Source organism: Equus caballus, chromosome 1 (assembly GCF_041296265.1).
Source record: "Equus caballus isolate H_3958 breed thoroughbred chromosome 1, TB-T2T, whole genome shotgun sequence".
Lineage (NCBI taxonomy): Eukaryota > Metazoa > Chordata > Mammalia > Perissodactyla > Equidae > Equus > Equus caballus.
In genome coordinates, this window is record NC_091684.1 from 128998586 (window position 1) to 129223960 (window position 225375).

Here is a 225375-nt window from a genome sequence, read left to right on the forward strand (position 1 = left end):
AAGGCTCTTCAGAAGGTCCCACAGGATCAAACACTTGTGGCCAACTCAGTAATGCATCCTTGCTTTGGCTTTTTCTTCTTCCCCTGTTTCACCTCCCTCCCTCAGTTCCCTCACTCCTGCTCCCCCAGTCACATTCCTAAATAAGCTCCCCGCTGGGAGTGTTTGTCTTAGGCTCTGCTTTAGGGGGACAGTTTCGAAGCGCCCATGACTGAGAATAATCTAGTATTTTGATGAAGTGGGGTGACTCTTTGTGTGCTAATGAGGTTCTCACTCCCCTAAATTCAGAGATGGTTTCTGGAGGAGTAAGAAGGCCTGTGGAACAGAGCAGCTCTAAGGAGCCTTGCTCAGCCCTGGGGTGTTAGAAGAAGTCTGGGGCCAGGGGAGATGAGTGAGGAGTCTGTGTTCGATGGGTGGGGGTGTCTGAAAACTCGTCACACTGCTGGGGGCGAGTAGATGCCATTGGGGGTGTCTTGTGCCTGGAGAACTGAGTTCTCTGAACAAAGGTCTAAATGTAGAGGAACTGACACAGGTCCTCCATGGACCTCAATTGCAGGCTCCTGCAGACTCAGGGGGAGAAGGAGACCAAGTAGAAGAGGCCCCCAGCCTGTACATATCAGCTCTGAACACTCAGTCATGAGGGCAGGGGTCCTGTTCAATTAGGGTCTCTAGAGAAAAGGCAGTATTTGGGTGGGGTGAGGAGGTTGTGCCCATGGAACAACTAAAAAATAATAGCATCTCTGACCTCAGAGACCTGTGGAGAGGTGGGGGTGGGGGTGAGTGCCGAGTCTCCTCCATAGATTTCTGCAGGGCAATGCTGACCCAAGCTGGTGAATATGGGCTCTGACCTCAAGGCAGGCCCATAGAGAGGCTTCTGGACCCACGGTAAGAATGGTCTTTCTCACAGGCAGAACCGCTCCACAGGGCAGGGACTGCCTTGGAGGGGTGATGCTCCTGTCCCAGGGGATGCACAAGCTGAGGCTGAACAGCCAAACGCAGGCTGGCAGAGCGGACCCCAGGACCACAGTGCAGCCTCCCAGGCTCTCCCCACTCCACACCCATGTGCCTTCCCTCCTCCCCAGTCACTTTGAAATAGCTTCTGTTGCTGAGTTATTGGTGGGAGGGCTGCAAAAGGCTGAAGGAGGCTTAGAATCAGGACGAGCTCTAAGCACAGCAATCCCCAATCCCCCCAACATCCGCCAAATCCACACCAGGATCTTCCCCCTGCCCCCCATGCCCTACCCAGATCTTGGGGACTTCTGCTGTGCATAGCTGTAAGACCCAGGCGAAGTCTGGGTGTGGGGTGTGGCCCTGCCTCTCTGGCCTTAAGGCTGACTCTCCTTACAGTCAGACCCCTCTTGCCTCACACACTGTCTCCTCCCCTTGTAGTCTCCAAGTCCAGGTGGTCTTCCACTGCCTTGGCCAGGCCATGCAGGAATCCTCCTATGAGGCCCTAGCCCCATCATGGGTTCCTATTGCGTCTTTTCCAAAAGGTCCGGGATGGGGAGATACAAAGCCACTCTGAGAAGAAAGAGAAGGGAGGGGAGTACTGGGGTTACATGCACTCAAGTGATGGACCAGTGGGGTTTCAGGGTGCTGAAGGGGCATGAGGTGACCTAGTCCCATGACCTAGCCCCAGGACATGTAACCAGCAAGGGTAGAGAGTGGGGATCAGAGTCAGAGCCAAAGCATGCAGGCCTCCGTGCCTGGGGCTGTTGAAATCGCCGTAACAACCAGGGTGAGACCACCAAGATGGAACTAACCTGCAGGAGGGGCTAAGAGGTCCCTGTCGTGGGGTGGGGGCTGGAGGCAGAGATGCAGGAGGGGAATGGAGGAGGCTTCAGCTTGTCCTGCTGGGAGGTGGGAAGGGCAACTCAGAATGGTGAAGCTACACTGTTACCCTCTGCATGTGCTTCTCTCCAGGGGCCCAGGGCCTGGGGGCTGATGGGCCTCCCCACTCTGGAACCCACGCTTACCTGCCCTTCTGGGTGGAGCTGGGCCTCGGGCAGTCTGTTCCTCCCTGTTCCCTGGCCCTCTCTATCCTTGTCCCTAAACCAGAGGAGTGCTCAGAGGCAGCCCAATAGAGTGACACACACTTTGGCGTCAGGCTGGGTTCTAACCTGGGCTCAGCCACTTCTGAGAGAAGCAACTTTAGCTGTTTGAATCTCAGTTTTCTCATCTGTAAGAGGGGGATAACTTCTTCTTGTGGTCATTATGAAGATTAAATTAATAAGATAACTGTGCCACACTTAGTGCTTGGCTCCCAGAAAGTACTCCACAAACAGGAGCGATTACTGGTTGAATCATCAGTTCTTACTTTAATTTCATTTCACTGAAAGGCAAACTGAAGTCTAAACAGAGGGCATGATGTGACCCGAGGTCCTGCAGTGGGCCGGCGGCAGAGCCAAGATGTGAGTTGAGGCCCCTGATGCTCACTCTCATCTGTAGCCCTTTGCCCCTCTACTACCAGTCCTTGGGGTTTCAGGGAGTGGCCAACCATGACTTCTGGGCTGTTGGCACTCCCTCCACCCTTTCTCTCACCCACCCTATCCACTCTGTATCTGCTGTTAAGAAGGACCTTGCCAGCAAGGTGGCATAGTAGTTAAGTTCTCAAACTCTGCTTCTGTGGCCCAGGGTTCACGGATTCAGATCCTGGGATGTGGACCTATGAACCACTCATCAAGCCATGCTGTGGCAGTGTCCCACATACAAAATAGAGGAAGATTGGCGCAGATGTTAGCTCAGGGCTAATCTTCCTCAAGCAAAAAGAGGAAGATTGGCAACAGATGTTAGCTCAGGGCCAATCTTCCTCACCAAAAAACAAAAAGAAGGACGTTGCCTTCTGTGGCTTCACCAAGGGAGGAGACCAGGCCCTGGGCTCCAGGGAAGGTCCAGGCCCTATCCTCGCTCTGTGGGAGAAGAGGCTGGAGCCCTGTCCTCCAGAGGTTGGGCAGGCCCAACTGTGGCCTCAGAGCCCTCCACAGCCTACTCTGGGACTTGTCCACAGAGTGAGGGAAAGGGCTTGGGAGGGTAGTCAGGAGACCTGAGTTCCAGCCTCAGTTCCACGACCAATCTGCTATGTGCTTGGAACACATCACAGCTCTGCTGGAGCCCAGTTTTCTTAATCACACATGCATGGGCCCTCTGCAGTGACCAAGGTCTCAGTCAGCCCAGAAGGGCGCTGAGCTCTGGCCTGGCAGTGGGTAATTTTGTCCTCACAGAAAATGATGGCTCCTTGGGCCAGGCCTCTGGGGATGGGGGTTCCTGCTCTGTAGTAGCTGTCTCAGCAGATCTCTTGTCAATTAATTTGGCAGCTCAGTGTCCAGGGGCAAGTGGTCTTTGAAAGACGTAATGTATCCATGTCAGAAATGAGTTATGGGATTCGCCGTGGGGCCATGATGGTGCCTCCCCACTCCACTCCCTTCCCCTAAGAGGTTTGCTTTGTCATCCTGCCCCTGTGTTTGCATGCATCATTGCCTGGCCACGCTGTGGTCAGAGGGTGGCCACAGGGGACTCATTGGAGGCCCATTATCAGCTGCTGGTTGTGAGGGATGATGGAGGGGCAGGCCCATCTGCACACATATTAGGCCCTTTGTCTTTGGGCACGGTGAGAAAGATAAATGAGGCCTGTCTGTCACTAGGCCTCTGCTGCCTGGGGGACATCAGGGGCCCGGGACAGACCTGGGCTGGGTGTTGGGTGAAAAGCAGCCTGTGTTCACTTCTGCAAACAGAACCAGATCAAACAAGTTTAACTAGAGAGAGCTGAAAGGAGGCAGTAGTGAAGAGGAGGCCCAGAGAAGCCGCACACGTCTGGTGGGTTTCTGCTTGCCCTGTGCCAGTGCTTCTCCGGTTAAGGCTGATGCTTGATCTTGTAGGGCTGGGGGTCCATTTGCATTGTGTTAAGTCCAGGTTAATAGAGTTCTCAGACCAGCTGATTCAAACTCCTCACTCTATGGTGGGGAAGGTGGGGCCTGAGAAAGCCAGGGACTTGCCCAAGCTCGCTTCAGGAATGAGCAGTAGGGCCAGGATGACACCCTCACCCCATTCAGTGCAGATCCAACTAAATACACCTTTGATGACCCTGAGACAAGTTGCAGGTTCCAGGGGGCAAGTGAGGGTAGAATGGGGCTTTTGTGCATTTCTGGGCTTTTAGAGGTTGAGCCCGAGGCTAGGTTGGCTTCTGGATATAGGAGGCTGTCTTGTTTCAGAGGGTCAGGCAGAGCCAGCAGCAAAGCAGAGATAGGAAATGGAGGACCCAAAGCCAGAGGAGCTGCTCCCAGGCTGCCCCAGTAAGCCTGCTGCAACGTGGGTGAACACATCACTCAGCACCCATCAATCCTCCATGGCTCCCCATGGATAGAGGGCACAGCCCTAACTCCTTGGCCTGGCACTGGAGGCCCTCTATGATATACCTCCGCCCACCTTCCACACCCATCTCGGGAAGGCAGCCTGGCCTAAACGCCACCGACACTGGGGAACCTTCCTCTGGACTCTCACAGCAAACAGCTCCAAGTGCTGACACACTGAGTGACTTCACTTTGCCTGATTTTGAAGATCATCATTTCCACGTCTCTCCTCCAACTGAATTGTACGTTCCATGTCTGACCTGGGTCCCCAGACCCAACACCAGTGTAGGAGCTCCATAAGTGAACAAAGGAACGAATGAAATGACTGAAGACTGACTCTTTGTGAAAGCATTTTGGGCATCCTTCCAAGAGCCACCACATGGCCTTACCCTCTGCCCCAGGATTCCCACTCCTGGGACAGTTTCTTAAGGAAATAATCCAAAAACAGAAGGGGGAAAACCTTCAAAGACACAGATGCTTGTCGCAGTGCCCCTTATAGTGTTAAAAAATGGGCAAGTCCTAAATGTCCAATAGGAGACTGTGCTGTTAAGTAAATTAGGGTCTCTTCTCATGACGCCACACTGAAGACTCTGAAGCTGGTAGGAAAAGAGAAGAGGAGACAGGTATTTAATTCTGGAATGTTTGAATATCATATCAGCACATCATGTTTGAAGTGCCACCTGTTTATGTACCGCATTTCCACATACGCATGGATGAAACTGTTCTGGACTCTCAGTTCTGTCCTACTGATCTGTTTGTTTACTCCTATGCCAATTCCTGCGGTTTTATAGTACTAAAGCTTTAAGAAAATGTTTTACATCTGGTGGGACAAGTTCCTCCTTTTTGTTATTCCTTCCCAAAGTTGTCTTGGTTATCCTTGTGTATTTATTCTTCCATATAAATTTTTAGAGCCAACCCACCAAATATGAAAGATCCTATTAGCATTTTGATTGCGCTTGAACTGAATTTAGTATTTCGGGACAGAATAGAAAGCTCTATAATATTAAATCATCCCATTGTATTATTTTTGAAAATTAAAAAAAAGTAAATTGAACACCATAGAGCAGCATGGAAACTGCTTATGCTATAAAACCAAGAAAAAAATTATGGTTATGATCACATGTACAGTGTGATCATACAATGACAGATGTGAAGGGGAACTGGAAGGAAATAAAATCAGTGGATTTTTTTCTTTTCTCCATTTTCTAATTTTTCTGTAAAATATTTTAATTTTAAAAACATGTGCACAGGGACGGGCCAGATGGCGCAGCAGTTAAGTTCGCACATTCCGCTTCGGCGGCCCAGGGTCTGCCGGTTCAGATCCTAGGTGTGGACATGGCACCGCTTGGCAAGCCATGCTGTGGTAGGCATCCCACATATAAAGCAGGGGAAGATGGACATGGATATTAGCTCAGGGCCAGTCTTCCTCGGGGGGGGGGGGGGAACAAAAGAGGGGGATTGGCAGATGTTAGCTCAGGGCTAATCTGCCTCGAAAAAAAAAAACATGTGCATATATTTTTAAAAAGAGGGACATTGACAGACCAGAACAGATCCCCCAAAAGGAAACCAGGAGGAGGAAGGAACTCAAATGTGTCCCATCAGGAAGGCGTTGGGGCGCTGGTGCTGGGAATCTCGGCACGGGGTGGCATGGTACTGCCATAGCCTCTCTCTGAAATTTCTGTATTGCCGCCATCGGCTGAGGCCCTAGGCCCCCAAAGGCAGGGCCGAGCAGGGAAAGTGGGTGAGCAGGGGCTTCTCACAGGCTGTGCTACTGGCCCTCAGGGGCTTGGACTGCCTCGGGGGGGGGGGTGGGGGGCACTCCTGGGGGTGCAGCCAGAATGCACACATGATGAGAGGGTCTCCTCTAGGTGCCTGCGGTCTAGTCCATCCTGGGAATCTGTGACTCTGAGGCTCTAGACACAAAGCTGAAAAACCTCTCTGTGCCCACACAGCTTAATACCTGGCAGTGGACTTGCCCTTTGGAGGGTCTCTGTGAGAACTGCTGAGGGCTGCTGTGGGGTTGGGAGAAGAGGTCCAGGGTAAGTAAACTCAGAAAACAGCTCAACAACCCAAAGCCACATCTATACAAAAGCAAGCAGAGCCCCATCCAGGTAACTAGACCGTAGATAACTGGGCAATGAAATAGCTCATCAATTGCTGATCACTTCTGTTTCCCTCCAGAAAGTTGGCAATGCCTGGACTTGGTTTCCAAAGGCCCTTCATAAATCACACACAAGGACTTGTGTCCCAGGATGTGAACTTGTCTGGTCAGGCTAGCCTGGCCTGCTTTTCAAAGTGAGCCCAGCATGTGAACAGCAGGATGGCAGCCGTTTTCAGGGTAATAATCCTGGCATCTTAAAGGTGGGCAGTGCTGATGGTTCCTATCCGCTGTCTTACTTAACTTTACAAACACTCAAACAAGGAAAGGGTTTGTCTCCAAATTGTAGTGAGGAGGATGCTTAAGCTCCTTGAGAGAGGAAGTGACTTGCCCAAAACCACATGGCACAAGAGTGATGCAGCCCAGATCAAACCAGGTCTGCTGCACAACTCCCCCAACAGGCGCCACCCCCGACCCATAGCATTCTGTGGCTTTGAAGAAATTTCCCAAGCAGACTTTTCATTCTCCCACCCGACAACCCTACCCCCACCCCCACACAAAGGGTAATGCCTCCAGGGCAGTCGTGTCAGCTGTCAGGGGCCATGGATGTGTCAGAGCAGAGACACAAGATGGATGGGTCATCGTTAATGAGTTAGTGAGTCTGACCCTCCTCGTGGGCTAGGGGCGAATGGCTCTAATGACCACTGGGCCTGGCTTCCCTGAAGACCGGCAACCCAACCACTGCTATCCTTCATTTGTGCCCCCCAAAATGACTGTGGCAGGGAACCCTCACCTCCTCATAAGATCCACTCTCCCTGTCTCTGAGGCATCCAGGTAAGGGAAGACAGAAGCATCAGAGCTTTGTTAAGAACAAGCCAAAGGCAGAATTAGTAATGGTGGCATTTCAAGGATGGCGAAAGGGCAGGAGGCAGGCAAAGGCCTCTTCAGCCTAGGTATGAATTCACCTGAGCCCAGAAGAACCTCCAGTTTGGGTGAAGGGAGGAGCTCCAACCTGAGTGCCTCCCACATCTCACAAAACCAGGCGCTTCCCCCCAGAACTTCCTGGGATCGTATTTTTGTTTCTTTCCAACATGGGGAAGGAAAGACACACAGACTGATCAAAGGCCTTAGACAAAGGCCCCCTGACCACCATTACCACCTGCCCCACCCGCAGAAGAGGGGGATAGATAAGGAGCCTGCTAAGCCATTCAGACCCCAGGGCCTCCCACTGGACTTCAAGAAGCTGCAATGATTGGGCCTGGGCTCCAGATGCATGGGGCTCCAGGCTCCACCCCTCCCTCTCCTCTCCTGTCCTTTCCACTTCGTCTTCCCAGGGCTCCTTGGCTCCTGGCCCTGAGAAGTAGGGCAGACAAAGGCTTGGAGTGGGAGCGAAGTGTGCAGCCGCTAGAACAGCTGCTAAGCAAACATATGCACATGTGCAACCAGCCTCAGAACGTGCCTAGAAAGTTCTCTCGTTCATTCACTATCTTATCTACTCATTGGACATCACCGAAGTCCACTCTGTATCACGCCCTGGGCTGGGCACTGGACCCAGAGCTGCTCTCAGACTAAGGGGAAGGTAGATGTATAAATAAACAGGCTAAGTGCTCTGAGAGCATATGACAGGAAGCTGGGGGGCGGGGGGAGGGGGCGCGTACGGGCAGAGACCATGATCTAGGAAGCTTCCAAAGTTCAGGACATGTGAGCTGAGTTGGGTTTTGACTTGTGAGAAGAGAGTTTTGCCAGGCAGAATGAAGGGAGAGGAGTGCAAAGCAAACGAGGGGTAAAGGGCATGTGGTTTCCAGGGGACAATCACAAGGGGAAATGAGGCAAAGTGGGATGCAGGGACCCACATCACGAAGGCCCTTGAGGTCAGGGTGAGGACCCGATTCTGAAGCTGGGGCACTGCAGAAGGGCTTCAGGCAGAAGGATTTTAGGCAGGGGAGGCTGCAGTCAAATCCGTGAGCTGCCAACTGAAGACTGCCTTGGAGGCTGGAAGATCCGTGAAGGCTGCTCCTGGAGAGCACAGATGAGGCCCGGCCGGGCGGTGGCTGAAGGGCCATAGAGGGGTATGAGCCCTGTGAGGACAGGCGAGGCCCATCCTGTGGTGTCCTCAGGGCCTGTTCCTGTATGTTAGATGGATACCCCACAAGGTCACCCCTGCCTGGGCTCTCAGGGGGGTGTAGGGGCAGCTTAGGACAGTCTTCCATGACAGACCCCAAGACTGAGGATGTGCCCAGACGGCCAGCTGCCTTTGGTTCTCACCACAGGACCACCAACCACGGCTGCAGCACCCCCTGGGTGAACCCACTTATATTCCCTGGGAGAGGGGTGCTCACCTAGTCGGGGAGCCATGCCTGGGGTCCACTTGCTGTCCTGTCTCCCTCCCCGACCCCCAACATCTCCGGGTCTTTGGAATTTTGTTTTTACGGCTTTGATTTCCCCACCCGACATCCTGTAGTAGATAGTTCGCAGAAAGACATCCTGGTGTGCCATGGAGGTTGGTTTCGGCGGGCGGGGGGTCTTTTTTCCTTTTTGTGTGTGTATATCATTTATCTGACAATTCTCCCTCCTCCCCACTGGCCTTTCCCCATTCTTCTTATTTGTACAGTCTAAGCAATAAAGACACTTGTTTCAGAAGAAAAAAACAAAAAAACCAAAAAAATTCCTGCCTGGACTGTGTCTTGGGGAGAAACGCCCTCCCTCAGTCCCCTGTAGTGATGATCATGGAGCAAACCTGGGAACTGAGCTGAAAGAATAAAGGGATTCATCTCTGAATTCTGTTGTGGAAAAAGCCCCTAGCTAAGAGCCAGAGATCCACTGCTAGCCGAGCTTGGACTGTGCTTCTAAGCAAATCCCTTTCCTGCTCCGGGCCTTTGTTTCCCCATCTGTAGGGCGAGACAGTTAGCTCTCCCAGCTCTGACCGTGTTACATTTCTCAAATGTACCTAGAACTGTATGGTTCCCCCAGCATCCCCATTATCCTGTGAGCTTAATAGAATAGGTATTATGGTGTGCATGATGCAGATGTTAAAACCGGGGCCTGATGAACCACTCAAGGTCAGGAAGCACACAATGGCAGAGCCAGACCAGGACCCCGTCTCCTGCTCCCCTGTCTGAAGCTTTTCCCTTAGAACAATGGCACCCGCCTGTTCAGGCCAGTGGGAAGGCGCTTGGTAATTGATGTCCAGTTTTCTTGTGTGTGTTTGTTTCTAGGTGGGGGCTGGGAAGGAGTCATGCCTTTCCATGGGGTGAGGGAGGGGTCATTCCCTGCTCCCAAGAACAACTGGCCTGATTCAGGCCTCTGCTCCCGGCGGCCCTCCTCAAAGGCCTGTTAACTGACTGGTCCAAATGCAATGTGAAAAGTGGCCTCTGATTTCCACCCTGGGTTCTGTGGAAGGGAAGGTGGGCTATGTCCAAGCCCAGGGCCCCCAGGATGATGCTGGATCCTGCATGGGCACCGGGTGTGGACAGCTCTTGGGGGACATGGGAGGGGTTAAGCTGCCAGACAGCTGGCTCTGCCAGAGAGATGCTGGCAGACGGAAGCGGGCCAGGAGTGCTCAGCTGAGGTAACAATACGGCCCATGAATCATATTTATAAACACTCCAGTGAGCAGGAGAGGGACATTAATTAAATATTCACATCCTGTAGGACCTCCGGGACTGTGAAGATGAGGACATGATTGCAGCGAGGAAGGAAGTGCGGTGCTGCAGGAATGCGGGGTGGCCGTCGCTCTCGCTCAGCAGCCCGGTAGGGCTTAATATGAAGGTTAGTTTTCAAGTTATCAGCACTAACGTTTTCCCTATCGTAGGCCGGGAAAGCCGTCCTCATCACTCTAGCCCGGGCTGGGGCAACCTCAGCAGGAAGAGGGAGCACTGAGCTTGTCACTGAGGGGAAGAAGGAGAAGCAAGCCAGTGTCCCAGCTCTCATGCTCCAAAGCCGTCCTGAGTGGGGGCCATGAGGTCTGACAGCCATGCCTGGTGGAGGCCTGGGGCCCGTGGCCCCTCAGCTGGGACTCCCAGTGCTCACCCAGCTGCCTCATGGATGGGGAGAAGAGAATGGATTCCCCTGGACATCTGGGAAGGCTGAGGCAGCTGTCCTGCCCATCTGCCCCCAGGAGGAGATGGCTCAGGCTCCTGCAGGAACCCTGGGGGCTTCTATAGACCCACCCGCCCCACATCCGTCAATCTCGATTAAGGAGGGCCACAGGGAGCTGGGGGTTTCTCTGGTCACTGCAGCATTGTCCTGGAGATGCCTGGCGTGAGGATGAGGGAGAAGGAGGTGGGTGTTGCTCTCATTTGAAAAACCATTAATCCTGAGTGGTGATTGAGTGCCCGTGACGAGCAGGCATTGTACTGTGCCCCGCACGTGCCGCACAAGGGGCGGCAAGAGGTGATTGATCAGGGACTCATGGTGCTTCTTTCTTTATGGGCTTTCAAAGGCACCATTTGGCATCCTGAGTGAGACGATCAATGAGAGGCAGCTGACCCCCCTGTGGCCACCTCCAGGCAGCAGGTGGATGGGCCCATGTGGGGGACATTTGGAGGGCCTCTCTGTCACGTGCTGTGCACTGTTAGCAAGGATGGGGGCCCTTCCTGGTGCAGGGCTGTTGGCCATCAATTTACCTTCTCCTTTTGCACTGAAAGGAAAGCTGGAACAGTTGTCGTGTTTTCTGATAAATTATAGCCACCCATTCCCCAGCCTTGCAGCCCAGAGGATCTCAGCCCTTGTATAAATCAGACTAATGAAAGCTGAGGTTGTCATTTTCAAGAGCAGGCATTCATTCAGTAAACTTTATGGAGTGCCTGCTAGGTGCCTGGGCCTGCACTGAGCACTGCAGACATGGAGACAAACTGGACATAGTCTCAGCCTGCAAAAAGCCCACAGGCTGGTGGGGCAGGCAGATGTACACACTAGCAGTTAAAAAAGGCAGTGACAAGGCAGCCCGGTGGAAGGAGTCTGGACTTTGGAACCAGTGCCACCACCTCCTGGCTGTGCAGCCTTGGGCCAGTGCCTCAGCCTCTCTGAGCTTTATTTCCTCCACCTGAAAAGCAGCATGAGGACACCTACCTCACAGGCTGGTTCTAAGAACTGAATGACAGTGCAGCATGGGGCCTAGCCCAATGCCTGGCACCTGAGGGGCTCAATAAATGGTGAGTTCCCTTTCTTCCTCCTTTGCTCCCACTGCCTCTGGTGAAACCCTCCCAGGACTGTGGGAGGGCAGAGGAGGAAATCTTTGACTCTGCCTAGGGGAGAGAGGGAAGGATTCACAGAGCAGGGGATGTTGAGGTGAGTCCTTGAGAATAGTGGTTGGGGGAAAGTAGGGGCTATAGGAGCATGGGGTGTTGGGGAGACAGAGGGATACTGGGAAAGACAGAGAGACTGAGGATGCTGAGAGGGAAGCCCTGGGAAGTAGGGAAGAGACCGCGGTGTGCTGACAAAGCGGAGCACTGAGATAGAGTGGCAGGGTCACAGTGGAGTCTCCGAGGCCTCACTCACTGCGGGAGGATGGACTGGGATAGTGAATGGTCTGTGTAATGGTTCTGTGCTGGGGCCTGGCCTGAGGGGAGGGAGGAGCTGGATGAGAAAGAGGCATCAAGGAGAAGTGGCAATGGAGAGGAGAGGGCAGCTGAGCCACAGGAGGGGCCAGCTTGGCAACAAGCCCACAGCAGGGACACACGTACAGGGCCACCTGGAGAAGGCCCAGTGTCCGCTCTGGAGAACACATGCCCCCTCAGACACAGGCTCACAGGAAGGGAGATTGACAGACACAGACAGAGGCAACCCACAGGGAACATCTCAGAGCATGCAGATGCAAACATGTACTGATTGAGACACACAGGGACGGACACACATGGGACACATGCACAGAGAGTCAGATACACAGGGACACACACACCTTGAGTAAACACACACACACATGCATCCACAGCTTGCAGGCACATATAAGAAAGCACAGAGAAGTGCACGCATCAAGCAAAATCACAGCATGTATATCCAGATAGTCAGAGTACACTGGAAATAGGGTGCCCAATTCATCCTCGTTTGCCTAGGGCTTTCCCATTTTACCACTGAAAGTCCCATGTCCTGGAAATCCCTTAGTCCCAGGGAAACCAAGATTGCTGGTCACCCTAACTCGGAGACACACAGACACACAGGCCTCTGCACACACAAAAATGTAGACACACCAAGTCACCAACATAGAGCAGAGAGACACAAGGCAGGCAGACACACCCCACCCTACCCCAGAGACCGAGCTCACCCAAATACACACCACAGACACACAAAGCCTGGCGCACACACACTCACATCTATGGAGCAAAAGCAATGCCAAACGTAAACTGTTGAGACAAAGGCCAAGCAAATCTTACAGAGAACAAAAGCGGCCTTTGAATCAGTGGGATAATGGGATGTGGTCCTCGCTTTGATGTTAAAGATATGTTTCGGGTAGTGGAGAAATACGAGTGAGCAGACTACGGCAGGGCCTCATGTCAGGATGTCCTCCTAGAAAGGACATTTTCTCCAGCTCGACTCTACTGGCTAATGTGGCCATTCACAGCCAAGTCCACAGGGGAGTGTCCCACACACGGCTCACCCCATGAAGCTGACAACACCTTCTACCCTCACAGGATGTGGGGAGGATTAAGTGAGCAAAAGCTTGTGAAGCACCAGCTATGGTGCCAGGCACACCGGACATTATGCTCCATACATTATAGCTCTTATGGCACAGGGCTACAACCCCTTTCCAAAATTCTGAAACCCCAAACATTCTAAAAACGGAACATTTCTTCCTAACTTATTAGGAGGCATAACCAGACCTGAACTGACTTGAGGTCATTTATTCTTTATCCAATTTCGTATGACTATTCACGTTTCTCTGTGGTAATGTTAAGGTGCCTGATTATGGGGTATCATATTAGTTTTGAAAATCTTCAAAGTTCGGAATCTGAAACACATCTGGCCCCAAGGGATTTGGATAAGGAACCGTGAACCTGTGAGTATGTGTTCACATTCACATTCAGGTAGACAGTATGTCATTATGTGCACATGCATGCAATGTCTAACATAGGCATCACCCTTAACAGTATACAAAGCGTGGGCATCTGTCTAACCGAGGCATTGCCCTTAACAGTATACATTCACAGACATTATCTCATGTGATCCTCCCAGAACCACATGAGGTCAATATTATCATGAGTATCAATATTATCCCCAATTCATAGATGTGGAACGAAGGCTGAGAGAGGTTGAGTGTCTGGTCCAAGGACACAGCTAGTTAATGAGGAGCTGGATCGCAAACCTGGTCCCCAGGACTCCAGAGCCCATGTTCTTTCCCTGACATTCCCTATGTCCCACTGTCTCAACCATTCAGTGAAAAACACTGATGGGCATTGATGGAAGTAAATAAAGGTAATTTCAACCTCAAATCCAACATTTTTGCCCTGAAAGCCCCGGCTAACAATCAGATTGACTAACGTCCACAGCATGGGGGGATAGCAAATTTGGGAGCAGAGTCTCTACTACCTCTGCTGGTCCTTTGCTGCTTTCCAAGAAGGAATGGTTTCCCTTCTGCCTTCCTCAGAACCATCTGGTCCTCGGAGTCAGCTGCAGCCTGTTTGCCTTTCGTAAGGTTTACCAGAATTGGATACACCTTGGATTTCACAACAGGGACCCAAAGTCAGCCCAATGCTTTCAGTCCATGACCCCTTTAATGACAGCACACATGACACTGGTTTCCATGCCCCAAGGGACAGACTATACTACAGACTTTGAGCAACAAAGTGCTCCAAGAGGGGACCCAGACACCCACTCACAGGTCCCAGCTCTGCCAAGAATAGTCATGGGACCTTGGGTAAGTCACTTAACATCTTTGAGTTTTAGGCAATATTTCCAAGTCCCTCCCAGCACTTAAATGCCACAGTCCAAGGCTAGACACTTTCTCAACTCACCCAAATGGGCCCCTCCCCGCACAGCCTGGGTCATTTTGGGGGCCTCTGCCTGGGTCTCTCAGCTCTAGTCCTGTTATTTGCTATAAAAGTTCTTTGATGGGAAGGGAAGTTGCCACAAACACCTACAGTAGACCAGCGGTTCCCAAAATTGGTTGTACATTACAATCACTTGGGAAGCTTTTAAAACTCTGATGTCCAGACCCCACACTAGAATAATTACATCAGTGTCTCTAGTGGTGGCATCAGCATTCACTTAGAGCCCAGATTCCAATGTGCTGCCAAGTTTAGGAACCAGAGCTTTTTCAAACTTGACTGTGATACAAGTCACCTGGGGAGCTGGTTAGAATGCAGATTCTGATCCAGCAGGTCAGGCTGGGGCCTGGGATCCTGCATTTCTAACAAGTGCCCAGGTGACTCTGGTGCTGCTGGTCCCTAGACCACAGGGCCCAGTCAATCAGGAAGTCTGTTCCCGCTCAGACGATCTCCAGAGCTTCTTCCCTTCTTTCCAAGGACTGACTGTGGTTCTCCCAGGCTCAGATCTTGCCAACAAGATGCAGGGCCTGCCACCAGCCCACCAACTAGGCCCACCGGGTTCTTCCATCCCTTCTGCAGCTTCTCAGTGAACCAGGTTATGCTGGGGATGTCCTCAGAGTCCCTACAGCCCAGTGGGGCAGACGTGCAGGGTGAAAGGGCAGAGTCTCCAGCTCCACTGCCTCAGGGGCCGGGGAGGGGAGCACCGGGGCTGGGCGGCCTAGGAGGCACACCTCCACTAGCATTCACTCTCAGCAGGCTGCCGTAACAAAATCCACAACCTGGGGGATTTACACAACAGAAATTTATGGTCTCACAGTTCTGGAGGTGAGAATTTCAAACACAAGTGTCAGCCCGGTTGTTTCCTTCTGAGGCTGTAAGGAGAGGATGTGTTCCAGGCCTTTCTCCTTGGCTGGAGGTGGCCTTCTTCTCCCGATGTCTCTTCACGTCATCCTCCCTCTATGCGTGTCTGTGTCCACATTTCCCCCTTTTATAAAAACACCAGTCATATTGGATCAGGGTCCATCATAGTGACCTCATTGTAGGCTTCAACAGATGAATTTGGGGGGACACAATGCAACTCATAACAGGTCGTTACACAGGAAGTCAGCCCCAAGTTACTAGATCATTTGAGTTTCCAAGAGGAGCCAGAAATCAGAATTTACATGTGAAATCTTCTGATTTTTCAATGTTGGCGATGTCTTGCACTTTAGAGAAATACCGTGTGGACCTCATGCAATACATCCGCATGCAATGTCTGTACTTAGGCTGCTCACCATCCCTGGCCTGTAGCAGCAAAGCCCTGTGACAGTGTGTAGCACCCTCCAGCAGGTGGGGCAGCCTCCCCAGCTCCCCCCTGCTGCCCTTACAGCTGGCTCCCAACTCTCAGCTGCACCCTACTGCTCCCCCACTGCACCCTACGAAATTCCCTCCTTCACTTATGTTTCCTTTCAAAAGCCACCAGATCCGTGCTCTGAAATATTCAGCTGGCAAACTCGAAGTCCAAGTTTCAGCTTAAGGGTCGTCCCTTCTCTGAAGCCTTCCTAGACTGCTCCTGAACCTCTTCAAACACTCCTCTCTGCTACAGGGTGCCTGCTACAGGGCAATTATTAGGCCTTGCTGCTGTCTTCCCTTCCCCCCTCTACTCTGTGGTGCTGTGGAAGCCTGGAACCAGCCTCACTCATCTCCTCTTAGGAAGCTCAGACCCTGGATTGAGATAATTACGAATTCAAATCCTGGCTCTGCCTATTACTCCTCTGTGACCTCGAGCAAGTCACCTAACCTCTAACCCTCAGTTTCTAAATCTATAAAATGGGTATAATAACAAAACTCTCAGGGTTATTGAGATAGGCAGGGCCTGGCACACAGTAGGTAATTAATAAATATTTGATGAATGAGTGAAACAACCACTCAAAGGAGAAGCCAGAGCTCCCATCTAGGCTGGTGGACAGACCAGGAGTGAGGTGAGTATAGATCTTAATGACAACTGTACAGTCCTTTGTTTTCACACGTATTAATTCCTTTTACCTTTTAGAGCAGGCAGGGTGGGTATTTTCATTTCCATTTTACAGAGGAAGAAACTGAGGTTCACAGTGGTTGTGACTTGCTCCACATTGTACAGCCACTCAGCAGTGATCCAGGACTAAGGCCCAGGTTGACAGAGACGTGGACCTGCCACATCCCTTTTTCCTGGTCCTAGTTTTGTTTGTTTTTTTCTTTTTAAAGATTGGCCCCTGGGCCAACAACTGTTGCCAATCTTTTTTTTTTTTTTTTTTTTCCTGCTTTATCTCCCCAAACCCCTGCTGTACACAGTTGTATATCTTAGTTGCATGCCCTTCTAGTTGTGGGATGTGGGACGCCGCCTCAACGTGGCCTGACGAGCGGTGCCATGTCCGCGCCCAGGATCCGAACCCTGGGCCGCCGCAGTAGAGCAAGCGAACTTAACCACTCGGCCATGGAGCCGGCCCTCCTGGTCCTAGTTTTAAGCAGAGTTGTCCTCATTAGCATTCAGGTGGTCAGACATCCCAAGCCCCAGAGATCTTCCATGGGCTGGTAGGCAGGGGATGAGGCCTCTACCCTGCTCCACTGTTTGACCTGGGGCCAGGCACACCTCTGCGCCTCTAGGTTCCCATCTGTACAATAAACCAGCAGAGTTGGGGTAGTCAGAGCACAAATCTGGGGCCAGCCCACCTGGGTTCACCTCCTTGATCTATCTTAACCAGCTGAGTGAACTTGGGCATGCTGCTTCACCCCCTGTGCTTTAGTTTCCTCTTCTACAAAGGAGTACCGCTCATGGGACAGTGGTAAAGAGTGAGTGAATGAACGAATCCTCATGAAGCACTTACACAGTGCCTGGCTCAATAATAAAAAAAGCTCAATAAACATTAGCTACTTGTATTTATTCTGCTGCGGGACTCCTTGGTCCCCAGGACCCCTACAGCCCTGGCATTGCCTGCCTTCTGACTCCCAGTCCTCTGCGCCTTCTACTCCATTAACCTAGAAGAAACCCAGCCAGCAGGGCAAGCGCAGCCCCACTCCCAGTCTTCCCAGGAATCCAGCTCTTCTTTGTCCTGTTCTGCTGACTCCCCGATTGTCCTGGCTCAGTGGCCCCAGCCCCCACTATAGAGAGCTGTCCCAAAGACCCCCACTGGGACCCTCTTCAGAGCCCCCAGCTTTCAGGGACTGAACTCTGACCCCCATTCTTCCAGCATGAATTCGGCCTGCCTAAGGGTATGAGGCCAGGCCAGCAGGCCCCTGGGAGGCTGAAACTCTGGCATGTCTCCAGGCAAAAGCAGCAAAGCTCAGCAGAAACGCCCTGACAGGGACTCAGGTCAGTGGCCTGGGAGGAGCTGGCAACATGGGGTCTGTGAAGGCAGGAGCTGCCAGCCAGAGAACAAAGGGGTCTTGGAAAGAGGGCCCAGGCCTGAGCTGCTGTCCCTGAGAAACCTACATCAGGAGAGGAAACACCAGAGACTGGCCACGCCCCATAGGCAATTGCAGCCAGCTGACAACACCCACTTTGGCCTGGACTCCAGGGTCCCTGGATCCTAAGGTGAGGCCACCTGACTCTGAGGGGAGCCCCTTCTATGGAGAGACCCTTGCAGATCGGTCCCCGATCGGAGCTGTAAGGAGCCTCAGGGGCTCCAGTCCTTTGCTTCTACTATTTCCTCTGTCCAGAATGCCCTTTCTTTTTTGTCCGACTGTTGAAATCCTATTGAACCTTCAGAGCCCTGCTTAAGCTTAATGTCACCCTCTCTAAGATGCTCAGACATTCCAGAAGTTAGATGCCCTCCCCTCGGCTCCCAAAGTGCCTCCTTTACCCCTTCATAGCACTTAGCACATTGTCCCAAACTTTATCTTGGTGCAGCTGTCTTCCCCTACCATTCTGTGAGTTCCAGGGCCATGAACTCCTTGCCTAGCCCATAGTATTCCCTCCAAAAATATTGAGTGAGTGAGTGAATCTCCTCAGGGATCTTATGTTCCAAGAGTCTTTTTGCTCCAGAGATTCAAAGATCAATTCTTCCAGCCAAAACACAAACGAGATCCTGACTGTGAGCACATGTATGTGTGAGCATACAACACACACAGAGGGCACCCTGGGAATGTGCTAGAACCCTACAGACATAGAATTGCTTGACAGTGTATAGGTGTGTTCATCCAAGAAGTCACCTTTGCCTACCTGCCAATGCCCGTTGAATCTCCCAGGGCTAAGCAGTAAGGGCCTAGATTTTGACTCCCATTCTTGGCTGCCCAGGCAGGGCAATGTCAACAGCCCACACCATGTGTCACCAGAATTCCATTTGGAACACTAAGCCCCTGTCACCTGGCCTTCCACTGCTCCGCCAGAGCTCCACTCTGAAGCCTGAGGTATCTCCCAAATTCAAATATTGTGATCCATGGATCCAGTCTGGTGGCACAGCAGTTAAGTTCGCACATTCCGCTTCAGCAGCCCAGGGTTTGCTGGTTCATGTCCCGGGTGTGGACCTACACACCACTTGTCAAGCCATGCTGTGGCAGGCATCCCACATATAAAGTAGAGGAAGATGGGCATGGATGTTAGCTCAGGGCCAGTCTTCCTCAGCAAAAAAGAAGAGGATTGATGGCAGATGTTGGCTCAGGGCTAATCGTCCTCAAAAAAAAAAAAAAAATGTTGTGGTCCATGTTGTCTCAAACCTGCATCCCATACCAGGCTCTCTCTCTAGCCCCAGGGCCCCCATACCATGGCAAACTAACTTCGTCATCCTAGAGGCCTTCCAGAATGCTCCCTCCTGTTGTTTCACTGAATTTCATATTCCTGAGAGTTCAGTCTGTATGTCCCCATGAACCTCAAAGCTATTACATCCAAGGTGGAGCTCAGCATCCTTCCCATGAAATTGTCTACCACAATTTGGATTGGTGGTTTTACCTTCCTTGCTACCTCTAAGCTGGAGACCCAGCACATATTTCCCCTTCTCCTTCACCTCCAACATCCAATCAGTCACCTTGTTCTACTGATCTTACTGTCTAAAGATTTCTGAATTTGGTCCCTCCTCAAGCTTAAACCCTCTTTATCTCTTCCCTGGACCACTGCAGTAGATACCTCATCAGTGTTTCCACACATCAGCTCTCCACCTCCTTTAATCCATCCTCCATACAGGCCACCACAGTGATCTGTTTAGAATGAAATCTGACCAACTCACTTTTCTCCTTAAAAATCTTCCATGGCTCCCATTGCTTTTCAGTGGAATTGGCCAAAGTGGGTTCTGTGGAATATCAGTCCTGCAGGGTAGTCCATAAATATAAGATTCAATAAGTTCAGGAAGTGCTGCATACGAAATGCCCCTCTTTAAGATCCATATGTACATTTGCAACTTCAAGATGTCTTCATCATTATCTTAAACTCCAGTATCTTGATCTCTGACCAACTCCATCTTCCTGCCAGGCCCCAGTATACACGTTCTTCAACCTCACAGGATGTCCAGAGCTTGAGCCTTCCATTTTCTCCCCACCTAAGCGTTGTCCTGGCTCCACTTCCCTCCCTCTTCTGCCCAGACCCCTGGTCCTTCACCTTAGCCCTTTCTTGCCACTCTCAGCTGTCCTACTCTGCATCAGTTCACACATCCACCATTCCATCCCCTATGTGGAGTCCAGGAGCTGCGGGAGAAAAGCACATTCCACCGTGAGAGCTGGAGTCAGCCCTAGACCTGTGAGACCTCATTGGAGCCCTGCCTGATGCCCAGCATCACTTCTGTGCATCCTGAGGTGCCTCTCCCATTTCCAGAGGGGGCTCTTCCAAGTCTTTGCCAAGAGCTCTACCTTGCAACCTTCCTCTTATTCTTTGCAGAAGACCATCTCCTACTTAACAGGGAAAGGAGAGAACTTAGACAGGAACTCCCTTGACTTCTGGTTCCCTTACCTCCTGCCTCCCTCCCATGCAAGGCAGGCACCTCCACCTGTGCTCTGGGTCTCATCTTCTCTCCCCTTTACCACCTGTATCCATCTTCTATTTCTCCAGCATCTTCTACCTCTCCTTTAGTCTCTCCCTTCAGTCTATAAATATCAAATCTCTTCCATCCAAAACGCGAACAAACAAGACCCCAAATAGTCCCTTGGATGTTACCTCCTCTCATAACTTCCAATCTCTCTCTCCCATCCTCTATACAGCCTTGCTTTTAGAAGAAGAGTCTACATTCTCTGCTTCCAGTTTCACTCTTTCCACACAGGGCAATGGCCTTTCTGTGCCTCTGGCAATGTTTGTCCCCTCTAATCCATTCTCCACACTGAAGCAGTGGCAACTTTACAAAAAATGCAATAGGACCATGGCTCACCTCTGCTTAAAACCCTTCTATGTGCCCACCTGGGAACACTGCCTTCATGGCCCTGTGCACTTAGTGGAGTGATTTCCACTCACCTCCTAAGTTACTTCCTGCCTTACCCCCTTCAGACTATGCACTCCAGCCACACTGAAAGACTACGTGGTCCCCCAAACACACAGCCCTCTTTTAGAGCTCCTGTCTTCACACATGTTCTTTCTGATCATACCACTTCATTTCCCTTAATCCCTCTGGATCAACTCTTAAGACTCAACCCAGGCTGGGCTAAAGGCCTACCTCCCAGGCACTATGAGCCCATACAGTGGTCACAGATTTTCGAAGTTTCTCCCTCAGTTAAACAGTGGACCCTAAAGACAGGACCTGGACCTTGACTGGTCACTGTCCCCAGAGCTGAACCCATCTCCGAGCCCAGAGAGGTGGTTGGCAAGAGTTGGTGAACAGAAGGGTGAAATAAGAGAAGGAATGAGAGAGGGCAGAGATGTTCAGAGGATTTAGGATGATTCCGCTGATCCTTTTTGAGGCCCAGGCAGAGAGCTCGATCTCTACCCAACAGGATGCCTGCTCTGAATCCTGAGGCTGGGTCCTGAGAAACACCATATGGGGGTGTTTTAGCTGCCTCTTGGCTCTGGAGATCCCTCAGTAGCCAGACCAGTGATGGGAGCCTGCCCTCCCACCTCCTGACTAGGTTCGGGGCATCTGAGAAGTCCTAGCCCCTCTTGTGTGTCCTGGTCACCTGTGAACTTCATTAACAAGGACAGTGGGCTCACAAGGACCCCAGGACCACCTCACACTTTAATGCTGAACTGGCTGTGCCCTCCCTTTTCCAGACCCTGCTCCTACCCTTGCTCTGTGCTTGCACAACCCACCAGTATCCTCCTGTCACAGCAGCCCCAACCTGGGAACCTGGGGGGTGGACCCCCTTCGCTAGGCCCTGCTTGCCCCATCCTCTCTGTTCTTTTACCGTGACTTCCTCCCCCTCCTGCCTCTTTCCCTCCTTCCCCCTATGCACACACAGAGCCTTTGCTGCAAGACCTGACAGTCACCCCTGCCTCATCCACAGCCCTCTGACTATCCTCACGGGCTTTCCCTGTGGTCCTGACTCCCAAGTTTGCTGTCCTCCAGCCTCCTGCTCCAGCCCTCCCCAGTCCTGCTCTTAAGATGGTAGAAGCCTTGGTGTGGAGGAGTGGTGGATGGGGGCAGAGGCTTGCATTAGCTGGATGGCACCCCTGTTTTGCCCCCTCACTATCGAGATACCAGACCCTCTATGAAGCAGGTTTGATTCTGTGAGAGCCCTATCCATTGCCTCCCACACTTAGGTCAGCTATATAATTTGCAGATCCCAGAGCAAAATGAAAATGCAGGACCCTTTGTTCAAAAATGATTAAGAATTTCAAGAGAGCAAAAACAGAGCATTGAACAAACTGTCAGGCCCTCCTAAGCGCACGGCCCTATGTAACTGCACAGGTCTGACGTCCACGAAGCTGGCCCTGACCACACCCCTTTCCAGCTGGTGATGGTCCTTCTCCCCTCTCCTGTCCTCAGCTGCTTTCTAAGACAGCTCCTCAGGGCAGGAGCCCAGCCCCAGCCACCTCCAGAGGTCCCGAGGCCTGTTCAGCAGCACTCAGCACAGATTCCTGCAGCCCCTCTGGGAATCTTCACTTCCACACTACCTCTGGGCTGTGCAACACTTACGTCCTTCTCAAATTGATGTTTATTTATTGGGCCCCACCTGGCTGAGCCTGAGGAATGGAGGACAAGTTGATAAGCGCTCAATCATTGCTCTCCAGGAGTTCAGTTTATAGCAGGATTAAGACTTGAACAAGAGGGGGACCGAACACAGATCCTGCCAGTTCAAAGAGAAATAATCACATTTGACGAGGAAACTGAATTTCACAAAAGAGATGGCATAAAGACGGACTTTGATGAACAGGTGTGATTTTAGTAACCTGAGGAGGAAAAGAGCCCGCCAGGGAGAGGGCACAGAATGGGCAAAGGCTCAGAGGTGGGAAGGGAAGACACATGGCCAGTTCCAGAATCCTGAGTTGTGCAGTCTGGCTGAGGCATGCAGATGGCGGAAGAGCGCAAAGAGGCAGAAAGGAAAATTTGGGGTCAGCTGTGAGGACTCTGAGAGCCGCGGTTGAGTGTTTGTAGTCCCGTAGGGGAGACTCACGAGGGGTCTTTAGGCCTGGTGCCTATCTGGGAGCAAAGGGAGAAAGAAGGGAGGAGACTTCCTCCGCTTGGCCCTCCCAGCCTGCCTGCCTGAAGAGCGCAAAGCCACATTTTTCTGCAACAGGCCACTCCTACCCAGGGTGCTGGAGCTCATTCAGCCACTCCTCTCCACCCGCACGTCGAGAGCTACCCACAAAGGCGCAGCGGCCTGGGTTCCCTCCTGCGCTCGCAACGCGGAGGACCCACAATCTCGCGCGATCCCGGGTTCCGCGCTGCAGTGCCTAGGCCCGTGTTGGTGGCAGTTGGGGCTTTCCCGTCAGTCGCTCCTAATGTTCTGCGCGAGGGGGTGGGGGGGGGGGTGGGGGATTTGCGGAATAGGATCCCGGACTGGGAGGGGAGGGGACCGGCTGGGCACACCCAGAAAGCAGGACTAGGAGCGGTGAGAGAGTGGCTCCCATTCCCTGATGGCCCTACTACCCACTTTATTTTAACTTTATATTATGGATATTCTCAAACATATACAATAGTATAGAGAATGGCATAATGATTCCCCAAGTCGCCACCGCCCAGCTTCAACAATTATCCCCTCTTGGCCAATCTTGTTTCATCTAACCTTCTCCCACTACCCACTGTAAACAAGGATGGGGGCAGCAGAGGCGCCCCCCCCCCCCCCCCCCACAGCTGTAGGAGAGCGGGCACCAGCCCTGCACCACTGGAGACAGGAACGCCGAGGGGCGGAGTTGGGGCACCGAGGGCTGGGAGCTGGGCTCACGCGGGTAGGGGCCGCAGGGGGCGGGGCCGGGGGGCGGGACTCGGAGCAGGGCGTGGGGGGTGGGGGTGCTCTCCCAGCTAGTCTAGGCGCGCGGAGCTGGGCGCAGAGCGGCAGTCTCCGCCTTGCAGCTTGGAGCGTGCCTGTCGCCGCTTTCCTGCCGCCGCCACCGCTGCCACCATGCCCAACTTCGCCGGCACCTGGAAGATGCGCAGCAGCGAGAATTTTGACGAGCTGCTCAAGGCGCTGGGTAAGCTGGCGAGGACAGCGCGCCCCGACGAGGAGAAGGGGCCCGGAGGTGCCCCGGACCCGCAGGGGGTGGGCTTTGGCCACCAACCCCAAACAGGAGGGAGTCCCCGGGGCGATAGATCAGGACGAATTCCAAGGCTCACCCCATCTAAGAGCCGCGAGTAGAGGCCGGGACCCCTCTCGCGTCCAGCGAACGTTTGCTGGATGCATGGCGCTTTTCCCGACGGTTCGGGCTTTGTCGCGTGCTAGATCATCGCAAGGAGAGATTATTACTGGACTCCAAGGAGGGTAAGGGACTTTAAATTTGGGGACTCAGTTTGAGACCAGGCCTTGCCACGAATTCACTGTGCTCCTCGGGGAAAGCCACTTACTCCCTCTGAGCCTCGTTTCTCATCTCGAAAATCAGGGCGAAGGCAGGGTAAGGAGTGGATTAATTTTAAGGCCCCTATCTATAGTCAGAGGTTTTGGGAAGTGCCGGGCCAGTCCTGGGACAATGGGCAGGTGGCGAGGCCCTGTGACCTGAGCCCGCGGCTCGCTCATCTTTCCCCGCGCAGGTGTGAACGCCATGCTGAGGAAAGTGGCCGTGGCCGCTGCGTCCAAGCCGCACGTGGAGATCCGCCAGGATGGAGATCAGTTCTACATCAAGACATCCACCACGGTGCGCACCACCGAGATCAACTTCAAGGTCGGAGAAGGCTTTGAGGAGGAGACAGTGGATGGACGCAAGTGCAGGGTGAGGCCCCAGAGCCTAGGCAGCGTTCGCGGATCCCCGCTCCCTACCCGTGGACCGCTGCAGCCAGACGCACCCATTTCTCCCTTTGCAGCCTGCGGCGCGCTTTTCCTTGCGGGGCGGGTGCACTGGCTGTTTGCAGAGAGAGTTTGTGCAACAGGGTTGCCCTGGGCTCAGGAGAAAGTCCTACCCCTGTCCCCTCCCAACCCGATGCCTAAACCGCCTCCCGAGGTGCTAACAGCCGCGATTAAAGCGCGGGCTCTTGGTTGCGCCGCGTGCCCAGCGGCGGCTTCTGCAGCTCTTTGCGGCGACCCTCCGCGCCAGCGCAGGCGGCGCGGGAGGAGGAGGTTGCAGGGGCCGCCGGGTTCCCCGGCCTCGCCGCTGCCACGTTTCCTGCCGCAGGTGGAGCGGCAGCTCTCACGTCCCGCCCCCCGGGTCCCTCGGCCCCCTGGGAACGCTCTGGATCCAGTTTCAGCAGTCTCGATGGCTCCAGCACCTCTACTGCCCTCCCTCAGCCTGATTCCTTAAAAGAAAGGCGGAATCTTTCAAAAAGCGAGGCAGATTCTGGCTGGGAAAATGGACTAAGTTGCTCTCTCCTAGTCCTCAAGGGCAAGAGTTTTATATTTCTCTGTGTATGGGCCCCATGGATGAAGGAGTGGACTGAAGCAAGGGGTTGTACACTCCTTTTTTAGATGGGCAAAAACTGCATTTGGTTGATCTCTGGACTAGAATGGAGGGTTGGTTACTCATGTATTTTGAGGAGAGAAGGGAAAATAATTGCTACTGCTACCACTTATTTAAAAAGTGACAAAATGTCTCCCTCCCTTTCCTTAGTGTTTTTTTAAAAAAACTAACAACATTCCGGAGAGTGAGAAATTGTTTCCACCTCTCCTGAGTGGTGCCTGTCTGATCTACAGAGTGGGACTGGACACTGGGTTTGGGAGAAGGATGCAGAGAGAGACACAGCCCCCCTGGAGCACACTGGCCCATATGGTGGTATTTGGCCCCCAGCATTGGCATAGCCTAAAAATGACGTCCATGCTTGGAGCTGGCATGGTCTTACTGTTTGTGAAAACAAAGGAGCAGGACAGCGTGGCTAGAGTGAAGGTCTGGGAGTCGAAGGGAGAAGGCCTGGCGATAGGCCAGGCTCAATTTGGGGACATCCAGTGGTGGCTACTACCAGAGACAGTAATTCTGATAAAAAAATCCAAGGACACACGGCAGCCTGGAGAGTGGGGCTTTATCCCCGCCCTGCCTAATGAACGCATCCCATGTGTTAGTTAAAAATTGAGGATGTGCACATTCAGTACGGGCCCCCCAGTGCAGCTGCACAGCACTTTGCTTTGTGCACACGCTGGGGAAAACTGCAGGGAATCCCTCCTTTTGCCTCCTACCTCCCACAGCATGAAGATCCTTCAGATTGTTGTTTTGTTGTGTTTTTAAAATTCTTCTAAAAGGATGTAACCTGGAAATTGGCAGTGTTTTTATCCTCAGAGCCAGAGATACCCAGATTTATCAGAGCAGGCTGTGTGCTGCATCTGATGAGCGCAAACAGGGAGAAAGGCGTTATCTTAAAATCCATGCAAGGAACAGAGCCCCTGATCTGCTGACTACACTTGTGCTTGCAAATATGCTGTCTTAACTCGTCTAAAATTTTGTAGTTCTGATGTGAAGGTTCTTGCCTTTAACATCCAAATTGCTTGAAGGGGTAATCCCTTTTGACATAAATGAATCATTGCATGCTCTAAATTTTATTCCTGGAGATGTAAAGCATGCCTAAGGCTTTGCTGCTTCCGTGAGTGTGTGTACATGTGCATGTGTATGTGTGTAATATGAGGCATATCTATACCTCATAATATCCGTGAGCAGCCCTCTGAATTTGGACTTTTTAAGGTACAGCAGCAAAGGTTCTGTGTCCACTGACAGGGACCATGTGTTGCTTCTCTGCACAGCAGTTATTCTCCGGTGCTCATTGTTGTCTCTGCTCCTGCTGCCAAGACTGTAATTAATGTCACTAATGGTTTTCCTGCCCACAGAGTTTAGCCACTTGGGAGAATGAGAACAAGATCCACTGCACACAAACTCTCCTTGAAGGGGATGGCCCCAAAACCTACTGGACCCGCGAGCTGGCCAACGACGAGCTCATCCTGGTGAGGCCCTTCGACCCTGAAACAAGCCCACAGCTCCCTGGCTAATGCCTGAGGGACTCACAAACGACATCCTCACTCTCCCATTCAGGGAGAGACACTATCTGCCCTGGGTTAAAATTTGAGCACAAAGCCCAAAATGACAGTTTAGGTCAGAGGAAATTATTGTTAAATGGTTGGCAGGAGAGGCGAGTGGCTCAGAGGGCAGAGCAGAGGCTACACAGGCTGCAGCGCTGCCACTATCCAAACCGAGCCATCCGTGACTTGGTGACTTGCTTTAAGCCAACCTCCCCCATCCCCCACAGCTGGGCTCAGAATGCTTGGGCTCTGTGAGGTCCCAGGGTTGTTCACTCTGCAAAAGGAATTATTTTTCCCCTCCTAATTCCTCATTTTGCTGCCTGGCAAAGATCTAAGAAATTTTAATATGTCAGCACTGGGAGCCTTAGAGAACATTTTTACCCCCCTGGAGTTACAAACTCCAGTGGCCTTTGCAGCCAGGCAAGTGATGCTAATTTAGGAAGTGTCTGAGGGTAACCCAATGTGGAGGGGTGGGGCCCTTAGAACTAGAGAGGGTGGGCTCTACCTTAAAGGTATTCACATTGAAACATTTTAAACAGCCCTGGCCACACAAAATTTACCTGGTGAGGCCAAGTTAGAAACCTCTGTAGTTTAATCACTTCCCCCCTCCCCATTTATTTTAGGTGTGGGGGCAAAGGAAGACTGGGAGGACAGGACAACCCTATGTCACTCTGCCTTTGTGCTTCAGAACAGACCGAGCTTTGCAACTACCTTTTTTCCTGCAGACTAGAAAAGGGAAAAGCTGTTGTGGGTAGCAGGAAATGATATCCTTTGTTCTCCATCAGGCACGTTGTTAACCTCCCCCATCTAAGACTGCCTGCCTGCCCCGTCTTAGAGACTGTCACCCTGAGATGTTGGGAAAGGAGATGATGAGGTGTGCTAGGAGGGGACTCGCTGTGTGCCCTGGGCATGGCCTTTCCCTTCCCAAGCTGTAAAATGAGGGGTTGAGCTAAAGTCTGATCCCCAAGGTCCCTCTCGGCCCTGAAATTACATGTTTATTCTGCGAGAAGACCCTAAATTGAGCTATCTCTATTACTCTAACAGAGGCTGCTTGATCCCTCTCTCTCCTCTTGTCCTTCCCAGTAATGATTTCACATGCTTTCTCCTTTCGTAGAGAAAGGACTGGCTTCATTTGCAACTTGGTTAATGTTTCCAGGGAAGGACTACCCAGTGGGGCTGGAGGAGCAATTTGAGGCTGACATGGAAATTTAGGAGAAAAAGGCACATATGGTCCACTGGTGCCAGAGTTAGTAAAGAGAGAGATGATTTTAGAGTTCCTGCGTGTAGCTGAGGGTTAAGTGGGCTTAGTTCGTTCTGTGAGAAAGTGTGATTTTATTAACCTCTGTAGTATCCGAGAGCCGGAGCAAATGATGAGGGTAACTAGATTTTTTTTCAGGGTAAGTACAATTTGATATTCGTGACTAGTTCTGCTAGGAGGACTGTGCCACTTGCAAATCCCCCACTACAATTCCACCCTGCATCACACACCAGCCTCAAAAGGAGCATTAATTCTTGACATCTGAGATCTGAAATGTGGGCTTTTGTTTGAAAGGTTATTATCATTAAGAAATCCAGAACGTAGGGAGATGCTGTCTCCGTATAACAGCAGGCAAATTATTCTAGTTAAGTCAAAATACGCTCTCCCAGCAGCAACAGTAAATTGCCCCTGGGCTGTAAGTTGCCTTCTTTTGAAAACTGAGTATCCTCTCTCAAACCACTCTGGAACATTCTTCAGAGTTTCTTTCAGGAACCTCTCAGCATAGTTGCAGGCTGAGAAGGACATTTCAAATGTGGTTGGAAATGTGGCAATTTCTTCTTATGTCCTGAGGCCATTTGTTGGTCTGGGTGAGGTGTCAGATAGCTAGAGCAGGTACAGGACAGGTAAAGAGTCACATGCCCAAAGTGGCATTCCATTCGATGCTCTGTGGCCATAGAGCTTGAAGAGTTCTGGAACACTGACATGGTTCTGAGAGGTCTGGACATCTGAGAGGTGAATTTTGATGGGAACCCCGCCCCCTGCTCCCAGCACGTAGAATCATCTGCATTCCTCACTAATGCAGAGATTATAAAGAGGTATCCGGAGCAGGTACAATTGTGCTGGTGTGATCAGGAGTTCCCTATTTAGAAAAGAAGCTAGTGATGGGCATTCGCTTCCTTAATAGTTCCCTGAAATACTCATGTTAGCATAATGTCCTAGTACATGTTCTCTGAGACCATCTCATGACCGACTGAGGGGCAAGAATCTGAAGATCCAAGTATATCCAAGCTCTTAGTCCAGGACTTTGACCTCTCTGGAGCCTCAGGCCCCTTTGAGAGTCTGAAACATAGTGATCCACCCACAGAAAAATGTACATCTGCCAACAAAGGTACCTACATCAGGTCTACAGACCACGGAATTTTTGTTTTTCATTTTGTTTTTTTAACACACACATTGTTTTCCCAGTTCCAACTGCCTGTGAGAGGCCCAGGAGTGTGGGCCTGTGAGTAATTGCTAGTTGTTGGAAGAGTTGAGACAGCTTACAAACGGGTGATACCATTTCAGAGGCCAGAAGGAAAACATCCTCCTCCATCCGTGGAATGATTCTTGTCCTCCCCACAACAAGCAAACAAACAAATGAAGAGCCATAGAATTTTAGCTGGAAAGAGCCTTTGGGATCATCTTGTTCAGTTCTGTCCCTCCCTTCAACTCCCTCCCTACTCCATCCCCAAACTGGCGGAGAGAGGAAGAGCCGTGCCCAGGCTTACCCAGCTGTGAGTTGCAGAGCGAGGTCTGGATGCCGATGCTATGCTTTTGCAGCTGAGTCCAATTTTCTAGCTTGCAGGTGACTTGAGTATTACATACAACATTTCAGGCTGTCTCCCAGGCTGGACAGCTGCTTCCTGGAAGGCCCTTCCACACCCTTTCCAAAGCTATCCCATAAGGCCGGTCAGCGCTAGACCCTATGGCTCCAACTGCCCAAGCCCCTTGCTCTCTTAAGTCATTTGAAAAGAGACAGAACCACTTCAGAAATGTCCAATATGACATTCTCCCCCTTTCCAATTTAATTTCAAAACCAAAGCCAGGAAACTTGCATTTCTTATGTCAGCATTTACAGGTTCCAGAAGGAAAGGAAAACTGCATATAACATAATTCTATACCCAAGTTGCCTCTCTGCCAAGATGGAATTTAAGGGGAAAAAAGAAAAAAACCTTAGCACTTAGCATGAGCACTCAGCGCAGGAAATTGAATGTCTGTTACAAAGAGCTTCTAACAGGAGAGTAAGTGGCCTTATTAGCAATATGCTTTAAACATTTTTGCACAGGCATCTGCACTGATTGGTTTTCCTTTTCTGCAGACATTCGGCGCGGATGACGTGGTCTGCACGAGGATTTATGTTCGGGAGTGAACACGGCTGGCTTGCTCCTGCTTTGGGGGTGGGATGCATGTTCCCCAAGGAATCTCATAGGTCTGAGCTGCCAGTGGACCTCCCCTTCCCCTGTATCAACATTAGGTGATCCTGTTTGCCCCAAAATGGTGTTGTAGTGTTTCCTCCCAAGGCCTTCGTGCCTCTGTGTCCCTGGTGCTCTGTAGTTTAGTATCTGTACGGTTTTCTTGGTCATTAAACTGGTTGGACACATATCAAGGCTTCTCTCTTTGACTGTCTCTGCGGTTTCAGCTCTGGGTCATTGTGTACCTGCTGTCTCTAGCACTACGTAGGTCTGTGTAGTGCTTTCAGCTTCAGCCTGCTGCCTAGGTGCAGTGTGGGAGCACATAGCAAGGATTGCAAGCTGGGCTTCTTCTGACTGGATACAGACTGCAGATCCAGGTGTGTTTGGACTTCACAGTTTTGTTTTTTAATTGAATTAGTTGGTATATTGATGGCTCCCAGCAGGAAAGAGAGGGCACATTCAAGAGGGTTAATTGAGGAGACCTCAGAATGGAGGGACTGTTTACACAGGTATTTGCATGGACAGAATGAGGAGAACCAGCAAAGGATGATGAGTCACTGAGAGACTAGCAACAGGGGCACCCTTACTACCCCTAGGCCTGAAGACAGAAGGGACAGGGGTCACTGGAGCACAAGAGCTATAGCCTGGGAGAGAGACCACCATGCAGGAGCCATGGCAGTACACAGAGGAACATAGTCACTGCCCAAACCATGGCCCCAGTGTATGGGGGGCGAGGAGGAGGCTTGGCTTGGAACAAGGGGATAAGTATCCTGACCTCCCACCTTTCAATCTCTGATCTACTTGTTCTGCCCATTGGCCAAACCCAGTTGGAATCTAGAAGGTAAGAGAGTGGGTGGGTGAGGGTGCTGTACACAAAAGTCATCCTCCCCAGACATAGCCCGGTGGAGAGTAAATCTGAAAGGCAAATGGACAATAATCTATAGGTGCCAACTGTTACATTTGAAAATCAGGAGATTTCACATAAAAAGCTGGATTTCTATTTCCTTAAGAGAAAAATTGGGCAAACCTGGCATCCCTGAACTTACATTCCCACAGGGCAACGACTGGCTTAGCCACTTCTCCCTTTTTAAAGATTTTATTGTTTTATTTTTCCTTTTTTCTCCCAAAGCCCCCCAGTACATAGTTGTGTATTTTTAGTTGTGGGTCCTTCTAGTTGTGGCGTGTGGGATGCTGCCTCAGCGTGGCCTGACGAGCAGTGCCATGTCAGTGCCCAGGATTCGAACCAGCAAAACCCTGGGCCGCTGAAGCGGAGCGCACAAACAACCACTCAGCCACGGGGCTGGCCCTGCTTCTCCCTTTTTAAATAGAACTTCCACCCTCTGCCTCCCTATGGGCCCCACCATTGCCCCTGCCCTCATTTATGTTGCCTGCCTGGCTTCTCGGTCATCTCTACTTGCCGTCCTAAGCACATGGGTTCTTGGCAAAACCAGGTCAGAGTTGGTTGAGTGACAGTGTTCAGGCATGATGAGGCCAGAAGAAGGTGACCCTCAAAGAGCTCACATTCTGATAGGGCAGACACCTAAGGCCCAGGTGCCACCACCTGATGGCAGTGACAACTCCTCACACCTCCACACCCAGAGCCCCAGCTTGTTCACGAGGGACCATGGCCCCCTCCCAAAGACATCTGAAATCTGGGGGGAGGGGTCTCATGCCAAACCTGGAATGCAGCTCATATCCTGCAACCTGCTTGTTGGGGCTCTATGGGCTGCCTCTGCTGTGATGCCCTCCACAAAAGTGCCCATGCTCTGCCAACAGCCCTGCTTCCCATATTCCCAAAGCCACCAGGCCTCAATGCATCAGAGCAGGGCTGGATTCTGGGTTAGAGTCAAGAGAAACCCTGACCCTGGGTTATCCTTTGTCCCTGGAGCCCTCAGACACCTCTGCTTGTGCCCAGAACCTCTCAAAGCCTCTCATGAAAACAGTTCCCTCAACTTCTGGCTCTACCCTAGGGCCAGTGGGTGCCACCACCATGCCATCCCCTCCGTTCTGCTTGTTTCTCCTCTCTGGGGCTTGATGACTCACCAGAAACAGCCAAGTCCACACTCAGTACCCTACACAACACAGTTCATGTGGTAGAGATCGAGTGTTGGAGGAGTTGCCTGATGGCTTCTTGGAGGAAGTGGGCTGGTATGGGCCCTCTGCAGTGAGGAGGAAGGCAATGTGGGGGGCCAACCTGAATGCAAATGTGCCAGGCTTAAGGGAAGTGAGGGAACTAAACTGGCCATGCAAGAGAAAGTGGGCAAGGTGGGTCATGCCAAAAGGATGAAGGCTGAGATGTCAGGGCTATGCCCCATGTACCCACATGCCATGGTGGTTGGGCTGAGCAAGACCTCAGACATCTTGGCCTACATGCTTCCTGGCTCCTGCTACTGCCCTGTCTTCTCCATATCTAGATTTGATGCCTAAGGGACACTGCCCTGCCGTACAGTGGTGGCCCAGGGTCCAGGCTGAAGGGAGAATGGAGGAAGCCCTTCTCCTTTCCTGACTCTGGGAATTGGGCTATTTCCATCATGTTCTTTATGACATGTTACATGGGACATATGTGTTTCCTTCTGATTAGCCTTCACAGGAGATGAAGAATAAGGCAGGGTGATGGAGGCTACCAGCTATACCCCTCAGCGTGCCTGACAGCCTTCAGGCATGGGTGGCCACATTTGGATGAGATGTGGTGGCAGCACCAGTGGTTCACTTAGAGCATCAGCTGCAGCCTGTTTCTCTTGAATCTTGTTCCTTCCTCATTTTCCAGGAAAAAAGGCACAGTGTTTCTCATTTCCTCTTGGTGCACCTCTTATGAGACATCAGTGTTCCATGGAACACAGATTTGGAATTGCCACTATATCATCAGCCTTAAAATATTTGCATGTACACACATTACATATGATATATAACACATACATACATGTAGGATAAAAACCTACACAAAATATCACTGTTATCAGGATAATCTCACTAAAACAGTGCTCTAAATGTCACTCCCCTGCTCAGCAATCCGCATAGTCTACGGCAGAGAGGTCAAACTCTTTGGCCTGGCATTCAAGCCCTCCATGATTTAGCCTCACCAGGTAAAACAGAAAGAATAAGGAGAATAAGGGCTTTGGTGTCTGTCCGACCTGGCTTCAACTCCTGGCCACACCTTTAGCCTGCAAGTGCTAGAAACCCAACTACAACCAGTCGCAGAAAAAAGCAATGTACTCAGTTATGACACGGATGAACCTTGAAAACATTGTGCTAAGTGGATGAAACCAGTCACAAAGGGCCACGTACTGTATAATTCTATTTACATGAAATGTCCAGTTGAAGAAATCCAGAGAGACAGAAAGTAGACTGGTAGTTGCCTAAGGCTGGGGGTGTTGGGGGAAAATGGAAGTGACTGGTACACGGTTTCTTTCTGGGATAATGAAAATGTTCTAGAATTGATGTGGTGATGGTTGCACAACTCTCTGATACACTAAAAACCACTGAATTGTATATTTTATTTATTTTTTAAAGATTGGCCCTGAGCTAACATGTGTTGTCAATCTTTTTTCTTCTTCTTCTCGCCAAAGCCCCCCCAGTACATAGTTGTACATTCTGGTTGTAAGTCCCTCTGGTTGTGCTGTGTGGGACGCCCTGGGCGCGTGGCCTGAGGAACGCCGCCATGTCTGTGCCCAGGATCCAATCGGAGAAACTCTGAGCCTTGGAAGCAGAGCGCGAACTCAACCACGCGGCAGCGGCTGGCCCTGAACTGTACATTTTAAATGAGTGAATGGTATGCTATGTGAATTACATCTTAATAAAACTGTTGTTTTTCTTAAAGGAATGTGCTGATCTCCCTGGTTGTGAGGAATACTGGGGAAGCTCTCCGGACTGAAGGGAAAGCTGCAGGAGCTGAGCCTACAACCTGCCTCACAGCTCCTTGAATTCCTCTCTCTCTCCATCTCTTACTCCATTTTGATTTCCTCAGGCAACTGGTTACGGTCACATGCCCACCTTGAGCCAATCACAACTCGGTGGAATAGGGTACAATGATTGGCTAGGCCTGAGTCATGTGACCTCTTCTTAGGGGCCGAACCTATTAGAAGAGGAGGAATACGGAAAAGCAAAGTGGGTAGGCAGGACTGTGGTTACTGCTAGCCACCACGCTGGCCAGCAAACTTTTGGTAAATTATTTAACTTCTTTGCCTCTTGGCCTTTTGCTATGTAAAGTGAGGACAATAAAGCCTACTTGGCCTGCTTGGTGTGGAGATTAAAGGAGTTAAGGTCTGTAAAGTGCTGAGAGCTTTATTGATCTCTCCATAATCCTTGTCCTCTAGCCACGTGGGACCAAACCCTGATCCCACTCCTCTGGGCCTCTCTCTGATCCTTTACATTTTCAAGGCCAGCACCCACCTCTTTTAAGGCGTCTTCTGGTTCTGTCCCAGCCCCCACACCAGGCTTATGCAATTACAGGCTGCCTTATGCTTCTATTGTGGTCCTGCGTTGTCGTTCCACATTTCCTAGGTTTCTGTCATACTCCGCCAACCAGCGTGTGTGGTCCCTGAGGCCAGGAATGACTGCTTAAACATCTCTGCACCTCCGCACGGCTTGGCAAATGGGGTTACTTTGTAAACATGTGCTGATTGTCTGACTGATGGCGAGCCAACGTTTTCTAAAGGATCCAAGCCTTCTTGAATGGATGTCCCCAAAGAAAGACAGATGTGGGGGAGCAAAGAACAGCACTCGATTCAAGAACCATCCAATAGCAAGAGGAGCCCCTCACATAGACATAGCATAATGCATATCACACATTATATCTCAGAGGCAGCGGGGCAGAGACTCCAAGCCCCATTTAAAAGAAAGGTGTGAATAGGACAGGAAACCCTGCTAAGGAGCAGGAAGACTTAGAAGTAGCAGACTTACTGACTGCCTGCCCCAACGTCCTTCCCAGCACTCCTATCTCTTGCCCACCTCCAGAAGAGGCCAGGAAAGTCAATGCTTATTTTCCCAGCCTGCATTATAACTGGAGTTGACCTCGTGACCCAGTTCTGGCCAATGAGACATAAGGGGAAGCCTGCTAAGGGGCTTCTGGGAAAGACCTTTTCTTCCTAATTAAACAGGAAAGCCTAAGAAGCTAACTTCTGCTTACTGCCTCTGAATAAGGTGAGAGATTGTAATGCCTGGAGCTGGTGCTGCCAGCTTACAACCATGAGGAGAAGAGATGCAAGCTTAGAGTCATTGAGACGATACAATCCCTACCACTCTTTGGTATGTGATTAAAAAAAAGAAGAAAGCGCCTGTTTGTTTAAGCCAGTTATTCAGTGGCTTCCATGCTTGCAACCAAAAGCATTCCTAACTGATACATCAGGTTAACGGAAAGGAGGACAGAGGCCTGTCTGGCTTGCAGATGTCTAGGAAGCCTTGTTTTCATGACGACTACCAGTGCTGTAGAAACAGACAGTGTGCCATCTGGCACAAAGAAGAAAATGTTAAACTATTTTATGGAAGTAAAGACCCCAAATTGTAACGTCTTTCTCAATCCCCTTTCATGTCAGCCCCTTCTCATCACCATGACAGCCAACATTTCAAAGTGAACAGCGCATGTTATCAGAGAAAATGTAGGGCCATGTGGGGACCTGAAATTGGCCACCCCAAGATATATCTCTTTGGCATCAGGATTATTTGAGGCTGATTGCTTTTGATAAAATGGGACAGGGAAGGAGGCTCTGAGGAATGGAACTTGCCCTTTGTTGGGACACATTTACATTTGTGAGGTAAATCTCTATCTGTAAAAGGTGCCTCCCTCTCTGTACCAGGAAGAAGAGAGGAGATGACCTTCTCTCTAGAAACTCTTAATCAATGCCAAAGGCAAGGACTTAAATCTGCATTTGTTTATTGTGCTTCTCTGGTAACCTCCTGTAACTGACTTCCCTCCTCCCCCCAACGTTGGCATTTCTTTAAGGATTAAGCATCTTTCCTTAGGCTAGAAACTGATTGCTGCACTCACCTGTGACCACCCAGCTCAAGACAATAGACTTGCCTCCTGCTATACCCTCCAAGATAGCAGACCACTATCTGCTGTGTCCATCAAGCGCTGTGCTGACAGGGCAATTTTGTGACTATTGTGGGAGGGACATTTCAATCATATGTGAAATGTCCTGTTTGGGGGTATTTAACCACTCTGTGCACCCCACTTCTTCAGTGCCCTTTCTTCCTTCTGGAAGAAAGGCCCTGGGCCATGGTTCCTCATAAAGCTTTGTTTAATTTTCTCCTGCTCTTCCGTCTCATGTGAATTTAATTTGTTCTCCAGCCAGACGAACCCAGAGAGAGTAGAGGAAATGTCTTCCTCCCTTACAGCCACAAGCCTGTGAATGTAGCCTTCCCACCCCCAAATTAACCCCACCCACTGCTGCTGGAGGGATCTGCCCTCTGGGAGGACACTCCAGGGATCTCCCCTCCTTTACTGTAACTGCTCATACAGGTCAGGAAAGTCCTCAGATCCTGTCAAAATCATCCCTTGCATCCATATCTGCCTCTCCACTGTCCAGCAAACACTGTGCTCCAAGATAAAAGAATGTCAATATGTCACTGCGTGAAAAGCTAATCTTCACAAAGTCCCTGAAGATCACAAAGTCCCTGAAGAGTCAGAGTAGGTTCGAAATCACCTTTGACTGAAAACCCTTAAATTGGATAGATAGCTGTGCTTATCCCAACCTAACAGAGCTCCTTCACGTTTAAGCATTCTCAACCACACGTGAAGAAATGGAAGTTAGAGAGGGGCGACGACTTGCCCAGGGTCATTGTTTTAGGTGCTTGTCAAGATCAGGGAGACTTCCTACTCTGGATTGAGCTGAGATTAGCCCTGAGCTAACATCTGCTGCCAATCCTCCTCTTTTTGCTGAGGAAGACTGGCCCTGAGCTAACATCTGTGTCCATCTTCCTCTACTTTATATGTGGGACGCCTACCACAGCATAGCTTGCCAAGCAGTGCCATGTCTGCACCCAGGATCCAAACCGGCAAACCCTGGGTCGCCAAAGCAGAACATGCGCACTTAACCACTGTGCCACCTGTCTTTTCTTTTTAACGCTTTATTATAGAAAATTTCAAGCATACACAAAAGTAGAATTGTGGAGGATCAGAATTTGTCACCCCAAAATGTGTCTCTTCGGCTTGATTATTTTTAAGAAGAAAAGACTCAGAAAGAAACTTTGACCTCCCCCTAACTGCCTAAAAGAATTTAAGATAGAAGTCCTGTCCCAGGAAGGAGCCATCACTATAGACAACTCTAGGTGTGGTAGATAGGAAGGCCCAGTTTTATGAAAGTTCTAAGTCCCATTGTCTATAGATAGCCCAGCAAACATTTGTTTACCAAACATTTGCTTTTCTATCTCCATGTAAATTGCCTTTCTCCCCTCTGAAATCCCAAACCACTACCCCCAACATTCTCCTTTGTCCTTAGGTGAAGATGGTATTTAAGGTGGTGGCTGGAGCCATTTTGGAGAATTACTCAGTTTTCCTGGGTTTCTCCCATCTATACATGTTATTAAATTTGTTTGATTTTCTCCTGTTATTCTGTCTCGTGTCAATTTAATTCTTAGACCAGCCAGAAGAACTAGAGGGGAGAGGAACATTCTTCTTCCCCTACAGAATCATATAATGATTTCCCATGTACCCACCACCCAGCTTCAACAACAATCATGGCCAAACTTGTTTCATCTACTCTCCCCTCTCCTGGATTATTTTGAAGCAAATTCTAGATATTTTAAGATTTCATCTATAAGTATTTCAGTATAATATTTCTAAAAGTTAAAAATTACCTTATAAAATAACTACAATATCATGACCACAACTTAGAAATTAAAAATAATTTCTAATATCATCAAATATCCTCTCAGTGTTCAAATTTTCCTGATTGTGTCATAACTTTTTTTTTGCCTGTTGGTTCAAATCAGGATTGAAATAACTATATTTTGTGTTTGGTTGATAGCTCTCTTAAGTCTTTTTCAATCTGTAAGTTCCCCTCTATCTCATTTTATTTTTTATAGTATATTTGTTGGAGAAACTGGTTGTTTGTCCTGTAAAGTTTCCCCACAGTCTGGATTTTGATGACTACGTTTACATGGTGCTGTTTAGCACACTCTCTGTCTCCTGTATTTCTCGTGAATTGGTAGTTAGATCTAGAAGCTCAGTCAGATTCAGCTTTGATTTTTGGGGCAAGAATACTGCAGAGGTGGGGTGTTCTGCTTCCCTCAGTGGGCTCATCATGTCGGTTGCCTCTCTTTCTGTGATGTCAGCAGTCATTGGTGATCATTGCCTAGATCCTTGGTTTCTCTAGGGGTTGAAACATGGGGATATTCTAATTCTATTTCTTCCTTCTTCATTTATGAGCTGGAATACATCCATAAAAACATACTTCCCCTCATCTACTATGTGGTTACCCTGAAGTACAGTTTATATAGGAAAGGCAGAATAAATGTTTAATTCTTTCTCTGTATTTACTAGTTTTTCAAGTAATGAATTGGTTTTCCTGGCATTCTTCAAAGTGGACCAGTGCATTTTTGTGGGTTTTTTTTCATTTTCTTCTTGTTTGAATGTCACTATGAATTTGTAGATTGAAACATATTTGATGTGTTTCGATTCATTGCAGTTTTTATCCTTATGGATGCTAAAAGTGGCCCATCTTTAGCCAGTGGGAGCCTCTTCAAATTGGCTCTTGAGTCTTTTGGTAGGACCCTAGTTGTCTTTGATAACTTCCTCACCGTATGGTATGACAAGATGCTACAGGCTATTTTGTACATTTCCTTCTCCAGACTGGAAATCTGCCTTCTCCAAGGAGCCCAGTCCTTTTAGGAGGCAATGGTATTTAGAAAGCACAATCTAGGGGCTAGAAAAAGGGTGTACTTTTTTTTTTTCTTAAAGATTGGCACCTGAACTAACATCTGTTACCAATCTTTTCTTCTTCTTTTCCCCCAAACCCCCCAGTACATAGTTGTATATTCTAGTCGTAGGTCCTTCTGGTTCTGCTATGTGGGACGCCACCTCAGCATGGCTTGATGAGCAGGGCTAGGTCTGTGCCCAGGATCCGAACTGGTGGAACCCTGGCCCACCGAAGTGGAGCGTATGAACTTAACCATTCAGCTACAGGGCCAGCCCCAAGAGGGGTCTACTTTTGATTTTAAGATAGAAGCCCGAGTTTTAGGACCTAAGAGGCAGGTCATGACAAAAAGGTTACTCTGTGGTCCTTTGCTCTCTTTTTCTTTTGCCCAAGACAGTGCTAACAACATTCAAATATTGCCAACTGTGGTCAGCTATCTGAGAATGACATCTCTTTCCTTTTGCTCAGAGATCTGAGCAGTTTCTGACCAACACCTCTATGGCTAGGGATAGAGGTGGAGGCGGCAGACTTGGGAACATTTGTCTGCAACTCAGCACCAAGCTGTGAGCTCAACTGCTGTAAAGGGGGTGTGACTTGATGGGCGTTCCAATCAAACCTCTCTTACCTCATGCGAGGCTTAATGTTCCATTCCATTCTTTAGTAGGAATATGAGACATAATTTCTGGGCAAAGAGCAGATTCCTACAAGGATTCTACAAACATTACATATTATATTTGTTACAATTGGGTAGTTTATCTTTCTGGGAAAGTTATCTACAGAACTTGGGGAAATTTACTTAATAAAAAAATAGATGACAGTCATAGTTTTATAATTCCACTTGTTTCCACAAGACAGGAAAACTCCTCAACTATGGTGAATGAAAGGGAGGGGTTTGGGATCCCTAAAGTGGAATTTGACCAAGGTCTCTCAGGATAGTCATACTCAGGGGAAGTGGGATTTTGGGATTCTAGCATAAAAAACTTTAGCTTCAGAAATAATGTGTAGGAAAAATTTATTGAGTCATGAACTCTTATAAAGAACATAATGAAAAGTGAAAACTCTGAGAAAGTTTGGAAAAAAATTCAATTCTCAGAAACACATAAAATTAACATTAATTTTTTTTTCTTTTCTACTATCAGGAATAGATTCAGAAAAATATGAAGTTCCCTTTGACCACCTTTAAGAAAAGTAAATGTGGTGGTGTCGTCTGATGCAAAGAGCGTGCCAGGAGACCAGAGTTGTAAGCCCTGGTTCTGCCACTAGCTTGCTCTGTGACCCTGGCCGGTTTGCATCCCCTCCCTGGGCCTTCAAACTGCCCATCTGTGCAAAGCAGAGGTTGCCAGATGTGGACAGAGGCTGGACTGGCTGCATATGAATCAGCAGAGAGAACCCAAAATATCCAACAGGGAATCATAAGCCACATCATGGAATTCTCTGCAGCTGTTAGACAGAATAAGGGAGACGTGTGTACGGATGGGGAAAGTTGTTCATGCTATATTAAGTGAAAAAAAAATGAGTGATGATCTTGTTGAGGAGAAAAATAAAAACTATATGGTTAGCTCTTTCCAGGAAAAACACAAAATCCTAGAGGACGCACACCAACTGTTAATAGCAGGTATTTCTGAGAATTGGCCGTTTTTACTCTCATTATTTCTGTATTGTTGGAATTCACTTAGAATGAGCACGTATTTTTTGTAATCTGAAAAAATTTTTATTTAAAAAGTAAGAGATTCTGATTCTCTAGGTTTGGGTTGGAGCCCAGGAATCTGATTTTTTGTGAATTTTGTGTTCCCCAGGTGAATTATAGTAGAACAGCCAAACCAATGGTCACAAAGTTCTCTTCCAGTTCTAACACTCTATGACCCCACCTAGTTTATTTGACTCATGACTTTGGAAAAAGGAAGAGAAGGACCAAACAAGAGAAAAGGAGACAGCAAGAAGGAAAGCACAATACTGGAAGCATAACTAATGATTACCAAGGGGTATGGCTAATACAGTTTCCAGCGCCCCTTGACACATGCATCCCAAGTGAGATGCATGGCAATCCTGGAGCACAGTCAGGGCAGGTGTGATCAGAACCCCCATTTTACAGATGAGGACACTGAGGTTCAGACAGGGTAAGTCTGTTGAGTAAGTTACCCAGTTCGTAAACGGCAGAGCTGGGATTATAACCCCAGGCTGTCCAACCCCAGAGCCAATGCTTTTTCCACTGCATCAGCCATTAGGGACGTGGAATATTTTCCTTACTATGATCACCAAGGATTGTGTTTATAGTTTAATGGTATCAAACAGCTTTTCTTAGAAGAGGAGGGAGGGAGAAAGCATAACAATAACCGACATTTAATAAGGGCATACTGTGTTCCAGGTCCTTTGCTAAACACTTTTCACACAGGATCACTTTTAATCCCACAATAAGCCAACACAGCAGGTACATTTTCACCCCCATTTTACAGATGATAGAACTGAGGCTCAGAGAGGTTAAATAACTTTACCCAAAATGAATAGAAGTTGGTAGTGGGATTGAACGCGGGTCTTCTGTCTGAAAAAAAGAAGCAGACAGAGAAGGGAAGGGGGAAGAAAGTGACAGAGAAGTGGGTGTGTCCCTCTGGTCTCCATGGGGCTCCTGCTTCTCAGAGCTGTCATCACCCTACATAGCAAGGGCTCCTGGGGGCCTTTCAGAAGGAAAACTCAACCTTACTGCCCAGCCCAGCAGTGCCGGGCTGCCGGCCAGCCTCTCTCCCTCCCACAGTATATTTCCTTTGCCTGTGTTGATGGGTATCCGGTTTCACCAAAGGCTCCAAGCTCCTGAATCTGGTTTTAATCAGGAGCTAGAGCTGAGCCCTAAAGCAATTGCCTGGCAGTCCTCAGTGAGGCCTCGATGGAGTGCAGCCACCTTCTCTTCCCCAGAGGCCTCTTGAAGAAAGGTGCTTTCTGGAGTCCCGGCCTTGGTGGTGGCCCTGTGCATGCACCATTCAAGGTCCCTTCCTTTGGACAATGTCACCAGAGACTGGGTAAGGTGAAACAGACAAAAGATGCACGGATCAGGCCCACAATCTCTCATTACTGAAGTGCAGGGCTAACATTCCTCTGTAATTGTCTTCTGCAGCCGCAGCTAGGGGAGAGGCTGTGGCAGCAATGAGAACAATTCTGTTCTCTTCCCCTCATGGAACAGATCCTATCTGTGCATCTCCTCCTCCTAGGCAAGCAGGACACCTTGGACATATTTCTGTCCTCGTGGAGCCTGTCTTAGGCCAGATGAGGAGACAGACAAGGAATCACAACCGGACAACTATATGACTGTGACTGAGGCAGAAGGCATAATTCTGTGGGCACATGCGTAACTCACAATTCATCCCAGCCAGTTCCTTGAGGAATAGGCATTTGAACTAGCGCATGAAAGATGAGGAGGGGTTTTCTAGGCATAGTGCAGCATTGAGGAAGGAAAGTACGGTAGACTTTGCAAAGACCAGCAGTAGTCCACATGCCTAACTTTGTGTGAATTAGAAAAAGGGACGTCCTCCCCGCCTGCCTTAGACAGACACTGAAGGCACCCCATCCTCCCTTTGTGCAGTGCCCAAACTGTGCAACTGTAGTAGTGGCCCTGGGACTGTGGCAGCTAAGTTTTGTCTACCCTTCACACTTTCCTCTCCCTTTCTGGTTACAGAATACCTATTTCTTGAAATGAAGTGATTCTATATGGTTACTGTGGAGCTAACCCTTAACCTCTACCAGGAGTCAGTGTTTGATTCAGTCATAGCCAGTCAGAATACCACATCTTCTTGGCCATGGTGATTGGTTCCGGGAAGGGCGTGTGATCCACGCTGAGCCAATCAGAACCCTCTTTGGGACTACAGCCCAAGCATTCAGTGAAGAAGTGCCTTCTTTTGGCTCAGTTTGCTAGCTCTGAGTATTAGTTAAGCCCAGAGCTTTCGAGCCATCTGTTGTTACTTTTGGGGAGTCACTGCCTGAAAATGAAGCCAAGAGAAAAATGCACAGCTGAGAAACTGAGAGAAAAAGATAGAATTCTGATACTGTTTAAACTCTAAGATTGGCTCCTAGAACATTTTAGTTACAAGAACCAATAATTTCCCTTTTTTGTTTAATCGACCTGAGTTTTTATGCCTACAATCAGAAGCACTAACCATTATGGAAAGAATTGCTGGAATTCAAGCCAACAGACACAGAGCCTCTAGTGCTTTGAAAAGCCAAACCACAAAAGTTTTGGTTGGGCCTCAGGGGTTTCTAAATCAAGAGTTGGAGATGAGAACATGGGTGTGGGGACTGGCTGGATGCTACTCAAAGCCCCTCCCAGGTGGCATTTCCCTGTGTGCTCACTACAGGCCAGATAGGGCCCCTGGGATACGGATTTGCCACTCAACCCCTGATCGGCATGAGCCTTTATTTGAGCTCTGGTGTCTGAGCTCTGGGGCACTGCAGGGCTCTGGCAGTCTGGGGAGGACCAGCAGAGGATGCTGCCTGGTGAGTTGGCAGGAAGGATGTCTTTGGTGAACTCCTAGGAAATCTGATGGGCCTTATTTCGTGTAATGCAATCCACTCTTGTGCCCCTGGGCCTTTGCATATGCTGATCCCTCAGCCTGGGCAACCTTTCCTACTTATCCATCTGGCAAACTTCTACTCTACCTCTTCCAGAAAACCTTCTGTGGCAGTTTTAAAACATGGCCTCAAATTGTTTGCCTCTCCTCCCATCGAGAAGTGAATTCTAGGGGCCGGCCCAGTGGCTCAGTGGTTAAATTCTCATGTTCTGCTTTGGCGGCCCAGGGTTCGCTGGTTCGGATCCCAGGTGTGGACATACGCACTGCTCATCAAGCCATGCTGTGGCAGGCGTCCCACATATAAAGGAGAGGAAGATGGGCATGGATGTTAGCTCAGGTTAGCTCAGGGCCAGTCTCCCTTAGCAAAAAGAGGAGGATTGGTGGCAGGTATTAGCTCAGGGCTAATCTTCCTCAAAAAACCCATTAAATAAATAAATAAGTAAGTAAAAGAAGTGAATTCTCTGAGCCTGTCCCTCAGTTCTGATTGGCCTTGTGAGTGCTTTGATCAGTCCAGTATGTTGGAAGTGATGCTGCACTGCTTCCGAGGCCAAGTCATAAAAAGGCCATGTAGCTTCTGCCTTGTTCACTGGAAACGGTCATTCTTGAACCCCTGAAACTCCGTATAAAAGGCTCGATTACCCTGAGACCACATGCTAGACAGGCCACAAGCAGGCACTTTGGTCACCAGTCCCAGCTGAGCTCATTCTTCAGCCAGCCTAGCCCAGACTCCCAATGCTTCAAGTCACCTCTAGCCATTAGTACCCTAGCTGAGGCTCCAGGCATCATTGAGCAGGGAAGATACAGCCCCCAGTGCCCTGTCCAAATTCCTGACCCATAAAACCTACAAGCACACATGGTTGTTTCATGCCACTAAGTTTTGCAGTGGTTTGTTTTAGAGCAAGAAATAATTGCAACACTGTCCTTGACTCCTCTGGGCAAACGTCAGAGCTTCTTCCTTTATCTATTCCCTTTTCCAGAGTTCCCCCTCATGCATCACTCCAGCAGGGTCCTGGACACACTGGGCTGTAATGGTCTCTTCTGCTAGACTATGAAGTCCTAGGGAGATAGAGGACCAAGGGCTGTGTTTCCTTCATCTCCGTAATTCCATGCCAGGAATTGCGCTTAGGAGACATTAGCAGATGAGATAGAGAGCAAGAAGGAGAATGACTTGGGGAAGCCCTCGGCAGGTCCAGCTGTCACAGGCAATGAGAGAAGTCTAGCCAGGTGAGCAGCCACAGGATCCTATGGGCGCTGACACAAGACAGAGGTAACACTGTAGGCTGGAGGTCACTGTGAGGCCCACAGCAAGGATGACCTGAAATTAAGCCACTGAGGTAAATGACAGTCTCAGGCTCCTTCCATCAGTACTAACTATTGACAGCATCAGCCCCAGAAACTGGACTGGGGCTGAGCCCACAGTGAAGGTGGAGTGGTCTCCGCCGTACAGAGAGGAGAGCTCTGTGGCCAGAAGCCAGGCCTGGGACATTTGCCTGGGAGACTTAGAAATAAAAGTGCTACCTGCCCCATTCGGTAATGGTTCTGGTCGCATATTTAGATCATCATGATCTGGGGGGCAGGTATCACGGAGCTGAGCAGAGCCCCAGATGTGCTAACGAAGTTCATCTGCCAGAGAACTCAGATAGCCTCGCCTTTGAGGAGCAGGAGGCTCAAGCTGAGAGAGTGTTTCCATTTCTTCTTCTCATAGGAAAGTTATTTAGACTTTGGTGTGGAAAGCAGTCATGGAAATGTTAATAGCAGGGAAAGTTAACCCAACTTGCACTGGCTGCCTTGAGTTAGGAAGGGATATAGCACGCCAAGCAAATCTGGACCTGTATCTCAGGGCAGAAAGATCCGTCAACCCCGAGCCCAGCTCCCAGGGCTGCTGGTGGGACTCTGGCACAGCCCAAGACTCTTGTAGAAAGGTCAGTGTTCTTGTTTGAGGCTCACGTAACCTGTGAGCTTTCAGGAGGAGGATACTTAAAGAGAAGGAAGAAGGGGACTCATATGTTTATCGAGACCTGTTATGTACCAGAACCTTTACAGTCATTGACAAATTTACTCCTTATCACGACCTTTCAGATATGTATTAGTGGTCCCACTTCATAGCAAAGAAAACTGAGATTTGGAGAGTTGCAGTAAGGATTGCTGCAGTCTGATTTGGGATCCCCTAAAGAACAAGGGACGCCTCACAGAAGGGCAGAGTCCTGAGGGCAGATGCCTCTGTGACCCCTTTGGCAGCCTCAGTGTTCCTTTCTGCACAGTGAGAGGGCTTGACTCATGATCCCACCCAGATCTGGGTTAAATCCCACCTCTGCTATTCACAAGCAGTGTGACCTTGGGCAAGTCACCTACACTTCCTCTGCCTTAGCTTTGTCTTCTTAGAGTTCAACAAGGGTTAATTTTAAAGAGAAGAGGTGGCCCCTAGACATCTTCCACTGCCCATTTTTATGGAGTATTGAATACAGAATGTGTCAGTCAAGGACAGAGCCAAGAAGAGTCCAGGGATCCATGTTGTCCTCCTTTGTGGGCATCTGGACTTTGGCTGGTGGCAGCCAGTGTGTACTCTTTCCTGGGGGAGGGTAAGAACCCCATGTCAGAGCAGCCGCCCCTTCAGGGAGGTGGTAAGCCAGGCTTTCTGGCAGGCAGGCGCTGCTCCAGGCTGTGAGCTAAGGCCTCGGGCCAGCAGTTTTCTAAGTGGCTACAGATGTGGTGTGAGATCATCCAGCAGGCCAGCTGCTGATGAGAGGAAAATATCCGCCCCACTCCAGCTCGCACTCCACAACCCCTCTGCCTTCTCTCAAGCCTGTGTTTCTTCCTCTAAGGGATAGGGCAGTGAAAGGAGAGGTTTGAAGAGGACACCAATGAAAAGTATGCACAGGAAAAGATGCTGCGCTGTCTCTAGGGGGTGTAATTACAGGAGATTCGGCTGGCATCTTTTTTTCCAGGAGGATGTTTTCCAGTGAAAAAATATAACAGTCTTGCCCTTTCTGATGTACTCAATATGAATGTCAGGCAAGCAAGCATCTTGTTTTAAATAGTCAATACGTGCTCATGGTACAAAATTTAGAAGTACCAAGGGGCACCTAATATAAAGTAGATCTCCTTCCGGGTCCCTAACTCTTAGAGGCAACCATCATTACTACTGCTTATGTGGCCTCAGGGAGACACATGCACTTACTATGCTTGCCACTCTTATGCTAGCCCACAGACCTACTCTTTGCCTTCTCCCTGCTCTTCTTTGTGTCCAGGGGGCTGACTGTCACAGGTCAATGTTTCCCAAGGTCCTAGGTCAGCTGGCTGCAGGTTGGGCTCAGCTAATGAGGGGCACCGGTGGGATACAGAAGGCAGAAAGGAAAAAAAAGCCCCCTCTTCCCCTCCCTCTCTGCCTTGGGTGGCTTTTTCAGCAGCCACTTTGTCCTCTCCATGGATGCAAGACAGGTCTGCCAGGGTTCCAGACCCACTGGGACTCCAGCCCCTCAGCTCAGTGCTTTTGTCCTTCCAGGTTATGGGTCCAAAAGCTTCCTTGACTTTGTAGTTTCTGGGCTGCCTTCCCTTTCCCTGTTTGGCTTCTCAGCTCTTGCATCACTTGTCTAACCAATTTCCTGAATTAAATTCTGTCTGAAAAACCTTGAGAAGTCTCTGTTTTTCTAACTGCACAGACTGATTCCCTCTTTTTTTTTTTTTTTTTTTTTGAGGAAGATTAGCCCTGAGCTAACATCTGCTGCCAATCCTCCTCTTTTTACTGAGGAAGACTGGCCCTGAGCTAATATCCATGCCCATCTTCCTCTCCTTTATACATGGGACACCTACCACAGCATGGCCTCCCAAGCTGTGCCATGTCCACACCGGGATCCTAACCGGCGAACCCCGGGCCACCGAAGCAGAACGTGCACACTTAACCGCTACGCCACCTGGCTGGCCCCTGTTTCCCTTTTTTTTAAAGCTCTTGGTTAGATGAAGATTCATATAAATATTTCCTTTTTTTTTTCACACAAATTGTGATATGTTATACATGGTTCTGCGTCTTCCCTTTTTTGTTTACTGGTATGCCTCATAGGGTTGTTGTTGATTTTTTTCATATCAACATATATAGAACTTCCTTTTTTTTTTTTAAATAGCTACATAGGACTCCTTTTTATGTACTACAATTTATTCAACCAGTCCACACTGATGAACATTGAGGCTTTTCCAGGTTTTGCACTTAAGAATAATTTCCTGGTAAATATCCTATACATAGGTCACTTCACCCATATGGAGGTTTATCTACAGCATAAATAACTAGAAGTGGAAATGCAGAGTGGGTATATTTATAATTTTTATAGCTGTTGCCAAATTGCCTTGCAGAGAAGTTATACCAGCTCAGTCCCCTGCGCAGCATGTGAACATAAGCAGGTCCTGCATTGAGAGGCTTCTGGGAGCCTGGACTATAAGTGTCCCGAGGGTAGGGACTGTGTCTCTTTTGCTCACCCAGTGCCTAGCATGGTAGAAGACTCTCAATAAATATTTGTCAAGTGAAATTAATAAAGGGAGAGGTGTCACGGACAAGGCCAGGTTAGCTGCCTCCTCGCTCTGCCCCTCACCGGCTGAATAGCCTTGAACAAGTCCCTTGGACTTTGTGATCTCAGAGCCCCCTCCAGGTCTTATCACCTGGAATCACGGGCTTTCAAACTTGGCAGAGCATCAGAATCTTTTGGAGAGCTTTAAAAATGACAGATCTTGGGCTCCATCCAGGGGTCCAGCGGCAAAAGCCTGGGGTGAAGCCTGTGGCAAACTCTGTGAGCCACCACCCAGATCCCACCTCAGGAACAAATGACTTTCTCCCCCAACTGCTGGGAATGCTGCTGGCAGGAAGCTCTCAGCTGTCAGCCTCTTTCAGAAATGCCTCGGCTGGAAAGAGTAGACTTACCCAAGGCCAAATCCCTTTCCTGGGGTGATTGCATCTAATAACTGATCAACAGGGGAACATAAAGGCCTGGCCCCCTCACCCCAACTTGGGACAACTCTGAAGGGTCATCCCAGCTTCAGAACTGCACACAGGGTCAGCTGAAGCCTCTATGCAGAGTGCTGCTGCTTCCTCTGCCCACCCCCACAGGTATTGATGCCAAAGGTACTTCCTCATAAACCCTCCACACTCTAAACTCCATCTCAGAGTCAGCTGCCCAGAGAGCCCAACCTGTGACAGGGCCGTGGGATCTGTATTTTTACACCCCCCATGATGTGACCTGTAGCTTCTGCCCATTGTGAAGGTGACTTTGGATGCATGAGATCTTAATGTTTTCACTTTCTTTGTGCCATAGACCCTTTCTCAGAATAATGTTTTTAGATACATAAAATACATAGGATTACAAATGAAATAAATTATATTGAGATATGGTTATCAAAATATTCTTTGAATTGTGATATAGTAATATACGTTTCTTTATTAGCAATCAGTTAAGAGCCGGCAGTGCCTCCAGCAGCTCCCCTAATTTTGAAGAGTGAGGAGCATAAATTGCATCTCAAGATACCAGCAACAGCTGCAATGTGACATGAAAATATCGATGATGTCTGTCGGGACAGAATCCTATGTGCTGCTAAGACTACTGAGGTTTGTTGCTTGCGTTCACAACAGAAGGAAAACCTGGATTTCATTTAGAGGTTAGGGAAAATAAAGATGTCCTTTTTGATTGTGACCTAAGTCCACAGACCCCTTGAATTCTACCTGCAAATCCCTGACCCAGCAGGTGACCTGCGCCAGCGGGTCCCTTGATCTAGTGGGTCCCTCTGTCTAGTGGGTGTTCTTACTGTAAATCTCCAGATGGGCTCTGCTGCCAGCCTGAGGGCAGAACGTTTTTAAAGATTTTATTTTTTCCTTTTTATCCCCAAAGCCCCCCGGTACATGGTTGTGTATTCTTCGTTGTGGGTTCTTCTAGTTGTGGCATGTGGGACGCTGCCTCAGCGTGGTCTGATGAGCAGTGCCATGTCCGCGCCCAGGATTCGAACCAACGAAACACTGGGCCGCCTGCAGCGGAGCACGCGAACTTAACCACTCGGCCACGGGGCCAGCCCCTGAGGGCAGAACGTTTTTAAACAAAAGGTGGGTAGATGTCGGGGAGCCTCTCTGACCCCTGCCCTTCCGGTGGGAGCCGGCAGAGAAAGCAGAGCCTGAGGCGTCCTGAGCAGCACAGCAGAACCCACACCTCCAAGTCAGAGCAGGTTTCCAGTTACACCAAAACAAGGGGCCAAATTGTTTGCCAAGTCTTCCAACAGGGCTGCTTGTTCCTCCTGTCAGTGGAGGTTGAGCTTCATCTGCTTTTGGCCCTGATGCTTCATGAAAGGCCAGCCGGCTCCTGCCCTAGTGGGACAGCCCTCGGTCTAAACCCACAGCAAATGAACTGCCCTGTTAAACTAAGGACAAAATCCATTCAGGGCATGTCACCTCCCTCATTCCTTTGAATAAAATAATTGTGATTTATCTGCCCTGAAGTGCCCTGTAATGTGGCAGCTGATGTAATTATACCGTGCTCGGGATGTGGGTGGGGGTAGTATTTGCTGAGTGTCTTAGAGGTGCAGTCAGAAGAGAAGAAAGTGAGCATCCTGAAGATGGCAGAGGGAGGTGGGGAAAGTGGGTAGCTTTCTAAAGAGGAGCTTCCCCAAGTCTGGGCCTCTGGCAGCAAGCGACAAGATGGAAACGTTGCCTGCTAAAATGCATGCCCCATTCCCTGCTCCAGGGCCACCTTGCACTGAGTGATCTCATGAAAGAGGCACTTCTACATCCAGCCCCATCACCTGCTATCCAGGTGACATTGGCAAGTCAGTCATGTCTTTTAGCTTCAATTTTCTTATTTCTAAAACAAGACAATAATATCAACATGGCCAGTCTCACAGAGTTGTTGTGAGGATTGAGAGCATGTGGGGAATGCTTTAAGGGTTTGTAAACACTGAACTCTTGTGAAATAAGTTCACATATAGAGGGGAGGATGTGGATGGTTGGGAGACCAGAGCTGCTGGGTACAGATGTGCAGGTTTTTCACTGTTCAAGGGAGTCTGGTCTCCCTACTCTGCTTGCTAGATATCCAGCTCCTAGCATATTTGCCAAGCCATTTACCCTAGCACAGGACTGTGGAGGGTATGCCTTTTCATAGTGCACATAGTGTCCCTGCCTGCCCTTGCAAACCCAGGCTGCATTCAAGTGGAGGGAGAGAAACGAATCTCTGTCTGTTCTCTAATGGGATTCTGTGGAGCTCTTAGCCTATAGTTATTTAATGGAGATATAACTGCAATAATCTTATTTCTGTTATTATCTATAGAGATAATTTTTTTAAAAACAGTATATACAGTGTTTTTTCTTTTTAACAGCTTAATACACAGTAAATGCAGCTGCAGCTTGGAGAGTAGACTGACTGATACTGAAGAGAGGTGGCTGTGACCTAGCTGTGTGGCAGGGAGAGGTCCATACTTGCTTTTTGGACCATTCACAGCCAGCCAGATCATCCAGAGCTGCCTTTAAATTCTCCCTCCTGACCCTTTGAATCCGAAATATATTATTGTTCTCAGTATAAAAACCATAGTTTTAGAGGTTTGCAAAATTTCTACTTGCTCTTTCTAATCCCCAACACTGAGAACACAGTCAGTCCCCATAGTTACAAGGGGTGTGGTGGTTGCGGGTAGAGACGGGCCAGCTCTCAGCAAGGGGTGATGCCTTAGATCCTAGAGGCTGAGGGGAGTGGTAACTATGGTAGGCTGAATAATGTCCCCCCAAAATATCCACATCCTAAGCCCCGGAAACTGTGAATGTTACCTTTTATGGCAAAAGAGACTTTGAAGATGTGATCACATTAAGGAAAATCGTCCTGGATTGTCCAGAGCGGCCCAAAGCAATCCCAAGGCTCCGCATAGGAGGGAGAGGCAGGAGATCAGAGCGGGTGGTAGGAGGAGGCCATGTGACCATGGAAGCAGGGATTGGAGTGATGAGGCCATGAGCCAAGGAGTGCTAGCAGTCACCAGAAGCTGGAAGAGGCAAGGAATAGATTCTCCCCTGGGCCTGCAGAAGGAAACAACCCTGCCAACATCTTGATTTCAGCTTAACAAGACTCATTTCAGACTTCTGAGTTCCAGAACTGTAAGAGAATAAATTTGTGTTGTTTTAAGCCACTAAGTTTGTGGTAATTTGTCCCAGCAGCCATAGGAATGAATACAGTGATAACCCTGGTATACGCTGCACCTCTGGTTCTAAAAGGCCTAGTGGGGAGCTGGTATGATTTCAGGAACACCAGAGTGCCCCCCTGCCAAATTTTCGTGCTCAGTGTCTGAAACGCCATCATTGAGGCTAACAGGAATCATGGCTAACTCTAACGTGTACTTACTGTTCTGCCAGGCTTGCAGTTCAAAGCTTTAATGTAAACGCTGTCTCTCTTTAGTAGAGAGGTCCTCAGCTCTGAACGCTAATTTGAATTCTCTTAAAGCATTAAAAAAACAGGCACTCGGGCCTCCCCCATGACCTTCTGAATCAGAATACCAGAGGTAGAACCTAGGAATCTGTAAATTTTTATTGCCCCACAGATGATTCTAATATGCTCCAAAGGTTGTGTCAAAGCACCATTTTCAAAACCTTAAAATACGTGGCTCTCATACAAGTGTATAGTGAGCACGTGTCAGAGATCTGTGTAACTCTTTAGTGAGGGAACCCAGCAGGACAGCAAAGCTGGTTTGAAGGAGGGCACTGAACACGGAGGGATACACAGTTAATGAGAGAACGAAGGCTGGAATAAGATTGCTAAAGTAAATACAAAATGGGGTAATGTCCTATAGGACAATCAAACCATGACCTTTGGGGTTATCCCTTTCCGAATGTCTAGAAATAATTTGCAACTTATCAATTTTCTACAGTTAGCACTAATTTTTATAAAGACTGAGCCCTTATTAATGGTAAATGGTGAGTCAAACAAAGTTACACCCCTAGAGTCAGTAGCACTTAGGCAGCCCTTAGGAAATGCCGCGGGGCTGTCAAAGGGCACGCAGTAATCTTTCTGCCTTATTTTCAAGTTTTGGATAATTTCTCTGTATGGGGGCAAGTGGGGGTCCCCACTAAAACGCAAGTGCCCCTGGGTCAGGAATACTTCCCACTGATTTTAGGAGTCCATTCATGTGTTTATTAGTCCAATATGCATTCATTGAGCACTTGCAGTGTGCATGGCCCTTGGGAGGTATGGAGATGGATAGGACACTGGTGCTGCCCTCATACAAACACTGTCCAGAAAGTGGAAGGTACACACACAAATAATTCATATTCAAGGCAGCGAGGTAAGGGTCTTAAGATGGCATGTACAAAGTGTCATGGGATTTAACGGAGGAAAATAGCCTTTAAGAGATGGAGGAAAAATCTACTGAAGGAGATGTTGCCAATGGAGCTGGGCTTTGAACCATGGGTAAGATTGCTACAGGAGAAGATGGGAATGAAAGGTATTCCAGCCAGAGAGAACAGCATGGGCATAGGCTCAGAGGCAGGAAAGCGGCAGGTATGTTTAGAGGGATGGTGAGCGGTATAATTTGCTGATGCAAAGAGCTTGTTTAGGAGATCAGCGAGAGAGAGAGAAGATAGGACAAATAGTCAAGGATGGGATCACAGAGAAGCTTGAATGCCAAATTTAAGGACTCTGGACTTCATCCAGTTGACATCAACAACCATTGCTGACTGGCAACAGAGGTGGGCATGTTTAGCTTGCGGAGAAGGGATTGGAGGGGAATACAGGATGTGGAGGGAAGAGTCCTCATCCCCCACGACAAGAGTTTTGAATGTCACAGTTTTGCATGTTGGTTCTGGATGTGACCTAACTCCTCATTTGGCTTCTATCTTTTCTGCACCCAATTGGAAGTCCTTCAGGTCCAACCCCCTTGAAATTCATCCCAATTTTGAGACTAGCAGAGGCAGGAGCAGAGAAGGGCCTGTGCCACAGTGCAATAGACACTTTGGGAAGGGAGACATCTTCTCCCAGGGTTCAAGGTTCTACTGGCCCCCAACTCTGCCCCCGGTGGCTGGGGCCAGGGGCCAGGTCCTAGAGGAGTCATCACCCTGCTGAGACTTCTCCCTCACACGGGACACACAGCTCAGCCTACCCCACCCTTCAGCCTACCCCACCCTTCAGCCACTCATTTCCAAACCATCCTGGTGCAGGGCATGGCATTTGAGGATACCAGTCTTGGGGGCAGATAAGTCAGGGTTCAAATTCTGTCCCCACCACTTTCTTGCGTGTAACTTCAGCAGCCTGAGTCTTCAGTTCCTCAGCTGTGTAGTGCCCTCTTCCCAGGGCTGATACGGGATTATGTTAGCTGATGCATGAAAACACCGAGCACTGAGCTGGTACACAGCATGTGCTCAGGCATGGGGGAGAGCATTAGTAATAAGCCCCACCTGCTCCTGGAAGCTGCCTTGCCTTTGCAGATTTTGGAAAGGAAGCAATCTTAGACAGGAAAGATACTTGGGTCTTAGTCTTCCTGTGGGGGAAGAGGCCTCTGTTTCTCCTTGGGCAAGTCCCTACACCATGGAGGCTACCACTTCTTCCTTTGTGAAATGTTGGGGCATTTGCAGTGGGGTGGGATGGGGTGGGCCAGACTATCTCTGGGCCTTTCCCACTACTGGGGTTTGTCGACGAAAATAATCCATAACCAATCTATAAATGAAAATTTGGGTGAGTTTATTCTGAGCTGTAATCTGAGGACCATGGCCCGGGGCCTTTCTTCCCGAAGGAAGAAGGGGCACCAAGGAAGTGAGGTATACAGAGTGGTTATATACCCCAATACAGGACATTTCACATATGATTGAAATGTCCCTCCCACAATAGTCACAAGATTGCCCTGTCAGCACAGAGCTTGATGGACACAGCAGGGAGTGGTCTGCTATCTCCAAGGGTGCAGCAGGAAGCAAGTCTATTGTCTCAAGCTGGGCGGTCACAGGTGAGCGCAGCAATCAGTTTCCAGCCTAAGGAAAGATGCTTAATCCTTAAAGAGACGCCAACGTTTGGACGGGGAGGGAAGTTGCACCTTTATCTCAAGGGCCTTTGCTCTTGCCATAGGGAATCTCTAAAGCAGATATACAAGCATGCTCAATGGCCTCGGTCAGGCCCTTTTGGAAAGACAAGGTCAGGCCGAGTTAGGTTTACACCAAATGGCTTCCTCATATTCTCCAATATATCCTATTGCTTGCCATTTTTATTTGTCAGATTCATTTTATTCATGCCTGCACACTTCTGTCCTTTCAAAGTGTTCATTGAGCCAGGCCCTGTGCTGGGCAATAGGACATAGCAAAGAACAAGGAAGACATGATCTTTACCCACAGGGTCCAGCCAAGGCCCCCTCCAAGGTCACACCATGCTCTCTCATTTGTAGTCATTGGGCAGGCTGAGCCGTGGGCAGCTAATGCAGGTTCCCAGGAAATAGGAATTGGACTCTGTGCCAGGCCCATTATCAGGTGTGGAGGCCGCACAGGTAGAAGGCAAAGCCCCTGCCCTTGAGATGGCACACACTTGAGGGGGTACACATACAAGGGTACACAGCAATAAGGGAACCTGGAGAGGAGAATCACACCTCCATTTGGATGGGCTGAGGAAAGCTTCATAGCACTGAGCCCCTGAAGAATGGGTGGTTTTCCAGTGGATGAGGGAAAGAGTGGTCCAGGCAGGGGTAACAGCAGACACAAAGTCCTGGAGGTGTTCTGAGCGTGGGAGGAACTGGAGAGTGGTAAACAGAGAGGTGGGTGGAGAGCCTTGAATGGCCCCTGCTCTGGAATTTGGACTTTATCCTGCAGACTACGAGATCAGAGAAATTTAAGGAGGAGTGTCAGGTGACTACATTTACACTTTAGGTTGGTCACTCAGGTTGAGTGTGGAGGAGGGTTGTCTAGCGAAGGAATAGAGGCAGAGGCAGCTGAGGCTGACCAAGGGTGGCAGTGGGGATGGGAAGAGGGAGGCCATGAGGTGGAAGGTCAGGCATGGTGGTGGCTCTGGTATGGCAGGGGTGGGGTGGGGGAAGGTCCAGGATGCCTCCAGGATACCAGCTAGACCACAGGGTGGAGGCTGGGGCTAGTCAGTGAGATGGGGAATAGGAAGAGGAGCAGGTTGGGGGACATGGAAATGATGGGTATGTTTGGAACATGGTGCCTGGGAACATGGGATTTCAGGAAGGGAAACCCAGCAGGCAGTGCCTACCTGGGCCTGAAGAGGAGCAAAGGGAGCTGGGTTGTGTGGGCGCTAACAGCAGGCAGGTGAGAGCGGAAACCACAGGTGTGAAGGACTCAGCACAGGAAGGACATTTTGAATGAGAAGAACCGAGGACTGAGACAGAACTCCCAGGGCCACCACCACTTTAAAAAAACTGTTTTTGAAGCCAGGAGCCTGAGGGTAACTGCAAATATTCAACAAGAACAGGATTACCCTTCGACCTTTTCCCCAACACAGACATAGATGAAAAGAAGTTAATCTTGCTAATTTGCTGTTTTCTTGTTTAACCTGAGGGGTAACTCAAGGGTCACAAGGATTTATGAGCTTGTTTTACACAAGAAAGAGGATGCCTTCAAGGAAGTTATGATCACCCGATAACCAGCCTCCAGCTGTCAGTTATTGTCGCCCAGAAGTCAGATTGCCCTAAGGATTTATGTGGAATGAAAGAAACATGAATTTCTCCTTTGTTTCTCCAAAACTCCTCCTGCCAAGCCCCTTAGCTCTATAAGACCCCTTGCTTTTCTTGTGAAGGCAGATTTGAGAGAACTCATCCTCCCACCTTCTTGTTTTGGCCAATTCGAAAAAAACCTTTCTCCATGTCCAAGTACGATGTTTCAGTGATTGGCTTACTGTGCATCAGGCACACAAACTTGAGATTAAGAGGTTCAGTATCATTTTCTTCTGATTGTAAGAGTAATATATGCTCATTGTGAAAAACATCGCCAGCTGTCAAAAGACATCCCTCCTTGTTGGCAAAGATTGTTTGTTCATTCAATAATTACTTATTAGGGGCTGGCCCCGTGGCCGAGTGGTTAAGTTCGTGCGCTCCGCTGCAGGCGTCCCAGTGTTTCGTTGGTTCGAATCCTGGGCGCGGACATGGCACTGCTCATCAAACCACGCTGAGGCAGCGTCCCACATACCACAACTAGAAGAACCCACAATGAGAAATATACAACTATGTACTGGGTGGCTTTGGGGAGAAAAAGACAAAAATAAAATCTTAAAATAAAAAAAATAATTACTTATTAAGGATCTGCTATATGCCAGGCATAACGCTAGGTCATTCTTTTTTTTTTTTTTTTTAACTTTACTGAGGTGTAATTTACATATCATGAAATTCATCCATTTCAAGTGTACAATTCAATGTTTTTTAGTAAATTTATTGAGTTGTATAACCATCACCATAACCCAGTTTTAGAACATTTTCATCACTCCAATAAGATCTCTCAGGCCCATTTACAGTTACTGTCTATCCCCACCTCTTGCCCCAGGCAACCACTGTCTATTCTGTCTCTATAGATTTGGCTAGGCTTCATTCTGGTCTCTCCAATTACACAATTTTGTTTGTACCTCACAGTGGCAACCCTTCTTGGTGTCCCTCAGGGCTGCCCCATGCTGTGAGCATCCATAACAGTCCTTGGCCCTTTAAACGCTCCCTCCCCACCCCCCCCCAGGGCCAACAGCCCAATGCCAACATTCCAATGCCAACACCCTACTGCCTACATGCCATCGCCACCAACCCAGTGCCAATATCAAAAGCCAGCACCCCAAAATCCACATGTCTGGACCGCCCAGTGGCACAGGGGTTAAGTTCACACGTTCTGCTTCGGCAGCCCGGAGTTCGCCAGTTTGGATCCTGGGTGCGGACATGGCACCACTTGGCACGCCATGCTGTGGTAGGTGTCCCACATATAAAGTAGAGGAAATGGGCATGGATGTTAGCTCAGGGCCAGTCTTTCTCAGCAAAAAGAGGAGGATTGGCAGCAGTTAGCTCAGGGCTAATATTACTCAAAAAGAAAAATAAACAATCCACACGTCCATCCCATTACCAACACATCCTGTTGTCCTATCACCAGCAGCTCTTCCAAGAGCTGGATAGTCTTTTGCTGTCAGTGCTGTTCTAAATGCCTGGTAATCCCAGCTCTGTCCACTCATGTGTATCCATGTCATGCCACTTTCCGATAGCCCCTCACCACCAAGAAGTATCCAAGGAGCCACAACAGCACAGCCGAAAGACCTCTCTGCCCAAGAGAAATCAAGGCAGACCTCTAAATGCAGAGGGACTGAACTGAAAGGGAAGTAATTCCAGCTCCTTTCTTCTAGAGACACCCCCTCTCAACCATTAGACTTCAATTTTGTGACCCCAAATTTCAAATAGGCACTCAATACTGCCAAACAAACCTATCACTGGTACCCTAGGAAACCTGCTTTTCCACTCCCTGGAATGATCGTTTCACACATTCTTTCTTCTTGAATTTCTACTCTCTCCCACACACACAGCCACCCTTAACTGATGATCTCATCGTCCTACTACCCATTCCACCAGCCTACTGTATTTAAACCCACAACCCCACCTTCCTTCCTCTTACATGAGATGAATTGTCTGTCCTAGCTCCTATCTAAGGCCAGCCCCTATCCCCACCCACCACCCTAGGCTCCGGATCCCATCATTCTGGTCTCTTTAAGGATCTTGTTCCTGCAGCCAGACCATCCCCTTTCTGCATTGTCCATTTCCCCCTCTCTGCTGGACCACTCTCATCAATGTATAAACATTCTTTTAAAAAACCTTTCCATGGGGCCATTCTGGTGGTATAGTGGTTAAGTTTGTGCACTCTGATTCAGTGGCCCAGAGTTCACAGATCCTGGGCGTGGACCTAGTATCGCTCATCAAGCCATGCTGTGGTGGCATCCCACATAACATAGAGGAAGATTGGCACAGAAGTTAGCTCAGCAACAATCTTCCTCAAGTGAAAAGAAGAAGACTGACAAGAGATGTTAGCTCAGGGCCAATCTTCCTCACACACACATGCACACACACACACGTACACACACGCACACACACAACCTTTCCTTGACCCCACATCAACCCATTTTTCACTTCCTTTTCCCAGCAAAACATCTCCAAAGAGCTGCCTATGTTTGATAAAACCACTCTTTTGCTTTACTGTCCATTCTTTCCTCAACCCATTGCAGCATTTTAAATAGGTGCCTGTAACAGGGTATAAAAAAACACAAAAAGATATACAGTACAGTAGTCCCCCCTTATCCATGTTTTTGCTTTCTGCAGTTTCAGTTATCTTTGGTCAACCATGGTCCGGAAGACAATCCTCCTTCTGACATATTGTAAGAAGGTCAGTAGTAGCGTAACACTACATCCCCATGCCTACATCATTTATCTCACTGTATCTCATCACGTAGGCATTTTATCATCTCACATTGTCACAAGAAGAAGAAAGGTGAGTACAGTACAATAAGATATTTTAAGAGAGACCACATTCACATAACTTTTATTACAGTATATTGTTATAATTGTTCTATTTTATTATTAGTTGTTGATCTCTTACTGTGCCTAATTTATAAATTAAATTTTATCATAGGTATGTATGTATTGGAAAAAAACATAGTATATATAGGGTTCAGGTACTATCTGTGGTTTCAGGCATCCAGCGGGGGTCTTGGAACTCATCTCCTGTGGATAAGGAGGGGACCACTGTATAGTCAAAAGTAAGGTTATGATATTGGCCTGAAGCAAGGTTGGCATGAGAGAAGCCATGTTGTAACTTAGAGTAATCTCTGATTAGCTCACCCAAGTTGTATACATTTTGCCTTGCATGTAGCCTAGGAGATAAATAGCTACCCCCTGGGAAATAATCCTGGCTGACACATGTACCTCCCAATAGTGATAGGTGATAACTTTGTTCTTTTGAGTTTCTTAGGAACATGGCGACCTCCCCAGAGAAGAGCATCTATGCTGGTATCCATCATTGATGACAACTGAAAGCCCTAGTGTGGCGTCTCCAGTCACCGAGGTCAGATGGCCAGTGTTCCTGAGCCCCTCCTTCATAGCCCACTGGTCCCTATATAACTGCCTCAAGATTATATGCTTGTTTAAGATGGTCTTTGGACATGAGTCTGCCATCTTCTGATTTTGCTTGTCTAATCAAATGAATCCCTTTCTTGACCACTGACTCATTTGCAATTGATTAGCTTCACAGTTGTGGCAAGAAGAACGAGCCCCTGCTTGGTTACAATTTTTAGCAACCACAAAGGGACTAGATTCTGTCTGTGGCTAGTCAACTCAGGAAAAATCTTGGGGCACTCTCAGCAGCTGCCAGGGTTTTACTTTCTCCCAGGGACTTTTCCCTGAGTTCCTCCAATTGCCAACTACTTTCAATGCCTTTCTCGGTGGAAGGAGAAATGGATAAGCATCTATGAGTTCATGAATTCACATCTAGAGTAGGGTAAGTCACCTCAGAGTGCACTCCCGAGAACACTCTTCCCTCTGTCTGAGGGCCCAAGTTGTCTTGGGTCCATCTGTTCCTAGGTGCCATTTTTCAGAGGGAACAGTTCTAGGACTACCTGCAATATCTGGTGGACTAGTCTATGTTAACTTGTGTGTGTGTGTATGTGATGTCTGTGTGGTGTGTGAGTATGGGTGCTGTGCCATCTGTGCCCAAGAAAAGTCCCCTGGGTCTCAAACTGACCCAATGGGCAGATTTTAGTTTTGAACCAATGACAAAGAAAAAAGATGATCTTTTACTGTAACACTGCCTGGTCTCAGTATATTTTAGTTTCTGGGGAAAAATGACCAACAAATGGAACATTAAACCATTACACAATAGCTTGAACTCTTTTGCAAAAACACAGGGAAAGGTGATGAGATCCCATATGTACAAGCTTTCATGTTACTACATCAGGATAAGAAAAAATAAGGGAAAGACTATTTAATGGTACAGAGACCCCATGTGTTACAGAAGGGACAAAAGGATGATCATCATGTAATGATTTTACGAACTTTGAATCCCCAGTTTACAATCCTGGTGGTGCCCCCTCTTCCAGGGCCACCAACCACCATGGGAAGAATGCCTGACATGGGACCAGGACTAGGAGACAGGGTTTCCCCTTCCCGGACCAAACAAGGGACACAATTCTGCCAGGGGGCTTCTGTCAGAGTGGGGCAATTTTCACTGTGACAATATCCTGCAGGGGTAAATGGCCAGGACCAACCAGCAGGATTTGTATGGATGCACAACCCCTTCTGCATTTCTGACTTGTTTAATTGGAAGAACAATAATCCACCCTATAGGGAGGGAGGATCCACAAAGAATGACTGAGTTATCTTCCTCCATTTTTGCTACTTACCATCCCTCCTGGACCGATGTTCATATCTTGATGAATATGCTCCTAACCAGTGCTGAAAGAAGGATAATAATTGATAAAGCAAGAGAAGAAGCAAACGCTCCATCTGGCAGATCCCACTGGTACCCTTGAAGCAAATGTTGCGGTTCCCATTGCTGAGCCAGCATGGGACCCCAATGATGATGCAGAGAGACTCAGGCTAGAACATTATAAGAGGCATATTCTGCCCAGATTAAAAATGGGAGTTCCTTTAAGCAGAAAAGTCTAAATAAGATACAAAGCATTTAACAAAAACCCCATGAAGGTCCTTCGGAAGTTCTAGAAAGAATCTACCAAGCCTATAGGCGTTACACAGATGCAGCTCTAGAAGCCCCTGAGAACCTTAGGATGGTGAACATGACTTTCACAGCACAAAGTGCCCCAGATATTAGAAGGAAACTGCAGAAACTGGGTGCGGTGTTAGGTATGAATCTCTCTCAGTTGGTAGACATTGTTTTTAAGGTGTACAACAACAGGGAACGACGGATAAAACACTGAGATGCTAAAAGATATGCTGCTTTTCTGGCAGCTCCTCTGAGTGGACAGAAGCCAAATCGTTCCAGGGGAAGGTCCAGCCAACTGAAGGGAAGTAAGTGCCCCTTAGGAAAGAAACAATGTGACTATCGCAAAGAGGAAGAACGTTGGAAAAGGGAATGCCTTAAAAAACATAAAGAGAGTATGAAAGAAAAGAAAAGAGAAGCCACCCAGGTGGTTAATAGAGTGGAACACTCTGATGAGGACTGAAGGTGCCCAGGGACTATCTTAGACACAAAACACTGTATCCCAATTTCCCCACAAGGGCTCTGAGCACAACTGACAGTGGGAAACAAATGGGTTGACTTTCTAGCTGATACTGGAGCTACACATTCAGTTTTAAATACCAAATTAGCACAAAAAATGGCAAATCCAACCCGTCACAGGGGTACCTGGAAAAATCCAAAATTGTGCTTTCCTACAACCATTGGAGTGTCACATAGGGCCCTTGACATTAAAACACAGTTTTCTGTACATGCCAGAATGCCCTATTCTCCTTTTGGGCTGAGATCTCCTTTATAAATCAAACACACAAGTGACTTTTGCTCCAGGACAACTCAATAAACAAGTGTCTCTGGAACAATCCCTGAGGTTACAGATGGCTTTGCTGGATATCCAGGAACCAGAATTGGATCTGTTGCCACCCAAAATCTACAAGAAGGTAAGGCCCAATGTCTGGGCAGATGGGAAACCAGGGAGAGCAAAGAACGCTCAGCCAGTACATATACCCCTAAAGGAAAAAGAGAAGGAAGCCTAGCCCCTATTCTCTCAATAGGGAAGCCTAATTCTGACGAATATCGTTCTGTCCAAGATCTGCATGCCATAAATGAGGTGGTTCAGGACTTGCACTCTGTGGTGCCCAGCCCTTACACTATATTAACAAATATACCAGGAGAATATGGTTGGTTCTCAGTCCTGGACTTAAAGGATGCATTTTTCTGCTTACTGTTAGCAGAGGAAACCAAATAATTGTTTGCTTTTGAATGGCGTGATCCAGATACTCAGACAACTCAACAATATTGTTGGACAGTCCTACCCTAGGGATTTAAAAATTCTCCCACTCTATATGGGGAAGACTTGGCCAAAGACCTAAGCCATTTGGAATTACAAGAGGGACTATTACAGTATGTGGATGACTTGCTGATAGCAAGTCTCACTTATGAACAGTGTTTGGCCAACACAGTAAAAACTTTAAATTACCTGGTAGAATGCAGATACAAGGTCTTACAAAAGAAAGCCCAAATCTGTAAACAGAAAGTCACATACTTGGGATTTACAATATCCAAAGTCCAAAGAGAATTATTACCAGACCAGTAGAAGGCCATAGCATGTTTAAGTCCTCCCAAAACCTGCCAACAACTGCAAGGGTTTTGGGGAATGGAAGGCTTCTGTAGGATTTGGATTTCTAATTATGGACTCATAGTAAAACCCCTCTATGAGGCTCTGAGAATCTTTAAATTGGACCAAAAAGTGCCAATTGGCATTTGACACCGTTAAGGCTAAGCTGATTCGAGCCCCAGCCCTAGATAAGGCCCTCAGTCTCTATACATGAAAGACAGGGTGTAAGTCTAGGAGTGATAACTCAAAAGTTGGGAACCACCTCTAGGCCTGTGGCCTATTTCTTTAAACAATTGGATTAAACAGTGAAGGGCTGGCCCCCTTACCTCTGGGAAGTAGCAACCACTTGTGACATTCTTCAAGAGGCAGAAAAGTTTACTTCAGGCCAACCGACCACAATAGATGTACCTGCCGTGTCCTCACATTATTGGAACAGAAAGGGGGATACTGGCTCACATCAGGAAGGATGGGCAATTATCAAGCCATCCTACTGGATAACCCAAATGTCAGGCTACAAGTCACCTCAGTTCTGAACCCAGCCACCTTGCCTCCCAGTGAAATGTTACAAGCCTTAGAACATGACTGCTTACAGGTCACTGAGACAGTTTATTCCAGCCAGCCAGATTTAAAGGACCAGCCATTGGAGGAACCTGACCTGGACCTCTTCACGGATGGTAGTAGCTTCATGAACCAAGGTATGAGATGCTCTGGATATGTGGTTGTGACTTTGCAAGAAACCCTGGAAGCTATGGCCTTGCCCCCAGGGACTTCAGCGAAAGGCTGAACTCATGGCCCTCATCAGAGCTTTATTCTTGGTACAGGGAATAAAGATGAACATCTATACAGATTCCTGGCATACATTTTCAGTAGTACATGCCCAGAGGGCAATCCGGAAAGAAAGGATTCCTAATGACAGACAAAAAAGAAATCAAACACAGCCCAGAAATACTACAACTGTTGGAAGCTATCAATGAGCCCTCCCAGGTGGCCATGATACATTGCCCTGGCCATCAAAGGGGGAAACCCCTATTGCCAAGGGCAACTGGCTGGCTGATCAAACAGCCCAAAGGGCCACTAAAATAGAGACCCCCACTATGATGGGCTCCCCATTGCCACAGATAGATCTATTTGGATACTGCCCAAAATATTCAGAAAAGGACTTGGACTGGCAAAAGAATAGGGGTACAATGCTGAACACCCAGCAGGATGGAAAAGTGACATCCGAGGAATAATTCTGATCCTGGAGGCCCTCTAGTACCCCATCTTAAAACGTGTACATGAGAGCACCCCTTATGAAATGAATACTACTCTAAAATGGGTTCAGAGGTACATCATAGGGCCTCATTTACAAAAGACTGTATAGCAGGTGACCAAAAACTGCATGATTTGAGCAAAAAACAACCCCAAGGAAGTCCCAGTTTCCCCTCATAAGGGAACCCAACGTAAAGGGGACTGGCCTACTGAAGACTGGCAAATAGACTTTACTCAGATGCCATGAGTAACTGAAAACGGCAGGCCTTTGTCAGTTTTTGTGGATACCTTTTCTGGGTGGGTAGAAGCATTTCACACCCAAACTGAAAAGGCATCACAAGTAGCTAGCATTCTGCTAAAAAAAATTATTCCTAGATTTGGCCTGTTTAATACTTTGCAGAGCGACGATGGACCTGTTTTCATATCACAAGTCACACAACAAATCTCTAAGGTACTAGCCCTCAAGTAGATACTCCACTGGGCTTGGAGGCCTGAGTCAATGGGGAAAACAGAGAAGGTGAACCACACCCTAAAGAAGAACACTCCTAAGATTTGCCAGGAAACACAATTAACTTGGGATAAGGTGCTACCCCTTGCCCTCTTGCAAATCAGAGTAGCCCTCCACAGCAGGCTTCAATTAAGCCCTCTTGAAATTCTGTATGGTAGACCATTTCAGGATTCCTCCCTTGGGAAAAATTCTCTGGAAGGCTTACAGGATATAATGATCACCAATCATGTAAAATCTCTAAGTTCTATACTAACCTCTGTTCATGAGTTTGCCTCCAAGAGGTCAATCTACCCATCTGATGGCTCCTTACAGTCTTACCAGTCAGGTGACTGAGTCCTGCTCAAAACTTGGAAACAGCAAGAATCAGCTGTCTGCTCCATGGGCAGGCTCCTTTGACATTCTTCTCACTACTCATCCTTCCGTGAAGTTCGCTGGAGTAAAAGTGTGGATGCGTCATACCTGGATAAAACAAGCTCCACTGGAGGAGACAACCGAGCAACCTGAGACCCCCTCATGGAAGTGCAAACCCACCAAGGATTTAAGATACATATTCCGTAAAGTTCTTTAATCTTTACGCAATACTCAGGACAAATACAGGGAATCATACAAGCTTTAACATTTCCTCTAGTGCTCAAAAGACAATTTGTTTCTGTCTTGCTATGAATGGTTATGGGATTCTCTCATGTCAGTTATAACTTCCAGAAATCTCCTCCCTTTCTTTCTTTCTTTCTTTCTTTTTTTTTTTTTGAGGAATATTAGCCCTGAACTAACTGCTGCTAATCCCCCTCTTTTTGCTGAGGAAGACTGGCCCTGAGCTAACATCCATGCCCATCTTCCTCCACTTTATATGTGGGATGCCTACCACAGCATGGTGTGCCAAGCAGTGCCATGTCCGCACCAGGGATCCAAACTGGCAAACCCAGGGCCGCCGAAGCAGAATGTGCACACCTAACCGCTGCGCCACTGGACCAGCCCCCTTCCTTCCTTTCTGACTGTTGATTACTGGTCATGGAGAAAAGTCACTAACCTTGATCCCTTGATGGATGGCCAGACTGCCCACTTGAATTCTATGAGTCTAGTATTTTTACATAATACGAACACCCAGAGTTTAAAAGAGATCCAGACTCCTGAACCTGTCTAAGACCTACCCATTAATTTGGACTTTACAGGGTACATTTATTTTATAGGACAGGCTTTAGGGAAAACTGCTCAGGAACTTCTCCTGGGGAACGTTTTCCGTAGAGAAATAATCAGGACCAGTGCCACCAATAGGTATCAACATTATTGTGTTGCCATTGGAATCAATGATGAGCCACTAAAAAGAATACCAGGTTATAACAGCAGGTACTTAGCCAAACCTTGTGTTTCCTGTCATAGTGCCATGTGTCCCCATTCCCCTCAGCCGTGTTTTTGTGGATGGGTACCAAAAACTGAAACTTCTAATAAGAAGGGACGATCACATGCAGTAAGAATAAACTGGTAGACTACTGCTGATAATTGGCCTCCCCACTATTTGTAAAGGACAATCATGGGAAGCTCTCTGGTCTACTCAAACTATCCTTTATTTAGGAGTTACAACCACACATCTTAATCTGGTCTGGGGAACTCAACATTTTTGGGTCAACACTTTATAACCAAATTTTAGTGAAATGATCATGCCTCAATAGACACAATATATCTGGTGGTTACATCAGCAGTGGCCCCAAAGGACAAAAAGAGATATTTTAGGATCAGTTGAGGCTGGATTAGGTGTGTTGGGTCAAGAGGAAATGGCCTTTGATGAATACTGTCATGGGCAAGAGAAGAAATACTTAACTACCTCAGAAAAATTAGGTGGATTATTATTTCAAGAAGAAGGAAAGGGTTGGGAAGTGGTCTGGAAGACCAACCAAGCTTTAGGCAAATGGATAAACAAAACTCAGGAAATAATCACAAAATATGCTAAACCTCAACTGTGGGAAAAAGCATACACCTCTACCCAGCAGAGCATAATGGACATGCTTCTCCAAATGGAATCAAAAGTAGCAATGAAACAATGGCCCACTAGCCTAAAAGCCGAGGCCCAAGAAACCCATTTATAGGAAATATATGAGACACCAAATATGTGGGAGACAACTGAAGGAAACCGCAGTCTACATTGTTGTTCCCTGACTGCCTTACTACTCAAATTAAGAAAAGATTTCAAACATGAAGTAGTATAGCTTGTAGGAATAGGAACCCTCCACAGCAATTATTGGATACTTCCCACAGAAAGTCACTGGGCCCTCTTTTCCTCAAATAACTCACTATCCTGATGGGAACCAATTTCAGTTCTGGGTTGTGTACAATGTAATGGTATACGGCTGTGCCCAAAAGAGCAATGGAACTCAGAGATTACCTTGACTTGGCCTGTGGTAAGAACTCTGGTTCAAGATAGCATTTGGTGCATGGGAAAAGGGAGATTCTGTTGGAAAGGTGCCATGAATCATACCCTCTAGTTATCAGATCATTATTGTGACCAAACCGAGTTCATAATAAATTTGTCTAATATTTGGTGTAATACAGAGGCTGTAGGTAAAGTTCATTTTCTGGAAACTAACAAAAGCTATGATAACACCAATGAAGAAAACTATTGGGAGTTAGAACTGAAACCCCCTAAAGAGGGAAAACTTATAGAAGATAAACGGCCTGAGCAAAATCCAAACTTAGCATCTCAAGAAATCCAGAATGTTCTTGAGCAAGCTAGAGTAATCTCACACCAAGTACAGGTCACTGTTATGGAGCAGGGAAAGAGAATCAGTTAATTCAAAAATATGCGTAAGTTTGTTCTGGTTTCACTGGATAGTTCTCTTGTCTGATTGGGTCTAATTCTAGTAGTGATAAATCATAAAAATTGCCCTGTTTTGCCTCCTTCTGATAATTTGTATCCTTTTCTTATCCTGCTGTTATGTTAAATACTGAAAAGGAAAACAACTAACAAGTCTCATATAATGTTAATCAGCCCTATTACTCAAGAATACTTACTTTCAACTCAAAGTTTGTTGGTTCCACTTCTCTATTCCCCATGATGCCCCTTGTGAGCAGGCAGATAGAAATGATAGCCATAGTCCCTAAGACTATATGGAATGGATGACTGACAGTGGGGAATTGAGACTAGCCTGAAGCAAGGTTGACATGAGGGAAGCCATGTTGTAATTTAGAATAACCTCTGATTAGCTCACCCAAGTTGTATACATTTTGCCTTGCATGTCACCTAGGAGATAAATAGCTACTCCCTTGGAAATAATCCTGGCTGACACATGTACCTTCCAATAGTGATAGATGATAACTTTGTTCTTTTGAGTTTCTTAGGAACATGGCAACCTCCCCAGAGAAGAGCATCTATGCTGGTATCCATCATTGATGACAACTAAAAGACCTGGTATGGTGTCTCCAGTCACTGATAGCAGATGGCCAACATTCCTGAGCCACTCCTTCATAGCCCACTAGTCTTTATATAACTGCCTCAAGATTATATGCTTGTTTAAGATGGTCTTTGGGACATGAGTCCACCATCTTCTAATTTTGCTGGCTAATTGAATAAATCCCTTCTTTGACCACCAATTCATTTACAATTGATTGCGGTGAGCAGAAGGAGCCCTTGTTTGGTTACAGTTAACCCTTTCTCCTGCTCCCAGCCACCCAGTTTCCCTCCCCAGAGGCAACTGATATTACTCATTTCTTGATGCCCCACCAAAAAGAAGTAAATACCTCAATCTACTCTAATCCTACTTTAATCTCCATCCCAACTCTACAAAGCCCTTACCAGGGTCACCAGTGACCTATATCAGGCCAGAGACAAAGATCAGTTCTCTGTCTTCATCTTACTCAAATTCTCAGTTGTCATGGTTGGCCATTTCCACTAGCTTCTCCTCCTCCCTCTCTGGCCATATTTTTCCAGTCTCCTTTGCTGGCTCCTCCTTCCCCTTTAGTTTCCTAAATGGTGGTGTGCCCCAGGGCTCAGTTTTTTGGTTTTTGGTTTTTTGAGGAAGATTAGCCCTGAGCTAACTACTGCCAGTCCTGCTCTTTTTTGCTGAGGAAGCCTGGCCCTGAGCTAACATCCATGCCCATCTTCCTCTACTTTATATGTGGGACACCTACCACAGCATGGCGTGCCAAGCGGTGCCATGTCCACACCTGGAATCCCAACTGGCGAACCCTGGGCCACCAAAGCAGAACGTGTGCACTTAACCACTGCACCACTGGGCTGGCCCAGGGCTCAGTTTTTAATCTTATCCTTCCCTAGGCATTTTCTGTTCTCAGGTGGTCCTGTAGCTCCAAATATTTTCTATATGCTACTGACGACCACATTTAAAAAATCTCCAGCCCAAGAACTGGAGCTTCAGACTCACATCCAACTTCCTAAATGCTATTCTTCTTGGGTATCTCAATGGTACCTCAAACTTATAGAAATAGTCATTTCCTCCTCCAAATAGTTTCCTTTAGCCTTCCCCGTCTCAATACCCTTTTCAGGATATATCCTGAATCCAACCTTTTCTTACACTATGACCCCCCAACCCAAGCCTCTATCATCAGTCACCTGGAACACAACAGCCTCTTCTCCAAAAAGTTATAGTCCTTTCTTCATATGGCAGTCAGAGTGAGCTTTGAAAATATCACTCCTCTGCTTGACATAAGCCACAAGCCTTCCAATGGCTTCTTACTTTGCTTAGAAGAAAATCCCCCCACCTTACCAAGGCCCCACATGATCCACTCCCACCCACCCACTCTCCTCCTTGGAATACCCTTCCCTTAGATCTTCAGGGGCTATTTCCTTCTCACTACATCTAAGGTCTCAACTCAAATGTCACTTCCTCCAGGAGGCCCTCTCTGACCACTGTCATGCCTTTCTACTCATTTTATCTTCTTTACAGTTCTTCTCAGTTCCTGCAATTACTTCTATACATGTTTATGCCCCACTGGAATGCAAGCTCCTTGAAAACAAAGTCTCTGATTTGTTTCATATTTTTTAATCCCCCAGCACCTAGAACAGTGCCTGGCACACAGAAAGAACTCAATCAATGTTTGCTGATTGACTCCAGAAATGAAAAAGCACTTATCAGTGAGGGATAGGATCTGTGAGGGCTGGGAAGCCATCCCAGCAGTCAGAATTATCTGTGATCTCTTTAGAATTAAAAAAATAAGTTCTAAAATGCAGCCCTCCCCATGAATCCTACTGCAGTACAGGAGACTTGGCAGTGGTCAGAAAGGCAGTCTTTTTGAACTCCTTCCTCCACTGTCCTCACACCCACAAACCCAATAGAATTGTCAGCCAGCTATGTCATACTACAGGCTTATAAATACAAAGCCCCTTCTCCCTCCACCCCTTGACTCCCTCTCTCCCCACATTTCCCCTGTGGTGTCAACGGGAAGCAAGCTGGCTTCACATCAGACCCAGGAGAAGTGGGAAGGACTCACACACTAACTCCTCTCCCTACAGGGAGACACAAAATTTGCCCACAAATAAAACATTTTATTATTTAGCTTGAACATTAAATTTCCTTGGCATCTAACATGTGTTTCATTATACCAGACACTAACATGTACTTAAAAATGAAACGCTAGAATGCTGCCCTGGCTTGAAGAATTCTAGCAGAGACTCTAACGTGGTCTTGGAGAGATGCTCCAGATCTCACCTTCCAAAACGGCATTGGTCGTTGTAATTTTTACATTTACGTGACACTTTGTGCTGATTAAACAAGGGGCGTCCAAGGTGGCAAAGATGCTCTAACTGTGCCTCTCGCTCGTTCTATCCACTGCTGCTTCCAATTGATTGCAGGCTAGAAAGTAAACTCTCCTCACCAAAGCTGTTAGAATTGGGTCCAAAGTAAGCATCAATACACCCCAAATGCATGCTGAGGGAATTCTATGTGAAAGATACAGCGACTTTGTGACAGCTGCTCTCCCTGGCCACTAGCCTTTTTTCTTTCTTTCACCTCCTTTGTTCTTGGTTGTCCTCCAGAGAAACGCATTTCAAATGCTAATGTGCATAGGAGTCACCTGGGATTTTGTTAAAATACCAGTCTGATTCAATAGGTCTGAGGTGGGTCTCAGTTCTGATAAGCTCTCAGGTGACGCTGATGTTGCTAGTCATTGGACCACACTGAGTAGCGAAACTCTAGAACTTCACTGTCCAATATGATAGCCACTAACCACATGTGGTGATTAAAATTAAATTAAAAATTCAGTTCCTCAGCTGCACTAGCCACATTTCAAGTGCCCAATCACCACATATGGCCAGGGACTACCACATTGGACAAGACAGATATAGAACACTGCCGTCATCATGGCAAGTTCTATCGCACAGCACTGCTCTACAAGGCTGACAGTATCGGAAATATAACCCCCAAAGAGTGATATGCTACTGTTCCCTGCCACCCTTGGTAGATAAAAATCTACTTGGGAGCAAAAGCACACTGTGTTGTTCTGTCCAAAGTCCTCAGTCTTACCTCGCATTTTTGCTCTTCCTTGCAGCTGGGCTCACCACTATCAGTGCACTTGGTCAGTAATGACCATGGCCATCACCTCTAGGAAGCGCAGGAGTCATGGAGTAAGGTTCGGTGCAGGGGAGGGTTTACAACCTGGCCCCTCAGTCCCTTCCCCTCAAACTCTTTATTTGTTCAAGGGTCTAGAATGTGGAAGAGAGCTTCCAGAGCAAAGTGCAGGGAACCTGAGGCCCTTTTATTATCAAACCAGGTTCTTATTTGCCCGCCACCCGGAAAGCCAAACATGGAGATGACGAGATTGCAGCAGAGAGAGGGTTTACTCACATGGCAGCCATGCAAGGAAGCGAGGGCATGAGCCTCAAATCTGCTTCCCCCTGCAGGGGAGGAAGACATTTCCTCTACCCTCTCTGAGTTCGTCTGGCTGGAGAATGAATTAAATTCACATGAGACAGAATAGCAGGAGAAAATTAAACAAAGCTTTATAACATGTATACATGGGAGAGGTCAGGCAAGCTGAGCAACTTGCCAAAATGGCTGAAGCCCCCACCTTAAATATCATCTTCAGCTAATGACAAAGGAAGATGTTGGGGGTGGAGGGGGAGTCGATCTTGGGAGATTACCACACAAGTACAGTAAACAAATGCAGATTTAGGTCCTTGCCTTTGGCATTGATTAAGAGTTTCTAGAGATAAGGTCGTCCCTTCTTCCTGGTACAGAGAGGGAGACATCTTTACAGATGGAGATTTCCTTTACAAATGTAAATGTTTCTTAACAAAGGGTAAGCAAGTTCCACTCCTCAGAGCCTCCTTCCCTCTCGCAGTTTATAAAAAGTAACCAGTCTAAAATAATCCACGTGCCAAAGAGACATATCTTGGGGTGGCCAATGCCAGTCCCCCACACCCGAGAACAGGGACTCAGGGATATTTATGGGATGGGGGCAAGGTGGTCTGAAATGTGGAGAGAGGTGATTGGAGGGAAGGAGGGGTGAGGTAATCGATGATCTGTGCAAGCGTAGTCAGACTCCATGCCTCTTCATAGGACCCATGCTCACAAAATGGTGGCGTTAGCTTGATCTGAGGGTGGAGTTTTTAGCCTCTTGACCTCAAAAGGTCACCTAGCAGACATCTCCGCAGGCCCAGTTGATGAGTTGGTGGTCTCAACCGGCCTGGAGTGGACAAGGGGTTCTAATTCCTGAAAAACAGCTCACACACCCATTACCATGGTGACCCAGGCTCCAGGGAGATGTCACCTATAGGAGCCTAGTGGGAGTCAGATAGCATATTGCCCAAGCAGCACAGTTAACAATGGCGGGTTAAACAGCTAAAGACTATAATCAGTAATTGCAAAAAGGAAACGACTTTAGCTCCTAGCTATTTAATCATCAATGGCTAACTCTCTGCCAGTTCCACTTTGCTACTTCCACTTCTCTGAGCATCTTCATTCCATGAGAAAGTGGAGAGAAGGGAAATTGCCAGAGAACGGATTCCACACACATTGGAGCAAGAAAGCCAATAGACCAGCTCCCTCCTCTCAAACTGATCCTCCGGCAATTGCTGCAACAATTCACAGCAAAAAGTTCTCCAGCAGGGGAAGGAGGGAGAGTGGGGAGATTTTCCAAGAATGCCTTTCATGGGGACCCTGAGCTGTCATTTTCCCGGCAATTCTGTGAACCAGGACCTGGGGCAATTTCCCGAAGTGCAGTTGGTGAGCATGTGGCCAGCTGTAGCATTCACCCTGAGGGGCACATAACTTGGGGTCCAGGAAACATCTGCTTCACCGCTCACAGAGTTCATGGCCCTGCAGGGATAGAAGGGACCAGAAAACTGGGCCACCTCACTCTCTGGCTGGGGAGCTGTTGCCTCCAGCTAAGCAGTGAGTGGCTGGTCTGAAGCTGAACCTGAGCAGCCTCCTTTCTTGGGCAAGGACTCTGCTAATTTGCACATCAGAACAACAGCTTTATGTCTGTAAATTTACATACAAGGCTGATGCTGTCCATCCCAAATGGTCAGGTTAATCCTTCAACCAGCCAGTAGATAAGCAGCTGGCAGCACAGGCAGAAAGAATGCTGGCGCCTGAGTCAGAAGAACTGGATTCAAAGCCTGCCGCTGGACCTTACAAAGCATGTGACTTTGAGCAAGTCTCCTTTCCTCTCTGGGCCTCAGTTTACTTCTCTGTAAAGGGAGAATAATACCTACTTTTCAGGGTCGTTCAGCAGTTGGTACACAGTACCAGGTGCTCGATGAATGTTGATCTACCCATTCCATACTGACTAGCTGGCAGGCAGGCGGAAATGATGGTGACACAGTCCCTGTCCTCATGGAGTTGACTGTGTGGACAGAGTCCCACGAAAAACTGTAAAATGACAACTGTGACAGATGCAACAGGAAAGCTGCAAAGCGCAATGAGACTTTGTCCTGAGGGAACTGACCTAGCCGGAGAGTGCTTTCCTGCCTTCATTCTTCCCAGATGAGGGTAGACCTGCAGGCGTCATTGGATGAATGAGAGGGGTGACTGATGCCTCCAGCCAATCCCAGGGAGCCTTCTGCTGGAGTCAGGGAGAAGTGCCTCAACCTCACCCACTTGGAATGGCTCAACCCAAGAACCAGAAACCCTTCACCCAGCAAGAAGCAGCCATATTCCCGGTAGTAGGTGTATCTTTGTTCTCACCCTCAGAGAGGTAGCTCACTTCCTCACATGCTCCATGGCAGATGGCCCTACGGTGGTGATGGTGGCAGGAGCAGCAACAATAGCAGGGAGTAGCACTTCAATATTGGGTAGTTATTTTAACAGGAATGAATCTTAGTCCACAAACTCTGCAAGAATCTGTAACTGAACTAAATTTCACTGGGAATGCCCCTTCTAGCAGGTGGTAGAAATTTAATCTCAGTCAATTTGGGATTTCTCCTCCCTGTTTTATCTACGTTGTGCCTAAGCTCTGGGGAGATTTATGGAAAACAGGGGACAGGGGTTTATGATATGGAATCTGATCCTCAGTGTGGTAAAGGATCTACATGGGCATCATCCACTAAGGCAGCTGGCTTTAGCAAGATAGTAGAGTGGTTAAGAGAACAGATTCTGGAGCCAGCCTGCCTGGGTTCAAATCCTAGCCATGCCTTTAAGTGGCCCCGGGACCTTAGGTAAATTATTTAACCTCTTACAGCCTCAGTTTCCTCATCTGTAAGAAGGGGATAATAACAGCGCCTACCTTACTGGCTGTTGTAAGGACTCAATGAGTTAATGAATGTGAAGTGCTTTATTTATTTTTATTTTTATATTTTTATTTTTTTAAAGATTGGCACCTGAGCTAACAACTGTTGCCAATCTTTTTTTTTTCCTGTTTTATCTCCCCAAATTCCCCCAGTACATAGTTGTATATCTTCATTGCAGGTCCTTCTAGTTGTGGCATGTGGGACGCCGCTTCAACACGGCCTGACAAGCAATGCCATGTCCACGCCCAGGATTCGAACCAACGAAACCCTGGGCTGCTACAGTGGAACACATGAACTTAACCACTCAGCCACAGAGCTGACCCCCTATTTTTATTTTTTTGAGGAAGATTAGCCCTGAGCTAACATCTGCCACCAATCCTCCTCTTTTTTTTCTTTCTTTCTTTTTTTTTTTTTGCTGAGGAAGACTGGCCCTGAGTGAACATTTGTGCCCATCTTCCTCCCCTTTATATGTGGAACACCTGCCATAGCATAGCTTGACAAGCAGTGTGTAGGTCCGCACCCAGGATCCAAACCAGCGAACCCCTGGCCACTGAAGCAGAACTTGCAAACTTAACCACTGTGCCACCAGGCTGGCCCCTGAAGTGCTTTAGAACAAAGGCTATACATGACAAATATTTACTCCAGTTTACATGGGAGTTTGACATTGTTATCCTTCTCCTGTTCCCAGTGGCCTGGCCTCTCTGGGTTGCCAGGACACCAGGTCCACATCCAGGCCATTCTTGAGCACACAGGACCTCAAGTTTGTGCCAACATCAAGCTGGACCCAGAGAGCTTGAGGAGGGCTCTCTTGGACCCCAGTAGGCCTGGACACACCCCACAGCTACCCCTTAAGCCCCTATTCCACACTGGGCGCTTGACCTAGAAGGTGGCAGAGCATAGACTCCTTTCAGTGGTCCTCCCAGCATCCACAGCCTTCATTTTCCCCTGCCTCCTCTCCTTCCTCCCAATCATAATCTTGTTTTTCCTCTGGGGAGCTAAGAGCCCCCTCACTCATCCTCATACCTTAGTCCCATAAATATCTCCGAGGCCTTGGCATTTGAAACTCAAAAACCAAAAACCCTCTTTTGTTCTTGGTGCTCTCCTGTGTCATCTCTTCCATCAAGGAGCAAGGGAGCAATCCTTTGGCTGGTGGAATGGTGGAAGGGTCGAGGGGCAGAAGGAAATATTGGGGATTGGGGAAACGGGGCCCAGTTAAGACGTCAAATGTTTTTTCCCCACACTATGTTGTCGCCTTACTGAAGATTCAGCTCAGGTCTAGAATCTGGTTGCGTGAACAGCAGTATTAGCCCTGGAGGCCTGCACTGCAGTGTGGGGTCAGCGCTATGCTGTACTACTGCTATACTTCAAACAGAGCTGCAGAGCTCTCTAGATCAAAGGCGGCAGCACCTAAGAATCCTTGCTGTCAGTGTGTCAGGAAGTGTGTTCTCAGCACAGCCAAGTGTTCCAGCCAACCATTGCCCCCAGGTGCACTGGGCACCCTGGGCACTCTGCCAGCTACTGATGCCAGCATTGTGAATGCTTCCTGCTAACCAGCCCAATCAAGCTGTTTCTGAATTCATAACAGCTCTTACCACTGGCAGAAAGAGGACCAGCTTTATACATCCTCCGGGAGCCACTTTGTATGGAGACCTACTGCTCTTCCTCTCCATTCCAGCCATATTGTCCTCCTTACTGGGCCTGAACACACCAAGCTTGCAACCACCCCAAGACCTTTGCACTCACTGTTCCTTCTGTTCAGACAGCTCTTGCCCCCACATACCCACATGGCTGCTACCTTCACCTCCTTCAGATCTTAGATCAATTGTCATCTTACCAGTGAGGACATCCCTAATCATCCTATTTTAAATTGCTATCCTACCCCTCCTCATTCTTCACTCCCTTCCCTAATTTATTTTTCTCCAAGGCATTTAGCACCATCTGTCCTATTCATGTTTATTCTCTTTCTCCCCACTCCATGAGGACAGGGACTTTATCTTGTTCACTGCTTTATGAAGGAAGGACAGGATGAAAGGGCCTTCACAGGAGCTCTCTCCTTCTCCCCACTGTATACACAAAGCAATAAAGCCCAGAGAAGTTAAGTGACTTGCCCAAGACCACATAGCCACTAAGAAGAGTAGGAGAATCTCTCCTGGTTAATTTCCAGTGAACTTGTTTCCTGAGCACAACCTGCTTTTTGCAGCCTTCCCACGGACTACACACACATTGTCAGGGCCTGTAATTCTTTCCTCTCCATCTCCAGCTGTAGAATGCCCTCATCCTTCCAGGCACAGCTCATGGCTTTCTCCAGGAAGCCTTCCTGGGTGCCCAAGTTGGGACTGACCCTTCCCTCCTACGAACTCCTGGTTCTCTCTTTCTGCCTCACAGAGTCAGCCTCGTATGACAGCTGTCCGTGTACCAGGTCTGGCACAACCCGGGACAGGGTCTGCATTTCCCATCTCAAGATCTGCTGTTTGCACCAGCCCCCAGGAAGTGAGTGGAAATATGAAAACAGACTCTCTTCAACCATCCTCCTCCCATGTTCCCCCCAAAATACCCTGAGAGGTATTCTACCTGAGAGCTTTCGCGAAGGAGACAGGGTTGGTGACAGATTACTGACCCAGAACATAAAAGAATGAATAGAGGGATGACTATCTCTGACCTCTCGCTAGAATATTCATTCTCTATGGACAGGATTTGTATGTGGCAATTCTTTTTTTTTTTTTTTTAAAGATTTTATTTTTCCTTTTTCTCCCAGAGCCCCCCGGTACATAGTTGCGTATTTTTAGTTGTGGGTCCTTCTAGTTGTGGCATGTGGGATGCTGCCTCAGCGTGGCCTGATGAGCAGTGCCATGTCTGCACCCAGGATTTGAAGTGGTGAAACCCTGGGCCACCGCAGCAGAGCACACAAACTTAACCACTTGGCCATGGGGCTGGCCCCTGGTAATTCTTTTAAGCCCCCACAGTACCTGCCTGGGTTTGGTAAGAGGTGTTCAGCCTCTCTGTATGAAAAGAATGGTAGAATGTGATGTCTAGACCCATATCAAGTTCAACTCTGGTACTGTGAGCAAGCTGTTAAATAGTTCTTCCCTGGTGAATCCATCCTTTTCCTCCACAGCCCCCACGGCCCACTGGGAGGGTCAGGCCCAAGTCAAATGCTCCACCCCTGAGCCCAGTGAGGCTGGCAGGCGAGCAGCAGGTACACCCAGAGGGTGAGACCACAGCTCTCAGGAGAGATTCCAGCAGAGCCAACATCAACAAGGAAAGGACAGGGAGGGGGTTGCAAACAGACCTTCCTGAACCTCAGTCCTCCCATCTCCCCCCAGAACAGTTCTAAACAATTCAAGCACCCGCTGACAGCCCAGATAGGAGAGGCAAACCCCGGCAGGGGCTTCCAGATTGGATTTCACATAATGAGACTTTGGAATCTAGGAAGTGATTACAAGCCCACTGGGGAGGGACCACCTACAGGTTCTGGAACCTTTCACTGCTCTACCACATGTGGCTCAATGGATATCGGGCTCACCAGGAAGCTGCACTTAGATGAGAAAGATGAAAAACACAGACTCCGTAACAGCACAGTTCAGAAGTATACAGCTTGAGAATTATGTGATGAAGGTGGGGCACTGAAGGGGAACCCTAGGGTTAGAGGGATTGGGTCTTGGTTTTTGGCATTTCCTAAGAGGCAAGGATTGAAGAGCGCCCAGAACTCACCCTGGCAACTCCACACTTCGTTCAAGTCCCATCTACCAGCCTAGATGTGTTTATTGAGTCCCTACTTTAAAATCATGGAGCTGGAGAGAACTTGAGTTCCACAGTAGGGCTGCCTTATTTACAGATGAAACCACCAAGGCAGAGAGAAAGTGGGTTACCTGGTGTCACACAGGCTAGGAGGGGCTCACCAGGCCTAGGTCTCAGGCCCCTGTCCTGGTGCTGTCTGTTAGCCTAGCCTGCCATTCTCGTTCAAGAGGGAAGAGCCAGCCTAGGATCCCAGTCACTCATTCCTTGCCTGAAGAGCTGAGCCCAGCCCTTGATGGGTGCTACGGTCACATTGGGGTGACCAGTGAGACCCCTGTATGCTGGTCGCTGCACTGGGTACTTTACCACATCCTCTCACTTACTCCCTAGACTGTCCACAGGAGGTGGTAGGAACTGTGTTCCTTATTTTACAGATGAGGCAACTATGGCTCACAGAGGTTAAGTCACTTGCCCAAGGTCACACAGCTAGAAAGCAGTGGAGCTGTGATTCGAATCCAGGCCAATCTGACATCAAGCCTTTGCCTTTCCAGCATGCTGGGCTCAGGGAAGATGACCCGAACAGTTGAGGCAGGAGCTGTCACACAAGGTTGGGAACTATACTTTGAGGCCAAAGATTCTTAGTTACAGAGGTATGGCTACCAGGCCCTCAGGTGATCACTTAATCTTGCTGGCCAGAGTGCTGAAAAGCCTGCTCTTTTCTGTTCTGACTACAAATGCAGATTCCCCAGTCAAGAAAGGCCAGCTTGGGGCCAGCCTGGTGGCCTAGTGCTTGGGTTCACACACTCTGCTTTGGTGGCCTGGGGTTTGTGGGTTCAGATCCTGGGCATGGACCTACACACTGCTCATCAAGTCATGCTGTGGTGGCGTCCCACATACAAAATAGAAGAAGATTGGCACAGATGTTAGCTCTGGGCCAATCTTCCTCACCAAAAAGAAAAAAAGAAGAAGAAGGAGAAGAAAAAGAAGAAGAAGAAGAAGAGGAAGAAGGAGAAGAAGAAAGGTCAGATTGTAAAACAGAAAGTGTCACAGAGGTGGGGCTTCAGGGAAATGTCAGAGGAATTGGGTTCCTCAGGGGAGGCAGAGGTGTTCAGGGCAGCTGGCAACAAGATACCAGCCCCAGGATCTATGGTGCACTGGCCAGGGTAAGACTCAAGGGAGCCAGCAGGGTGGGGAGCGTGGAAGCCCACCAGACTCCAACCTAGCCTTGGGCCCAGCCCAGAAACCAGTCCAGTTAAACAAAGCGTTACACGACCACTTTAGTAACTGCATCAATCAAGGAGGTCAAACTAACTCGTTCCAGCTCTGCAAGGTTCTATTTGGAGGGGCTGGGAGAGGGCAGGCACCTGAGTTGTGTCCATGTTGGTTTAATTAGCTCCATGATTGCTGCTTCCCTAGGGTGCAGGTACCAGGTTTGCTGTACCAGGGCCCTGGTAGCTGCTTGGTGCCCTTAGAGGAGCCAGGAAAAGAGGGGGGCATCCTAGGGTAGTGGTCCCGGGTACAGACAGGAGTAGACAGCTTGCCCAGGGCAGCAGGGGTAGGGAGTCTGAGGGGCAGAGCAATGATAAAAAGACCAAGGCTGGAGGCCACAGTAGGGCTCAGGCTGAAAGGACCAGAAGAGGCTGTAGGTGGGACATGGAGCCCAGCAAGCTTGCAGAATGTGAGGCAAGTAGGGGCAACCAGTTCAGGACAGAGGCATAAAGAATGCAAGGGTGTCTTGACCAAGTCTGAGGCATTGCCAGCTATACGTATGACAGACTAGAGGCACTGGGCAGGACTGGAGACCTGTAGGATAAGTCACAGAACACAAAGAGTACTAATAAAGGTAGTGAAAAGATTAGGAAACCAGAACAATCATTCTCAAACTGTAGTCCCTGGATCAGCAGCCTTAATATTACCTGAGAACTTCTTAGGAATTCAAATTGTCAGCCCCACTCTAGGCCTACCGAATCAGAAATTCTGGGGGTGGGGCCTGGCAATCTGTTTGGCACAGACCTTCAGATGATTCTGACTCACGATAAAGTTTGAGAACTACCTGGCTACTCAAAGTGTGGTCCATGGACCAGCACCATCAGATCACCTGAGAGCTTATTAGAAATGCAGGATCTCAGACCTGGCCCCAGACCTACTGAATCAGACTGCAGTTTAACAAGATCCCTAGGGGGGGTCACATGCACCTGACAGTTTGACAAGAGCTACACCTGAGTTCCAGCCCCGGTTTCTTTGGTCTGAGTGTGGATGGGTCTGCAGGACAAATAGACGCAGATGACCATGGGAAAGTGGGCTACACAGTTCCAGTCACAAGCAAGGACTGTCTTCCTCAGCTCTTCTTGAATCCAGGCTACTCCCAGAAAACGTCACCAAGAAAAATAATGGCTTCACCAAGACTGTAAACATGCTCAACCTAGACATTGTGCAAAAAGCAGATTGCAAAGGCAACAAGACAAATAGCGCAAAGGGCACAATTCATATTCCACCGAAGACAGCTGAAGCCCCCAGGATGCAGGCAGGCTCCCAGCCCTCCAGGTTGTGGAGATGATTTAAGGAGAAGCAGCTGGGGGCGGCTGCAAACAAGTCAAAAATCCGCAGAGAGACTCCTGAGGAGACAAAGGTGCTGAGACAGGAGGCTGGACCTGTGACCCGTCATCACATCTGCCCAGGTGACCACGGTGTTCATTCTTTCCAGGGAAACCAGGAGGGCAGCACTGATGAATGACAGGAGAGGAGCTTGCCTGAGATGGCACTAAGGCAGAATAAGAATGGCTTTAGCCTCAAGACACCGGAAAGAATCCCTCCTTCCCCATCTTCCTACTGGCTCCCTGCTGGACTAGCCTTTCCATTCCCTTTAATAATAGCTGCTAATTAATATTTAGCAAGGATTTACTACGTGCCAGGCTAAGTACCATGTATGGGCTTTTTAATCTTTCCAACAATTCTGTTAGGTACATAATACCATTTTAGATTTTTACTAATATTTAAGTATTTACTAAATCCTAATAGGTATTTACTACTCTACAGATGGAGAATTGAGACTAGCAGAAGTTAAGTAGCTTTCCAAAAGTCAGCTGGATGGAAAGGTGGCACTGGAGAAGAGCCCAGACATCCTGACCCCACCAAACCTCTGTGTCTTTGTTACTCAGAAGGTGGTCCTTGGACCAGCTGCTTCAGCATATTTTCTGAGTGAGCTTGTTCTGCAAGAATCTCAGGCTTCCAAAGTCAGACTCTGCATTTTAACAAGATCCCCCAAGTTCAGTCTGCATGTTACAGTGTGAGACATGTCTGGTTATAAGAAGTGCTTCTTTCCGTAGTAATGATGCCAATCCCCCTCGAGTGAGGAACACAGCTGATATCAGACAGATACAATTCTACAGGAATGAGTTTCAGATCCTCTCTGGGAAGCAGGGTGTTAGGAACCCAGTGGGGCCCACTAGGTTCTAGAGGGACATAGGGAGTGAGAGAGAGAAAGAAAAGTGCATGTCTTTGTAATTGCCACCATCAGAAAGAAGTTGGCCTAGAAATCAGCCTTCCCAAGGGGAAGGGAAGTACTGTCTGTGTTTTTTCCTGCATGCGGCAGTTTGTAGAACAGACAGCTCCTGCAGACACCAGTGAGAAAGAGCTGTAAAGGTATTTCTGAGTTTCACTTTCCCTGGGTGAGGAAAATAATTCTGCCCATCTCCCTCGCAGGTGTGCTTTAAGGACAGCCAGTAAGACAATGGTTTATAGGGTTCAGAGCAGCACGCAATTCTAGGGCACCATCCTTGTTATTCGGCAGGTCAGGCACCTGATCCCACTGCCCTGCAACGCCTCTTCATTAAAAACCCCTCGCTGAGGGGCCAGGTCTCATTCCCCTGCTTCCACACCTGACAGATCCCTGCCACTGCACCTTTGCTCCTCACACTAACCTGGGGGCGTTCATGGGGCCAGTTGTCCTGTCTTCTGACACCAGGACTGGAACAGGGTTCTGCCCATTTATGATTCTGCTCTTCCTAACGCAACATGGTACTTTCAAGGCCTTTGAGGACCACGACTTATATAATTCATGGTCACTGATTCACAGATTGAATTCCAAAGGGACCCAAAAGATAAATGTTACCTACGTTTAAGAGGTCACGGTCATCAGGGCTCAAGTTCCAGCTCCATCATTTATTAGCTGTGTGATCCTGGGTGAGTTTCTTAACCTCTCTGTGACTCAGTTTCCTCATTTTCAAGGTGGAACAAATAATAGTCCCTAATTTACAGGATTACTGGGAATATTAAACAAAATACTACATGTTAAATGCTTAGTGAGTGCCAGCATTTAGTTTACACTCTATATATGTTAACTATTCTTAAACCATATTTCAAAGACTCTAAGATGCATTAATTGTGAGACACATCCCTGATTTCAGAGATGTTAAAATGGTATTATTCATTCAACAGGGCAAGAGTTCCACAGCCAAAGATGTTTGGGAAACACCAAGTTTCTTTCCTGCAAGATATCTCCAAAACTTTAAATGCTACCTTTCAATGTGATCTCCAGGGTAGTTATTGCATTCACTATTTCACAGACTTAATAGACAGTGGAACCCCTTTTTCACAGAGCGTATTGAGCACTCTTTGGAATACAGTTTTGGAAGTGCTGATTTAGTCCAATGCTCTAATTTCATAGATGGGGAAACTGAGGCCCAGAGAGAGATTTCCTGAAGTTACTTAGCTGGTTAAGTGGTGGAGGCTAGGCCACTGAAAGGCCAAACTGGAGCCTCCTCCACTAAACCACACTGCCCCCCACTTAACCTGTCACCTATGGCACTTGATAGTTTTCCAAGTCCTGATGTGTGCTGCTCCTCACACTAGCCCCAAGAGGTCCCAAGGGAAGGGATCCTCCCCACTGTACAGACATGGTCCCCAGGCCACTCAGTAATGGGCAGAAGTGGAATCCAGATCTGATTCCTTGGCTTCCTGCTGTGTTTTTTTAATGCTCTAAAGACTGTGACTCTGGAGGGGAGGAGGCACATGACTGGGAGGGAGCAGGTGAACCAGGAAGGTCTGAAAGTCTTGGGGCAGGAGGAGGTGTTTTCAGCACAGACAGCCTACAAAACAGGAAGACCTGACTTCCTGAAACAGACTTGCTGGGCCAACCCTGGCTTCTCCCATGGTGGGCTGAGATGCAGACCATCAACCATCTGCCCTACCAATCTTGGTCAAGTAATGGGGGTGGGATGTGGGGGAAGTACCAGAGCTACTGCTAAAGGCCCCTCATTTCACACCTGCAGAGCTTTCTGGAATGGAGGATGGACCTCCAGGTTCAATCTTATTCCATGGCCAAGGCGCATCCACAGAGACCCACTGGCCAGACTTCAGACCACATTTACAAAGTCCACCAGGAAGTTCTTTCATCGCAGTAGTTAATTTGACGAGTCCTTTGTTTTAAGAGCAGTCTGTGTTTCACTGGCTAAGGTGAATTACCACAAGGAATTATGAAGCCATTCAGCAGCGTTTAAACCTCACTATGATGTTTGTGGTCAAACAGGACTGTCTTCACAAAGACTGAGTGACTCTCAACCTATTCCCCTCTGAGACACACATGATGGATGATGTTTATTCACATGCTTGATGCACCCCCAATGAGAATAGACTCCCTCAGATCAGCAAAATTTTTTTAAATGGCAGTATCAAGTATTGGTAAGGATGTGGAAAAGTCTAGCATTTATACATTGCTAGTGAGAACATAAATTGACATAGACCCAATAGAGAACAATTTGGCAGCATCTGATGAAATGGAACATGTAATTTCAATTACATTTCCTATAAGCCTGCAATTCCATCTGTAAGTATGTGCCCAAGAGGAGTTCAGTGTGTACATAGGAAACATCTCCAACGATACTCACTACAGAATGTTGGTAATCATGCAAAACTGGAAACAACTCAAATAGCCACCAATGGGAGAAGGGCTAAGCAAAATATGGTACAGTCATATAATGGAATACTTCACAGTGGTTAAAAGGAATGAATTAAAGCTATATGTATCATGATGGATAGATCTCAAAAATATATTGAGTAAAATCAGAAGATTGCTATATGGTACAAAATTAAAATCCTTTTTACATAAATTTTCAAATAGAAAAATCAGCACTACAGATTTATGATAGATGTACTAAATTAATAAATGTAAAAGCATAAAAAACAGACTGAAAAGATTATACTACATTCATGATAATGGTTGTCCCTGAGAAGGGTGAAAAAGGAATGGGATGTGTCTGAAGGACAAAGGGGACTTTACTTTCTCTGTAAGGCTATCATGTCAGTTCCATCTAATGCATCTCTTGATCATGTTGACTTCACTTGTCTTCTGAACCCTTGACCACTTTCTCTGCCTCAGGCAAGGAACAGCAACTGACCCTCTGCAGGCCTACACAGTTCTACCTGAGGCTGACTGGCCACATGCTCTCCCATCATTTCAGGACTTGACTGACACACTCAGGAGGAGGTCCTGGGATCTGGCTTCCTGGCTGGCTGCCCAAAGGGGCCAGGTGTAATGTAGTGGTTCTCCACTGGGATGATTTTGCCCCTCTGGGGACCTTTAGTAACGTCTAGACACATTTTTGGTTGTTACACCTGGGTATGTGGGAGGATAGTATCTAGAGGGTAGAGGCCAGGGATGCTGCTAAACATCCTACCATGCACAGGACAGTCCATATACAATAAAGATCCATCTGTCCCAATGTCAATAGTGCCAAAGTTGAGAAACCCTGGTGTAGTTGTTAAGAACAAAGACTCTAGAAATAGACTAGCTCTGTGACTAGGAACGTCAGCAAGTTACTTTGCCTCTCTCTGCTCCAGCTTCCTCATCTGTAAAATGAGTATCATATCCACCCCATATGGTTGTTGTGAGGATTAAATGTGTTAATAATTTACGTCAGTGAATGGCACTTAGAGAATGTTATGTAAGTGTAATACTAATAAAAGCAGTAGTAACTTTGCCGTGAAGAAGAGTAACATTGAAAACCCTGATATTTTAAGGAATCCACCCACAAACTTCAAAAATTTAATTATTACTAGTTACAAATATCTCACAATACACTTTACAGTTGAGTGTAACACATTGGTAATACCATGTGTTATGGATTCTAAAATGCACACTTTTTCCACACTTTGACATCACTGAACTCAGGACACATCTCACAATCATGGTTGGCTGGTCAGCATGGACAGCTGTCACTGTCCTCACATGTGCATAAAACTTTGGAGATGGGGATCAGTGGCTTGGAAGGAAATTCTGGAGACAGTAGAGAAGAACCCATTTTAAGAAATAGTGCACGAGGCCAGCCCTGTGGCTGAGTGGTTAAGTTTGCGTGCTCCACTTTGGCAGCCCAGGGTTTGCTGCTTTGGATCCTAGGTGTGGACCTATTCACCGCTCATCAAGCCATGCTATGGTGGCATCCCACATAGAAGAACTAGAATGACCTACAACTAGGATATGCAGCTATGTACTGGGGCTTTGGGGAGAAAAAAACAGAAGAGGAAGGCTGGCAACAGATGTTAGCTCAGGGTCAATCTTCCTCACCAAAAAGTACACTTAAAAGAAAAAGATACCGGCCTGGTGGCGCAGCAGTTAAGTGTGCATGTTCCACTTCGGCCGCCCGGGGTTCGCTGGTTGGGATCCCGGGTGCAGACACGGCAGTGCTTGGTAAGCCGTGCTGTGGCAGGCGTCCCACATATAAAGTAGAGGAAGATGAGCATGGCTGTTAGCTCAGGGCCAGTCTTCCTCAGCAAAAAGAGGAGGATTGGCAGCAGATGTTAGCTCAGGGCTAAGCTTCCTCAAAGAAAAAAAGAAAGAATGAAATGGTGTATCACTCACAATGTTAATTGCTCAGAGGACAATATTATATGAAAATATGGTCATTAGTGATGCTGAATCAAAAAGTGACTCAGAAGAGTGGCACTCTTCCGAAGTAAATTCATTTTGCTTACATTTTCCTTTTTATATATTATCAAACACTGATGTCTATCTAAATCTGAGATTTTTTATAAGATAAAAATTCTACATGATAAGAAAGTCTTGTGTCATAGTTTAATTGGCAATATTTCTTCTGTTTTTTAGTCATATGTAAAATAATGATGCCCCTTACAACTGATGACATCATAGATTTGATGAAACGTGTAATAATCATACTCACTATCATTTACAGAGTCCTTATAATGTGCTAATTTGACTATATATGTTATCTCATTTAATCTTCTCAACAGCCCTATAATATATGTACTCATTGTTTATATTCTGCTAATGAAAAAACCAAGACTCAGAAGTGAAGTGACTTGCCCCAAGTCACCAGCTGATAAGCAGAGCTAGCTCTCAAACCCAGTTTATTTGGACTCCAAAGCCTTAAGGCTCAACCTTTGTATCCTGGTTCAGAACTACAGTCAAAGCCTGTGTCCTTTTTTCCAGAGGTTGGCAACCTAAGGCATGGAGAGTAATGACAGGAAGTGGCTGAGCCAATGTTCAGCAACATGAGGGCTGGTCTTCCCCATGCCTCCCCCATTTCTCAGCACCTCCCCCATTCCCCAGCACAGCTCACCCCCTCAGTGCAATGATAGAACACAGCCAGCACTGTCATCAGCACAGAGTGCAACATTTGAGAGGCTGCTTGTCTCCAAGCTTCCCCAAGGAAACAAAATTCATGTGCTGTGACAGCTGAAAAGGCCATAAAAGGATGGAGATGTTTTACAAGCTTTGGGTAAAAATCAGGTGTTCCTGAGCTGAACCACATATTTGGAATTTTCTATTTATCCCCTTTATAGTAAAGTTCTGTCTCTGTATATTTCAGCAAATTATGGAGCAAAACACAGAGTCATTTTAGCCAAGCATCCAAAGGCAATGTACGTAATGGCATTATTAATGTGTAAATAATAAAAGCCTAATTATGAAGCCCAGCAGATGTATCCTATTAGCATCACCAAGACTTAACTCCAGGGGCCGGTCCGGTGGCGCAGTGGTTAAGTTCGCACTTTCTGCTTCGCGGCAGCCCCGGGGTTCGCTGGTTCGGATCCTGGGTGCGGACATGGCACTGCTTGGCACGCCATACTGTGGTAGGCGTCCCACATATAAAGTAGAGGAAGATGGGCACGGATGTTAGCTCAGGGCCAGCCTTCCTCAGTGAAAAGAGGAGGATTGGCAGCAGTTAGCTCAGGGCTAATCTTCCTCAAAAAAAAAAAAAAAAAAAGACTTAAGTCCAACCTGCTGTCTCCTCTCCAGCAGTATGGGCCTTCCCAAGTCTCCCTGCCATGTGGGTTGGTGGGAAAAGCAGATTAGCTGGTTGCAGGGGTCATGAGGAGATAGTGAGCATTGCACCGGGAATCAAGAAACTCATGTTCAAGTCTTGAAGCTTGTGTGACCTTGAGCAAGACACATGACTGCCTATGCCTCATTCTCCACTCCTGTAAAATGTGTGCCCCACCCCCACCCCCCACCGCCTGCTGCCCCACCTCCCACTGCCTGCTGCCCCAGGTTCTAAAACTAAATGGCTACTCTCACATAACCCTGTGGAATCTGGTTTTCATTCTCATCATCTTTCAGGGCCTCTGAGCAAGTTCCTGTGCCCTATTTCTCTCAACAAGGATAACTACTTCCACCTGCCTGTGTAATGTGTCTCTGGGACAAGGAAACCCTCTGACAAGGCTGGGCTGCCTCTCATGTGTTGGATAAATGCTTGAAATATGGACCTCTCCCTTCTCGCCCACCTTTCCCCAGGGTTCAGGACTGAATACATCAAGAAGTGCTGCTGTTTGCATTGCAGGAGCAGGAATTTTGCTTTTCCTCTGCTTTGCTACTCACTCACTCTGATGAGAAATGAAAAGATTGGGATCTAGACAGTCTTGGATTATTTCCTGCCCCATTCTCCCACTCAGGCCATGGAAGCTGGCAACTCCAACTACTCATTGCACGGAGGCCTGGAGAGGGAAAGGCATTTTCTCAGTGTCTCACAGCAAGTGATGGCATACCTGGGATGCAAGTCTTGGTGGTCTGACTCCAAGTCCACTTAAGTGAGGGAGGGAGTCAGAAGATTATGAGCTATGGACTCAAACCAACCTGGATTTGAACCCAGCATTGCCACTGGCTCACTGTTTGTCCTCTACTTCCTCATCTCTGGAATGGAGACAATAACAACAACCTCGTAGAACTGTGAGCATCAAACAGGATAATGCACATGAGGCTCATGCAGTCTTGGGCTTAAAAACAGTAAAGACCCAAGCGATAACTGCTGGGGCTTTAATGGGGGTAGAGAGGGAGTATTATTGCCTTGCACAAATGGAGAACACAGGGGAGGCCTCTTTCTACCTGAGGGATGTTAAATCTTCCCATCATTTAAGCATATGAAGACACGTGGAACCTCACTTGTTAGAGAGGGAAGTGTGAATCAAAGTTACCCAGGGTATCATGTATAAATTATACCTCAGTAAAGCTGGCTTTTAAAAAACTGCCATGAAATTGGTAAAGATAAAAAATCCCAGTAACAGATGGGTATTGACTGGTGTGGGGAAGTGAGAGCATCCTGTGGTGCAACCTCTGTGGAGGGCAAGTTGGCAAGATTCATGAAAAGTAGTAATGGAGATGACATTGGGTCCCGCGATGCACCAGTCGACTGGCAGCCCTCCAGTGCAGCAACCACCCTGCGTCCAGGAAGCCAGGAAAGAGGGCAGGATCCTGTCATATAAAACATGCCAGACCCCCTGAAGGGCTAAGTGGGCAGAGGCAGCTTCACTGAGAACAGGTTGGGGGGTGTGGATAAGGTGACGTGAGGGGCATTTTTAGCACCTTAAGGGGAAACAGCTCTGTACCTCTAGACTGGGGAGGCAGCAGGGGGTGCCGGCAAGGCTATGGGGAGCAGCTCCTGGCAACAAGGGCACTCCAGGGTAGGGCTTGGAGCAGACCACCAGACCTGCACATTCATCCCAGCTCATCCATCTACTAGCTGTTTGGTCCAATACAAGTCATGTTGCTTCTTTGAGCTTCTTTCCCCCTCTGTTTACTGAAGATGATACCACCTACCCTGGAAAGCTGACGTGAGGATTGAATGAAATCTATAGGAGACACCTGGCTCAGTGTCTAGTGTGTGGCTTGCAAGCAGCAAAGGTTTTCTCTTCTCCCATTTATCTGTTTATCACTCTCCCCTTCTTTGTCCCTTCCCCTCTTCCCTGGCCCTTTTTAGTTGAAGCCAATACACCTCTACATCACACCCCAGCAGCTTGTAAGAGCAAATTTCAGACAGTAGTGGACCCAGGATGCAATTACTCACTCTTCCCCTGAATCTCCAACCTGTTCTGCCCAGCTGCCCCGCCCTCCTCTTCTCCCTCTCTCCTTCCCTCCTTCTGTCCTCACTTGCTGGTTCTGAATGCCTGGTACACTGAATTGACTTGATTCTTGCCTTAGGCTCCTGGATTTCCCCCACTTCCTGACGTGGCCCCCAGCCAGCTCCCCAGTACAGTCTGGTTTAGCTTACACCTCTGGTGTTGGCTTCTTCTTTTCCCTGACTGTGGAACTTCCCCCAGCCACACACTTTAGGAGAGGAGGTGGGAATTCAGACACTGTCTCCACTAGTCATATCAACACCAATGTGCTTTTTTTTAAAAAAAACTTTAAAACAATTATAGACTCACAGAAAGTTGCAAAAATAATACAGAGAGGTGCTTTGTACCCTTCACCCGGCTTCCTCCTATGGCAACATTTCACATAACAGCAGTACATTTTTTAAATGTGTGTTTGGTACTTGTAACCATCTGAGCAAGGATCTAGTATAAAAAGATTTAGAGGGTCACACTTTGTCATTGCAAATCTCCTGCTCCATCACCAGCTGAAAGGCCTGGTCTTTCCTTTCTCTAGGACTTTATTCACTCACTGCTTCTGCCCAGAAAGTACTATCAGCCAGGGACTCACGCTAGCTTAAGCCAAAATAGAATTTACTGGAAAGATATTGGGGTACACTAGAACCTGTGGGAAGTCTGGGACGCAAGAGCCACATCAAGGACCAGGGCATCCTGAACTCTTGGGCAGTCCTCCAGATGCTCCCACCATAAGGAATGAATGCCCACTGTTTTGTTGCGTTTTGCTTTTCCTGTCCTTTGCCATCTCTGCAAAGCTTTTCCACATCACCCAGCCAGAAATGGCTTTATCTTCCTCTGGCCCACACATACAGCCCTTCCTAGCCAGACTGTTTGTTTCTTGGGGGTCAAGTTCTCAGCCTCTGTATAGCCCATAATAGCTACTCAATGTAGGAAACCAAGAAGTATTATGAACAAATAAATTTTGGCGCCAGAGGCAGTTAATTTATTTTGCCAAATTCTTTGACATTCATACATAACCAAAATGAGGGAGAAACTGTGTCTTTTCATTTTTGACTCCTTAATGGAGTGTCAAAGCAGTCGTTGAGTGAATTGGGCTTTTTAAATCACTGACAAAGCTTTTAAGGGGCCCATGAACATGCAAATAACAGCTACAGAAGGTTTTAATTAGCATGATGTGAAAAAAAGTCATTTGACCTCTAGGTGCCCTTCTTTAAAAAGTGCAATAATTAGACTGGCCGCCTGCCTAGCTCACTGAGGCACTTGTTCATTAATGAGACCAGTGGTGGCAAGGTGCTTGGAGCACTTTGGATGAAAGAAAGAGGAAAGAAAAAGCTCTCTAAATACAAACTGTTATAATGATGGTTCTAGCCAAAGATCCTATTATATCTAGACTCCCTCTGGTGACCAATTTAGCTTACTGTATATAATACATTTTGAATTAATTGGTTTCTACAGCCTCTCAGTAGCCTGGGAGTTGCCAAATGGCAGTGGTTTCTGCCTTTGCTAAGACATCATGAATATATTCTTCTCTCAGCGGGAGACGACGATGGTTGCCCCTGACTTCTCTTTAATCTCAGCCCTTCTCCACCTTTACTTTGGTGCTTGGCTCTCCTCAACAGTTTTTCACTTGAAAGCCGGGGTTTTCAGTGCTGCTGAGCACAATTTTGGGAACATTATCATCACTCCTTAAATCTCTGAAGGTCAATTAAATGGACACAGGCACTGACTCATTCTGTTTGGTCCCAGAAAGCAAAGCTGGGACTGGTGAGAACAAGAGGAACACAGGTTTCAGTTCAATGGAGAAGAAAACTTTCACAGTCAGACTGTTGCATATTGAACAGGTATCTTCTGGAGGTAGTGAGTTCCCTGTCAGCAGCGACAGAAGCTGCGTTGATTAGGGCTCTCGGTTTGTAGACATCTGAATCTACTCCAGTTAGTTTTAACAGAAATTGTCATGGACTCGTTGCCCTGAGGAACTCAAGGGTGGGTTTGGAAGCATTAACGGTTTTTCCAAATTGATTTTTCCCTTTTGTTATCTTAAGGAGATGCAATCACCAACCACCCTGAACCAGACCAAGCCTCACCAGAGAGCTACACCTATGATCTTTGCCTTATTTTTAATGCTGAGATCTCTCCAGGAGGAGCTTGGGCCTTATTACCGTAACCTGCAGTGTACGTGGAAGCATGTTTTCCAACTGAGCCTGTGCAAGTGAATACCCTCCTCTCCTTTTTGAATATTCACTTACCATCTGAAATAAAAGGTCCTGCTTCCTTTTGTTCAGGATGCCATGACTTTGGAAATTATTCTGCGTGGTCTCCTATTTGCTGCAAATATGCCTTACTTTATGAGACAACTACTTCTGGTGGAGATTCTAATTTAACTCTCCCAGAGGCAAACCCACCTCAGTTTGGTAACAAAATGAGTTTATAATGGTGGACTGGTGCATAGCATCGATTCTACCCTCCTTCTTGTAATGCCTTCCTCGACTTCTGAGTCTAGAAAGCTGAAGTCTATGTTTTTCAGACCCCCTTGTAGCAGGGTTCAGATGGGTTTGCATGGAAGGTTGAAGTGAGATGGAAGCCACACTTCTGCTGGGTCTGCTGATTTTTCAGTGGCCCTTGCAGAAATTCCAGTGTCCAATCACTGGCCTTACAAGTATTAAGAAGCAGAGCATGAGGCATGCACTGACATAGACTGTAGCAGGCACCGTGTGACTCTGGAGCTGCAGCAGTGGTCATTGTCTCTGACCATGGTGGCATCCTGATTGTGACAGTTTGGTAATTGCAGAGGCTTTTGGATTGTAGCACCACCAGTGCAGTACTGGAATCAGTGGTGACCTGATCACAGACAAGGTAGCAGCTCCCTTGGGGACTCTGGTGGGAGTCATTTATGCAACTTCAACCTAGAGTTGGTGTCTTCAACTCTCCCATCAACTCTATAAGCACTTTCATACTGCATAGAGAATTATTTTCTACTTAAATGAACTAGAATGGATTCTGTCCTCTGCAATAGATTCCTGGTTGATACAGAGAGGTATAGAGAACCTAACAAATCACTGGGACTCTGTCTAGGCTGAGCTTATGGGAATGGTTCACAAAATTACACTGCAGGGCCGGCCCAGTTGCGCAGTGCTTAAGTTTGCACATTCTGCTTCGGCGGCCCGGGGTTTGCTGGTTCGGATCCTGGGTGCGGACATGGCACCACTTGGCAAGCCATGCTTTGGCAGGCATCCCACATATAAATTAGAGGAAGATGGGCACGGATGTTAGCTCAGGGCCAGTCTTCCTCAGCAAAAAGAGGAGGATTGGTGGCAGATGTTAGCTCAGGGCTAATCAAGGGAGCTGTTATTATGCGATAATCAGGAGGCTGTCTTCACTGGCTTAGTCCAGAATTATGCCATTTCTATCCCATTTTGTACCAGCAAAACAAATACCCATGCCCCCCGTCTTTCTCCACAAAATTCAGTTCTGAATCAGTCTCCCATGAGTGCACTGGACCAGCAGAATATAAATCAAAACCACATCCCAACCTGCAAAGGAGTCTTGGAAATGTAGTCATCAGTATTCCAGTCCCTGCAGTTCAGAAAGGTATCACGTGGGCCAGTTCACAGTATTGACTACAGAACCACTGACTTTAGGCTAGGAAAGATCTTAAGAGAGTAGCCTAGTTCAGCCTTTGGACACAGATGAACTTGGGTTGTCCAAGTTACAAACACCTGCCTCACTTTCTCCCAACTGATCGATTCTGGGGAAGGAATTCCTGCATTTGTTGGAAGTCTAGACCATATATATTCAGTGTTCAGGGATCCATTATATTTCTACGAAGGGAAGACACTGTGGGATTTGGAAAACTCCTTTGCTCTGAGTTAGGCTGACCTGGGTTCAAATCCTGACTCTGCCATGTACTATCTGTGTGGCCTTGGGAAAGTCATTTACTCTCTCTGAGCTTCAGTTTCCTCTTGAGCAAAGTAGGTAATCATAATGCCTATTCAATGGGTTTTTATAAAGAAGTAAATATCAAAAGTGCCTGGCACATAGTAAGTGCTCAATAAATGTTAGTCCTATTATCGCCAACTCTGTGGCACTCAGGTGACAAACTGTTATATTTTGGGCCAGCCCCATGGCCAAGTGGTTAAGTTCTGCACGCTCTGCTTCAGCGACCCAGAGTTCACGGATTCAGATCCCAGGCATGGACCTACTCTACTCATCGGCCATGCTGTGCAGGCATCTCACATACAAAATAGAGGAAGACTGGCACCGATGTTAGCTCAGGACAAATCTTCCTCACCAAAAGAAAAAAAGAATAGTTAAATTTTTGTGCAACATAAAGGTAATGTTTACTAAAAGAGTAAGAGAATGTAAGGATTCTCAGAATTCTCCACGGAAATTTAATCCTTGAGTTGCCACATAAGCCTGCAAACATCTTTAGGCCCATTCATTTGTTGGCAGTCTTTCAGGCAGATGCCCCAGTATAAGCTATATCTAACACAGAGTTACTGGGAAAATTTAGTCCTGTCTATAAACTTGGTGTTGATTCATTAAGCAGAGGGGAGGGGCCAGCCCCATGGCTGAGTGGTTAAGTTTGTGTGCTCCACTTTGGCGGCCCAGCGTTTCGCCAGGTTCAAATCCTGGGCGTGGACCTAGCACCACTCATCAAGCTATGCTGAGGCTGCGTCCCACATAGCTCAATTAGAAGGACCTACAACCAGTATATACAACTAGCTACTGGGAGGCTTTGGGGAGAAGAAGTGAAAAAAAAAATTGGCAACAGATGTTAGCTCAGGTGCCAATTTTTAAAATTAGAAAAATTAAAAAAAAAAAGCAGCAGAGCGGAGGCCCATTAGGACCTGTTGCAGGGGCACATGCTGGCTTGAAACTGTTCCTAAGATGTATGATTTGGGGCCGAACTGAAGAAATCCTTCAATTTAGGGCAGTTTGATGGTTCCCGCAGTGAACATGAGCTCTCCCAATCCTGTGTTCTTTCTTATTCTTTCCAAGGGTGATGAGTGGGGCTCAAAGGAAAGAGTTCTTCTGCAGAATTCACTGGGAAAAGGGTTTCACCTACCCTCTTCTCTCTCTGGGCTTCAGTTGCTTCCTCTGACATAACAGGATAAGAAGACTATTGCATCCTGGAACCAGCCCCCGGCTCCCTCCCAGTGCGCAGATCTGTGACTTGAAGGCTTAATGGTGGGCTCACCCTTTAGAGAAGAAGACACCCTAGGACTCACGAGATAGTTTGCAAAGGTCTCTACCTATACAGAGCAGCTGTTTGTCTAAACACAGTCCAAATCCCTAATGATCTCACAAACTATACAGAGCAGACTCACAGCTTACACAAGGCTGGCTTCTAAAGTCAGCACCTAAAGTAAAAATCCTATTTAGTCAAAATTACCTCTGAAAATTCCTAAGGTTGCCTATACATTGCATGACAGCATTGTCTTTAAATAAGATCAATACAGCCAGTTTTCCCCCCTATTTGGGACAGTTGAGCACCAGAGATAGTAGTGGGCTTGTGTCTGAGGGCTGTGTTGTACGAAAATAGAAAATGTTCAACACTATAGACACACCCAGTGCTGGGAGACAGAGGCTCACATTGTGAAAGGTTAAGCTAAACTGAGGGGAGAGATGAAGGTGCTGGGCAGGCAAAGCCAAAGCCAGAGGCAGAACAGGGCATGGTCCTTGACACCAGGAGCAGGGGGAATGTGCCGGGTGAGGCTCCAAAAGGTCAAATGCGAGCAGGTTGTGGGAGGGGCTCCAGAGACGAGGCCAAGGTGAAGCAGTTGTGCTGAGGTGTTCCCCAGTAACCCTGCTAAACCCTTCCAACCCAACTATCCTTCTGCTCAGCCTGCCCTGTCTTAAAGGGTCCTTCCACGGTGTGCAGCAGATCTGTCAGGACCAGCTCAGATATTGATGTCATCTATGCTGAGAGAGAAGTGATCACCCTGAGGTGTGGAAGACTGGGAAAACTTCAGGGAAAACAAGGGTGCTGGTAGGTGTGCACAGCCAGGGAAGGTGGGTCGCATTCTGGCATGGGAGACGAGTGGGAGATAGGGGTAGAAGAGCAGGAGCAGAAATGCTGAGGCGGGGAAGCTCAGTACCTGGTAGATGACCAGGAAGATCCAGGAAGGTGAGACATTGACAAGAAGGGAAACAGGTGTCCAGAGCCAGATACCAGAGGGCTCAACTATCAGGCTAGAGAATTTGGACTTTGGCCTTTGTGCAGGGACTAGGGGTTTTGAGCAGAAAAGTTACTGTGATCAAAATTTCTTTTTTTTTTTTTTTTGAGGAAGATTAGCCCTGAGCTAACTGCTGCCAATCCTCCTCTTTTTGCTGAGGAAGACTGGCCCTGAGCTCACATCCATGCCCATCTTCCTCTACTTTATATGTGGGACACCTACCACAGCATGGCTTGCCAAGTGGTGCCATGTCCGCACCCCGGATCCGAACTGGCAAACCCTGGGCTGCCGAAGCGGAACGTGCGATGCGAACTTAACCACTGCGCTACCGGGCCAGTCCTGTAATCAAAATTGATGCCTATGGAAGCCCAGCTGGTCAGTGGGGTGCAGGTGGACACCAGTTAGAAGGCCAGGCAGGAACCCAGGCTAGAGGGAATCTAGGCACAGATGAGGCGGTGGCAAGAGCATGGAAATGGGCACACAGGAGAAGGATGCAGTTCTCTCTGAACTCGGAGAACTGGGAGACAAACTTCAATTCCTTCCATTTAAGACTCTGTTGATCCCCTAGAGTTCTTTTTGAAAGTCAGGACAAAGTCACTACATTTTTAAGATAAAGCTCCTTGCTTTAACAACACACAAAGGTATTCCAGGTCTTAAAACTAAGAGAGACTGTGAGCTTTTGTGACATCTGGCCAAGGAATGAGACGTCTTCCCTAGAGCCATGGGGTTCTCTGCTACAGGGATTTGAGGAACTTCAGCTAGTCTGGCTTCTGCTTCTAAACAATTTTCTACCATTAGTGAACAATTTTCCACCATCATTGTTGCCAACACAGTAGGCACACCCTCAACCAGGAAATTCCTTTCCAATTTGAAATTTTAAATACTCAGTTAACTAAAGTCACAGAGGTGGATTCGACCAGAGATCAGTAGAGGTCCCTGCCTCTGATGTTCTCCACTCTAGGTTCAGAGACCTAAGTTAAGTACTCTCTTTGAGTTTGCCTGTGGGATGACTTGATTCATGCATCCATTCAATAAATATTTATTGAACACCTATCACGTGCCAATTCTAGGGACTGTGGATTCAGCAGTGAACAAAACAATTGAGGCCCTGCCCTTATGGAGCCTACATTCTAGAAGGAGATAGACAAGAAACAGTGAGTTAAAAGTACAGCAAGTTGGATCATGATAAGTGCTATGAAAAGGAATAAAGCAGAGTAATGCAGGTAAGGAGCACTGAGGTTTGCCATATATATTGGATGATCAGGGAATGCCTCACCCAGTAGGTTGAATTGGAGCAGACACCCAGAGAAAGTGAAGAAGCAAGCCACATAGATATCTGGGAGAAGCATTCCAGGCAGAGGGAACGGCAAGTGCAAAGGTCTGGAGAATGGATTGTGCTTGGTGTTCAAGGAACAGCAAAGGGCCAGTGAGGCTAATGCCGAGAGAGCAAGGTGGGGTACAGGAGATGAGGTCAGAGAGAAGGGGGCAGACCATGGAGGGCCTTGGAGGCCACAGTAAGGATTTTGGATTTTACTCCGAGTGAGATGAGAGCCAGTGTGGAGTTCTGAGCAGAGGATGATGTGAGCTGGCTTCCATTTTGACAGAATCTCTCTGGTTGTTGGGCTGAGACCAACCAGGAAGCCAAAGGAAGCAATAGTCCAGTGGTAGTCAGACCAGGCTGATGTATCCTACCAGTGGGGAAAGAGCAGACATGTGTAGGAGTAAGGCTCAGGGCACCTGGGATTTGGGGAGAGAAGGTCAGATTTTAAGATTATGAGCTTTAGATGGACAGTCCCCAAAGCAAGAGCTCACCTTCAAGCCTCACCCTTCTAGTCCAGCCTCAGGTTCCAACGGCCATTCTGAAAGAAGAATTGCGGCAATGTTTTGAGTCGGGGCAAACTCATTTGGAATAGATATCAAGCCTAACATGATGGCTGCTTTGAAAGAGCTCTTTGGGTGTCTTGAGTATAAAAAAAAATATCGGTTTTTATTACCACGTTAAAGGGTACAATTGGGAACTTTATTCCCTTATTGTTCCCTTAGTGTTTCATTAACCACTGGTGCTAAGGCCAGAAACTCATTCCTTAATGTCTCTCTTTATATCACTCCAAGGGACACTGCCTCACGCTACTGCCACCCAGAGGCTACGTGCCTAATCGCACCCGAACCATATCTCCCAAACTTCACTGTTTATTTTCCTGAGCACAAACCATGGCTCTGCCTGCAGAACAGCCTGGAGGAGCCCTCAGAGAACTGAGAACCAAGGGATGTTCTAAGGGGGTTCAGCGTATACTGCCCATGAGGCAACTGCCCAGTATTCCCAGAAGGGATGTGGGACTGGGGGCCCAGAATCTGGTTTCCAATTCCTGCTCTATCTCTCACTGGACAACTCAGTGTGGGATCTAAGCAAGACCCATGCTCAAATAGAAAGCCCTCAAACTAGATGGTTTCTCATGTTTGCTTCTTGCTCTGACATTTTAAAGAGTTTATGAAATCTCTACATTAAATGGAGTACAGTTTCCACATCATCCCAAAATTCCTTTCAGATCCCTGCACTCTTCCTCTCTCTCTCCCCAAATATCCTCCTGGCATCCTGGCACCGTCCTTTGGGAAACTACAACGTGAGGCCCCTCTGGCCTACCTTTCCTGCCAGCACCTCAAGTTTTTTGGATGTGACTTATCTGTCACAACCACCCTGGAACTGCCTACTGTGGACTTTGTCATGTGAAATAATTACAGGTCTGTATTGTTTAAGCCACTGTTAGTTGGATATTCTCTTGCATGCAGCTAAAAGCATCTGACAGATCCAGAAAATACAGTAAATGGGCAATTACAATCAAGTCTAATAAAGTGCTTTAATTGAAATATAAAATGATAGGGAACCCCCCAGACTGGGGGTGGCAGGGTAGTCAACAAATATTTCCTGTAGGAAATAATATCCTGACGAAGGCCTGAAGATTGAGTAAGGGTTAGCTGGACAGAGCACAGCAGTGTTCCAAGAACAGAGAACAGCAAGTGAGATGCTACAGAGTGACAGAGAGGCAACTCTGCCTAAAGGAAGTTCCCTACAAAAGGGTATGAATGGATACGAAATACAGATCATGAAGGACTAAGTTAAACATGTGGGCTTGTGCATCCATTTGAACTGAGTTTAAATTCTGAGTCTGTCACTTGGTAGCTGGGTAATGCTGGGTAAATTCTTTACCCCTCTGAGTTTCAGTTCATCACCATGAAAATGGAGACTATGATAGTACTCTTGTCCCAGGGTCTTTTTGAGAAGACTGTCACAGTCACCTAGACAGGAATGTTCAAATCTAGACCCAGGTGGTGGCAGGTGGAATGGTTAGAAAGGTGAATAAAGAGGAAATTTGCATTATCAGGGCTTGAGTCAATGATTAAAGGAAGAGGGTGAAGAAGTGAAGGATGACGTGGTGGTTTCTGGCTTGGGCATTTTGGAGGATGGTGGTGCTACTCACTGATACAGGCAATACAAAAGGAACAGTGGTTTTAAGGGGAAAATGACTCCGGTTTTGGAGATTTTGAGTCCGAGGTGCCTGTGAGATGTGGAGGTGTCCAAAAGGTACTAGGATATACACCTCTGGTTTTAGGAGATGGATTTGGGTTACAGGTAGACTGAGAAGCATCAGCATATAACTAATAACTGAAGCCAAAGGAGAAGGTGAGATAGGCCAGGGAAATGAAGTGAGAGAAGGTGCATTCAACGACTGGACAGGGAGAGAGAGGGGCCTGTAGAGGAAACTGAGATGGAGCACCCTTAGGAGTAGGTAGGAAAAAAACAAGTAGAGACTGAGGTCACAAAAGTTGATAGAAGAGTATTTTTCAACAAGAGGAGAGAGCAAGTAGCGTAAGGATTGAGAAACGAGAGATTAGCAAGTGAAATTATGGCTGACCTTGACCAGAGGCCAGACTGGAGAGGGATAAGGAGTGGGAGAAGGGCGAGCACAAGAAACTCTCTGGAAAGTTGGCTGCCAAATGGAGACAAGGCTGTAGAGAACGCAGGGACTGCAGGAGCTGAGGCGGAGGGATGGAGACACTTAAGCATGATTATCTACTACTAACAAGGAGTCAATAAAGAGGGCGAGATTGAAGCTCCAGGAGTGTAATTCATTCGAGAATTAGTTGAGAGGCTCCTATGTGCCAGATCAGTCCCGCCACCGTCTCCTGAGAATACGCGTGTAGGCTACACATGACAGATTACCCTAAGGCTGTATAAGAGTAAAGCGGTTCTCTTTAGGCTATTTTTCCTAGAAGTTCGGATACCGACGCCCTCCCCTCAACACTCACACACTCGGACACTCCGCAGGAACCTATACACTGCTCAAAACGCTTGGGACCACAAGTAAGCGCTAAGGGGCCACGCTAGTGACACGAGGAATACAGCCTCCCTGGCGCTTCACCCATGCTCGCAGGAACAATCACGATTGCTTAACGAATCACCTTCCGGCTAGTTCCGCCCCTTCTCTTTCTTTGTTTCCTTGTCCCAAGATCTCGCGACAGTTGGGCGGCAAATCCCGCGAGTGCGAATGTAGGGAAGGCTTTGCGGCTCTCGCGGTGTTTGCGCGAGACTGCTCCCTTCCTTCCTCCCTAGCCAGTCCGCCCGCCTTCTTCCCCCTCTTCCCCGCCCGGCCTCCCCCGCCTTCCCCTGCGGGCCCCCTCCCCGCAGGGATAATATGGTCTCCGGCGATGGACGCCCCAAGTGCAGGTTAGTTTCAGTCTGCCGACTGGGATCTGGCAGCTGGAGACGCGCGCTTGCCCAGGCGCCGTGTTCCTTGCTTCTCGCGCCTGGAGTCGCTCGGCCGGCGCCCGGGCCCTTTGGGCTCAGGTCGTGCTCCCCTCAGGGCCTGCCCGCCGGGCCGCACTCTGTGCGGCCGGGCTGCGAGAGCCGGGCCTCGCCGTCCTCGCCCCTCAGCAGGACCCCACCAGGCCAGTCCTCTCCGTCACTGGCTTTGACCCGTGCCCACCTCAGCCTGGTGGCGGCTGCTGGCTAAGAGCGGCTTTCCGACACCCCTCAGTAGCACTGGGGTCGGGGAGAGGCCCACCATCTTCCCCTCCCCGCCCCTCATTTTTGAAAGATGAGAGTAGGGGCCAGTCTCTCCTTGCGTGAGTCTCACGCAGCTAATTGTTTATTCCGCCGTCCGGCCTCGAGCCCCTCCCTCTCTCTCTGCGTCTAGAAGCAGAGTTGGGGGCGGTCAAGGCCAAACGTTAGTTGTTCTGTTCCCGGACCGTTTGTTGCAGCGCTGGCTTTCCCCCCACCCACCAACCCCCGGCCACTTCTCTCTCTTAACCCTCTACAAAAAAGAGAAAAACACTATATATTCTGAAAGTGGCCTGTGCTCTCATCTCATCTCAGACCCGGGTCCTAACACTCTTGAGGGTCCTCCAACCCACCGCAATGAGTCTGCACAAAAGAGAAGGTTCTTTTCCCTCAAGGCTGCCTCCCTCCCACTTCCCCGAAGAATTGTTAGTAGCTGGCGCACATTCAAATGAGACTCCTAGGTCTTTGACTTTTTTCAATTGGTGCAAAACCTGGAAGACATGTTTCTTTTAGGGAGAATCTGCTCATTTACCCAGATGTTTTGTTGTTCACTTTTACCTTCAGTCTTAAGACTTACTGAGGTCTTACCTAAGTTTTTTGTTTTGGCATGGTTTAGATTTTGTCCACGTTGTTTAATGCTCTGTGAAATCTTTTTTTGATTTTTTTTTTTTTTTTAAAAATCAACCCCCTAGCATAATTGTGGCATTCTTAAATTTTTCTGTCTGTACTTATGCAGTTTTCAGGACATGCGTTCCCAAAACATGCCTATATGTCATTTAAATTATTATTATTATCCCTTTCCAGATATTTTTTATCACATTTCAGGAGTTATGTTACCAGGTTTTACTTGCCAAGAGTCATGTAGAACTGTACTGCCCAACTCAGTAGACACTAGCCACATGTGACTATTTAAATTTAAATTAATTAAAACTAAATAAAATTTAAAATTCCCTTCCTCAGTCACTAGAGCCAAATTTCAAGTGCTCAGTAGCCACATGTGGCTAATGGCTGCCTTATTGGCCAGTGCAGATATAGAACGTGTCCACCACTGCAGAAAATTTCATTGGACAAAGCTGATTTCCAGGTATTTTCACTTTGAATAAGGTACTTTGTAGCTGTGTTTAATGAAAGTATAATTTTTTTTTCAGGAAACACCTTTGAGTACCTTATTGAAACTTTAGATGACAGTTCACATAAGAAGTTCTTCAATGTACCTAAACTTGGAGGCACCAAGTATGGTAATGTTACTTAAGTTTTCTTGGGTTTGTTTAGTTTCTGATAATAAAATGCATTTGTCAAGCTGAGCTGAAGAAATTTTAAATTTATTCCTACCATGTTTTAACAGGTACACCTGCACATATCGCTAACATTTTAAAAACTCCTCTTGGGGCAACTTTTGTTTGAGGAAGGTGTAAGCCCAGACCTTAACTTCTCTTTAAAAATCTAAGTTAATTAAACAATGATTTTTTTGTCTCCAAAGAAACTACTAGTGCAATTTAAAAGAAAAAGACCTCACTGATGATATTTTGTAGCTACTAAATGCATACTTTAATTTTTCAAGTGAACAGTGCCCACAATTCTTTATCTGCCATCCTTCGAATAGGAATCATGAACAGGGCCCACTGATTTGAGTTGTTTCCCAGTACTGGGTGTGGTTTGGCCTAGCCTGTGCACTAATACTTTTGGCAGACCTTTGTAGGCACCTGATCAGGGTCAGATCTTTTGCTGAGGTCTCAGAAGAGTGAACTTGGCTGTACCCCAGGGTATTGGATGGAAGTCTTGACTTTATTGACAGTTGAGCAACTTTCTCAACCACACCAATGAAGGGAAGACCTGCTTGGAAGAAGGATTATTTGTATCCAAGTTTTCAGTGAGAACTACTTGAAAAGACAAATTAAATGCCAAATATATTGCAGTCAGTTTTGGGGGGAGCTTTTCTTTTATCATGTTTTCTTTCCTTTGTGCATTATTTAATTAAGAAGATTGCTTTTTTGTTTTTTCTGGAGATTTTGATGGATTTAAATGTTCTAGACTGCTACTAGAGGTATTTTCTTGTATGTTGCGAGAAGATATAGATATTTTGGAGTATCTTAGAATATCTCTGTCTTAGAATTGAGTTGCCATTTAAAAACAGGCAGTTCATGGAGACGAGAGCAGTTTCCTTGGCCTAGCATGTTTAGTTGCAGTGATTTGTATTAAGAGAGGTTTGCCATTTTCTTAGTTCCATATGTCTTTGATTCACATTTATTTTATCCCCTGATAGTTTGTATTAATTTTGAAAAGAGAACAGCTAAATTGGTTATATACAAGAAAGATCTTTTATTTCCCTTTACTTCTCCCAAATATCTAGTGATTCTGGCCGGGAAGTTTCTTAACCCACATTTTATAGCTTAATATAGAGTAAGAGCGTCTGTGAGGATATTTTTTTAACTGTGTATAAGTTTTTTCTGTGGATAATTTGTGGAAAAGTGCCTACTTGAAGATGGCCTATATTTCCCAGATGCAAGATATCAGTAGGAAACTATCAAAAACAACTGTAAAATGCATTGAAAGAGGATGATTAATAATGTAAAAAGCTAGATTTTCTTTGTGAAATAAGCTGTCCTGGGCATCTGAACATAATTGAGTTCCAGAGTACTACCAGGGTTTTTATAACCACGGTAAATACAATAATAGAACACCTGTAAATATAAATGCCTTCAAACCAGAAATTTGTTTTTTTGTTCTTATGGCATTAAAACCCTGCTTTTTTCATAGAGTGATGATTATGAGAGGTTTATTAGTAATTACTTAAGTAATTTCTTAGTAGTTACCTAAGGGAGAATTAAATTTGAAAGAAAGAAGCAATTTAGGTAGAAGGTTGTTTTGCTTCTTTATCATCAGAACAAAAAATCCTTGTTGCATTTTTGGAGGCGCTAGATTGTACAGCCTCCCGAACATGTGCTTAGGAGACATTGCTTTGGTAATCACCCGGGTTTGGGACCACTGTCTTCTCTACTCCCTTTCCATATTCTGATGCCTGGCAGGTTGAGAATCACAGCTGTAGTAACTGTTAATGAAGGGAAACTGTTCCCTCTCTGTTATATGTTGGGGAGGAAAGATAGCTGAGAACCACTCTTCTGAGCTCCGTGCTAACTATATCAGGAATGCCTGCAGTTGCAGGGAACTGAAAACTTATTGTACGGTCACTTTAACAAATAGGGGTGTATTTTTCTCACATGACAAGAAGTCTGGATGTGGGCATACTGGGGCTGTATAGCACCAATGTCAGCAAGGATCCAGGTTTCTCCTTTCTTTCTATTTTGTTTTCGTTCTTTTGGTTGCAAATTCCTGCTGCACCTCCAGGCATTATGTCTGTGTTCTAGGCAGCTAGAAGGGCAAAACAGGAAGAAAAGCCTTCCCCAGGGGCTTTTGCCTGTGTCACCTTGGCCAAAATGTCACTGGCCACTCAGCTTTAAGGAGGCTAAAAGATGGAATATTTAGCTTTCCAGCTTGCAAAGGCAAGGGAGAAGTGGTTGGGAATGGGTGACGAGTGAACCAGCCTAGTCTATGTGCTTCACTAACAATATCTTCCCTTTTTGGTGAGGAAGATCAGCCCTGAGCTAACATCTGTGCCAGTCTCCCTCTATTTTGTATGTAGGACACCACCATAACATGGCTTGATGAGTAGTGTGTGTGTGGGTCCGTGTCTGGCACCCGAACCCATGAACCCCACACTGCAGAAGCAGAGTGCGTGAACTTAACCACTATACCACCAGGCTGGTCCCAACAATCTTAGAGATTTTGAGTGATTCTCTTAAGTAGATCTCTAAATTTGACAATATACCTATTTCCAAGGAGAGGAGAAATCACTGTTGCCTAGAATAGTCAGAGACTGCTTTCTGAAAGAACTGGGACTTGAATGAATGTTAAACATGGGGGTCATAGAGGACAGTCAGCACTTGGGGAATTAGAATGAATAGCATAATGGAAACACAAATGGCCTGGCTATGGTGAAGTATATTTTAGAGAGTAGCTGTTATTGGGCAATAGGGCCTTCTGCTGGCATGAAGCCCCAGGCTTTATCTGAGGTCATCTCCTTCACCCTTTCTTTTTTCCTTCCTAACTGCTTGCTTTTTTTAACCACAGTACTGTTGATTCTACAGAAGAGCCAGGACTTGGTTTCCAAATCTGAAAGAAAATCTGTATTTAATTTTTTAGGAGAATTCTTATTGTTATAAGAAATTAGATTGGGATCAAGAATCACAAAAACACAAGAACATTATAGACAGCACACAAACAGTCACATTTTTATGTGTAGAGACAAATATATGTAAAAGTCCTACTTTTTTTTTGAAGATCAGCCCTGAGCTAACTGCTGCCGTTCCTCCTCTTTTTGCTGAGGAAGACTGGCCCTGAGCTCACATCCGTGCCCATCTTCCTCTACTTTATATGTGGGACACCTACCACAGCGTGGCCTGCCAAGCGGTGCCATGTCCACACCTGGGATCTGAACTGGTGAACCCTGGGCTGCTGAAGCAGAACGTGGGCACTTAACTGCTGTGCCACTGGGCCGGCCCAAGTAGAAGTCCTCCTTTTAATAAAAATACAGTATATATTGTTTTGTAACCTTTTTTTTTTTGACTCAATATATCATGAACATCTCTCCATGTCATTGAATACAAATATCCCTTGCTATCTGAATCTGTTTGGCTTCTGAGTCACTGATCATGAGGTCAGGTAGAAAGGGATGCGTATGCTTTACTGTAGCTTCCACTGGCTGCACACTATTGCCTGTATGAATGCATCATGGTTTAGTTAGCCGATCTTTGAAAATTGTGGTTGTTAAAACTTCTCCCTACTTAGAAATAAAGCTGCTATGTATATATAATATTTAAATTTTGATGCAAGCTTATTATTATATAGAATTGTTGGATTGAAAGTGGGCTATTCCCTCCACCCTCATCAAATCCTTTTCTTTTTATACTTTTACTATATACTCTCTGTTCCAGTCTTTACTCTTGAATATGAGGAACAAAAATTCACTTAACTCAGCACTCAAGCACGGAAGACATTGCAGTTTCCAGACCTCCAAAAACAAAGGAAGAAAGCATAGTCAGGGCTCATGGGACCCAGAATTTCTAAGCCAGAGGCTTTTCTGTTTGTCACTTGAAGCCTGCCTGGTCTCTCTATTCATTCCTTTTTGAATATCTACTCTCCAGTCTTTTATTTATAGCCCACTTTTCTTACTCATTTTGTATAATGTCCAATATAGCCACTGCCGGCCATTCTTTGTATGTTATGGTTGGCTTACCAGCCAGTTTAGACTGGTTGCACCTCTAGATGACTTTTTCCCCTATTAACCTGGTTTGGCTGGGCTTGTCAGGTGTCTGTTGCTGGTCCAGTTATCTTGCTGGCATGTAGACACAAGTCTTTGTTTCCTCACTTTGTCTCTTCTATGGACTCTGGAAAGGGCTTTGAGTTTGATAAGCAATGAAATAGTTTTCTTGTAATATTTACATGCAGTACGTAACTTTCTAGGGAGTACCGTTACCTACCATGATTCTACTATTCCATGTACAACCGTGCGTGCATCAGCCGTCCACATTTTGTCCAAGGGGCTGTTGGTTTTAACTCTGCTCTTATTAACAATTTCTGTTCTAGATTAGGCTCTTTTGGTAGCAAAGAACAGACACCCACTAGCTCAAGTGGAGGAAGATTTATTGTAATGGTGCAGAGCTCCCAGGCCAATGAAATGTGGCCATAGCTCAAGAAAATGGGCAGTGGGCCAAAATTGTGGAAGCTCTTTATTTTTCTCTCTCTGGGCTTCAGATTTCTGCCCCTTTCTATTCTTCTGCTCCCTCTACTTCATTGCAGACAAGCCTCATCTGCCTATTAACTTTATATTTGCTTCCAAATGGCAACTTCTGTCCCTAGCTTAGCTCCCCTCTACTTCATTGCAGACAAGCCTCGTCTGCCTATTAACTTTATATTTGCTTCCAAATGGCAACTTCTGTCCCTAGCTTAGCTCTTAACACCTTTCTGGCTCAGTCTCTCTGTGTCCTGATTGCAAATTTCTGAGTGATGAATCTGATTGTCCCAGTGTATTTTTTTCTCACAAGGCTGTTGGTAATTGACCTGCCAAGGTATTGGTTCTTGCTTCAGTGCTACAGCCAGGGAGGTAATGGGACACTGAGGTCTCTCCATTCCATGGGTAGCAGTTTGGACAGAAACCATGAAGTACACCTGTTATGTTAGCAAATAGTGCCAAATTACATGTTTACCAGGAGTGAATGAGAAGAGTGTTTCTGTACCTTCATCAATAATACATATTATTTTTCTTGTTTCCTCTGTTTGTCAGTGAGTTAAAAAAAAAAAGTTAAAGAAGCAGGAATCTATTTTGTCTTTTTCTGCCTTCTTAGACTCTCTCCATGGCAATATTAAAGAAAAAAAAAAGTCAGAATTCTTTATCACAAGTTGATCCCATCCAGTCTAGTACTGGTTAGAGACAGAAACAGTACCTTGATTCTCATCAGACATGGGTATGAGTTAATCCTGTCTCCAGGTCTGGAAAGGTTATGGAACCTTCTAAAACAGTTTCTTAATCTTTGCTCCTGGCCTTGAGCAGAGTTTTTAGGTTTACTCTGTAGTTACTCTAGCTGCTGCTTGCCCAGTCCCCTAACCCTCTTTCTCAGTCTGGACTCCAGAGCTACCCTCCTTGGGGCTTAAGCCAGGCCTAGAGTGTTTTAAGTGTTTCCGCCTTTCTTCACTCTGGTGTATTTCTGTGTCTTACTCATTTAGTTTATCTAAAGCCTGCTTACTAGCCGCTTGTTAATACTGATAGCTCCTATGGATGATTTCTTCATCTACTGTTTAAACCTGGAATTTTCACTTTTTACAAATAGCAAAACCTTTTTAGATTGTCTGTTTGTTTTCACTACATTGCTTTGTGGTAGGTGGGGAAGGTACTTTTGTCTCCACTTTATACACGTGAGGAAAATGAAGCTAAAAAAACCGAAATAATTTGCCTAAGGTCACATATCTTCCAAGTGAGGAGATTTGGTCTTAGGCTCATATTTTCTGATTTCAGCCCAACACGTTCTCCCCCTTTAATACCATTCTCTTTTCCAGCTTAATAAACAGTGATAAAACTGCTAGTATTTTTTGATTATTTACTGTATCTATTCTGTAAGATAAGTTCTATTGTTACCCACTTGGCCAGGGTCTTGTTACCAGGTACCATTACCTACTAAGTGGTGGAGGAGAAACTTGAACAAAAATCTGTGATTCCAAAGCCTATGCTTATAAAAACTACTACATGGAGGGTTGCACGCTCATGCTTGCAAGGACCATAGACGCAACATAAACAAGTGAAATGGCCCTGGTTGGAATTGTGGCAAACAGGAGCGCACATGCCCTATATAAAAGGGGTAGGTGCTACTCAGTTCCAGCAGAAATATGAGGTCGGTATTGTAAAATTTTCTGATATTTATCTTAAGAAGCCAGAAATTTAGATTTTCATATGAAAAATCTCTGGTTTTTCAATGTTGGCGATTAAATTTCAAAATGTTAAAACAGAGCAGATGAAACACGTCTGCAGGCCAGCAGTTTGTGACCTCTGCACTAAGAGAGACACTGTATTACCTAATCTTAGTAGCAGCCATTTAGCCTTGAATAGTAGGATCTGCAGTCCTGGAAGCCCGGATATGCCTTTCATTAACTACCTCCCGTGTAAAATATCCGACCTCAGCATCTCTTTTCAGAGCCTGAACCACCTGTTGGATCTTCCACTAAGTAATTGATCAAAAGGATATATCTATTGTCATTGGTGTATTTTAGAAGTGTGATAACACAAATTATCATACTTTTCTAGTTAGGTTACTGGCTTGTCCTGGTTCCCACATGTCTTTTTAATTACCTCTCCTTAGAGGAGTAGTGTTTCAGATTCATAGAATTCTAGAAATTCCTGGTTAGAAGAGGCAGAATTATTGCAGTCCTGGTTTCTACTTGATGCATGAATCTCTTAACACCGTTTAATTCGTTCAGCTAACATTTATTATTTTTTAATTTTTATTTATTTTTTAAAGGTTTTTAATTAATTTTTTTGTTTTGTTTTGAGGAAAATTAGCCCAGAGCCAACATCTGCCACCACTCCTCCTCCTTTTGCTGAGGAGCACTGGCCCTGAACCAACACCCGTGCCCATCTTCCTCCACTTTGTAGGTGGGACACCTGCCACAGCTTGGCCTCACAACCAGCACGTAGGTCTGCACCCGGGATGCAAACTGGCAAACTCCAGGCCAGCAAAGTAGAACGTGTGAACTTAACCACTGTGCCACTGGGCAGGCCCCTATTTTTTTTTTTTTTTAAAGATTGGCACCTGAACTAACAACTGTTGCCAATCTTTGTTTTTTTTTTCTGCTTTTTCTCTCCAAATCCCCCCAGTACATAGTTGTATATTTTTTAGTTGTGGGTCCTTCTGATTGTGGCATGTGGGACACTGCCTCAGCATGGCCTGACAAGCACTACCATGTCCACGCCCAGGATCTGAACCAGTGATACCCTGGGCCACCAGAGCGGAGCGCACGAACTTAACCACTCGGCCACAGGGCCAGCCCCTGAGCTGACATTTATTAAGTACTCATATATTTCTGGAAAATGAAAGATGGCTAAAATAGCATCTCTGTGCTAAAGAAAGCACACGGTTTAGTAATGGAGACATAAATGGAAAATATGTAAGTACAGTCTTTAGTATGTTGTAGCAGTGTCAGTCCAGTCAGGAGATAGAACATGGGAAGTTTAAATAATTATTAGCAATGATAAAAGAGTAATTATAAGATATGAGGAAACTCTGTATGGTCCTGTAGGGCTGATGGAGAATACCCAAGGAAAGACAAACTTGGAAGGGGTTCAGACCTCGTGGTAGAAGATGAGGTTCAGCCCACTAGATAGCAGAGAAGTTTGCTGGTTTGGCCATGCTGAAGCTGGTGTGGAGTTGCCAGGCAGGCAGTAGATTACCCGCTGGAGTGCAGGCAGGGGACTAGGCGACCAGCAACTGGTGTTGTGGGCATGCATTGAGAGAAAACAGATTCTGGCACGGGCAAGAGCCCTCTAGAGTGCATAGGCCACATGGAGGCTTGCAGAAGGAGCAGCAGCTCAACATGTGACTCTCTGGGCAGCTTGCAGAGGAAGTCCAGGCACAGGCAAGGCAGAAGGCCTTCTGTGCGGGAATGTCTCAGTTAAGGTACTAACACAGGCAGGACTCCTTCACAGTGTGCAGCTACATGAGGGCTCTGGTTCCTGTGTTGAGAAGGCTGTGGTGATATTAACAAATGTATGTGTATGTATTTTTTGTATATTGTGTAATGTGTCCACATTTAGAAGATCTGCATAACTCAGTGAACCTTTATTTCTCAAAGGCCTTCAGTGAACATAGTGAGCAGACAGTGGTGGGACTAGATAATGAACAGATAGGCTTTCTTCATTCATTTTTGAGAAAATGTCTGCCAGATACCCATGTTTGAATGACCGTAGTTTGTCAGTTGTTCTTTCAAATGTAAATGGTGTTCTTTGGAAAAAATGGCTAATTTAGCTTACAATTCAAACAATCACACAAGTGTTTTTCCTAAAACAACCATTGTACTTTGCTTTTGAGCAGAAATGCTGTATATATAATTTTCACTTTTGTCACACAGAATATTAAGACCTGACCTCAGCAGTTGAGATTTAATAAAGTTAACAGTTTTTCTGCTTCATCAAGGACATTCTTAAGTGAAAGTGAACAATGCAATGAACACAAGTACATTTTGGTGCCACTGCCTTGAGTCCTGCTAAGGCACCAGCAGTTTGACTCATCATTCCTTTTGAACCATTGATGCATATGTCAAAACAGTGAAAAAAGCAAATAATGTCTTAGTTGACTTTGCAGATTCCCTGAAAGAGTTTCAGTTCTTCCCAGGAGTCCAAGGACTACACTTTGAAAACTACTGGTAGGGGCAAGTATGAAGGTGGAAAGAAACTAGAAAATCTAGGGGCCAACCCTGTGGCTGAGTGGTTAAGTTTGCGCGCTCCGCTTTGGCAGCCCAGGGTTTCACTGGTTCAGATCCTGGGCATGGATATGGCACTGCTCATCAGGCCACGCTGAGGCGGCATCCCACATGCCACAACTAGAAGGACCCACAACTAAAATATATGACTATGTACTGGGGGGATTTGGGGAGAAAAAGCAAAAAAAAAAGATTGGGAGCAGTTGTTAGCTCAGGTGCCAATCTTAAAAAAAAAAATAAACTAGAGAATCTAGATGAGAGATGACATAGTGGTGGCTTGGACTAAATTTAGTGGTGGTGGTGATAGAAGCAGACACATTTAAAAGATGTGTGAGAGAGGTGTTGAGGCTGATGCCCAGATGTTTGGCATAAGCATCTGGATGGATGGGGGCGCTATTTACTGAGCTAGAGAACACAAGAGCAAGTGGTATGGGGCAGGGGCAGAGGGGAAATTGCTGAGTTTAGTTTAGGTACTAGTGAATTTAGGAACACATCAGTATTCACGTAGAGATGTTCATGAGGCTGTTAGGAGTATGGTTCTGGTGCTCAGAAGACAGACTTGTACTGCAGAAAAATATTTTGGACTTATTGGTGTATAGATAGTCAGTTGAAGCCATAGGAGCAATTAAAACTTCTGAGGGGAGACAGTATGGAGTGAGAAAAGAAGTGAGCCTAGAAATGAACTCTGCAGAACTCCTACATTTAAAGGTCAGGCAAAGGAGTAGAGGCCAGCCAGGAAACCAAAACAGGGCTGCCAGAAAGTGTTAAGAACTGTAAAGGATCTAAAGTTTTACTCTCCTTGCAAGTTAACAAGTTAGCCTGACGTAATTTCATAGATGCTAGCAGAAGACACGAGACTCTTGGATCAGAGACAATGGACAGTTGATTATCCACAGCAAAGGAGTATCCTTAGTACCAAAATTTATGTTGGTTTCCCAAGCTCCAGTTTCTACAGTCTGTTAAAGAGGGCCAGGTAATTCCTGCACACACAGTGGTTGTGTTACAGAGAAAGAACTCTGACGTAGAGAATCCAAATATTTTACAATGGACAGTAAGCATGCTTGCCCTTTGCTCTGGAAGGAGACACTATCTTTATCTTCCAAGGCTATTCACTATACTAACATCATTTTAAAAATAGTCTGGAACAAAGGCAGTTAGTTATTGCCTTTGTTTGCAAGTTATGCAGAAATGTGAGATGGGAGTCATTGGAGAATTATCTTCTAACAACTTGTTAGAAAGAAAACTGGAGGATGGTGTTGTGAGAGTTGGTAAAAACAGAATGTTTCAAGAAGGAGGAAATTGAATGTTGTTGAATGTTGAATAATGTTAATTATTGCTGAGAGGACGTGAACCCTAGCTAGAGCTATTTCACTGATGTTTTAAGGATAGAAATCAGATTGGTGTGGGCCGAAGAATGAATGGAAGTGCAGAAAACTGGACATTGGGAATATGGGTGACTTTCAAAAAACTTGGTTGAGACTTTGAAGCTTGTGTGTGTGTGTGTGTATGGTGTGTGGTGTGTGTTTAGTGTTAAACTGGGGCTAGAGGCTTTTAAATGCTAATAGGAAGAGTCCAGTTGAGGATTGGATCTCCAGTCCAATAGATTGCAGGAAAAGGAGACAGAGGGTGATTGATGACTCATGGGTCCTAAAATGTGTCAGTGTGAATGGGATGCAGTGCTCCTATAGAGGAGTTTGCATTTAGTAGGAGGAGGTCCACAACTGCCTTCTTAACTGGGGAAAGGATAAATCCAGAAGCACCTAGGCTTGTGGGTATAGTAGGAGGAAGTCGTGGTAGGAACTATTTTCATTTACCTGAGGGGTTGGAACTGGGGCTACGTCCTGTGGAAGGTAGGTAGAGATTAGATTTTAAGGAGAGTGGATGAAGATGTGAGTTGTTGTGGAGTGTGGGAAAACTAGCAGATCAGAGAAACAAAGTAGGATTTCTGGATGAATAGTGAGGACTGTACTGAGGTTGTAATTATGTATTTATATTGGTATCAGTTTCTCTGTGGATGGTTTAGGGATTTTCTTTTCTTTCCTCCTCCTTTACATATCACCACCATTAAAACCACAGTGAACTATTTCACACTCACTAAAATGGGTATTGTATAAAAAAGGCAGACAATAACAAATGTTGAGGAGGATATGGAGAAATGGGAACCCTCATACATGGCTGGTGGGAATATAAAATGATGCAGCCACTTTGGAAAACAGTTTGACAGTTCTTAAAACATTAAACATAAATTTACCACATGACCCAGCAATTCCATTCTTAGGAATCTACCCAAGAGAAATAAAAACATAATGAATTATCTTATCACTGTTATTCATAATAGCTGAAAATTAGAAACAACCTAAACATCCTTCAGTGGGTGAGTGGATGAACAGAAGTTGGTATATCCATACAATGGAATACTCTTCAGCAATAAAGAGAAATTAACTATAGATACATCCTACAACATGGGCACACCTCAAAAGCATGCTCAGGGAAAGAAGTCAGACATGAGACTTTACTGTATGATTCCATTTATATGAAATATCCAGGAAAGACAAAGCCATAGAAACAGTAGATTAATGGTTTCCTGGGGTGGGACAGGAGAGAGACAGGGATTAAAAGTAAATGGGCATGAGGGATCTTATGGAGTAATGAAAATGTTCTAAAACTGCTGCTGATTGTACAACTTTGTAAAAAATCATTGAATTTTATAGTTGGAAAGGGTGAAGTATATGACATGCAAAATATATGTCAATAAAGTTATTTTTAAAAAGGAAAGAACAGTTCTTCAGCAGGAAAGTGATGTGGGGTTCACCAACTTAAAAAAAACAGGTTGTTTTGTTGGACAGGATAAAAGAACAAAGGGGCAAGCAAGTATAGGCTTTGGGGAAATGAGAGATTTAATTACATGGAACATAAACTGTATAAGGGAAGGTACAAGCAGGTGCTAATGGATAAGGGAGAAGGTAGAGTCCTCATGGTGTTGAAGAACAGATGTGGTGAGAGTGGGGATCAGAGAAAGATGGTATAGTTGGAGCATGAGAGTGTATGTGGAAGTTGGGTGGGGAGAAGAGGGAAGAAGAAAGGGATTAAGGGCCTTTGTGAACTTTGTACCTGTTCCAAAGTGGGGTTGTGGAGTTAATATTGCTAAAAACTAAACTAGAGCAAATGTGGCCATTTTCCCACATCTCCTGGCTTGCTCTCTACTGTTATGGCTCTGTAATATCTACTTATAGATATACTGTAAGGATTAAGTGAGATAATGGAGGTCAAGCACCTCTTTCTACTCCTTAGTAGGTCCTAAATAAATAACTGCAGGTGTTATTGTTAGAAAAGTTGAGGAAGACAAATTAGTTTCCTATTACTTCATAACAAGTTAAACCAAAAGCTTTGTGGCTTAAAGCGACAGTGAACATTTATTATCTCTCAGTTTTGTAGGTCAAGAATTCAAGAATGGCATAGTTGAATAGTTCTGGCTCAGGGTCTCTGATTGAGGTTATAAGCAGGTGTTAGTTGGGGCTACAGTCACCTGAAGGCCTGACTGCGGCTGGAGTATCTGCTTCTAAGGCAACCGACTCACATGACTGGCAGGTTGGCGCTTGCTGTTGGCACAGAAGCCTCAGATTTGTTCCACATGAGCCTCTCCTCAGTGCTGCTTGATTCTCTTCGTAACAGGCTGCTGGCCTCCCGGACTGAGTAACCCAAGAGAGGACATGCCCAAATGCTTTTATACTTAGCCTTAGAAGTCACATGCTGTTCTCTCTGCCAATCTCTGTTGGTCACACAAACAGCTGATCTTCACTCAAGGTTACATGAGCGCATGAATGCCAGGAGGTGAGGATTATTGGTATCATCTTGGAGGCTGGCTACCAAAATTGTTTTTATTTAGGGGAGGGGGTATTTATTTTTTTGCATCTTTCCTTGCAATAGACCTCTAGTAGTTTTAGACAAATTTGCAAGTTAGTACTTCTTAGTGACAAAATATTCAGTTAACACTTGTAATTCGTTTTTTTCTTATAGAACTCTTTTTTGATAAGTGCTTTTTAATTTAATAGTTAATTTTCAAATGATAGAGTAAAAAACCAGTGAGACCACTAAGATTATAAGCAAAACAGTAGCCTCTTGCCCCATCCTAAATTTCTATCCTGCAGAGAATACTATTTTTAATTCTCTTGGTTATTTCCTTTGGTAATTTCCTCCATATTATTAAATAGCCTTGCTTATACAGCTGTTTCTTCTTTTTCAATTTTAGACTTTACTAACTTTCTACTGTGGAAAATGAGAATTTGGCACTTTTCTTCTCTCCTACATATATTCCATGTACCTCTTCCTAGTATAGTTATAATTTTTGGTTAAAGCAATATCCAGTGTTTATGTTGTTATGACTTTAAATCTCAACCAATCCATGTAGTAAATGATGATTGCGTCTCATTTCTCTTACAACTTTTTGTATTTTTTCCTGGAATTAATGATTTTCTTTTTTTGTTCGCTTAGTTTTCTATCTCCTTATCAATAATTCATCTCCAGACTCTCCAAAAGAACTAAACTCCTCACAATATAATCAGGCAATCTATCAATTAATACTTTTCCCTTCTCTTGGCAGTGTCCCATCTGGATTTCATTTTCTGCTCCATTTGATACTGATTGCACTATGGCTTGCAGGGCCATTGTCCTAGAAGAGTCTCTTTGTTATCTCCTGTGTTAGAGACTTTATTTCCTGGATTCCATGATTTTCTATTCTCCATTTGCTTCTTGTTTTATAGAGCATATCCTCCAGTAGCTTCCTGAGAAAGGGTGCCTGGGAAGTAAGTTTTTGAGACCTTGCATGATTAATTGATAGTTTGCCTGTGTACAAATTTCTAGGTTGGAAATTACTTTCACTTGGAATTTTGAAGGCCTTATTTCATGGCCTTCTAGCTTCTCACACTTCTCTTCAGAAATCTCAGGCTATCCTGATTCCTAGTCTTTGTTTCTGATTGCCTTTTTCCTATGTAGATATTTAGTTTCAGCTTTCTCTATTCTGCTCAGTCCATTACCAGTCATCTGTGCAGTGTTTTCCAAAATTTTGTTGGTTTTGCTTCTCCCTTTCTCTGTTCCTGTGGGTTTCTAACTTTTATTTCTTTACTATTAGCTTAGTGGGTTTCAGGAGCGAGTAGAGATATTGGTGGTGTTTATTTTACTAGAAATAGATGCAGTGCTTTTTGTGAAGATACTTTTAACAAAAAATATTCCTGAGAGTGTTTTTCCAGAATAATTAACCAAATACAAACTTTAATTTTGTGTATTTGCTTCTGTGATAATATTTTCTTTCTCATTATTTCCAAGTGTTCTATTAAAAAAATTTTCCTGCTGTAATTTCTCTTGATTTTTGGGACTTGATTATGTTTCTGATTGAGCTAAGAGTGGAAAATAATATGTAAGTTACCTACTATTTGTCATGATATGTTTGAGAGTTTTACATGTACTAGATGGAAGATGAGGTAAGATACTCTTCACGTCTCTGTTAGGTAGCTGGCATTCCTATTTTAAGAGAGAAAAGGCATCATCTTCAGTCACTTTGCAAAGAACATACCTGTAGTGAACAGCACATACAGACTTTGAATCTAGTATTTCTGGTTATGTAGTTCTTTATCCTCTTTACTTACAACTTTGTTAATCTTTAATTTGTGTGTTAAAATTTTCAAGTGTAAAAGTAGGGAGAGAATAGTATAATAACCTACCATATGTTTGTCAGCCAATTATCAACATTTTGCCAGTCTTCTTTCTTTCTTTTTTTTTTTGGGCTGAGGAAGATGGGCCATGAGCTAACATCTGTTGCCAATCTTCCTCTTTTTGCTTGAGGAAGATTGTCACTGAGCTAACATCTGTGCCAGTCTTCCTCTATTTTGTATGTGGAATGCTGCCACAGCATTGCTTGATGAGCACTGTGTATGTCTGCGCCTGGGATCCAAACCTGCAAACCCTGGACTGTGGAAGCAGAGCACACAAACTTAACCACTATGCCACCAGGCTGGCCCCACCAGGCTTTTGTTTCAAATATTCCACTTTTTTTTTAGCCTGTAAATATGCTGCAGTATGCGTCTTTGATGTGGGAAAGGACTTGAAAGAAAAAAACCATAATCTCAATGCCTTTATTATGTCTAATAAAATTAATAGTAATTCCTTAATATGACCCAAAACCCAGTCCATATTCAGTTTTGTCTGGTTGTCTCAAAAATATATTTCTACAGTTGGTTTGTTCACATAATATCCAAACAGGATCCGCACATAGCATTCGGATGTTATATATCTTAAGTCTCTTTCAAGAATGTGTAATATCTCTCCTCTCTCTTTTCTTCATGGCACTTTTGTATTGAAGAAACCGGGTTCTTTATTCTGCATAATGTACCACATTGTCCATTTGGCCGATTGCTTCTTCATGATTTCATTTTACTGTTGCACTAGCCCCCATATTTCCTGTTAACTGGAAGTTGCGGCTAGACATTTGATTAGATTCAGGTTTATTTATGTGTGTATGTATTTTTTCAAGGACACTTTGTAGTTGGTTGCTTGTATTTCCTGTTTCATCAGTAGGCAAATAATGTCCATCATGTCCCACTTTTGGTGATGCTAAGTGGGTATAGTTGTTATCTGCTTGATCCATCTGTTACAAGTTCCCTATTCACATCACCTAATGATTTTAGTATCCACTTATGATCATTGTCTAGATCCATTATTTCAGTAGGTGTACTTTGGTGATTTTTCTAATTATATCATTCCTTCTGTGTTTATTAGCTGTAATTCTTCTTTAATGAGGAACTTTCGCTTCTTAACTAATTGGTTACTTGAAATCAGGAAATCCTTAATGATTGATTTTTTTTTTTCCCTCTTTATTTGTCAGTTTTCAGGGTAATGAGTTGCTCTAGCACCTCCCATTGGCGATCGGTGAAGGGTTTTTTTTTAAAGAGTCATTATGAGCTAAGGGCTATTTCTGTGTTTGATATGTTTCAGTGAATTACAGTCATTATTCATTTTGATGCTCAGATTGATCCATTAGTGTGCCCATTAGTCTTTGATAATTTTTTTGGTTTCTGACGCAAGGTGTGCCAGGCTCATTTTGTACATATCCTTTCCTAAACATGGAACCAGCCATTTCTCCAAGGAACTCTGTTTTTTTTAAAATGAGAAATAGTATTTGGAAACAACAAACTGAGTTGTTAGGGGTTCATTGCTATTGGATTATCATTGTTTTAGGCATTCTCACTGAACAGAGCTAGGAAATACATATTTTTAAGATAGATAAAAATAAATCATGAGTTTGTACCCATGATTCCAACTGAAATGTGGTTTTTTTTTTTTAATTTAGCTACTCTGATTTATACTTGTACATTATTACTATGGAAAATCTTGGTTTCCAATCATAGTAACAACAGTTACTTTTTCCATTCTTCTTCTTATATATATGACACTTTCAAAGTTAGAATATCAGTATTAATGCCTAAATGTGATATGTTTTCTTTGTGGATCTTTTGTCCTTAGTATATATCCAACTAAGGCGTACCACCAAAATACAGTGTGGAATATATACTAAGATTTTCAGTTTATCCTTCAATATTCTTTCTGGGGGAAAATGTATATATTAATTATTAATATATAATATTTTAATTATATATTTAATATTTATTAATATTTAAATTATATTTAATATATAGTATGTATTATACATTTTTTTACTCCATTTTTTACTGCAAAGGTAGTATACTATGAACATTATGTTGCACTGCATTTTTCTCTTAATGATATATTCTGGAGATCAGCTTTTAGAGATCTTCATTCCTTTAAGCAGCTGCATAGTATGGATTGTGTAGATTACCTTTTTTTTTTTTAAAGATTGGCCCTGGGCTAACATCTGTGCTAATCTTCTTTTTTTTTTTCCCTGCTTCTTCTCCCCAAAGCCCCCCAGTACATAGTTGTGTATTCTAGTTGTAGGTCTTTATGTTTGTGCTATGTGGGACGCCACCTCAGCATGGCCTGATGAGTGGTGCCGTGTCTGTGCCCTGAATCTGAACCGCCGAAACCCTGGGCTGCGGAAGCCGAGCATGCAAACTCAAGCCCTTGGCCGTGGGGCTGGCCTCCTGGATTACCATGATTTATTCAACCAGTCCCATACTGATTCAGTCTTCCCTTTAAGTCCTAAGGAAACACTTGTATGTAGCAAAATCTGGTGTGGCAATTTAATATGATTGAAAATTTTTAAATGTTAAAATCGATTTCTCTATAGTTTTCTTAAACTAATAATAATCGAGTGAATGACGGTTTTCATGAAATGAATTTTACTCACCTAAACACCCTGATTTACTTTCAAACCTCAACCATTTTTGATGGAAATCTTTTAAATTTATTTTAAACTTTTACACAGTTCAACTATTTTTTGTGATAAAAGAAATAGATGTCTTCATTATTGTATTTAATTCTGATTTTCTGTGCTTTGCAAGTTTTCTCTGTCTTCTCTGAATATTAAGTATTTTGTCAGTCTCATATGCCCAAATCAGTACAGCTCTTGGTGAAGATTTTCTCTCTCCTTTTTCAGGGCCTTGGCTTAAATATAGAAAAGTCAAATTTGTACAAGGCCTAGTGTTAACATGAATGATACTTTACTCTGTGTTTACTAGACTGAAAATTTTTTTTAATTGAGAAAACAATGCTTCTGTCTTATCTGACTTTACACTATTGTAATTTTTACAATATAGAGTGGATTATTCTATTATTAATAGTAATATTTTCTCTTGTATCAGATGTTCTGCCTTACTCAATACGGGTCCTGTTGGAAGCTGCTGTGAGAAATTGTGATGGCTTTTTAATGACAAAGGAACAGGTTATGAACATTTTAGACTGGAAAACCAAACAAAGCAATGTCGAAGTGCCCTTTTTCCCTGCCCGTGTTCTTCTTCAAGATTTTACGTGAGTGATGGGTTTATTTTTTTATGAGTGAATTTTCAGCGTTCCCTTTTTAAAATTCAGACTCCCCGATGGTTGACTCTGTTGTTTTTTAATTTTGAAGATTAGTTTATAAATTTTAGAAAATAGCCCTTTCAGAACCAAAGCAATTTGTTAAAAATTAGACCCTTGTTTGTTGTACCATTTATTCAAAAACTTGTTTGTTGTATTATTTATTCAAAAAATGTTTGTTGTTGTACTTTTTCTTTTTTTTTTTTTTGAGGAAGGTTAGCCCTGAGCTAACATCTGCTGCTAGTCCTCCTCTTTTCGCTGAGGAAGACTGGCCATGAGCTAACATCTGTGCCCATCTTCCTGTGCTTTATACGTGGGACGCCTACCACAGCATGGCTTGTCAAGTGGTGCCATGTCCGCACTGGGGATCTGAACCAGTGAACCCTGGGCCGCCGAAGCAGAACGTGTGCACTTAACTGCTGTGCCACTGGGCCAGCCCCAAAAACTACTTTTTCTTAACTGCCTATTTGTCATCTCCACCTAGCTCTAATAGGTTTTTCAAACTGGACATATCCAAAACTTGATTGCCCAGCCCGCCTCACCTATTCCTTTTCAAGTCTTTTTCCATCATAGTAGATGGCAGTATAGTCTCCCGTTTGTTTAGGGCAAAAATCTAGGTGTTAACCTTGATTCCTCTCTTTCCTTTACACATAATCCGGTCTATCAGCAAGGTCTGTGAGCTTTACCTTTGAATATATCTTGAGTCCAAATACTTTTTATCATCCCTTACTACTATCATCCTGGTTCTAGACCCATTCTCTCTTACCGGGGCTACAACTATAATAGTCTCTTAATTGGTATCCCTGCTTCCACACTTGCAGTTTGTAGTCTTTTCACATAGATGAAGTAACTTGGTTAAAAAAATGTTAATCAAAGTTATATCATTTCCCCATATACCAGTTGGCTTTCATGACACTTAGAATGAAATCCAAATGCTTTACCATAGCCTGAAAGACTTTGCTTTATCTGGGCATCCAGGGATTATTTATTGGAAGAGTTAATCTTTAGCTCAGTTTTGAAAGAGGCATAAGTGTTAGCTAGACAAATAAGAACATCTTCACCCACCTATCCAAATCTTTTTTGTATGTCACTGCTTTATGTACCCTATATATGCTGCTCTTATAGTACTTATGGTAATATGCTGTGATTGCTCCTTTATCTCCTACAAATTCCTTGAGAGCAGAAACTGTCTCTTTGGCCTTGTGCCGTTGGTGTCTAGCACATTGAAGGCATTTGGTAAATGCTTGTTATACAGTTGGCTGGAGATAGCTATCTATCCATCTATCTATCTATTTATATAGATATATACGTAATATATATCTATATAAATAGATACATATATCTAAATATATATGTCTAAAATATATTTATATATCTATTTATATATATTTAGTTGGCTGGAGATATCGATCCATCTATCTATTTATATAGATATATTTATATAAATATATCTATATAATAATATAAATTTATAAATAATAGGGGCTGGCTCCGTGGCCGAGTGGTTGAGTTCGGACACTCCGCTGTGGCAGCCCAGGGTTTGGATCCTGGGTGTGGACATGGCACCGCTCGTCAGGCCACATTGAGGTGGGCTCCCACATCCCACAACTAGAAGGATGTGCAACTAAGATATACAACTGTGTACAGGGTGGGTTTGGGGAGATCAAGCAGAAAAAAAAAAAAAGATTGGCAACAGTTGTTAGCTCAGGTGCCAATCTTTAAAAAAAAAAATTTATAAATAATAAAATTTATATTTATATGTAAAATATAAATATATATAAATAAATATAAATATATCTATTTTTATATATATTTAGTAGCAGGAAGGCACTGGGAGGGAAGGGGCTAGAGCTAGAGAAAAGGGAGACAGGGTATCATAAATTTGAAGGCAGGAGAAAGAATTCCATAGGCAGTTCCCTTGAAGTTATGTTATACCTCTAAAAATGATCTTTTGTGTTATTTTTGGCACATCTACCCCTGAGCACTCAAGTTCTCAAATGATATTTAATATTAATTTTCATTAAACCAGGATACATCTAACTTTGGATAACCAAGTGCATTGTCAAACATGAATACAAACTAAAAAGAGATATTTTTAAAATACAAAAATCGTTGGTGAATACGATGTAGTCTTCAGAAAAAAAATATGAATAAACGCATATTAGTCATTTGAGAGTATATAAGAGAACAGTTAGAACTATAATTTGATCATTTTTTATTTTTTAGTGGAATACCGGCAATGGTGGATTTTGCTGCTATGAGGGAGGCAGTGAAAACTCTTGGAGGGGATCCTAAGAAAGTCCATCCTGCCTGTCCTACAGATCTCACGGTTGACCATTCGTTACAAATTGACTTCAATAAATGGTACTTTAATATAGATATTTATGAAGATGACCATGCAAGTTAACTGACAGCCAACTCACTGGAAGTGTATGATACAGAAGAAAGAGAGCAGAGACAGTTTATGTCAGAGTAAAGCATACTAAATATATATACTATATAAAAAGAAAAACTGATAAAAAGTTCATTTGTATGTTTCTGCTGCCATTTCTGATAGAAATGTATAAGCCTAAAACCTGTATTTTGGAGTTAATATCTGAATTCAGTCTTCATTTATTTCCTTTTTGTTTTTTATCATGAGTTAAAAACAGAGGGAATATAAAGAGAATATAAAGACGTGAGCCACAAATGTCTTTAATTAATTGGTGAATGAAAACACTGAATTTCCTAAAGGTGTATTTTCCTTACACTGAAATAAATTTCTTAAAAGGTCCCTTTGACCAATGTCAAACTAGAGACGTCATGATTTTGTTGTCATGCACCAGCTTTATTTTACATTTGCTGGAGTAGTGGTACAGTCACGTAACACATAACAATGTTTTTGGTCAGTGACAGACCGCATATATCATGGTGGTCCCATTAGGTTAAATATAACCTAGTTGTGTGGTAAGCTATACTATCTAGGTTTGTGCAAGTATACTCTATGATGTTTGCACAATGATGAAATCGCCTAATGACACATTTCTCTGAACGTATCCTCCCATTGTTAAGTGACGCGTGACTGTATTAGATCCCATGAGAGCTTTTGCCCTCCAGATTAAAACTATGGCTCTGAGCTTCTTTTAGATTGTTAGATGAAAAAAAATCTATTTTGGTACTTGATAAAAGTTATTTAAATTGTTATAAAGTGTATAAAAATGATTTTATTGGGCACTTAGAATTATGTTTTCATCTCTATAAATTTCAATTACCTGTTTCAGTTTTTTAGGTAATCTGAAATTTGCTTTTGAAATCTGAGTTAAATTATATATTAACCTTCAAATAACAGTTACTTCCAGATATTATTACTAGTGTGCGTTTTTTGAAGAGCTAAATTTCTGTCACTTTTAAATGGTTTTATTTTGTTTCCTTTCTTGGAATGATAGTGCAATACAGAATGCTCCAAATCCTGGAGGTGGTGACTTGCAGAAAGCAGGAAAGCTCTCTCCACTTAAAGCGCAGCCTAGAAAGCTTCCCTGCAGAGGCCAGACTGCCTGCCGAGGATCGTGTGATTCTGGAGAACTAAGCCGAAACTCAGGAAAATTTTCTTCGCAGATTGAGAATACGCCCATTCTGTGTCCTTTTCATTTGCAACCAGTGCCTGAGTATGAGATTTTTTAAAAAAATATTTATTAATGCCAGATTATTTTTCAGTTAAGGACGTCATATTTATTCTCCTTACCCTCCTGATTCCTATTATATTGCCTTCCTACTTACTATGCTAGATTACATTTGTATGTGTATTTCCTATTGTTAAGTAAAGTACAAGTAAAACAAAGTTAAGTAAAATACTAGTCTCGAAATATCATTATTTATTTCTGTTCCTTAGGAAGAAAACCTTAAGATATTTCTGTAAATGTATTTAATTTTTTTAACTAATGTGGCAGGAAAATGGGATCTCATCTTGAACTGTGAATTTTTTACTTTAGGGAATTTGTGCCATTCACATGTTCATTATTCATTCATATTTATTTTGTGAATTCCCTATTTATATTTTTAGCTTTTTTCCCCCTATGAGGAGATTTCTTACTTTTTCTTATTGCATTAAGAACTGTATATTACATATGTCACAAACTTAATGAGCCCTCTTAGATAAGTGATTGCCTGTATGGTAGTAGTAAACCTGCCTAGAAAAGATCCTATTTTTGGGAGTTGGTTCAATCTCCTAATAGATAATTTTTCAAAATAAGAAAATTCTATGACTTGAATTTTTATATGGTATAAAGTTTCCTAAGTCTTATTATTTTTAAGAGAGCTATATTGTTTATCCCATTGTTAATAAGCTGTAAAAAAAATTCTTTTTAATTTAGTAAAAAATGGCTTAAACTTTTTAAAGTTTAAAAAAATTTAACACATTTAAGATTATTAGAATATCTAAAAATAATATCCACACGTCATCCCAAGTGCCAGATAAAACATTAATTCATTTGTCCCCAAACTGAATCTTTCAAGTTCTGTCTAGTTCTAAAGTTTTTGGCTCAATATTTCTATAAAGCCTCAGGTTGTAGTGGCTTCATGTGTTTCAATTTAGTATAGTCCGTTGGTTCTTTGCCATCAAACTATGACAGTTTTAGGGCTGGCCCAGTGTCCTACTGGTGAAGTTTGCGCACTCTGCTTCAGTGGCTTGGGGTTCATGGTTTTGGATCCCAGGTGTGGACCTTCAGTAGTCATCAAGCCATTCTGTGGTGGCATCCCACATACAAAATAGAGGAAGATTGTCACAGATGTTAGCTCAGGGCCAGTCGTCCTCGCCAAAATAATATATATATATGACAATTTCATGTGATCACTCTTATCCCTGCTACCTAGTTGTCCTGATTGTTAGGGGCATCCTGACTTTTGAGATTAACATCTCTACTTATACAGAAATTAATTTCCTGAAAAGGAGGATTTATTAATTAAAAAATTATTGATTTTCTTGGTTGTCTTTTTACAACTGGCAGAGTATGAAGTGCTAAGATGATACATTTTTATTTCTAAAAATTCAATCTGATGTAACATTTCCATTCAATTTTGACTCTAAATTACAAAATATTAATATGGGTTATATTGTCCCTGGCTGTATGAAAATAATAACTCTCTTTTGTGTGATTCACTGCATCAATGGAGTATTAATTATAGACTCAAACAAGAAACTGAGGAGTAGAAAGTTGAGAGCATACGTTTGGCACTTAAAATCACTGCCTAATTTGAGGTTGGGTTATGAGCTAATAAATGGCACTTTGTAGCCATATGTGCTATGGAAAGGTGAAATAATTGGAGCGGCTCTAGAAAGTTGTGTTCCCTGCGGTCCTGAGAAACATCTCATTAAGATATGCTATGGTTTCAAATGATCGCTCAGCATTGAATTGTTAGAGTAATCTTTGTTTAAAAAATATATATATAGTTAAACAACAGTAATTATTGTGGACCCTGGAGAACATGTATAATTTGTTATATTGTTGTTCTAGTCAGCACTTAATCACCAGCTGACAGGTGACATAAACAACTTAAAGCTATTAGAAAGAATTTTTTTTAAATATCCATTAGATAAAAATAGCTTCCTGAAAATGGTACTATGTTTACTGCTTAGAGGTGAATTGTTTTTATCTCTTTGTTTAAATAATGCATGTCAAATATGTTTATAATCCCTATAAAGTAAACTGCTACTTATACATAAAATAGAACCTTCCATTTTGGGTGAGATAAATACAAGATTTTTTCCCGAAGCTCTTTTTAAACTATAAAATGATGTTGAACTGTTTTTGTCATTGCTACATATTGATAATCAACTTCCATCTCCTAGTTTAACTGGCACAAGAGCCAAGTGGGTGGAAATGTACATACTTATTGTTGAACGAGCTGCTACCTTCCTTTTTCTTTGCAGTGGAAAATCCAACAAAGCTTACCATGTTATTTTTCATATGATTTTAGCCAAATCTCACAGTCATGGATGTCAAGTACAGTTTGGGACATGGGTGTGGACGTGGCTTTAATATACCCAGTAAAATAATAAGTCCTTGCAATAGCTTTCTAGTGTATAACTTAAAGAGGAACTTCCTTGTTGAAAAGAAAATAACTGATTGTGAGAAGTCTAGTAAATTCCTGTTCCAAGAATTGTAAAAATATGTTTGTATGTATGTGTGTACGAGTGAAGACTTAGAAACAAGGCAAGTCTGTAATACATACATTTAATGCCAACTCTTCTTCCTTTTAGGCCTGAAACAGTGTTAAAAAATCAAGAAGTAGAATTTGGCAGAAATCGAGAGAGGCTTCAATTTTTCAAGGTATGAATGATTTGCGGGAAATTTTTATGTTGAAATTTATAAAGTATTGATAGGTACAATTTTTATATCTTTAGACTAATAGTTTTAAAATACTTCATAGCAGTAGAATCTTTTTTTGTTCCTTCAGATAAAATGTTATCAGAGAGGCTGGCCTGGTTGCATAGTGGTTAAGTTCACACGCTCCGCTTTTGTGGCCCAGGGTTTGCAAGTTCAGATCCCAGGCATGGGCCTACACACTGCTCATGAAGCCATGCTGTAGTGGTGTCCCACATCCCAAGTAAAGGAAGATTGGCAGGGATGTTAGCTTAGGACAACCTTCCTCAAGCAAAAGGGAGGAGACTGGTAGCTGATGTTAGTTCAAGGCCAGTCTTCCTCACAAAAAAAACCAACGAGTGATTAACTCTTTTTTAAAAAAAAAATCTTGGGGCTGGCCCCGTGGCCGAGTGGTTAAGTTCGCGCGCTCCGCTGCAGGCGGCCCAGTGTTTCGTTGGTTCGAATCCTGGGCGCGGACATGGCACTGCTCGTCAGACCACGCTGAGGCAGCGTCCCACATACCACAACTAGAAGAACACACAACGAAGAATATACAACTATGTACCGGGGGGCTTTGGGGAGAAAAAGGAAATAATAAAATCTTTAAAAAAAAAAAAAAAAAATCTTACTGGAAACCCCAGTGTATAAAAAAAGATAAAAACAGTGGCTTTAGTTCAAGTGAGCTTGGACGGCCTTATACTTGAGAACTGCTGGAACATAGTTGATAACTACTGTTTATCTGGACTATTGGAACATTTTCCTTTGACTTAATTTTGTTTTAATAATCTGAAAAATGGGTATGTTTAGGTTTAGTATCTACATATTTGTTTTTAAGTATATGCTATAAACTGTGACCATATTGAACATTGGTAAAATATTTTTAGTGTCAATATTTACTTATATCTTTATTGTGAGCACAAATTCATGTAATGTACTAACACTTGGATTTCTTAAATTTAAACAAAATATAGTGGAGTTCAAGAGTTTTTAAGAATGTGGCTGTAATCCCTCCTGGAACTGGAATGGCTCATCAAGTAAACTTAGAATATTTGTCGAGAGTGGTTTTTGAAGAAAAGAACCTCCTCTTCCCAGACAGTGTCGTTGGCACAGATTCTCATATAACCATGGTGAATGGTTTGGGGATTCTGGGGTGGGGTAAGTAAATGACTAAATATATTTAGTTCTTTTGGGGAGAAGATGTCAGGAACACTATAAAAGAACATAAATAACAGGTTTTTTAGCCTCTGAGGGTGTTTTTTCATCGATACTAGTAGCAATAAAAGTAAATCGTAATTCAAGTATTTGTGGACAGTGTCATATAAGACAGAATTTATGAGAAGAAATTTGCACCATACCTTGCACAGTACTACCATTTGTGGAGTGATTAGAGTGATGATGATGATGTTTCTGAAGGTGTTGTGGTTACTCCCTTGTTTAAACTCCTTCAGTATCTTCTCCTGACTTCTCCAAATTTCTTTGCATTTTTAAAAATTTTATTTTATTGACGTCATAACAGTTTATGACATTGTGAAATTTCAGTTGTACATTATTATTTATCAGTCACCATATGTATGTGCCCCTTTACCCCTTATGCCCACGCCCAAATCCCCTTTCCCTCTGGTTACTACTAATGTGTTCTCTTTGTCCATGTGTTTATCTTCCATATATGAGTGAAATCATACAGTGTTTGTCTTTCTCTGTCTGGCTTATTTCGCTTAACATAACACCCTCAGGGTCCATCCATGTTGTTACAAGTGGGACAATTTTGTGTTTTATGGCTATTATTCCATTGTGTGTGTATATATATATATATATATATATATATACATCACATCTTCTTTATCCATTCATCAGTTGTTGGGCACTTGGGTTGCTTCCATGTCTTGGCTTTTGTGAATAATGTTGCAGTGAACATAGGGGTGCATAAGTCTCTTTGAATTGTTGATTTCAAGTACTTTGGATAGCTAACCAGTGGTGGGATGGCTGAATTGTATGGTATTTTCTATTTTTAATTTTTTGACAAATCTTCATAGTGTTTTCTTTGGTGGCTGCACCAGTTTGCATTCCCACCAGCAGTGTATGAAGGTTCCCTTTTCCCTGGATTCTCTCCAACGTTTGTTATTTTTTGTCTGGTGATTATAGCTGTTCTAACAGATGTAAGGTGATATCTTAGTGTAGTTTTGATTTGTGTTTTCCTGATGATTAGTGATGTTGAACATCTTTTCATGTGCCTCTTGGCCATCTGTATATCTTCTTTGGAAAAATGTCTGTTCATATCCTCTGTCCATTTTTTGATTGGATTATTTGCTTTTTTGTTGTTGAGTTATGTGAGTTCTTTATATATTTTGGAGATTAACCCCTTGTTGGATATATGATTTGCAAATATTTTCTCCCCATTGGTGGGTTGTATTTTTGTTTTGTTCATGGTTTCCTGTCCCTTGCAGAAGCTCTTTAGTCCAATATAGTCCCATTTGTTTATTTTTTCTTTTGTTTCCCTTGCCTGAGTAGACATAGTATTTGAAAAGGTCCTTCTAAGACCGATGTCAAAGAGTGTACTGCCTATATTTTCTTCTAGGAGTTTTATGGTTTCACATCTTACCTTCAAGTCTTTAATCCATTTTGAGTTAATTTTTGTATATGGTGAAAGATAATGGTCTACTTTCATTCTTTTGCATGTGGCTGTCAGTTTTCCCAACACCATTTATTGAAGAGACTTTCCTTTCTCTATTGTGTGTTCTTGGTTCCTTTGTCAAAGATTAGCTGTCCATAGATGTGTGGTTTTATTTCTGGGCTTTCAATTCTGTTTCATTGATCTGTGTGTCTCTTTTTGTACCAGTACCATCTTGTTTTGATTTCTATAACTTTGTAGTATATTTTGAAGTCAGGGATTTTTATGCCTCCAGCTTTGTTCTTTTTCCTCAGGATTGCTTTAGCAATTTGGGGTCTTTTGTTGCCCCATATGAATTTTAGGATTCTTTGTTCTATTTCCATGAAGAATGTCATTGGGATTCTGTTTGGGATTGCATTGAATCTGTAGATTGCTTTAGGTAGTTATGTACATTTTAACTATGTTTATTCTCCCAGTCCATGTGCATGGAGTATCATTCCATTTCTTTATGTCATCATTGATTTCTTTCAATAATGTCTTGTAGTTTTAAGTGTTATATGTCTTTCACCTCTGGTTAAATTTATTTCTGGATATTTTATTCTTTTTGTTGCAGTTGTAAATGGGATTGTTTTCTTGAGTTCTCTTTCTGTTAGTTTGTTATTAGAGTATAGAAATGCAACTGATTTTTTGAGTTGATTTTGTACCCCACAACTTTGCTGTAGTTATTGATTATTTCTGATAATTTTCCAGTGGATTCTTTAGGGTTTTCTCTATATAAAATCATGTCACCTGCAAACAGCGAGAGTTTCACTTCTTCAATGCCTAATGCATTCCTTTTATTTGTTTTTGTTGCCTAATTGCTCTGTCCAAAACCTCCAGTACTACGTTGAATAAGAGTGGCAAGAGTGGGCACCCTGGTCTTATTCTTTTTCTCGGAGGGATGGCTCTCAGTATTTTCCTGTCAAGTATGATGTTGACTGTGGGTTTGTCATATATGGCCTTTATTATGTTGCAATACTTTCCTTCTATACCAATTTTATTGAGGTTTTTTTTTTTTATCATAAATGCATGTTGGATCTTGTCAAGTGCTTTCTCTCCGTTTATTGAGATGACCATGTGGTTTTTATTCCTCATTTTGTTAACGTGGTATATCATGTTGATTGATTTGCAGGTGTTGAACCATCTCTTCGTCCCTGGTATAAATCCCACTTGATCATGGTGTATGATTGATCCTTTTAATGTATTACTGTATTTCGTTTGCCAATATTTTGAGGATTTTTGCATCTATGCTCATCAGCAATATTGGCCTATAATTTTCCTTCTTTGTGTTGTTCTGGCCTGGCTTTGGGATCAGGGTAATGTTAAGCCTTGTAAAACGTGTTAGGAAGTGCTCTGTCATCTTCACTTTTTTGGAATAGTTTGAGAAGGATAGGTATTAAATCTTTATGTTCTATAAAGATCTTATGTTTTTGATATCTTAGGTTTTTTATTACTGTTTCAATCTTTTGTGATTGACCTCTTCAGATTCTCTATTCCTTCTTGTTTCAGTTTTGGGAGGTTGTGTGAGTCTAAGAATTTATCCACTTCTTCTAGATTGTCCATTTTGTTGGCATATAGCTTTTCGTACTATTCTCATAATCTTTTGTGTTTCTGTGGTATCTGTTGTTATTTCTCCTTTCATTTCTAATTTTGTTTATTTGAACCTTCTCTCCTTTTTTCTTAGTGAGTCTGGCTAAGGGTTTGTGGGTTTTATTTATCTTCTCAAAGAACCAACTCTTAGTTTCATTGACTCTTTCTACTGTTTGTTTCAATTTCATTTATTTCTGCTCCAATTTTTATTATTTCCTTCTTTCTGCTGATTTTGGGCTTTGTTTTTCTCTTTCTAGTTCTGTTAGGTCTAGTTTAAGATTGCTTATTTGAGACTTTTCTTGTTTGTTAAGATGGACCCATATTACTGAATTTCCCTCTTGGGACCACTTCTGCTGCATCCCATGTGAGTTGGTATGGTGTATTTTCATTTCCATTTGTCACCAGATATTTTTTGATTTCTCCTTTAATTTCTTCAATGATCCCTTGGTTGTTCATTAGCGTGTTGTTTAGTCTCCACATATTTGTGACTTGCCCAGCTTTTTTCTTATAGTTGATTTCTAGTTTTATAGCATTATGGTTGGAAAAGATGCTTGATATGATTTCAGTCTTCTTAAATTTATTGAAACTTGCCTTGTTTCTGAATATATGGTCTGTCTTGAGAATGTTCTATGTGCACTTGAGAAGAATGTGTACTCTGGTGCTTTTAGATGGAATGTTCTACATATATGTAAAGTCCGTCTGGTCTAGTTTTTCATTTAATTCCACTATTTCCTTGTTGACTTTCTGTCTGGATGAGCTAGCTATTGATGTTCGTGGGGTGTCCAGATCACCTACTATTATTGCGTTGCTGTTAATTTCTCCTCTTAGGTCTGTTAATAGTTGCTTTATGTACTTCAGTGCTTCTGTGCTGGGTGCATGTATTATGTCCTCTTGGTGGAGTGTCCTTTTTATCATTATATACTGCCCCTCTTTGTTTCTCATTGCCTTTTTTATCTTGAAGTCTACTTTGTCTGATCTAAGTATGGCAACACCTGTTTTCTTTTGTTTGCCATTAGCTTGGAGTATCATCTTCTATCCCTTCACTCTGAGCCTATGTTTGTCTTTAGAGCTGAGATGTGTTTCCTGGAGGCAGCATATTGTTGGGTCTTGTTTCTTAATCCATCTAGCCACTGTGTCTTTTGATTGGAGAATTCAATCCTTTTACCTTTAGAGTGATTATTCATATACGAGGGCTTAATACTGCCATTTTATCACTTATTTTCCAATTGTTCTGTATTTCCCTTGTTTTTCATCCCATGTATTTCTGACTCCCACTTCAGTTTGGTGGTTCTCTATGATGATTTTCTCAGTTTTCTCTTTATTTAGCACTTGTATCTCTGTTCTGATGTTTTGTTTAGTGGTTACTGTGAGATTTGTGGAAAAGATCTTGTAGATGAGATAGTCCATTTTCTGATAGCCTCTTACTTCCTTAGTCTAAGCAAGTTCCATCCATTTCCTCTTCCTCATCTAAGTTATTGTTGTCACAACTTACTCTATTTTGTGTTTTGAGTTTGTGATTAAAATGAAGTGATTATAGTTATTTTTGATGTTTTCCTTCTCTTTAATGTTATAATTAAGTGTTTGCTAACCTGTTCTGATAGAGAGCTGTAGCTTCCTGATTTTTCCTGTCTCTTTATGTCCTTGCTCAAGATTGGTAAACCTTTCTTTTTTTTAAGAATTTATTTTTTTCCCTTTTCTCCCCAAAGCCCAGCGGTACATAGTTGTGTATTTTTAGTTGTGAGTCCTTCTAGTTGTGGCATGTGGGACACCGCCTTAGCATGGCTTGATGAGCAGTGCTAGGTCTGTGCCCAGGATCTGAACCCTGGGCCGCCAAAGTGGAACACACGGACTTAACCACTCAGCCACGGGGCCAGCCCCTGTATACCTTTTCTTTATCTTTTCAGGTATGAGGGCCTTCTTGATCATTTCCTGTAAACAAGGAGGGTCTTGTGGTGATGAACTCCTTCAGCTTTTGTTTATCTGGGAGAGTTTTTATTTCTCCGTCATATCCAAAGAGTACTTTTGCTGGATAGAGTATTCTTGCCTGAAAGTTTTCATCTTTGAGAATTTTGAATGTATCATTCCACTGTCTCCTAGCCTGTAAGGTGTCTGCTGAGAAATTGCTAAAAGCCTGATAGGGGTCCCTTTGTGGGTTATTTTCTTCTGCCTTGCTGCCCTTAATATTTTTTCTTTGTCATTGACTTTCACCAGTTTTACTAATACATGCCTTGGAGAAGGTCTTTTTATACTGATGTAATTAGGAGTTTTTTTGCTTCGTTTACTAGTAATTCCGGCTCTTGCCCCAGGTTTGAGAAGGTCTCAGCTATTATTTCTTTGAAGAAGCTCTCTGCTCCTTTCTCCCTTTCTTTTCACTCTGGAATACCTAAAATTCTTAGCTACTTTTTCTAATTGTGTCAGATGTTTCTTGGATAATGTTTTCATTTCTTTTTAATCTTAGTTTTCTCTCCTCTTCCTCCTGAAGCATTTCTGTATTTCCATCCTCTAAGTTACTAATTCTGTCCTCTGTAATATCAGCTCTGTTATTTAAGGACTTTAGATTTTTCTTTATCTCACCAATAATATTTGTCATCTCCAACATTTCTGATTGGTTTTTTTAATAGTTTCAATCTCTTATGTGAAGAATTTCCTCTCTTCATTAATTTTATTCCTGGGCTCATTGAACTCTCTTTCTGAGTTTTCTTGTAACTTGTTGAGTTTGTTTATGATAACTATTTTGAAGGCTCTATCATTTAGATTGTACATTTCTGTGACTTCAGGATTGATTTCTGGGTTCCTGTCATTTTCAATCTGGTCTGGAGTGTTAACGTACCTCTTTATACTATACTTGTACCATTGCATAGTGGTAGTATCTGGTCACAGATTCCACCTGCCGCTACTGGAGTGGGGCAGGAGCTTTGTATTCTGAACCCACCACAATCCCTGGCAGCTGTGCTTGTCCATTGGAAGCTATGCCAACAGGACCTGTCTGCATTTGCCTGCTGGCCGTTGCTGCTTTACATATAGAAACGCAGGTGCTCTGGCATGGGTCCTCTGCTTTGGCCGACTGGCCAAGCTTGTGTACCACATAGTGGGGTGCTCTCTTTCACATGCACAATCTCAGGCTACCCCTCTCTGCACTCAACTATTTGCCCTCCTAGGCTGCTTGGCTTGGTGAAGACACCCTGCTCAATTGCTTAGTCTCCTCAGGGTGGAACATTCCTACAGGCTGGAAGGCAACTCCAAGAGCGAAGGCATTCCTACAGAAGGCTGCCCTTTCTCCCTTCTCCTCTCAGAGTTGCACACCACTGGGTAATGTCCTGCCCTAGATCATTGCTCTGTGTGAGGTAGAGGAGATCCCCTTACCTCCTTCCACTGCCTCCCAGGAGGTCCGGCACCTTCACCTTCAGACATTTGGCTGCATGGATCTCTCAGACAGCTCTTGTGTTGTGTTTATGTCCTCTGTTGGTTTGTGGATGTCCTTTTCCTTATGTCTTGGGAGAGACTTAAGGGAAGAGCTCACTCCACTGTTATGATGACGTCACTCCCCATATCATTCTCCTTTGCATTTTATACAAAGGCCCTTCACAACCTAGTGCCTCTTTGAGCATTCACCCACACGCATCTTACAACTAGTCATTTATTTCCCTGAATGGGCTGTGCTCTTATATGTCATGGCTTTCCATAGGCTATTCCCTCTGGCAGAATGCATTTAGTCTTTTACAAGGTGTTATAATGATTGACTTTTTTGTCTTTGCCATTAGACTGAGCTTCTTGAGCTTGGCAGGAACTGGGTTCTTTTCATACCTATATCTTGAGCATAGTACAGTACTTAGCTTAATAAATAATAAATGTTTACTGAATTTAATATAAAGGTAAAAATGTTTTGAGAAGACTTGAGTCCCATATCCACAGTAGAGGCAGTGTGGCAGCTCTGTAAGCTACTGTGTAAGACAAGCTCGTGAAATACCTAGAGATTTAGATGTTACAAAGATAACTTAAACTATCTTTAAATGTACTATGCTAATATACCTGTCTTTATTACTGTAGGGGTTGGAGGCATCGAAACAGAAGCAGTTATGCTTGGTCTGCCAGTTTTTCTTACTTTGCCAGAGGTGGTTGGATGTGAGTTAACTGGCTCATCAAACCCTTTTGTTACATCCATAGATGTTGTTCTTGGCATTACAAAGGTAAGTTAAAATTGTGCCAGCTGTATAACTTAGTGGACATTCTTTTTATGTATGTAGAGGAGCCCCATGAGAGCGGGGATTTTAGTTCCTCACTTCATCCTCAGCATCTGACATTATTAGCTGCATTGTCATAGTTATCATCATAGTAACAATATCAAATATATAGTACTTTGTATGAGTAAGTACAAAACAATTTGTTGTGTCGTTTACTTGACATGTTAACTCACTCATTCCTCATTACAAGTCTGTGAGATTGGTCCTACTACTATCCTCATTTTAATTCTGAGAAAACTCGAGACACAGTAAAGTTTAATGACTTACCAAAGGGTTATAGAGCTGAATAGGAAGTTGTACAACAAGGATTGTAACCCAGGATGTCAGGTTCTTGAGTCCATGCTTTTGACCATTATGCCTTATTCCCTCAATAAATATTTGTTGACTATATGAATTAAAAGAATCATAGTTAGGAAAGATCTAATTGCATCTCCTTTAATACTTGTTTAAATCATTTTCCCTTTAGAAACTATTATTTTACTAGATAATACTTTCAAAAATATGGACTGTAAAGTGTGATTGTGTCAAATTTTTCTATTGGCTGTTTTAACGTTTCTTTAATGTATTATGTAGAAATTTTTTTCTCTGCAATTTTAAAATGTTGGCTGCATGCATTCAATACATATACTCTAGGGTTTCCTAGTGAACAATAATTTGTAACTCTGCATCTTAAATTTCTGATTTTCACTAACTTTATTTTAATGATTAGGTCCCAGTTTGTTAAATGAATGAACCTGGGAAATGTTCCACATACAATTTCAGTTTAGATCCCAGAATCTCAGCATTCTTTGGTTAGATTATTGGTCTGAAGGCTTTTAGAATACTCTGCAGGGAAAGAAAATGGTATTTCCTCCCTCTTGGCATTTAGTATTGATCTTCTTCCTTAATTAGAAAAAATTTTGACGTCTTACAGAAATGGTTGATTGACTTATGGTACCAAAAGATGAAGAAGTTAAATTGAGAATTGCAGGGCTATTCCTAAAGGAAAAGGAATATCCCAGTATGTTTTTAGAGAAATCAGTTCATTCCTTTGGACAGCCTGAAAATTAATGCTGTTTTTCAGAACTCTCTGGCTATATTTTTTCATAACAATATTACATGTCTGTTTTGCCATTTTTGCTTTTACAGTGATATAAAAGTTAAATCTATTGTGTATGTTTACATCGATTTACATTGATTATTTTATTTCTTTTTTGAGGCCTTGTTCTTTTCATGTTCTTTTCATTAATCATGTATTGTTTTTCAAAATGTATATTGTGATATCTCATTAATTTGGTGAAAGCAGTATTTGGCTTGGTATATCTAATCTGTATTGCTCTCATCGTCAAAAATATTTCCATGAGGGGCCGGCTGGTGGTGCGGCGGTTAAGTTCTCACGTTCCACTTCTCAGTGGCCTGGGGTTCGCTGGTTTGGATCCCGAGTGCAGACATGGCATTGCTTGGCAAAACCCATGCTGTGGTAGGCGTCCCATGTATAAAGCAGAGGAAGATGGGCATGGATGTTACCTCAGGACCAGTCTTCCTCAGCAGAAAGAGGAGGATTGGTAGTAGTTAGCTCAGGGCTAATCTTCCTCAAAAAATAAATAAATAAAAATAAAATATTTCTATGAATATATGAATCCATGACTATCTCTTAGGCTTGAGTTTCTACATCTATAAAAGACTTTGTAATAAGTGATCCCTAGCACCTCTAGTATGTTAGGACTTAATATTATTCATAGGTTGAAGGTTATTTCATTTTTAGTCAACTTGTAGGCACTCACCCTATACCAATCTGAGACCATTTTACAGTTTAGAAGAGGTGAGTAGGTATTTTGGTTACTTAGAAGTAACTAAGAAAAATGATTTTAGAATGAGTCGATGTTTCATAAGAATGACAGAGAACCTCTTTTCTTCACTGTCACTAGTATTGGTTAAAAATTAGATTTTATAGTTTTCAGAGAATCCATGCTAATCTTAACGTTGCTAATTGTGTGTTTCTGTGTATCCCTTTATATAGCACCTCAGGCAAGTAGGAGTGGCTGGAAAGTTTGTTGAGTTTTTTGGAAGTGGAGTTTCACAATTATCTATAGTGGATCGAACTACAATAGCAAACATGTGTCCAGAATATGGTGCTATCCTCAGCTTTTTCCCTGTTGATAATGTGACATTAAAACATTTAGAACATACAGGTAAGAAGATATCATTAGCATAAATGTTACATTTCCACTGTGTCCGAAATATTTTATAATAAATCACTGCCTTGTACCTGTTATTTAATAATTTTGAAACAGTGGCTTTCAAATGAACTGCATCAGATATCTTCAAAAAATCTTGTGCTCTCAAACCCTAGTACCCTGTGACTCACTTAGAGCAACTTAAAGGAATTATTCAAACAGCTGATCTTCGCCTCCCTTTTTCCCTATGATGATGAATACCTACACCCTGCCTAGGGATCAGAGGTTGCAGTTTCATGGAAACCAGGCTTGAGCGTATTCACAGGTATTCCCTTCCGTATCCAGGAGTAGAGGAGCCACCAGACAAAAAAGTTTGAGAACCAGTGCTTGTCTAAAGAATAAGAAGCACATAATTTTGTTAAATGCAACACAGGGTTACAGATTTCAAATCTTTTTTGTAGCCTCATTATCCAGGAACTTTGACCGCTCTTCTACTGACTGTTTATTTTAAAATAGAAAATACCTGGGCCAGCCTGGTAGCGGAGTGGTTAGGTTCACACGTTCCGCTTTGGTGGCCCAGGGCTCGCCGGTTCGGATGCCAGGTGTGGACCTACTCACCGCTTGTCAAGCCATGCTGTGGCAGGTGTCCCACATATAAAGTAGAGGAAGAAGGGCATGGATGTTAGCTCAGGGCTAATCTTCCTCAAAAGAAAAAAAAAAATAGGGGGCCGGCCCTGTGGCTGAGTTAAGTTTGCACATGCCACTTCGGCAGTCCAGGGTTTCACTAATTTGGATCCTGGGCACAGACATGGCACCACTCATCAGGCCATGCTGAGGTGACGTCCCACATGCCACAAGTAGAGGGACCCACAACTAAAATATATAACCATGTACTGGGGGGATTTGGGGAGAAAAAGCAGGGGAAAAAACAAGGATTGGCAACAGTTGTTAGCTCAGGTGCCAATCTTAAAAAAATAAAATAAAATAGAAAGTACCTGCAAAGCCAGGATGTGTTTCTATTTCATAAGGCCCCTTGAGCCACTTCGTTTTTTTAAGAGAGAATTGCTGAACTACTCTCTCTAATCATAGGTATATTTTGGGGATATATTCTTGTATTCTTCCGTTTAGGGGCAGATTATAAGTTAATAAGTCAAATGGCAAAATGGATGACTGGTCATTAGGAATCTTAGAGGAAATGGTCCTCATAGAATGCAGAGCTTTCTCTACACTGGAGTTTGGTTGGTAAAACATTCAAGAGAAAAAAGGTTAGAGGTGCCTCATTCCTTGCATGTTAACATGAGTTAATGTATTAATGACCTATTACCATGTAACAGATTATCCTAAAACTTTGTGGCTTAAAACAGCAATAACATTTATTGCCACATGATTTCACTGGGTCAGTGATTCATACAGGGCATAGCTGGGACAACTTGTCTCTGCTTCATAATGTCTAGGTCTTAACTGCAAGACTGGAAAGCTAGGGACAGGAATTCTGAAGGCTTGTTCACTCGCATATCTGACAGTAAATGCTAACTCCCACCTGGGAACTCAGCTAGGGCTGTCAGCCAGAACACCCATATGTGGTTCTCCATGTAGTATAGGCTTTCTCACATAGTGGAGTTTCAAGGGTAAGTAACCTGAGAGAAATGGAGTCCCAGCCATCCTGCCAGCTGGAAGTCACATTGCTCAGATTCAGGAGAAGTGAATATCAGTTCCACCTCTTGATGGAGGAATGTCGTTGTCACATTGTAAGAAGAACATGTAACTTAGGATATATATTGCTGTGCCAAACATTGGAAAATACCATCTGCCATGGTTAGTTACTTCTCATCAGGCTTACAGATAACTACCCAGATGTTTAATTGGAAATTTTTTTTGTTAATGTCTAAATTCTTTTAATTTTTTGAAGATCTGTTAGATCTTTTTATCCTTCTGCTCTATGAAACTGTTCTTAACTTTTGATTACTTTATTCTTTCATTTTGACTATTAAGTTGCATATTGCTTATATTTAGGTTGCTTATTTCACCCTTCATGGTGAGTAGTAATTTATTATGTTCAGTTTTATTATTGGTTTTTCTTTTACAAACAATATTTTTTGTAAGTTTTATAGAACTGGCTCAGTATTTCTGATCTTGCCTGTGATTGAGTAAATTTTAAGGGGGGGCTGTTATGTATTTTATAAAGTGGAGTTTTCATGAAGGGTAAAATTTTACTGTGCTTGAGAATAATATCAAGTACTAATTTATAAAAAAATTCTACTATGAGTACTTAGTAATAATAATATTTGTTTTTTGCTCATTATTGGAATTCAGCAACCTTACCCACAAAGATTTCAAAATTCTTTACTGGATTTTCTTGTTCATCATCTTTTTAGGTTTTGACAAAGCCAAACTCAAGTCAATGGAAACATACCTTAAAGCTGTGAAATTGTTTCGAAATGACCAGAATAATTCAGGAGAACCTGAATACTCCCAGGTATATACAAATAACCAACACAGTAGTAGTTAGGAGTGTAAATTCTGGAACCTGACCCAGCTCTAAGACTTATTAGTTATATCACCCTGGGCAATTTATTTAGCCTTTCTGCTTCATTTTTCTCATCTCTATAATATGAAGATAATATCTACCTCATATGATTCTTAAGAGACTAAATGCAAATTCATTAGAACAGTTTCAGGCACATAGTAAGTGCTTAATAAATGTTAGCTGTTACTATTATTGTTTAACAAATGTTATTTGTGACTCTGCTTTCATTTTATTCATTAATTTTACATAGATTTCTACTAGAGTGAATTTTATGAAGTCTAAATTTTTAGTATTTAAAATATATAATTGACTCTTAATTTATTGCTCTAATTTTTTTCTACTTTATGATAAGAGTACTATAATATCCTCCCAAAATATCAATTTTGATAACATCGGCATTTGGTTAATGTCTGTATTTTATAAAAAGTCTCTGTTATGAAAGGGATATACAGTTATGTGGTCTTAAATGTTAGAAATATTTTACAGTCTAAGCAAATATTTCTTATCTATTGGAAATTTTTATTTATCTTGAAGTTGGTAAAATTCACTCTCAGGAGAGTCTAAATTTTAATAAAATTTATTTTCTAGGAGTGTGTCAAGGATCTAAAACCACTTGGTGGTGTTGTAGGTCCAGTTAACTGTTAAGCAAGTTTTTGTTGGGAAATCCATTTTCTCAAAAGCTTCATTTTTCTTCATAGCATGTATCCCTACCTGACATTATCTATTAATTTGTATGCTTTTTGCCTGTCTTTCCACCACCAGGATACAAGTAAGCTCCATGAAGACAGGAACTTCATCTGTTTTGTATGACACTGTATCCCCAGCACCTAGAACAGTGCCTGGCACATAGTAGATATTCAGTAAATATGTTAGGTGAATAAATGAATATTTATAGGTATATTGAAGGCGAGTATAGAACCCATAGGAAGTGAATTCGTGTGACACTTTGGGCAAATCTTTTAACTTCTCTGATTATTTATTGAATCTAGTGCTTTGTCTACATTAAAAAAAAGAAAAAAAAAGACATACAGGGAAAGAATAAGAAAAATTAAATGGAAAAATTTTGATGGTATAGTGAAGTGGAATAAATTTGCCTATTAAAAACTCAACCAGATTAAGAAATAAAACTAAAACCCATCAGGATGTTGATTTCAAGAGAAACTCATTAAATACCTACTTAAAGACGAAATCTAGGATCACCTGGATCCATGAAATGAAAGTATAAGAAAAGCAGGTGTTGCCATTATATATAATCAGTCAGAATAAACAGGACTGTTAAATAATGGATGAAAGCCGTAGAGAAGAAAAACTTAATTTGAATTGCTTATACACAAATAAAATGTATGAAGGAAAATGGTAGAAATGCCAGAAGAAATGAATGAAAACCTAATTGAGAGGTGGGATTAGGATTTTAACAAAATACGATTTTATTTTAACCAAGGAATAAAAATATGGTCTACAGGAGCATGACCAACTAGACACTCTGGAACCAGAAAGAGAAAAACCCTTTCTCTCTGTCGACCAGACTTAATATCATGCAAGCTAGAAAGAAGGAATGTTTACTAAGCCCACCTCCATTATCAGAGAGCAGGCAAAGAAGAGTGAATTTGAAGCTCAGAAGCAATAAATTGATAGCTGGCACAGGCATCTACTTTATCATCAGTCATCTTTGAAGACAGTGTTTATCTTTGTGGGGAGAAAAAGATTTGGGGAACAAAAAATTTTGTATAGTCTAATACAGTTGATATTGTGCTAGTTTGCATACTATCTGCTAGTCTTGCTTTTAGCTAATTTTTTAATATTTTATTTCATAAATTAAATGGAGTTTTAAAATCTTTATTTCTGGGTGTGTATTTCACCATTAAATTGCATTAAAATAAATGCAAATATCTTCATTCTGCTTCAGAAAGTAGTTCTTAAATTGGAATCTCTACTTAAAAATTCTGTTCCTTTTTTTCCTCTTGTCTCTCATTTCCTAGGTGATTCAAATTAATCTGAATTCAATAGTCCCATCTGTCAGTGGTCCAAAACGACCTCAGGATAGAGTTGCTGTGACAGATATGAAAAATGATTTCCAAGCTTGCTTAAATGAAAAGGTACATTACCTCTTGTTATCTTTATTTGTCAATACACTTTGTGCTAATTAAGCAATAAAGAACAGGGTGACCCATAAACTCAATCTCCTGTGATATTTTTGTATGTTACGGCACATACCAGCAGCCTCCTCTTTTTCCTTCTGTGCAAAGTACAAGTCAGCAATTTGGAAAGCTTATTCCCAGGTCCACTGTGAGGGTCAGAGGTTGATTGTGTCTGTTTAAATTAAAGTTAAAAATTGAGTTTCTTAGCCACAATAGCCTCATCTCAAGTGCTTGAGTAGCTACTTGTGGGTATGGCTCTTGTATTGGACAGCATAGATATTGAATATTTCTGTCATCACAAAAAGTTCTATTGAACAGCACTGTTCTAGAATTTTGTTACTTTCCAGACTAGGATAAAAGTCCATACTGTGTAATTAGTCTCAGAAAATCTGGTAAATGTAACAGAATAACAAGAGACCTCTTTGACTTTTGGGGTTTGTACTTTCTGTCTAAGAATCACGGCTTCAATCTTGTCCTTTTCTCTGTTCTGAAAACTAGTAGCTGGTTTCTTTTTTCAGAGCCTTTCTTTCTGTAACTTCTTGATTTTTTTTAATGTGAAAAATGTTAAACTTGTGCAGGAGTGAAATAGTGTAATGAATTCCTATGTATCTCACTTCAGCAGTTACCAACTCATAGCTAGTCTTGCTTCATCTGTTCTACACACACACAGGATCTTGTTGAAGCAAGTCTCTAGGGCCATTTTTTTTTTTTTTTAAAGATTTTATTTTTTCCTTTTTCTCCCCAAAGCCCCCCAGTACATAGTTGCATATTCTTCATTGTGGGTCCTTCTAGTTGTAGCATGTGGGACGCTGCCTCAGCATGGTCTGATGAGCAGTGCCATGTCCGTGCCCAGGATTCGAACCAACGAAACACTGGGCCGCCTGCAGCGGAGCGCACAGACTTAACCACTCGGCCACGGGGCCAGCCCCTCTAGGGCCATTTTTAACAAAGAAAAAGTTTATACCATCTCTTGAGAATTACTGTAAGCAGGGATGAGTAGAGAACAAAGCCAGATAAGATCTAGATCCTGGGTAGTTGGGTGGACTCACTCAGTAGATAAAAGCTTATGAACACCACCAGACTCCTTTCGTGACTGTTCAAATTATGCTTCATCTGAATTACAGCTACTGAATGTCATAGACCGTCAATATCACTTCCAAATAGTCAGAACTTTGAGTGTTAAATCATCAAATGTCAAGGATCTGCTGTATTTTCTAACAGTCTTTTTTTCTATACATATCCAGAATACTTAGTTTATATTTATGTGCACATTTGTATAGGTTGGATTTAAAGGCTTCCAAATTGCAGCTGAAAAGCAAAGCGATACTGTCTCTCTTCATTATGAAGGAAGTGAATATAAGCTGTCTCATGGATCTGTGGTCATTGCTGCAGTTATCAGTTGTACCAATAACTGCAATCCATCTGTCATGCTTGCTGCAGGTAGGTTGTGGTTTATGACCATAGATTTTCTTTCTCTAAATTATTTTTTACTTTTCTGTTATGTTCACTTTATTTTTCTTGGATTATGCATGAGTGAGTGTCTATGTTTGATATTGAGAGACTTTCTGAGACTTTTAGGTTGTATCTGCTTCTGTTAATTTAGAAGTATAGTTAATTAGCAAAATTCTTGGTAATCTACTAGAAGTTTCTCATAGTGTGCTAGATTCCATTGAGAGTATAAAGGAAGTAAAAGATTATTGACAAGAGTTGTAAATGAAATCAATTGTATGTACATGGAACAATTCATTAATTGTATAAAATGTATAATAAATGTTAAATTGTTTGTAGTTTATTATGGCATTTAAAATGGTTCAGTAATGATGTCTATTATATGTGTGCATGATATTATATATCCTTTTTTTTTCCATTTGTGTGCACGTTGCCATGATGTCCAGCTGTACCTTAATATTTTAATGTAAACGGTAGTATATCTACTACAATTTCTTTGTTTTAAATGAAACAGATCAGTAGAATAAAATGGGCAAAATAATGACATTTTGAGTTTGGACTTTTACCCTAACATGGATTGGAGATCAACCTGTTAAATAAACCCTTTCTTGCTTCCTACTTTAATATGAGGGAAAGAAATAATGCCATAATAAATCATTGTTTGTTTATTGTGCAGGTCTTTTGGCCAAAAAAGCTGTTGAAGCTGGTCTGCATGTTAAACCTTACATAAGAACAAGCTTATCTCCAGGCAGTGGGATGGTTACACATTACCTCAGTTCGAGTGGAGTGTTACCATATCTGAGTAAGCTCGGGTAAGTGACAGTTATCACTATTTATAATGACATTGGTATGATTGAAGCTGCTTGTTAGGACCTTTGATGTACAAAGAGAAGATGGGAAAAATATGCTTTAGTTCTCCTTGTTACCTTGCCATTACCACACAATCTCAGGCCTTATCACTCAACAAATGTTTCTTGGGTGTGTTCAGTGAGCAAGGCAATGTGTTGGCTGCAGAGAAGTGGGAGATGTGATCTCTAGTTTGAGAATGGAGAAACAAGACAAACAAGTAAAACCAGATAACAGTGACGGAGACTGTAGAGGGATGGTACGAAGTAGTGCATAATTTTCATGAATTTTATAGATCAGTTTTCAGAAATGAGTGAAATCTCATAGGTTGCATTACTAACTGAGTAAGTTGTCTTAATTGAAGTTTTTTGAGGTTATTGGGTCTGTTAAGCCTAGGTTAAGTTGTCCCTGAACTTTGAGGAAAGTAACTTTTATATTTCTTATGTACTTAAAAAATAATTGATGCTAGCGGGGTTTTCAGTGTGTATTTTGGGACATATTATCTTACATAAATCATCAGTTCCTTTGCAAGCCTGGTAAATTTTAGATTTTTTCTTTGCTTTTGGAAGAGCAGCTGAAAATAATTTCGAGGATTATACCTGTAATTTTTTAGTTATATTGTTTTGGAATTTTTTCAGGGACTATTCTTGGGTTTAATTGGTTGGGAATTGAAAGATTTACTCCCATCAGAGTACCCAATTACAATACCTCTTTGGGGGCCTTTGGTCAGATTGTTATAGCCCGATCCTCTTGATACTTTGCAGTTTAAACCCCTTTGGATGGAAGTATAATATCAATGTTTCAAATGGTCATGTTGTATTCCTAACAAGTAGTAGTTGACGAATTTTCTTGTGGAGTGTGATGGATGCTATGTCAGATTTAGTTAACCAAATCTAACTAGGGAACATGCTAAGTATTAAGGCTCTTCAGAGTTTTGCTTTCAGTACAAATAGCATGCCTGAGAGTCAGACTTGATTGCTCAAAAGCTGTGAAATGAACATATTGATGAAGATTAATCCATGTGTCATAAATATTCTTAAGTACTCTTAGCACAGTGATGGAAATGAAAGATAAGACTTGTCTTTACAAATATTTTGATGTTCTGTCCAATCACACTTATTTTTTGAAATGCAGATTTGAAGTAGTTGGCTATGGATGTTCAACATGTGTGGGAAATACAGCACCCTTATCAGAAGCAGTTTTAAATGCAGTAAAACAGGTAAACTGTGTGGCTCAGTAAGACATCCAAATGGGTTTTCTTAACTATATTTTACTATTAAATTTTAGAAGGTGTGGGGGCCGGCCTGGTAGTGCAGCAGTTAAGTACGCATGTTCTGCTTCGGCTGCCTGGGGTTTGCCGGTTCGGATCCCGGGTGCGGGCATGGCACCATTTGGCAAGCCGTGCTCTGGTAGGTGTCCCACATATCAAGTAGAGGAAGATGGGCATGGACATTAGCTCAGGGCTAGGTTTCCTCAGCAAAAAGAGGAGGATTGGTGACAGATGTTAGCTCAGGGCTAATCTTCCTCAAAAAAAAAAAAAATTATAGAAGCTGTTTATTGATATATTTGTATTTCTGTAGTGCTTGCACCTCTTGGGAAGAGTAACCTGTCAATCTTAAAATGATCATTTTTAGATTTTTGAAATAATTAGCTAATAATATAAGGAATTAGTTTATTTATAGGATTGATAGTTCTATACCTAATAATTGATTATATGCTTTTTTGGTTATCTTGCCCTCAGAAATGTAATATTTGAGATTGCTTATATATGATTATCCAAATCTGTATCACCTCTTGAGTTGAATAAATTTGTGTGTATTTTTTTTCAGGGTGATTTGGTTACTTGTGGAGTTTTATCTGGAAACAAAAATTTTGAAGGTCGTCTTTGTGATTGTGTTCGTGCCAATTATCTTGCCTCTCCACCCTTAGTGGTAGCTTATGCCATAGCAGGCACAGTGAATATAGATTTCCAGACAGAGCCTTTAGGTATCTTTTCCTTTATATATATATATACATATACATCTGCACACATTTTTCCCCCCAAAAGTTGTATTTTTGAAGTGCTTCTTAGACCATTCATTCTTTAAATTATTTCAGGAAATCTTATTATAATGTTTAGGTACTAATTTCTGTATTCATGTGAAGAATATAAAATGTTCAAGAAATTAGTTCTTCCAGCTGCTTAAGCCTGTAGCACTCTGTTGTTGTATAATTTACTTGGTTTGTATGATATGTTTTTGAAAAGATGTTCACATCTTGAGGGAATTATTTTTTATACTAAATATCAAATTAAGATTTTTTTTAACCAGGTACTGACTCTACTGGCAAGAACATTTACCTGCATGATATTTGGCCTAGTCGAGAAGAAGTTCATCAGATAGAGGAAGAACTTGTTATATTATCCATGTTTAAAGCATTAAAAGAGAAAATAGAGGTAAGAGTCTTATTTCTTTCTTAGTTTAATAAAGTGGCTGTGTTTCTTTGTTTCCTGCATCTTGCTTTCTGAATGGAATAAAAATGTATTTTAAATACACAGTTTGCAATGAGTGATAGTCATTTTGTATCTGGAATCTCCAATATCTAAGAGAATAGCTTAGAGCATTAGAATTGATTTTATTTACTTATTAGAAATGTATAGCAAGCATTTATATTTGGCATCCTGAATATGAGCACATTTCATAGAAACTACCCTTGTTTGTCACTCCCATTCAAATGGTTCAAAATCCAAAAGAAATAAGAGCAAACAATGAAATCTCCCTCTCACCCATTCCTAGCCATCTCCTCCACCTCCTTAGAGGCAACCAATGGTGTTAGTTTGTTAAGCATCTTTCCAGAGATATTTTATGCACATTCAAGCTAAATATATATATTCATGCTTTTTTTAAAAAAAACAGAGAATATAAACGTGAGGGCAGAAGAAGTATTTATTTACTTAACAAATATTTATTGAGCCCCTGCTATCTGCCAGGCACTCTTCTCGGTGTTTGGAATGTGTCAGTGAACAAAACAGTAGAAAAATTCTCCTGGAGAGAGGCAGATAGTAAACTGTAAACAGAATAATTAGGTAAAGTATACAATGTGTTAAAAAGTGACAAGTGCTATGGAAAAATATAGACCAAGGTAAAGAGAAGGAATTGTGCAAAATTTGGGAGTAGATTCCAGTTTTATATAGGATGGTTGAAAACATGACATTTGAGCAAAGTTTTGAAGGAAGTGAACAAGTTAGCCGTGTATCTGGACAAAGAGCAGGACTTTTCAGGTAGAGGGAGCGGTGTAAAGGCCTTCTGGAAGGAACCTTAATGAGGGCATTGTGGCTGGAGCAGAGGAAATAAGAAGGATGGTGGTAGGAAATGATAGCAGAGAGAAATGGAGGTCCAGATTACATAGTGAACTTTAGACCGTTATACAGATTTAGTCTTTTACTCTGAGTGGAGTGAGATGGGGAGCAATTGGAAGGTTTTGAACAATCTTTATATTGAAAATATATTGGGGGAGAGGGCTGGGTAAGAAGGATAGAATCAGCAAGACCAATTGTGGTAGTCCACAGTAAGAGATAGTAATGGCATGGACCATTGGGGTAGTGTGGACATAGGTGAGGAATGGTGAGATTTTGAACGTAATTTTAAGGCAGGACTAATACACAGTGATGTGGGACACATATATTGAAAAAAGCAGAAGTTTTCCTCCATGATAATATTCTTAAAAGTTAACACTATACCCCGGAACACACTTAATAACAACATGTATAGATCTTTCTAAATTCTTTAACTTTTTTTGGATTCTATAAAATCTTTTATGTTCAATTTATATTGAAAATTAACTGTTAGGGTGTTCCTAGAATCTGGTGTGCTTTAATTTGATAAGCAAATCTTTATTCATTCTGTCCAAAAATGTCATGATTTTATAGAATGCAGTATCTTAGCTTTCTTTTCAAATAGATAAGGCTTTTTTTTTGTTTTTCATTCTAACCTAAGTACTGTTTTATTCCCTTGATCATTTTCATAAGCCTATTATTCTGACTCCATTTTATCTTTCTTCTGGTTCATCAACCAAAACCATATTCACAGATGGGAAATAAACGTTGGAATTCCTTAGAAGCACCAGATTCGGTTTTGTTTCCGTGGGACTTAAAGTCTACTTACATCAGATGTCCTTCATTTTTTGATAAGCTTGTAAGTACTGTTTTACTATTTGATCTTTTAAAGATTATCATAAACTAAAAAATCTCATGAAGAGTTAAATGCTTTCAATTTTTTTTTTTTTTTTTTTTTTACTTTTTAGACCAAAGAGCCAGTTGCACCCCAGCCCATTGAAAATGCCCATGTCTTGTTATACCTGGGAGACTCTGTCACAACAGACCATATATCACCTGCTGGAAGCATTGCTAGGAGTAGTGCTGCTGCTAAGTATTTGACAAACAGAGGGTATGTCTACATGGTTTTAAGGTGTCTTTATCTTCTTTCTCACTGATTAAGAGGTTTCTACTGATCATATTCCTTTATCCAATAAATACACACTATCATAGGCGTCTAATTGTCAGCATATTTGACTTAAGCAATACCTGGGGTACTGGTTGTACCTGCCTTTGTTTATAACTTTAGAAACTGAAATTGCTATTTTAAATTGACTCCTATAGTCTAGATAAACAACTGTTTGGAAACAAGTTTTTTTTTTTTCTTCTTCTTCTTCTTCTTCTTTTGAGGAAGATGAGCCCTGAGCTAACGTCTGTGCCCATCTTCCTCTGTTTTATATGGGATGCCTGCCACAGCATGGCTTGGCAAGTGGTGCATAGGTCCACACCTGGGATCGGAACCGGCAAACCCCAGGCCGCTAAAGCTGAACATGCGAAGTTAACTGCTATGCCACTGGGCCAGTCCCAAGATTTTTCTTTTTCAATGCTACTTTGTTGAAAAGTTAGGTTGGTTTGACTTATGAAATAAATGCTGATCAGTTGGTTCTAACTATCCTCCCATTGTTGGGGTGTGAAATTTAAATATTTTGTGGGCTATAAAGTGTACTTGCTTGAGGCTAGGTTTCATTTGTATCAAATCAATGACAATGAATTTCATCTTCTTAAGCCTAAAATTTTACAATAATAATAAATGTGAATGTAAAAACCATTTATATAGGAGATACAAATTTAAAACTAGAAATATTTTATTTCGTTTCTACATGATTAATAATGTAGAGTTGCTCTATTATCAAAGAACTATTTTGACAGCAGAGACAAAGTTTTGCTAAAGGCAGAATTTGTGGTACTGCTGCCTGATTAGCTTTTGAATGCTTGCACTATTCAAATAACGAGAGTTTTCATTGAAATATCTTATAAAAATCAGTGTTATATAGCTTGGTTTGACGTGTAATAATACTGTATAGTTCTTACTGTAATCTCATTAGTGCTATTATGAAATTTGTTTTTCAGTTTATTTTCTAGTTAACTAGTTTGATATAAATTAAAACACTTTTTGGTAGAAATTGCTAATAGCAGTTCCATTTAGTATAACTTGAGGAAGATGAATCAGTTTGTTATACACATGGCTTTTATTTATAGTGGTGAGAAATAAAATAATTTTTCCTTCTTCCAGATAATTTTTGGCCACAATTTCCACCTTGGTCATAATCACGACATAGTTTTCACCAAAAAAAAAGTCACTTTGTATTTATTATTATTTCTGATATGGATTTCTTAGCACATTTAATCCAGTAGTTCTCATCAGTTAGAATATTTTTTTAAATAAAGATGCTCAAACCTCCCACCACCCCCATTCTGAAGTAAGAAGTTTAGTACAGTTTAGAATATTTGTTTCCTCTACATAAAAGACCGAATTAGAGGCTGATAAAAGTTGGTTGTTGATCGTTGAAATGCTTATGCTTAGTTGTTTCTTGTCCCTAAAAAGTCACTTATATAGTGACCAAGATAGCAGCATTGACACTTGAAGCATCCAGATTATGGTGTCTAAATACCATTTCCCAGTACAAGCTTCTGGAAAAATGATTGATTCTAGATTTGGGACTGGGAAATGTACAAGATGATTCTAGACATCTTGTACCAAAAGCAAAAGAGATCAGAGACTATCAAGCTTTTGTGAAAAGGTCTCAGGAGCCAGCTTGAACCAGTCACTGTTCAGAGATGGAACGTGTTGAGCATCGATGAAGAATAATAACTGGAATGGATTGAAACATAATATATTTAAATCCATGAGTTCATAATAATAAAAGGATAAAAAAACCAAGTTGCCTTTGGAAGATGATAGGGAACCATCTCCTTATTTCACAGTCAAGTCAAGAGCCTTTCCTGTATGGAGTATATTTCAACATAACAAATCATTAATGAAGAAATGTTTGTCTTTATAGAAGTTTTCCAGCTAAAAAATGAAGAAAAAATGATAGAACTAGAGGATCACCATTTTGCAATCCCTAATGAAAAATCAGTCTAGACAATGATGATCAATTGCTGCTAACATTCCAGAAAGAGACAACTGGATATTGTGTGCTCCTGATGGAAGTACGATCTAGGAAGCATTGTGGCAAAAAATTAAAAACCAGAATCTTACAAAGCCACTAGATTTGACATCTGGTTTACAAGAAATAAAGGGGACAGAACAACATTTGACACCATGGAAATGCAATCAGCACAATCTATACAACAAATGACAGTTTCTTCAGATAAAGTATAAGCAGGGACAAAAAGGGAGAGGGCACATATAAATTAAAAGAGACTTGAGGGGCTGGCCCCATGGCCGAGTGGTTAAGTTCGCGCGCTCCACTGCAGGCGGCCCAGTGTTTCGTTGGTTCGAATCCTGGGCGCGGACATGGCACTGCTCATCAAACCACGCTGAGGCAGCGTCCCACATGCCACAACTAGAAGAACCCACAACGAAGAATATACAAATATGTACCGGGGGGCTTTGGGGAGAAAAAGAAAAAATAAAATCTTTAAAAAAAAAGAGAGAGAGACTTGAGATCAACTGAATGAATTTATGAACCATATGTGGATCCCAATTTGAACAAATCAACAAAAGTATGGGGCATATCAGGAACATTTGAATATTGACTGGCTACCTGATATTAAGAAATAGTGATTTCTTTCTCTTTTGGTATCAAGATAGTATTTTTTAAGAGTCCATATTTTGTAGAGAAACATAGTGAAATATGTTAACATTTTGAATACCATTAACATACTGAAATACAGTTAAAATATGATATATGAGTTTGCTTCAAAATAATCTAATAGGAGATGATTATAGAAGAAACAGTCCATGAGTTGATTGTTACAGCTTCATGATAGACACCTAGGCATTCACTCTTTTGTTTTCTCTGCTTTTGTACACACTTGAAATTTTCCATAATAAAAACATGCTTTTTAATAAGTTTTACAATTCAATAATGTGTGATTATTTGCCATCTGAAATGAAAACTGACTTTCATAACTTTCTTGTAGCCTTACCCCTCGTGAATTCAACTCTTACGGAGCCCGAAGAGGTAATGATGCTGTGATGACAAGAGGCACTTTTGCAAATATCAAGCTGTTCAATAAGTTTATTGGAAAACCAGCTCCTAAAACAATTCATTTTCCATCAGGACAGACGGTAAGGATGTATATACAAAGTATTTAGGCACTTGCTAACTAGATAAAAACTTGTATTAAAGATCTTTGTGTTTGTTTTGATCTACAGCTAGATGTATTTGAGGCTGCAGAGCTGTATCAGAAAGAAGGTATCCCACTGATTATTTTAGCAGGAAAGAAATATGGTTCAGGAAATTCAAGAGACTGGGCTGCGAAAGGACCATATTTGCTGGTATCAATTCTTAAATTTTGTTTTCTTAAACTTCAAAGCATTTTAAATATGCCCTTTGTCAGCAACATCCTATCAAAGTTTTTTTCTACTCATTTGGATTTTTTTATGCTTATTTGGATCTCATATTTGTGGGGTTTTTGAAAGTGATCTTATATAATATTTTGTACTAATCTAATTGCATTTTAATGTTCTGAATTTGATTAAACCTACATCAATCTTTTCTTATTTGAGGAAATCAATATGGTAGAGGGAAAGGAGATTCTGTCTTAAATTATTGCTTTAAAATAATTATTATTTGTACTCATTGGTAGTTTTACTCAACCCCTTTTTATTTCATTTTTTCTGATTTGCCTCATCAAGGGTTAACAGATTCAGAGATAATGGGCCAGGTTTTACTTTCTTTTTTTCCAGGTAGGAGATGATGGTGCCTGGCTGTTTGGGAGACATTTCTCTTGAGACTATTTCTTTTGAAGAGCGAATAGGAGACCTGCTAGAGAGAATAGTCATATGACAGGCACCTTCTGCCATCTCTTACTTACACAACTGCATCTTTACAGTTGTGTACTTGGAAAAAGGCTGGCCAAAACACAACCCTCATACGAACTTCATTCTTTTTGAATCTTAATCTCCCCCCTTAAAATGCTAATACCTTAAGGAGTTGTAGGAATAAGCTGCATTTTCTCATCTTTCTAAGATACTAATCTTAAGTATTGTGAATATTAATTATAGGTATAGGTCCCCTTTTTTCTGAAAGTTATTTAGTCTTTGTTTCCTATGGGGAAGGCTTTCCTCATATTGTTGGTCATCCTTGGCTCGCCATTCAGTTAAAGGTTAAAAACTTATTACAAGCTGTGGATGTGGGCTGGGTTTTGTCAGTTACCAGGCCTTAATGTAGGTGATTGGATGTCAAGCTACCTTTTTCATTGAGAGAGCCCTGTATGTCAGTATCTGTTAAGTATTTTCTGAGGCCATTCAGTTTCTTCAAGGAAGGAGACCCATTCAGGACACAGACGTGACCTTAATCTCCTTGAGTCCAGTGTATTCTCACCGCAGCCTTCCCCTGTTCCCAGTGCTCCTCAGTCTAGAGCCTCCATTCTCAGCAGAGTGATGGCACTCCCAAGGGGTGAAAAATGGTTCTTGGGTGTTGAAAAAATCATACTCTTGTTATGTATAACGTACAGATGTACATTTAGTACATAAACAGATATACAGTATATTTGTGGTATTAAATTTTTGGAGGTGGGCAGTGAAATGGAGGCTGTGATTAGGGGGAAAATGTCTAAAAAAATGCTCCTTAGGAGGCAATAATGGAAAAAAACTGAGAAACATGGATCTAGAGCCTTTCTAGCTTATTTTCTCCAGAGAGTAAACTTTCACTCTTCTGGAGTGGAGGGTTGAGTGGGAACTGAGTGGGAGATCTTACTGCTTTGTATAGATTCCTAGCTAGTACTTCAGTGTTCTGGAACACTCATGCCTCTAAGTCTCAAGCCTTTTCTGGGTTCTTTGTTGCAGATTGACTCAAACCTTATTGGTATCACTCTCTAATTTCTGTTTATCATTCTGTAGTTTCAACATTGTCTGCTAAGTCAGTTACTTATCTCTATCTTCTCTATCTTCTGAGTATTTATAGAATTCACTCGTTCCTTTGTTGCTATGGGGTTATGCCATTTTTCTTCCTTTATTTTATTGGCATTTTAAGAGAGAGTGCTGATGAACACATATGTTAGGTCCACCATAATTAAACAGAAATCCACCTGAACCCTATTTGAGGTCCAAGCAGCTGCCCCCATGTATAGAGCTCTTACTGTGTGGTAGGCACTGGCAGTACTTAACGCAGGAGTGGCAGAGGGGCAATTAGAATAAGTTAGGGAGCTACTTAAAAATAGAGAAAAAGTTAAGGCTTCTGAACTACTTCGATACAACATTGACCCTTAGTATATGGGACATTAGATTAAAAGTGTTTATAGACAGGCCAAAAGTAAAATTTTTCCCTTTAAAATGCTAAATGAACTTTCAGAAATGATTGGAAGAAATAAAATGCACATTTGTTGCAGGGTGTGAAAGCTGTTTTGGCTGAAAGTTATGAAAAAATTCACAAAGATCATTTGATTGGAATTGGCATAGCTCCGCTTCAGTTCCTTCCAGGAGAAAATGCAGATTCCTTGGGCCTCTCTGGCAGAGAAACATTTTCTTTAAAATTTCCTGAAGAATTGTCTCCTGGAATTACATTAAATATGAAGGTATCTTTAAATTCTCAAATATATGATTGTGTACTATATACTCAAATAGATGGTTGTAAATTAAATAAAAACCACTTAGTATAAATTGCATACTAATGTCAGTTAGTGAACATCAGTTGTAGTTTAAGATGGCTGTTTCCTGTGTACTTAAACCAATGTTAATACAGTTGATGTTCTCTGAAGAAAAGTAGAAAGTACTGGATACTTCAGTCCAGAAAAAAGAAAGCATTTGAACTTCCACTTATATTTGTCAACTTCCTTTTCCTAGTTATCAGCTCTTTCTATCCCAATCTAATTTTAATCCAGGCATATATATCACTCCAAAGAGAAGGCAAAGTTGAGCATTCAAGATTAGGGTAATACAGACTCTACAACTAAGGAAAAAAAGGAAAAGAGTAGCAGATATTATATGCAATGAATATTTAATGTGAAATGAACATTAGTAGTGAGTGTAACTTCCCTAAGTCAAAATCTAAATCATTTGATTTAGTGTTGTAGGTGATAAAATATTTGTCATTTAGAATTAGGGATCAAAATACCTGTTTTTCTACTTAGCTATGAAGCCCATGTTTAGGTGTCTCGGTTATTTTCCAAGCAGGAGAAAGGTTTCTCAGACAGAATGTGTATAGTCATATTCAGATATAGTCATTGTATATGAAGACAAATGGTCTTAGCACTAAGTAACACTTTGAGGATTTTATCACTCATATGAGATGTTTTTGTTTGTTTAAAGACAAGCACTGGAAAAGTATTCAGCGTGATTGCTTCGTTTGAAAATGATGTGGAAATAACATTGTACAAACATGGAGGATTACTAAACTTTGTGGCACGAAAATTCTCATAGTATCTACTCACTAAGGATACCTTTCATAAGTCGTAACTGTAAACAAAGCCTTGTGTGCTGGACCCAGGAATCCTTACCATGGAGCTGCAGATGGTCCCAGTATGCTCTCTTATCTCATCCATGGGTGTAAATGATTATGAATCAACGCAGTGACTGAAATGAAATCTTCTTGATTTTAAATAATATACGAATGGTGCTATTAACATTGCTAAAATCAACGTGTAAAGTGTGTTGTGGATGAGACCTGTAAGTATGGGGGGGAGGGTATTTTATCAGACCATTTTGTAAATAAAGGCAGAATTTGAATTTGTGTTGAAGATTCTTATATGAATAACCTTCCTGAAGTCATCTATTTAGTTTTGCACCTATAAAACTGTATACTGCTGTTTGTTGGTTTAAGAGTAGCAGATTGAAATATAAGAAGCCAGATTAGACTCTGAAATTGTGTAAGTTCAAATCTGATTTATAAATGGGCTTTCAGATGTATTCATTCCTTTTCAACATGGAGCTGGACATAGTTGGCATTCTTAGTTTGTAATATAAGCCAGGGTTATCCTCAGTCTCAGCCTAAGTGCAAGGGATGGAACCTGCCCCAGACACAATCATTTTCTCCAATCCAGCCAAGGTTTCCTCCTCATCTGAAGATGGACCATTTATCACAGAATACAGCTGATTGTGTAGCACCATGTATTAACAGTAGAAATATGTATCACATATGCAGCCCTTAAGTTTTCGGTAATTTGCTACTGTGACCCTCTCTGGCAAGCCTCAGATGGCATTATATTAATTGGATTAGACTATTTTGCTCACCTTATGTGATACTGTAACTTTATATTTTAGGTTTCATTAACCAAAATTCCACATTCATTTATAGTCGCTAAAGAGAACTTTATTTAATCATTAATCACTAAAGTGATTTTCCTCTAGACTTTTATCCACCCTAAATTATGTGGTTCCTCAACCCTAAGCATTTTTTTAAATGTTGGTTACTTCTTAATTATTTAAATAGATTTCCTGTCATTTTGAATCATTGTTTTATCTAGGATGCATGATTCTATTAATTTTGTTATGTTTTTGTTTTAACCAAAGCTGACCATCAGGATAAAACAGTTAAATTGCTACTGTCTGAGTACCATATTTTCTCTATATCATGTCTGTTGACCACATCAAATGTTCTGGCAACAAGAAGTTTGGCAACTTTTAAGAAAAAGGTTGGATAACTAATTCCAGAAAGACCTATACCTGTTTGTTTTTTAAATTAAGAAATTAAACTTAGCAGCCAAAAGGTTAATTTTTATTTTTTTTTCTCACATGGAAATCTTCATATGACCTAGTTAAGTTACTGTGATTCAGAATTAGCTCACATTGCACAGAATAAAGAATTGTTTGTTTTAAGCTAAAATGCTGAAACTACCAAACCAGTGGGTAAAGACCACTGAGAACTTTGCACATAGCAGTTATACAATCTTGTGAAAATATTCTGCAAATATGTGCTTAGACAATTAGATGGACTAGAGTTTGACAAAATGATTTCCCTTCTTTAAGTTTTTTATAAATATTTTCTTTGGTACTTTCAAATCATATTGTGTTTTTTGATATTATGCTGTGTATATGTCAGTGCATGTGTTCTTGATTTACATGAAAACATGAGGTAGGGAGGGAGAATTTACAAGTTGAATGTTAAAATATCTGTTATATGCTTTGAAGAAATGATAATTCCAGATTGTATGTGTGTGGGAAACATCTGTATTATTTTTAAGTCATACTATAACATGTAGCCTTTGGGCTGAAGAGTGGGCATCATCATAAACGGCTGATCCAGGAGATGAAGATGCTAAAGCAAGCCAGCTATGAATTAAGCATTTAATTTTCCAGTCTACCTAGTCCAGTAATAGTACAAGCAAATCTTGTGTTTCAGGAATAAAATCAAGGTCCTCTTAATCTCTCATATACAGTGATCCAAAAAGCTCGATAAGCATAGTTGTCAACTGAGGAGGAGAGTCATGGATGTTATGTTCTAGTGTGTACCTTAGAATTCTGCCTCTAGCCAAATTCTCTGTTTGCAATAATGTGGCATCTGTTGGTTTTTATTGTTTTACTTTTCTCCTTTGTTGACTATATCTGGGTAATTTTGTGTTTATAAAAACACACAAATATCATGGAAAGGAAGTATAATAGGCACATGAGAGAAGCAAATCAGTGTTGTGAATTTAAAGTATAATTTCAAAGGTCATTATCAACAGCAGCATTTTTTGTTTATCTTTTAAAAACCATTGTTACCAATTACCATATTTCATGCCTTGGGTTTTGCTACTCCTATAAAATGAAACCAGTGAAAATGTCATCCAACCACTGAATTGCCATTAGTACACTTAAAAGGTTTCCAAGATGACAGTTGTCATTTCCTCTTTTATCTCCAAGCTGACATTTGAATGAGAGGAATCAGAATCTGTTTAGCCAGATTGCTCAGTTTTTCACTGGTCATCAAACTTCAGTGGTACTAAGGGAAAAAAGTACAGCTAAGACCTAAATCAGAGTCATAGTTGTTTGCATATATGGTAACAGTGTTGTGTGCATTCGCCTTCTCTGATGAGTGACAGGATGAGGAGAAATTATTTTGACTGACATTTTTCTATGGTTGAATTAAGACACCTTTCTTTTTTGCCTTTAGGTTTAGGAGACGGCACTAAGATACTGGAGGTTCACTCTATCTTAGTTTGATTTGGAGTAACAAAAGAGAGGGGAAGGAGATGGACTTAGGCTTTCTTCAGTGGCTTCTTCCCCTAGAGTGTGATAGTGCCGATGTTTCTATCAATTTTACACATAATGTGTGACTATGAAACTGTATGTCTCACTTAAGTAACTAAATCATTGTCTAATAGTTAAAGCCAACAACACAGTGTAACAGTTTTAAGTTCAATAATATTAAGTATTGTATAGAAATATATTGGAGGCAAAGTTCAGTTGATGACAATTGTGTATATGTTATTGATGCTGTAAATTATTTTTAATAAAGAAAATTGTATTATCACATATTTGACTCTTGTTATAAAATACTTTGTGGTAGTTGAAAAGAAAACATCATAACTTAAAAAGAAATAGGATGCCATCCAGAAGTTTCTCTTCAAACATGTTATCTAAATATTCAGACATTAGTTATTCCAAATATAACTGCCAAAATGTGGACCATGATCATTCTCATCCTTATATCTGGAGGTTCCTTTCTGTTCTAGGGCCAATGAGAATGAAACCCAGGATAAAAGTTTGCAATAGGGATGGCCTGGAGGAAACAAAAAGTTGAACTTGATTCATGGATTGTTCTAACAGGTACTTAGAGTCATGGAGTCACATTTTAGAGTTAAAACAACTAATCTTTCACCCAAAGCAGGATCTCTTGTACAAACAACATCTAACTGGGCAAGCTTTTCTTGAACATTCCAGAGATGGAGACTGTCTACTGTGCTCCCATCCTGGCAACCCAACCTGTTGACTGAAGTTTTGACTTTATTTCAAGCTGAAGTCTGTCCTTGTAGTTTATACCTGCTGATTCTGGTTCTCCCTAATTTGTCTATGCCTCTTAAAGCACTTTGGTACAACTAAACATTCAATACATATTTAATGAATAAGTTGGGCCCCCCTACAAGTTACACATAACCTCCATATATAGATCTTTTATTATGGAGGTAATTTATGTCAAAGTGAACACTTAGGACTGAATTGGTGGTCTCCTGCTTTGAGTTTTGTCTTTCAGGAGGAAATGGCCCTTTTTGATGATGCAGGATGGAGGTGCCGTGTTTTCATCAACCTCTATGCTTTAGGACCAGCTGAATGGTGCACCCCCTCTGCTGGCTGTTCATTAGTGCTCCCATGAAGCAAGTCATCCAGAGCTGGAAGCCAGGAACACAGCCTCATCTCTAATGTTTTATAAACATAGGCGGCTGTCCACTGATCTAAAAACATCCGCCCTTTCTCTCACTCTTAATAGCAACCTAAATAAGTGGTTAAAGTTTATTAAAATTTGGTGTTCATAAGTCAAAACTGGTAAGAGTTTTCTAAGGATTCCAATTCAGTATTGTAAGAAGTTTGTATTACAAAGGCTGATAGCAACACCCGCACATGCTGACAGTTTCAATACCCAGAGTTTTTGAGGAAACTTAGTGCATCATCAGTGTTGCATTTTGTTACTTGTAGTTTTCACTTGATGCCAATTTGTCTGTCTTTAATTATAAATTAGTTTAGCTTTAGTTTGTTTTGATGTGATGTAAGTTGTTTGGCTAAGTTTTCCAAAATATCAGACGGTAAAGCTTGTATTGAGTATTCTTCAAAAATCGAACAGCTATTGCAAAAGCAGATGTATATGTAATCCCCACAAAATTTACTTGTATAATGACAATTGTGTTGTCACTGAATTTTGTGTTCACAAGATGTTGGCACTGACTTTTGAGCTTTTAAAATAACTTGCAATACATAGTTGAAGTATCAAAACTTACTGGGTATTTTGTCTTACAGCACTTTTACAATAGAAAATCATGTCTGTAATCTCACTCTGCAAATCAGTTTGTTTCACTCCAATGTTTGATCACTGAATTCTTTGAGAACCACTACTTTAGTGTCCCAGTGGCCACGGAAAGAAGAAAATTACATTAATACGACATGACATTTCTTGCCTATCTTGCCTATCAGATTGGTGGAGCTTTTTTCATTATGATATCCAATTGAGGAAAAACATGATTTGGCAGCAGGTATTAGCCTTAGAAATGTTTGTTCTCTTACACCCAATAAAATGAGCAGTGTGAGGTGGAATAGTGAGAGGGTAGAAAGAATTCAGGAGCTGCCTGAGGGCAGCTAATGGGGCCAATAGGAGTCAGATTCTGGTTACAGAAAATCCAAATCAAAGTTGGTCTTTGACAACCTAAAGGAATCAGACATATTAAGAATGTCACCCTGAGGCTGTAAAAAAAAACAGCCCTGCTACTTCAAGATTAGAAGTGAAACAGGTAAGAACCACATCTAAAGGATGAAAAGAGGGCATCCCTCAAGAGGTGGTTGATAAAGTTTTGGGAAACGTCCAAGCTGATCAATCAAGGTGACTGTTGATAACCAGAGTGTGCTACATCTCTACAGGGAAGAAAAAATAAAGAAAAGCACCGATGGCAAGGGGTGGGGAGGGTGGGGAGGGTGGGGGGTATATGCATTGACTAAAATAGAGACGAAGTTGCAGACATGAGGGGTGGGTATGGTATCTAAAACTCTCCTCCAGTAGAAAGTGCTCTGAGAAGCTCTATCAGAGAAGCTCTGCTTGGCCGCAGACATGCTTCAAGCTATCAATCTAGTACCCTTAATATCACCTAACTAACCTGGCTGTTACACCATGATTCCCAGGCAGCCTCCTGAAAATCATGTGCTTTCTACACTTTGCTGCAGGGAGAGAATCTACTGACTGCACTACCTAAATAAGGATTCTGACCCAATTACTAGCTCTCTTTCTCAGTGTAAGTGAATCACTCATCACGCCAGACCTAAATGTGGTTACCTCAGTCCCCCGGGAAAACCTTGTGGGGCAACCTTCACGCTCCCTTTACATCTATTGTATTGTACGTAATGGCTTGGAAGAGTAGAAAAGTCGGTGCTGTGGCAAGAGCTTAAACTAGAAGTTGGGTGACCAGATCTGGTTGAGGTTCTGTGCCCCCTAGACTTCAGCACCCTCATCAGCACAAGGAGGGTGTGGACCTATTCGATAAATAAGACAGTTTCACATTCCAACCTTCCAGTGTCCTGGGAGAGCTAGGTCTGGAGCAGAACGCAGCCAGGCCCGACTCCCAGGACCGCCAATCGGAACCCTTGCAGTTCCCGGGACCAGGATGGGTTCCAGTCAACCTCTGGCCGCGCTTGCAAATGTGGCCTCCGGGACAAGTGCCTCCAGCAGGAGGGGGAAGGAGAGCGAGGAAGGAAAAAAGAGGAAGTGAGTTCTACCTAGACACCTAGAACCCCGAGAAAACGGTCCACGAAGCCTCCACGGCTACCTCCACTGCTACGTGGACTGGGCGGAACTACGACGGGCCACTCAAGGGCCGGAAGCCTGCTAAATGGCTACCCACCGAGGGGCGGGGCGGAATCTCGAAGAGCGGGTCAGGAACAAGAAGTCCAGTTACGTGGAAATGTGCCGGATTCTGACTGAGGTGACCACCAAGAGAAGGCGGGGCAGGATTGCAGGAAGCCAATCAGAAGCCCGGTCTCTGAATTTCTCCCCGCAGCCTCCTGGGCAGATCCGGGGCGAGGCGGGGAAAATGCCCGTCCTCCAACAAAGCCTCGCCTACCAGTAGTCTGCGCTGATTGGTGGCGGGGGGTCTCGAGGAGCCAATCAGAACTCAGGGCTCACGGACTGGAGGATGGGTGGACCTGGGTGCCGCGGGTCGGGCGCGACCTTCCAGTGCCAGCGCTGTGCGGTGGCTGGAGTCCAGGGCTGCTGCAGAGCAGGATCCAAGTCAGGACGGTCGTTGCGGGTGAGCCGGGTGGGGAAAGTAGAGGCTAGCCCTGGGTCCCCTGGGGGACCGCCCACGAGAGCAAGGAGGCTCGTGAGAGTATGGGGCCAGGAGTCGTGTGCCTCGGGCTCCCCCAGCCGCTTCTGCGCCTCAGACTGGCTGCGCCCGTGATGGGCCAGTGACCCTCCTCTCTGGATCTCACCTGTAACCCAGAAGGGCTTGGCTGAGATCCCACAATTGGAGCGTGGCGTAAGAGAAACCATCCGGTCCAACCCTCCCGACTCCTCTGTGAGACCCCTGGTAGAGGGAAGGTGCGGCGCCTGTCACTCAGGGCCAGGTGTCTGGTGGGAACAATTTCTGAGGCTCCGTTGGACCTCACTAGCATAGTATCGCTGTGAACCCTACTCGTGTGCCCTCCTCCTCCCCTTATTTTCCTGCCTCTTAGGTCAGCAGCCCCTCTGCAGCCTGCTTGCCCACCATTCTTCCCCTCATCCAGCAGGAAGACCCTCAGAGCACTCAGTAGTGCATTGTTGTTGTCTTTGAAAAACTACAGATTGTAATTTCCCTGCCTTTCTATTTCCTGATCTCCTTTGAGGGTAAACGGTCCCATGAGCCTGTGGAGTGAAAGCCCTTCTTTCATTAGTTCCACCGATACTTGATAAGACACTGGGCTAGGTGCTGAGGATACAGAGATTTACTGGGTATCATCCCTGATCTCCAACCTTAGAAGGCCGCAGCAGAAGGAACTGCAGAAGGGTAGATTTGGAAGACATGCTAAGGTAGAATTTACTAGACTTTGTAACACTTTGGGAGTGAGGGAGAGGAAAGAGTCAAGAATGACTCTTGTTTGGTACATCTGCACAAAGTACACAGTTTAAGCTCCACCCCCCTGGTTGTCGGACAGAGACTGTGAGATTCCGGCATAAGCCTTGGAGTTGAAACATGTGCTTCCTGAGGGCTTTCTCAGGAGCTAAGTGAAACACCGCTGGCAGAAAATCTAGATTAACTACCTATAGGATTCGAATTCCCTTCCTCCCTCCCTGTCCGCACACAGGAGACATTTGCTTGAGACAGACATCTCTGATAAACACATTTCTTCCTTTGTGTTTATTTACTTTCAGAAGCTGACCTTATCTGTCACTAATTCCATAATTTAGAATTCTTTTTTTTTAAATTTTTTATTGAGTTAATGATAGGTTACAATCTTGTGAAATTTCACTTGTATATTATTGTCTGTCAGTCGTGTTGTAGGTGCACCCCTTCACCCTTTGTGCCCACCTCCCACCCCCCCCCCCCTTTCCCCTGGTAGCCACTAATCTGTTCTCTTTGTCCACAGGTTTAAAGTCCTCATATGAGTGGAGTCATACAGAGATTGTCCTTTTCTATCTGGCTGATTTCACTTAACATAATTCCCTCAAGATCCATCCATGTTGTTGCAAATGGGACAATTTTGTTCTTTTTTATGGCTGAGTAGTGTTCCATTGTATATATATACCACATCTTCTTTATTGAATCATCTGTTGATGGGCACTTAGGTTGCTTCCACATCTTGGTGATTGTAAATAATGCTGCAATAAACATTGGGGTGCATAGGACTTTTGGAATTGCTGACTTCAAGCTCTCTGGATAGATGCCCAGTAGTGGAATAGCTGGATCATATGGCAGTTCTATTTTTAATTTTTTGAGCAATCTCCATACTGTTTACCATAGTGGCTGCACCAGTTTGCATTCCCACCAGCAGTGTATGAGGGTTCCTTTTTCTCCACAACCTCTCCAACATTTGTTACTATTTGTTTTAGTTATTTTTGTCATTCTAATGGGTGTAAGGTGATATCTTAGTGTAGTTTTGATTTTCATTTCCCTGATGATCAGCGATGATGAGCATCTTTTCATGTGCCTATTGGCCATCCGTATATCTTCTTTGGAGAAATATCTGTTCATGTCTCCTGCCCGGTTTTTGATCGGGTTGTTTAATTTTTTGTTGTTGAGTTGTGTGAGTTCTTGATGTATTATGGATATTAAGCCTTTGTCGGATGTATTACTTGCAAATATTTTTTCCCAGTTAGTGGGTTGTTTTTTCGTTTCAATCCTGTTTTGCCTTGCCTTGAAGAAGCTCTTTAATCTGATGAAGTCCCATTTGTTTATTCTTTCTATTGTTTCCCTTGTCTGAGAAGACATGGTGTCCAAAAAGATCCCTTTAATACTGATGTCAAAGAGTGTACTGCCTACATTTTCTTCTAGAAGCCTTATGGTTTCAGGTCTCAGCTTTAGGTCTTTGATCCATTTTGAGTTTATTTTGGTGAATGGTGAAAAAGAATGGTCAATTTTCGTTCTTTTACATGTGGCTTTCCTGTTTTCCCAGCACCATTTGTTGAAAAGACTTTCTTCTCTCCATTGTAGGCCCTCAGCTCCTTTGTCGAAGATTAGCTGTCCATAAATGTGTGGTTTTATTTCTGGGCTTTCAGTTCTGTTTCATTGATCTGTGCACCTGTTTTTGTACCAGTACCATGCTGTTTGGATTACTGTAGCTTTGTAGTATGTTTTGAAGTCAGGGATACTGATGCCTCCAGCTGTGTTCTTTTTTCTCAGGATTGCTTTAGCAATTTGGGGTCTTTTGTTGCCCCATATGAATTTTAGGATTCTTTGTTCTATTTCTGTAAAGAATGTCATTGGGATTCTGATTGGGACGGCATTGAATCTGTAGATTGCTTTAGGTAGAATGGACCTTTTAACTATGTTTCTTCTTCCAATCCATGTGCATGGAATGTCTTTCCATCTCTTTAAGTCGTCATCCATTTCTTTCAGAAAAGCCTTGTAATTTTCATTGTATAGGTCTTTCACTTCCTTAGTTAAATTCACCCTGAGGTACTTTATTCTTTTTGTTGCGATTGTGAATGGTATTGTGTTCTTGAGTTCTTTTTCTGGTAGTTCGTTATTAGAGTATAGAAATGCTACTGATTTATGTAAATTGATTTTATACCCTGCAACTTTGCTGTAGTTGTTGATTACTTCTAAGAGTTTGCCAGTGGATTCTTTGGGGTTTTCTATATATAAGATCATGTTGTCTGCAAACAGCGAGAGTTTCACTTCTTCTCCCCCTATCTGGATTCTTTTTATTCCTTTTTCTTGCCTGATTGCTCTGGCCAGGACCTCCAGAACTATGTTAAATAAGAGTGGTGATAGAGGGAATCCTTGTCTCGTTCCTGTTCTCAGGGGGATGGCACTCAGTTTTTGCCCATTGAGAATGATGTTGGCTGTGGGTTTGTCATATATGGCCTTTATTATGTTGAGGTAGTTCCCTTCTATCCCCATTTTGTTAAGAGTTTTTATCATAAATGGCTGTTGGATCTTGTCAAATGCTTTCTCTGCATCTATTGAGATGATCATGTGGTTTTTAGTCCTCAGTTTGTTGATGTGGTATATCATGTTGATTGATTTGTGGATGTGGAACCATCCCTTTGTCCCTGGTATGAATCCCACTTGATCATGATGTATGATCCTTTTAATGAGTTGCTGAATTTGGGTTGCCAAAATTTTGTTGAGAATTTTTGCATCTATGTTCATCAGCAATATTGGCCTGTAGTTCTCCTTTTTCGTGCTGTCCTTGTCAGGCTTTGGTATCAGCGTGATGTTGTTCTCGTAGAATGTGTTAGGAAGTGTTCCATCCTCCCTAATTGTTTGGAATAGCTTGAAAAGGGTAAGTATTAAATCCTCTATGAAAGTTTGGTAGAATTCCCCAGGAAAGCCATCTGGTCCTGGGGTTTTATTCTTTGGGATATTTTTGATTGCTGTTTCAATCTCTTTCCTTGTGATTGGTTTGTTCAAATTGTCTGCTGCTTCTTGAGTGAGCTTTGGGAGATTGTAGGAGTCCAAGAATTTATCCATTTCCTCTAGGTTATCCATTTTGTTGGCATATAGTTTTTTGTAGTATTCTCTTATAATCCGTTGTATTTCTGCGGAGTCTGTTGTTATTTCTCCTCTTTCATTTCTGATTTTGTTTATTTGAGCTTTCTCTCCTTTTTTCTTTGTAAGTCTGGCTAGGGGTTTGTTGATTTTATTTATCTTCTCAAAGAACCAGCTCTTTGTTTCATTGATCCTTTCTACTGCCTTTTTTGTTTCAATAGCATTTCTTTTGCTCTGATTTTTATTATTTCTCTCCTTCTGCTTACTTTGGGCTTTGTTGGTTCTTCTTTCTCTAATTCAGTTAGGTGTAGTTTAAGATTGCTGATTTGGGATTTTTCTTGTTTGTTAAGATGTGCCTGAATTGCGATGAATTTTCCTCTTAATACAGCTTTTGCTGCATCCCATATGAGTTGGTATGGCATGTTATCATTTTCATTTGCCTCCAGGTGTTTTTTTATTTCTTCTTTAATTTCTTCAATGATCCATTGCTTGTTCAATAGCATATTGTTTAGTCTCCACATTCTTGTGCCTTTCTCATCTTTTTCTTGTAATTAATTTCTAGCTTTACAGCATTATGATTGGAGAAGATGCTTGTTATTATTTCAATTTTTTTAAATTTATAGAGGCTTGCCTTGTTTCCCAACATATGATCTATCCTTGAGGATGTTCCATGCATGCTTGAGAAGAATGTGTATTCTGTTGTTTTTGGATGGAGTGTTCTGTATATGTCTATTAAGTCCAACTGTTTTAGCTTTTTGTTTAGCTCCACTGTTTCTTTGTTGATTTTCTGTCTGGATGATCTGTCCATTGATGTGAGTGGGGTGTTGAGGTCCCCTACTATTATTGTGTTATTTTTGATATCTTCTTTTAGGTTTGTTAATAGTTGCTTTATGAACTTTGGTGCTCCTGTGTTGGGTGCATAGATATTTATAAGCATTGTTTCTTCTTGATGAAGTGTCCCTTTGATCATTATATATTGGCCCTCTGTGTCTCTCTTTACCTGCCTTATCTTGAAGTCTGTTTTGTCTGATATAAGTATTGCGACACCTGCTTTCTTTTGTTTGCTATTAGCTTGGAGTATTGTCTTCCACCCCTTCACTCTGAGCCTGTGTTTGTCCTTGGAGGTGAGGTGTGTTTCCTGGAGGCAACAAATTGTTGGATCTTGTTCTTTAATCCATTTTGCCACTCTTTGTCTTTTTATTGGAGAGTTCAATACGTTTACATTGAGGGTGAGTATTGATGCATGAGGGCTTCATGCTGTCATTCTGTTGCTCGTTTTCCAGTTTTCCTGTGTTTCCTTTGTTTCTTGTCCTGTGTGTTTTAGCCTACTCATTGACTTCTGCAATTTCTTATGCTGGGTTTCTTAGACTTTTCCTTATTTATGTTTGGTGTCTCTGTTCTGTTTTTTAGTTTAGTGGCTACCCTGAAGTTTGTATTCAGAATCTCGTGTATAACATAGTCCATTTTCTGGTGGTCTCTTACTTCCTTAGCCTAGACTGTTTCAGTCCCTTTCCTCCTCCCCTCCTAAATTATTATTTTCATCTCTTATTCCAACTTGTGTTGTGAGTTTGTGGTTAGAGTGATAAGATTGTCTTTGCTTTGGTGATTTCCTTCCCTTTATCCTAATGCTATAGTTCAATATTTGCTATCCTATTCAGATTCTATTTGTCTCCCAACTCTGTGTTTTGTGACCCCTTACTCCCTTTTTTCTTTTTTCAGGTATGAGAGCCTTCTTGAGGATATCTTGTAGTGGAGGTCATGTGACTACGAAGTCCCTCAGCTTTTGTTTGTCTGGACAAGATTTAATTTCTCCCTCATATCTGAAGGATATTTTTGCTGGATAGAGTATTCTTGGCTGAAGATTTTTATCCTTTAAAGTTATGAATATGTCACTCCAATCTCTCCTAGCTTGCAAGGTTTCTGTAGAGAAATCCGCTGAAAGTCTGATGGGGGTTCCTTTGTAGGTTATTTTCTTCTGCCTTGCTGCCCTGAGTATTCTTTCTTTGTCATTCATTTTTGCTATTTTTACTACTATATGCTTTGTCGTAGGTCTTTTTGCACTGAGAAATCTAGGAGATCTGAAAGCTTTCTCCACACACATTTCTTTCTCAATCCCTAGATTTGGGAAGTTCTCTTCTATTATTTAGTTGAGCACACTTTCTGCTCCATTTTCCTTTTCCACACCCTCAGGAATTCTGATGATTCTTAAGTTGCATTTTCTCATTGAGTCAGCTATTTCTCTGAGATTTTCTTCAGTTTTTTTAATTCTTAGTTCTCTTTCTTCCTCTGGAGCCATTCAGCCTGTCTATCTTGGATTATGCTAATTTTCTCATCTATGGTGTCTACACGGGCATTCAGGGAATCCGTATTCTGTTTTATCTGATCCATTCTATTTTTCATCTCTAGTATTTCTAACTGATTCTGCTTTATAATTTCAGTCTCTTTTGTGAAGTAACTCCAGAACTCGTTCACTTGTTTCTCTATATTTCCCTTTACCTCATTGAATATTTTGAGGATAGCCATTTTGAACTCCTCTTTACTTAGTTTACCCATTTCCAAGCCCTCAGGACCTACTTCTGTATTTTTATTGTTTTCCTTTTGGACTGGAGCTTTTATAAATTGCTGGATGGTAGAGGAGTGGTTTTTGCGCATGATGCTGTTATTCGGCTGCAATTACAGCCTGTGGCCACTAGATGTGGGTCGAGAGGCTTGTTCTCTGAGCCCAGCACCTTCAGCCAAGATGGCAGCGCCCAGCATGGGTTGGGGGAGGAGGGGCACTTTCTCAGGAGACCCGTATGGGATCAGCTCTCACTTTCTGGTCTCCGGGGCCCTGGCTTGCTGGGGCTCCCCCATGGGAAAGATTTCCCCTGTTAGAGGGTTTCCGCTGCTCGGGAGGTGGGAGTCCTGTACGATCCCCTGATGCACGGCCCCTCCCCCGCTCCTTCCCTCACCAGTGGCAGTGATCCCAGTCTCTAGGGGAGGGAGCAAAGTTCTCTCCTACCCCATTCCAGCTCCTCCAAGGCCAGCTTCAGCCTCTCCACCTTCCGTCGTTTGGCTGCTGTGGGTCTCTGACGATTTCTGTTATTAGGATTTTTTTTTTGGTTGGAAAGCAGTTGCTCTTTTTGGTTGTAGTTTGGAGGGGAGAGACTCCCAGGTGAGCTCACGTCACCATGTTGCTGACATCACTCTAGAATTCCTGTATACAAAGAAAAAAGGCAAATTTAAGCTCAAAAAGAAAGACCTTTAGAAGTATAGAATGTTAGATTTACAAGGGACTTTCAGAAGTGATCTAGTCCAGCTCCCTCTAAAAGGGAGATGTAACGAGTCCACAGTTTCGGAGACTAGGTAGCAGAGTTGTACCTAAAATATGTCTTTTTTTCTCCCAGCACGGCAACTGTTTTTTCTCCAATTTTTTTTCATTGTGGTGAAATACACTTAACCAGCACAACTTTTTATTATTCCAGGCAGTCTTTGATGGCTGCAGCTGTTAACAGTGCTTTCAACTGCTTTGAAAAACAGGGCTCTTTAAGCAGAGTCTTAATAAGCTCCACTCAAGGATGTTATAGGAACATTTTTTAGACCGGAAGGGAGATTGGCTTTTACCAATTGCCTCTACAGTTCCTTCCAACTTTAGAACTTACAATTAGTATTAAATTCAGGATTATTCTGACATTCTTAATGCTTTAGAAGTTGAAAAACAACTCCAGGATTTCATCTTGTACTTAAAGCTTCAGTTCATATTACAGTCTGAATACTGGCCTTACACCAGTTTACAAATCTCCAGAAGGAATGTTAAAATTCCATGTAAAGTCTTAAGCCCAAATACAGTGTGACAGGATATATATTGGTTCCCAGAAGTTTCAGGTGCAAAGATTGTTTTGAACCTCATTCAGGCTTTTTAACAATCTCTTTAGTGAACAAAATCTGAATGACAATTTGCTTCTGAAAACAAATGCTCTGATCAGAAAATGAACATGAGAAGTGATTGTCAATTATGCAAGAACTGTAACAGGTGGTGGAAACCGAGCCATGACACAAGGGGCTCTGCTGGCTTAGAGGTGGGAGAAATTGCTTTGGGTAGGAGGATCAGGGAAGGCGAGGAGGGGGAGGGGAGCAGCATCTGAGGGTTATACTCTTATCAGCACTTCAGTCAGCAGTCTACAGTGTTGGGACTGAGGCAGGGAAGGAGTTGTATAGGCGAGCTCTTGCTTACCTCCCTGAATTTTATCTCCTTTCCCTCACTGGAATAAGTTGGACTTTGGCTGTCATAGATATGAAGTGATTAGACATTAACAGGCATATGGTCTGATTTGGAAGCTCTGAGAAAGTCCTAAAACCCCACCTCCACCTCCTTGTCCTAGCCAATTTCTTGCAAGGGCTAACTTTTCTTTTAGGTAAAGTTTACATTCAGCAAGATTCACAGATCTTATGCTTACTTAAGTTTTAAGTCAAGTTTTGACAAATTTATACACCCTTGTAATGAAAGCCTAGTCAAAATATAGGACATTTTCCTCCGAGAAAGTTCCCTCATGCCCCCTCCCTGCCAGAAGCAACAGCTGTTCTGATTTCTATCAACAAGAGCTAAGTATTTATGAGACTCTTTTTATATGACACTCCATCCCTTGAACAGCAATCAAAACTGTCCCCTAAAATACAACCCACCCCAAGATGTTATTAATTATCTACAATTTAGTATGAAGGAAGAATTGGAATAAAACTATTTTGGGAAAAGAGGGAGCTGAGATTGCAAAGACCTTAAATATTTGGTTCCTGAAGGATGTTCAGAAGCCTTACATTGCCAGGTGCTCTGGAAATATACCAGGTATGTGTAGCAGAGGGTGGCGTTACCAAGGGGAAGAAACAGTCTCCCCACCCTGTCTATCCAAGTCATACTCAACAACTCGATTCAAATCCCTCTTCTCAATAATACCTTTCCTTATGCTTAGTAATCTCTCTCCTCTCTGAATTTCTATCATAGTTTCAATAGATATTAATTTCATATGTCATAAACGCAGATGTAACTTTATATTTTGTAACTGACCTTAATTTTTATTTCAAGCCCCTATTCCTTTTAGCAATAGAAGACCTATTCTTTACAATTTAAGGTAACCTCAGTCACTTCAGTGTTAATTCAGTCATTTCAAGTTTATACTTAATTCAGGGTTTTCTTTGGCATTCTATCAGTTTATTACCTACTGCCTTATAACTTCTTGTTTTGAAAAGCTTTTCAGGTTTTTTATTGTTTAGAATACCTGTGATTGATTTGACTTCTCAGATGTAACAGAGCCCTCTAAGCTCATCTTCATATTTCCCATAGTGCCTCACAGGATGATGTGCTTTGCACATCAGTCCACACTTTTATATTTGAAGAACACATGATGAGCTAGATGATGGTCCTGATAATTTAATAAAACTTATGGATAGAAAAGTAAGATCACTGTACTGATGGTAATGTAGTCAAAAGGACGTAAACATAGTCTAGAGAACTGAGTTCTTACTGTAACTTGGTATGTGGTTTGTGTAAGGCACTTAACCTCTCAGGACCTAAATTTCCCCTGTAAATAAAGTTGATGGCTGGGGGCGAGGGGGAGGAATCAAGCTAGATGATACCGAGGTGCTTTCCTGGTCTGTATTCTGTCCCTGGAAACATACCTTCAGTTTGTGAGGAAAGTTTAGAAATAATTTATAGTATAAGGGTTTTTATTGACCTGTCAAAACATCTACTTCTTTATCTCATTTACTGATTTGGTTTTTTTTAACTTTATGAGTGAAAATTATTCAAAAGAAATACAGAATCAATGCTGAGAAACATTACTGGCCTGTCTTAAGAAAAAACGTTTAAATAAATATATTCATTATATGTCCCCTTTCAGATTTGTTTGTTTCCCCTAGACATAATGTCAAGTGGAGAAGATCAGCAATCACAGGCTCTTGCCAAACCCACTTTCAGTGAGGTACAAGCCTCGGCATTAGTGGAATCAGTATTTGGGTTAAAAGTTTTCAAGATCCAGCCACTTCCTAGCTATGATGACCAAAACTTTCATGTATGCATTTCAAGAACCAAAGACACTACAGATGGCCCAACTGAATATGTCCTCAAAATAAGCAATACTAAGTCTAGCAAAACTCCAGACCTGATTGAAGTGCAGAGTCACATCATCATGTTTCTGAGAGCAGCTGGATTTCCGACAGCCTCTGTGTGTCGTACTAAAGGAGACAACATAACCTCTCTCATGTCTGTAGGTAAGAGACCATCAACTCACCAGTCATCGCCTGTCCATGTACATTAATTACTGCATTTTGGCTACACGTAGAAATATCAAGAACATGTCCATAGTTCCAAGTGTAGATGTGGTTATTTTTTCAGCTGCTAGGAGAAGCCACAGCATTACCAGAGTGGAGACTGGGGCTCTGATTCAGAAGTGCGTAGAGCTGGGATCTTGTGTAACGCTTCTGCTTAGAAAGGGCCTGATGGAGGAGTAACTAAGGGGACAGGTGGAAATTAGGAGAACTTTTTTTTAAGCAGAAAAATTAATGTTTTTTGTTGTTAGATCAGCTGTATATTTTGGTGCTGTGGTATAGTAGAAAGAACACAGAACTAGAAATCAGGAATTTTAGATCCCAGCTCTGTCATTCTTGTATATGTGACCTTGGGCACACCACTTACATTCCTAAGCGTTTGAGTCCGCATCTGTGAGACTTGGTCCCTTGCACCTCTAAATGCTGATATGCTAAGATATACCTAATAGGATTCTCTAAACAGCAGCCTTAAATCAATTCCTTGGGGTTTTTTAAAGGTTTGAAACCTTGATTCTTTTTCTGTCTTAATTGGTCACCCATTCTTCCTTAATTTGCATTGCTCCAAACAACTGAGGCCCATTACAGTCCCTGAGAAGTAGTTCTTTTCCTGTGTTGCAAACTGGCTGTTCCCCAGTTTGTCCCTGAAGAAGCCTGTGATTCTGAAACACTCATTTCTTTACATCACACTTTCATCAATTGTAAACTTATAAAAAAGTGTTTTAGGCATTCATTTACCAGAGTGGGTAATTTATGTTTAGACCTGAGGCTTGCAGAGTTGGGTTTATAATTTTGTTGGTATATAAATGGCCAGTTCCAATGTTCTAAGATTTGTCTGTTCTACCTGCTTTGCTCAGTCCACTCAGCCCTGCATCAGAGAATCCTGCTGACTTGTTTTAGGTTAGCACATTTTTTTCTCTTGTTCTGTAATTTTTCTTATTCTTTGCAATAATAATTGCAAAGGCAGAATGGCCTCTAATTATCTTTTTCAAGAATAGTTGACAAGATCTATCATTCCATCCATCTAGATAGTGGCTCTGAAATCAAAAACTACTTGGTGAGGCTGCTGACTTACCTCCCAGGAAGACCCATAGCTGAGATTCCCATCAGCCCCCAGCTATTGTATGAAATTGGAAGGCTAGCTGCCAAATTGGATAAGACACTAGAGGTAAGATTTGGGGCTTTATTTTGGTTATGAGTTTTTTATTTGTTTGGTTTTGATTTATTTTATTTTTTAAATAAACCCAGGGTCAGACTCTCTTTTTATGTATGGTGCTTCCTGAAGTGTATTATGAAGGAAACAGAGTCCTAGATGCATGAATTTTTATGACAAAAGGCTTCCTTCTGCCCAGGTCTGTCCTTTACTGGTATATTGACAAGATCACCTACATTTTTAGAAACTCATGATATTCTTTATGCTGCTCACTGAAAACAGTCTGTATTCACAAGTTAAAACTTGAAGTTTTCATCCAAATAAGGTGTAATCAGCCAGAGCTGTATATGAAACAATAGCTAAGTTGCAAATGGATTAAAATGACTTGTGTTCACTTGTGAACAACCAATGGGTCAAAGAAGAAATTAAAAGAGAAATAAAAAATATCTTGAAACAAAGAAAACTGGAAATATAATGTACAGAAATTTGTGGAATGCAGGGGGCCAGCTGCATGGGTTAAGTTTACTTGCTGCACTTCAGCAGACTAGGGTTTTGCCAGTTTGGTTCCTGGGGGCGGACCTAGCACCAGTCATCAAACCATGCTGAGGTGGTGTCCCACATAGCAGAACTAGAAGGACCCACAACTGGAATATACAACTATGTACTGGGGCTTTGGGGAAAAGAAAAAAAAAAAAGATCAGCAACAGATGTTAGCTCAGGTACCAATCTTTAAAAAAAAAAAACTTGGGGCCGGCCCAGTGACACAGCGATTAAGTTCGCACATTCTGCTTTGGCAGCCTGGGGTTCGCTGGTTCAGATCCCGGGTGTGGACCTACACACTGCTTGTCAAGCCATGCTGTGGCAGGCATCCTACATATAAAGTAGAGGAAAGATGGGCACAGATGATAGCTCACCAGTCTTCCTCAGCAAAAAAGAGGAGGATTGGTGGCAGATGTTAGCTCAGGGCTAATCTTCCTCAAAAAAAAGAAAAGAAAAAAAAAGAAAAAAACTTGTGGGATGCAGCAAAAGCAGTTCTAAGAGAGAAGTTCATAGGGATAAATGGCTACCTCAAAAAAAGAGAAAAGTCTCAAATAAACAACCTCACTCTACACCTTAAGGAACCAGAAAAAGAAGAACAAAAGAAGCCCAAAGTTCACAGAAGGAAGGAAATAACAAAGAATAGAACAGAAATAAACGAAATAGAAACTAAAAAGACAATAGAGAAGATCAGTGAAACTAAGAGCTGGTTCTTTGAAAAGATAAACAAAATTGACAAACCTTTAGCTAGACTTACCAAGAAAAAAAGACAGAACTCCAATAAATAAAATTAGAAATGAAAGAACAGACATTACAAATGATACCACAGAAATAAAAAGGATCATAAGAGACTACTATGAACAGTTATGCTCCAACAAATTGGACAACCTAGAAGAAATGGATAAATTCCTAGAAATATATAACCTACCAAGACTGGATCATGAGGAGATAGAAAGTCTGAACAGACCAATTACTAATAAGGAGATTGAATCAGTAATCAAAAACCTCCCAACAAATAAAAGTCAAGGACTAGATGGCTTCACCAGTGAACTCTACCAAACATCCAAAGAAAAATTAATACCAATCTTTCTCTAACTCTTCCAAAAAATAGAAGAGGAGAGAACTCTTCCAAGCTCAGTTTATGAGGCCAGAATTACCCTGATACCAAAACTAGACAAGGACACCACAAGAAAAGAAAATGACAGGCCAATATCCCTGATGAACATAGATGCAGAAATCCTCAACAAAATATTAGCAAACTGAATTCAACAATACATTGAAAGGATCATACACCATGATCAAGTGGGATTTATTCCAGGTGCAAAGATGGCTCACCATTGGCAAATCAGTCAATGTGATACACCACATTAACAAAATGAGGAATAAAAATCATATGATCATCTCAATAGATGCAGAAAAAGCACTTGACAAAATTCAACATATACTTATGAAGGTATAAAGGGAATGTACTTCAACATAATAAAGGCCATATATGACAAGCTCACAGCCAACATCATACTCAATGGTGAAAAGCTGAAAAGCCTTTCCTCTAAGATCAGGAACAAGACAAGGATGCCCACTCTCACCGCTTTCATTCAACACAGTATTGGAAGTACTAGCCAGAACAATTATGCAAGAAAAAGAAATAAAAGGCATCCAAATTGGAAAGGAAGAAGTAGAACTGTCACTATTTGCAGATGACATGATACTATATATGGAAACCCCTAAAGACTCTATCAAAAAACTGTTAGAACTGGGGCCGGCCTGGTGGCGCAGTGGTTAAGTGCACACGTTCTGATTCGGCGGCCCAGGGTTCTCCGGTTTGGATCCCGGGTGCGGACATCGCACCGCTTGGCAAGCCATGCTGCGGTAGGCATCCCACATATAAAGTAGAGGAAGATGGGCACGGATGTTAGCTCAGGGCCAGCCTTCCTCAGCAAAAAGAGGAGGATTGGCAGCAGATGTTAGCTCAGGGCTAATCTTCCTTAAAAAAAAAAAAAAAAAAAAAAAAAAGAACTGTTAGAACTAATAAACAAATTCAGTAAGTTCCAGGATACAAAATCAACATGCAGAAATCTGTTGCATTTCTATACACTAATAACAAACTATCAGAAAGAGAAATAAAGAAAACAATACCATTTACTACTGCCTGAAAAAAGAATAAAATACCCGGAATAAATTTAACCAAGGAGGTGAAAGACCTGTATATCAAGAATGACAAGACAATTAATGAAAGAAATTGAAGAAGATACAAATAAATGGAAAGATATTCCATGCTCATGGATTGGAAGAATCAATATTGTTAAAATGTCCATACTACCCAAAGCAATCTCCAAATTCAATTCAATTCATATCAAAATTCCAATGGCATTTTTCAAAAAAATAGAACAACTAATCCTAAAATTTGTGTGGAACCACAAAAAACCCCGAATAGCCAAAGCAATCTTGAGAAAGAGGAACAAAGCTGGAAGCATCACATTCCCTGTTTTCAAGCTATATTACAAAGCTATAGTAATTGAAACAGTATGGTATTGGCATAAAAAGACATGTTGATCAATGGAACAGATTAGAGAGCCCAGAAATAAACCCACTTATATATGGTCAATTAATTTACAATAAAGGAGGTAAGAATACACAATGGGGAAAGGACAGTCTCTTCAATAAATGGTTTTGAGAAAACTGGACAGGCACTTGTAAACGAATAAAACTTGACTACTATCTTACACCATACACAAAAGTTAACTCAAAATGGATTAAAGACTTGAATGTAAGACCTCAAACCATAAAACTAGGAGATAACATAGAGGGTAAGCTCATTGACATTGGTCATGGCAATGATCTTTTAAATCTGACACCAGGGGCCGGCCCAGTGGTGTAGTGGCTAAGTTCACATGCTCTGCTTCAGCGGCCTGGCATTCACAGTTTTGGATCCCAGGTGCAGACCTAGCACCACTTGTCAAGCCATGCTGTGGCAGCGTCCCACATAAAATAGAGGAAGATCAGCACAGATGTTAGCTCAGCAACATTTTTGCTCAAGCAAAAAGAGGAAGATTTGCAACAGATGTTAGCTCAGGGCCAATCTTTCTTACAAAGAAGAATAATAATAATCTGACACCAAAAGCAAAAGCAACAAAAGAAAAAATAAATAAGTGGGACTACATCACACTAAAAAGCTTCTGCACAGCAAAAGAAACCATCAACAAAATGAAAAGGCAACCTACTGAATGGGAGAAAATATTTGCAAATCATATATCTGATAAAGGGCTAATATTCAAAATATATAAAGAACTCATACAACTCAACAGCAAAAACCAAACAATCCAAAAAAAATGGGCAGAAGATCTGAATAGACATTTTTCCAAAGAAGATGAAGAGATGGCCAACAGGTCCGTGAAAAGATGCTCAACATCACTAATCATCAGGGAAATATGCAAATCAAAATCACAATGAGATATCACCTCACACATGTTAGAATGGCTATTATCAAAAAGACAAGAAATAACAAGTGTTGGCAAGGATGTGGAGAAGAGGGAACCTTTGTACACTGCTGGTGGAAATGTAAATTGGTACAACCACTATGGAAGACATTAAAAATAGAACTACCATATGATCCAGCAATTCCATTCTAGCTCTTTAACTGAAGAAAACAAAAATACTAGCTTGAAAAGATATATGCACCCCTATGTTCATTGCAGCATTTGTAATAGCCAAGTTGTGGAAAAAACCTAAGTGTTCATTAATGGATGAATGGATAAAGAAGATGTGAGATATATATATATGTGTGTGTGTGTGTGTGTGTGTGTGTATACACACACACACACACAATGAAATATTATTCAGCCATAAAAAAGAATGGAATCTTTTTTTTTAATTGAGGTAACATTGGTTTATAACATTATATAAATTTCAGGTGTGCATTATTATACTTCGATTTCTGTTAGATTACATCATGTTCACCACCCAAAGACTAATTAACATCCATCAACAGACACATGTGCCCAGTCACCCCTTTCACCCTCTTCCCTCCCCCTTTCCCTTCTGGTAACCATCAATATAATCTGTGTATCCAAGTGTTTGTTTGTTGTTGTTGTTATTTTTATCTTCTATTTATGAGTGAGATCATATGGTATTTGATTTTCTCCCTCTGACTTCACTTAGCATAATACTTTCAAGTCCATCCATGTTGTTGCAAACAGCAAGATTTCATCCTTTTTATGGCTGAGTACTATTCCATTGTGTATATATACCACATCTTTATCCATTCATCTTTTGATGGGCACTTAGGTTGTTTCTAAGTCTTGACTATTGTGAGTAATGCCACAATGAACATGGGGTGGGGGGCATATAGCTTTACAGATTTGTGTTTTCATGTTCTTTGGATAAATACTCAGCAGTGGAATGGCTGGATCATATGGTATTTCTATTCTTAATTTTTTAAGGAATCTCCATACTGCTTTCCATAGTGGCTGCGCCTGTTTACATTCCCACCAGCAGTGTACAAGTGTTCGCTTTTCTCCACATTCTCTCCAACACTTATTTCTTGTCTTGTTCATTATAGCCATTCTGATGGGCATGAGGTCATATTTCATTGTAGTTTTGATTTTTATTTCCCTAATAATTAGTGATGTTGAACACCTTTTTATGTACTTGTTGGCCATCTGTATATCTTCTTTGGAAAAATGTCTGTTCAGATCTTTTGCCCATTTTTTAACTGGGTTGTTAAGTTTTTTTATTGTTGAGATGTATGAGTTCTTTATATATTTTAGATATTAACCCTTATCAGATATATGGTTTGCAAATATCTTCTCCCAATTGTTAGGTTGTCTTTTCATTTTGTTGATGGTTTCCTTTGCTGTGCAGAAGCTTTTTAGTTTGATATAGTCCCATTTGTTTATTTTTTCTATTGTTTTCCTTGCCTGGTCAGACCTTGTACTTGAAAATATGCTGCTAAGGGCAATGTCAAAGAGTGTATCACCTATGTTTTCTTCTAGAGTTTTATAGTTTCAGGTCTTACATTCAAGTCTTTAATCCATTTTGAGTTAATTTTTGTATATGGTGTAAGATAATGGTCTACTTTCAAAAAGAATGAAATCTTCCCATTTGTAACAACATGGTTGGACCTTGAGGGGATTATGCTAAGTGAAATAAGTCAGAAAGAGAAAGACAATACCATATGATCTCACTTACATGTGGAATCTGAAAAAAAAAATCACTGTAATAGATATAGAGAACAGAGTGGTAGTTGCTAGAAATGGGGGTTGGGGAAGTAGGAGAAATGGGTGAACTGTTTTGTTTTCTTAGTTTAAATTTAAAAAAAAAGACTTTATAAGAAAGTTCATAGTGGCTTTACTCAAAAAATAAAATGACATGTTGAGGATCTTTTTGTCCTATAGAATAATATTATGTGTGACAAATATTTTTCCAGACCCATCCACAAAACATCTTAATTTACTCAACAAATGTTTAATAAATGAGTACCTCTTATATGCCAGGAACTAGGGGAAGGGGAAGGATTTCCCTGTCCTGGAGTAGTATGTTCCAGGGGGACAGATAAACACTTTAAGAGCTAATTACAGGGGCTGGCCCTGTGGCCGAGTGGTTAAGTTCGTGCCCTCTGCTTCAGCAGCCGGGGGTTTCGCCGGTTCAAATCCTGCGCATGGACATGGCACTGCTCATCAAACCATGCTGAGGCAGCATCCCACATGCCACAACTAGGAGGACCCACAACTAAAAATACACAACTATGTACTGGATGGCTTTGGGGAGAAAAAGGAAAAATAAAATCTTTTTTAAAAAAAGTAATTACAGTTTGTATGAGTAAAACACTTCCAATCACTCACAAAATTCTGTCCATTCTACATCTCAAATGTCTCTGTACTCCATCTCCTTTTCTCCGTTCCCACCTCAGCTATTCTAGCTTACCACAGTAGCCTCCCTACATCTAGTTTTTTTCCTCCTCCAGTTCATTCTTTATACCGGTCCAGAGTTACTTTTTAAATTACAAATCTGACCATGTCAGTTCCATAGTTAAAACTTTTCAATGGCTTCTCACTGCCTTCAAAATAAAGGCCAAGGTCCTCAGCATTTCTTTCACACACGGCCCTGCATGGCCTCGTCCCTGCCTCTGCCCCCAAGTCTCATTGTCAATGTCTCCCCTTTCATGCTTTTCTCACTTCCAATATAGAACTTCTTGTAGTTACCTGAATGTGCCCGTCTGTTTCATGCATCTGTGCCTTTGCATATGCCATTTTCTCAACCAGTAACACCTTTTCCCTGCTCTGCAGAACTCCTGCTTATCCTTCAACACACAGCTCAAGCATCACCTCCTCTGTGAAATCTTCCCATGCTGCACAAAGATGATTACTTTCTTCTCTTTGCTACTTCTGAACTTGTACATCCTTCTGTCACTGTACTTATTGTACTATGTTCCAGTTATCTATTGCTGTGTAACAAATCATTCCAAAACTTATTGGCTTAAAACAATAATGATTTATTTCTCATGATTCTATGGGGTGACTGAGTGGCTCTTCTGCTCTACTTGGTGTTGATTGGGGTCACTCATGCAGCTACGTTCAGCTGGGAGCCAACTGTGGTGCTTCAGTTCCTCTCCATGTGGCCTCTTTTTCTTCATGTGGTGTCCGCCAGAGTGGCCTGAAATCCTTACAACGTGGCTGCTGGCTTCCGAGAAAGATTTCCAAGAGGACAAGCCCCAGTGTACACATGTTTATCAAGCCTCTGCTTGAAGCATGCTAGCTAATGTCCCATTGACCAAAGCAAGTAACATGTTTAATCCCAAAGCCAAATGGGAAAAGCCACACAAAGGCATGCATACTAGAAGGCATGGTTCATAGGAGGCCATCAGGGTAACAGCCTACTGCATGCGGTGTTGTAATTGTTTGCTGTTTGTGCTTCCTGTTACATATGATACATAAGAAGCAGTGAACTTCCTAAGAAATTGGTCTATGTCTTAATTATTCATCCTTGGTATCTAGCAGTGTCAAACACATGGTAGGTATTCAAGGAGGGCTTCATAAAAAATAAAAACTTCTGAGCTGACTGCTAAAAATTAGGAATCCATCAGTTAGGCAGAGGAAAGAAGGAAGGGCATTCTAGCTAAAGGAAAGAGCATGTGAAAAATCCTGGAGGTACAACTACCATGTTCCAGAACCTCTGAATAATTCACTGTGGCTGGAGTATAGGGGTTAAACCTCAGAGAGACAGGGGATAAAGTTGGAAATGTAAGGTGGAATCAGATTACAAAATACATTACAAAAAATGATATTAAGGAGTTTGCACTTTGTCTTAAAGCCAGTAGGGCATCTTGGAGGGTTTTTAAACAGGCAAAGATCTTTAATTTATAGCACTCTGAGGGCTAATATAATGGATAGATTGGCAGAAAGCCAGAACGGAGATGGGGAATGCATCTAGGAAACTAATGCAGCAATCAGATAAAACCTGATTGAGGGGTTAAACCAAGAAAAGGTTCAAGATATATTTAGGAGACAGAGCCAACCATATTTGGTAATTGATTTAAGGTTAAGCCTGTGGGAGAGGGAAGGGCTGAGCAAGATATGAATTCTAACCTGTGTCTGCTTGGACACAACACCATTCTAAAGTAGGCAGGGTTCTCCCCTGGTATCAATCATGTGGTAGCCTCTATAGCCGGGAACATGGGACTGGAGAGAAGAGACGGGGGGAAATATCAGGGATGGGGCCTAGAAGGTGTGAGATCTATGGAAGCAAAGGCTTCTTGCCCTACAAGAAAGTAGATCAGACCCTACTTATTTCACAATGTGCTCCCCTAGTGGCTGCTGGGATCAGCCTGCCTGCTTCCACTCCTTGCTTCTTTCCACATTTTTTCTTCTATCTGGCTGGTGCTTTAGAGAAAAGACTTAGAGCCAGAGGAGTTAAGTGAGAGATGGGACAGGGAGAGGAACACTTTAACAACAAGACTTAGAAGATTTTTTTTATTCTTTCTACTCCAAAGACTTGATATTTATAGTCTCCTGGGAATGAGTGAAAAAAAATTCTTTGCTGCTTTATATTGCAGTCTTTACATTAGATGTGTGTTTCTTGTAGGTAACATATATTTGGTCTTTTTTTTAAATCCAGACTGACAATCTGTGCCCTTTGGTTGGGATTTTTAGGCCATTTATATTTAATGTGATTATTGATATGGTTAAGTTTAAGTCTATCATCTTTATATTGGTTTTCTATTTGTCCCATCTCTAACTTGCTTTTTTTCCTGCCTTCTTTTGGTTTGAGTATTTTTTATGATTTCATTTCATCTCCTTTGTTAGCTTATTAGCTATAACTCTTTGTTTTGTTATTTTAGTGATTACTTTAGGGTTTATAGAATATACCTTTAATTTATGAGTCTACCTTCAAGTTATATCACTTCATGTATAGTACATGAACCATACATAGTATACTTCTGTTTCTTCCTTCCTTGCCTTATACTATTGTTGTCATACATTTTACTTATACATCGTTATTATTTTTTTAACTTTCAATTACCTTATAAAGAGATTTAAGTGGAAAAATGATACATTTGCCTATGTAGTTACCTTTTCCGGTGCTCTTCATCCTTTGTGTAGACCCATATTACCATGAGGTATCATTTTCTTCTACCCAAAGGTCTTTCTTTAACATTTCTTGTAGTAGTTCTGCTGGTGATGAGTTTTTTCAGCTTTTGTGTGTCTGAAAAAGTCTTTGTTTCACCTTCATTTCTGAAAGATATTTTCATTGGGCATAAACTTCTAGATTGACAGTCTTTTCCTGTTATTACTTTAAAGACATTGCTCCACTCTCCTCTCTTGCATTGTTTCTGACCAGAAATCTCCTGTCAGATTGTTCCTCTAAATGTAACATAATGTGTCATGTGTGTGTGTATCTGTGCGGTAGCTGCTAAGATTTTATCTCTACTTTTGAGCAATTTGATTATGGTGTGTCTTGATACAATTTTCTTCACGTTTCTTGTGCTTGAAACTTCCTTGAGTGGATGCAGTTACTTGGAAGCAGTTTGATGCTTTTGCATCTTGCTTTTAATACTTGATGGGGGGACCAGGGCTGGGTTTAGTTAATGCAAGACCCTTCTGAGTTCTCTACCCAATGTCCTGTGAACTAACTATTAGGTTTTCCAGTCTGGTTGGTAGGAACAGGCACTATGCCTGGCCCTGTGTGTATCTGGGTACTGTTCCCTCTAATCCTTTCAGGTGGTTCTTTCCCCAGCTTTGAGTAGCTTCCTCATATTCATACATTGATTATACACCGATCTGCCAAATTTTCAAGGGGGCATTCTGCAGATCTCTAGAGTTCTATCTCTCTCTGCAGTTCTCTGTTTTCTGGTAACCTATCCTGCAAATTCTAGCTGCTTTAGTCTCCCGAACACTCTGCCTCCTCAGCTCAGAGAGTACTCCCCGCCCTACGTCTTCCCTCCCTGCACTGTGGCCTCTCTCAAGGCAATAAGCTGGGACAAACTCACCTCATGTGTTTGCCATCTCTCAGGGATCACTGTCCTTCATTGCCTGATGTCTAAAAACTTGAAAACCATCATTTCATATATTTTGTCTAGTGTTTTAGCTATTTCAACCAGGAGGATAAACCCAATCCCTGTTACTCCCTCTTGGCCAGAAACTGAAGTTCATACTACAGTCTAAATATTTATCCTTTTATCCTCAAACAGAAATAACGCTTTTTTTCTGATTAAAAATCCCTTTCAGTGACTCATTAAAGAAAATCAGATAAAAATACAAGAAAAACTACAAGTTACCAGTAATCTCATCACCCAGAAAAGACACTCCTAACCTATTCGTTCCATGAATCTGAGACCACACTATCCCAACACTAGCAAATGTTTGTCAACCGACAGACTTTTTTCTGTGTTGACAATAATTACCATTTCATATTGCACTCTATTTGTTCAACAGATATTTATTGAGCAGTGCAAGGCTTTGGGTGGAAAATGTATTAAGCATTTCAGTTGAAATAATTTTCCAGTAAGCTGGAATAAATCCATTTATGGACATCCATTAAAATATCAATTTCTGAATATTAATGTAATTTGGATTAAAATAGCCTGTCCTAATTAAATGTACTTTTAGGAAATTTTATTCACATATCACTTTTATTTAGAAAAATTTTTGAACTGATTGGAATGCTCAGTAAAGCCTCTCTACCATCCTCAGACTCAAATCTACTGAGTGAGCTGTTTGAATGAGTATCTGTTACATAACAGAGTTATCATTAACCTTTCCTTCACTATCACTATCACTAACCTATGCTACCTATGGGCTTCATTAATATGCTTCTTGCCATTGAAGTTTCAACTTTTACTGCTGCATTCTGAAATGGCAAATACAGTTTTCAGAGGGAGATAGCACCACGTCATTGCTGACAGTGAGTTCTGCTGTGTAGTTAACCACGTGCTGCTCTGCTATGCATCTTATTGTAAGTTGTCATGCAGGGGCCAAGGGAGTTCTAGAAGAAACCAAGAAAAGTATTCTTCACTTGTTATTGCAATGCATTTTATCATGCTTTATTCCCATTGCCCATCTCACCTCACCTCAGCCCATGCCTTTGCAGGTGGGAAGTTCTTAGTTTCTCTGTAAGCACTAGGAATCATAGGGTCTACACAAGATGCCGCACAGGTGCAGCATTTTAATCCTGTAGATGTGGCAGAAGCTGTGCCTGCTCTGCAAGGGATGTGGCCGGGCCATTGAAGCTTCCAGCAGCTGGGCCGGCCTGGGGGATCCAGAGTAGACAGGAGCCCTGGGGATGGCAGACACCAGAACTGAGGTGTTCACAATTGAAGGAGCCAACTAATCTGTCCTAGAATTTGGTTGCTGCATCGTCCACAGATGGGCTGGAGGTCAATCTCAGGACATTTGTTAAAGTATAAGAAAGAAGAAAATACAGGGCAAGCTTATGAGTATGACTATGGTCAGAGCTTTGTACCAGAGAAAGCAAGGTGCTTGGAAAATGGGAATTGGGGTGATGTAGAGAGTGAGGAAGCTGACAGAATGTCGGCTGAGATAGACTAATGAAGAGTAGTGACTAAACTATCAGAAATTCGGGTTGGTGTGCCAAGGAGCCAAAACAATAGAAAGGCCAGAGAAGCGAGGCGCAACAGCTGCAGTGTTCATATTCAACATTTATGGAGCACCTGTATGTCTGAGGTCCTTAGTTCATGTCTTAGCTTATCCACAGATGACTGTGAGGTTGGTATTGATACTCTGAGTTTACTATTAAGGAAACTAACATATGAGATATTAAGTGGTAGAGCCAGTTGAAACTCAGATCTGGCTGAATCCAAGTCCAGATTCCAAGTGTTTTCCCCGCTAGTCCATCTAGAGCTGAGAAGTTCTCCTGCGGGATGCATGGGGTAACAATGCAACCATTTTAGCAGCTGACTCACAGCCTTCCCTGAGTGAACAGTTGCTCCGCTGGAAACCCAACAAGAGTGTTATATTTTACTTTCTTTAAAAGTAAAAGTAATATATGCACATGATAAAAATTTCCAGCAGTACTGAAAGATGTAAAATGAACATTTGTTCTCATCATCATATCCGTTCTTCGTCCCAATCCCACTCCCCAAAAGTCACAATTCCTAACAATGTTTTCAGTGCGTACTATGAAGAGTATTTTTCTGATCCACAGTAGCATTTAACATACCAGATGGTCAGGAGATTCAAAACCATGCCATGCGGGGTGTAAGTGAAAGAACTAAGAAGGTTTACTCCGCAGAAGAGAAGGCTCTGACGGGGCAGGAGTGCTGTCTTCAAGTGTCTAGAGGACAGTCATATGGGAGAAGGCTCCTGTTCCAGATGACCCCAGAGGTCACAGTTGGCACCAGTGGCATGGACACTATTGGAGAGGCAGATTTTAGCTCAGCGAAAGAAGAACATAGAGCCATCTCAGTAAGGGGAAAAAGCACCTCGGGAAGGGTAAAAAGTACCTGCAGGAAGTATTTAGACAGAGGCTACATGATCACTTAGCAAGGACATGCTAGTGATAACAGAAGCATCAGGGGAAGGTTTTCAAACTCCAGGTCATGAGCGTGTGTGTTAAAATCATTTTAGAGGAACATTTTTAAACAAATGGAATAAAGTACAAAACACTAGAATACATTACATGTAATGGTATCAGTATTCTTACTGAGACTTTTTATGTATGTGTTGCCTGTATACTGGGTTGTAACATAAAACATATTTCTTACTGCGAGTCATGGTCAAAACACTGGAAAGCTACTCCCCTGGGTGACTACCAAAGCACCTTCTAGCACTCACTCTGTGAAAGAGGTCTGGACGGTGAGTCTGCAGACCTGGGTCCTCCCCTCATTCCCACAGTGGAACTCATTATCCTTCTCTGAACTTCAGTTTCCCCATTTGTGCAACAATGGTTAAAGCCATTTAGAACTTTAGATGGAGTGGTCAAAGTCTAAAGGCCCTTCTAGTTCTAGAATTTTCTATTTTAGGAACATTCATTTATTCAGCAGACATCACTTGAGCAGTGCCTTCTATGAGCCAGGTACTGTTCTAGGTGTGGCGATACAGAGGCAAACAAAACCGACCAAAAACAAAGCTCCTGCCTCTCATGGAACTTACATTCTAGTGAGGATAGACAGTATGTCCGTAAGTGAATTATGGTGAGTGTTAGACAGCAACATGTGCTAAGTGCTTAAGAATAAAAAATAAGCAGAGGGATAAAAGTATCAGAGAGAGGGTTGAAATTTTAGATGGAGTTGTCAGGGAGTCCTCCCCTAGAAGATGACTTTTGAGTAAAGACCTGGTGGAAATGAGGGCACTAGCCATACGGATATCTGGGGAAAAGCATCCCAGGAGGAGGAAACAGCAAATGCAAAGGCCGTGAGGTGGGAACACGTCTGACGTGTTCCTTGAACAGCAGGGAGGGCAGTGTGGTTGGAGGAAAGTGAGCAAGAGTAGTGGAAGATGAAATCAGAGAGGTAACAAGGGGCTTGGGGCAGATCATGCAGGTGAGGACAGAGTTCTTTGGAGTTGCCTCCAGTTCCTTTGGAGGCTATGGATAATAATACCTACCTTCACACAGTTAGGAGGATCAAGTGAGATGGGAATGTGCTCTCAAAACTAGGAGATCCTGTACAAATATGACCTTATTACCATTTTGTGCATTACTGTCAATGGAGCAAGTCAGTGGCCATGAGGGAAGCCCAGCTCTCCACCTCAGGCACTCCCAGGCCTACACTTTGGAGGGTGCAGTCTTCTGGTATACAGCAGATCTCTCAGTAGTGGTTGCTCTATCAAGAGTCTAAGAGTTTCTTGCTTTTGATTTAGAAATTCCATCACCCAAAGTTAAGCAGTCTTCATCGGGAGAACTTCATCTGGAATCTGAAAAATGTTCCTCTTCTGGAGAAATATTTGTATGCCTTGGGCCAGAATCGAAATCGAGAAATTGTCAAACAGATCATTCAGCTGTTCAAGGATGAAGTAATGAGCAAATTAAGTCATTTTCGAGAATGTGAGTATTTCTCCAACCAAACAAGTATTTTTCTTGATATTTAAATTGTCAAATTTCAAACCATCAGAAAAGTGTGAAGGCACAGCTTAGCTTTATCAAATCTTAAAATTTTCCCATATTTGCTCCTGTTTGCTTTTTAAAAAATAATACTTTTATTTTCTTTCAAATTGCTGCATTTGAAGCCCCCTCTAAACTTTATATGATTCCACCTCTCCTCTCCCTTCTAAATTTGCATACATGTTTTAATTCATTACTACTTATGTATTCATTCATAAATTATATATATAGCAGTGTTTTGCATATTTAAAAACTTTAGATAAATGGTATTATTCTGCAACCTTTTTTTTATTCAACTTAGTTTTTCAGATCAATCCATTTCATATATGTAGTTCTAGTTAATTTAGTTCATTTTTAATAGTATTCCATAGTAATGTATACATCATAATTTATTTGAACGTATTGTAATTTTTTGTCCATTCCCTTTTTAATGGAATTTTAGGTTGGTTCCCATTTTTTTGCTGTATAAATGATGCTGTAACGAGCATGCTAGTACACATCTCCTTATGTACATGTACAACAGTTTCTCTAGAGCATAACCGGCTCAGGCCGCCATAACAAATACCATCAATTGGGTGGCTTAAACAACAGAAATTTATTTCACACAGTCCTGGAGGCTGGGAGTCTGAGATCAGGGTGCCAGCAAGGTCAGGTTCTGGTGAGGACGCTTCCTGGCTTACCAATAGCCACCTTCCCTCTGTGTCCTTGCATGGCAGAGAGAAAGCAAGCAAGCTCTCTGGTATCTCTTCTTATAAGGACACTAATCCCATGATGAGGCCCCACACTCATGACCTCATCTAAACCTAATTATCTCCCAAAGGTCTCCCCTCCAAATACCATCACATTGGGGGTTAGGACTTCAACATATGAATTGCGGGGGGGGGGGGGGGGGGGGCAGGGCACAATTCAGTCCACAGCACGCACTTTGTGTACACACAATGTAAGGTGGTAACATAAAAGTAGAGTTGCTTTTTTTCCCCTTCAAAACTCTTTCCCCCGCCTAGTCATCTTCATTTCCTTAAAATGGTATCTACCATTCACCTAGTTGATCTGGCCAAAACTCTAGGAGTCATCAGCCTTGACTTCGTTCTTTCTCTCACACCTCATATCCCATCAAATTCTATCACTTCTAACTTCAAGACATACCTTACTTCTAACCACTTTCGCCTACCTTTACTACTTCCACTTGGTCCAAGCTACCATCCTTTCTGACCTGGATTATTGCAGTGGCCTCCTAACTGTTCCCCCGGCACCCATCTGTCTCCCTACAGTATATCTTCACTTGTGTTCCCTTTTTTTTCCCTTATTATTTTTGTAAGATTCTCCACATTGTTGCATGTGGCTATAGTTTAACTTTTATTACTGTAGAGTGTTCTATTCATAAATATACCACACTTTAGCTATTCTACTCTTAAAAGATATTTGGGGGCGGGGGGTGGCCCTGTGGTGTAGTGGTTAAGTTGAGCACGCTCCGCTTTGGCCCAGGTTCATGGGTTCGGATCTCAGGCACGGACCTATTCCACTCGTCAGCCAAGCTGTGGCAGCAGCCCACCTATAAAGTGGAGGAAGACTGGCACAGATGTTAGCTCAGGGCTAATCTTTCCCAAGCAAAAAACGAGGAAGATTGGCAACAGATGTTAGCTCAGGGCTAATCTTCCTCAGCCAACAAAAAGAAAGGTATTTGAGTTGTTTCCAGTTTTGGCCTATTAAGAACAGTGCTGCTATGAATATTCTTGTCTCTTGATATACATGTTCATGAGTTCTTTGAGTCTATAAGTTCATGAGTTCTGGGGTAAGATTGCTGGGTTGTAGGACATGTCTATATTCAACTTTACTAGATAACGCCAAACAGTTTTCCAAAGTGGTTATGTGACTTTATACTACTACTAGCAGAGCATAAGTTTTCATTGCTCTACAGCCTTGGTATTATCAGACTTCTAAACTTTTGCCAATCTGATGTGTGTGTAATGGTTTCTCACTGTGGTTTTAATATACATTTCCCTGTTTGTTGCCCATTTGGAGAAACTCTTTTGTGCAGGGCCTATTCGTCTTTTGCCTGTTTTTAATATTTTCGAGATACAAGTCCTTTATTGGTTATATATGTTACAAATATTTTGTCCCATTCTGTGGCTCATCTTTTCACTCACTTTATAATGTGTTTTGGTGAACAATCCTTAATTTATTGGTTTCAAATATATAAATCTTTTACTTCATGGTTAGTATTTTGTGCCTTATACAGAAATTTTTCCCTACCTTGTGGTCATGGAGATATTCCCCTATATTATCTTCCTATAGTTTTTGCCTTTCATAATAGGTCTACAATCCATCTGGCATTTATTTTTATATGGTGTAAATTTTTCTTATGTCTGATAAATTTTCCCACCAACACTTATTGAAAAATCATCTTTTCACCCTTTGTTTTGCAGTACTACCACTGCTGTAAATCAAATATGTTTTTGGACACTCTATTTTATTCTGTTGGTCTATTTGTCTATTTCTGCACCCATACTACACTGTGTATCAGCTAAGCTAGGTTATGCTACAGTAACAAATAACCTGCCAATCATTGTGATCCAAAATAACAAAGGTTTAGTTCTAACTCAAGCTGCATGTCTCTCACGGATTGGCTAGGGCTTTGTTCTATGCATTCTCACTTTGGGATTTAGACTGATGGAATGTCACCAGCTGGAGTACTGCTATGGGATGGGGAAAGCAAATGTAGTAAATTGCACACTGACTCTTAAAGCTTCTGCCCTGAAGTGATGCCACTTCTGTTCATATGTCAGTGGCCAAAAAACACCACTTGGCCAAACACAAGTTTTGCGGGGGCAGGAAAGTGCAACCCAGCATGTTCCTGGAAGGGAGATAACTGGCATAGTTGTGAGCATCCCTAAAGATTACCACACTATCTTAATTTCTTTAACTTTTTTTTTCTTTTCTTTCTTTTTTTTTTTGAGGACGATTAGCCCTGAGCTAACTGCTGCCAATCCTCCTCTTTTTGCTGAGGAAGACTGGCCCTGAGCTAACATCCGTGCCCATCTTCCTCTGCTTTATATGTGGGACGCCTACCACAGCATGGCGTGCCAAGCAGTGCCATGTCCGCACCCGGGATCTGAACCAGCAAACCTTGGGCTTCCAAAGTGGAACATGTGCACTTAACCACTGTGCCACGAGGCCTGCCCCAATTTCTTTAACTTTTTAAGCCTTCATATCTGGTAGAACATGTCTTCCCACCTTCTTGTTCTTCTATAAGAGGATCTTGACTATTTTTGTTGAGATTTTGGCTAGATTTCATTGAATCTATATATAAATTGGGAGAAAATGGATATTATAGTATATTTATACGATTGAGTAATCCATGAACATTGGTCTCTTTATTTGGATCAATAAAAGATATGCATGATGAAATTTTTAGTTATCCTTTTACTGTTGATTTCTACATAATAGCAGTATGGTCAGAGAACATAATTTATATCAGTGTTGTCCAGAATTTTCTTCATGATGGAAATGTTGTATATCTGTGTTGTCCAATACAATAGCTTCTATGTGGCTATTGAGCACTTGAAAATGTGGCTAGTGCAATTAAGGAACTAGATTTTCAATTTTATTTAATCGTTTTTTTTAAATTTTTTTTCAGATGTACATCATATTTCAAATTCTGTATACATTACATCATGTTCACCACCCAAACACTAATTATAGTGCATCCCCTCACATGTGACCCTAATCACCCCTTTTGCCCTCCACCCTCCCCCCTTCCCCAATGGTAACCACCAGTCCAATCTCCAATGCTATATGTATTTTTTTTTAATCTTAATGAATTTAAATAGCAACATATGATTAGTGGTACCATATGAGATACAGCAGCTGTATATGATTTGAAATTTATTAAGATTTACATTATAATGCAGCATTTGGTAAAATTTTTTAAATGGTCCATGTGTGCTTAAAAAGAAAGTTTATTCTGCAGTTTTTGGGTACAGAATTATATATATATGTCCAGTAGGTCAAGTTTGTTAATCATGTTGTTTAAATTTTCTATACTATTGACTTATTTTTTTGCCTGCTTATTCTAACAGTTACTGAGAAAAGTGTATTTTAAATCTCCCACTATGATTGTGGATTGTCTATTTTTACTTGTATTTCTGTCAAATTTTGCTTTATATATTTTGAGGCAATCTACGTATAAAATTAGAAGTTATCTTACTAGCAAATTGAACCTTTTATCAATATAAAGTATCTCTCCTTACCTCTCCTAATGGTTTTTGCCTTAATGTCTACTCTGTCTGACATTATATAGCTATACCATCTTATTTTTGTACTCCTGATGTTTTCCTGTTCCAATTTTTTCTTCTTTGTCCTCCCTTCTTTTGAGCTAATTGTTTTTGTCATTCTTTTTCTTTTCTTTCCAGGAGTCTGGAAATTATATACTCTCTTTCTATTTTTTTGACTGATTACCCTAGAAATTCTGACATGTGACTTTAACTTATAAAGTCTACTGGTATGCAAGACCATACAAAGGATCTTAAAATACTTTAATTCCATTTATCTCTTTCCTGACTTATATGCTGTTGTGTTAAACTTTAATTCTGTATTTTTACCCCAAAAGACATTATTATTTTTGTTTTATAGTCAAGTTTGTTTAGATTTACTTAGATATTAGCTTCATATCTTCCAGAACCTCAAACCTGTCTGGAGTCATTTTTTCCTGCCAGAAATACATCCTTTACAATTTCCTTTAATGCAGTTTTCTACTGGTGAACTCTGATTTTATTTGTCTGAAAATGTTTTTATTTTGTCTTCATTCTTGAAGGATATTTTCACAGCCTATAGAATTTTAGGTTTCAGGGGTTTAGAATTTTAGAATTCTACTGTCTTCTAGCTTCCTTTGCTGCTGAGAGGCCAGCTGTCAGTCTGTTGGTCCTCTGAAGACAAACTGTCTTTTTCCCCTTTGGGATACTTTTAAGATGTCCTCTTTTTCTTAAATAATTTTTTTCTTACTCTGCTTGGGTTTCTTACATATGTATGTAGATATTGTCTTTCATCAGTTATGGAAAATTCTTGCCTCTGCCCCATTCCCTCTCTTCTCCTTTGGACTCTCCCTTGGATTCCCTCTTTGGACTCCATTTAAGTTAGTCTTAGGTCTTCTTAGTGAATCCTCTCTTTCTCTTACCTTCTCATCTGTGTGTGTTTTTTAAAAAATCTTTTTCTCTGGGGGCTGGCCCAGTGGGGCAGTGGTTAAGTGCACACATCCATTTCCATGGCCCGGGGTTTGCTGGTTCGGATCCCAGGTGCGGACATGGCACCGTTTGGCAAGCCATGCTGTGGTAGCCATCCCACTTATAAAGTAGAGGAAGATGGGCATGGATGTTAGCTCAGGGCCAGTCTCCCCCAGCAAAAAGAGGAGGATTGGCAGCAGATGTTAGCTCAAGGCCAATCTTCCTCAAAAAAAAAAAATCTTTTTCTCTGTCCCTACTGCATTTTGGATAACTTTCTAACCCATTGTCTAGTTTACTGATTCTCTGTTTAGCTGTGTCTAATCTGTTAAACCTATCCATTATTTTCTTAATTTTATTCATTGTATTTTTTGGTTTTAGAAGTTCCTCTTGGTTATTTTTCTAGAGTAATTGCCTTGTGGCCAGAGAACATACTATATACCAGCACACAAGGAAATAAGATCCTATGAGCAAGAACCAAAAGAAACTGACTACTGTATACAAACTGAACCAAAGACTTCAGTACCTAGAATGATCAGACAGAGAATATATTCACATAGCAGCCAAGTTTGGCATGTGGTTTCAAGCCTAAATTTTTGTCCTTTTGCTCCCTTGAACCCATAGTATTCTAAGCAGTGGACTGGTAACCGCTTTTGTCATCCTTTTGTGAGTTAGGAAGACCTTGTCACTGCCCCTGGCTTCATGCAGTGAGCCTGTTTCCCCAAGTGGCAGATAGCACTTTCAGTTCCTGTTCTCCCAAAAGGGTAAAGCACATTGCTGATCTGGAGCACAAAAGACAGACCTATAGCTTTATTCCTGCTCACTGCTTGGCATTTCTATTGTTTTTTAGTATGCAGATCTATTTTTGAGGCTGGCTGTATCTGTATTATTTTCTTTTTTTATTTTTATCACTGCTAAGTATACCGAGTACAGTGCAGTTATCAAAGAATGAATTCATTCTGCCATCTTCATCAGAACTCCTTTTCTTCCTTAATTCCCAAATTCAACAACTTTTGTATTTTATTCCAGGCATTAAATAGCTGTATCATTTCTTGATTGGCCATTGTACATGAGAATGGAAACAATGAAATAAGAGAGGAAAACATTGCCAATGAAACTATGACATAGCATCAATTGTACAATGCATCCCAATTTCAGAAAGATGTAGTCTAGAATCTGTGGTTTATAGTAATGTTCATTGCTTCTATATGCCACCCACTGTGCTACATTACTTAAGTATGATTTACACAATCTTAACTCATATAGAAAAAGTCAGCTTATATTTAGAAGTTAATATTATGGACTTTATATCACATACTTTTAAAGTACATGACTACTACATCAGTGCTCATGGACACCCCATCTTCTTCTAATCCTTAGTCAGTGGTTTAAATCAGTGCTTCTCAAACTATCCATGGTAAAAGACAAATCTAGGGGTTTTTTCCTCAACCCACTGCCACCTGATACATGGTCCTACTGTTCATGATTAGCTCACAGCTTGCACCACACGCAACTTACCATGCAAGTTTGACAATACCCAAACTGGTCTATACTCTGTTCAATGAGACAAGGCCACTGATCACATTCTTAGATGACAAATAATAAAATTATCTAAACACTCTCAATTTCTGTTTTTATCTCACACAGATTAGTAACAGTTTGTGGGCCAGCACTGACCACAGATCCCCACTTTGAGTGGTACTGATTTAAAATATCACCATCTATTCCAGTAATCAAAAGACTGGGGAAATTCAGAATTACTTGGTCATCAGAAATTTTTTTTGGAAATTCTAGGTTAAAGTAAAGGCACATCTGGTCCATTTGAGGACTCTTTGCTTCTTATAGTAATATGAATATATGTATATTCTTTTTGAACCTTTCTGGTTTGGGGCATTTCTCATTATCCCCTTACTCTGCTAGTAGCCAAAATCAGGTATTTGCAATAACTACAATCTCCATCTTCTGGCCTTGGACTGATGAGAAGCAAACGCAAAAACAACCACCAAAATTAACTGCTTTTATCTTTTTCAAGGAAATTGTTTTATTTCAAGAAAAATAGGGTTTAGCTCTTTATCTCTGACTGCTCATCAAATTATCTGAATGGCCATGCTTGAGAAAGAGAATCGGCAAGGGAATGAACTGGGGTATTAAATAACTGTTTTCACATGGCTTGATTTTTCTCCTTTCAGGTATCAATCATGGAGATCTTAACGACCATAACATTTTAATAGAGTCCAGCAAGTCAGCCTTTGGAGATGCTGTATATCAAGTGTCTGGGATTTTAGACTTTGATGACATGAGCTATGGCTACTATGTGTTTGAATTGGCAATCACCATCATGTATATGATGATTGAAAGTAAGAATCCTATACAAGTAGGAGGTCATGTCCTTGCAGGGTTTGAAAGTATAATCCCACTGACAACTGTAGAGAGAAGTGCTTTGTTTCTACTTGTATGCAGTCGTTTTTGTCAGTCACTTGTCATGGCTGCATACTCTTGCCAGCTACACCCAGAGAATGAAGAATATCTCATGATCACTGCAAAAACCGGGTGGAAACACTTACAGCAAATGTTTGACATGGGCCAGAAAACTGTAGAAGAAATCTGGTTTGAAACTGCCAAGTCCTACAAATCTGGGATCCCATGTGACTAGCTAAAAGTCTTATCTGTAAAACTGGGGTAATGATAATACCTATCTCACAGAGTTAGTTGTGAGGATTTCACAGAGAATAATGCAAAGTTCTTAGCATAGTGCTTGGCACATAGGAGACGTTTAATAAATATTTACTAAATGAATGAACCATATTCCAGGTTACCCAGACTCAAAATGTTGGAGTAATTTTTCATTTGCCTCTCTCATACTCAATCAGTGATCTGATTCTTAGGAATCAGAATTTTATAACAATAAAAGGTGGTCATAATCCTTTTCCTTCCCGCTTTAAGTTTTTAACAATTTATATTACAAACCAATATTTATTGAGCATTAAGTACTTAAAAGAAAACTCTCTCTACTCTCACAACACTTCTGATATCAAATATGTGGGGTTTTCTCTCACATTAAACAATTCTGACACTAACTACCCAGAGTTAACACAGACCTCACAGGTTAAGGGCTCAGTCCCACAAAACTGCCTCCACTTGAGACGCCTGTACTTCTGACCAACCGACTATACATTGAGGGTTCCCATGACCCCCTCCTCAGTTTGATAATTTGCTAGAACGGCTCACAGAACTCAGAGAAATACTTATGTTTATCCGTTTATGATAAAGGATATAATAAAGGATACAGATGAACAGCCAGAGAAAGAGATACACAGAGTGAGGTCCAGAAGGGTCCAGAGAACAGGAGCTTCTTTCCCCATGGAGCTGGAGTGCGCCACCCTCCTGGCATGTGGATGTGTTCACCAACCAAAAGCTCTTGAACCCACAGGCATGGTCGATTAAATCACTGGCCATCGGTGATTAAGTCAGTCCCCAGTCCCGGTCCCGTCTCTGCAGCTTGGGGGGTAGGGCTGAAAGTTCGAGCCCTCTAATCACCTGGTTGGTTCTTCTGGCAGCCAGTACTCATCCTCCAAGAGTCACCTCATTGGCATAAATTCAGGTGTGGCTGAAAGGGGCTTATTATGAATAGCAAAAGACGCTCCTCTCTCCCCTACCCCTCAGGAAATTACAAGGACTTTTTGGTTTTTAGAAGACCAAACATATATTTCTTATATTACAGTATTTCACATGCTTTAATCCCATTTAATCTCCACAACAAACCCACGAGAAAAGTAGTGTTATGATTAACCCCCATTTTCAGATGAGGAAATAGATGCTTGAAAATTGAATCAATTTGCTCAAAGAGAGCCAGGGCCAGTGCCCCATATTACTTCTCCTCCTTCTCCCCACCTGTCCCCCGAACACGTGCACGCGCACGTGCATGCACGCACATGCACACACACGCATGCACATACACACATATCTGTGTAAGTGGATCAACTGAGATCATTCACCTGAAAGCACTTATGCTTCTCAAATTTAAAGGATTATGATTTTTATCTAGCTTGACCATTCAGGAAATTGGAGAACAGAAAAATGGACGGAAAGTTGGATTTCACTCGCAGACCACAGTTCATTCTCTTAGACCATGAAACTCTATGGATTTTCCTCTTTCTTGCTCTTACTAACATGGATTCCCCTTCACTGAATTCCTAACCCAAATATTGCATTATTTCAATATTTAAATATGTGCTGCCTTGCATTGATATTTTATGATTTGGTGTTTGTCCTAGCTTATCTCAAATCAATCAGTTCCATGCAGTTTATAAACTCTTTGACGACATAAATTGAATAATATTTATTTGATATTATCTTCAGGACCTAGCTCTGTGCCAGGTCCCTAGCAGACCCTTAATAAATATGTGTTGGATGAACTATAAGAAGGAATGCACTTCTACAAGTGCCAGTCCCTGTCCTTGCAACTAATGAGGAGTGTCAAATGACAAAATTAAAACAATTTAGTAAGGAGTTGGATGTCCTTTATTCAAGGGAAAAGTCTATGGACTTAGGGAGTACACTGCCTCGCAAGCAGTGGAGTATTCTACCCAAGGGATTTGGGGCAAGATGAGTTTTATAGAGTGTTAGAAGCAGCAACACAGAGACAGGGCATGATTGCCTGGGGTTGTAAATCTGACCTTATTTAGAAAAATTAAGGAAATAAATACAGAGCCCAGACTTGACTTGGCATTTGGGGATTAGATGACTGGATATACTGTGTTTCTGGTCAGTTGGAGCATTTACAGGAATATGAAAGTTTGGTTTGCTGATGTAGCACCCTGGGTAGAAGCAGCTCCATCTTGGGCCTAGAAATTTATTTCAACAGGAGAAAACCCAGTTCTAGATTTTGGAATCACCACCATAAGTCTGGCAAAGACTCTGCTCTTGCAAGTATCTTTTTCTGTCCAGGCTTTTATCCCCTCTAGACTGCAACAGAACTTTACCTTCTGGTCTTCTTATCCTTAGTCTTTCCAACCTACATCCTTCCTATTAGAGGCAGATAAAAACTCTATTTACATATATTGCTAGCACAATGTGACAATTTAACCAAAAACATAATGGCTTAAAAACTTCAAACAATCATTTTATTATCTCATGGTTTCTATGAGTCATGAATTTACACAGGCCTTGGGACAACCCACCTCCACATCACATGCCTGGGGCCTCAGGTAGTAAGATTTGAATGCTGGGGGAGATTTTATGGTTGGGAGACTCAGTGTCTGGGGACTAGAACCATATGGAGGAATCTTCACTCACGTATCTGGCAGGTGATGCTGGGACCTCATCCAGGCTGTTGGCCAAACAGATCTCCATGTGGTCTCTACTCCCTCACAGCAAAGTGCCCGGGTTCTAAGAACAACCATCCAAGAGGACAAGACAGAATTATATCATCTTTTATGACCTACCTTTGGATGTCACATGATGTCACTTCAGTTGTAGCAACAGGCCCACCCAGATTCAGGGCAAGAGGACACATAACCTGTCAATGAGAAGCATCCATGCGACATTGTAAGAGGAACATGCAGGATGGGAGAGTGTGAGGCCTCATCATCCTAAAACATCACTTTAATCTTCCCTTCCCATTACCTACAGGCAAAAAATTCTGGCATTGAAGGCGCTCAATAATTTGGCCTCAAATGCCTTTCCTCCTCTACTTCCTATATTGTCTCCTCCAATCTGGCCAGACTGAACTACTCTGCCACCCAAACTTATCAAACTTCATTCTTTCTTCCCTTTTATCTCAACTGATCCCTACTCTATTGACCTAAGAAATTTTACCTCTCACTTAAAACTCCTAATGTGGAGTGACGTCAGCATCCCAGTGGAGGGAAGTCTCACAGAAATCTTCCGCCTCCAATACACAACAACAAAAAAATCCATACTCCAACAGAGGACATCAAAACTCAACACAAAAAACGTCAGAGAGATCCATGCAGCCATACGACAGACAGACGTTGGAGAGGCTGGGGCCCCCCTCAGAGCTGGAATGGGTTAAGAGAAATCTTCACTGGCTCCCCTAAAGACTGCCATCAGGACCACAGGAGGCCTGCTGGAGGGAAGGAATGGGGGAGGGGACGTTCATTCACAGGAACACCAAGGACTCCCTAGGGCCCTTGCAGCCTAGAGAAGTGAAAGCCTTCATGGGGAGGAGGGTGGAGGAGGAAGGAGGTGGAGGAGGGAGGGGTGACCTCATCAAGCCAACACCCCAGGAGAGCAGAGGGAGAAAACCCAGAGAGAACACGCAGGAGAAAGCACCCCTTCCCACACATGCTCAGCAGGGCTCCAGCCCCTTGGATTTCGGCTGAAGGCAGAGGGCTCAGAACACAGAGCTCTTGACCCCCACCCAGTGGCAACAGGTGGTAACTGCAACATAATAACACCAGAATGTGAAAAAAAAGAGCCTCTTGCAATATCAAACACTATATTAGATCTCCAGACCAGAAAGAAAATGACAAGTACCCAGAAATCAGTCCTAAGGATGCAGAAATACGTAATCTAAGTGACAAAGAGTTCAAAGCAGCTATCAACAAAAAACTCAATGAGGTAAAAGAGAATGTAGAGAAAAATTCAATGATTTCAGGAGCTACTTCACAAAAGAGATTGAAACTATAAAGAAGAATCAATCAGAAATATTAGAGATGAAAGACACAATGGAAGAAGGAAAACAAAATATGGATTCCCTGAATGCTCGAGCAGACACCATAGAGGAGCGAATCAGCATAACTGAAGACAGACATGTTGAAATGGTCCAGACAGAGGAGGAGAGACAACTTAGACTAAAAAGAAATGAAGAAAGTCTCCAAGAAATATACAACTCAATTAGGAAATGCAACATAAGAATTATAGGTATTCAAGAGGGAGAAGAAAAGGAGAATGGAGTAGAGAGCTTGGTCAAAGAAATAATAGCAGGGAACTTCCCAAACCTAGGGAAGGAAATCCATGTGGAAGAGGCTGTCAGATCTCCTAAATATGTCAATGTAAGGCATACTACTGCAAGGCATATAGTAGTGAAACTGGCAAAACCGAATGACAAAGAAAGAATACTAAGGGCAGCGAGGCAGAAGAAAATAACCTACAAAGGAACCCCCATCAGGCTTTCAATGGATTTCTCTGCAGAAACCTTACAGTCTAGGAGAGACTAGAATGACATATTCAAATCATTGAAGGACAAAAACAGTCAGCCAACAATACTCTATCCAGTGAAAACATCCTTCAGATATGATGGAGAAATAAAAACTTTCCCAGACAAACATAAGCTAAGGGAGTTTGTAGCCATGAGACCCACACACACACACCAGAAATCCTCAAGAAGGCCCTCATACCTAAAAAATAGTTGGGGGGGATAACAAAGCACAGAGTAATGAGTTAAATTGGCAGACAGAATCAGAGCAGGATAGCAAATACTCAAGTACAGCATTAAAGACAAAGGGAAGGACAACACCAAAAACAAAGATAATTTTGTCATTTTAACCTCAAACTCATAACACAGGATGGAATAGGATGTGAGAAAAACAACTTACGAGGGGAAGAGGAAAGGGACTCAATCAGTTTAGTCTAAGGAAATTAGAAGCCATCAGAAATGGGACTATCTTGTCCACGAGATCTTGAATACAAACCTCAGGGTAACCACTAAACAAAAAATCAGAACAGAGACACAAATAATAAATAAGAAGAAAAAGAAACACAACATAAAAAACTACATAACTCAATTGGTAGACCAAAATACACAGGACGAGAAACAAAGGAAATGCAGGAGAACCAGAAAATGAGTGATAAAATGGCAGAATTAAGCCCTCATATATCTATAATCACCCTAAACATAAATGGATTGGCTTCTCCAATAAAAAGAAAGAGTGGCGAGATGGATTAAAGAACAAGACCCAACAATATGCTGCCTCCAGGAAACACATCTCAGCTCCAATGACAAACACAGGCTCAGAGTGAAGGGATGGAAGATGATACTCCAAGCTAATGGCAAACAAAAGAAAGCAGGTGTCTCAATATTTATATCAGACAAAGTAGACTTCAAGATAAGACAGGTAAAGAGAGACCAAGAGGGGCAGTATATAATGATGAAAGGGACATTCCATCCAGAAGAAATAATCCTTATAAATATCTATGCACTCAACACAGGAGCACCAAAGTACCTAAAGCAACTATTAACAAATCTAAAAGAAGACACTAATAATACCACAATAATAGTAGGGGACCTTAACAGTCCACTCATATCAATGGATAGATCATTCAGACAGAAAATCAACAAGGAAACAGTGGAATTAAATGAAAAGCCAGACCAGATGGACTTAATAGACATATATAGAACACTCCATCCAAAAACAGCAGAATACACATTCTTCTCAAATGTGCACAGAACATTCTCAAGAATAGACCATATGTTGGGAAACAAGGCAAGCCTCAATAAATTTAAGAAAATTGAAATAATAACAAGCATCTTTTCTGATCACAATGCTATAAAGCTGGAAATTAATTACAAGAAAAGAGCTGAGAAAAGGACAAAGATGTGGAGGCTAAACAACATGCTATTGAACAAGCAATGGATCATTGAAGAAATTAGAGAAATCAAAAAATATATGGAGACAAATGAAAATGAAAGCACACCACACCAACTCACATGGGATGCAGCAACAGCCATATTAAGAGGGAAATTCATTGCAATACAGGTTCACCTTAACAAACAAGAAAAAACCCAAATACGCAATCTCAAGCTACACCTAATTGAATTAGAAAAAGAAGAGCAAACAAAGCCCAAAGTCAGTAGAAGGAGAGAAATAATAAAAATCAAGGCAGAAATTAATGCTATTGAAACAAAAAAGGCAGTAGAAAGGATCAATGGAACAAAGAGCTGGTTCTTTGAGAAGATAAATAAAATTGACAAACCCCTAGCCAGACTTACAAAGAAAAAAAGAGAAAAAGCTCAGATAAATAGAATTAGAAATGAAAGAGGAGAAATAACAACAGATACCACAGAAATACTATGGATTATAAGAGAATACTATGAAAAACTATATGGCAACAAAATGGACAATCTAGAGGAAATGGATAAATTCTTAGACTCTTACAACCTCCCAAAGCTGAAGCAATAAGAGATAGAGAATCTGAGTAGACCAATCACAAGTAAAGAGATTAAAACAGTAATCAAAAGCATCCCAAAGAATAAAAGCCCACGACCAGATGGCTTCCCTGGGGAATTCCACCAAACTTTCAGAGAGGATTCAATACCTATCCTTCTCAAGCTATTCCAAAAAATTAGGGAAGATGGAACACTTCCTAACACATTCTACAAGGCCAATGTCACTCTGATACCAAAGCCTGACAGGGACAACACAAAAAAGGAAAACTACAGGCCAAGGTCGCTGATGAACATAGATGCAAAAATCCTCAACAAAATATTTCCAACCTGAATAGAGCAATACATCAAAAAGATCATACATCATTATCAAGTGGGATTTATACCAGGGACAAAGGGATGGTTCAACATCCACAAATCAATCAATGTGATAAACCACATTAACAAAATGAGGAATAAAAACCACATGATCATCTCAATAGATGCAGAGAAAGCTTTTGACAAGATCCAACAGCCATTTATGATACAAATTCTTAACAAAATGGGGATAGAAGGAAATTACCTCAACATAATAAAGGCCATATATGACAAACCCACAGCCAACATCATACTCAATGGGGAAAAACTGAATGCCATCCCTCTGAGAACAGGAACAAGACAAGGATGCCCACTATCACCACTCTTATTCAACATAGTACTGGAGGTTTTGGCCAGAGCAATTAGGCAAGAGAAAGGAATAACAGGAATCCAAATAGGCAATGAAGAAGTGAAACTCTCACTGTTTGCAGACGACATGATCTTATATATAGAAAACCCTAAAGAATCCATTGGAAAACTATTAGAAATAATTAAGAACTACAGTAAAGTTGCGGGGTACAAAATCAACTTACAAAAGTCAGTTGCATTTCTATACTCTAATAACAAACTTACAGAAAGAGAACTCAAGAATACAATTCCATTTACAATTGCAAAAAAAAAAGAATAAAGTACCTATGAATAAATTTAACTAAGGAGGTGAAGGACTTATACAATGAAAACTATAAGACATTATTGAAAGAAATAGACAATGACATAAAGAGTTGGAAAGAGATTCCATGCACACGGATTGTAAGAATAAACATAGTTAAAATGTCCATACTACCCAAAGCAATCTACAGACTCAATGCAATCCCAATCAGAATTCCAATGACATTCTTCACGGAAATAGAGCAAAGAATCCTAAAATTCATATGGGGCAAGCAAAGACCCTGAATTGCTAAAGCAATACTGAGAAAAAAGAACAAAGCTGGAGGCATCACAATCCCTGACTTCAAAATTATACAAAGCCATAGTGATCAAAACAGCACAGTACTGGTACAAAAACAGGCACACAGATCAATGGAACAGAACTGAAAGCCAAGAAATAAAACCACACATCTATGGACAGCTAATCTTCGACAAAGGTGCCGAGAACATACAATGGAGAAAAGACAGTCTCTTCAATAAATGGTGTTGGGAAAACTGGACAGCCACAGGCAAAAGAATGAAAGTAGATCATTATCTCACGCCATATACAAAAATAAACTCCAAATGGATCAAAGACTTGAAGATACGTTCTGAAACCATAAAACTGGAAGATAATATAGGTAGTACACTCTTTGACACTGAATTTAAAAGGATCTTTTCGAATACCATGTCTTCTCAGACAAGGGAAACAAAAGACAAAATAAACAAGTGGGATTTTATCAGACTAAAGAGCTTCTGCAAGGCAAAAGAAACTAGGACCAAAACCAAAAGACAACCCACCAATTGGTAGAAAACTTTTGCAAATCACATATCTGATGAGGGGTTAATCTCCATAGTATATAAGGAACTCACACAACTGAACAACAACAACAAAAAAACCAAACAGCCCAATCAAAAAGTGGGCAGAGGATATGAACACACATTTTTCCAAAGAAGATATACAGATGGCCAATAAACACATGGAAAGATGTTCAACATCACTGATCATCAGGGAAATGCAAATCAAAACTGCACTAAGATACCACCTTGCGCCTGTTAAAATGGCTATAATCACTAAGACTAAAAATAACAAATGTTGGAGAGAGTGTGGAGAAAAGGAAACCCTCATACACTGCTGGTGGGAATGCAAACTGGTGCAGCCACTATGGAAAACAGTATGGAGATTCCTCAAAAAACTAAAAATAGAACTACCATATGACCTAGCTATCCCACTACTGGGTATCTACCCAAACAACATGAAATCAACAATCCAAAGTAAAATATGTACCCCTATGTTCATTGCAGCACTATTCACAACAGCCAAGACATGGAAACTATCCAAGTGCCCATTGACTGATGATTGGATAAAGAAGATGCAGTATACATATACAATGGAATACTACTCAGCCAGAAAAAAAAGACAAATTCATCCCATTTGCAACAACATGGAAAGACCTGGAGGGAATTATGCTAAGCAAAATAAGCCAAACTGAGAAAGACAAACACCAGATGATTTCACTCATATGTGGAATATAAACAAGCACATGGACAAAGAAAACAGTTCAGTGGTTACCAGGGGAAGGGGGTTGGAGGGTGGGCACAGGGGGTGAAGGGGAGCACCTATGTGGTGACAGACAAGAAATAATGTACGACTGAAATTTCACAATGGTGTAAACTATTATGCACTCAAAAAAAAAAAAAAAGAACTCCTAATGCTTGCTGAATTCTGCAGAATAAACTAAGATGGCAGGGGTCCTCAGAGATGGCATAAGTTACATTTCTAACTGAGGATGCTTTGACAGTACTGCCTGTCTGGGTGTGGCCCTTTGCCATTTTGCCTTTCACCTCCCTGTGTGCCTGGGAAGCAGAAATGACAGGAGTGACCTCAAAACACAACTCATTCCCAGGCTTCCTCCTTTGCAAATCCCAGATCCCCCAGTAAAAATTTTGCACCCAACATGAAGAGGACCAAGTCCCACAGCCCTTTGGGCCTCTTCTTGGAGGAGACTAGCAAATGACTACACATTAAACCAGAGCTAGTCAACCTTCTAGCCTAAAGAAACTTAAACATGAATAGTAAATAGTTTACACAGGGACTGAAGCTGGATAAGAAAAAGGGTGGAGAGATGGATTATGAACATATAAACAAACGTGACAATTTCATTAAGAAGGTCAATTGCTGTTTATGTATGTACGTATGGTGATTAACTAGGTTGGTCAGGGAAATTCTTTCTGACCAGGTGAAAGGCAGAGGAGGAGACCAAGGTGAAAGTTCTCCCAAAGGTGTGAATCCTATTCTCATTTGTTTTAGATGTCCAAAAATGCATGTATCAACAAAAAAAGTGGAAGCCAGATTCAAGAAGGGAGATGACAAGGTAGGATGAAGGGTAAAGTTTGATGTGCTTGGAACCATTTTGAGAACAGGGCAGGAACTATTACAACTAGGATAGATCTAGATAGCTAGATGTAGGATAACTATTGCTACCCTAGATCTATGACTGAACAATGGGAAAGAGAAAGTGAAAATAGAGCGCAAAGCAGGGGAGAGGGAAATTAGCCATAATTCCACTTTCCCTTTGGCTAGGGTCTTCTTGCCCTCAACCCCATACTATAGTACCCCTTCCACCGACTGAGGATCCGTGCCAGAGCCATCCCACCCCGGTTCCCCAGCTCCCAGAGGGCAAGTGGCTCTTGCTCTGCCCGCCCCGCAGGACTTCCGCCACCACGGAAGCCCCGCCCCCGATGGTTCTGCGCACGCGCGGCAGCCATATTAGCAGCGGCTCCTCCGGCTCCCGCGGTCGGTTTTTCCCCGTGGAGTCTAGGCTTCTGTGTAGATCTCGACTCTTCAGTGTCTTTCCTCCGGTGAGTTTTTGACCCCTAGGGACCCGCGGAAGCCTGGCCGCTCTTCCTGCGGGCGGGGGTCGTGAGCGTCGTGATAGAGCGGGTCCCGGCCTGCAGCCGCCACCGAGGAACCGTGGGCACGATGACTCTGCACCCGCCTCCTCTGTGACGGACCGGCGCCGGGACTGGCCCCGGCCGGCCGCCGTCGGGCTTCCCGCGGCTGAGCCAGGGACCCGCCAGCTGTCCGGCCCGGGGGCGGGGGGCGAGGCGGGGTGGAGGCGTGGAGGGGCAGGACAGAGGGGTCTGGCGCCTCCGTCCCCTGGAGGAGCCCGGTACGTGAGAGTGAGCGCTGCCTGGGTGCGGGTGAACTCAGGTCGGCCGGTGCCCGGCGTCAGGCGGAGAGATGAGAAAGTTGTGTTTGCGCGGGAGTCAGAACCCCATGGCGAGGCTCCTCTGTCTGTGCCCTCCCGGCTTCTCTGCTCTGGGCCGTCCTTACCTTTCGCCTGCTTAGTGCAGCGGCCTCATGACTGGTTACCCTGCCTTCAGTCTCTCACCAGCCAGAGTCATCTTTCCAAAATGCCAATCAGCTCCTGTGGCTCTTCGGCCCAGAAGCATTCGGTGGAGCCCCATTGCTTAAGAGAGAAAATCCACCGTTTTTACCTGGGCACGCGGGCCCTTCACGACCTGATCCCTCCTTATGTTTCCAGTCTTAATTCCCGATATTCTGGTATTTGGATTGGAAATGGGCTTTGGAGTCTGCGGTTTGGTTTTTCCTGGAAAGCTCGCTCAGCCCCGCTGCTGTCTTCTGCGGGAGTAATAATGATGAAGATTACCAACTCCCCCTCCCCCACCGCCCCCACCCCCATAGTTCAGGATCTCGTATCGCTCTCTGGAGAAAATCTGAGCCTCTTGGCATTCAAAGCTCTACATGATCTGAATGCTTGCTTAGCTCTCTAGTTTTATATTGCTTTTTTTTTTTTTTTTTGGTGAGAAAGATTGGCCCTAAGTTAACATCTGTTGCCAGTCTTCCTCTTTTCTTCCCCCACACTCCCTCAAGCCCCAGTACATAGTTGTATATCCTAGTTGCAAGTCATTCTAGTTCTTCTGTGTGGGACACTGCCACAGCATGGCTTGATGAGCAGTGTGTAGGTCCCGGCCCAGGATCCAAACAGGGAACCAGCCACAAAGCAGGGTCTGCAAAGGCAACCACTTGGCCTTGGCTAGGCCCCTCTCTCTCTCTCTCTCTCTCTCTCTCTCTCTCTCTCTCTTTTTTAACTTCAGCATTTTGTCTTATGCCCATTGAGCAATGCTGCCACAGTACCCTTTGCTCAAGCTTTCTCCTCTGTGTGGAGTGCTCTTCTGTTCTCCCTTCCTCTGTTCTTCCTCTTAGACGTGAAAGTTCTCAACCTTGTTTCTCCCTCTCCAATTGCCAATTTGAGATATTTTCTGTATTGGTTTCTCAAAAAATACTCTCTTGATTATGTATATCCCTTTTCCCACTCCACCCTTGTGCCTCTTTTTCCACATTGCTTTATAATTGTTGATGCCTGCCTCCCTCACCCAGTTACCAGACTGAGCTCTTCAGAACATGTTGGGCTTAAACCCATCCTGGTGTTCAGGCACCTAGCGTACAGCCTGGTGTACTTAGCATGGTAAATGTGAGCTGAATGAAGGGCGTGAACAAAACTTTTTTTTTTAGCCAGGAAGTGCTTTTTAAGTTGTAGATTTCATTTTAATGATGGTCCTGTTTTCTTTTTACAGGAACTAAAGTTCAGAAAACATGGTGAGTTAATACACATGCCAGTAACCTGTTGCCTGATAAATTATATTGCTTATACTCAGCTTACAGACTTGCATGAGAAAATTGAAATGTAAAGAAAAAGAGCTGGAATGGTGTCTTTTTCCTTAGCATTTTCTTCCCACACACTGAACTTTGTGTGCCAGGATATTCTTTATAAGATGATTCGTGGGCTTCAGTGGCTAGGAATCACTTGTATGTTTTTCCTTTGCAGTCTCGAAGATATGACTCCAGGACTACTATATTTTCTCCAGAAGGTAAAATAGAAATTCTTTACTCTGTCTCAAATTAAAAAAAATTTGAAGTGTTTAACTTTTAGAGGGAAAAAAATCTAGAAACTTTTTATAGTTGCTAAGTTGTTCATCCTTTTTGTACTTTGAAGTAATTGTGGTCATCAGGTTGATTACATGCATCATAGAAAAGTAGAAGTGGGACTTTTGTTTGTAGGCTGCCAGTGTCTCCGCTGATTTCTCTTGGACCAGTGGTACAAGAGCACAGAGGAGAGTCTTGCTTTGTCATGGCTTGTGTTTTGTAGGTCGCTTGTACCAAGTTGAATATGCCATGGAAGCTATTGGACATGCAGGCACCTGTTTGGGAATTTTAGCAAACGACGGTGTTTTGCTTGCAGCAGAGAGACGCAACATCCACAAGCTTCTTGATGAAGTCTTTTTTTCCGAAAAAATTTATAAACTCAATGAGTAAGTGAGATCTTAGGGAAGAGAGTTTAAAATATCTCACTTGCTCACATAAGTGGGATCTCACATATTTGGGGAGGGCTATTCCATATGACATGGTAGAATTGAAGTGAACAGTTTATTGTGTTTTTACTTGTGGAAATTTTTGCTTTTAATTTATTTTGTTTAAAACCTCCTTGAGCCCAGGACCATGTGTTATTCTTTTTAAGTGGTGGACCAAGCACTTAGTGGAGAAACAGCATTGTGTAGTGATAAGATTATAGCCTTGGTGGTCACACAGATTTGGGTCAAATCCAGGCTCTACTGATACAAGTGTTGTGACCTTGCACCAATTGTTTAACTTCTCTGGACCTCAGAGCCTACTAGAGTGGTTGTGGAAATTTAATGAAATGGAATAAATTAGCACAGTGTCTGGCATTTGGCAGACCCTCAAAGTATTGTTTAGAATGGCTACTCAGGAAGTTTTTTGAATTAGACTGAATCTTACCAAAGAATAGGCCTCCTGGAGGTCTGGGAATGGTTTTACCAAGCCCTATACACTTGGTGAAATTTCTAGTATAGTTGAGTGTCCAAGGCTTTGCAGCTAGCAGAGAGCTGGGTTTGCTGATGAGAGACTTTCCCTTCAGTGGTGGGCATGGTGAATGCTGGTTTTAGGGCCTTTTTTTTTTTTTTCTTCATTTTATTTTTCCCTTTTTCTCCCCAAAGCCCCCCGGTACATAGTTGTGTATTCTTCTTTGTGGGTTCTTCTAGTTGTGGCATGTGGGACACTGCCTCAGCGTGGTCTGATGAGCAGTGCCATGTCCGCGCCCAGGATCCGAACTAACGAAACACTGGGCCGCCTGCAGCGGAGCGCGCGAACTTAACCACTCGGCCACGGGGCCAGCCCCTGGTTTTAGGGCCTTTTTGATACACTTGTTAGAGGAAGTGTCATCCCTCCATGGAGTCACCGTTGGGCCCGCTCAGCAAGCTGTCAGGGTTGACTAGGCATAGTGACAGAGGATGTCTAGGCTAAAGGAGAGCCAAGGCAGCTGTCAGGGAAGAGGGGGCAAAGAAAGGAAATGTACCCCTAGTGTAACCTAGCCCTGGACTTCATTGTCAAGGAAGGCTTGTAAAATCTCCTGCCCTCAGATCCCCTCACCATCACCTCCGTCAAGCTAGGCCTAGGAGGTAAGAGTAACTTACTACCCAAGAGCATGGGGTAGTCTGTCTTCCTGTCTAGCAAGACCTTTTTCTTCTTCTTTGTTGCTGAATCTTCTCGGGATTTCCTTTAGCTTCTTAGTGTTCGTTCTCTTGCCCTCTTCACAGAGTGGTGATGATAAATACATCTGTTGAAGAACTTAAGAGTGCATTTGTTTATCATTCATGTTGAATGACATCAAGTTGAAAGTCTTCTGTAAAGATAAAATGTCTCTAGATTTTGTCTGAAGGGTGTAGCAGAGCTGTGAAGCAAGCATAGTGAATTTCTGATAGAAATTAGTACTTTTAAATACTTGTAAGTACCCCTTGCAAACATCTTCCCTACTTACAGATCAGTATCTTTCTTTTCTTCAAGGGACATGGCTTGCAGTGTGGCAGGTATAACTTCTGATGCTAATGTTCTGACTAATGAATTGAGGCTCATTGCTCAAAGGTATGGTCATAAATAGTGTAATTGATGATATATAAATCAATTTCGATGTCTAAGGAGAACTCATTTTTGAAAAGATTAAAGTTATTAAAAATCTGTTAATTGAAAATTACAGTGTTTTTTTCATAAATCGAGCTTGTAAATTGTTATTTACTATAGGAATATTAGGATGTTGATATGCCCTCCCCCCCTTCAAATTACAGATGGCTGTTATGTTTTCCCCTGGCATAGATTTCTTTTTGCAGGGTATTTTGCTTAGAGTGTATCTGCGTTTTAGAGAAGACTATTAATTTGCCAATCTCTTTATCCTAGGTATTTATTACAGTATCAGGAGCCAATTCCTTGTGAGCAGTTGGTTACAGCACTGTGTGATATCAAACAAGCTTATACACAGTTTGGAGGTACTGAATTTTTTGGAAATTTTATTCCAGAAAGTTAAAACATTTTATGAGTAATGACTTTTTTGAGACAGTAAAAAGAAATTGAAAATTAAGTAAGTAAACACTTTTCATACATTCCTGCTTCATGAACTAACTGGCTTCCACTGTGTAGATTATCATATGATTTATTAATAGACTATTGAAAGGCAAAAATAACCTTTTCAAATCTGGAAACAAATTTTTTTTTTTACGTAATAATGAACTTCACCACTGGTCCTCTGTCTTTATTCCCTCTCCTGGCTCTGTCCAGATCCTAGAAACAAAAGCGGAATTTTTGATGGAGCCTGTCTGTGGTGACCAGAACACAAAGCAGTTTATGAATGTTTAACATGACAGAAAAGGGTTTAGCCACATTTACTGAGCTCCAAGTAACTGTAGTGATACTAAATTTAAACTAAAAGTTTGACTTTTTCTTCTCTTTGTTAAAGGAAAACGTCCCTTTGGTGTTTCATTGCTGTACATTGGCTGGGATAAGCACTATGGCTTTCAGCTCTATCAGAGTGACCCTAGCGGAAATTATGGGGGATGGAAAGCCACATGCATTGGAAATAATAGCGCTGTGAGTATTTTTGTGGTGCTATAAAATCTAGCAAAAGGTCTAATAATGACTATAATTTTGAAGTAGTGATGAGTATAGACAGTGTTTTAAGATAGCTGCAGCAACCTTAATGTGATACAAAAATATGTGTGATTTCTATTGGTAACAAAGTTGCGAGTACTGCTGATACTCTTGGGGGTTATTCCCTAAGTTTATAATTAGAGGAAATGCTAATTTTCAATTAGAAGTTGTGAAAATAAGATGTAATCTTTTTCACATGCTGGTTCATAGACCCCCTGAATTGTACCATGGATTGCTCGGAGGTCTGAGGACCCCAGGTTAAAGATTCCATTCTTAGAGCAGCAGCGCTCTCCCTTCTCACCCCATCCCATGTCTGCACTCCCTGCCATCAAAATTGGTTATTTTGGTTATAATGCCAATAATAATTCAGGTGTTACTCTTCTGACTGATCCATATTCCTAAAAAATGCATTACTTAGATCTCTATGTTGGTTTTCCTTTATGTTTTGTAGGCAGCTGTGTCAATGTTAAAACAAGACTACAAAGAAGGAGAAATGACATTGAAGTCAGCACTTGCTCTTGCTATCAAAGTCTTAAATAAGACCATGGATGTTAGCAAACTCTCTGCTGAAAAAGGTAATTTATGTCCTCTGCTCTAATTTGTTCACTTGAGTGAGGGAATTGATTGAGCTGCTGCTGGATTAGGCCTTTAATATATTATGTTAGTTCATTGAAACAGCAACCTTGTGAGTTAAGTGGCCTTACATCTATTTCCTAAATGAGGATACTAGGGCTGAATGAAGTTAAGTGACTTGACCAAGGTCAACACTAAGTTGTGAAGCAATAATTCCATACTACATTTCAAGCTTAAGGACTTGAGCCTGAATGTTCTCAATTTTCATAGTTAGAGATATGAGCCATGTTCCTTTTAGTTAACAGTTACCTTATTGACTTCTTGACAGTGGTATCTGTGCTTCTGTATATATGTGATAAATAATATATATGTAGTTGTATATTTATACATATGTATGGTGTGTGTACTTTTTCAGAGTATAACATTTGTGTGAGTTGTACCCTTTCCTGTTCTTCTGAATCTACTGATCTCTTAAGTTAAGCCCGTGTTTGCAATTTTGAGTGCTTTATTTAGCTTAAGGTATATGAGCATATAAACTAATATTTTTAAATAATGTTTTTCAGAAATTGTGGTAAATTAACATATTTAGTTTAGGATGACTCAGCTCCTAGTGTTCTTAGAAAATGCCATTTACTTACAGATTGCCCTCTGTTGTCTACTTCTATCTGATTTCAAGGGACACTCTTCAGTTTCCCCTACTCAAGAATTTCCTTCTTTTGGTATCAGTCTGCTTTTCTTGTCCATAGCCACAGAAGCTGCTCTCCATGCCTTTGTTTTGAAAAGTCCCTGGAAAAATAGGTGTGATTACTGGTTGAAGATTCTGGCCAAGCCTGTAGGGGTTCCAACAAGGAAGTTGTGATTCCTTCTGGGCAATACGGCTAATAGCAGGCCAGCTAGAGCACTTGGCTGATGGTACTTTTTCCAAAAGAGTGACAAAACGGCAGCTAAGAAAATTGGGATGGGTGAGGAGAAGGAAGATATTTAAGTAAAAATGTTAATCAAAACGTAACAAGATCTAAGATATTCCATTATGTTTGTTTGCTAAGTATACCTTCCTGTAATTCAAATGTATGTGTTTGCTTTTAGTGGAAATTGCTACGCTAACAAGGGAGAATGGAAAGACAGTCATCAGAGTTCTCAAGCAAAAGGAAGTGGAACAGTTGATCAAAAAACATGAAGAAGAAGAAGCTAAAGCTGAGCGTGAGAAGAAAGAAAAAGAACAGAAAGAAAAGGAGAAATAGAAGACAAAATAAGGGATTTTATAACTCGCTTGGGGCACCATTTCAGTGTAAAAGTTATCCTACTCTTTCACACTGAGAATGCTTTGACTTTTAACTTGTATAGTGGGAAAAGAGGACAGTACCTACTGAATCGGGTCTTGTTATTTCTGTCCAATTGAATTCTTTGTTGTAATGATGATTACTCTTCATGGACATCTTAATTCCCCTACCTTTTTTTTGAATAAAACTTTGAAAGAATGGAAATGGTGAAGAAAAGAAAGACACTGTAGCAGTAACAGGGCCATGATCTTCTTTTCATGCTTTATGTATACTGTGGCAGCCCTTGCAGTTACTTTTGAACAAGATGTTAAAATTGACAGAAATGTAAACATCGTAAAAAGAGAAAAATGGGAATTGTACACTGAAGATTTCCTTTACTTTCGTCCCCTTGCCGTCGTGGAGAACCGGTAGCCCAACTTGAGCAAAACGGAGAGCTGCCCTTCTCCTAGGCCTCTGATAGGATAATATCAGCTGAGGCCTGTCTAGTGAAACAAGGATCACATTCTTCTAGGTGTTCCGGCGTTTGATATTGGTAGATAGTCATCCTGGACGGTGTAACTACGCATGCTTATGCACGCACATACATACATGTACACGTAAATATAATAAAACATGAGGGCCTGGCCCCATAGCCGAGTGGTTAAGTTTGCACGCTCCACTTCAGCGGCCCAGGGTCTCGCTGGTTCAGGTCCTGGCTGTGGACATGGCACCACTCATCAGGCCATCCTGAGGCAGCGTCCCACATGCCACAACTAGATGGACCCGTAACTAAAATATACAACTATGTACTTTGGAGACTTGGGGAGAAAAAGCAGGAAAAAAAACATGAAAGGCATATTTAAAATGAAAGCTCTGTGTACCCACTACCCAGCTTTGGAAGCAAATTAACCAGGGCTTTTGAAGCCCCTTATGTGTCCCTTTCCTATCTCATTCCTTTCTTCCATTCTACCCCGAGAGATAACCACTATTTTGAGTTTATCATTGCTGTAGGCTGTGGATTTTACACTCTGGTTTTCATTCCCTTTACTCCAGGTGGCCTGGGTAGGTCTGTCAATCAGAGAACCCCACTCCTTTCACAAAGGTGAGCACATTCCTCAGGCCAGCTGGATTACCCATCTCTGTCTCCAGGGATTGGTTTGAGAATGGACAGGTAGGCTGAGCCAAGCCAGAATGGTGTGAGGAAAGAATGCTGAGGAAGATGGCATGGGTGTGAGGAAAGAATGCTGAGGAAGATGATGGCATGGGTATGAGGAAAGAATGCTGAGGAAGATGATGGCATGGGTGAGGACAGAATGCTGAGGAAGATGGCATGGGTGTGAGGAAAGAATGCTGAGGAAGATGATGGCATGGGTGTGAGGAAAGAATGCTGAGGAAGATGGCATGGGTGTGAGGAAAGAATGCTGAGGATCCTGCAGTTAGGACTGCAGGTGAGTTTAATGGCAGCCAGGGTGGAGAACTGGTGCATCAGGCAATAGTTTACTACTGCTGATGAATGATCAGATGTGAGGTCCTAACCTAATCACTCAGAAGGAATACTCACAGGAGTACTGTAAGGAATAGCAGTCTTGGAGTTTTCTGCACAGGCTGACCTCGTGGTATCCAGCTAAGGCATTTCCAAGCCCCTTTGACATAGAGCTTTTTGAATCTTCTAAATTATTCTTTTATTCCATAATTTATACAACTGATTCTCATTATTTGTGGTAGTCTATGAAGTCACCAGGAACACTGAATTAGCAAATATTGAACCACTGCTCCTAGGGGAAATACAGGGTTAGGTTCCTGCGAGCCTCTGGTCACATTTTCATCACCAATCAATATATGATATTTTATGTATGTTTCTGTTTAAAAATATCTTATTTAATGCACGTTGGCAGTTTGCTCATGTTGAACTCATGGCCAACAGCACTATAACTCCTGCCTAAATGAAGCTTATCCAACATGCATTTTCTCTTTTAGGCATGTCACAGCCTTCCTGCACTTAGGGACACTATGACAGTACTTCAGCAGTTCTCTTGGGGCACATTTTAAAAAGAACAAACATTGGGGCTGGCAGCGTGGCTGAGTGGTTAAGTTCGCACGCTCCACTTTGGTGGCTCAGGGTTTCAGCAGCTCAGGGTTTCACCGGTTCCAATCCTGGGTGCGGACATGGCACTGCTCATCAAGCCATGCTGAGGGGGCATCCCACATGCCACAACTAGAAGGACCCACAACTAAATACATACAGCTATGTACTAGGGGGCTTTGGGGATAAAAAGGAAAAATAAAAAAATCTTAAAAAAAAAATCAAAAGACAGAAAACTGTGAAAAGCTCGTGTCTTCTCACAGGGCCACTTCCAGTGCAGGAGCACTGAGAAATAAATAGGAAACCAAAGAGCCAGAAGTTTTAAATCTTGAGTCAAACTTTAAAATCAAAATCTTGAATTGATTTCACTTTGGTGAGTTACAAATCATGCTTTTAAAAATAAATTGTGATAAAAACAAATCGTGTCCCTGTGTATAATTTTACTTCTGATATTTTTCTTAATCAGAAAATACACAAGACTTGGGAATTTCTATAGTCCAGCACTTTGAAAGTTCTATGAAAGTATTTGTTTTAGCAGTGCAAAAGTATTTCACATTCTGAAAAAAAAAAAGCAGAAAGTGGATTCATTTCTTTATTTCTTTATATTTACCACGTTCCTGATAATTTTAGGTGATGGGGATCCATGGATGAGTAAGACATGTCCTTGGCTCTTGACAGGCAGTCTTGCAGGAAAGGCAGAGTGTAATCAACTACTTAGTAATATGGAAGACGTGCTAGGCTGTATACTGAGGCCAGGGAAGAAAGGCAGAAGGAACTGCATGTGCAAAGGTCTGGCAATGGGAAAGCTTCACATTTCTGTGGAAACCCAGTAGCTGAGCAGAACTGGAGCATAACTTGTTGGGGGAAGATGAGTAATGACAAGATATGAGGTTGGAAATGTACACTAAGGAGAGAAGAGAGCTTCACAGATCTTGAAGTTTGTGCTCTATGCAATGCAGAGGCCACTGAGATTTTTGAGTGAATGAGAGAAACAATTACTCTCTAACTCTTGGAGTCCAGAAAATGGATTAGGTAGGAAGAGACAGAAGATAGGGAGACCAGTTAGGAGGCTACCAAAATAGGCAGGTGAGGAAGGATGCGGGTTGAAGACCGTGGTAAAGGGAGCAGAGAGAAGGGGAAGCTCTCATAGAGTGAGGAGTTGATATGGAACCTAAAGTGAGTTTGCCCACCCGTTGCGCAGCAAGCCAATCTCTGACACAAGGTGTAGTGGAAGAAAGTAGGAATTTTATTATCACACAGCGCTGAGCAAGGGGAGAGGGCAGCTAACGCTGAAATAAAACTACCCAAAAAGCTAAAAGGAAGGGTTTTTATTTGGGATTTTAGGTAGGGGAGGGTGAGCATATGGCCTTGCTGGTCGGAGCTTTCCACCAGCCTGTCTTTGGCCTTGAGACTACTTGGAGAGAGGAGTGAGCCCGCGACCTTCCTGGTCAGCAGCCTTCCCACCAGCCTGTATCTCTTTGCAGGAGATAATGAATCTAGGTGCTTGTCCTTGGTGGTGTCTGTCTCCACGGAGGATAGTGGATTCTGGAGCTGGGAAGCCAGAGAGTAAGCAGGGAAAGAGTGTTTTGGTTTTAACCCCATAAATGCTGGGTTTAATGTAGGGAAACTGATATCAGGGTTGGTATCAGGGTGAGAGGAGGAATAGAGGATGACGTGGGCCTCTAACTCAGATATGTAGTTACAATCTGATCTATAAAGGCATTAAGTGAACATGATGAACTATCTTAAAATTCCCTAATGTCTATTATTATTGTTGGTTTGGCCTGAGACCAAGTAGAGACTAATATCCTTGGTAGGGAAGAACTCTATAAACAGCACTGCACATTACACAGGGAGTAAAACCATGTCAAACTCTTTCTTTTTCTTCCAGATATTATTCATTTGTATTCTTTTGTGCAGTCTGTCCATCTTCTTTGTCCAATTTTCTATCAGAGTACTTTTATAAAGTTCATTTATGAGCTCTGTTAAGGATAGCTTTTTGTCATCTATGTTACAAATGTTTTTCCACTTTAGCATTTTTATTTTGTTTTTGGTGCTGATATACTGAAGGATTTTTTGTATTCATGTAGTTCTCGTTAGCATAATGCATTTACAGTTCTTGTTAGTATAATGCATATAAAGGTATTACCTATGCCAAAGTATATAAACATTCTTCTAGGAAATTTGTGGTTTTATCAACCTTTGTCATGCACAATTTAAAAAATAGAACTGGTATCTATTTTTAAAAAGCAGTATTTAAATTAATCATGCAACTTTAATTCAATTGTTCAGACTAATTCAGAATGAATTCTGAATTCATTCATTCTTGAATGAATATATTCTTGAATGAATTCAGAATATATGAAATATGATGCTAGTTACCTTTCTTGGTTGTTTATTTTTGTGGGTTTTTTTTTTTTTTTTTTGCTAACAGCTTTATTGGGATATGATTCAAATACCATACAATTCACCCATTTAAAGCATACACTTCAGTAGCTTTTAGTATATTCACACAGTTGTGCAACCATCAGCACAATCAATTTTAGAATATTTTCCTCACTCCAAAAAGAAACCCCACACCACTTTTCATCACCCCCAAGTCCCCCCAAGCCCTAGGCAACCACTAATCTGCTTTATGTCTGTACAGATTTGCCTGTTCTGGATATTTCATATAAATGGAATCATATAATATGTGGATGCTTTGTGACTGGCATCTTTCACTTAGTAGTGTTTACAAGGTTCATCTGTGCTGTACAATGTATTGGTAATTCATTTTTTTGTTTACCGGATGAGAGAAATAGTAGCACGAATTCATTTCTTTTTGTTACTGAATAATATTCCATTGTGTGATTATACTACATTTTTTTAATTCATCAGTTTATGGACATTAGGGTTGTTTCCATTTTTTAGCTATTATGAATAATGCTGCTATGAATATTCGTGTAAAGTTTTTGTGTGGACATATGTTTCATTTCTCTTGGGCGTATACCTAGAAGTGGAATTGCTGGGTCATAGCTTGGTTTATTTTTTTTTCATTTTTTTAAAAAAATTTTATTTTTTTCCTTTTTCTCCCCAAAGCCCCCCAGTACATAGTTGTATATTCTTCGTTGTGGGTCCTTCTAGTTGTGGCATGTGGGACGCTGCCTCAGCGTGGTTTGATGAGCAGTGCCATGTCCACGCCCAGGAGTTGAACCAACGAAACACTGGGCTGCCAGCAGCGGAGCGCGGGAGCTTAACCACTCGGCCACGGGACCAGCCCCAGCTTGGTTTATTTTTAAGCCATCTTTATACCATACATTCATATTAGCAATTTAAAAGGAGTCTACTTTCCCCTTTTTTCTCCTATAAGAGCCCAATAAAAATGGGAACTGGATTGACTATTTGAATAAATGTCTGTGAACTCATTGGTTATCGTTGAAGTAGGTCTCACAGTTGGAGAGGATTTTCACTTCCTTTCATCTTGGCAGGAAGAATCTCTTCTTGAAGTTCCTTTATGCCTAACACTAGGGAAGCCCAAGTCTTTGATTCTGTACCCAGAAGCCTTATATAGTAACAATCTGAACAATTCAGAATAATACAGAATGGGGGAATCCAGGATAAATTGTCTTCTGTGTCCTAAACAATCTAATAATTTGCTTTTTCTGATTATGCGAGCAGTACATGTTCACTTTGGAAAATACAAAACAAATTAAATAAAAATTGCCCATACTATCTTGCCTGGAGTTACCCATTGTTAACTCATCTCACTGGCCCAGTTTAGGTGCAGAGTAATTGTGCTGGTATACTTTGGCAAATTATAGGTAAACTATTTAAAAATAGTCTTAAGGGAGAATTTAAAATATTTTTTTCCTTCTCATTGATTTTCTAAAGCATTTTGCAGCCTTAGGAAACCCTGTTTCTCTATACAATAGAGCAGAAACTATCATTTGTCGAATAAACAGTATCAGTTACTTTATATTTGTTAGTACTAATTCTCACAATAACCTTGTAAAACATTTATTATAATTACAGCACTCAGTTACTGAGGGCCTATGTATTCAGTGATTTAGAGGCAATCTTTCTATTATGTAGTTGAGAAAACCAAAGCTCAGAAAAGGTGAGTAACTGGTGCCAAGTAACACAGCTCCAGTGCAAGCCAGTACTATCATCCCTTGCCTGGGCATCTGTGGTAGCCTCCCACACTTGGCCCCCTCCAGTCCTTCTTCCCTTAATTGCTAGAGGGATCTTAATATATAAATCAGAGCACGTCTTAACCTTTTCATCGGTTTCCCATCATATAATTTCACAAATTTCCTGTGAAGCTAATGAAGCTTAAGTTTCAGGATCCCTCACTTGCATAAACCCTTCCAAGGCGCTGGGAAGGACCCTAACAATGTGTTCTTATGCTCATAAGCTTTTTGTAAAGTTTGCAAAAGTAAGATCTTTTAACTGCAATTGGTAAGTACCACTGTTTGTCTCCACACAAACTTCCCCTCCTATCGGAAGTCTTTGGAATGGTCATGGCTATATAATGGAATTTTTTTTTTGTTTTTTGAGGAAGATTAGCCCTGAGCTAACTGCTGCCAATCCTCCTCTTTTTGCTGAGGAAGACTGGCCCTGATCTAACATCCTACCCATCTTCCTCTACTTTATATGTGGGACGCCTACCACAGCATGGCTTGCCAGGCAGTGCCATGTCCGCACCCAGGATCCGAACCAGCAAACCCTGGGCCACCAAAGCGGAACATGCACACTTAATGGCTGCACCACTGGGCTGGTCCCTGGAATATTTTTATTTGCAATCACTTTCATGGTAGTGAGATTACTGTTAATCATCCCCATGAAGGAAAGGCTTCCAGGACATTTCCTCCTATGCATTGTGCCAACTTAACCAGCATCATGACAGGAAGGTGTAAAAACAGAAGTTGTGTCACCATACGAACAAAGTCTTCTCTGGTGTCCATCATCGGAAATTTCTGGACAGCGAAAGAGAGACAAGGCTTGAAATGTATGGAATCAGAAACTAGTCTATAGCAAACTCTTACAGTCTTCAGATGTGCAAAATTATAAGATGAGGGATTCAGTTCTCATAGTGCCAAAAAATCAAGGGGGTAAAATACTATACAGCCACGTCAGGCAGTTCATTAAACTAGTTTTCCAGATACTGTAATATTTGACCACTTAAAAAAATTTTTAATTTGTTGAGTTCTTTCATTCTAAATAAATATCCAGTTTCATACCCAATTTTGATTTGTACTGTTGTATTTTTTTGCTTTAAGAGGGCCCTCCCCAACTGAAATGATGTATTCTTCAATATAAACCCGAATCAGCCCCTGCTTTCCCTTGTGCTGACCTACAATTGCATCTTACCGCACTCGCGCGTCTTGTTGATGGTGCTCTGTCCCTGGCTGCTCTCTGTCCCCCTCACACCAAGCTCTTTTCTACCTTAGGGTCTTCCCCCAGGTCATCTCCTCTGTCTAGAATGTTCTTCCCTCTGCACTCTGCACAATTGGTACTTTCTCTGTCTCTGGGCCCTAGCTAGGGTCACTTCCACAGAAAGGCATTTTCTTACCACCCAATCTCCATCACTTTCTAATTTTTTCCTCAGGAATTCTTATCAAATTCTGAAATTATGGTGTTCATTTTCTGTCTTTCCCCCCCAGGCAGTAAGTTCCATGAAAGCAAGGATGTTATCTTGTTCACTACATTATCCTGAGAACTTGGCATATAGTTGATTCTCAAATATTTGTTGAATGAATAGCTAGGAAGTGACAGAGTGAAAATTCAAACTTGTGTTTATCTGACATCAAAGACCAAAGGCTGTGCACTTCCCAGTATGCCAAGAACCTTCTGTATTTCCCAATCTATTATCCCACAGAGCAGTGGAAAGATCAGATGTGTGTTGGAAGCACAACAAGAAATTTCAACTCTGTTTCACCAATGCCTGAGAAGATCAGATGTAATCAAAGATCGAAACATCCTTTTCCATACAGATGACTTCAAGTACTGTTTAGTTTTCAAAAAATAGAAAACACCCAAAATTAATCAGGCATGTTACCGAAGAAGAAGGAGAGATTGTGTCTGATGTGAGACAGCTGTGGAACTGGAAATTACCAAATGATTTCCAATTTTGAGAGACTTGGATCAGGAGGCTTAGAATTAGGTTAAAGATAATCAGTTCTCTGGAATAATCAATGCCATACATTAACCTTAGAGGGAGCTTTTTTGTATTGCTCAAAGATTGCTCATCTGCCCTTGCTTCTTATCTGTAGAGAAAACTGGACATCAATTAGTATTCTATAGGCAACGAAGCTAGATGAGAAAGTGAACTCTTGCTAAATAAATTAGAGGAATGGATAATTAGGACAGATTCTCAAACATATTAGAGAAACAGCTCCATTTTGGTTTTATTTTATCCTTTCTTCCCTAAAGGTGTTATATGACAGTTTACAAATTACAAATGGAAGTGAAATATATTTAACTTTGAATTTTTTTGTGTACTTTTGAGGATCAGAATTTTATAATATCCCTTGATTGAAGTGGGAATAATCTGGGAACAATTACATTGGCAATCAATGAATTAAATTCTAAGATGGTAGTCCTCCTGGTGCTTAGCCACACATTTCTGGAGCATTCACAGTCTCTAGCTGCAGTATAATTTGTCCTTTGGACTTATTTTCGGTATATGTAGCAGTGTCTATAAATACTTCTCATTTCCAGAATAGAAAGTGAGTGACATACAGGCTGTATATTTGACAAGAATGTTTAAATTCTACCTTTTGCACAGAATGGAACATTTGCAATTGTGTCCTGCAGATATTGAAAATAAGGGCATAGCTTCTTTTTAAAATTTTTAATAGTATTTCATCTATGAAGAACAGATCATCTAATGCAATAAATATTTATATATTCCTAATAAGTTGTGTTTACTTAGTATACAAATGTTGAGATTTTGCACATTAAGTAATTGCAAATCTGCTGAAGGGACTTATCCACAGAAATCCATATTTGTGTTTTTTTTACTATAGAAATTACTTTATTTTTATTTTTTAGCAATTTTATTGAGATATCCCTGATGTATAAAAATTGTATTTACTTAACGTGTACAACTTGGTGTTTGATATATGTATACAGTCAGTCATCACCACAATCAAGCTAACTAACATATTCATTACCTCATCATCGCTACCATGCTGTGTGTGTGTGGAGAAGATTTAAGATCTGTCCTTTTAGCAAATTACAAGTACACAATACAGTATTGTTCATATTTGTCTTGAAATAACAATTCTTTCATGATGTGATTGCTCACCCCCAGATTTAAAAGCTTTCGACACTGAGGGAGCATAGGATACTCTGCTGAACTTTCTTCAGGTGGAAAACATCTTCATTTGTAACAAGAGCTGGTATCTGTCCAGGGTACATTGTAATTTACTCTGTTTTGTAGTGAATTGCCATTTCCTTGTTCACTTTTGGTTTTCTATTGGTAATTGGGTCTGTGACATTTTGTTATATATATGCTATTATGAAGTTCTGTTGTATATGTATGCTATTAGTAAATTCTCTTGGGACCACTCAGTTTTATATATGGTTTATATTTTTGTAATATTTGATTTTATGCACTATCTAGTTATTACGATCTAACAAAAATATCTCCATTTAATTTTCTCTCTTACGGCTCTCTACACTAAAATATGTCTGCATTTTTCCATTTTGATCACAGCCGTGGAAATAGCCCCTGAAAGGGATCTTTTATTTTTAAATCATTTCTTTTGAAGGACTGAATTTTAATATCGTATCAATACATGATTTTTTCCTTTAATCTGTGAAGACACATTTAATTTCAGCAATAAAATTGACAGCATCCATTTTTATCTTTAATTAACTTGTCAGTTTGGCTTTCATCTTAAAGGCTCACAGCAGAATTGATCACCACGCCACAATGGGAATGCTGAATGGAAGATTCGGAGAATCTGCCTAGCTCTGAATTTAGCTCAGTTGACCCAATTATAAAAAAGAAAAGTCAACAACATAGATATGAAAGACAACTCATTAGGTCATACTACTTGCAGATGACAATGTTTATTTTTGATTCCTGTTATTTGTTTGGCCTCCTAATTCCCTTCACATAAACTCTCTTTTAACTCCAAAGCACCAATTGCCCTTTGTTTAAGGTCTCGTAAGTGCAAAAGCACATCAAAGAATAACTGCCAGACAAACAATACCTGCCACCTGTTGAACACTGAGGCCCTGCGCTAAGCACTTTACAAGTTTCATCTCCTGCCAAGCAGGGTTTTTTCTTTTTTCTTTTTTTTTTAAGATTGGTACCTGAGCTAAAATCTGTTGCCAATCTTTTTCTTTTTTTTCTTCTTCTTCTCCCCAAAGCCCCTGAGTACATAGTTGTATATTCTAGTTGTAGGTCCTTCTGGTTCTGCTATGTGGGACCCTGTCTCAGCATGGCTTGATGAGCGGTGCCACATCCGCGACCAGGACCTGAACTGGCGAAACCCTGGGCTGCAGAAGCCGAGTGCATGAACTTAACCACTTGGCCACGAGGCCAGCCCCTAAAGCACTATTTTAAAGATTAGGGATGGGGCCTAAAGAGAGACATTAAGTTAGTTTGACGAATGGTTAAGTCTTTGAAGCCAGTCCCCCTGGTTTTGAATCCCTGCTCACCATTTTCTAGCTCACTAGCTTTGAGATCTTGGGCAAACTACTCAACATTCATTTATCCATCCAACAAACATTTTGAGAATCTACCCTGCGCTCAATATATTGGGCACATATCGGTGTTTAATACAGACACAGTTGCTGTCTGTCTGGAGCGAATTTTCTATAGGGGGAATCAGACACACTAAAAGGTATGTAATTACAAATTGTGACAAAAGTGGTGAGGGGAGGGAGCGGGGGCAGCGATAGAGAGTAACAGGTAGAGCGAGTGGAAGATCCAATTTATACAGGTTGGTTTGACTCTCAAGAGGTGACAATTAACGTCACCCTTGAACGAGGAATAGGAATTAGGGAAAGCAGAGGAGGAGGAGGGGTGGGGAGAGAATAGGGTAGGCGGGGGAGCAGCTTATATGAAGGCCCTTGGGCGGGACCCTTCTGAGTGGTTCCTGGGACTGAAAGGGGCCAGTGTGGGTGGAATGCAGTGTGAAAGGGGGAGGGGCATGGTGTGGCGTGGTGTTCCTTAGTGAGGGTAGCAGGGGCCACTCTAGGCATCCTGGCAAGGACTTGGGACTTGGTTTCTGGGTTAAGATGATTGCTGAGGCTGCTGTCTGCTGAACGTGCTGGAGAGCCCAGCGCATGGACTTGACTATAGTAGTAGGACAGGAGAGAAGGATAGGGATTCAAGGTATATTCAAGGTAAATAGCACTTAAGGTTGAATTAGACTTGGTGGGTGAAGCAGAGGGAGGAAGCAAGGACGACTTCCAGGTTTTTAGCTTGAGTAATTAGTTGGATGGTGGTACCATTGATTGAGACGGGAAGACTAAGAGGACAAAATGTTTTGGGACATCTGTAAGTAAGTGACGTGTCCAAGTGACGATGATGTCACGTACACAGTCAGATGTACTGGAGCTCAAAGGTGAGATCAGCACCTGAGTGTGAATCTGGTCATTGTCAGTATGTGGAAGATCTTAAAAGCCAGGGAAATAGATAAGATCACAGAGTGGGGAGTGTACAGAGACAAGAGAATAGGTCCCAGATTTCAGCCTGTGGCATTCCTAACATGCAGAGTTTGAGTAAAAGGGGAGGAAACTGCCAAGAGAACTGAGAAGAGGAGGTCAAAACAAGGGTAATAGAAATACCACTCCTGTCATACTGCTTGAGATTAAATGAGCTAGTATATTAAAACATGCTTAGATCCTTACATTCCCCTGCTACTTAGCAAGGTTAATATGGTAGTTATTAAATTCCACTTTCTATGGCATGGCACTGATTGGCTAGTGGGCATTACAAAGATGAGTAAGACCTAGATCTAGGCCTACAAGCTCATTATCTAGTAGAAAACATAAGATTTATAGAGAAATAGACAAAAAGATAGAAAGTAGTAAGTGCTGTGAGAGAAATAAAATTAAACTGAAAGTTCAGAGAAGGGAGATGGGTATGGCTGGTGGGGGATCAGGCTACGCTTCACAGGGCAATTGACATTTGAAATGGGTCTTGAAGAAAGGGTGGGTTTGGATATTCAGGGGAGGGGAGAAGGAGTAAGGATAGGTGAAGACAGGAAAGTGTAATAAAAATTCCACAATCTTCAGAGGAAAATGTACTGGCTGGGATGCGGGTGCACTGTCAAGACCGTAAGACATTCTCTTTGGTCAAATCTCAGAAAGTTGGTAGACAGATGCTACTTTAGGGGACCTTTATAGGTGGTGGTCACAGCAACAGCAGCAGTTTTCACTGTCATTTGATCAGCCAGCGTCTCCTAGGAGTATGAAGATGCCTGTTAGCAGAGTCAGGTGCAGCCAGCACATCCTGCAACTGAGAGTAATCGGTGTATCCTAGAAAAAACCATCCAAGATGCATATATTATATTCTATAATTATCTGCTTGGATTTTAAAGTGCCCAACAAATTACACATTTTGCCTTTCACTTAAAAACGGTAACAACAACCAGCAGTGTTTTTCACAGATTATGTAAATAACCGTTGTTCTCATGGTTGTGGGAGGTCTAGGAAATCCAGTTATGCTTACTGTGGCTGAGCTAGCAATCATTTAACTCTAGTTTTGCCACGACAGTGACCTTCAACTGTTATTCAACCACTCTCTTTCAAATCCCGTGGCTGTAAAAGTGGAATAACGCTTTACTTTCTCCAAGCACTGTTAGGGTGAATTCTCTAAGTGCCTATCTACCCCATAAATTATTATTATTATTTTTAAAGATTTTATTTTTTCATTTTTCTCAGCAAAGCCCCCCGGTACATAGTTGTGTATTTTCAGTTGTGGGTCTTTCTAGTTGTGGCATGTGGGATGCCGCCTCAGCGTGGCTTGATGAGTGGTGCCATGTCCATGCCCAGGATTCCAACTGGTGAAATCCTGGGCCACCGAAGTAGAGCCCGAGAACTTAACCACTCGGCCACGGGGCCGGCCCCATACCCCATAAATTCTTTAGAGCAAAACAGAAATTTGCAGTGAAGGGACAAGATGTACTTTCTTTCCTTCCTGTGCAGAAGTGTAATTAATGATTAACCTCGTTATCATCTCATGGGTCCCTTTTCTGTGGCCTTTTTCTTTAAGTCCACCTTAAGCGGACTAGTTTCATTGGATATTGTTTCCATTTTCCTAGTTGTACTTAGACCTAGGAAAAATGTAACTAAATCTTACCATTTAGATTCTTTGCAACCAGGTTTTTTTTTTTTTTTTTTTTTAAGGATTTTATTTTTTCCTTTTTCTCCCCAAAGCCCCCCGGTACATAGTTGTATCTTCTTCGTTGTAGGTCCTTCTAGTTGTGGCATGTGGGACGCTGCTTCAGCGTGGTTTGATGAACAGTGCCATGTCCGCGCCCAGGATTCGAACCAAAGAAACACTGGGTCGCCTGCAGCGGAGCGCGCGAACTTAGCCACTCGGTCACGGGGCCAGCCCCACCAGGTTTTGTTTTTAAACAGGTTTTGCGTCTGGAGCCTGGAGTGAAATTCCTGCTCACAAGGAGTCATTAGAGGTGTCAACTCCGTAAAGGTTTCTGTGAAAAATCAGTGA

The 225375-nt window shown here is 42.7% G+C and overlaps 4 protein-coding genes and 2 long non-coding RNA genes across 9 annotated transcripts; 5 read left to right on the forward strand and 1 right to left on the reverse strand.

Moving 5' to 3' along the window:
• The first annotated feature begins 23682 nt into the window (after positions 1-23682).
• On the forward strand, positions 23683-30495 carry CRABP1 (cellular retinoic acid binding protein 1). Its single transcript, XM_001488922.5, has 4 exons — positions 23683-23922; positions 24476-24654; positions 26688-26801; positions 30212-30495. Exons 1-4 carry the CDS (start codon positions 23853-23855, stop codon positions 30260-30262), a joined length of 414 nt encoding a protein of 137 aa, XP_001488972.1. The 5' UTR covers positions 23683-23852; the 3' UTR covers positions 30263-30495.
• Positions 30496-57442: 26947 nt separating this feature from the next.
• LOC138917229 (uncharacterized) lies at positions 57443-59750 on the forward strand. Its single transcript, XR_011424959.1, has 3 exons — positions 57443-57580; positions 58972-59035; positions 59621-59750. It is a non-coding gene; the product is annotated as an uncharacterized lncRNA (long non-coding RNA).
• On the reverse strand, positions 59169-100154 carry LOC111775655 (uncharacterized). Its single transcript, XR_011424958.1, has 4 exons — positions 100093-100154; positions 97447-97493; positions 63281-65172; positions 59169-61098 (listed from the first exon to the last, which is right to left on the reverse strand). It is a non-coding gene; the product is annotated as an uncharacterized lncRNA (long non-coding RNA).
• IREB2 (iron responsive element binding protein 2) lies at positions 100154-157546 on the forward strand. The gene is made up of 22 exons (XM_001488966.6): positions 100154-100357; positions 101839-101928; positions 119485-119650; positions 121925-122062; positions 123124-123342; positions 125934-126003; positions 127008-127191; positions 134321-134460; positions 136514-136685; positions 139046-139146; positions 141177-141293; positions 142616-142775; positions 143461-143596; positions 144765-144849; positions 145460-145616; positions 145940-146064; positions 147698-147802; positions 147912-148054; positions 151072-151219; positions 151307-151429; positions 153484-153669; positions 154403-157546. The coding sequence occupies exons 1-22, from the start codon at positions 100339-100341 to the stop codon at positions 154511-154513; spliced, it is 2895 nt and encodes a 964-aa protein (XP_001489016.1). The 5' UTR covers positions 100154-100338; the 3' UTR covers positions 154514-157546.
• A 3325-nt stretch (positions 157547-160871) lies between these two features.
• HYKK (hydroxylysine kinase) lies at positions 160872-194578 on the forward strand. Of its 4 annotated transcripts, none has more exons than XM_005602879.4 (5): positions 160872-161016; positions 170772-171141; positions 172224-172363; positions 186199-186382; positions 193845-194578. In XM_005602879.4, the coding sequence occupies exons 1-5, from the start codon at positions 160903-160905 to the stop codon at positions 194306-194308; spliced, it is 1272 nt and encodes a 423-aa protein (XP_005602936.3). In that variant the 5' UTR covers positions 160872-160902; the 3' UTR covers positions 194309-194578. The 4 variants fall into 4 exon arrangements, with proteins under 4 accessions (XP_005602936.3, XP_001492682.2, XP_005602935.2 ...); XM_001492632.5 differs by having other exon boundaries at positions 160879-161016; positions 170791-171141; XM_005602878.4 differs by lacking the exon at positions 160872-161016 and adding an exon at positions 166618-169720.
• Positions 194579-204333: 9755 nt separating this feature from the next.
• PSMA4 (proteasome 20S subunit alpha 4) lies at positions 204334-211998 on the forward strand. Its single transcript, XM_001489071.7, has 9 exons — positions 204334-204628; positions 206369-206390; positions 206620-206662; positions 206941-207103; positions 208653-208730; positions 209040-209128; positions 209596-209726; positions 210238-210361; positions 211446-211998. The coding sequence occupies exons 2-9, from the start codon at positions 206388-206390 to the stop codon at positions 211598-211600; spliced, it is 786 nt and encodes a 261-aa protein (XP_001489121.3). The 5' UTR covers positions 204334-204628; positions 206369-206387; the 3' UTR covers positions 211601-211998.
• Positions 211999-225375: the final 13377 nt, after the last annotated feature.

Excerpts from the sequence above, each read along its gene's own strand:
- CRABP1 (XM_001488922.5), top strand. The coding sequence starts at position 23,853 with ATGCCCAACTTCGCCGGCACCTGGAAGATGCGCAGCAGCGAGAATTTT. Across the intron at positions 24,655-26,687 it reads TGGATGGACGCAAGTGCAGG|AGTTTAGCCACTTGGGAGAA; the intron begins GTGAGGCCCCAG and ends TCCTGCCCACAG. Across the intron at positions 26,802-30,211 it reads CCAACGACGAGCTCATCCTG|ACATTCGGCGCGGATGACGT; the intron begins GTGAGGCCCTTC and ends CCTTTTCTGCAG.
- IREB2 (XM_001488966.6), top strand. Across the intron at positions 147,803-147,911 it reads CTTCATTTTTTGATAAGCTT|ACCAAAGAGCCAGTTGCACC; the intron begins GTAAGTACTGTT and ends TTTACTTTTTAG. Across the intron at positions 151,430-153,483 it reads CGAAAGGACCATATTTGCTG|GGTGTGAAAGCTGTTTTGGC; the intron begins GTATCAATTCTT and ends CATTTGTTGCAG.
- HYKK (XM_005602879.4), top strand. The coding sequence starts at position 160,903 with ATGGGTGGACCTGGGTGCCGCGGGTCGGGCGCGACCTTCCAGTGCCAG. Across the intron at positions 161,017-170,771 it reads AGTCAGGACGGTCGTTGCGG|ATTTGTTTGTTTCCCCTAGA; the intron begins GTGAGCCGGGTG and ends GTCCCCTTTCAG. Across the intron at positions 172,364-186,198 it reads AATTGGATAAGACACTAGAG|AAATTCCATCACCCAAAGTT; the intron begins GTAAGATTTGGG and ends CTTTTGATTTAG.
- PSMA4 (XM_001489071.7), top strand. Across the intron at positions 206,663-206,940 it reads TACTATATTTTCTCCAGAAG|GTCGCTTGTACCAAGTTGAA; the intron begins GTAAAATAGAAA and ends TGTGTTTTGTAG. Across the intron at positions 209,129-209,595 it reads AGCTTATACACAGTTTGGAG|GAAAACGTCCCTTTGGTGTT; the intron begins GTACTGAATTTT and ends TCTTTGTTAAAG.